The 288358-nt window shown below is 34.3% G+C and overlaps 23 protein-coding genes, 1 long non-coding RNA gene, 3 other non-coding genes and 10 pseudogenes across 34 annotated transcripts in view; 22 read left to right on the forward strand and 15 right to left on the reverse strand.

The window, feature by feature from the left end:
* The first annotated feature begins 4181 nt into the window (after positions 1-4181).
* On the forward strand, positions 4182-18971 carry LOC120137603 (annotated as a pseudogene).
* Positions 18972-19282: 311 nt separating this feature from the next.
* On the reverse strand, positions 19283-19932 carry LOC120137604 (inorganic pyrophosphatase 2-like). Its single transcript, XM_039153314.1, has 3 exons — positions 19795-19932; positions 19582-19703; positions 19283-19502 (listed from the first exon to the last, which is right to left on the reverse strand). Exons 1-3 carry the CDS (start codon positions 19930-19932, stop codon positions 19283-19285), a joined length of 480 nt encoding a protein of 159 aa, XP_039009245.1.
* A 4840-nt stretch (positions 19933-24772) lies between these two features.
* LOC120137578 lies at positions 24773-32540 on the forward strand (annotated as a pseudogene).
* Positions 32541-35296: 2756 nt separating this feature from the next.
* On the forward strand, positions 35297-36166 carry LOC120137577 (dof zinc finger protein DOF3.1-like). Its single transcript, XM_039153301.1, has one exon. It carries the CDS (start codon positions 35424-35426, stop codon positions 36156-36158), a length of 735 nt encoding a protein of 244 aa, XP_039009232.1. The 5' UTR covers positions 35297-35423; the 3' UTR covers positions 36159-36166.
* A 7928-nt stretch (positions 36167-44094) lies between these two features.
* LOC120137500 (uncharacterized protein At1g51745-like) lies at positions 44095-47385 on the forward strand. Of its 3 annotated transcripts, none has more exons than XM_039153235.1 (3): positions 44095-44648; positions 44763-44899; positions 46069-47385. In XM_039153235.1, exons 1-3 carry the CDS (start codon positions 44108-44110, stop codon positions 46099-46101), a joined length of 711 nt encoding a protein of 236 aa, XP_039009166.1. In that variant the 5' UTR covers positions 44095-44107; the 3' UTR covers positions 46102-47385. The 3 variants fall into 3 exon arrangements, with proteins under 3 accessions (XP_039009166.1, XP_039009163.1, XP_039009164.1); XM_039153232.1 differs by having other exon boundaries at positions 46069-47384; XM_039153233.1 differs by lacking the exon at positions 44095-44648 and having other exon boundaries at positions 44743-44899; positions 46069-47384.
* Positions 47386-48646: 1261 nt separating this feature from the next.
* Positions 48647-51265, forward strand: LOC120137533 (60S ribosomal protein L28-1-like). The gene is made up of 4 exons (XM_039153265.1): positions 48647-48774; positions 48894-49059; positions 49434-49597; positions 50936-51265. Exons 2-4 carry the CDS (start codon positions 48912-48914, stop codon positions 51074-51076), a joined length of 453 nt encoding a protein of 150 aa, XP_039009196.1. The 5' UTR covers positions 48647-48774; positions 48894-48911; the 3' UTR covers positions 51077-51265.
* Positions 49837-49926, forward strand: LOC120137624. Its single transcript, XR_005517442.1, has one exon. It is a non-coding gene; the product is annotated as a small nucleolar RNA R24 (small nucleolar RNA).
* Positions 50125-50214, forward strand: LOC120137625. Its single transcript, XR_005517443.1, has one exon. It is a non-coding gene; the product is annotated as a small nucleolar RNA R24 (small nucleolar RNA).
* LOC120137623 lies at positions 50424-50513 on the forward strand. The gene has a single exon (XR_005517441.1). It is a non-coding gene; the product is annotated as a small nucleolar RNA R24 (small nucleolar RNA).
* A 526-nt stretch (positions 51266-51791) lies between the features above and the next one.
* LOC120137559 (IAA-amino acid hydrolase ILR1-like 4) lies at positions 51792-68345 on the forward strand. The gene is made up of 6 exons (XM_039153287.1): positions 51792-51796; positions 66205-66589; positions 66697-66822; positions 67246-67560; positions 67667-67795; positions 67898-68345. Exons 2-6 carry the CDS (start codon positions 66218-66220, stop codon positions 68303-68305), a joined length of 1350 nt encoding a protein of 449 aa, XP_039009218.1. The 5' UTR covers positions 51792-51796; positions 66205-66217; the 3' UTR covers positions 68306-68345.
* LOC120137558 (anoctamin-like protein At1g73020) lies at positions 52416-57187 on the reverse strand. The gene is made up of 16 exons (XM_039153286.1): positions 56892-57187; positions 56255-56324; positions 55999-56114; positions 55371-55497; positions 55185-55285; positions 55004-55095; positions 54812-54916; positions 54413-54682; positions 54165-54297; positions 53966-54079; positions 53805-53875; positions 53599-53726; positions 53376-53458; positions 53163-53270; positions 52918-53076; positions 52416-52840 (listed from the first exon to the last, which is right to left on the reverse strand). The coding sequence occupies exons 1-16, from the start codon at positions 57066-57068 to the stop codon at positions 52706-52708; spliced, it is 1989 nt and encodes a 662-aa protein (XP_039009217.1). The 5' UTR covers positions 57069-57187; the 3' UTR covers positions 52416-52705.
* On the forward strand, positions 60756-61368 carry LOC120137562 (annotated as a pseudogene).
* Positions 62160-63117, reverse strand: LOC120137561 (jacalin-related lectin 19-like). Of its 2 annotated transcripts, none has more exons than XM_039153288.1 (3): positions 62985-63091; positions 62659-62886; positions 62160-62561 (listed from the first exon to the last, which is right to left on the reverse strand). In XM_039153288.1, exons 1-3 carry the CDS (start codon positions 62985-62987, stop codon positions 62241-62243), a joined length of 552 nt encoding a protein of 183 aa, XP_039009219.1. In that variant the 5' UTR covers positions 62988-63091; the 3' UTR covers positions 62160-62240. The 2 variants fall into 2 exon arrangements, with proteins under 2 accessions (XP_039009219.1, XP_039009220.1); XM_039153289.1 differs by having other exon boundaries at positions 62162-62561; positions 62659-62874; positions 62985-63117.
* Positions 68346-68584: 239 nt separating the features above from the next.
* LOC120137560 lies at positions 68585-69298 on the forward strand (annotated as a pseudogene).
* A 1708-nt stretch (positions 69299-71006) lies between these two features.
* On the forward strand, positions 71007-71614 carry LOC120137606 (annotated as a pseudogene).
* A 6308-nt stretch (positions 71615-77922) lies between these two features.
* LOC120137607 (putative disease resistance protein RGA3) lies at positions 77923-105916 on the forward strand. The gene is made up of 7 exons (XM_039153315.1): positions 77923-80439; positions 80555-80830; positions 102762-102940; positions 103319-103565; positions 103756-103810; positions 105345-105613; positions 105769-105916. The coding sequence occupies exons 1-7, from the start codon at positions 77923-77925 to the stop codon at positions 105913-105915; spliced, it is 3690 nt and encodes a 1229-aa protein (XP_039009246.1). The 3' UTR covers position 105916.
* Positions 105917-106373: 457 nt separating this feature from the next.
* On the reverse strand, positions 106374-108381 carry LOC120137608 (annotated as a pseudogene).
* A 2053-nt stretch (positions 108382-110434) lies between these two features.
* Positions 110435-111789, reverse strand: LOC120137477 (40S ribosomal protein S30). Its single transcript, XM_039153210.1, has 3 exons — positions 111697-111789; positions 111468-111605; positions 110435-110670 (listed from the first exon to the last, which is right to left on the reverse strand). The coding sequence occupies exons 1-3, from the start codon at positions 111698-111700 to the stop codon at positions 110624-110626; spliced, it is 189 nt and encodes a 62-aa protein (XP_039009141.1). The 5' UTR covers positions 111701-111789; the 3' UTR covers positions 110435-110623.
* A 1406-nt stretch (positions 111790-113195) lies between these two features.
* LOC120137534 (uncharacterized RNA methyltransferase CT0009) lies at positions 113196-118237 on the forward strand. Of its 2 annotated transcripts, none has more exons than XM_039153266.1 (10): positions 113196-113540; positions 113871-114113; positions 114702-114863; positions 115077-115186; positions 115815-115923; positions 116726-116881; positions 117023-117138; positions 117233-117399; positions 117794-117924; positions 118013-118237. In XM_039153266.1, the coding sequence occupies exons 1-10, from the start codon at positions 113196-113198 to the stop codon at positions 118118-118120; spliced, it is 1647 nt and encodes a 548-aa protein (XP_039009197.1). In that variant the 3' UTR covers positions 118121-118237. The 2 variants fall into 2 exon arrangements, with proteins under 2 accessions (XP_039009197.1, XP_039009198.1); XM_039153267.1 differs by having other exon boundaries at positions 113871-114002.
* Positions 118238-119325: 1088 nt separating this feature from the next.
* LOC120137609 lies at positions 119326-120757 on the reverse strand (annotated as a pseudogene).
* Positions 120758-133630: 12873 nt separating this feature from the next.
* LOC120137610 lies at positions 133631-134880 on the reverse strand. Its single transcript, XM_039153317.1, has 3 exons — positions 134785-134880; positions 133803-134192; positions 133631-133690 (listed from the first exon to the last, which is right to left on the reverse strand). Exons 1-3 carry the CDS (start codon positions 134878-134880, stop codon positions 133631-133633), a joined length of 546 nt encoding a protein of 181 aa, XP_039009248.1.
* An 809-nt stretch (positions 134881-135689) lies between these two features.
* LOC120137611 lies at positions 135690-146186 on the forward strand (annotated as a pseudogene).
* A 2996-nt stretch (positions 146187-149182) lies between these two features.
* On the forward strand, positions 149183-152264 carry LOC120137552 (hexokinase-1-like). Its single transcript, XM_039153280.1, has 9 exons — positions 149183-149523; positions 149957-150107; positions 150199-150381; positions 150566-150640; positions 150715-150870; positions 151012-151110; positions 151205-151335; positions 151632-151713; positions 151822-152264. The coding sequence occupies exons 1-9, from the start codon at positions 149252-149254 to the stop codon at positions 152164-152166; spliced, it is 1494 nt and encodes a 497-aa protein (XP_039009211.1). The 5' UTR covers positions 149183-149251; the 3' UTR covers positions 152167-152264.
* Positions 152265-157449: 5185 nt separating this feature from the next.
* On the reverse strand, positions 157450-160100 carry LOC120137530 (auxin-responsive protein IAA26-like). 2 transcript variants are annotated; one of them, XM_039153263.1, is made up of 7 exons: positions 159820-160097; positions 159380-159741; positions 159178-159265; positions 158623-158903; positions 158142-158289; positions 157767-157831; positions 157450-157683 (listed from the first exon to the last, which is right to left on the reverse strand). In XM_039153263.1, the coding sequence occupies exons 2-7, from the start codon at positions 159678-159680 to the stop codon at positions 157649-157651; spliced, it is 918 nt and encodes a 305-aa protein (XP_039009194.1). In that variant the 5' UTR covers positions 159681-159741; positions 159820-160097; the 3' UTR covers positions 157450-157648. The 2 variants fall into 2 exon arrangements, with proteins under 2 accessions (XP_039009194.1, XP_039009193.1); XM_039153262.1 differs by having other exon boundaries at positions 159178-159741; positions 159820-160100.
* Positions 160101-173129: 13029 nt separating this feature from the next.
* On the forward strand, positions 173130-175479 carry LOC120137511. 2 transcript variants are annotated; one of them, XR_005517437.1, is made up of 5 exons: positions 173130-173409; positions 173669-173776; positions 173875-174814; positions 174907-175235; positions 175355-175479. XR_005517437.1 is itself a non-coding variant. In XM_039153246.1 (4 exons), the coding sequence occupies exons 1-4, from the start codon at positions 173212-173214 to the stop codon at positions 175146-175148; spliced, it is 1488 nt and encodes a 495-aa protein (XP_039009177.1). In that variant the 5' UTR covers positions 173130-173211; the 3' UTR covers positions 175149-175272. The 2 variants fall into 2 exon arrangements, 1 of the variants encoding a protein (XP_039009177.1); XM_039153246.1 differs by lacking the exon at positions 175355-175479 and having other exon boundaries at positions 174907-175272.
* LOC120137513 lies at positions 174642-199857 on the reverse strand. Its single transcript, XR_005517438.1, has 3 exons — positions 199725-199857; positions 189996-190005; positions 174642-174655 (listed from the first exon to the last, which is right to left on the reverse strand). It is a non-coding gene; the product is annotated as an uncharacterized LOC120137513 (long non-coding RNA).
* LOC120137512 (histidine-containing phosphotransfer protein 4-like) lies at positions 176396-177440 on the reverse strand. Its single transcript, XM_039153247.1, has 6 exons — positions 177331-177440; positions 177126-177256; positions 176971-177039; positions 176778-176849; positions 176522-176668; positions 176396-176476 (listed from the first exon to the last, which is right to left on the reverse strand). The coding sequence occupies exons 1-5, from the start codon at positions 177388-177390 to the stop codon at positions 176548-176550; spliced, it is 453 nt and encodes a 150-aa protein (XP_039009178.1). The 5' UTR covers positions 177391-177440; the 3' UTR covers positions 176396-176476; positions 176522-176547.
* Positions 192606-197407, reverse strand: LOC120137510 (NADP-dependent malic enzyme-like). Its single transcript, XM_039153245.1, is given in 21 exon segments — positions 192606-192720; positions 192811-192911; positions 192913-192937; positions 193055-193145; positions 193229-193303; positions 193442-193519; positions 193606-193695; positions 193803-193901; positions 193991-194044; positions 194148-194195; positions 194308-194406; positions 194489-194572; positions 194651-194722; positions 194814-194909; positions 195101-195166; positions 195261-195366; positions 195465-195616; positions 195751-195825; positions 195944-196064; positions 196454-196740; positions 197235-197407. Coding segments are annotated over 21 exon segments (1938 nt in total). The 5' UTR covers positions 197265-197407; the 3' UTR covers positions 192606-192631.
* Positions 199858-206638: 6781 nt separating the features above from the next.
* LOC120137509 (ABC transporter G family member 35-like) lies at positions 206639-220219 on the reverse strand. The gene is made up of 20 exons (XM_039153243.1): positions 219830-220219; positions 217310-217519; positions 217150-217234; positions 216917-217076; positions 211584-211660; positions 211450-211503; positions 211145-211235; positions 210759-211060; positions 210077-210675; positions 209838-209998; positions 209622-209731; positions 209342-209495; positions 209060-209253; positions 208645-208977; positions 208193-208567; positions 207979-208112; positions 207669-207896; positions 207401-207572; positions 207054-207308; positions 206639-206962 (listed from the first exon to the last, which is right to left on the reverse strand). Exons 1-20 carry the CDS (start codon positions 220213-220215, stop codon positions 206690-206692), a joined length of 4353 nt encoding a protein of 1450 aa, XP_039009174.1. The 5' UTR covers positions 220216-220219; the 3' UTR covers positions 206639-206689.
* Positions 220220-227988: 7769 nt separating this feature from the next.
* On the reverse strand, positions 227989-234505 carry LOC120137620 (ABC transporter G family member 35-like). 2 transcript variants are annotated; one of them, XM_039153324.1, is made up of 19 exons: positions 233989-234504; positions 233662-233871; positions 233503-233587; positions 233261-233420; positions 233092-233168; positions 232937-232990; positions 232407-232799; positions 231684-232282; positions 231409-231569; positions 231206-231315; positions 230957-231110; positions 230720-230857; positions 230445-230617; positions 229996-230328; positions 229519-229893; positions 229287-229420; positions 228796-229195; positions 228455-228709; positions 227989-228359 (listed from the first exon to the last, which is right to left on the reverse strand). In XM_039153324.1, the coding sequence occupies exons 1-19, from the start codon at positions 234363-234365 to the stop codon at positions 228087-228089; spliced, it is 4461 nt and encodes a 1486-aa protein (XP_039009255.1). In that variant the 5' UTR covers positions 234366-234504; the 3' UTR covers positions 227989-228086. The 2 variants fall into 2 exon arrangements, with proteins under 2 accessions (XP_039009255.1, XP_039009254.1); XM_039153323.1 differs by having other exon boundaries at positions 229519-230328; positions 233989-234505.
* An 8175-nt stretch (positions 234506-242680) lies between these two features.
* Positions 242681-244146, forward strand: LOC120137526 (annotated as a pseudogene).
* Positions 244147-250423: 6277 nt separating this feature from the next.
* On the reverse strand, positions 250424-251047 carry LOC120137612. Its single transcript, XM_039153318.1, has one exon. The coding sequence runs from the start codon at positions 251045-251047 to the stop codon at positions 250424-250426; it is 624 nt and encodes a 207-aa protein (XP_039009249.1).
* A 1667-nt stretch (positions 251048-252714) lies between these two features.
* Positions 252715-253341, reverse strand: LOC120137613. The gene has a single exon (XM_039153319.1). The coding sequence runs from the start codon at positions 253339-253341 to the stop codon at positions 252715-252717; it is 627 nt and encodes a 208-aa protein (XP_039009250.1).
* Positions 253342-263796: 10455 nt separating this feature from the next.
* LOC120137508 lies at positions 263797-264643 on the forward strand. The gene has a single exon (XM_039153242.1). The coding sequence runs from the start codon at positions 263883-263885 to the stop codon at positions 264495-264497; it is 615 nt and encodes a 204-aa protein (XP_039009173.1). The 5' UTR covers positions 263797-263882; the 3' UTR covers positions 264498-264643.
* Positions 264644-265331: 688 nt separating this feature from the next.
* Positions 265332-266896, forward strand: LOC120137614 (annotated as a pseudogene).
* A 12026-nt stretch (positions 266897-278922) lies between these two features.
* On the forward strand, positions 278923-281743 carry LOC120137502 (nuclear pore complex protein NUP35-like). The gene is made up of 4 exons (XM_039153238.1): positions 278923-279130; positions 279497-280070; positions 280611-280726; positions 281394-281743. Exons 2-4 carry the CDS (start codon positions 279499-279501, stop codon positions 281690-281692), a joined length of 987 nt encoding a protein of 328 aa, XP_039009169.1. The 5' UTR covers positions 278923-279130; positions 279497-279498; the 3' UTR covers positions 281693-281743.
* Positions 281744-283523: 1780 nt separating this feature from the next.
* LOC120137615 (protein TONSOKU-like) overlaps positions 283524-288358 on the forward strand; it is a 17341-nt gene continuing 12506 nt past the window's right edge. The window contains 10 exon segments of the mRNA XM_039153320.1: positions 283524-283799; positions 284389-285037; positions 285040-285185; positions 285869-286045; positions 286391-286482; positions 287385-287404; positions 287407-287482; positions 287667-288130; positions 288216-288259; positions 288345-288358. The exon segment at positions 288345-288358 is cut by the window's right edge and continues 244 nt beyond it. Coding sequence (XP_039009251.1) covers positions 283524-283799; positions 284389-285037; positions 285040-285185; positions 285869-286045; positions 286391-286482; positions 287385-287404; positions 287407-287482; positions 287667-288130; positions 288216-288259; positions 288345-288358 — 1958 coding nt within the window.

The following is a 288358-nucleotide window of genomic DNA, read 5'->3' on the forward strand; positions in this document are numbered from 1 at the left end:
ACATATATTGTGTTTTCATAAATATGCATTGGGCTATAAAAATGAATATGATATTTTTCATGTTTTATCCCGCTTTAGCTTATTACTACCTCACTAAGTTATATTTAGCACATGATGATTTTCATGCGTAGGTTATGCTAGAGAAAAAAACAAATAGTGAGGAGCCTCAAGAGCATCTTTTTTAAAATCATACATATCATCAATATTAGTAAGACATCTACGATGTTACATTTGACTTTTAGTGGCAAGTATAATTATGTCAGTAGTTTTATTTATCAGATTTACTTTTAAATGGTTTGTAATAGTAAACCATAACCATTTTATTTTGTCTAGTTTAGTTTTATCAGTATTTTATGCACGAGTATAATATATGTATGTGTGTGCGTGCGCGTGAGTACGTGCGTGCGTGTGTATCGAAAAATAATTTTAAATTAGAATAAGAGTTATGAGTATTACATAAATCCCTTTCTGTAATTTTCATTTTTACTCTGCCAATATTAGTAATAAATTATATACATAATATTGTGAAAATATACCAATTGGATGGCCCAGCCTAAAGGTCTTTGGTTCGATTCCCTTAGGTTGCAAATACAATGTTTTTGCATTAAGCGACGGTGACACGCCACGTGATTGGACAAGAAATAAAATAAGTTAAATAATTAAAATTAAATAATTATCTTCCAATCTAGTTGTGTCATCTAATTGAGCATTCATTTCATTAAATTAAATTAAAATTATGATTAAATTAATATAATACATAAATATTTAGGATTGAATGTGTAATTATACTATTTTTATTAACAGTCACGTCAGTAATTTCATTAAATGTTAACGGTAAATGATCTAATTAAAGGCATTTAAATAATTGGGTGGCTTGATTGATAAAAATTTAAAAAATAATGGTCAAAATGAAAAGAGACTATAGTTGAGTATCACTGGTATTGTTTACCCTTAGGGTGCGTTTGGTTCACGGAATGTAAGATTATCAGTGGGAATAAAAGATTACCAGGGAATAAGATTACTGGGACTGTTGTATTTTGTGTTTGGTTGGTTTAGCATGAATGTAAGATTACCGTGTTTGGTTAAAGGAATAAAAAATTATTCGAATGTATATTTGACAAAATTGTACTTATTATATATTTGTATAATATTACAAATCGTAAAATATTTATATATTTTCTTTAAAAAATTAAATTCATAATATTTATATAATTTTTTTTACAAAATTAAAAATATAAAAAAGGTTTAATGAAAGGGTAAATTTTTTTTACCCCTGAACTTCATATAAAATTTTAATTATAGATTTTTTTTTGTAAATCTAAAATAATTTAAGGATAAATTTGTAATTTAACCTTCGTAGAATTTTTATTATTCAATGACAGAAAAGGTATATTTTTGAAAAAAAAAAAATAAAAATTTAAGGGTATTTTAGTTCAAAACGCCGGTAATGTTACAATACCTAAATGAAAGAAGGTAATGACATTCCCGGTAATATACCCCAAAAAATCTACTATTAATAATAAAACATTACCGAGAATGAGATTCTCAGCTAACCAAACATGAGAATGTGAAATTCTCATCACATGGAAATCTCACAATCCTTGAACTAAACACCCCTTAAAATTTTGAGATGAGTGTAATTGACGTAAAACTATGGATTTGATGTTGAAAATTGTGGAACGGTGATTGATTTAATAATTGAATAGAGTTGTCGCACAATCACAGGTGCCGAGGACGGCTGCCATACGGTGGAGTGCGTACTGTCGACGACCTTGGCCTCACATCGCACTCAGAGTTGGATGGACTGGGACTGGACTACACTAAACTGGACCACTTTCATCCGATCAGCTGCCTCTTTCAACCTTTTACCATTTTCCCGAACTATGCTGCTACTGTTTTCTTTTTTTTAAGAAACCATAATTATATGCAAATTATTATTTACAGTTTGATTAATAAATTTTTATATTTAAATTACTTTTTATTAGAATAAAATTTTAAATGGTAAATTACACGTTTAATACTTAAATGATTAGTTTTTGTCTGTTTTAGTACTTAAACTTTCAATTTTTCAAAATCATACATAAAGATTAATTTTTATTTCATTTAGTACCCCACCTTTAAAAACTTTAGTTTTTGCTTTATTTCAGAGTCCTGTTCAAAATTTAACGTTTAGTTTTAGAAAAAAATAAAAGTTTAAGTACTAAAACGGATAAAAAATAATAGTTTAGGTAATAAATGTGTTAATTTTTTAACGGCGGAGTACTAAAATGAAATGACAACTAAACGTTAGGTATGTTTTCAAAAAAATTGAAAGTTTAGTACTAAAACAGATCAAACTGATAGTTTAGGTACTAAATGTGTTGTTTAACCAATTTTAAATTAATATAATTAATTTATATTTTATAATTATTTTTTCACTAATAAAATATTGACATATCACACAAAATTTGGTAAAAAATTTCTTATGTGGCATTAATTTTTTTTTGGCTTATATAGGGTCTCATCGAAATTATTTTTAGAGATGGGATGATTACTACAGTACTTGTCGAAAATCGCCAGAAGCACTATGCATCTACGGGAAGATGTGACGAATGAAATGCATGTTTTGCCTTTTTATTTTTGGAAGTCTTGACGTTCCAACTGAGTGAATAATGGAAAAGGTACATTGTGTTCCCGTCGTCTTCCCTGACATTATATTGTTCACCTCATATAAAAAAACAATTATAGAAGGACTTTATACGGTCAATATATATTTTTTTTCAAAATCCTATAAGAAAGAAATTACCCACAAAATTTAGTATTTGTTAAAGTAATTTACAAAGTAATATAATCTAAAGATTTCTTTTGATAAAGAATTAGGTACTCAAAACGATTATGTATAATAATTTAAGAGCTTATTTGGATAAAAAAATATTTTAAAAGCTTAAAACAAAAAGACATATAATTTTGATATATATATATATAATTTAGACTTTTTATTTTAAGCAATTTAGCTATTAGATTAAAATTATTACTTATAAACATATTTAATTTATAAATAATAAATGTTTACATAAAAAATATAAAAAATAAAAACACATATAATTTAATTATTTTGATTTAAGCATGAACTAATTTAATTCAGTGGTTAAAGAAATCGTTATTGTTTCTCAAAGTCACATGTTCAAGCACAAGTGGTTGCAACAGAGTGAATGAGCTAGGGATGGCAACGGGCCGGGTTCGGGCCGGGTATTGGTCCCCCCGTCCCCATCCCCGTTTAAAAAACCGGTACCCGTCCCCGTTTAAAAAACCGCGGGGATTTAAACGGGGATCCCCGTCGGGTAATCGGGGAAAACCGCGGGGAAACGGGTATCCCCGTTTAGCACAAACGATTATTTAAACGGGTATTGGGCCAGGTATTGGGTCGGGTATTGGGTCGGTATTGGGCTGGGAATCGGGCCGGGTATATATATATTTAAATTAAATATATATTTTTTATTTAAATTAAATTTATTAATATTATATATATATATATATAAATAATTATTTTTAATATTTATCGGGTCGGGTATCGGGGCGGGTAATCGGGTAATCGGGGCGGGGATTACCAAACCCGTCCCCGTCCCCGTCCCCGTTTAAAATAAATGGGTTTTCCCCGTCCCCGTCCCCGTCCCCGTTTATTATCCCCGAACCCGACCCGTTTAATTCGGTTTTCGGTTTTCCCCGTCGGGTTCGGGTTTTTTTGCCATCCCTAGAATGAGCGTTCATTGTTAAATGGTTGAGAATATTTAGAACATATACTACTTCGTAATCACCTTAGCTTAATCAAAAAAAATATTTTGATTTAAATTTCTAAAAATTGATTTAATTGATTTAATTTTATGATTAAATTGAATTTAACGGGTGTTTTAGTGTTTTTTGCGATAAGAGAAAAGATTATTCTTCCTAAATTTAAATTATTACATTTATAATATATGTATGATCAACTATTAAGAAAATATTAAATAAATACTATACTATGATTATCTTTAGATTATTTAAAAAGTATGAATAAATTAATTATTAATATATTAAAATATAATGAATCGGATGCACACATTAAAGAAACCAGAATTCGTAAATAATCTCTAAATACACGCCCATTCCTGTCTTCTCCCATCCCATTTCTTCTTTTGGATTGGACCAGTGACCCCTTTCATTAAATGCTGAAACGTGAACTTCAATTAACCCGCACCGCACCCACATGCGCCCCAACCCCGCAAGCCGGAGCGGGACCCACCTACACCAGATCAGAAGAGTTCACGGGGGCCCCATCTTCACCGCTGACGGTGGCACCCACTTGCCGTTACGCATCTCCTTCACCCGTCACCGTCAACACCACGGTACACTTTCCCCAATGGGCTAACGTTTCCTTCCGTCTCCCTCAGCGGCGCACGTCACCGTCATCCTCCACACATCACCACCTACACAATAATAAATGTCCAAAGCGGTGACCAAGGCTGTCGTTTTGAAAGCTGCTGACGTGGTCTTGCGCAATGTGCCACGTATCGCGTCTCCCGAGCCTCATTTTCTTTTCGTTTTGGAACCTACTAATTATTTTTTTCAATAAGCAACAGTGCATTGTTTTAATGATTAAAAAATTACTATTAATTAGTGAAAAGGACAAAATTGATTTGGTGAAATAAACGACAATGACAGCGCGATTAATTGACTAAATATTCTTTCTACCACAGTTTTTTAATTAGGATTGTCTTCTTGTAAGTACAATTTAATATATTTGTTTTAAATCGGTCTTAATTTACTCGTAATCTTTTTTTATGTATTAAAATAATACACTTGTCTTGTTTTGTTGTGGACAAACTTCGTTAATCTATTTTAACTTTTACGCTCGAGGAATGATACACAAGTTTACTTAAACTTTATTTTTTTTAATTGGATAATATTGGGAAATAAACGAATAAACAAGTAATTTTTCTATAATCAGATTAATGAGAATGTGAAATAAAAGCGAAAAAATAATACCCGAAATTGATAACGGAGTTCAGCCAATTATGCCTACGTCTCTGGACTGTTGTAGATATTTTACTAAGAGATAAAATTTTACAGGTGTTTACAAAACACTCACTACTTACAAGAAAACTCTATAGTATTGGGAGAAAGAAATGATTTGGGATGATTTTGAAGCTAAATGAGTTAGTGTATTTATAGTTAAAGCTTAAGGACTTAATATTGTAAATATCATAAAGTCCAGGGATTAATTATGATTATCACATTATCATTTTTCAACAAACATCTACCAAACTTTAAAAAACTATTTTCAAATAAACATTTACCGAACTTTAAAAACCATTTTCAAATAAACATTTACCAAACTTTAAAAATCATTTTTTCAAAGTTGTTTGCCAAACTTTGAACTTTTAACAATACTTTCAACAATCTCTCACTTGAATACTGATTTTAATCTGTCTTCACACCTCGATCAATGCAACAACCTTTCTAATCTTGTTATTCTAGCATGCCATCTGAAGCTGAACATAACTTCAGTTTGTCCGTGGTCACCATCTTTGTCAACATGTCTGCCGGATTTTGAGCTCCACTAATCTTTTACAGTTTCAAAATCCCATCTTCCAAAAGAGACCGGATAAAATGATATCGCAATTGTATGTGCTTCGTCCTGGAATGAAAATACGGATTCTTTGCTAGATGGATAACACTTTGATTGTTGCAATACAAGACATTGTTTTCTTATTTCTTGCATAACTCTTCCAATAAATTTTGGAGCCAAACCATCTCCATACTGGCTTCCGTAACAGCGACATATTCTGATTCAGTTGTGGAGAAAACAACAATCTTCTGTAGTTGAGAAACCCAACTCACTGCAGTACCTCATATAGTATAGATATACCCTGTAGTACTCCTTCTGATGTCAACGTTTCCGGCTAAGTCAGCATCTACACAGCCTGTCAGTATTGTATCTTCACCTTTGAAACAAAATGCTTTGTTTGTAGTACACCGCAGATATCTGAGGATCCATTTGACTGCTTCCCATTGTACCTTGCCCGGATTATTCATGTGCCTGCTAACAGCTCCCACTGCTTGAGTAATATCTGGTCTGGTACAAACCATGACATACATCATACTTCCAAATGCTGAGACATACGACACATTCACCATGTGTGCACGTTCTTCCTGCTTCTTTGGTGTATGTTCTTTGGAGAGTATAAAATGAACACCTAAAGGTGTACTTACTGGTTTAGCATCTTGCATGTTGAACCTGGAGAGTACTTTGTTGATGTACTCAGCCTGTGATAACATCAAAGTCCCAGACTTTGTGTCTCTCTTGATCCTCATCCCAAGAATATGCTTTGCAGCGCCCAGATCCTTCATAGCAAACTGCTTCGACAATTTTTGCTTCAAGTTTATAATCTCTTGCATGTCTGAGCATGCAACGAGCATGTCATCAACGTACAACAATAAAATAATGAAGCTATTGTCGAATCTTTTGATGTAGCAACAATGATCTGCTTGGCATCTGGTAAAACCACTGCTACCCATGAAACTATCGAACTTCTTGTACTACTGTCTAGGAGCTTGTTTTAAACCATACAAGCTCTTCTTCAACCTGCATACTAGGTTTTTCTTGCATGCCTCTATGAAGCCTTATGGCTGCCTCATATAGATTTCTTCCTCCAAATCACTATGAAGGAAAGCTGCCTTTACATCTAACTGTTCAAGATGTAAATTCTCTGCAGCTACAATTTTCAACACCAGTCAGATTGTAGATAATTTTACAACTGGAGAGAAAATTTCATTGTAGTCAATACTTTCTTTTTGCTGAAAGCCTTTGACAACCAATCTTGCTTTGTAGCGTTTGCTCCTATCGTTCTCTTCTTTGATCCTATAAATCCACTTGTTACGAAGCGCTTTCTTTCCTGGTGGTAATTCAACTAATTTCCACGTTTGATTTGACATAAGCGAGTCCATCTTATCTTTCATGGAAGACTCTCACTTGACTGAATCCTCCACCTGCATTGCTTCATCTTAGCACTCTGGTTGACCATTGTCAGTCATCAACAAGTAGTACAAAGAAGGTGAATAACGTTGGGTTAGTTTAGGAATTCTGGAGGAGCGTCTTAGTTTCGGCATGCCTGGTTCTTCTTGAACTGCTTCAGGACTGATCTGAACAACATTTCCATAAATCTCCTCAAACTCAGCAAATTCCTTTGTTTCAGCTTCGGTGTTTGAGCTACTTGATTCTATGGTTGATCTGTCTTTGTACATCACATTCTCATTGAAAACGAAATCTTTGCTTTTGATGATCTTCCGATTTTCATAGTCCCAAAACGTGTAACCGAACTCACCACCACCATAACCAACAAAGACACATTTGTTGGACTTGGCATCAAGTTTACTTCTTTCAACATAATTTATACGTACATAAGAAATATAACCAAACACTCTTAAGTGTGAAAGGTTTATTTATTTCTTGCTCTAAGCTTCATCTGGTATTCCACCATCCAAGGGAACTGAGGGCCTACGGTTGATCAGGTAAGTTGTAGTGTTGATAGCTTCAGACAATAGAAATTTGGGCAATCCGACATGTATCCTCATGCTTCTGGCACGTTCATTCAGAGTTCTGTTCATGCGCTCTGCTACGCCATTTTGCTGCGATGTCATGGGAACTGTTGTCTCCATCTTGATCCCATTATTTGCGTAGAAATCTCTGAATCTTCTATTTCTGTACTCTCCTCCATTATCAGACCTCAACCGCTTGACTTTCAAACCAGTCTCAATTTCTACCATGACCTTCTATTTTCTGAATGTATCAAAGACTTCTGATTTCTTCTTCAGAAAATAAACCCACACCTTCCTTGTTGAATCAATGATGAAGGTGACATAATATAGCGAGCCTGCAAGAGATGAAACTGGAAATGGTCTCCATACATCAGTATGAACCAACTATAACTTTTCTGCCTTGGGTGTCTTGCAAATCTTTGCAAAACTGACTTTCTTTTGTTTGCCAAAGATGCAATCCTCGCATAGTTCGACATCTACATTCTTTAGATCCGTCAGCTTCCCTTCCCTTTCTCGCTCATATGGCCAAGGCTTTGGTGCCATAAGTTTGATTTTCCATCAGCATCTGCTACTGTAATGATATTCTCTAAATTTGAGGTTATATAGAGAGTATCATTCTTCTTACCATGAGCAATGACGAGTGCTCATTTGGTAATCTTCCATTCACAGTCTGAAAAGGTTGTGCTATATCCTTCTCCATCAAGTTGTCCTACAGAAATCAAATTTCTTTTGAGGCCATGAATATGTCTCACTCATTTCAGCGTCCAGGTGGTCTGGTTTGGCAACTTTAATCGGATGTCTCATTTTTTGACGATCTTCAAGGTTTCATCATCAGCTAGATGAACCCTCCCAAAATCACCACTGACATAGTTCTCCATGATTTCTCGGTATGGGGTGGAGTGGAAAGATGCCCCTGAATCCAAGATCCATGATTCAATCAGACTGTAGACGCTTAAAATCATGACATAACCTGTCTCCTCTGTCATGTTGGCAGATTCCTGTGCGCCGATATCTTTCTTCAGTGCTCGACAATCTCTTTTAAAATGACCATTCTTGCCATAATTATAACAGGTAAAATATTTATTTCTTGTTCTTAATTTGCCCCTTCTGGATTTCGATCTGCCACGATTTGAATTTCTTTCTGAAGTTCTCCCTCTGGACTACGTGCGCAAGGCTGAGGAGGAGGATGCTTCACCCGATTCTCTCCGTCTAATTTCTTCACTCAATACCAGATCCCGAACATTGTCGAATTTTAATTTACTATTTCCTGACGAGCTGTTGACTGCTGTAACAGTAGCATTCCAACTGTCTGGTAAAGATGATAAGAGAATTAAAGCTCAAATTTCATCATCGAATTCAATTTCTACTGAACTCAACTGGGTTGTGATTGTGTTGAGTTCATTTAGGTGTTGAGCCACTGATGCCCCTTTCGTCATCCGCAAATTGAATATTCGCCTCATCAAATGAACTTTGTTTGAGGCCGATGGCTTCTCATACATACTGGAGAGAGTTTCCATAAGACCCCCATGGTCTTTTCCTTTGCTATGTTGAAAGTAACATTGCGGGATAACGTCAGTCGGATAACTCCGAGGGTTTATCTGTCGAGAAGAGCCCAATCTTCATTCTTCATGCCCTCTGGTTGCTTTCCTGAGTGGTTGATATAGATTTTTCTGGTACAAAAAATCTTCAATCTGCATCTTTCAAAAGCTAAAGTCCACACCATCGAACTTTTCAATTTTCACCTTCCCTTCGTCTGCAGCCATCGCTCCCACTCGAATCTGGCTTCTTTGGATCGTTTCTGACAATTTTCGCGAACCGCCGTGTATTAGAACACCTCCGTCAACAAATTCGTATCGCTGATAAAATTTTACTATTCACAAAATTCATTATTTACATGAATAGTAACATTGCAAAAAATTGACAAAATTCACAACCAAAAGCTCTGATTACCAGTTGTTGGGAAATAGACAAGTAAACAAGTAATTTTCCTATAACCAGATTAGTGAGAATGCGAAATAAAAGCGGAAAAATAATACCCGAAATTGATAACGGAGTTCAGCCAATTATGCCTACGTCTCCGGACTACTATAGATCTTTTACTAAGAGAGAAAACTTTACAGGTGTTTACAAAACACTCACTACTCACAAGAAAGCTCTCTAGTATTGGGATAAATAAATGATTTGAGATGATTTTGAAGCTAAATGAGCTAGGGTATTTATAGTTGAAGCTTAAGGACTTAATCTTGTAAATACCCTAAAGTACATGGATTAATTATGATTATCTCATTATCATTTTTCAACAAACATCTACCAAACTTTGAAAAACTATTTTTCAAAGAAATATTTACCAAACTTTGAAAACCATTTTCAAAGAAAAATTTACCAAACTTTGAAAATTATTTTTTTCAAAGTTGGTTGTCAAACTTTGAACTTTTAACAATAATTTCAACAAATAAACTATCCAATGGTCAACCAATTTTTAGACAGAGCTAAGATTTTAAGTTGAGAGGGATAAAGTATAATTTTTTAAAATAAAAGGAACAATTTCATAATTATCCCATAAATATTTAAATTTTATATATAAATTAAAGGTTAAAAATAAATTTTTGGCGCGGTTATTAATTTTAACTTATATAATTACAAAATCTTATTATCTAATCAAACGATGGCACGTCTTACTATTTAATTTAATCGAAAAAATAAAAATGAATTGTATTTGTGCCATTAGACTTAGGTTTATTTGGACAATAATTAACGCCTTTGTCATTGGACCAAATACCTCATTTAATTGATTAATTACAACGATTCCGGTTTATCATATAATATTATTAATGATAAAGAAATAAAAAATATAATATTCAAAGGAAGACTTGAACCTAGACTAATTATAAAATATAAGAGTATCTAAATTCTAAAGTAGTTAAACGAATATAATTTGTTATAATTAAATGCAATATATATTTATTTATCGTATTTAATGTAAGATTTAAAATAAAAATAAATTTAATAATTGTAGACCCATTAAGAGCACTATTTTTCTGTTCATAATTCAGTTAAAACTGAATTAATCGGTCAAATCAAAATTTTTTCAGTTAATCTGTCGATTAATTATGGATTCGATCGGTTAACGATTAATAGTTTTTTTAAAACTTATTTATCAGTTAATTTGGTTTGAAATTGGTTAATAAACCGAATTAACCAAAATTATTAATTATTTAATATTATATATATATAATATTATTTATCTAATGACTAATAGGGGTGTTTAAACTTTAATTTTAATTGAATAAATCGAAAATATATAATATATATTACTTATAAATTTCATTAATTCAGTTAATCTATCAACTAATCAAATTTAGTTTGGTTTAACTAAAAAATTCAAAAAAAATTGATTCGATTAGCTGTTAGAAAAATATCGATTAATGAATTTTGGATGGTTCAGTTTGGTTAACCGATGGAGCACTCCTACTCTTTTATTCTCTCATCTTTCTTTTCATGTAACACCCTAGACCAGTACGACACACAGTCGACCGATTTAATGTGTTACACGGAAACACCGAAGTGGTCGACCAACTTTTTCTTACTTTATTTAATTATAAAACAACTGTAAAATAAATTGAAAAAAGAAAAATATTTACACTGAGGAGCTCCAAATTAAAATATTTACACTTTCCAAAAATGATACAGACTGCTCTACTAATACTACGACTCAACTGGACAATAAAGTTTACAAATATACATGCCCTTTCAAAAATATTGAGACGTACTCTGAATCTGCAATGGTCTAAACTGGGTTTTGGTCTATCTACTGCTCCTCACCTATTGAATCTACTGACCTACCCATGGAAACAATGTCACACTAATTGCATATCACTGAAAGGCTAGTTATCGAGTCTAATGATATGATCTGCTTAGTGAATATCCTTGCGATAATCACTCTCTACACGATTGTAGACATAATGGTGCGGTTGAGAGATTACTACATCTCAGAGCTCACGTACCTTTCTAGTCTACTGAGATATGCCCCCCAGAGTTTTGCATCACACACCATACCCCTGACTAACCCACCCATTGTGAGTGTCATGCCCCAACCGACTATACTTTCGACTCACCCAGAATTTTGCAGCACACGCCCTACCTAAGGATATATTTGGACTGCATCTATACTTTCGACTCAACTAGTTTTTCTAAAGGAACTCGAGTGTCTAAATCGTTTCCCGAGCATCAAACAAGGCTAGTCTTATTTGTCCCTAATTATTTGATTTCTAAGTTTGAATTAACATTAATATTGTTTCACTTATAGTCTTATTTGATGATATATTAAAGTGTTGGGTTACCTCGAGTCTAATTCCCTTAAAAATTAACTTTTCCCGCCAAAGCAGACTGAAAGTATCGATACCAGCGAAGAGTATCGATACTCCTGTAAAAGTTTCGATACTTTATATAAGTACCTATACTTTTAAACATTCTGTTCTGCCTAGTTTTGATACTTTCTGGGAGTTTTGAAACTATGACCTAAAGTTTCGATACTCTTGTAAGAGTTTCGATACTCCTACCCAGAAAGCTCATTTTTAGCCCAAAACGAAGAATAAGTATCGAAAATATCCCTATGGTATCGATACTTTACCTGCATAAGCCATAAAACAAGCACGAAAACATATATTTTTCAAACCCAAAGACCCTAATGAGGCCCCCAAACGTTTTAAAGTCTTATTTGATATTAAGGGAGCATAAATAAGGCTTTAATTCATACTAAAAACATAAAACATAAAATCTACCATGAAAATCTACTAACCATGCTTAAACTAAACTTTCAATCTAAACCTCTTTAAAATGATTCTACAACTAGTATGGAAAAGCTAATAGCGTGTTACTTGGATTCTTTGAATGCTGTAACACTTCTTGAATCAACTAGAGATATAATCTTCCTTTTCCCTTGGCTTGAACTCTCTCTGCAACCTCTTTAACTAATCAATGTATAAAAATGGATTACTTACTTAACTAGGTGTTAGATAAAGCTTTGATACACACCCTACAACTTAAACACTCTCCTAAAATGACTTAAAACACTTGATTTCTAAAAACCCATTTTTGAAAAACTAAGCCAAACCTTGGAATTAAGGTCTCTAATGGAGGCTTAGAAGATGAAGAGTAGGATTATAATTAGATTTATGATTTATAAAATAATAATAATTCTTGTAGGGTTCTAAGTATTTCGATAAATGATTTTCTGTTGAGGAAGTAAGAAAATGCGAGGGAATGACATAAGAGATAGCTCATAAACAATCCCTACACATTTTCTCGCCTATCCAACAAAACAAAAAAAAAAACAAAAAATTGACTCTTCGGCAGTAATGGAAGATGGTTCCCGATATTGTCTGGTTTTAGTTTTACCAAAACCCTAGCTATAAAGATTTGGGTGACGTGATTGGATCTTTGTGTGATTCAAATATATTAAATGCAAGTTTTTTTAAATAATAATTAAATATTAGCACGAATCAAGTAATATCGGTGGTAAATAAATTATTATTTCTTAAGGTATCGAATTCGAATTTTATAAATGTCTTGACTATGAGCGTTCGGCGATAAATGATTGCGAGTCATCTTTAAACAAACATTACCTTGAACTTACCTCATAGTAATGAAATGTGCCATAAAGGCATATGAAAACATGCAACACTAACATGCTTATTGGAAAAAAAAAAAACAAATATATGATATAGAGAAAAAAAAATACAATAAAGAATGTCGGCGGTCAGCAACCAACATTAAAATTGGTGCTGTCTTCGATCAACAAAGACGAAAAAGAAAATAGATGAGTATACTTGACAAACTTGACCGAACCTGATTACCCGAACTGATTTACCGGACCCAATATCTGATATTAACCCGAATATGATAATCAAATTTGATTCGATACCTGAACCATACCTGATAAAAAATTTAGCAAAATCGAAATCAAGCAGAACCGAAATTAACCCGAACAAAAACTAAATTAACCTGAACCAAAAGCAACTCGAACCAAAAGAAACCTGAATTAAATTTTAACCCAATCCGAAAGCATCCCAAACCGAATTTAACCCGACCCGAAAGCAATCCGAACAGATTGCAATTGATAAAAGTTATTAAAATATGAAAGTTATTTTTAATATTAAATTAATTTAAATAAAATTAATAATTTATTAAAAATATTAGATTTATAATAAAATAATAGAAAGTTTAAGAGAAATATCAAAGTTAGAATTTAATTGTAAGATTGAAAACAATAATAAATAAAGTTTATTTATTTTACTTGTTATAAAAATAGTAGATTTATAATAAAAATAATAGAAAATAACTAAAACAAAGGAAATAATATTATATTTATAATAAAAATAATATAAAGTTTACTTATGTTACAATTAAAACTTAACAAATAAAGTTAAATATTATTTTTTAAAATTTTAATAAAAATATTAAATTTATAATTGGAAATAAAAATTTTAATAAAAAATTATTTATTTATCAAATAGTTCTCATTATAAACTTTTCATACAAGATCAATATAAAACTTTGATAACAAATTTTAACACGTATTATAGGATCGTATTTGTGTCAAATTATCGATTTATCATCTCTAAATGATGGTTTAATTTAAAATATTAAATGATTGAGAATTGAAATTAAACTTAAATGATAAAATTAACAAATAAGAATACATATTTTTACAAGTATATATTAATTGTTCTATATATATTTGATTTTGATTAGACTCATAATTAATTCAACCTAAATTTACCTAATCTAAAGGTCGACCTAAACATAAAATCAACCGATCCGATATTGACCCAACCCGAAATCTAACCGATATGTATTAATCAGACCCAAAAATCAACCGATCTGATATTAACCCAAACCGAAAAACAACCGATCCAATAATCACCAACCCATAATTTGACCGAACCTGATACCCTATCTGATCCTATTCACCGTACACCTAAACTAGATCCGATCCAGAACAAAATTAAACCGAATTTAATCAAGACCCGAAATGACCCGACTCAAACCTGATCCGAATGACTCGTTTGCCACATCTAGAGGCGAGCAACACACCAATGAGAGAAAACTATATTTTTTCTATATCTATTAAAAGTTGTTATTTAAATTTTTTTTGACGAATAACATTCAATCACCATGCTTGCAGTTGCTGGTGCTCGAACCAGTGACCTCTAAAAATAACAAAGATTCCTTTAACCATTAAAATAAGTTGTTAATTAAAATTTTAAAGTAAATGAATCTTATATGTAGTAATATTTTCACGAGTTAAAATGATGATAAATTATCATAATACAATAACATTATTTTAAAATCATATTAACTAAATTGAAGAATGATTAAGGGGTCAGCTATTAAAATCCTAATTAACTATACGAGGGAGTTGGTAGAGTTTAAATTGAAGGCATTAAAAAGAGAGGGAACATAGAGAGAATCCAGTGTAAGCTGCAGAAGAAGAAAATTAAATATGAACAGAAAAGTAGATTTAAAGTTGAATTTGAATTGAAATCAGAAGCCTAATAAATCAACCAATAAAAAGCGTGAGGCTAATTTAGTATATACTAGCAGGTTTGAATACAACGAATGTTAAATACTAATCTTGAATGCAATTTAGTACTCTATTTTCATTTACTTATACTTTGGTACCAAAATGTAAAAAAATTACAGATTCGGCATCATCCGTAAATCTCTATTTTTTTAGCGTCCATTCCTCCTACTTTTATCGAGAAGATTACAGACATATCAGCTAAAGACAGATTAAAAGAAGACAAGATATCCCAAGAAAAATGTGGCTGTCTTGTGTATTATTTATATCGAGGTACTGAATAATGCATTGAGACTCCTGGGTGGGCCAATTTGTAATAGGTTCTTGCGACATGTACATATAATTAATGCCAGGCAAAGGCTTATTATACAGATGAGAAATTATGATACGTAATTGTATGAGTTTGTTTCTCAAGATAAAATTCTATATTTGTTATGCAAAATTCATTACAAAATTCTAAATTTTGAAAAAGGATGGGCCGAGAGAGTGTACATTCGTACTTTTTGAAAATTTTGATATAAATTGTTTCTTTTATATTTTTTATTGATGATATTCGTATTTTTTTAAATTTTAATATAACTTTTTAGATCATATCTCTTGTAAAATTCTACGTCTGTTGGATAATAATATTTCATATCTACAATTACCCCTCAAGTAGGGGTCGGAATAGGCCAGGCCAGGCCAGGCTTTAATAGGTCTGGGCCTGGCCTATAATGATTTTTGTAGGCCTGAGCCTGGCCTGTGGCCTGTCAAAGGCTTTTATTTAGGCTTGGCCTGGCCTGTTTAAAAGCTTGGTATGTTTAAAAGCTTGACCTGTTTAAAAGCCTGTTTAACAATAAACATTTAATATTTTCAATTTAGTCATTAATTTTAGAGTAAAATCCCTATTAAGTCACTCTAACTTAGTACATTTTACAAAGTAGTCACACTAAATAGGCCGGCCTATCAAGCTTATAAGATTTTTTAATAGGCCTAAATTTGGCCTGTTTAATTAAATAAGCTTTTAAAAAGGCCTAACCTAGCCTTTTTATTAAATAGGCCAGGCCAGGCCATAGGCCCTATAGGCCGGCCTGGCCTATTCCAACCCCTACCCTCAAGTTACATGCACAAGTTACAGTTGCACTGCACTTAATTATTTTGACCAATCATTCAGCACATATTGAAATGAAAACTCCAGCTTAATTATTTGGATCTTAGCTCTTATTCAATATTTTTATTGGAGGGCCTTTAAGAAACCCGTTTTCATATGGTTTTCTTACTAAAGAATGGACAGTGGGCTTTGGGTCCAAATCATTATTCTATTGCTTTTATTAGGATATTTAATCATGAGCTGAATTGTACTAGAGTATAATATTTTTCATAAATATCAAAAACATCGAATATAAATAATAAGACTGGCATGTAATCTATATATATATATATTGTACTATTCCTACTTATTTAATTACTCACCATTAGTTTTTTAATCATTTAGGGTGGAGAACATTTGTGGTGACAGATTTAACATAGTAAATTTCTTCATTGACTCTGAGAAAGATAGCTGTCGTAATTGCCAAATGCTACTGAATTTATTCAACACCAAAACTAAGTTTGTGTTCATATAAATATGTGTTGAGTTTTGACATAAATATGAAAATAATACTTTCTTTTTATACATGTAAAAAGATTTTAGTCTTACATTCTGTGCATTGATATTCGTGTAGTACAGAAGTTGAAGAAAATCTATGAAGTGAAAGCAGCCAAAAAAAAAAAATCAGAAGACTGCAGGTATCTTCTATGTAATAGCTGAAGTGTATTTTGCCAATACACAGTGTTTTGAACTATCAGCTATGGCTTCTTTGTGGACCTTACTTGGTATGAAAAACATTGATATGCAAGTTTTCTTCAACTTGTTGGAAGATTTCATCAGGTGTTCTTTGATGGTATCTTCTATGTTTGTAATCTGTCTCTGTGTCTTCCTGTTGGAAGTTTTCTTCCAAATGTTCATGTATGAACTTTGTTCTTTTTTTCTTTTCTTTTTTTTAATCATTTTCTAGTATGAAAATATGCTGATTCTAAATCTTGTGATGGATATGCAAGGGGGTTATATTGATTTGTGAAGGGAAACTCGATTTCGGTTCTTTTGCATTCAAAGAACCATCATAGATGTCATAAACCTGGTGTTCCTCTTTGTTTTCTATCTACTTTTGTTCGTATGTTTCATCGAAAAACGACGGAATGTTGTTAACAAAAGGGACAATATGTCCATTGTTGTTTCCATTTGTTGTGCTCTTGTTAGTACACTGTATCTTAGTGTTGGTTTGTGGAATCTAATAGCAAGACATGAGGGAACTAATAGGTTGAGCTGGTTGGTTGAGCTTGTCAGGGGATTAATTTGGATTTCACTATCAGTTTCATTGCTTGTTCGAACATTGAAACCGCTTAAAAGTCACATCTCAGCATGGTGGGCGTCGTTCGCGTTATTGGTTTCGGTTCTTCATATCGAAGATCTATTTAGAACTCACCGGATCGAAATATTCAACGGCATTCCATGGACGGTGAACATCTTGCTGTTACTATGTGCATTTAGATACTTCATTGACTTAGGCAAGGATAATGAGAGTCTATCAGAACATCTATTATAGGAAAAGGAAGAAAAAAACCAGATAGAACTTTGTGAGACCAAATTCTTTAGCAAACTGTCATTTTCTTGGATTAATCCTTTACTTTCCAGAGGTTATTTGAGACCCTTAACCCTTGAAGACATCCCTTCTTAGTACAGAAGATGAATCCAATTTGGCATACCAAAAGTTTGCTAATGCATGGGACACACTTATACGAGACAAAAGCTCAAATGATAGCAGAAACTTGGTTCTTAGGGCCATAACAAAAGTATATTTTAAGGAAAACATTTTTATAGCAATTTGTGCAGTTCTTAGAACGATTTCAGTTGTTGTCCTTCCTTTATTGATCTATGCTTTCGTAAATTATTCGAACCAGGAAGAGGGAAGCCTGCAGGAGGGTCTTATTTTACTAGGTTGTCGAGTCATTGTCACAGAGGTATTGGTTTTTCACTTCGAGGAGGTCCGGAATGAGGATGAGATTAGCATTGATGGTGGCAGTCTATCAGAAGCAGCTGAAGCTTTCGTGTTTAGGACGGCGGAGACATTCTTCCGGGGAGATTGTGAACTACATAGCTGTAGATGCTTATAGATTGGGAGAGTTTCCACGGTGGTTTCATTTGACTTGGAGTCTCGTGTTGCAAATTTTCATGTCTATTGGAGTGCTTTTTTCGGTTGTCGGTGTCGGTGCTATAGCCGGTATAGTTCCTCTTGTCATATGCGGATTCCTTAATATGCCATTGGCGAAGATCATGCAGAAATACCAATCTCAATTTATGATCTCACAAGATGAGAGATTGAGAGCCACTTCTGAGATATTAAATAGCATGAAGATCATCAAGTTGCAGTCCTGGGAGGAGAAATTCAAGAGCTTGATCGAATCTCTACGTGACAATGAGTTGAAATGGCCTTCTAAACAACAGTTTTTAAGGGCTTACGGCACTGTTTTCTATTGGATCTCACCACTCATTGTTTCTTCAGTTGTGTTTTTGGGATGTGTTCTATTTGGAAGTGCCCCAATGAATGCTGGAACCATTTTCAAAGTTCCTACAACTCTAAGAAGCATGGCAGAACCTGTGAGAATGATACCCGACGCGATTTCGATTCTTATTCAAGTCAAAGTTTCTTTCGACAGAATCAGTATTTTTCTGCTTGATGATGAACTAAGGAATAAAGAAGGGGAAGAGAAGAGGAAGAATATATTCTCGGGGAGGGTTCTCGTGAAATCCATCTAAAGAAGGGGGTTTTATAATCTTTAAAACCAACTATGGATAAACTACTCTTTTGGTCCCTCTTCTTTTTACCTCTACTTAAAACCATCACTTACCTTTAATTATTGAGTCTTACTTAAGTCCAATACCTATATAACTTAGTCCAACTATTTTGAGAAATTTAATTGGCTTGACTTAAAGGTCTCAGGTTGAATTAAACTATTGACCCGAGTTTCGAGGCATTAAATAAATTTTTAAATTTTTACTTTTATAATTGAGACTCTTAATTTTTGTAATTTCACTTGTTACCTTTATAATTGAAACCCTCAAAATTTTCAATCCCACTTTTTACCTTTAATATTTGGAGGACAGAGGCTGCTGCATCCATGGGAGCTGTGGGTGAAATCATGGTGAGGGAAGATCCTTAGCTTCTCTTCATGGTCGACAAAGCTAGGGTTCGTGTTGATCTCCGAGAAATATTCCCTCATTCCCAGGTGTTCTAAAATCGTCTCGATGAAGAACACGTTTGCATCGCTAACAACCCGAAGTTCACACCTGAAAAAGAATTTTTCGATCATCATCCATCACCGTTCTAAGTTCCTACATGATGTTTTTATAGTCGAGGAAGAAGTACCCTAAAGCATAAGCTGATTTAACGGCGGGGACGATCCTGGGATGAATCGGAGTTCGTTTAAGAACCTCAACAATGTCGCCGATGGTCTTCCCTTCCGCATGAACCTCCTCCATCATCTTGTCCTGCAACGCAAATCCATCCCACGTAACATAAACACCAACATGTCCGAACATCCAAGTACTTGTCTTAAATCATGATTATCCATGGTTTTACCATGAGAAAATTCCAGGGCATGGTTGGGAGAAGCCAGTTGAACAACCGGGTGAAACCCAACTCGTCAACGACCCAGTTATCGCGGTCACAATCGATGATGGTTTTGTCGAAATCGAAAATCACGACAATCCCGGCCATTTCCTGTCTGAACCAAACCGAATGGAATGCCAGAAAAAAGATCGGGAAATAAGGAAAGAACCGAAGATGTGGGAGAATGCTCAACAAGTGTCTCAAATGTTCCTTGGTAACCCCCCCGGGGACCCCCCGGGGGGTTATATAGAGAAAAAATAAAAATTAAAAACAGGGTATTTGCATGTGAAAGGATAAAAGAATAAGCGGTTCAACAAACCCTTTAACTATATTGAGATTAGTTAATGATAGTTTAATAGTTTGCGTGATTATAATGGTAATATCTATTCATAATATTTTTTAATTATTGGTAACACATTCACACCTTACAAATGTAGCTGTTTGAATTCATGATTTCAAGAGAAAATAACATACCCTTTATTTATTAAAATCATTTGATGAGTTTAATATATAATTTAAATATTAACTAAGTAATACGTTTAAAAATCATCTCTTCATATTACTTTACTATTAATTATTACTTAAAAAATAGTTAAATAATTTATTCTTAATGTACTATATACAGTTATTATATATTAAATTTGATATATTTTAATAATTGTATGTTAAGTTTAATATATAAAATTACTTTTAATACACGATTTAATTCTGAATTAATTAAAATATTTAATTAGGATAATTACTAATATAATTTAATGAAAATTATTTTAAAATAAAGTAATTTAAGATTTCAGTTCATTGTACAAACTAATTTGAATAGGATTGCCATTAGGTTTTAGGATAATTATTCAAATATAAATAAAAGCATCATATGAATTGGATTTTTAGTATTTAAACCTTTTTAAATTACATGCTATTGAATTAAGAAATAAAAAAATTAATTAATTAAAACCTATATCCTCCTGTTGACGAAATATTTTCAAAAATGCTCATGATTAGTCCTTTATTTCTTTTTTCTTTTAACAATGGGAACTGAATTTCATTGATAAAAATAGAAGACGCGATCGAAATCACAACACACTCGACAATAAAGAATAAAATGGAGACAATAGTCATCAGAAAACTCATGCAAAAATAAAATTTAAGCACAGATATACAAAAAAAATGAAATCTTCCCTTGAGAATGATGACTACCATTAAAAGAAATCAATAACTTTCATAAAAATTCTATCTCTGTCGAACGATACACTTTACGAAACGATAAAACAATGGTGAGCAAACCAAATTATTTGGCAGACTGCTTCGCTACACAATTCTTATTATATCAGCAAACAAACTGTTACCAAAGAGAAGATCTGACTATACTTGATCACCAACAAACTAATCAGGAAAAAAAATATCGTCTGTACGAACAACAAAATGACCGTGAAGATACACGAAAAACGTACCAAAAACCATAAGGATTGTGCCACAAGAGCAAAGAAAAACGTGTCACAATGACATAAATTTTTATTCAAATTTAAAAAAATCTTAAGAAAAAAATGACATAATATAAGAAATAAGAGAATTTTTAAAGTTTTTGGCCCTTTCTTAAGGGTGATCTATGAAATCAATTAGAACCTAAATCTTATCAAATTTTATGAATTTGTATTCGTATTAAAATGTATCTATAATAATTGTCATACGTATTCTTTTGAAATAAGACTTTTAAAGCTTTTCATTTTGGTCCAATAAAATTCATTTCAATCGGTTAATGGATTTGTTATTATCCCTTGAGATTTTAGATTCGAGTATTGTATGTGTTAGGGATATAAACGTTTATTATTAAATTGTTGAGAGTTATATTTAAACAGATATTACTCGTATTCATATAGATTTATCAAAAAACATATTTATCTTTACAATTTTTAATTTTCTTTCATTTTAGCCCATGCCATGTGATGGAAAAAAGGGGAAAAAATCATTTTGCTAATTGATTTTGCGTGCGTTAGCGGATAAACATTTTAGAATTTGGATTATTGGACCATTAAAAAGCTGAATTTGAGCTTTTTTTGTTTCAAGGCTCTGCTCAGCCCAATACATGTGCTAATTGCCCAAAAACCTCAATCATTGAATACTATTTTTAAACTAAAATTATTTGAAAATAACATATTTTTCTTAATCATTGACATTCTCATATGTTAATAATTTTACTTATTTTCTTAATAGTTTAAGATAAATATAAGATAATATATCTTTGTATTTTTCTTTAATTATTAAATATAAAAAAATTATTGGGTAAATTATACCAATAGTCCTATTTATTTTCGGTCTAACTGATTTTGATCATCGATTTTTTAATTAAGTGTGTTTTTCGGTTTTTTAATTAAATGTTTTTTTGCCCCTTACGTTATCGATCTGATTAATTTTAATCACTTAATCGCTAACCCCTGATAACCCATATTAAGTTAACCCCTGTTAACCCATTAAAGGAACTTTGAGTTGTCGGTTAAAAAAATTCCAAAAAACCCAATTGTAAAAGTCAAGGTCTTCTTCCTCCTCCTGCCCCTCCCCCTACGACCACTTTAATTCTCATTCCAACAAAACCATGCAAAAACAAAACCAATGAAATCCTCCTCTCTCACGATATCACCAGAGCCTGCCACGTTGGTTATTAAGACCAAGTTGAAGAAAAAGGGAATTACTTTTCTTATGTTTGCTTCTCAAGAAGTCTTAGATTGCACCAGTCGCCATTGTTGTTGGGGGGAGCAATGCTCAAAGCTATTGTGTTTGACTTTGTACCCTGGCTTTAAAGGTTTCCATTGCCACAAGCTCCACCTAAAACTAATTAAAACAAGGTTTAAAGCATTTTCTTGGTTTAAATAATAAAAAAGAGAAATTCTTTTGAGTTACTCATTATTCCAAAGGCATCACTGCCACAATTGAAAGTGACATGAGCACTTTGTCGAGTGCCACCGGAATAGATGGTAGAAAGCTTTCGTTGGTTTGTGACCGTCATCGTTGAATCATTAAAATTTTCTTATCGATGCGATTAAAACTCAGTCCCTATACACCATGAAACTATGTTGATTGTTGTGAAGGTCATCAATTTCTTAAGTTTTCTTTCACTATTTTTAATGATTCTGATGACTACAATTGGTTGTACATTATACATTTGCCACTATTGAGTTCTTTACCCTACTCCGAACATACTTTGGCTGGTGGTGACACTTTGTCGTCGTTGGAGATTGGGGTGAGATAGAGGGGGACAACGCGAGGGGAGTTTATTTTTTGGAAAAAAAATAATATTTTAATTATTAAAAAATCAAAAAAATATGACGATATGCACCTAAAAATGTAACGAAGAAAACATTAGACACCTATTTTTAACGAAAATATATTAGGCACCAAATTAAAGTCAATTTAAGGTATAGTTTAGGCACCTAAAAGTGTATTTTTTTTTAATTTTTTTAAATTTTGATACGGGTGACACGTGTAAGATAACATCCAAATTTAATGGCCGTTATTGTTTAAGCACCTAAAAGTGTAACATTGAAAACGTTAGACACCTATTTTTAATAAAAAAAAGTATAGGTACCAAAAATCAATTTAAAGTATAATTTAAACCCCTAAAAATGTATTAAACCATTTTTTATTATAAATATACATTAAATAATTATTAAAAATGTCAAAAAGTCAAGTAACCTAAATCATATTTTCATTATCTATAATCAATCAATATCTAACCCTCTTTTTTTGTTTTGTAATTTTCTACTTTTGAGCATGCAATCTCCACCAAATCTCCCAACTCCAAACCCTAGCTGGATTTTTTTAATAAAAAAAAAAGTTATTGATGATCATTTTATATACAAAAAAGTAAACACTTTGATCCACTCACCAAATCAAGTCACCCAATCAAAGAGTTAAAATAGAAAAAGTCACAGCCTGTGGCTTTATCATATATACACAAAAAGCTCACACTATTGAGTTTAAGATAATATCTTTTTGGATTAGTATGTTAGAGATTTTTAAATCTTGTTAAAATAATTTTCAATTATTAAATCTTAAAATTTATAAAATTTCACCATATTTATTAAATTATTATAAAATAATTACTATAAACTTGTAATGGCTATAATATTTAATAAATCTAATAATTATTTATAGTAATTTGATAAAAATGAATGACTATTTTATAACAATGTAATAAATTTAATAGCTATTTTATAATATTTTAATAATATTTTATAATAATTTAATTAATTTAATAATTATTTTATTTTAAAAATTCAGCAATCAAAATTATTTGGACATATGTTTAGAATATCTTATGTACTTTATAAAAGTTTGAGTTATGTTTAAGTTGTACTTTGATTTAAAATAGACTTAAACAGAAAATAAGTATTAAAATTATGTTTTTTTTATTTTAGGCATTTAAATTATTTTTTTTGGTAAATTAGGTATTTAAATGTTATAATTAATTATGTTATGTCTTAATATTTTTAATTAAAATTATTTTTGATTAATAAAACATTGACACGTCATTCAAAATGAGGTATTTATCTTGATAAAAAAATATTTTAGGGACAAACAAAAAAATAATTTAGGGATTTGTTTTGATAAAAAAATAGTTGAGACACTTAAATTGGTTACATATAATAGTTTAACGAATTATTTTAACCAAAAAAAATTTAGATATTTAAAAAAAATATAGTTGAAGTAATTTTTTTAGGTTAACCCATTAAAATATTCTCTAAATGTAATTAGAGTAAGAATTTTAATTTTAATATGTTTGAATGTGTGTATGCAATCTGTAATTGTAATTTTACATCATAGTTATAACTTCAAAGAAATCAATTTTCTACCGAGTCGGTCATTTTAATCCTTAGGAAAACTGAAAATCCCAAAATTCTCCTTTCCAGAGAGAGAGAGAGAGGAAGCAAAAGTTTTTTATTTTATTTTATTTTATATATTTATTTATTTTACTTTATATAAATATAATTTTTAAGGAGGAGGAGAATATTGGGGTGTCTGTTGTTTGTTTTTCTTCGGGATATACTATCAATGGTTGAAACTTGAAATATTGAAATCGAAAACAAATTTGTATTTTTTTCCCTTTCGAATTTAAGAAGGTAAAAACATAAGAGGGGGGAAGGCTAACTCAAGATGCGATCTTTTATTTGATCCTGGGAGTGTGGTAAAATCTAGGTCGTTATTCATTATCTAACACTGAAAATCTCAAAAAAGAAGAAGAAGAAGAAGAAGAAGGAAATGGACGGAAGAGATGAGGTGATGACAGCTCAGGCGGGGCCGCCACAACCTTTGGAGTGGAAATTCTCCCAGGTATTTGGTGAACGAACGGCTGGAGAAGAAGTTCAAGAAGGTAACTTTCTTATTGTCTTTGGATCTAATTTGAAACTTGTTGGTTCTATTGGAATTAGGGTTTATTATAGTGATTTGGATATGTTTGGGATCACGGGCTATTGAAAAATTGTTTTTTAGTTAGTGGGTAAGGAAAAAATTGCGACTTTTTCTTCTGGGAGGCGGCGGCGGCTTAGATTTGGGGAATATAGTGGGTTACAGACTAAACAATGCTTTGAATCATTACTGAGTAGTAGTTTCGTGCGAGGAAAGAAAAAAAAGTAGTGTGGAAGTTAAGTTGATGAAGTTAGTGATGTTGCATGCGCTGACAAGTGCCCCTTTTACTTTTTGTAGTATTAGTGATCGGAAGCTTAGGAATTTTTTCGTTGTAATTTGTGGTCATGAGGTTTCAGAGTTCGCAACTGATTACTAGTAATGATAATCGAATTGAAACTGGAATCTGGGTGTTATCACTCTATTGGGATTGAGATAGATTATGTTTTAGGTGTTTAGATATGTCACTTTAAGTCTTAACCCATGTTTGGATTACTACATTGATTTGGATGGGTTTAATGTTTGTATGTTGGGGATGAAGGCAGCCGCATTTTAAGATTCCTGGATTCACTTGGTGTGTTTTGTTTATGTTACGAAAGGTTTATATTATGGTAAACTTCCTTGTCAATGGACAGATAGAAAGCACATTATACTATCAGTCAGTTGAATGATCTAAGAGTGTTGGTAGATATTGACCTTTTTGTTCGGTTCAGTAAGTCAGTAGTGAAACTTGCCTTAACAAGTTGAATTCAATCATGTGTAAGTACTACCTTGATGATTCTCAGTTTAACAACACCTCAAGAACTTGGTAGTTGACAAGAATGGAAACTTTGAGGTAGAAACTGCTGAGGTAAATGTTTTATCCTATTGATGGTAAATCATAGTCTTAGCTAAACATTTCAATATTCTATTCTTAGTTACGGAAAAGCGATGAATGATAGACTCTTTAACAAGAATCCTTTCTTGGGAGGAATTATCTTGGACAATGTGACCCTTAAGAGCTTGTGTCTCGCTAGTAGGTTCTTTTTTTTCCCTCGTCTCTCAAATTTCAGCTTGTCATTGCCACAGTGACATTATTTTCCTAAGCTTTCCAGAGTAGTTGGGTGAAAGGGCTATGAGAATATATATTACGGTGGCTGTGAATTATCTAGGTAGGGCATAGCAGAAAGAGTTTATAATCTATCAAATTGTAACTTCTTTGTGTTCTCAAGATAAGGAAAGATATAGGGGGAAAATTATCAAGACTAAGATTTGTGATTTATCAATAGAAAGGAAAAAGATTTGGCCTTCTTCCCTAGCAGAACGACACAGTTTCCTTTATAGAAAGATAGAGAGTCTTGACAAATTTTACCATTACTCTCTGCACTGTCTGCACAATTGTATTTTCTTAAGAATTTTGTTTCCTGCTGCAGTTGATATTATCTCAGCAATTGAATTTGATAAAACTGGGGATCACCTTGCCACTGGTGACCGTGGAGGCCGGGTTGTTCTCTTTGAGAGGACGGATACAAAGGATGTGGGTTCTGCTACCTCCTTTGATGCTAATATTTTTATGTAAGAATTTTTTCTTCCATTGCAACTTTATAATAACTTCTTCTATTGCAATTATAGCATGCACCAAGAAGGGATTTGGAGAGAATGGATTATCAAATTAATCGGCACCCTGAGTTTCGTTACAAGACGGAGTTCCAAAGCCATGAGCCTGAGGTGGGCTCTCATCACTTTTTGATTCAATGATACATGCACAGCATCATTTTCACCCCCTCTGTTCTCTATTATGCATTGATTATTGTTGTTATTTTCTAGTTTGACTATCTCAAGAGCTTGGAAATAGAGGAAAAAATTAACAAAATCAGATGGTGCCAACCAGCCAATGGTGCACTATTTCTGCTTTCTACCAATGATAAAACAATCAAGTTTGGAAGGTAGGGAGGAATTCTTTTGCTGAAACTGTTCTTAACTATATGGCTTTCATTTTTATCGTAGATTGTCTGTGTGACCACTTTGTTTGTAATAAGTACTGCTTGGTAATTTAGTACGTTCATGCATCTGAATGGAGTGTGTTATTTAAACCACTGCAATTGTAGTGGTGCATGGATAGAACAGTCTATATATTCTTTTATTTATTTATTTATTTTTTTTATAAGAAATATATATGCTTTTATAAATGGTTATTTAGGAAGGAGAACATGTTGGCTAATCTGTCTCATTTTTGTCAATCATTAAGCAGATTTAATGATCTATATTATGATTTCTTGCTCTCCCTTGCCATTATACCCACTTATTTCTCTGCTATCTGTCTGGGGTGCGACAGGTACAAGAAAAGAAGCTCAAGAAGATTTCTGAAATGAATTTGGACCCCCAAAAACTGTAGGAAATGGAAACGTGGCTTGTTCAAGTAATTCAAATTGCCCCATCCCTTGTCTTGCAAATGGAGGCTCCCCTGAAAATCCTACAACTATTTGGAAAATGATTTTCTTTCCCATCTGGAGGCCTGCCGTCATTGCATTTACCTGGGTAGTTGTACTCTATGCAATCATTTTATTCATTCTGTGGTTTAAGTTCTAGTATAAACTTAGTATACTGTTTGAGCTATATGAGTTTTACTATGCTCAAGGCTAGGGAAAAGGTGAAAACTTTTAAGAGTTTTGTAAAAGTGCCAGTGAGGTGATGAACACTTTTACCACCAGATGTTTCCAAGGAGCAGTACTTCAACTATGTGTAGGGGCTTTTTGGTGTTGAAGGCCTGTGAGACCGAGTATTCAGCCTTGTATATATGTGTGTGTGTGTGTGTGCGCGCGTGTGTAATTTCTTATACATAAACCCTTCTAGTTATTTCTGTAAAATATACTGTTAGAATTTAGATTCTATCCTGTTATATATTATCATCTCGAATCTGCAACTATCTACCGTGCTTCTTTTTGGATGACTGAGCCCCTGGCAATCTTAAATGGCACAAGTCCTTTTAAGACCACGTGGTTGTTCAATCTCTTTTCCTTTTCTCAGCCACAGAGGAGGTTATGATTTGTGATTGAATAATCATGAACCATTTTTATTGTCTTAATGCGTCTTATCCTTGTTCTGCACTCTAACCTTCAATCTTTACTATTTCAAGGTAACAAGTCAGGAGACCAACCTAGTAGCTAGATGTCGAAGAGTATATGCCCATGCGCATGATTATCACATCAATTCTATTTCAAATAACAGGTAGTTATTCTTTTTTAGTGTTGTTGAAAATTTATTTTGTTTTTTTTAATCTATTTGACAACTAGAAGAAGAGGAAGTAAGGAAGTATGTTTTTCCCCCTTAATGGTATATATTATAAACCATGCGCTCTACCTTTTTATTCTCTGATGGAATGAAACCCATTGTTACCTGAGAAACTTGACGAGTTTCAGTCTGATATATGTTTATCCGCTGAGTATTGTCTATATGTGGTTTCTTTTTTTTTGTCCTCTGCAGTGACATTCTTAGGGATCTCCTGAGAGAGTAACGGTGACTAGTTTTAGTTTCTAGATTGGAGTATAAAGTTAAAACTGGCATGAGTTGGTATTCTAGTTTTTTTCCTTTTTCATTCAAACTTTGAAATTCTTGCTTTGCTGAAGGCATAGGGTTTTCCAGCTATAATAATAATAAAGTATGATAGATCTTAAATAATTTTTATTTAATGAATCCTTATTCCTTAATAACATTATGTGCTGAACTATTTATGTTGTCATTCCAAGCCAGAAGCTATGATTGTGAAATGGTCTCTGATGACACCTTTCATGCTTTAGAAATGAAAGGGTGAGTAATAATCTTGAGAAAACTGGAGAACTTCTAAACCATAGGATAACATGCTAAGGATAGAGTTTTTTTTTTTCAGGAATTGCTTGTTTCTTTAGGACGTTCTTATTTGCATGAAAAAAATGCTATGTTCGCTCTATCAACCATTCTTGCTTTACCCGAAGTTGTGTAATATTTTGAAATCTTATGGCGATATTTAAGCTTCTTGACATTCAGGCTTGTCTGTAATTTATATTTGATAGATTATAAAAGTTATGCTGTTGTATGAGAAGGGTGAGTTCATGTTCATGCTTGAGACCGCATTCTTTTTCTGTTTCTTGTTTTCCAATATTTGCTTCATTTTCAAAATACATTGATACACTCTATATCTTTTCTAGTGATGGTGAAACCTTTATATCTGCTGATGATCTGCGTATAAATCTTTGGAACTTGGAGATCAGCGATCAAAGTTTCAATATTGTTGACGTAAAGCCTGCAAACATGGAGGATCTAACTGGTAAGCCTCTTAGCATGTTGGCATTTTTTTCTCTGCTGCTTTCATTTCTTAATATATTTCCAACTTCAATGCTATTTAGTAATTTCACAAAAACGTTCCCATAGTAATCTGTTTCAATGGCCCTTTGGGTTAATAGTTGGTTCAGAGTTTGTTTCAAGTTCCTAGGTTTGTTTAACCATAAGCTTTGTTGAGGTTTAAACTATTACTATTTCTGTCTTTGTAGAGGTTATAACATCGGCAGAGTTCCATCCTACCCACTGTAATATGTTAGCATATAGTAGTTCAAAAGGTTCAATTCGCCTCATCGATTTGCGTCAGTCAGCTTTGTGTGATTCTCATGCCAAATTGTAAGTGTTCTACTTTTTTTTCTTTTGCTGAGTACTTACATTTAGGGGGCGGCAAACTGGGGGTAGTTAGGCAGTTTGATTTGGTCCGTTTTGTACTCGAACCCTTTCAGGTTTCAGTTTTTTGCAGATTTTTGTCCTTTTGGATTTGGGCTGGGTTCGTTCATGCTAATTAGGTCATTTTTAAGACTTTTATGAAAGATATACCATTATAACAAGCTTTTCATGTTTAGATTTATTTGGGTTCAGTTCATCTTAGGTTCAGATTTTATTGGGCTTGGGTCTTTGACTTCTTTGGTCAAGTCAGGTTTGGGCGCGTTCAGATTCAAGTTTTTTCATGGGTTTTTTTGGTTTAATACCATGCTATGGATCCTGGTATGCAAGGGTCTATATTTATTTTTTCAGTATCCTTTATGAATAATGAGTACTTCTCTATGGAAACAGATTTGAAGAAACTGAGGCACCTGGTTCTAGATCATTTTTTACTGAGATAATCGCCTCAATCTCAGATATCAAATTTGCAAAAGACGGAAGATATACTTGGCCGTGATTACATGACTCTTAAGGTGTGGACTCGGTTCCTTTTCTTTATGTTTCCCTCTTCCTCTTCTTCTTCTCTTGTGTTTGCCTTTGATACATATAAATTATACTTTGCATTGCATAAGCATCACATTATGCATGCATTTTTTCTTAAGCATGCCATGATGGATTTATCCCTGATGTAATTATCCATGGCTTATCCTATAAGACATTGATAGAATTCAATCACAATTGGTACCATGTGATGTGTAGAATGTGTGAAGCTCTAATTACATTTGGCTGCAATTGTAAGTCTAAAGATTCTAGTTTGTAAACACTTAATGGCACTTGATTAAAATGGATACAACAATTTGTTTTGTTGGCATTTTGGCTAGGAATCAGACACTCAAAAAAATTGTTTCTCATAGGGAAATTATCACGAAGATGTGAAAAGGTGGGCTGAGGGTAAATGTTTTTTTAGTTTCTTCTACTCAGTATTTGAGCACGTATATACAAGTTGAATGTTTTAAAACTAAACTGATGTTTCTGATTTTGTTCCCATTCCCTATTTGAATCAATCACATGCCATTTTTGTTTCATTGTTTTGATCTTTTACCATATTGTATCAGAACCCTTAATATTATATACAAAACATTTATTTTTATGTTGAAATTTTTGCCATATTTCCTATTTCATTTCGGCTGTAATACTTTCTGATGGTGGTTTGGAACTTGATTATCGATTTTGTTCTGTATAACATATATTTGATGTTTCCTTTTCAATGGGGGTCATACGACTTGTCATGTAACTTGATTACGTATCACTTTGTTGTAGCTTTGGGACATCAATATGGATTCAGGTCCAGTTGCAATGTTCCAGGTTCATGAATATTTGAGACCTAAGGTATTATTTTTATCTTCTGAAAGAGATGAAATTAATCGTATTTGGGACTTGCTGTGACAGCTGATTATGGCGTTTTTAATTGTTTCAGTTGTGTGATTTGTATGAAAATGATTCAATGTTCGACAAATTTGAGTGTTGCCTAAGTGGAGATGGATTGCGAGTGGCAACAGGTTCCTACAGGTCTGTTCTGAGCAAAGCCATCATGTGTAGCCTTTTGTTGTTGACTTCTTCTTCTTCAATGTAACATAATATTTAAAATTCCTCTGTGATATCAGCAATCTATTCCGTGTGTTCGGTTGTGCCCCTGGAAGCACAGAGGCAACAACTTTGGAAGCCAGTAAAAATCCAATGAGGTAAAATATTCACTCGAGCTTCCGTGCAATGTGAATTATGATCTCTCTATTGATGTTATATAGTAGTTATAAACATCTATGTCTTTTCAGGAGACAGATTCAGACTCCCTCAAGGCCTTCCAGATCCCTAAGCAATATAGCACGAGTTGTCAGACGAGGTCATGATCTGTTGTTACATCATTTTGTTTTACAACTTTCCAACATTTGAGTTGTTTCTTTGGGTATGAAGGGTTGATGATTCGTACTGAAGCGCTTTTTATTTGGGTGAATTTGTCGTACCAGGAGCCGAAACCTCAGGAATTGATGCAAATGGAAATGCTTTCGATTTCACATCAAAGTTGCTGCACCTAGCATGGCACCCGACCGAAAACTCAATTGCCTGTGCTGCTGCAAACAGCTTGTACATGTACTATGCATAGCTATGGTCCAAGAAACGTTTTTGCTTGGTCTAACTTTTTTCGGGTTGCTGATGACAAGCTCCTTTTGCTTTCCCCCAAATTCCGGTAAGTTAAAGGTTACACATCGATTCTAACACTCTGATGCCCCTAAAACCTGTAGCACATGCCATGGTATCAAGGTCAAGAAATGGCTCTTACAGATAAGAAGAAACAACCCGTCGTTGTTCCCCAGTGGACGACGGCTTGGTTCTTGTTCTCTCCTCCCGAACCCCGAAAGATCCTTTTTGAATCCCTAATCTTTAAGAGAGAAAAAATAGAAAGAGGGAGTAATGTTTCTAATTTGTGTTGGGTTGAAGTTAGCAGAAAATGTGATTGTAGCTCTCCTACAACGAAACTATATGTTCAGTAATTGCAACTAGGTTTCTAAGGTAAAGTTTTCATCCCCCCCCTTTTTACTGAAAAGAAAAATTCTTGGTGGGATGGATCTGTCTAAACTAGCAATCCAATTGTTTTTAATTTCTTATTTTCTGAATTGTTTTTAAGTTCTCCAATATTTTTTATTAATCTAGGGTGATTACAGTTTTGAAAATTCATAGCCGTTTGACAGTGAAAGTTTAATCACTTTTGTAGTCTCTAGTGTTCGAACCTGAGATCTCTAGGGATAACGATCCGTTTAACCACAGATAATTTGGTTCACGTTCATTGTTATTATTTTAAATTAAAGTTTAAATTCTTTACATATTGTTCAGGGTTTGAATTCTAATATTTTAGATAGAATAAACCAGATCGGAAACGTCAGTCTCCGTAACAAATTCTAAAATATTTAATCTGAATTAATCAATTACCAATTCGAATACAAGTGTATAAACAAATATTAAAAGAAGAAAAAGAATAAAACCCTAATAGAGGGGAGATTTGAGGTATGGTATTAGAGCCGGGAACGACAGGAAAGCTTTACATGAAGGCCCAATAACTCACTTTAGGCTTATTGGGCCCCATCATCAAGCCTCCCTGGCCCTACTCCCCATCATTCCTTCATGCTATCTCCCCTAATCATAGCCGTTCATCAATTTTTCAGATGGGCCCTCCTGTATTGATCAATCTTCTCTTCCCCGAGTTTCGTCGCTTTCTTTGTTCAATCATTTTCCTAAATGTTCCTTTTGTTTTAAAAAGATTATTTTAAATGAGTTCCAATATTATGAGTATGATTAAAGAGTAATTAATACTTTTAAATTGATTTACTATTGATTCGATTGATACTGTTGTTATAATATTCATAAGATTATGTCTCGATCTAAGGATTAATAAATCATGAGTAATTTAGATATCATAAGTCTTCAACTGCCGGGATTAGACTTAATATATTTCGTACCTACTGTTTTGATTTGGAATTGGAACATCAAAATTTTAAAAGTTCAGGACTAAAAATGAACAAATTAAAGGAACGAACTGAATTGAAATAATTGAACGGTTTAGGGACTAATAGAAGAGTTTAACCAAAACAGTTCTTGTTGCCATCCCGCTAAAAAAAGGGGGGTTATCCAATGTTTATGTTGATGAAGGACACGTCGGCAACATAAACGACAGAACAGTAAATTACAGAGTAAATGGGCCCACCTCATAACTTTTCAATATTTTCCTCCGCTTATTTTATTTAGCTGTCACCGTAACACCTCACCCCCTGTCCTAATGTACTCCCACGAATCATCCTCTCGTTATAAATGTTATGGAATTATTATCGACTATTAAAATTTATAATATAATTTTTTTTTGATTATATAATGTTATTTTGTTAAGTTATTTAACTATTCATATATTTTAAAATAATCATTTTATGTTAAAAAATTGATGATAATCTTAGCTAAAACTTAACATGTTAGTTGAGATGTAATAAAATTAATTTTTATTATGTTTATTGGCACCATCATTACTCTCAAACACATAATACAATTTAAACAATATAATGTTTTAAACACTAACTTGACGATATAATATAAACATATAATCGATCCATAAAATACAATTTACACGGTTCTAGGATCAACTTTTTTGGTATCTCAGTTGATATGTTAACGTTCAGCTTAAACAGTGTCAATTTTTTAAACGAAAAAGGATGAGTTTAGAACATATGAATAGTGAGGTGATTATTTTATAACTTTTAATAGTCGGAGACTCAATAAAACAACATCCTATAGTTGAAGGATCATTTTATAACTTTTAATAGTCAATAACTCAATAAAACAACATCTTATAATTGATGGATCATTTTGTAACTTTTAATAGTTATGAGATTCAACAAGGTAATATCTTTACCCTAGAAATAAATAAAATTATGTTCGGAATTGAGTTAAATTGTTGTGAATATTGCCTTAGTGTTTAATTTATCTTTTGGATAAACCATATCATAGAGCTTTGAATTTCAGACGGTATATTATTCATAATATTGCATAATTAAGTATTTTAATCATGTGATTAAATCTTAATTTAACTTTAATTATATTATTGGGCAATTAAATTTTAACATTATGATTCGATTATTGATGCTTAAGACAACATCGCTTAAGAATCTGAATTTTCATAATATATTTGATTTTATCACTAAATTTTAAAAAAAAGTTTAATTTTAGGCCTCGATTGTTATTGGTTACATTGTTGATATCAAAATGTTCACATTTTACTCCTCTTTCTTCTCACCATATTGGTTTTTTTTAAATCAATGTCTAAAATAGGACAAAAATAAATATAAGTGATCATATGTGTAGTTAACCCTAAAATTAGATAATTGGGTCTTTATGATATTTATATTGTAATTGGCTAACCAACCAGATTACCAAAGTAAATCATATGTTGAAGGTTAATGAGACATTGTTAATCATTTCCGTTGACATATGAAGGTTAATGAGACACTGTTAATCATTTCCGTTGACACCCGCTGTCTCTCCAACCCATAAAATATTTGCACAAAAGTAAAGTGAAATCAAAGAAATTAACTTTGAGATTACCTTTTAAATTTTAATTAATTACTCAAAGCTTACTTTTTTTTTTAAATTCTATTTTGGTGGATCAAAACTCAAAAGACGAGAAGTGAATGGTCTGGACTCTTCTGCCTATTTGAAGTCTCAGTGGTCACTCTCAGTTCAGACACAGAGACAGAGATTTCTAGCTTATTCTTCTTTTTCTTACATATATTCCTTGCTTGTATAAATCCCAATATTTTGGTCTGAAAACAGGATATATATATAACAAAATATCGTTCCGGTCTTGTCTTTGTCCCGTTTCGCCACTTCACAAGCTTTAAAAGTTCTCACCTTTTCGGTTCTTTGAAACAGAAGAAGGCTGCGTTCAGACCCTCCTCATAAATTCGACGCCCACGAACCCTAATTACTGTCTAGCGATTTTGATTGAAATGCAAGGCCCGACGGGTTTTCAGCAATTGAAAGCACCGGCGTTTCCAGAGCAAGAGCAGCTGAAATGCCCGCGCTGCGACTCCTCCAACACCAAATTCTGTTACTACAACAACTACAACTTATCTCAGCCCCGCCATTTCTGCAAGAACTGCCGCCGTTACTGGACCAAGGGCGGCGCCCTTCGTAACATCCCTGTCGGCGGCGGCACCCGCAAGACCACCAAACGCTCCTCCTCCTCCAACACGAAACGCCACCCCAACCCATCTTCCGACCCGATCCAAAACCCAAAAATCCCTGACCTCTCTCCGCCGCCGACGTCGTCATCAGCGTCGATGTTTCCCCAGCAGGTTGCTTTGAACTCGGGGGTTCAGAATTCGGATTCCGAGATCGACCCGACCCGGATGTATCTCTTGCCGGTTGATAATCAGGACGGGAAGATGATGGAAATCGGAGGGAGCTTCAGCTCGCTGTTGACATCGAGTGGACAGTTCGGAAACCTTCTAGAAGGGTCCAGCTCAAATGGGTCGGGTTTAAGAGCGGGGCATAATTATGGTGGAGATTTGGATTCGGGTCGTGGTACGAATCAGAGTTCGGATCGGAATCCGGGATTGGGAGAGGGCAGTAATAACGGGGAGAGTTATTTGGGTGGCGGGGAAACAAGTTGTTGGAGTGGCGATAGCTATGGCTGGCCTCATCTTTCTATTTACACTCCAGGTTCAACTTTCCGGAGATAAGATATATATATTCTTTTAACTATTTACTAATTATAATTTTATAAATAAATCATATTTTGCTATATTGAGATAAGATATTATATTTAATTTGTGTTTGAATAAAATTTTTATTTGATAAACTATTAGTTCATATAATTATATGAACTACCAGTAATATGGGATCAATTGATTAATAATCAATACTGATGATAATAACTCATTTAACAAACATATAAAATTCAACTATCATCCATAAGTATTATTCAATATTTAGTTTACTTTTATCTTTTATATCTTTCATAATAAACCATTATATTTGCAACACATATTAAGTGTATAATTAATTATGACGTCACGAAATAATGAGAATCTTAATTGAATTATATAAAATTTAATAAATAAATTTTAATTGTTTTTATTGGTTACTGAGGCATTTATGCGGAGATTTGACAATTTTGTTGTTTGGGTGTTAATGAATTGAAAGGATAGAGAAAATCCGGCCTCCATAGTTATAGTCAAAATGTTGAAAGATTTTGTCTTTAAAGAGGTGGACAAATTTTAAGTCTCCCCTTCATTTGTATATTATTTCTTATTTCGATGTCACATCTTCACAACTTGACAAAATTCACCACATTTCCCCATTTTCAAGTGGAGCATGCATTGGATATTTTGTCTTGCAAGCTATATTCACTTCGATATTTCAAGTATCTTTTTTTTAATTGTAAAAATAATTAATATATCAATCAAACTATTATTTTATTTATGTGTACTTTTTAAATTTTGAAATTCTGATATTGACTTAAAATAATTATTAATGAAATTAAATTAAATTTTACATATATGCGTAAGTTTTAAATTTAATTCATGTTCTTCCTGTGATCATTTTAAGTATTTGTAATTTAATTATTTTGCCTTTATATTGCGGTGGTCGAGTTTTAGAATTGGAAAAGTAAAAGGATCAAAATCGAACAAATTAAATATATAAATCGAATCAATAAATTATGCATAGTACATGGTCTTTTCATAAAAATATATGAAATGAAACATATTCCACATGGGATTGCTTTTTTAACTAAAAGGAGTTGAACTTAGTTATTAAATTGGTCTTATCTTTCGATTGATGTAGAGTAATGAGACGTTAGATCTCTTAAATAAAGATCTGAATTCGAATATTAACGTTGTGACTGAAATAAATTAGACTGAAACTGTCATTTTCATAATGATGTTTTATAATAGTCGATTCAAATTAATTGACTAATGAATCGAATATCGATGATTATAAAAATATATATACAAATATAATACAAATACTTCCATGTTAACACTTTTACAATACAAATTATTAACATATAAAAATTATATAAATATAGAATGATTCATGATTATCATATATATATATATATATATATATAATAAGAATATGCTACTTGTAAGGTTTATATGGAATGCTTATTCAGTTATTCTCTTGGTGACCTTAATGGTCCACCCACTATACTGTGTTATTGGACCACCCTTTTGGGTTTGACAATGTCTTGTAATCTCGTAAGTAGGGATTCAAACCACGGTTGTAATCGCGTTTTTAGTCACGTCAAGTCATGTTTGTCATTATTATGAATATAATGTGTGTTATTATGAGGATTGCAAATAATGCGGTAAAAACCGCTACTGCTATATCACATACACTATCACGATTACAGACTACTATTTAAATCTGTGCTCGCAAGTGGAACAACAAATTGGAGAAATTATTAGGCTTGGAAGAAAAATGAAAAAAAATGGCTGGAAGCAAGTTTCTTGGAGAAAGGAGGGTCGTAATTTTTAAAGGACTAAAATGAAAATTTTGATAAAGTTGCATAATTTGTGTATGCTGGTCCTCCTATACTGCTGGCAATTGGCAACTTGGACTCCTACTTGTCGTCACTAGTTGGAAACGATAGAGAATTTAAATTTAATTGAATTTAATATAATTATACGACGATTATTTATGGATGCTGTTTAAAAGAGTCGATTCTTTTAATTTAATTTGTGTGAAAATTAAAGATATTCTTAGTATGTGTTAATAAATTATTGGGTAAAGTAGGTAAATAGTCTCCCGACTACAGGGTATTACTTTGTTAAGTCCCTTAATTATTAAAAATTATAAAATAGTCCTTTAACTCTAGGATACTACTTTGTAGAGTCTCCCGACTACTAAAAATTATAAAACGGTCATCTGATAACTCATATGTTTCAAACTCATCCTTTTCCGTTAAAAAATTAATGATTGTCTGAATTGGATATTAATGTACTGATTGAGATATGATAAAATATGATCTCAAAATCTCAAACGACTATATAATTCAAATAATTTTGGGATTAGATTTATTATATTTCAGTCAGCGGGTTACCGTCTATATAATTCAAATAATTTTTGGGATCAAATTTATTATATTTCAGTCGGCGGTTTAACATCCAGCTTGGACGACTGTCAAATTTTCAACAAAAAATGATGAATTTAAAACATATGAATAGTCAAATAACCATTTTGTAACTTTTAATAGTCGAAAGACTAAAAAAAGTAACACCCTATAGTCAGGAGATAGTTTTGTAACTTTTAATAATTAATGGAACTCAACACAATATCATTTATAGTTGGGGGACCATTTATGTATTTTACCCTAAGTTCTTTTGGTATTTCATTCGGCCACCAATTTGAAGAGTAAGAAGCCTCTGACTTTGCTTCATTCTCCCACTTAATTTAATGTCAACATCATTGAATGCGAAATGTGTTGCCATAATTTGTTTTATCTTTGACTTAATTATTTTTCGGTGAAGAAAGAATATAACTAAGCAGCTACAGTGCTCATTATATCATCCTGAAGGATTGCTTGGATCTCTGACGGGGGAGAGAGATAATGAACACAGTCATGGATTCTTCTATCTGCTAGCTTCGCCATCATATCCGCGACCTTATTGTTGTTCCGGGGTATATACTGTAATTGTACTATCCATTCAATCCATCTCTATACGCTGCTTTGATTGCGGCCGATGCTTCCAAACTATTCATCTCTAGTACAACTCGAGTTTCCTGCAATTCCCAAGCACGTAAGAGTCCTATATACGCTCCCCAAAGCTCAGCATCAAAAATCGAACTAATTCCGATGAACTTGGCAAATCCCATCTTCCACTCTCCCTCGGCGCTGCGAATAACTCCTCCACAGGCAGTGACTCCGGTTTCTCGATTTCTAGCTCCATCTGAGTTAACTCTCGTCCAGTTAAGATTTGATCTTGCTCTTCTTTCATTTGCAATTCTGCAGCTCGATGATGAAGGACCATGCAGCGTCCTCGCCATTAATGCACGGCAAGTATTTTCCGTTAAGTGTTTGCCCCGTTCAATCACTGATCTATTGTCATCCACCTCCACATTGAACGCTATAGAGTTCCGATATAGCCAGATATGCCAGATTAATGCCCCGAAAATAATATCCCAGTTAGCAGGTTGCCGGATAAAATCTTTAGCATCGCCAAGATTCATGGCCATCCATGCATGAAAATTCATTTCAATAAATTCATGAAGTCGTTCTGACTTTACCACTGCTATCCATACCGTCATTGCCGATGAGCACTGTCGAAACAAGTGATTAACCAACTGCTGCAAAGCAAATCGGATATATATGCTCGGTGGAAGTATTATGATGAAGCAAAGCCTTGGAATGAAAGGTGTGATGTCGCAATTCCCTGTGGTTCTCAAAATGAATTTGACCAGGCTGATGCCATTAACTTGGTAAATTCAGGTTGTCGTATACTTGTAGAAGGTAGTAGTCTGTAATATGAATTGCAAAACATTTTATATCTTTCCACTGGAAGAAATATAATTCAAATTATATTAGCTAATAGCCGTGTGCTATTGTGGTCTTCCTAGGCTCCAACATGCCTTGCACTCCTGAGACCTGAAGCAAGTTGATTTATTGAAGAAGGCTAATGTCATCATTGCTCCTGCCATGGCTGCCGCTGCTGGAGGGGTGCGACCTTTACTTTCAACATTATCTTGATGAAATCGATCTTTATTATCATAGTTTAATTATGATGCACGCACTCCTTTCATCTGCTTTTGCTCAAATTTAGAATAGACTTGACTTTCCTTCTAAAGAAGAAAAATGTTAATGAAATAATTTCTTAATTCTGTAATGATAAAAGAATATGCAATTCTAGAGTTGAGGGGTCAAACCCTCAATTCTTGTGAATTTAATATATGCATTTTTGAAGCATAACGGGAATTTTTCGGACTGTTCATACTCATATGTATTGGAATATGATGCTTTGAAAGGAGAAGAGAGCCTCGCTTTGATAGCAAAAGGGAAATTGAACATAAATTATGGGGTTTTAAGATCCAAAATCCAATAAAAAAAAACTATTTCATTCTCTTCAACAGGAGAAACATCATTTAAGCTTTAACAGCGAATGGCAGATATGCTGGTTTAGGATTTTTTGGCTAGGTTTGTGCTACCTCTGACTGAGTTTTGTATCTAGTTAAGTTATGACCAAATTTGGTGAAGATTGTTTTCATTGCGTATATATTAACTCGCAGGAAGCAATGAAACAGACATTCAATAGAGCACTGAAAGCAGCAAATGATTTCGGTTATCAAAAAGAAAGTCCGAAGTAAGTTTTTTTCGGCGTTAGCACTAGCGCTACCTTCATAGTTGAAGCCTTTTGCTCATTAATTTTTTTTTCTTTTTCCTTTGTGCATGGTACATGAATCGAACACAAATTTTAACATGCTGCAGATCTGGTATTACCAGATTCTTTCACCAAAATGCTGTGATCAGACTGTTTTTATTAAAGTCGAGTCAAGTTCTGCAATACATATTATACAGTTTTGCTCTGGACCAGAAAAATTCTATTGCCAATCTATGCAGTGTGGTTATTTGGTGATCATCTTTATACTTCCCTAAAGATCTTGCCAGGCTTTGGAATGTATAATAGCTGGAAATACATTGCTTGAGAACCTAAGATCTGGTAACGTATGTTATTTCAGGCTTGGGTGCAAGTGTTGGATACATGGTAACAATTCATCTTTTTACTATGCTCATGTCCTTAATATCATCCAACAAGGGTACTAGAAGAGTCGTACTGACATAGGTAGTTACTGATATCATGTTATTCTGAATTCTAAGCAATCTATTGTTTCACATTCTCTTTCATCGTTATCGTTTAACAGGGTTTTGCTACACGGAGCGGTCATCTCCGCCTTTCTGGCCATCGCTCAAGACATAACTGATCAAGGATGTGTACAGAAAAACAAAGTTATTTATTGTGATCAGTACCAATGACCACCATTTCGAGACTTACATTCCATGGCAAGAAAACTGGAGAGCTATTAACTTATTTGTATCTTCATTGGAATCATTACAGGATAAAAAAAATAGGCATGACTGATCTTATTGTAACATACATGTAATGTTGTAGTAGTGCCTAGTGCAAGACATGGAAATGGATGAGTTATTTTATAATTTCATTGGAATAGGAATTTGGATGAGCAGTGTGTGATGATAGTTGTAAGGTTGGGATAGGAAACCATTTTAATTTTTTGGCCTGCCTGTAATACTTTCCCTATGAAAATTTGTAAAGCTCCAGTGTTAAGTGTGTTTCTCACATACTTTGACAAACATTAATTGGAAATAAAACATTATTATTATTATGTTAAGGCCAATAATGTCTTCTATATTTTTTCATTTTCTAACCGTGCAATGTATTTTATGTATAAATAATTGAAAATTTCCTAATTTGCTTAGAATGTGAAAGTAATACACATCGTTGAATTCACCAACAATTGCAGATCGGCGGTTCGGAAAACATTCGTATGTTACCAACGTGCACAATTGAAGTACACTGCCAGAACAATTTTACAATCGAATTTTGGTTCATAAATTTTCTTTTTTTATTTTTCTGGCTTCATTTTCCCACCTTTCAACCAAAATAGCCAAAGGGAAACAAAAGGTGCGTTTTAATTCTTGATTTTCTGTTTGATGATTCGTAGTCCAAATAGGCCTCTTCCGTTGTTCTTTTCTTCGTAAAAAGGCTTCTTTTTCCTATCCTTCTATCCCCCAGTCTGTACTCTGCAGAGACGAAAATCCCACTGAGATCTTTTGACACAAGTCTTGACAAAGAAAGTGAAGTTAAAAGAACTTGCAAGTATGTTCAAGTATAAAGGGAAAAAACAGAAAAATGGATATTTAATTAAATAGTGGGAATGTAAACACACAATGTAATTTTCAGGAAGAAAGAAGAAAGTTTCCTCGGATCTTTTTTTCTGTTTGGTTTAATCTGGGTTTGTTTTTTCTTTGCCATCTAGATCTTTTTTCTGCATAAATTCGTGCTAGCTTAGGTTTTTATCTCTCTTTCACGCCTTTCTCTTTTCTGGGTTTTCTTTGACGTTTTAAGTTGCATGCAGGAATAAGCTTTCTTTTTAATGATTTTTTTCCTTAAAAATTCCAGGTTTTGAATGGTGTATTCATTTGTTCGAGCAGTCAACTACTTTTTTTATTATTATTTTAGAGTTCTGGGTTTTCCTCTAAACGGAGTTTTAAGGATTGACTTTTAAAGATCAGGTTGTTTTTAGAACACTTTTAGGAGGATTTATTTGTTGGAAAAGGGTTTTTTGGGGGGGTGGGGGGGGTTTCTGATGGGGAGCCCCGATGATCCCAACAGAAAGGATATTGATGCATTTGTGGGTGGCTTGGTTTGTGTTCGACGCAGAAACGGTTCGTGGTGGCCGGGTCGGATTATGGGCCTTGACGAGCTCCCTGGAGGCTGTTTAGTATCTCCGAGATCCGGTACTCCTGTTAAGCTTATTGGTCGTGAAGATGCAAGCGTGTGGGGCCTTTTATTTTTTAGCATTTTAATCAAGTCCTTTTGTTTAGCAGTTTTGGAACCCTTCTTTTAGTGTTGCCAATCAATTATCAGATGCTTAGAAGGAGAGGAAGGGGGGGGGGGGGAACTTGCAGACATATATATTGCCTTTCCTTTCTGCACTTTCATGGACCATATGGTGGAAAGCTCAGCATTGGCAATACAGTGACTGGTTGCGTGTCTGTATTGTTATAGCTTATAATCCTTTTACTGATTTTTGTTTCAACCCCCTGTTGTGGTCTCTTTAAACTGGTATTGGCTTATGTGCATTGGTTAGCTGGGCCCGAAAAATAAATGTCTAAATCAGTTCACTGGGTCAGTGTTTGATCTGTCCCAAGTTAGTAGAGGTTGTAGCCATCTCTTCTCATAATTGTCACAGCTTGTGACCTTGAGACAATGTATTGATGCTATAGAAAAATACCGACATTATCCAAGTTGTGTGAAACTGGTTGTTGTTTTCGTTTCTAGATTCTGGTGATTTAGATTCAAGGTTTTACCTTTATCATCTCATCATGTCTATCTTTAGACCTTGTTCATTGCTTATTGATTTATGGGTGAAGTCCTGTCAGAGCTGCGTTCTCTTTATTTTCTTATTTTAATTAATGTTTGAATCCTCTCTCCCCCCAATTAAGAAAATCTTGAATTGATGGTCTTTGAAAGGGTTGAAATATTGAATGAGAGGAAGCCTTTCAGTCAATGATCACTCATCACCATCGAATGGAATGACTTTAGTGTGCTTGGCTTGACTTCTTTTTGCTTTCTATCTGTTGATAAAATTTCATTGTTTTTTTCTTTAGGGACTGGTATAATCTTGAAAAGTCTAAGCTGGTAAAGGCTTTTCGGTGTGGAGAATATAATAAATGTATTGCGAAAGCGAAGGCTTCGGCAGCATGTTCTAGCAAGAAGGCAGTGAAATATGCTCGATGAGATGATGCTATTCTCCATGCTCTTGAGATTGAGAGTGCACGCTTAGGCAAGGATCATCCAGATTATTTCTACAGAAAAGATCATTCTGGTGGTGATAATAGAAATATCATTCTGGTGGTGATAATGATTGTTTGGCCAAAGAGTCACTTAACATGTCACGTTCTGGAAAAGAAAATGAGGATGGAATGAGTGGGTCTGAGGATGACTCGAACTCAGCTCCTGAATTATCACAGTCTTGCACATCCTTTGAAGAGACAAATCTTATTAATGGTACTAAGAGGCGCTCTATGCTGGGAAAGAGAAGAAAAACCCCCAATGATTCAGACGATGACGGAGCAGAAGGAATCAAACGTATGATAGGACTTGAGGATCTAGGCATGATTGTGGGATCGAAAAGAAAAGTCCAGGCTGCAGGGTTGCTTGAGTCTGATCAACAAGAGAATGCTTCATTTTGTAGACCAAGCACTAGCAACTGCCTGTCTAATGGAGGTCCAATAAATGATAGCAGAAATCATTCTTCATCACTGAAAAGGAAGAGATCTCAATTGGCGAATGTTCATGAAATCCTGAAAAGGAAAAACCGCCGCAGACCGTTGACCAAGGTTTTGGAGACTACAGCTATGGTTCCAGTTCCAGTTGCTTTTGATGAACTTCCAAGCTCAAGTACTTTGTTCAGTAGGGGACTTTATGAAAGTAAGGTTTCTGGAATGGATTCTAATGAATATCGGAAAACTATTTCTGCAGTAATCAACAACAACAATAACAATGGAATTTCATGTGAGGATGGTGCTTCCTTAAATGTTTTAGAACATGCTGCTGATGCTTCTCAAACAAATAATAAGACAAAAACAATGAAATTTCGAGCATACCAGAGTTGGCTGAGAATGAATCTTCTGACAGGCTATTTGATGTGCCATTTTTCGGAGAAGATAAACCATCTGCGGGTATTATGGGTTAAACATTTATAAACTATAGTATTTCTTATTATTACTGCATTTTCTGCGTAACATATCCTGCTACCTTTATAAATTCTTGTCGTATTGATTGTGCTTTTATTTGGGGTGTGTTGTTTTGGTGGGTGGTAGGAAATGTATATTTTAGATTATTTTTTATTTCATGAATTGTCATTGTTCACTATGTTTCTAATGTGTGTATAATGTTGGTTTTGTGTGGATCCTTAGGAATATTCCTGCCTGCATTTAGCTTTTGTAGTAGTGAGAGCTGCGTTTAGCAGTAGTGTACCCTTGAAAGTACATACACAGAGGAAGACACACATACATATGTGTGTTGGCAATTCAGAACATTTGGAGCAACTGTTTACCAACTGGTCTACTTATTCAAAATTTTTGTTCACCAATCAAATTAGCTGGACTCAATCCTGTTTGACTCTTTAGGGCTTCTAAATGTCCATAAGTAATGAACTGCCATAGCTGGGTTGTCTAAATCAGTGTTGCCAAGGGTATTGTGCTCTATATCATTAGAACCTGTATAAGCTTGAGATGAATTCTCTAACTGTAAAAATTGACCTAGCATGGTCGTGGATTGGAAGTTAAACATGTTGACGTTTATGCTATCACACTAAAATACTGAAATGGATACTGCATGTTAATAAGGGCATAATTTTGACCGATAACATGAATTGTCCTGCTAGAAGCCCCTGTTGAATGGCAATTTGCCTGGATTCTTAAGTTTGATTAAAGACATGAGATTCCCTTTGTTTAAGGATTTCTTTTCCTTGGCTTTTCGTGCACCTTTTCTACCAGAATTTGTTTCTGGTATAACTGATTCAGTTTGAAATAAGGTTAGTTTAGTGGCAGATCTGCTTCCTTCTTCCATTGTTTTCTTTGCCTGTTATTCCTTTTCTAACGTGAAGATGTTGATTTAAGTGCATGGTCTGATTATACATTTTGTTGGACGAAGTATTCCTTATTGATTGTTTCATTTATGGATTTTTCTTGCAAAATCTCCAGTTTGTGATGACTCAATGTGTATGCAGTCTCCCCCTGAACTTGATTCCCTTATCGTTTACTCATTCTTGTATTATGCTTCTATACAATTTACTTTTTCGTCTGTGGAGAGTTGGAGACTGATATATCGATTTTGATTCTGGCAGATTTTACTCCAATATTGTATCGTGTTCATCTGAGACACCTGAAGTTGGTGATATGGGAAGACAAGCTGAAGTTGAGAGGCATAATGAGTCTGTTTATTCCAGATCGGTGGATGTTCAAACAGCTAGTATTAGCAAGAGAACACAAGAAGGTGCTGCAGAGTGGCAGTTAAAAGGAAAGAGGAAGTCAAGACAAATAAGTGAAAAACAAAAACAAGACCCTAGAAAATATGCTGACATGATTGATGAACCAAATACTTATGTGGGAGGTATAAATCATTTGGATGGATTTTCTCGGGGCTTTGATCAGAAAGTTGACTGCAAAACTGTTGAAGATCAGCTTGATGGGTTCAGGGATTGGAAGTATCGGCAGCCTTGTGTGAGAGGGTCAATAGTGGAGGCAAAAGTACTCACTGATGGTTCCATTAACCCTCAAAGGTCGCATCTGTACCGCCAGTCCCGTTATACTGTAAACCCCAGATATCAGACGACAGATTTCCCTAGAAAAACTTATTCTGCCGATTCATCGTTATATGACATTAAGATTGATGTGAAAGCTGACTATCAACCACGGCATGTTCCATTAGTTTCCCTCGTGAGTAAACTGGACGGTAAAGCCGTAGTAGGTCATCCTCTGACAGTTGAGGCTTTGAACAATGTTTATTGTGACAATTCGAGTCAAGAAGTTGCCATGGAGTGCACTGAACCTGACCATTCATGGAAGCAAAATTCAGGTGGACGAGTTCCTAGAAAGCATATAAAATCGCAACTGCAATTCCCACATTGTAAACGAAAAAAAGCAAAGAAATCTAGACTATTGTCCAAGAAGATTAGAAGATTGTCTTCATTGACTGGTCAGAAGCTAGGTGTGGCCGTCAAGAAACCGGTTGTCATGAAGCCCAAAGGTCCTGTAATAGCTTGCATCACTCTGAAGCTAGTCTTCAGCAGGATAAAAAAATCATTGAATGGCCCACCACTGCCATCACACCGATCTTTAACATCAGGCAATTCATGAGTAAGAGATCCAAAACCGCATTGAAAATTCAACTTAGAACCGGCAGCTGGTAGGTAGCCCTTTTATCTTAAAACCAACAGAACAAACAACATTGGGTGGTTGTAGAAGGAAACTGTTAAAAGGACTATGAAGGATGATGAAGAACAAGTCTTCCCTGGCTTTGTATATATGAAAATGTAACACCAGTTGACGGGCAAAGGCCTAAAGAGGGCATTAGACAAGATCCACGACTTAGTGTTTTTTCCATGAATTCAGGTTGATTTAGGGTTGAATAACCTAAATTTTGGCAATTATACATTTTCAATTTTGTTGGCTTTGGGACTATGATTTGATAATTTATTCCAATCCCTAAAGCCTCTTTCTTTTTAGTTTAGATGATTTTTCTGTCCTGCTTATTCCATCTTTCCTTCTTTGTTCTATTTCGAGTTTATTCAATAGATTTGGGAAAAAACAAGTTGTATAATTTACCCTTTTCTTTCTCTTCATTTTAGGTACTTATATGTTGATAGTTTTTTTTTATATAGAATTACGAGGAAATACAAGGCAGTGTGTGTTTAAACTCTCAACCGTATTTAAAGAGTCTCAATCATTTGAAAATTAAAGCTCATCCCTTGTATATGCTCATAAGTTGGTAGACTTGTATGTTCGATTAATGTTGTCATATGGCTTGCTGACATGTGGTTTTATAAGGATTGTGATATGAAAATGAGGGTGAAAATTACCGTCATGAGTATTGTTCATCGAAGTTTCACGACTTTTCCTGGGATATTGGGAGAATAAATGGGGATGCTGGTAAGAGGAGTGTGCAGGTTGTGGATGTTTAGAGTGCAGGTTTTTGTGTAATTGCAAGAAATGAGTTGTGGATGGTAGGGGAAAGCAAGTTGAAGCAGATGATGCTTTGCTAGCTGGGAAATGAATGTAATTTTGGAATCAGACTCCCAACGATTGCTATTGAGCAATGTAAGAAGGATGAAGCTAGGAAATGGGAAGCAGGTAATATTTTAGTTGATATTAGTATTTCCTTGTGTGAAAACAAGTTTACATTCAGCAGGTGACCGGCTTGCTCGGTATTGCAGGGATGGTCTACCACCGGCGACGATTCTGAACAACCATGTGAATAGGAATGACCGGTTCACCCTGACCCGATAATAATGGTGATTCCAGAAATTTAAAAATTGGGTCCAGAATTTTACTATCTTTTTTCTAAAATTAATGGGTATGCAATTTTTTCCTCTTTTTTCCTTAACACATTAAATTAAATTTAACTATTTTTATAAAATACAATTAACATAATTGGGGTCCAAAATAATTACATGACATATTAACAATAAAACAAAAATATATGTTCATAGTTAATCAACTAATAATTTTCATAATTAATCAACAAAAATATATTTTTTACTATTTTGATAAAAAAAAATTGAAAAACTAGGACTAAAAACTCCAAAAAGAAAAATAAAGAGTAAAATAATCTTTGGTTAGGGATAATTTTCGTATTTTATATCATGTTTTAAATCTAGGTTTTCCAAAAGTAATTGGGCCGTAAAATATGATCCACACAACCAAAAGAGCCCAAAACTAAGCCTTCAACCTTGGAAGAAACCCTAAAAACCCTAAAAAGGATTCCATAAATTGATTGATTTGTTTGATTCTGGCCGCGGCTTCAGTCTTCCTATAATAAACCCTAGGAACCAGCAGGTTCTTTTTGTATTCTTATCGCTGTGTTATTAGTTCGTTCTTTATCTTGTTTGATTTGTTTTAGAGTGTTTCAGATCTTACAAAGGGGTGCATTTTTTTTATGGTGGATCTGGTGCAGTGAGGTGCAGAGAAAATGGCGACAGTTCCAGGACAGTTAATCTGGGAGGTAGTGAAGAAGAACAATTGCTTTTTGGTGAAGCAGTTCGGAAGAGGAACTGCTGGCGTTCGATTCAGCAAAGAGCCTAACAATCTCTACAATCTCAACTCATACAAACACTCTGGTATTCTTTTGATCCCAAAGTTTTCACTTTTTCTTTTTTCATGGACGATTTGTTGATGTTGAACTCAGGCTTGTTGCAAAAGGAATGAAACTGAGTAAAAGTGAAATGAAAATTTTGTTATATGCATATCCAAATGTTTTGTATTTAAGTTGTAATTGATGTGGAACTTAAAGCAATGTCAATGTAAAATAAGGTTGTGTTGTCTAGATAATGGTTTCAAGTTGAAACATGAATTTGTCACTCGTACAAGGTCTGATGCTGTACTTCTATTTTTATATATTGTTTAATCCCCTAATTTCTACGGATTCTGAACATCAAAATGTGTTCTTTGAGTTCTAATTTACTTGTTCTTTTCTGGATCCATGTAATTTTAGGGTTGGCAAACAAGAAAACAGTAACCATTCAGCCCGGGGGAAAAGATCAGTCTGTGCTGTTAGCAACCACCAAGACTAAGAAGCAGAACAAGCCGTCGGTCTTGCTTCACAATTCTGTCATGAAAAAGGAGTTCCCCAGGATGGTGAAGGCAGTAAAAAACCAGGTATATAGGAACAAGCCATCGGTCTTTGCTATTGATATTTGGCAGAAAAAAATCTTGTTTTTCTTGCTTAATGTTATTGTTGCTGAAAGAAGAATTTTTTTTGCTTATGCTTATTTAGTGTTAGTTCTTAAACAACTGGCAAAAGTTGTTGGATTGCTTTCTTGAATGATCATTTGTCTAGAGGTGTGGTTTTTCAGTTTGTGTGCATATTCAAATTTATTTTTTCTTGGAAGTTGTTTCTTGCAGTGATGAAGCAATAACATGCAAGAAGGATCCATTTGTTGGATTCTTCTGTGAAAAATACTTGTTACGCTTGGCTTCTGAGCTTCCAAAGTTTAAACAGTCATATTCAATGAGAAGGATTGTAGAATATAGTTGCAAATCTGCACTGTGTGTGGAATTTTCCCCTCTAACCTTTATGTAGCTGGCTTATGTCATGCTTGCTCTTGTATTATGTCCCTTTTTTATTTTGTCTAGATGTGTGATTTGATTGCTTATCCAAATTTGTGTTTTCTTGGAAGATTTGGCTTGCAGTGATGAAGCAATAACATGTAAGAAGGATCTATTTGTTGGATTCTTCTATGAGATGTGCTTGTTACGCTTGGCTTCTGAGCTTCCAAAGTTTAAACAATGCATGTTTGGTGAAAAGGATTTAGAATATCATTGCAAATCTGTACTATGTGTGTCTGTATGTGAAATTTCCCTCCTCTAAAGTTCATGTAGCTAGCTTATGTCATGCTTGCTCTTGTATTATGTCCCTTTTTAATTTGTCTAGAGGTGTGGTTTCCGTGCATATTGGAATATAATTTTTTTTTGGAAGATTTGTGTTGCTGTGATGAAGCAATAACATGTAAGAAGGATCTATTTGTTGGATTCTTCTATGAGATGTGCTTGTTACGCTTGGCTTCTGAGCTTCCAACATTTAAAAAGTGAATATTTGCTGAAAAGAATTTTAGAATATCATTGAAAATCTGTGTATGCGCATGCATATGTGCTCAATTCCCTCCTCTAAAGTTCATGTAGCTAGCTTTTGTCATGTTTGTTTTTGTATTATGTCCCTATCACGCAAAACAGCAAAAGAGGAAGGTACATAAGAGCAGGCATAACATAAGCTAGCTACATTAACTTCAAGGGGGAAATTGAGCATGTATATATTCAATGACATTCATTAATTCTTTTCATGAAATCATTTTGTAGTTTTCTATGATATTTTGAGATTCGATTTCTTTGTTTTCAGTAATGTTCTTCCAATTTTATCCTATGTAGTCTTTAGTTGTCTCACCATTCATTCCAATTACAAATTGCCCTCCTAATGCTCTATGCTTGAAATAATTTCAGGTGACAGAAAACTACTACAGGCCGGATTTAACCAAAGCAGCCCTTGCAAGGCTGAGTGCTGTGCATAATAGTCTGAAAGTTGCGAAGTCAGGTGTCAAGAAGAGGAACAGGCAAGCGTTTAAGATACGTGGCAGGAAGTAGGCTAGGCAAGTTTAAGTTGTATTGCGCCACGATTTTCATTCTAGACTACACTGGCTTTTGAAGTTGGCTTATTGTCAATCGTTGTTGTAGCTGGGGTGGTGGATTTTACGTCTAGATTGTGAAGCAGATATTCATGGTCATTGCTAGTTTGTTTTCCGAATTATGTATTATGGTAGAATTTTGAGCATTTTCTTGTCATTATCTTGTTGTCATACAATGGCTGCATTGTGAAACGTATTCATGGAAGTTATAATCTTTCAAGCACAAAATCTTTTGGGTAAATTATTTCTCACCCTTTACTGAAAATGATCTATTTGAACTTGTATAATTGAATTATGATTGGTAGAAAGGGAAAAATAAAACAGGAGATGAAAAGCCTTACATCATAATCGAGTTAGGAAGTTTTTACTTGTATATTTCGTATCAAAATCTTCAAATCAAATTTTATTATTATTTTTGGTAATAAGGAAACTTGTATTTTAATAGAATTTGTCCACTTAAAAAGATACACAAGATTAGGGTGTAGAACACGGTTTTATTATGGCATTAACCAAGTTTTCATAGGAACCTAGATCCTATCAGAATGTTGAAAGTTCAAGTCAAAGGATTCCTTTGGCTGCACGTTCCCTTGTACTTTGCTTATACAAGTTTAATACCCCAACCCTTATAAACGTTTCATCAATGGCTGCAAACCAATCATCTCGACTCCAAATATTCTTCGTTGGACCTCCTAGCACATATGTAAACCATGTCTGTCGACAAAACTCCGGCTCTTAACAATGGTGACGAAGTCGTCAAGAGCAGTGTTACTGATACGGACAAGAGCAATGCTACGGATACAAACAGAAAACGGAGACGGTTTAACCAGTGTTTCTCCTTCAAGGAGCTTCAGGTTGAACCGGTGTCATCATTAAAAGACCTCGATTCGACCAAGTTCAAGGCTGAGATCAAGAGGTGGGCTAAGGCTGTCGTGGCATATGCTCGTCAAGTTAGTGGGAAGTTTGGGAGCACCAAGAGAAGTGACGGACGTCATGGGAGCTCCCGAAGCTGTCATCACAGGCAGTAGCTATGGTTAATTTAAGGCTGAAGAACTGTGCATCTGAGATATTATGAGAATTCGCTGATGATATCCAACGCAAAACAAATATGGTTTCAAATCTTTGGGTGATGTATAGTTCAATCCAAAGATGAATCAGTCAGTGACCTGTTTCCCTTGAATATAATATTTTTTTAGTCGATGCCTGATTTGGATTCTCATGTATATAGTTTTCTTTGGATTGTTTAAATTCTCTGAAATATCATGTTTCTTTTGTCGAGATTCTCTGAAATATTATGTTTCTTTTGTTGAAATACATTGAGAGTTTGATTCTGCCAAAATAAACTACTTGCTTTGAGATTCAACTGATTCGAAGATAAACAGACAGTTGTGGAGAATCCGGAATAAACTACTAGAATTTACAAGAGGAAAAAAGTGAAGCAAAAAGCAAAACCTATACATCTTTGAAAGTGAGCTTAGATTCAATCATCGATGGAAGCGTCGCCTTTGTCGATCTTTGTTTGGCAATGTGTCTGATGGAACTCTAGGATACAAACCAGTGATTTCGGCATTAATCTGTTTTGTTTGTTCCATCAGATGTCTTTTTTCGGAGTATAATGCCCAAATGCCTTGTCTCCCCCAGAAATGCTCCTCAAAAGCTGTTTAGAACACATGTCTTGAGCTTGTGTTGCGTTCTTCATCCGCTTCGCTCTCACCCATGCAGGTTCCTGATATGAAAAAGAGGTCAGTGCTTCGTATACTTTCAATCATCTTCGAAATAATGTGTTTGACTAGGAGAAGATACCTCGGGAACAAAGCGGGAGAACCCAAATTTGATCAACAGCAGAACATGTTCCATTACGAGAATGGCTGCAAGGCCAGGCTCGATTTTCCATTTTCCTTCCTGATCGTATAACCATACTAAGAGTGCAGAATTGGTGCATATTGACATCAATATTAGGAACTGAAATTTGAAGTTAAAGATATCAGTAAATCCCATGCTAAGCAGGTGTCTTGGCACCTTAGTTTTTTAAGGTAAAAAGAAAATACCTGAAAAATGTTCAGCCAAGCTCCAATTGTAGCAGCGGCTCGTGGAACAGGCCGTCTCAAAATCACAAGCAGCTTCAGGGCATCCGTTCTCATTTCGGCGATGTTGCTCTATACATCATCAAACTATCAAGTTTAGTGTTGATTTTTAAAACTGAAATCAACATCAAACCATAAAACACAAATCGTGAAAGCGCTGTTAAAAGTGTTGTATACCAAGGCAGAGAATGCAAATGCAAGGGGAAACGCACAGGCAAACATCATGATCATTCCGAACTGAAGTGCCAACTCCAGAAAATCTGCACGTCGTTTAAACTTTCAGTAAGAAGAAAAATCTACGTTCCGTAAGCTTCTTCTCGGGTGGTGCTTTATAATCAAAGTAATACATCGAACAACTTTCCAACAGTGCAATTAGTTTAAAACATATTTGGCACATTACCATCAAACAGCCCATCTTCCAGTTCTTCACATATGCTTGCAGAATATGTGGGTTTCATGTACTCTTTCTCCACCCTGGTAGCGAATTGTATCTTTCCAGTCAAACCTTTCTCGCGTTTTTTCTTGTTTCTTGACAACAAAGATGCATTAGAGTGAAATGTAAACTTATGTGGTACACTAAGATGCATTACAATCGGAAAATCTTACCTAACAGCTCTAAACTTTTTATAGCTGTACTTTAGATATGGCAAAGAATTTTCCAATAGATTTTCCAACACCTAATGACATTTTGCAGTTCAAAACCATTTGAGTCCAAAAAGTTGTAAGGTAATTAGTACAAAGTAACAAAAAACAATAATTGTCTTTACCTCGTAAAGAATGAGACGCTGGATCAATACTTGGCGAAGGGTCATTAAGTTACGATGCAAAAGAGCATGATAGAAAACCCCAATATATGACTGCATAAAATAAAGACCGAACACCTGAAACATAACTATTACCTGTTAAATAAACTTCTTCACAAGAAAAGAAGGAAAACTGAATTGACATATTACTTCCTAATCGTACTTTGTAGACCAAACTGTCAGATTGATTTTCGGTACTGTCATTGTTTTCATGCTTAATGAGTCGGATTGATAGCTTCCCCCCGATCTTTGTGAAGTACTGAATAACCAGAAGATAAACCGCAGTTAAACCGAACCTGACACCAAAACCATGACACACATAAAAACCGTGTGATTTAAATACTATAGAAGGAAAAGAACTTCCATAACAGCAATTACAATTAAAAAAAGGAAAGAGATGTAGGATCTTACTTCACAATATCGGACTCGATGACCTCATAGAGGTGAGCATAAGCCAACTCAAATGGCAATTGGAGGCAAATGATACTCAAAATAACAAAAACATCGTTCCTAAATCGTCTGAGATAACCAAACCATTCGTATCTTTGCAAATCTTCTCTCTCTTTTGTTTTATCTATTCCCGAACCTTTTACAAGTTCCACGGGAGGCTGTAGACAGTTCCACTCCCTCCCTGATAATTTGTATCCATGGCTTGTTCCGACAGAATAATTAAGATGCCACCTGCACGACCCCGGCATATATATATATATATATATAGAGAGAGAGAGAGAGAGAAATAAATAAGAAAAGCTGAAGAAACAAACTTGTCATTTAGAAAGGTGGCCTTCTATCAATATGATATCGGTTTACCTGGCTGAAAGTGCAGAGTTTTTACGTTTCCAGAACTGGAAAAACAACACTGCCCACAATACTGTGCTTATGAAGAAAGCAGGGAATACTAGCAATTTTAATGATCTGGATAAATCAATACACCCAAGAAACTAAATTAAAACCAAGGATGAAGCAGTTCAGCTAACGAGAAGAAGGAAAGGCGAAGCTTACCCGAAATCAACAAAATGCAAGATGAGACCAAAAGCAGCTGGAAAAATCATCCAACGTGTATACATTCCAAGAAAGGCAAAATAAACTGCAATCTACCATGCAAAAATTCCACGATTAAGTGATAGACTAACTACTGCAAAAAACAACATGCAAAACGTTGCTAGCGTGAATCTATAATTACCTTAGTCCCGTAATACACATATATCTCATCAACTGGTTGAGATGTCAAGTCCCACCAATTTAATGCCCAACTCCGCAGTAGTTTCTTCCTCTTTGTTTCATCTACAGGCAACATTTATTGTACTTCAGCACTTAGAGGGGGAATCAGAGCCGTAGTTAATTTGCTAGTAAACGTAACAAAGAGTACCGTGTAAAGGGAAAACTTGTTTAACAATTCCTTCGAGTTCCAACCTCTGCAGTAATGATTCCCCAGGTTCCCAATGGATCTCTTTGCCATCAAATTTTAAAGTTATGTCTGAGTTCTTCTTATTAACCTGTAAATATTCCATCTGGTTACTGGTATTCGGAGAGTAATAGCAGATCTGAAGACTTCTTTACATACACTACAGCACAAAACATCCTTCCAAAAGAGCACATTTTTCACTATATAGAGAACATCAAAACAGTGGATATCCGAATTGATTCCATCATAAGCACTGGCCGCTTAAAACAACTAAAATAGAGAAAACAACCTACAACCATTGCTCATTTCAAACATGAGTTGATAGTTGAGTAAAACAACATAAAATTCAATAGAGATTGCATCTCATTGAGGAAACATATATTTGTTTTTGAATTTAAATGCCACAAAAAAGAGAAACACCATAAAATAAAGTTCACATAAAAAAGGAGGTGCCAGAAGATAAAGAAGCCATGCGAAGCTAAATTTTACTGCCTCCCAATGAAGACCTGTAAATGTAGACTACATGTCTCATAAAGTAGTAATGTTAAGCTAGAGACGAGAAAGTAAGATGGGAGTACATTAAATAACTCACAGTTTCATGTATCAAGTGACGGTAGCACTGGAAACGCTCACACCAACTGAATAAAGAGCCATCAGGCTGCCGCATGAAAGCTTCAATCTCTTCCCACTCAAATGGTAAATCAACTCCTGAAGTGCAGAGCATTATTACCATCAATATCTAAGCCAGAGAATTATTAGCTATTTTCAGCAAAGAAAGTGTATAATCGAATTGAAGGTAAGTAAAAGAAACCAGTGAACCATCAATATCTAAGCCAGAGAATTATTACCAATATGAGTGGTCTTCTTCATATGCAGCCTGGCTGCTACTACTCCCAAAGTCTCTAATGGTGCTGCCAGCTGAAAGAAAGCAACTTAACTAAATATTACCACAGTCACTAAAGATTCAAGAATGAATTTCGACAACAATCCAAATTGAGCAACAAAACATAATAGGCAATCAATTCAACTTTAGAAATAACATTATACATTGTAAAAAAACATGTTTAATTCAGTTCTACCAAGCAAATTTGATCCTCAATTAAATGCATCTCATTTCCTAACAAGGAACCTTAAGTTATTAAGACCGTGGAGTTTCCCATCATTTTAGGAATGCATTAACATTAACTACGATACAATAAACTTTCCCATAAAAATCAGGATTGCATAAAAGGAAATTTTTGTTGATAAAAATGTAAATTACGACATATTTGCATGTACAACTCATACACTAAAACACTTGGCAGGAGCCAAAGGGAAACTTAGTACATCTTCGATGATCATTGTAGATTAACTGCAACAACCAGCAGACGGAGACAAACTATTAAAATAACGATATTTTCAAGAAAACACAATACGAAAAAGGGCAAAAATTGATTCCATGGGACAACGTAGAAAATGTTCAAACTTGAAAGAAAGAAATCAAACCTTGATAAATTCATCGTGGAGGCCAAGAACTCTGTCAACGAAAAAGCCCACATTTCTGAACTCATTAACAAGAACCTCAACACAATCATAACCCTCGTTTTCTAATTTGAGGCTCCTTCCGGGAACCACAACAGCAATCTCGAAAACAATAGGGTTTTCTTCTTCAATCCCATTCATTTTCCAGAACCCAAATTCAAAAGGAAAGATAAGAAGCACCTTAATCTAGACCCTGTAGCTCAAAAGAACCAATAAGGTTTAAAAAAGGAACCTATTTGGGATCCCTTCCTCCCATCGACCTGCATTCGAAAGTAACGAAAGGTAATATCTTTACTTTCGTCGTAATGACTAAAAAAAGGGCTCTAAGTGTCAGCTCAAAAGGGCAAATCGGTCTCTCTAATCAGAGAGAGAAAAAGGTGTCTACTTCAAGGCAAAACAACCTAAAGTCTTTGGGATCAAAGAAAATACATTCAAAGGACAATAATTTTCTTCCAAAACTAAGATAAGCCTAAACTGGTTACTATTTTTCACCTTTTTAGCCTAATTAATAGAGCCCCGGAGGAGAGTGTGGGGGAAAAAGTGGATGGCTGTCTCTTTAGCAGTAATACACTATTTAAGAAGCAATTTTTTTTCTTTTTGTTAAAAAAACTAAGTACAAATACATAAAAAAAACTACATGTATACAGATTGGTACATACTACATAGCATAGGATATATCTATGTTATGAATCGCCGGCTATTGGGGGAAAAGATTCAAGGTGAAGAGAAAGACAGATAAGAGTGTTTAACAAGAGACCGCCACGTCATACGTGGCTTGTCCCTTAAGCGTTTGCATGTTTGTATTTTGGGTGAGTCAGGTTTGAAAGTACGTAATCCTCCGAAGGCACTACCATATAATGAATCCAATGATGAATACGCAATGGCAACCATGAAAGTCCCGGCCTTCTATGCGCTTGTTTATGTTTTTGGTTTTTGAAAAAACCAGAGAAAAATACCCAACTTGGCCGATTATCAAGTCTATTTTTCTGTGCTGTCCCGTTGCTGCAATTTTATGTATACGGTGTTGAAGTTGATGAAATCGATATTTGAGATTCATATATCATCGTTCTCTTGGCACCTTGGTTTCTGGACATTGATGGCGGCACTGCGTGTTGTTTTTATAGAGTTGCAGAGCATTCATATATGGTGAATACATATTGCTTTGTGATGTCAGATTGGGTGTTCAATAACTTGGATCACAAGAGAGCACTTTCGGGAAATAGACAATACCTTAAGAGTAGATATATACGATGAATTTGTGAAAATTTTTGGACCAAAAAAATAGATAATATACCTCAGACTAACCCAAATTAGAAGAGCCTTAAGACACTACAAGATAAAAGGGGTCTATTTGCAACTCCAAGTTGTACGAAACAGACAGCAGGAACTTTCCAGGAAGTAGGGGTTCGGTTTGCTTCATTTCATTTGAGAATAAGCTCAACTCGGTAATATACCAGAAAATTTTATTGAAGAATTACTTTAATAGATAATTAAAACTTGGCTTAAATATATAAAAGGTACCCAACGTATGCCTTTAGTTTCAGTTTAGTGTCTAAAGTTTATTTCATTCTAGTTTGGTGTCTAACATTTCATTCCATTACTCATTTAGGTGATCGGGCCGTCAACGACATTAACTTTGACCGTTAAGTGACACGTGTCACAACCTGGTAATTTGAAAAAATATATTTAAAATTAAAAATTAAAAATATAAATATTTTTAAAAAAGAAAACATAAATTTTGAAATAAACCCAAAACTTTAAAAACCTTCATTTCAACCCCTAAACCCACATCGACCGCCGTCTTTTGCCGTCAAAAAAGCTCCACCCGACCTCCCCTCCCCTCGGCGACCAAAGCCCCCCATAAAATTGTGATTGATCGACAGTTGATCAACGTTTTATACCCCACGAATCATAAGATGAAAATCGCGATCCCACACGATTCCGATGGTCGATCAACAATCGATTATTCATGATTTCAAGGGGGTTTTCGGTCATCGAGGGGAGGAGAGGTCGGGTGGAGCTTCGCTAGCGGCAAAAGACGATGGTCGGCATGGGTTTAGGGGTTAAAATGAAGGTTTTCAAAGTTTTGAATTTATTTCAAAAATTGTTTTCTTTTTAATATATACATATATATATATATATATATAAAATTTTAGTTTTTTTAATTTTAAATATATTTTTTAAAATTACCAGGTTATGACACATGTCACATAACAACCAAAATTAAACTGTCCGTCACGGCCTTACCCAATTTGAGTTACAGAATGAGACATTAGGCACCAAACTGGTACGAGATAAATGTTGAACACTAAACCGGAATCAAAAACATACGTTGGACACCTTTTGTATATATAAGCCTTAAAAATTGACGGTAATAAAAAAATAAAGAGAGAATCAATTTTTTAACTGTCAGGATCGATTCTCTCTCTCTTTTGAATTAATCACTTATATATTATCTATTAATGAGTCATTCTTTTTATATCTTTTATTGCAGTTGTTTTTATATGTTATATGACAACTAATTGATATATGAGATAAGGGAGGAAGTTACTGACAGTTAATTTAAAATTATCATGATATTTATCTCACTTGTGTAACTTTTTGATAATTTGTTTTGTTTACTTATATGACAATGAAATGATTAGCCAGTTTAGATTTGATAAGTCGACGACATAAAACCTCAAGTTGAAAACATATAGCGATGAAGGTTTACAACAGAGACGGATGTTCGTTTTAACTTTGATGGTCTAATTACATTTTGGGTCACTGATAGTTTTAAAATCATTATAATTAATCCCTTACATTTTCCAACGTTGTTAGTTTTAAAATTATTGGAATTAAGCCTCTACCTCAAATTTATGTGGTTTAATTTTTTAACACCTTTAAATTTTAAATTTAGTGAAGCTAAACTCTTCATCTTTTAATTTTTATGATTTAATTATTTTTAAGACCCTAATTTTTTTTTAAAAAAAAAGCAATTTCTCCCCTTCATGATTCAATCCTAGCTTTATCTGTGGTTTATAATATTAGAGATTAGTAATACTAAAGATATATAATTTTTGGAATTGACTGAATGGGTGTTAGGAGTAATAACACCTCTTAAAAATTTTAAATTCATATGTAATTTAGATATTTTTATTAATAATTTAACTTCATACCTTTAAATTTTTATTATTCTATACTCTTAAAATTTTAATATATATATTTTAAAAAATTTATCATATATTAAAATTTTGCAATGTGGGGATTATGCAGAAAATTGTGTAGGCAGAACATCTTTGTTGGGAAACTTACCCACCAAAATTAAGTGTGCGACGTGGGTCGGTCCGAGTTAGTCTAAGCATAGCCTTGTAACGGCAACAATAAAAAAATTGCAAAGAGGGGATTATGCAATGTCAAAGGCATGTGATGTAGAAAGAGTATTCTTGAATGCCTTTAATATCAAAGATGTATCGTATTGAAATAATATTTTTAAAGAGGGTGAATATAAGAAAAATAATCCAATTTCCCATGTGATTATCACGTGTTGAAATATCTAATAACGAGGTCAACGTATCACATGTTTGAATATCTAATTCATTGCAGATTATCCAATAAACTAATCCACTTTTGCATCATCATCACATGCCCATGTATCAATTTCCCAGAGTGAAAAAAAAATCATAATGTGAGCATAACTTAATTATTTTACATAACTATTCTTAAAAGTCTACCTCTATAATATTTTGTTATTTTTTCATATTTAATATATTGTAAACATTTATATGTTTTTTTAAAATTTGACTGAATTTAACGCTATCAGTTAATTAAGTATTAATTTGACTCGATACCCAGGCAAAGATGACCACTATCAACAAGTCCATGGGTAACATCGTCAAGTCTCTCGAATCTTCCTTGACCACCGGTAAATTATCATTAAAAGTATCAAATTTTAAGTATTTAGTGTTTATATGAAATAATACGATATGGATTTGTTAGCCGTGCTTTCATTTTTTTTAAAAGAATTTTTTATTTTGATTATCAATATGTTAAATTTGAGGGTTTTTGGTATGATACAGGCAATTTGCAGAAAATGTCGGAGACAATGGATAAATTCGAGAAGCAGTTTGTGAATATGGAGGTCCAGGCAGAGTTTATGGAGAGTACTGTCTGGTTCTACTTCATTGTGCACGCCAGAAGGTGAGGTCAACAGCTTGATGCAACAAGTGGCTGATGATTATGGGCTGGTGGTCTCTGTTGGGTTGCCACAGCCTGCTGCTCATGCAGTGCCGACCAAGAAGCAGGAGAAGGTTGATGAGGACTATTTGTCGAGGCGCCTTGCTGAGCTTAAGGCTAAAAATAAACTGCGGAATTCATTCGAATGCACTTGTGATAAACATTAAGATTGATATTTAGGATTATAATTCATGCTTTAAAACCTAGTTGTATGTGTATATAATTACTGAATTGGGTTTCCCCCTGAAATTCCTGTGTGAATTTTGGCATGTGGGATGATTTAGTGTTTATGAATGCATTGGTAGAGAGGTTTGCTTCCTGTGTGAATGTTGGCATGTGGGATGATTTAGTGTTTGTGAATGCATTGGTAGAGAGGTCTGCTAGGTTGTTGTCGATGCTTCCGGCCAAGATGTTTCAGCTTAATCGCACCATTAAACAAGGCATTTCTGGTTCTGAAGGTTGATAAGTGCTTCGATCATTCATCAAGTGAATGGATTAGGTAAATGCTGTTGAAATAACCATGGAATGCAATTCAATGAGCTTGTGATTATAATTCCTGCTTAAACATCTTGTTTTGTGTAAATCTTGCTTATTCAGTCTATGTTTTCCGATGTCATATGTCCTTGTTCCCTATGAACGAGCTGATGCCTTTAGTTTGAATTTTGACTGTAAATTTTGCCCTAAATCCCTGTAAGAATGTGGCATATGGGGTGATTTGATCTGTCTGAATGCATTGGTAGGGAGGTTGGTATTGGTGTTTCTGGCTTTAATCCTACGGTCAAAGAAGGTATTGATTCTTGGGATTGTGAGGGTCGAGAAGTGGTTTAATCATTTATTGTTCATCAAGTGTATGGATTAGGTTAATGCTTAATGTTGATAATCATGGAACTCACAGTTAGAGTTAGGATCCTTTATCTTAATTTGCTCATTTTTATGAAAAAAAAACTAGTTAAACACTAATCCATATCTTTACTGACATCAAATAGCAAACCAAGGACAACACAATCCAGCATATATGTGTGTATATTCACATATATAAGGTAGTCTGAACTTTTGACTGCGCGTTAAAGGGAAGGGGACATTTGACAATCCTCAAGGCTAGGCAGAGGCTTTTGAGACACTACTTGTAAGCCTTTGAAATCCTTTCTGCACCTTCTGAAAGAGTTTAGGAGACTGAACACGAGACAGACGGAATCCGACCGAATCAAGGTACCATCCACTTCTCCCATTGAACCCCGCGATTCGTCCTCCCTCTACAGAGAAAGAGAAGGGCGTTCCTTCTTCGACTCCATACGGACCGAATGTTCTTTGGTTACTCTTAAACGTGAGCGATCGAATCACAGGGCTACCACCATGAACCACAGGACAGTAGTGACCAGTTACACTGACTAAGAATTCTTCTGGGAATTTCAGCTTAATCTAGATAGCAATTAAAGCAATAAAAAAACAATGTCTTGAGCGTAATTATAATGAGCATGACACATCAAAAGAAAAAGGGAGAGGTTCTTAGGCTAACCTCAGCTGTCTTGCTTCCTCCTACACCGCCGTGTTTCTCTACCGCAACAGGCTTATCGTTCTTATCGTAAATCACTTTGATTGAGTCGATGCAGCGATCGTAAACGAGTGTGATTTCTCTTACGCCGTGATAAATTCCATCGTCCCAAGCAGTTCCACCATTTCCTCCCCATGGTCCTACCATCAAACTCATTTTTTTCTTACTGCTTGACTGATCCTTGCCACCTTCCTGTAAATGGAAGTTCCATATGCAAAGTTAACTATATAACCAATTATATAAGAATCCAATCAAGGAGAAAAGCACTAAGTTATTTAGGATTTTCTCACCATATGAACCAGCCGAAGTTGGAAGACAAGATGCTGAATTTGGATTAAACAAAGAAGATTAGTTTATAGAGTGGAAAACAAATGGTGCTCGTATAGAAAGAAAATGGAATCAGATGCCATTTCCAGCACTTCATGAGAATTGGGAATAATGCTTTTGCCTTTGTTTTGGTTCGTCAAAAAAACATTTCCAGAACTATCTATTGATTGATCTAACAAGACGAGACACTAATCTTTGATCAAAATTTCAGATTCTAAAATTATGAATAAAGAAAATTGAGTTGGGAGGGATAAATCTTTGCAACATCTAGTCTGAGTACTAGTGATTATACCAACAAAATAAACATTTTCACAAATAATCATCGAGTCAAGTAATTCGATTGTGAATAAAAAGTAATTCAGTCTACGAAATTTCTTTTAAAATAAATTTTGATCGATTGAATTGAATCGTAAATTTTTAAACTGAATTAAACATAATTCGAATAATAATCTTGCTGCCTTCAAACAAATTGTATCAATCAGTCACAATGAATTCCTAAGAGATTAAAAGAAGTTTGGGTGGTAGAGGTTAGAGTTTGTGTTGATAGTGGCAATATTCTTCATAAACAATGACTTGCAATATTGTAATCGAAATTGTCATGTTGTGCGAACATCTTCCTCATGGAATCTAGGGTTTACTTTCTGATTTTGGTGGTTCAAAATCAAGCTTACCTTCATCAAATCTCCACGAATTTCACGGAAGAAAAACAAGCTGTTTGCATTATGTGGGCTAAATGAAGGGAAAATAGTGAGCCCAAAAATTATTTAGACTTAATTTTTTTCCCCAATTTTGGGACTAAATTGAAAGAAAGTGAAATTACAATACCAAAATAAAACTTTTCAAAAACTAGAGTATTTAAGTGAAACGAAAAAAACTTTTTTTTTTTTAAAGATTTAGATCTAAACTCAATACAGATTACTCTCGAACTTGAATCACTAGAGAATAACAAAACTCCCTTAACCATTGGAACACTTCAGAGTCCATGAAAAAAATATTTAAACTATGTTAATGTTTAAAAAATAACTATATCATAACACTTTAGGGAAAAATAAAATAAAATTACACTGACTAAAATAAAAGTTTTTAAAAGTTTGAAATTATAATATCAATATCTTGTATTTATTATAGATTAATCATAACATTATTTAATCTAAATAATAGAGTAGAGCATGTGAGCTTATACATAATGAATTATTCATCTAATAATTATAGTTCAACAAAAGCATCACTATTTAATCTAACAAATTATAATCTTAAAAATAAGTTATGAATTATATATATATTAAAAAAATTGTTTAAAAATATTAAAAACTATTAAAATAATAAAGAAAATTATAAATATAATTAATGAATTAAATAAAATAATTTTATTAATTTAAGCTCATATTATTTCAATTTAATATTATCCACTAGTTAAATTCATTGAATGATTTTAGTAGTAAAATAAAATGTTATTTTCCAATTATATATATATAGAATATATATACATTATCAATGACTAAAATTTTTAAATAAATGCACGAACCAACTTACTTCGGTGATTAAAAGAATCGTTGTTGTTTCTTGAACTCACGTATTCGAGTACCATTGACTGTAGCAGGGTGATTGAACGTTCATTATCAAATGAATGAGAATATTTAAAACATATAATAATCACCTTAATTTAATAAAAATAAATATTATCTTATAATCGTCTAAACTATTATAAAATTACACATTAACCATACTTTAGGCATGAGCAATTAGCAAATGGTGGAATGAATTGCATGGAAATTGTCTCTAATTTCTTCAATTAAGGGTCGGCTTTTAAGATACGTGTAGTTCAAAAATTGAAATGACTTTAGGGCACGTTTCCCAAAATGCTTGTCCAGTTTGGTAATTGAAGATGTCCTTGCCTTTGGGGTCGCTATAATTTCGGACCAAACACATCATGTATGTACACCCCCAATGACAAAGACCGTGCCGTGGATTAAGATAAAACAAATTAATTATCATTATCATTTTGAATTGTCCGTCCAGCTCAATTGGTAAAGCGCAAGGCTCTTAATTTTATGGTTGTGGGATCGAGTCTAACGGTGGACAATTCATAATTTTGACTGCCGGATGTCTTCCATAGAAGCTGCTCTCAATCTGACGTTGGGGGCAACCTACTATCTTACCTCCCCTCACCCCATTACATATGAGAATATGGTCAGCTAATTTTTTTTTAAATTAATTATCATTTTAATGAAAAATTTGGGTATTATATTTAAAAATAAACTAATAAATTCATCCATAATTATTAATAATTTTAAGTTTAAATAGAAAATAAATGTCTAAAAATATATCTCTTACTTATTTTAAATCAATCAAATTAGGTGTGTAACGTTTTTGGAATTATCATTTTAAGGTTAATTTCATTACGATCGTTAAAAATCAGACAATCAATCAGTGTTCGACACATATTTTTAATTTTTTTAAAAATAAATTTTAAATTTTTAAAAACCTAACTTCTATTATTTTTCTCAAGTCACTCTAAAATTAATAAAATTTTAATTCTTAAAATTTCTAAAATTCTAATCTTCAAATTTCATTAGTTGCTACCAAAGTGGATGGACATTCAATGACCACGACGGCGGCGATAGAAGATGATAACAAATTTTAATTTTTTTAATCTTAAAATTTTAAATAAAATTTCAAAAATTAATAAATGAACCATGTAACGAAAGTCTTAAAATTGACTTTAAAGCGATAATTTTAAAAATATTAGACATTTAATTTAATAATTTTTAAAATATTTAAATTAAAATATAAATTAAACATTTATTTTCCAATTAAATTATAATTTATGAAAATTAATAATAATTATCGAGTTGACATATTTAATTAAATTTTAATTTATCATTAGATTTAGAAGAAAGAATAAAAGTATAATATAGCTTAACATTAATCTGTAATGCATAATTTAGATGAACAAACGGCGCAGTACATCTCTTACATTTCGAGGAAGCTGTCCGTTAAAAAAACGTGTAGCTGATAATTAAGCACGTGTAGCTGATGTGGCCGGCGATAACTACAGCTATCTAATCTCTATCTATAAAGTCGCCTACAGCTTTTTATAACGCAGACAACTGAAAAGCACAGTAGGAGTGACGAGCGTTTTGGACATTTCCACCGCTGTCTCCTCAATCAATTATTTTAAAGCTTGATTCTTTCCATGAAAACAAGCATGGGTTTCTCCAAGTTGGTCTCTTTGGTTCTGATATTTCATCTCCTTAATCCAACAGTTGTTTTTGGATCGTCTTCAAGCTCTTCCGATGGTTTATCTGAAATCCCCAAAAAGTTCCTCGATTTCGCTAAACGAAAGGAGCTTGTTGATTGGATGGTTGGAATCAGGAGGAAAATACACGAGAATCCTGAATTGGGGTATGAGGAATTTGAGACTAGTAAGTTGATCAGATCAGAATTGGATAAACTGGGGATTCCTTATAATTACCCTGTTTCAGTCACTGGTGTTGTTGGCTTTGTTGGGACCGGTAAACCCCCTTTTGTTGCTATAAGGGCGGACATGGATGCTCTCCCTATTCAGGTTTGAAAATTTTTCAGTTTCTTCACATCTTTCTGGGTTAGTGTTGGTCGTCATTGAGTTTTGATCAACTATAACTTCTTCTATTAATGAGTTGTTGAAATGTGCAGGAAGATGTGGATTGGAAGCACAAGAGTAAAATTCCTGGAAAGATGCATGCTTGTGGGCACGATGCTCATGTTTCTATGCTTCTTGGTGCTGCAAAAATACTAAAAGAGCATATTGAAGAGTTGAAGGTGTGTGTGTGTCATTTTAATTTTCTCTTGGCATATTTATTATTAGTCGTTTGTTTTATGATTGAATTATCGGTCTGCTGCTCATGATTTTGCGTTAGTAATGGTGCCAAATGCTATTTCCCTCTTAAGCAAATTTTGGTTGTTAATTTGTTTATCGAAATCGATGTCATTGAGCCTTTAAGTTGGGTTTTTAGATCTCTTGTTTATGCTTATAGTATGTTCCAATTCGAACAGAAGTAATCGTCGATAAACCGACCGCAGAATATAGCTTATTGTCAATTTAGCCTGTGATTCTGTTGTTGGTATCAGTTTGCCTGCAGATAGTCACCTTGTGGCTCGACGGTTTCGAGTGTGTTAGGCCCGTTAGCTTGCTTGTTTCCCATATGAGATACTTGATGCTGTTTGGTTTTGTTTGTTAATCAGGGTACAGTTGTTCTTGTTTTCCAACCAGCAGAGGAAGGCGGTGGAGGGGCGAAGAAGATGCTAGATGAAGGTGTGTTAGACAATGTTGATGCAATCTTTGGACTGCATGTTACGCATGAGAATCCAATTGGTACTGTGGCCTCCAAGCCGGGTCCTTTATTAGCTGGAAGCGGTATCTTCAATGCTGTGATAAGTGGAAGAGGAGGCCATGCGGCCATTCCTCAACATTCGATAGACCCGATTTTGGCAGCCTCGAATGTTATTGTCAGCCTACATCAACTTGTTTCGCGTGAAGCTGATCCATTGGATTCCCAGGTACATTGGTCCTTTGCTTTCTATGCAACATTAGGAAATGCTTTGGCTCATGTTGTTGCCTCCTTTCTTCAAATGCGTACTTTTTTGTGATACTATTTGCTTGTAGGTGGTGACAGTTGCAAAGTTTCAAGGAGGGAGCGCTTTCAATGTTATACCAGATTCTGTTACTATCGGAGGGACCTTCCGAGCATTTTTGAAATCGAGTTTAGTACAACTTAAGCAGAGGATCGAGGAGGTAAATAGACAAGAAAAGCTCCGTGAATGATTGAGTTTCGAAAAAGGTTCATATATGTTATGGTTTTACTATCCCAGAAGCCTGATTTACTCAAGTTGGCAGGTTATCAAAGGGCAAGCTGCCGTGCAAAGGTGCAATGCAACCATCGATTTTCATGATAAACCGGTACCCCTTTTCCCTCCGACCGTAAATGACGAGGACTTGCACGAGCTTTTCCTGAACGTTGCAGGGAATATGCTTGGCAATGACAAAGTTCAAGACATGAAACCATTGATGGGATCTGAGGATTTTGCATTTTACCAAGAAGCGATTCCGGGATATTTCTTTTTCCTTGGAATGCAAGATGAGAGCAGACCAAAACTCAGATCAGTCCACACACCACACTTCACGATCAATGAAGATGTTCTTCATTATGGTGCTGCTCTTCATGCATCATTGGCTACCACCCTTCTACTTAATGCCGAGGAAAAACTTGGTTCCTCAAAAGGCAATTTACATGATGAACTGTGAAGATTCTTTACTGTTTTAATGGAGTTAGCCTTTTTTTTAATATATATATATATATATATATATAGAGAGAGAGAGAGAGAGAGAGAGAGAGAGAACTTATTAAATCTTTTCTTTCAATCACAGTATTCATTGTTTAAAATACTATAAGGTCAAACAAATTGTTGATGTTGGTTGCCGAGAGAACCCCATTATCAAGATTCGACACACTTATCTGCTCGTGGAACGCACGCATCATATACCTCCACGAATATATCTTGTTTTTCTTGACCGACGAGTGGGTTAGACCAATGATGATATTTGCCTATAAAAAGTGAAACCCAAAATCCAAGTTTGTCATTATTTACGCTTCCATGGCCAATAACACCGATTCGTCATTGCTATTGCTACTTGTTTTAGTCATATCCATGGTTCTGTTTACAGTCCCAGACCAAGCAGGTGATCAACTCAAAGAAACCAACATGTCCGTCTATTTCCACGACTACTCCTCCGGCGGTCCCAACTCCACTGTCCGTGCAGCGGTCGGCTTTCCCGGGAAGCCCTGGAGTTTAACTCAATTCGGGACTCTTTTTGTGTCTGATGATCCTATAACCGAAGCCCCAACTCCGGATCGGCCCCGTCGGACGTAGTCGAGGCATATTCGTCACTGCGAGTTTGGATGGGGTCAGCACTTATGTCTCCCTTTCTATCTTGTTCACCAACGAGGCCTATAATAGTAGCACCATCCAGATACAAGGCACTAGTATTCAGTTCACGACTGTTCGAGAATATGGTGTGGTTTCCTGGACCGGCAAATTCCGTTATGCTCACGGTTTTGTTATCTTCGAGACTTCTTCCTTCGATCGCTTCACTTCGTACGCCATTATTCGTTGTGACATTTCAGTTTATCACTACAAACATGTACTATAATAGTTAGGGTAAACTATAAGCCAGGGTGGCGCCTTAGCCACTATACCACATCCCATATGTGCTAATGAGTTAATGCATGTATTATATATCCTGATTAAATTAAAGCCAGAAAAAAAAGCTAAAATTAATTCAAAACCAAGACCTTGTCTTGATCAGTAAACTAAAACTAATATTTTTTTTCTTTTTGAAAATTGTAATATTTGAAATTTAATTACAACATTTTATATATTTATATATTATAGTTAATGATAGAAAAAAAATAAAAATGGATAAATGAAGATTTAAACCTAGGCCAATTGAAAATATGATAACACTTGAATAACTAAAATGTATATAATAGATTATTTATAATTAATTTACGATTTTAATATTTTTAAATTGAATTTATTTTTTTCATATTTATTTTCTAATAATCATATATATATATATAATTGTATTAAAAAATTAAAATTACATTTGATTTGCCCTCCTAGCAAACCTTATCTAATTAGAATAGTTAATGCTCATTCTATTTCCTTAGCCCCATTTTAATAGGAGTATATTTAAATTATAAAATAAGATTCACCAACTCCATTAATTATTAAACCACAACATGCTTTGTGGTTTGATGAGAGCTCTAATTTCCTCATATATGCTACTCTTCTGGGGATAAAAGTAAGAAGTAATTTTCTTAATAGATTTTACTGCAAATAACAAGTTGAACCAGCAATAAGTACAAATTTTTATGCTCTAGTAATTCCCTAATACTAGTTTATACATCATCTCGGTAGATGGTAAATTTGCACACCGATAAAGTTGCTCGAATACTTGGAAAGGTGGAGAGCAATGACAGATTCTCGAGAATTGCATTATATCAAGGTGATCAAAGCAGCAAGAAAGTGAGGAAAATTCCTGCGGCGGCAGCAAATGTCAATGAAAGTAAAGACCCGTTCAAGGATCCAACCCTCTTGTGTTGCGCTTTCAAGAAGCATAGGATCTATTTATTCAGGTATACGAATCTTCAGCAAGACTTCTACTAGCTGGTAACAGCATGTTTGGATTTAGAATTCTTGAGTAATCCTTCATGCTACATGGCTGAATCACCATTGAGATATTCATGTAGTTATTATGTCATAGGATCACAGCAATAAAATGCAGTCAAAGAAGGAATAAAAAATTACAAAAAGCAATCAAAAGAATTTTAGTCACGAATGTCCAAGAAAAACCAACTTGAATGCAAGAGTATATAAGTCAAATTAAAGATTTGAGGGTTAAATTTAGTTTAATTTATTAAAATTAGGACCAAATTGATAGAATATATAAGTAACAATGATCAAATGTGTAATTATACCAAATTTTTTAACTGTCACATCAGCTTATCCGTTAAATATTAACGGCAAATGCCTTAATTGAATGCATTTAAATAGTTGAGTGACCTAATTGATTCTTTTTAAAAAATATTGGTCAAAATGAAAAAGAGCAATAGTTAGGTGGTCACTACTACAATTTACCCTTTATTTTAAATATTTATTTTTAAATTTTTAACTAGTTTATAATTATACATTAAGTCTTTTAGAATTTAAATTTTTATAATGATACCCGTCGTTAATGACACTCGTCGTGGCTCGTCGAGCTGTGTAAAATTTTTCTCTCAGCCGACGTCCTCTCAATATAATGTATTTATATTATAAACTAAATTCACCAACTCAATAATTTATCGGCCACCAAATACACATGATTATAAACTAATTAAAACCCAGCGTGCTTTGTGGTTTTGACTTTCATCTTTCAGATTCACATTCCCCTATAAAATGAAATGAATACACTACACACCAAAGGCATCCGCATTAGATTTTGGTCACCGGCGGCAGCCATGTCTAATTGTTCCAAGAGATTTCAAGTTGTTTCAGCCATATTCATGGTGTTGTTCTCAGTCGTTCCGGCTATGGCGGACGATGAAGTGATGAAGCAAACCAACATGACCGTCTTCTTTCAGGACTACTCAGCCGGTCCTAACGCCACTAGCCTTCCGATGGTCGGATTTCCAGGGAAACTCTGGTAATACACAGACTTCGGAACTTTCGTCATGACCGATGATCTCGTCACCGAAGGTCCGGAACTCACGTCGGCCGTCGTGGGACGTGGGCAAGGCATATCTATCACGACGGGTTTGGATGGGATCAACGCTTACGTGTCGTTCTCGTTAGTGTTCACCAACGATGCCTACAACGGCAGCACCCTCCAGGTACAAGGTAACGGCAACCGGTTCTTGGCCGTAAGAGAATACAGCGTGGTTTCCGGTACCGGAAAATTTCGATACGCTAGGGGTTATCTTACCTTCGAGACTCATTTCTCCGATCCCTCGACTTTTTACACACTTTTCCGCGTCAATGTTACGATCCGTCACTATTAGTCTAACGTTGTATGTAACTTGTCAAATTTCCTATTTTGTTATAATCTAAATAAAATATCAAACTTTCCTTTTTTTTAGGGAAATCAAAGTCGTGCTTCTTCATCATATCATTGCAACTTTGGGCAATGAAACGACAGCATACCCTTGTGTATAGGCTTAATGCCCAAATAAGTACCCAAACTATACCCTTTGTGTCAAATAAGTGTTACATTTTTTTGACTCATCTAGGTGTCTAACGTTACAAACGTTAGCACTTTAGAAGCTCGAGACGTCAACACTATTGGTTCTTCCCGTTAAGTGACATGTGTCTAGGAATGATAGAACGACCCGAACACGACGGGGAAACTCGAAACCCGGCTAATTTCGGATCGGGTTTGAATAATATCAGGTCGGGTTGGGTATCCGGGTACAATATTTCGGGTCGGGTTCGGGGACGGGGCAAAAAAATCTCCGATGGGGCACCCCGATAAAAAACCCGACAGGAAACGGGGCGGGGATGGGGATTTATTTCGGGGACGGGGACGGGGGGAGCAAAACCCGCCCCGTTGCCGTTCCTACATGTGTCACAACCTGATAATTTTAAATATATATATATATATATATAATAATAAAAAATAAAATTAGATATATTTTTAAAAAGAAAATACATAAATTTTGAAATAACCCCTAAACTTTGAAAACCTTCATTTTAACCCCTAAACCCACACCGACCACCGCCCTTTGCCGTCGAAGAAGCTCCACCCAACCTCCCCTCCCCCAACGACCAAAACCCATATGGAATCGTGACTGGTTAACGACTGATTGACGACAAATCGACGTTGTAAGTCTCGCGAATCCTATGATGAAAATGGTGATCTCACGCGATTCTGATGGTTAATTTGTAACACTCTTAGCCCGTTTTATCTCGTAATACGAACTAAATATGTCACATCAACTCAATTGACATTTGTTGAACTTAAATGCTTAAAAATTTTGTTTCATTTAATAATTTTCATTTTAACTTTAATTTTTTTCCCTCAATCATATAAATTTGTAAAATATTGTTTGATCATTGAAACTAATCTGATTTCAGTCAAAAATTAGGCAGTTCAATATTGTTTCATATCCAAATACAACTGCCTAATATCGCTTGATTTTAAACCATTTAAAATATAACATTTATACTATTCACTCATAAATACGATTAATATTAAAATTAGACAAAACTAAAGAAAATAATCCCTAATTACTATTACAAACCCTTTTAAAATAAATCTGATAAAGCAACCCGACAAATATAATGTACACGCCACTAATAAGTTAAAGTTAGGATGTCTTACTGATACAGTCAGTAGGTTTGATTTTCCATAAGATGCTGGCAAACTCCTTACTTCACGTCAACTACTTTATTCGAGCCTACGCATGAAAATCATCACGCGCTAAGTAAAACTTAGTGATGTAGAAATATTGCTAAAACATAAAATCCATAAAATATAAACAATAAACTGGAAATTTAAATAAAAAAATTAAAAACTTCAAACTGAGCTAGTTAGGTCATTTTTTCTTCTGAAATCCTGAAAATTATCATCTCATGATTTTATCAAAAATCATGCAAGTCATCATTAAATATAATAAATAACTTTTGTTCTTTTCATTCGAACATATTTTATAACTTTCTTTTCAATTCTATGTTCTTTTCTTTTATATACTATCATAACTTTCACACTTACTGTTATAGCTCAATGTATATGTAAGAGAATACAAAGTATGTGAATATAAGGTGCGCACTAGGTACAACACGGTTCCGAATCATAACTAAAATTGTAATATGATGAACTTCAGTGCAATCATAATCTGAGCACTTATGGTGCTGAACATTGGTACACGAATGTACCAAAGCTAAATTGATAACCGATGAGCACTCACTTAAGGACATGCTAAATGTACATATGACTCTCAATGCAACATACAATGTGCTTATATTTATCATCATAGAATCATTTATTAATCTACGTGTAATAACTGTAAAACATATGATAACTGTAAACATCTGATAACTGTAAATATTTGATAATTGAAAATCATCTGATAATTATAAACATTTATAATTCATCATCATAAATATCATATTTGGGCAGTTCATACCCAAAAACATTCATAAAACTTGATGAAAAAATATTATAGAAATATTCCATACTGAAAATTTATAAATCATACTGGAAATTAAAACGAGGTTGACTTATCGTAAGTCGTCCTCGATCAGAGTAATTAAATAAATAAACTAGACTCATTTGATCAATTTACTTATAAATCAAATATAAGCCTCATTAAGCTTTAAAAATTGTTTCCACTACACAATTTATTGAAATTTTATATTCTGACAGTTTGTATCACCTTCAAAGAAATATTATCATGTATTAATCTCAAATGATACTTCCACATTTAATAAACTTAAAATCAAGTCCCCATAATATTGAGACTTTTTGAATTCCGATTTTACCAAATTTACAATTTGGTTTCAAACAACTTTCCAACTTAAATTTCCAGATTTTCAACTATCAAAAATCAATATTAACCCTTCAAATATTGCATTTTTGCAATAATATCCCACAATTATCAAAACTTGTATATTAACCTTTTTACTAACTCAAGGATCCAAATTGATCTCCAAGTCACATAAAACACTTCTAATATTGATTCTAGACCACAGAAAATTTTTCAGTATTTTCCCCTAATTTTTTCCCAATGGTCGAATGTCCCTATGATCATAAGACTAGTTTTTCATTCAATTTCAAGGGTGAATTCAACTTTCTTACTTCAAATTTATGTTATTCTAATCAACGCAACATCAAATTGAACCAAAATCCAATCAATCACCAAAACCCTAATTAGGCCAAATGTTTTAAATCATTCTACACTTGATTTTAAACATCATACATGCTTGAAAATTAATCTCCAACATAAAAACATAATAATCTTTCAATAATTCTTCAAACTCCAAAACCCTACATAAACTCTAACCTTCAATCTAAACATATAAGAATCTTCACTATGAAATATTGGAACCAAATGATAGAGAATTTCTTGTAGATTAATTCTCTAATTCATAACCTAGTCCAAAAATCAATCATGTAAGCTTAAAAATCAAAAATAAAATGTTTACCTTGGAGAAATGGTGGTTTTGACCAAGCTTGAAGAAGGAGCTGATTTTGTGCTAATTTTATTGATTAATCTAGTATTTATTAACCTTGACACATGACACTTTAATAATATAATTGAATTTAAAATTTAATTAATGAGAAATCCCAAAAACACCATTAATGAAACTTGATAATTACCAAATTTCATTGCATTATCTTCTATTAAAATATTCCTTAGTCAAAGATGAATCAACTTGACTTTTATTTTTCGCTTTGGCCACATAATTTTTGAAAATTGTACTTTTGTCACTAAAATTCCACTGTTCGACCAAATCTGAAAAATTACATTGTTCTGAGCCAAATTTCTTTGATCTAAAATATCGAAATAATATTTCCAACAATTTTATAACATCCTTCAATTTTTTCATAAAATTCTGGTTCGATCCGATTATCAGATTTCAATACCAAACTTTATCGCTTTATAGCTTTTAACACAAATCTCGTACAAAAAATATGATTCCCACAAAAATCCTTGTTTTTTCCAAACCTTTCATTTACGGGCGAAGATCTATAACTTATCAAAATTATATTTTTAGTCCCTAAACTTTTACAAAGTCTATACTTTAGCCCTCAAACTTTCAAAACTTACATTTTAGTCAGTAGTAAAAAATTTGGGGTATTACATAATCGGCTACAACTACGGTGGCATATAACTAGGATGATGGCAAGGACTACGTAAGCGACGGTGGTCGTGGCCGGAGAAGGCGGCGACGGCGGATTAATGTTAGGATTTGAGATTTTGGGGTTGTTTTATAATATAAGAAAAGTTGGGTTATTTTATAAATATGATAATATTTTTAATATTTTTAGAAAAAACAAATTTCAAAATTACCGGGCTGTGACACATGTCACTTAATAGGAAGAACTACTAGTGTTAATGGCCCGAGCACCGAAAGTGCTAACGTTTGTAACGTTAGGCACCCGGATGGACAAAAAAATATAGACACTTATTTAACACAAAAGATATAATTTAGGCACTTATTTGTACATTAAACCTTACATATACATTAAAAGTTCTTCAAACGAAGATGACGTAGTGAGCCAAAAAAAAACAATTTAGTGCAAGTTATCATTCAAAGGTCTCATGTATTTTTTCATAACCATTAAAACCAATTTGAAAGTTAAAGGGTTAAATATAACGTCGGTTTCAGTTTGGTATCTAATATTTTTTATTTTAATTTGGTGTCTAACGTTTTTTATTTTAATTTGGTGTCTAATGTTTTATTTTATAACTCAATTTGGGTCAGACCGTGACAGACTATTAATTTCGGCTGTTAAATGTCACCTGATATTTTTTAATATTTAAAAATGATTTTTGAAAATAAAAAATTAATTAAAATAAAAATTTATTTATTTCTTTCTCTCTCTTCCTCTTTCTCTTCCCCTTCCTCTTTCCTTCTCTTCCTCTTTCTCTCTCTTCACCGAAGGCAACAAATTCCATTTCCCTCTCTTCCTGAAACCAATTCAAGTGGGTAAAGATTTCACAGACAAAATCTCATTTCATCACCAACCAAAACACATCAAAAAGCCAAATATATATATAGAAAAAAGAACCCCATCAAACGGTCTCTAGAATTGAGTATGTTTTAAATTGTTTTAGTTTGATGGTTTATGTCAAAATCTCAAAAGCCTAATTCTTTTGTACAAACATAATTGAAAGGAAATGAAAAACAAAATTCAAATTAAAATGTCAACAGTCCAGTTTTCTTTCACAAAACCACCAACCCATTCATTAAATATTCAAGCTCAAATCAACAAATCCAACTAGCTACATCATGCCTAAACCAAAAATATCTCTAAGCCCAATAAAACAAGCCTAATACATCAACCCGAAACCTTAATTACTTGGGAACCCTAACCCTAATCACCCTTTCACAACATCTGCAAACAAGAAGCCGCCAATCATAACCCTTGACCATTCAGATCCCAACTCGCGTGAGATACAAAGACACACGCTTAGGTGGTCCCTTTTTCTCATGCAACCACATCAAAAACCACCTCAACAGGAGGTTCAATCTGCGGTTGTAAATTCCAATTTCTTGATTTATACTTTAAATTTCATTTCAATCACTTTTGTTTAGGTTTGGGGAAGATGAGAAGATGAGAGGGAAGATGGAAGGTAAAAATCATTTTTTGTTTTGGTTTGGGGAAGATGAAACGATGAGAAGGAAGAGAAGAAACAGAGGGAAGATGAGAGGGAAAATTACTTTTTAATATTAAAAACATGTCACATGACATTTTAAATGGGTTAACGGCTGAAATTAATGGTTCGTCAAAGTCTGATTCAAACTGAGTTACGACATGAAACATTAGACACTAAATTAAAAAAAAACGTTAGACATCAAACTGAAACAAAAAACATACGTTAGACACCTTTTTCATATTTAAGCCAAAATGAAAAAGACGTATCAGAGCTCCATCTGAGATTAGAACTTTGTTGCTTTGAATTTTGGATTCCTTAACTCGTATAAAGAACTTGATCCAGAAATATGATCCATTAATGCATCTTCAACCAGATAAGGCATTAACCAGACTCATGAAATATTATGCACTACTTAGAATATAGAGAAAAAAATCATCTTAACCTAATGCAAATACAATTGGATTGTTTAATGGTAACAACAATCGAAAAAATATCGGACGGTGACGATACCATTAATTCAAGCACTATTCAATAAGGAAAAGGATAAATAGTGCTGAAATAGACTTTAACATATCAGGTCAGTTTTTCTTAACGAAAATTGACTATAGTGACCATGATAAAAACGATTTAAAACTTAAATGATGGTATTGCAAGTTTTAAAAGTTTTATGACTAAAATGTAAATATTCTAAAAGTATAATGACTACTATTATAGTTTACCCTAAAAAATTCTAAACGAGTGAGGGTGAACAGAGCAATCCCTGCACCGGGCCGTCAATCATTGCAGATATTCTTAGAAGTAGCGTATTCAATGTCCTCTCCTTTCCAAGCAATTTCCAACACTGGTCAACTCCATTTTCTTCAGAAAATAATTTTTATAATTCCATTTCCTTTTCCAGCTTGAATGAAGTATTCAAAGGAAGTTCAACCGGTTTTTTCCTTCCAAAAGTTGAAGTAATTTTTTTTATTTTTTATTTTTGGTTTTCCCAAGTCCTACCATGGCTGATGCGCTTGTTTCTGCAATCTCACAACGCTTAACATCCATCCTTTTTCAAGAAGCTGAAGCTGGGTTGAGACTTCTTACGGGCGTCAACCAAGAAGAACTCAGAAAGCTTGACAACACTTTTCAAACTATCCGAGCTGTCCTCGTAGATGCAGAAAAAAGACAGCTCAAGGAGCAAGCCATTAAGGTCTGGCTGGACAAGGTTCAAGATGTGTCTTATGATATCGAGGATGTGTTGGACGAGTGGAAGATTGTAGCTCTCAAACTGCAAATCGCGAGGGATTCACGCCCTTCGACTTCCATCGTTCCGAGAAAGGTACGCTCATGGATTCACTCCCCGAGCTATTTCGTTAGTCGAGTCATTCACCGTTATGATATTGCTGTTAAGATTAAGAAGCTAAACCAAAGGCTTCAAGTGATTGCCAAAGAGAAAGATGATTATTCCTTTACAGTTGATCTGAACGGGAAGACTGATCTTGAACCTGAGCGACCAATAACAACATCCTTCATCAATCCATCCGACATTCATGGTCGTGACGGAGATAAAAACATGTTGCTAAACATGTTACTCGACAAGAACAACGGCGAAGAGAAGGGCGTCCCTGTAATCTCTGTAGTGGGAATGGGAGGGATAGGGAAAACAACATTAGCCCAAATGGTGTACAACCATGATAAGGTGAAGGCTTACTTTGATAAGAGAATATGGATATGTGCTTCAAATCCTTTTGATGAAATGAGGACTGCAAAAGCCATTCTTGAAGGTCTAACAGGAGTTGTTTCGAATTTCACCGAGTTGAATACCTTACTGGAGCAGATCCACGAGTCTATTAAATTTAAGGCAGAGAGGTTCCTTCTTGTTCTAGATGATGTGTGGGGTGAAGATGATAGGAAGTGGCAATCATTGAAATGCTCTCTTGATTGTGGTTCCCAGGATAGCAAAATTTTGTTGACCACTCGGAAGGAGAATGTAGCCGTGATCATGGGTTCTAGCCACTTGTTTCGTTTGGGGAAGTTATCGAGAGAGGAGTGTTGGTCCCTGTTCAGCCGCCTGGCGTTTTTCGGAAGGAAAGACAAGGAGCGCGAGTGTTTAGAAGACATTGGTAAGAAAATTTCAGATAAGTGTCAAGGCTTGCCACTTGCTGCAAAAACACTAGGAGGTCTCTTGCGTTTTAAGCGATCTCGAGAACAATGGCGAAGAATCTTGGACAGTCAGATATGGGAACTTGAGGAGGCTGAAAATGGTCTTTTTTCTCCCTTACTCTTGAGTTACTATGGTTTGCCATTGCCATTGAGGCGCTGCTTCTCATACTGTTCCATTTTCCCGAAAGATTGTAAAATCGAGAAAGATTTCTTGATCAAGTCATGGATGGCTGAAGGCCTTCTCGGAGAGATGCAGCATAAAGATGCGGAGATCATTGGTGAAGAGTACTTTGATAACTTGGTGGTGCATTCTTTCTTTCAAGAGTTCGAAAAGGATGAAAATGACAACAGCATCATCAGCTGCAAAATGCATGAGATAGTGCATGATTTCGGTCGATACTTGCGAAGAACAATGAGTCTTATGGTGGCCAGTAGCAATGTTGAAGAGTTCAATATGGCCTCTAAGGAAAATGCTCGTCATCTAACACTGATTCACGATGAAGCTGCTGCAATTCCTGCTCCCGTTTTCAATGTAAAAAAGTTGCGTAGCTTGCATCTGAACTTGAATGATACTTCAACTATTGGTGCATCATTGGCTAAACTGTTGGATCGAATGACTTGTCTGAGGATACTAAGCTTCAAAGACATGAATTGTGGATACAAATGTTCAATCAAAGCAATTCCGAAGGAAATAGGAAACTTGCTGCACTTGAGATATCTTAACTTGGAAGGGAACACTGATTTAGAAAAATTGCCAGAGACAGTGTGTGACTTGTGTAACTTGCAAACTCTGAACATCAGATCTTGTAAAAATCTTATGAAATTGCCTCATGGTATCGGGAAGCTGATCAACTTGAGACATCTCCAAAATGCAGGTACAGATAGATGCAGATTCATGCCAAAAGGACTACAACGATTAACGTCTCTACGGACACTAGATGAGTTTGTCGTGAGTCGTGGTGATGTTGAGAGTAAATCATGTAGCCTTAGTGATTTGGGGAACTTAATCCATCTACGAGGAGATCTCGAGATCAGAGGATTGGGAAATGTGGCAGACCTGTGTGTGGCGAAGAAAGCACAGCTTTGGACAAAGCACGAACTCCGTGGGTTGCGTCTAAAATTCGATCCCCAAGAGATACAACAGGTCAAACTTGAGGACGAAAAGTATGTATTTGAAGCATTGCAACCACCTTCACACCTAGAAAGCTTGAGCATACTCCACTGCAGAGGTCCCCTTTCTTTCCCTGATACGACGACATCATTGTGTATGCTGAAGAGAGTTCGACTGCAGAATTGTCTCAACTGGGAAAGATTGCCTCCATTGGGGAAGTTGCAGTCCCTTGAATCTTTAGAGATGGAGTTTATGAATAAGGTTAAAAAAGTGGGAGATGAATTTTTGGGAACATCTTGTTTGTCACCCTCATCATCTACCAACAAAAAGATCGTCTTCCCTGCATTGAAGAAACTCAAATTCCATTACATGAAAGAATGGGAAAAGTGGGAATATGGTTGGAGAAGTGGAGAAGATGACTGTTACAATCATGCCTCAACTTCATTCATTAACAATAAATTATTGCATTGAGTTGAAGGCATTGCCGAGCCACCTTCTTCGTAATACGACGCTGCAAGAGCTGCATATCAAAGGTTGCCCCGTTCTAGGAGAACGTTTTGAGAAGGGGAGAGGGGTGGATTGGACTTCCATCTCCCACATTTCTGCAATCCAAATTGATGATGAATTGGGGGTTATTGATGATGAAGAATTGGTGCTCTGATAAGTTTTGCCTGCAATTTCTGCTCATATATTTCCAAAGCCTCAAACGTACAATACATTCAGCCATGTCTGTGTATATAATTTCTAATCTTTTCTTTAGATCATGGATGGAGAATTAATACAAAATCTGCTAGTCTCTTCTAGATTGATTATGTTCTTTTTCACGTGAACTTGCGATCATAGTCATAACATCAAAATTTTCCTCTAAACTTACAATATAGAAAATATCTTCGGCTATAGACTTATAACATATCTCAAACATCCCATGTAACACCCTAAACCCGATTGGGTCTAAAGTGCCACACTAGGCCACCGGGGCAACCCTTGATTTTCAAAACATGTTCATTTTATTTTCAAACGCACTAAATTGTGTCATAAATAAAACATAAATAACTATTATAAAACATTTTACAAAACTGGAGCTCAGTGACATTTAATTTAAACCAAAATAATACAAACACTGAGTTTAATACACCAAAGATATGAGTAAGGTCCTATGAATACATATGCCCACTAAAGCTACAATACATATTCTGTCGGAGATGCTAGAAGTCCTGCAGCGACAGTGCTCCATGAACATCCCAAGCTACTGACCTGCCAACAAAAAACATCCGAAGGCTGAACTTACAAAGCCCAACAAAATAATCGCTAATCTAGAGCATCATAAGAATTCATAAACATAAGCATACTGAAGACATGATAATAAGAAGTAGGTGCATACACGACCTAGATGAAGTGCTACCTACTTAAGACTTTACTGCTCTAACTCGGATGTAGGTCTCTCACGTTTCCCTTAGTCCTCCACTAAGAGCATCACCATGACTACACCTCTAAAGGATCTCTAATCCTAATGACTGAACAAGCTACACATTATTTGAATGCGAACCTGACATACAGTGCATTACCTGAAAGCAATCCTGACATGTTGTGCATTAACTAAATACACCCTGACTAGTATATGGTCTCACATAGCTCTCAGACACTAGTCATTGAGTGAACCGCGGTGTCACTTAGCATCGACGTAATTCCCACAAACATACTCAATGATCTCCTGGTCCTCACATAGCCATCAGGTAGATCACTAATGAGTGTTTGAGATTGACACCTTTTGCTTACTAATTATCTTGTCTTATGAATTTTTCATTGTTTACTTGGATGTTTTGCGTTTATTTTCTGTGCAGTGACTTGTTTGCTGGAATTGGTAGCAAAAGGGTGCAAATTTTTATTATTTTCTGATCGTGGCTGAGAGCATGAGCATGACGCTGGGCATGAGGCGAGGCTGACATGACATAATTACAGAAGATACTGGAAGGTTCTGGAAGCATATCCAGTCAGCACGATTCTGGATAGAGATTTTAGGATTTCAATTTCTTGGTTTAAAATTTGAAACATTTGAATTATCATTCAGATTATCTTGAATTCTATTTTGTTATCTTTAGATTTAAGAAGCCTATAAATACCCTTCATGGGTAAGGCTTGAACACATGTTGTTTTTACTTCATATATTTTTCGACTTATTTATTTTAATTAAAGTTCCATTTTCTTTTCACTTTCTTTCATTTCCAAGTTATTTTATTTTACAAATCTATGCTAAGTATGATGGTCAATATCATGCTTAGCTAATTTCCTCGTGCCAAGAGCTAGTAATGAATCGATTCTATTTGTGAGAATCAAACAAAAAAGCTTAAATCCCTTAAATCCCTTCGGGATGCATTCTCATTTTTCTGGATAAAAGAGCTTGGCAATCGGCCTTGCTCATATTTTTTAAACATTTTTAATCAAAAAGTCGACGTTGGTCTAAACGTTGTTTGAAAGTACCGTTGGGAGGAAGGATCGGCCTATGGCATTTCGACTTCCTGTGAACACACTTAGCGGTAGTCCGTTAAGGGAAAACTAGATCGGAATCGATTCTCAACGAGACAATATCCGAGTTGGGCCTTTCTAATTTTCAATCTGAATGTTTTAATGACGATAGATGTGGTTAATCCACTTAAGAATCATCTTTCAAAGATAGACTTGGGAAGATCGATTACACAAGAGAAGTGCAAGTTACAATAGGTTGTGCCTTGTAGATTGTAACCGACATGAATCACGAAGCAAAAATACGTTTCTATGATCGAAGGAATCGAAACAAAGCTAGCTCGAGGCAGTTTCTCTCATATTAATTTTCCCAAATTATTTATTGTTTTCTTCTAGTTCATTACTTTGTTCAATTATTTATTTTGATTTTTTACTTAGTCTTCATCTTAAATTTACCTATCAACCCCATTTCCCCTTATTTTGTTTTATTACAACTTCCTGGACGAAATCAACATAAATCGCATCAAAGATTCCAATATTTCCATGTGGATCGACCCTCTTCCACTATTCTACTTTCCATTTATTTTTTTCCGAAGAGATTTAATTTATTTTGACGAGTAAAACGATGCTTGTCAATCACTGAAGGAAACTCGGTGTCACATAGCATCGACACAATTCCCACACAAACTGAAGCATTGGCTTGGTCTCACATAGCCTTCAAGCAAAGCTTATCATATCAAACATACGGAACTGATGAGACTATACATGCATAACTAACACAATAGATATGGGTAGGTCTGGAAATGGGGTCAGAGGAATTTACATACATCTCGGATTAACACTACCAACCTACATTGCATACGGAAATATTCTAGGGGTAAGAACCGGAATTTACGTGCATTGGATGCTTACCCAACTGAACTGACATAACTAATCATGTAGATCTAAGGCCCATAGGCCACATAATACTGACACCGCTAGCTCACTCCTAGTGAATGTTCGGGTTTTGCACCTTAGTTAGCCCTTGAAGTGCCTCATGCACTGACAATGCCCTATTAGGGCAACTAAGCAACATGGGTGTTCCTTAACATAGTTGGACTCACTAAAGTGAAGTTAACGTCATACTGACTGTTACCTCCCTCGTTCTCTCATCTATAATGTTAGGCGAAGGCTTACTTATTATATGAGGAATTGGCTACCAATACCTAGCTTGGGTTCGTTTCTGAGTAGTGCCATTCTAATCAATCTTATCATACTTTTTTCATAACTTCTTGAACTGAAAAGGACGACTTACTTTTCCTGGGTTCACCGACATTCTCAAAGCTCATATTTTTTACGACCACTGAATCAACATAATCATCGTACTGCTTATCAGATGTCCCTTATAATGATCCTCTGTCTTGACTATTTGTATTCATCCTCGTTCAAAGATACCTTGACGTATTATGCTTAATGTTGTTACACCGGATGTAACATGCTCTTACAGGTGTTTCTAGGTATCATTGGTCGTTTATATGCCTCACGGACTAAATCTTGCTATTACAGATCATCCTTAGCTCTTACGAACCTTAAGCGAGTCAAATATGACTTTCCAAAGTGACTAGTATCGATACTCTACTTGTAGTATCGATACACTAGGGTCAAGTATTGATACCCTATGAGTATTGTAACATCCTCAATACCGGGTTAGTGACCAAATTATAAAGTTTCAGAAATTGGTGATTAAAGTAGGATAATTAAATAGTTCAATGACTTATTGGAAATATGATGAAGGTTATTCAGTAATTATTAAAGGAAATAAAGGGTAAATTGGTCATTTGACCAGAAAGATTTTTTATCTTTCTTTTAGGGTTATAAAACACGTGGGAAATGAGAGAATTATCCAGAGTCTTCTTCTCCAGCTTCTTCTTCTCCCCGTAAGCCTCATTTAAAGGTGAGTTTAATTTCAGCTGTTTAATTCTTGGATTTATAAGTTGATTTTGATTCTTGGAGTATTATATAAGCTTAAGGAAAGCTTATATAATCTTTAAACATCAAGAATAGAGAATTAGAAAGGAAATGATATGAAGGGTGTAGAAATGAAATTTTGTTATAGAAAGGTTTTTGTAGTTATAAAGATGGATTTGACTTGTCAAGGGTATAATTAAGAAGCTAGAAGCAATAGAATTGAATTTGGAACATGTTGAAAATTTAGTGTAATTCTTGAATTACATATGGAGAATAGGATTTTGATGTTAAAGAGGTGATTAATGAATATGAATGAGTTTGAATATGAGTATGTAAGTTAAAAATAAGAAAGGGGATGATATATGAAGTATTAAGCTGAAAAGAGTGGATTTTCGGGCATAAAAGAGGATTCTGGGCAGAGTGCATCGATGCACATTCATAGTGCATCGATGCATCAAGGTTAAAACCCAAAAATTACTTGAAGGTGTATCGATGCATTGGTAATGCATCGATGCACTCTTTTAAAATAGAAACATCGAATACAATTAGTGCATCGATGCATAAGGCATGCATCGATGCATCCCAGTAATAATACAACATCGAATGCATTTTATGCACCGATGCATCAGTAGTGCATCGATGCATACCTTCATTAAAAGATGAAATTGGCTTTTCTCTGAGCCTAAGGAGTTATAGTTTCGAATATATCAATCAGTATACTGATAAGTATTAATGTATTATTATGTAGATATAGAATGAAAGCTTGTTCCGGAACAAACTAAGGATTAGGATTGATTCAAAACAACGATGCCTAGGTGAGTGCATCTTATTGTATAAGATTATATGGAAATTGGACTTGTGATAAGTTTATTCTTATAGTAATAGCTCATTAAGTCTTGATTATAAGTATGTTAACGATATGAAGTGTATGTATGTTTGATTATATGAATTGATATGTTTTGTTTGGTATGTGCTATGTGATTTATGAAAAAAATACGGTTAAGTGTTAATGAGAGAATATAAAATAAGTTATGAAATTATATGAATATATAAGATAAGTCAAGAGATGTAGGGAAATGGAAATAGATGTTTAGAAAGAGTCATAGGAGAACAAATATAAGTAATATGATAATGAAATATAAGACTATGTGAATACATGGTTATGAGATAAAAGATGTAAGAATAGGAAAATATGATGAGAGTGAGTTCATGAGAAGTGATATGAACTAGGTAAACATGAGTTGGACAAGTACATAGTGATATGATCCATCATGGGAATTAGTATAATAGAGCTTTTGATTTAATGAGAGTTAAGGAAACTAAATAAGATTGAATTATAGAATGTAATGGGAATAATATATCAATTAGGAAACTTGAATATAAAAGGGACGATACGAATATGCAAGATAAGTTATATGCTAAATATCTATGGAGCTATATGAAAAGATTATAATGAAATTATGAAATTGAATTAAGTAAATAGATTAAATTATTACCTAAATAAAAATACTATTAAATGATATATATATTTAGAAATACGATATAAGCTATGTAAAAGTGTTCTAGGTGTTTCTATATGTTATATGAAGTATATGATCATATGTGAACAAGATATGATAAGTATGTTTACATGAATAAATGTGATTGGGTGAGAAATGATAGAAAGTATATGAAAACATGTATAGGTGAATTAGCTTTGTAATTAGGTAATATATGAAATCATAACTATGAATTATGTGATGTGAAAGTAATCTATGTGATTATATGTTATATGAATACAAGAACATGAGATATGTGACATGTGAATTATATGGAAATGATCTACGTGTAAGTGAACTATGTGACTATGTGATAATATGAAAAGAAGCTATGTGATACGTGATATGTGAAAGTGAATTACATGTTTATGTGAATATTTGAAATGAAATAAATGATAATGCCCATGTTATGTGTCATGAGAGCTAGGGGTATAGTTGGCATGCCAGGAGTCGAGGGTCTACGCGGTCCTTCGGGACATATGTATATTCTTTGGAACATTTATGAGGTCTTTGAGGCACATACTTGGTCCTTAGTATATGTATATGATTCTTAAGGAATGATATGTGGTCCTTATGGACATTATTATATGGCACTACGGTGCAATTCTACGCGGTCCTTCGGGATATATATATATTCTGTGGAACATGTGTGAAGTCTTGTAAGACACATACTTGATCCCTAGTATATGTATATGATTCTTAAGGAATGATATGTGGTCCTTATGGACATTATTATAAGGCACTACGGTGCAATTCTACGCGGCACTACGGTGAATTTCTACGTGCACTTCGGTGCAATGATACGAGCTGTGGTGACAGCATTAGTGCACAACCTCTATAGACTCACATATCGATAGTTCTCACAAGTGTATCATGGGCTAATCAAAGAGATAACATAAATACAATATATATAATGTATATGCTTTTGGTGAAATGATATATGAGTGATATGATATACATAAAGGATAAGTACAAGATTATGTGATAAATAATTCGATGATAATGATAGAGATAATAATAATATATATATATGCTAAGAAAGTAGATGATGATATATGTACATGAGTGTCTTTGTTATATAAAAAGGTATATGATTTTGTATGATAAATTAGTATTAAATGTTCCTGTGTTTTGTTATATGGGATGTTTTTATGATTTCTATTATATGTTTTATTTGCCTCACTAAGTCATCGACTTAGCGTGTGATTGTTTCACACGTAGGTTCGAGAAGAATATAGAGAGCAATGTGGAGCAAGACAGGTCAGTTCTCCTTACCAAATGTCAGATCAGAAAATATATATACTGGTTATAGAGTGTAGTTGGCATGTAGTCTAAGGATATAAATTGTATGAACTCTGATATATTTTGTAAACGTTTTGAATAAGTTAAATGTTATCAAAGTTTTTAAATTACTCACTATTTTATACAAGTAAATGTTTTGAAAAGTCAATGTGACACCTCGGACTCCAGGTCGGGTACGGGTTGGGGGTGTTACATTTAATGGTATCAGAGCTAAGGTTTAGCCGATTCTAGGCTTAAATCGAAGTCATAGGAGGTTTAAAAATGTGTTCATGCCAACTAAATGTGAAAATTTCTGATCTGATAGTGTAAGGAGTATACTGTCTTGCTAATAGAATAAGATTTGTATGAGATAGTAAGAATTGATTATAGAAATTGTCAAAGTAAAGTAAATCGATAACTGAAAAATCTGATGGTGATAGCAATTCACCTGCCCTGGCCAGGCAGGATGAATAGCAGAAACCTCAGAAAGTGTCTTATAAGATTAAAGGTTGATTTCAGAAAGTTGAAATCATATTAGAATAGTGATAGAAGATCTTTATTGTTTTGAATCGAAAAAGTTATATGAATTAGTTTTGTTAGTATGTGGATAAGATAGAATATGGTGAACAAGTGTCACCATAAGAGTGTTAAAAGATCAAATCAAATGATGCAGTGAGAATTGCAAAAGAGTTCCAGGATAAGTGCATCAGTGACAAGTGTATAAGGTATATGAAGCTAGAGTTTATGAGTTTGATACAGGGGGAAATCGTAATGTGTATGGACAAGAGTACAGTTTGATGAGTAGAGTGAAAGGTTGTGAAGCTAATTTAAATGAAAATGATGCATGTAAGTGATGTGTAGAGGGCTGGTGCCTGGATTAAAAGGAGTGTTGTAGGTGTTGAAATGGGTCCCTTTTTAAAAAGTGGTTATTGTGTTAAGGTTTTGGAGAAAACTCATAATGATTAAGGGAACTGGTATTTCATAAATTAGCACTACCAAAGAGAGATAGAGATTATGATTTTCAACTACAAACTTGATTGGAATTGGTGGTATTTCAAGATAAAAGATCAATTGGAGGAAAGTCAGACTCATTTAAGTAGTAGAGTTTGGTTCTGGATAATTGAATGAAAAGTTAAAGATATATATATGAAAGTGGAGGAATGAATTCAGAGTTTTGCTAGAAATTATATAAAGTGAAGAATAAGAAGTATTTTAAATGGATCAAGTGATGTAGATACTGTTTTGCATTCTAAGAGGAAAAAGTTAGCGTTGGCTAACAAGAATATGTGATGGGAATATACGGGAAGTATAAGAATGTAAGATATTGTCGGGATATGATAATCAAATATGGAATGGATCTGGATACAATTGTATATTTGAGTAAAGCTGAGAATTGATAAGAAGAGTTTGAGAATGTGTATATCGATAATTAGTTTATAAGACAAAGAAAGTCATAATGTTGAGTTTGAACAACGGAAATTTCGGGATGTATATGATTGGATGATTAGTACTTGTGCCCTAGATTGAACATATGTTATTGAATAGTTTTCATAGTAAAGGTGATAGAGTTATAAGATTGAAAGGAAAGATAAAGTTGAGTTAATGGATTATGATGTGAATTTGAATATAGTTGTATATTCTGAGCAGATAGATATGATGTAGAAACAGAGATAAGTATTTGCATGGAACCTTCAGGAAGGAAAATACAAGTATAAGAAATGATAAAGAATGAAGTTATGTATAAGAAATGGGTTATCAGAGTAATGAGGATGCAATGAAGATTGGTACATAAAGATGAGTATAAGTGATAAGATAAGAGTATGTGAATATGAAAAGAAAGATATGATTTGTGTATAAGGAATAAATAAAGGAGAAATGGAATAAAGAAAGGAAATGGATTGAGGTTATGAGTTACTGTGTTTATGATAAGTAACAAAAAATAAATGTATAAAGGAAAAAGACAATTGAAGAAATACAAGAAGGAAAAAGTAAGTAAATGAGGTAACATGAGAACAATAGAAGATATGTTCTTATTGATTTGTTCAGTGAAAATTCGAGGAAGAATTTTCTTTAAAGGAGGGGAGATTTGTAACATCCTCAATACCGGGTTAGTGACCAAATTATAAAGTTTCAGAAATTGGTGATTAAAGTAGGATAATTGAATAGTTCAATGACTTATTGGAAATATGATGAAGGTTATTCAGTAATTATTAAAGGAAATAAAGGGTAAATTGGTCATTTGACCAGAAAGATTTTTTATCTTTCTTTTAGGGTTATAAAACATATGGGAAATGAGAGAATTATCCAGAGTCTTCTTCTCCAGCTTCTTCTTCTCCCCGTAAGCCTCATTTAAAGGTGAGTTTAATTTCAGCTGTTTAATTCTTGGATTTATAAGTTGATTTTGATTCTTGGAGTATTATATAAGCTTAAGGAAAGCTTATATAATCTTTAAACATCAAGAATAGAGAATTAGAAAGGAAATGATATGAAGGGTGTAGAAATGAAATTTTGTTATAGAAAGGTTTTTGTAGTTCTAAAGATGGATTTGACTTGTCAAGGGTATAATTAAGAAGCTAGAAGCAATAGAATTGAATTTGGAACATGTTGAAAATTTAGTGTAATTCTTGAATTACATATGGAGAATAGGATTTTGATGTTAAAGAGGTGATTAATGAATATGAATGAGTTTGAATATGAGTATGTAAGTTAAAAATAAGAAAGGGGATGATATATGAAGTATTAAGCTGAAAAGAGTGGATTTTCGGGCATAAAAGAGGATTCTGGGCAGAGTGCATCGATGCACATTCATAGTGCATCGATGCATCAAGGTTAAAACCCAGAAATTACTTGAAGGTGTATCGATGCATTGGTAATGCATCGATGCACTCTTTTAAAATAGAAACATCGAATACAATTAGTGCATCGATGCATAAGGCATGCATCGATACATCCCAGTAATAATACAATATCGAATGCATTTTATGCACCGATGCATCAGTAGTGCATCGATGCATACCTTCATTAAAAGATGAAATTGGCTTTTCTCTGAGCCTAAGGAGTGATAGTTTCGAATATATCAATCAGTATACTGATAAGTATTAATGTATTATTATGTATATATAGAATGAAAGCTTGTTCCGGAACAAACTAAGGATTAGGATTGATTCAAAACAACGAGGCCCAGGTGAGTGCATCTTATTGTATAAGATTATATGGAAATTGGACTTGTGATAAGTCTATTCTTATAGTAATAGCTCATTAAGTCTTGATTATAAGTATGTTAACGATATGAAGTGTATGTATGTTTGATTATATGAATTGATATGTTTTGTTTGGTATGTGCTATGTGATTTATGAAAAAAATACGGTTAAGTGGTAATGAGAGAATATAAAATAAGTTATGAAATTATATGAATATAGAAGATAAGTCAAGAGATGTAGGGAAATGGAAATAGATGTTTATAAAGAGTCATAGGAGAACAAATATAAGTAATATGATAATGAAATATAAGACTATGTGAATACATGGTTATGAGATAAAAGATGTAAGAATAGGAAAATATGATGAGAGTGAGTTCATGAGAAGTGATATGAACTAGGTAAACATGAGTTGGACAAGTACATAGTGATATGATCCATCATGGGAATTAGTATAATAGAGCTTTTGATTTAATGAGAGTTAAGGGAACTAAATAAGATTGAATTATAGAATGAAATGGGAATAATATATCAATTAGGAAACTTGAATATAAAAAGGACGATACGAATATGCAAGATAAGTTATATGCTAAATATCTATGGAGCTATATGAAAAGATTATAATGAAATTATGAAATTGAATTAAGTAAATAGATTAAATTATTACCTAAATAAAAATACTATTAAATGATATATATTTAGAAATACGATATAAGCTATGTAAAAGTGTTCTAGGTGTTTCTATATGTTATATGAAGTATATGATCATATGTGAACAAGATATGATAAGTATGTTTACATGAATAAATGTGATTGGGTGAGAAACGATAGAAAGTATATGAAAACATGTATAGGTGAATTAGCTTTGTAATTAGGTAATATATGAAATCATAACTATGAATTATGTGATGTGAAAGTAATCTATGTGATTATATGTTATATGAATACAAGAACATGAGATATGTGACATGTGAATTATATGGAAATGATCTACGTGTAAGTGAACTATGTGACTATGTGATAATATGAAAAGAAACTATGTGATACGTGATATGTGAAAGTGAATTACATGTTTATGTGAATATTTGAAATGAAATAAATGATAATGCCCATGTTATGTGTCATGAGAGCTAGGGGTATAGTTGGCATGCCAGGAGTCGAGGGTCTACGCGGTCCTTCGGGACATATGTATATTCTTTGGAACATTTATGAGGTCTTTGAGGCACATACTTGGTCCTTAGTATATGTATATGATTCTTAAGGAATGATATGTGGTCCTTATGGACATTATTATATGGCACTACGGTGCAATTCTACGCGGTCCTTCGGGATATATATATATTCTGTGGTGTAACATACCAAAATACGGGTTAGTGACTAAATTGTAAAATTTCAGAGTTTGGTGATTTAAGTAGGATATTTGTACAGTCCAATGATTTGTTCAGAAATATTTCCTGAAAGTTATTAGTAATTATCAAAGGAATTAAAGGGCAAAATGGTCATTTAGCATGAAAGATATTTTTTTATCTCTTTATTAAGAGATAAATATGAGTTGGGGAAAGAGTTTCTGAAAACTCTTTCTTCTTCTTTTCTTCTTCTCCAACGTGCAGGGCAAAGGTAAGGTTTTCTAAATTGTTGGTTATTTGTTAAATTAAAGATTAGGTTTTGATCATTAGATGATAACTAAGCTTAAGGAAAGCTTAAGTTGTCTTATAATCAAAAGATGAAGAAGTTATAAGAGATTAAAGAAAATGAGTTTTTATATGAAATCATGGAAAAGAGTTGATAAGTTGAATTTAAAGTTAAATTTGACTTGTCATCATCCTAATTAAGGAATATGAAGTGTTAGAATTGTATTTAGAACATATTGAAATTTGAGTATGATTCTTGAATTTCATATGAAGGATAGGATTTTGAAGTTATAGATGATTTTCATGGATATAAGTTGGTTTAAGTGATGGTAGTTGAATTTAATGACATGATAGGGGTTTAAAATAGAACAATTAAGTGAAGAATTGATGATTTTCGGGGTTAAAATACCAATTCTGGTTAGAGGGAACCGATACCCTATGAAGGGAATCGATTCCCCCTCTTGGACGAAATTTTTCCAGAATGTCCAGGGGGTATCGATTCCCCTGGGGGGGGATCGATTCCCCCCTAAAGGAAAAATGAAATTAGGTTCAATAATCTGGCTTAAGTTGTTAACATCAAGTTTAAGGTTTAGGCTTCTGATAGTTGTTTTGAAATGTTATATTTATATAGATATTGAGCCTAAACAAGTTCTGGAATAATCAAAGGATTAGAATTGATTCAAATCAAACAAGGCTAAAGTGAGTGCAATTTTATTGTACTTATATTATTGAACGAACATTGGCTTGCGATGAGCCAGTGATGGAGTTACTACGGTAAGAAGTGACTCCTAAATTGTTATTTGATTTCATGATTTTTATATGTGCATGAATACATGAAATGTGTATAGATTATTATAAATGTTACATGATATACATGCATACATGATTATGCTATGAGACATGACCATGTGAAATGAGAAAAACTATGTGAATATATGAAATGACATATGAATATGCAAAATGTGATACATGTGATATGATATGAAATACATGGTTACACATACATGTGGTATGTGACAGAAGAGAAAGAACAAGTGATGAGAAATGTATTCATTATAAATGCCCATAGTATATGATACGAGAGCTATAGGTATAGTTGGCATGCCAAGAGTCGAGGGTTCTGTAGTCCTTCGGGACGTAGTCCTTCGGGACGTAGTGGTCCTACGGGACATATATAGCAGTCCTTCGGGACGAATACTGAACTAATGTTCGGTGCCCCATGAGGGAATTTATACGAGCTGTGGTGACAGCATTTGTGCACAACCTCAATGAACTCACATACCTCTATTCTCAATAATATACATGGGCAATACAATTGAAAGATAAATTAAAGTGAAAGTGGCACAAGAAGGTAAGTGTTACATGTGCTTGACATGCTTATATATGTTATCATGTGATAGATACATGCATGTTGAAATGTCATGATCAAATGATAAGAATGCACATTCATGAATTTGTTGTTAAATGTTTATTTATTGCCTCACTAAGTCTATGACTTAGCGTGTAAGTGATTTACACGTAGGTACCAAGAAACGTGAAGAGTAAGAATAGAAGTAGCAAGGACATTATTATTACTTGAAGATCAGATCAGAAGTAATCAACAAGTATGTATTTTGGCGTGTATAGAGTGTTGGCATGTAATAAGTCGTTAATTATGAATACTCTGATCAAACTTGTATTTTGTGGTCTCTCTGATGTAAATTAAAGTATTTTGTTTTAAACAAAGTTTTTAAATTACCCGGGGTATTTTCTTTAAGTGTCCAGATTTGAAAAGTCAATGTGACACCTCGGACTCATATTCGGGTCGGGTACGGGTTGGGGTGTTATAGTTAATGGCATCAGAGCTAAGGTTTAGTCGATTCTCGGCATAAACCGGAGTCTTGAGTGTTTTATAAAGTATACATGCCAACAATATAGTGAAAACTTCTGATCTGATGGAATAGTAAGTATGCTGTTGTGCTAATAGAACTATATGATTGTATTTTTATAGATGTCCGGACAAGGTAGTTCTAGAAATGAAGTGGGAGATGATATACCCGCTGAAAGCAGTAATTCACCTGCCCTGGCCAGGCAGAGTGAAGAACAGACACCCTCTGGAGTGCCTGTAAATGATCAAGATGTATTCTTTAGAACTTTAGACGCAGTATTGACGCGTTTTCAACCTCCTGTTACTTCAACTCCAAAAATGAATGTTGCGAAAGAGTTAAAGGGATTAGGAGCTCCAGAGTTTAGAGGGGAAGCCGATGAAGGTCCTGTTACTGCGGACCTTTGGCTTAATGACGTGAAGGTCATGCTTACGGGACTTCATTGTTCCGATGCTGAGAAGTTAGATGGGGTAATTTCCTTGTTGAGAGGACAAGCAAGGATTTGGTGGACCAATGTTACATTGAGGATGACTTACGCCCAAGTAACTTGGTCATTATTTTTAGAAGAATTCAAACATAAGTACATCGGAGATCAGTTTGTTCACCAAATGAAGCAAGAGTTCATGAATCTGAAGCAATGGAATCACACCGTATATGAGTACGAGTGTGAATTCAATAAGTTGAGTCGCTTTGCTGCTGAGCTTGTTCCTACTGAGAAGGATGCTTGTGAGTGGTTCGTAGAGGGGTTACGTCCTCGGTTGAAGGAAATGTTGATTGTATTGAATTTATCCTCGTTTCAAGAGGTAGTCAATCGTGCCAAAGCTTTGGAAAGAGCTCAGAATGAGAGATTTGAAAATTCAAAGACTCAAACAGTCAAGAGAGCGGGTGCTTCTTCGAGTTCCGCACCGTCAAAAAGAGGCAGAGATGCTGGTTCTCGACCTCAAGTTAGATCGGAGTCAGTAGTATCCTCAGCTAGAGGATCAAATCCGATGAGAGGCAGACAAACTCAATCAGTGGGATCTGGAGCTGGGAGATTTAACCAGAGTCAAGATAGACAATGCCAACATTGTGGAAAGAATCATCCTGGAATATGTAGAAGGATTTCTGGAGCTTGCTTTAGATGTGGGGAGACCGGACATTTTGTTCGGGATTGTCCTAGAGTAGTCGATGAATCTGCGCAGCCAGAGAGGTCTATTTCTACAGGCCAAAGGGGAAGAGGTAGAGGCAGAGGAAGAAATCAGTCAGAGTCCTCTGCTCAACAAGAGATACGTTCCACTGCTCGAGTGTATAATCTCAGGACCAATGAGGATCGGGATGAACCGGAGATTTTAACAGGTACCTTTTTGTTGTTTGATAAACGGGTTATGGTATTGATTGATACGGGTTCTACATACTCATAAATTACTAGTAAGTTAGTAAGAGAATTGAACATTCAATTAGAAGCTACTAACAATGAGGTGATAGTGACGAATCCGTTAGGACACAGTGCTCGGGTAAATATGGTGAGTCGAGGGTGTCCCATACGAATTCAGGGAATTGAATTCCCTGCTAATTTGATGGAATTACCATTTGAAGAATTTGAAGTGATACTGGGAATGGATTGGTTATATCGTTATTATGCTAATGTCGATTGTAGACTGAAAAGAGTAACGTTGAGAAGTCCAGAAGAGGTAGAAATTGTGGTGTTTAGTGAAGGGTGGAATCCATTGGCAAATGTGATCTCAGTGATGACGGCAAAGAAGTTACTGCTACAGGGATGTCAAGGTTTTATTGCTAATGTACTTGATGTTAGAACTAAGGAAAAAGGGATTGAAGAAATTCATATCGTTAGAGAGTTTTCTGATATATTTCCTGCAGAATTGCCAGGTTTACCTCCGGACAGAGAGGTAGAATTTCAGATTGAGATAATGCCGGGAACAACGCCCATTGCCATGTCACCATATAGGATGGCTCCAAAAGAGTTGCAAGAATTAAAGATTCAATTACAAGAATTACTGGACAAAGGTTTTATTAGACCAAGTGTATCACCTTGGGGAGCTCCAGTTCTATTTGTTAAGAAGAAAGATGGATCAATGCGTCTTTGTATCGATTACAGACAACTCAATAAAGTAACCATCAAGAACAAGTATCCACTTCCCCGAATCGACGATTTATTTGATCAATTAAAGGAAGCTTCAGTGTTCTCAAAAATCGATTTGCGTTCGGGTTATCATCAATTAAAGATTCAAGATAAAGATGTTCCAAAGACGGCGTTTAGAACAAGATATGGTCACTATAAGTTTATAGTGATGTCGTTTGGAGTTACGAATGCACCAGCTGCTTTCATGGATTTAATGAACAAAATTTTTCAACCCTATTTGGATCAGTTCGTGGTGGTTTTCATTGATGATATTTTAATATATTCAAAGTCAGAGGAAGAGCATAGTTCTCATTTGAGGATTGTCTTGCAAAATTTACGAGACAAGAAGCTTTATGCTAAATTCTCTAAATGTGAATTCTGGTTGAATGAAGTGACATTCCTTGGACATGTAATTTCTGCAGAAGGAGTTCGAGTGGATCCTCAAAAGATTAAAGCTATTCTGGAGTGGGAAGTTCCAAAGAATGTATCAGAAGTTCGAAGTTTTCTGGGGTTAGCTGGTTATTATCGAAGGTTCGTTAAAAACTTTTCGATTATAGCTTTACCTCTAACTAAGCTGTTGAAAAAGGAAATAAAATTTGTTTGGACTCAAGAATGTCAAGAGAGTTTTGAAAAGTTAAAGAAGATTTTGACAGAAGCTCCAGTGTTAGTCCAACCTGAGTCTAGCAAGGACTTTGTAGTGTATAGTGATGCGTCTCATAATGGCTTGGGATGCGTGTTAATGCAAGAAGGCAAGGTGGTGGCCTACGCTTCGAGGCAATTAAAACCTCATGAGAAGAATTATCCGACACACGATTTGGAGATGGCTGCAGTAGTGTTCGCTCTAAAGATCTGGCGTCACTACTTGTATGGTGAAAAATGCTACCTGTATACGGATCACAAAAGTTTAAAGTACTTGATGACTCAGAAAGAGTTGAATTTAAGACAGAGAAGATGGGTGGAATTTCTCAAAGATTATGATGTTGTGATTGATTTCCATCCTGGAAAGGCAAATGTGGTAGCGGATGCCTTAAGCCGAAAAACGTTTGCAGCTTTACAAGCTATGGATGTTAAATTATCATTAAGTGGAGATGGTGCAATTTGTGCAGAATTGACTATCAAACCATCATGGTTAGATCGAATTAAAGGATTGCAGGAAAAAGATGAAAAATGTTCAAAGAAGTTGCAGCAAATAAATAATGGAGAGAGTACAGATTATGAAATCAAGTCTGATGAGAACTTGTATTATCGAGAGAGATTGGTAATTCCGGATGATGATGAATTAAAGAATGATTTGTTAACGGAAGCTCATTGTAGTCCATTGACAATGCATCCGGGAGGGAACAAAATGTATATGGATCTCAAGAGTCGATATTGGTGGCCGGGAATGAAGAAAGACATTACAGAATTCGTATCTAAATGTTTGATTTGTCAGCAAGTTAAGGCTGAGCATCAGGTTCCGTCGGGACTGTTACAATCAATTTCAATTCCTCAATGGAAATGGGAGAATGTAACGATGGATTTTGTCACGGGGTTGCCTTTAACTCCGAACAAAAGAGATTCAATATGGGTGATTGTAGACAGGTTAACTAAGTCAGCCCATTTTATTCCGGTACGAACTGATTTTTCTATGGATAAATATGCTGAGTTGTATATTAGAGAGATTATACGGTTACATGGTGTACCTGTTTCCATAATTTCTGATCGGGATCCTAGATTCACGTCACGATTTTGGAAGTCTTTACATGGATCATTGGGCACACGACTGAATTTTAGCACAGCATTTCATCCTCAGACAGATGGTCAGTCTGAACGAACTATCCAAATTCTGGAGGATATGCTAAGAGCTTGTGTAATTGAATTCAAAGGATCATGGGAAAGGTATTTGCCACTTGCTGAATTTGCGTATAACAATAGTTATCAGTCAAGCATCAAAATGGCTCCATATGAAGCTTTATATGGAAGAAGATGTCGTACACCCTTGAACTGGTATGAACTTAAGGATCGAGAGGTTATTGGTCCTGAGTTGATTCAGGATACGGAAGAGAAAGTTCAAGTCATTCAGAATAATCTGAAAGTTGCAGCTGATAGACAGAAATCATATGCCGATTTAAAAAGGAAAGAAATTGAGTTTCAAATCGGAGATAAAGTGTTCTTGAAAGTGTCTCCGTGGAAGAAAGTATTGAGATTTGGACGTAAAGGAAAATTGAGTCCTCGGTTCATTGGACCATATGAAATCGTTAAGAGAGTAGGACCAGCGGCATATCAATTGGCTTTGCCACCTGAAATGGAGAAAATCCATAACGTCTTTCATGTCTCCATGCTGAGGAAATATCGATTCGATCCATCTCATATTGTGACTACTGAAGAGATCGAAGTTCAATCAGATTGGACTTATGAGGAAGAACCTATTCAAATATTGGCTCATGAAGTCAAGCAATTAAGGAACAAGAATATTCCATTAGTCAAAGTGTTATGGAGAAATCACAAGGTGGAAGAAGCTACGTGGGAACGCGAAGAGGACATGAAGATTCAATATCCCCATCTCTTTGAACAATGAAAATTCGAGGACGAATTTTCTTAAGGGGGAGAGATTTGTAACATCCCAAAATACGGGTTAGTGACTAAATTGTAAAATTTCAGAGTTTGGTGATTTAAGTAGGATATTTGTACAGTCCAATGATTTGTTCGGAAATATTTCCTGAAAGTTATTAGTAATTATCAAAGGAATTAAAGGGCAAAATGGTCATTTAGCATGAAAGATATTTTTTTATCTCTTTATTAAGAGATAAATATGAGTTGGGGAAAGAGTTTCTGAAAACTCTTTCTTCTTCTTTTCTTCTTCTCCAACGTGCAGGGCAAAGGTAAGGTTTTCTAAATTGTTGGTTATTTGTTAAATTAAAGATTAGGTTTTGATCATTAGATGATAACTAAGCTTAAGGAAAGCTTAAGTTGTCTTATAATCAAAAGATGAAGAAGTTATAAGAGATTAAAGAAAATGAGTTTTTATATGAAATCATGGAAAAGAGTTGATAAGTTGAATTTAAAGTTAAATTTGACTTGTCATCATCCTAATTAAGGAATATGAAGTGTTAGAATTGTATTTAGAACATATTGAAATTTGAGTATGATTCTTGAATTTCATATGAAGGATAGGATTTTGAAGTTATAGATGATTTTCATGGATATAAGTTGGTTTAAGTGATGGTAGTTGAATTTAATGACATGATAGGGGTTTAAAATAGAAGAATTAAGTGAAGAATTGATGATTTTCGGGGTTAAAATACCAATTCTGGTTAGAGGGAACCGATACCCTATGAAGGGAATCGATTCCCCCTCTTGGACGAAATTTTTCCAGAATGTCCAGGGGGTATCGATTCCCCTGGGGGGGGAATCGATTCCCCCCTAAAGGAAAAATGAAATTAGGTTCAATAATCTGGCTTAAGTTGTTAACATCAAGTTTAAGGTTTAGGCTTCTGATAGTTGTTTTGAAATGTTATATTTATGTAGATATTGAGCCTAAACAAGTTCTGGAATAATCAAAGGATTAGAATTGATTCAAATCAAACAAGGCTAAGGTGAGTGCAATTTTTATTGTACTTATATTATTGAACGAACATTGGCTTGCGATGAGCCAGTGATGGAGTTACTACGGTAAGAAGTGACTCCTAAATTGTTATTTGATTTCATGATTTTTATATGTGCATGAATACATGAAATGTGTATAGATTATTATAAATGTTACATGATATACATGCATACATGATTATGCTATGAGACATGACCATGTGAAATGAGAAAAACTATGTGAATATATGAAATGACATATGAATATGCAAAATGTGATACATGTGATATGATATGAAATACATGGTTACACATACATGTGGTATGTGACAGAAGAGAAAGAACAAGTGATGAGAAATGTATTCATTATAAATGCCCATAGTATATGATACGAGAGCTATAGGTATAGTTGGCATGCCAAGAGTCAAGGGTTCTGTAGTCCTTCGGGACGTAGTCCTTTGGGACGTAGTGGTCCTACGGGACATATATAGAAGTCCTTCGGGACGAATACTGAACTAATGTTCGGTGCCCCATGAGGGAATTTATACGAGCTGTGGTGACAGCATTTGTGCACAACCTCAATGAACTCACATACCTCTATTCTCAATAATATACATGGGCAATACAATTGAAAGATAAATTAAAGTGAAAGTGGCACAAGAAGGTAAGTGTTACATGTGCTTGACATGCTTATATATGTTATCATGTGATAGATACATGCATGTTGAAATGTCATGATCAAATGATAAGAATGCACATTCATGAATTTGTTGTTAAATGTTTATTTATTGCCTCACTAAGTCTATGACTTAGCGTGTAAGTGATTTACACGTAGGTACCAAGAAACGTGAAGAGCAAGAATAGAAGTAGCAAGGACAGTATTATTACTTGAAGATCAAATCAGAAGTAATCAACAAGTATGTATTTTGGCGTGTATAGAGTGTTGGCATGTAATAAGTCGTTAATTATGAATACTCTGATCAAACTTGTATTTTGTGGTCTCTCTGATGTAAATTAAAGTATTTTGTTTTAAACAAAGTTTTTAAATTACCCGGGGTATTTTCTTTAAGTGTCCAGATTTGAAAAGTCAATGTGACACCTCGGACTCATATTCGGGTCGGGTACGGGTTGGGGTGTTACATGTGGAACATGTGTGAAGTCTTGTAAGACACATACTTGATCCCTAGTATATGTTTATGATTCTTAAGGAATGATATGTGGTCCTTATGGACATTATTATAAGGCACTACGGTGCAATTCTACGTGGCACTACGGTGCAATTCTACGTGCACTTCGGTGCAATGATACGAGCTGTGGTGACAGCATTAGTGCACAACCTCTATAGACTCACATATCGATAGTTCTCACAAGTGTACCATGGGCTAATCAAAGAGATAACATAAATACAATATATATAATGCATATGCTTTTAGTGAAATGATATATGAGTGATATGATATACAGAAAGGATAAGTACAAGATTATGTGATAAATAATTCGATGATAATGATAGAGATAATGATAATAATATATATGATAATGCTAAAAAAGTAGATGATGATATATGTACATGAGTGTCTTTGTTATATAAAAAGGTATATGATTTTGTATGATAAATTAGTATTAAATGTTCCTGTGTTTTGTTATATGGGATGTTTTTATGATTTCTATTATATGTTTTATTTGTCTCACTAAGTCATCGACTTAGCGTGTGATTGTTTCACACGTAGGTTCGAGAAGAATATAGAGAGCAATGTGGAGCAAGACAGGCCAGTTCTCCTTACCAAATGCCAGATCAGAAAATATATGTACTGGTTATAGAGTGTAGTTGGCATGTAGTCTAAGGATATAAATTGTATGAACTCTGATATATTTTGTAAACGTTTTGAATAAGTTAAATGTTATCAAAGTTTTTAAATTACTCACTATTTTATACAAGTAAATGTTTTGAAAAGTCAATGTGACACCTCGGACTCGAATCCAGGTCGGGTACGGGTTGGGGGTGTTACAAGTATCGATACCAAAAATATATTCTATTACGAAATTAAGACCCCAATATCGATACTGTCACCTTGAGTATCGATACTCCAGCCCATAAACCCTACTTTTTGCCAAAATTTAACCAGTATCGATACTTGAACTCAGAAAATGATATTTTAGGCTCGGGAAACACTCAAAATTCATCATAAAGGTCATAGTTCAGTTCTAAATCATGCACCAATGTTATGGGTAGTTATTTAGGGTCTTAAGGTGTCATAAAACACATATTAAACATCAAATTCGTGATTTAAGGTATAAATCAAAAGTGAAACCCTAAATGCTAAACTCCATACATCTTAGCAATTTCTTGTGATTTATGAAAACTTAATACTCCAAAGGATTATAAATACACTATCTTGATTTTAAAAACCCGAAATGAAGCTTCTTTAGCTATCAAGCACCTTTTTTTTAACTTTGTTGATTTTTCTCCCTTTTTCCTTTAGCCACAACAATGCAAGGATTTCCTTTGCATAAGAATGTTATAGGGAGTGAAAGGGACAGATTTGAGACTAAATAAACTTGAGAAAATGAAATCTTACCACACTTGAGGTTATGGAGACTTGGAGAGGAAGAAGAAGTAACAAAGAGAAGAGGAATGAGGATGAAACCCACGTCCAAAACATAATAAAACACTAAAATTAGCTTCCAAATTCCTCAATGGTAAAATTGCATTTTTAGTCCTTTGCATTTTATCTCATATTCAAAAATCATCTTTTTGTGGTTAATTGGGGCCAAATCCAACCTAATTAAATCCAACAACTTAAATCAAGAAATCTATGGGGTCCACCTACCTCTCGGGTAAACCCGAAGCTACCAGCCTATAAATTGGGGTGTTACATCCCTATCTAGTCTAGTGCTGATCATCACTAACCTTCTCCTCTTTCTACTTCCATCCTGTCTTCTATTCTCAATTGTTTGCGTTTCTTAACAATGGTGGAAGCGTTTGTTTCTGGAGTTTATCAGCCTTCAAGAAGCTGAAAACAAGGTAAGAGTCGTTGTCGGTGTAAAGGAGCAGAAGCTGTTAAGCTTTAAAGCGTTGCTTATGACATTGAAGACGTTTTGGATGAATGGAGCACTGCGATTCTCGGATCTCAAAGCTCTTCCTCTTCAAAATCTCGGGTAAGTTTGCCTCAACCCTCAAGCATTCCAATTCCGCTGCTTGTTCAACGTCGTGATATTGCTGCTAAGATTAGAGAGCTAAACGAAAAGCTTCAACTCATTGCAAAAGAAAAGATTTTGATTTCATTGTAAATCAAATCCAGAATAAGGATGTAGAGCCTCAAAGACCGGAAACCGCATGTTTTGTTGATGTTTACGAAATATGGGGTCGAGAACAAGATAAAAACACCATTTTCAGCTTGTTGCTAGGTGAAAATAGTACTCAAGATAATTGGACTGAGAGATGTGAGAAGACCAACTGATGCAGAGGAAGCTAAACTTTTGAAGAAGACCGGCCTCCGTTATTCGACTCTTATCGTTTATTTCCATGAAAAATAGTAATAGAGTTATGAAAGAAGCATCCGTTCTTGAAGCTTCTGCTCTTGAATCAGCTGCCTCCATATCTGGAATATTTGAACATAAAACACATGAATGGTCCAACAACATTCCCCAGTTGGATGGTGTCATTGACGATGTTGAAGAGGGTTATACCATGGGCCTGTCTCAATTGGAAAACCTTGCCCCCATGTGGAAGTTGCCAGTCCTTGAACATCTAGAGATATTGAAAATGAAGAGTGTGAAAGAAGTGGGCCAAGAATTTATGGGAGCAGAAACAGAAAAGGGGCAAACATCATCATCATCATCATTACCAATTTAATAACAATATTGCCTTCCCCAGTGTGAAGCATCTTAAATTTTATGGAAGAAAGGCAAGAGTGGAATTACGGGAATCTACTTGCTACTATGCCACTTCTTTGTTCCTCGAAAATCAGTAGTTGCCTCAAGTTAAAGTCATTGTTCCGCCAACTTCTTCAGAAGACAACTCTGCAAGTATTATATATCTTCGATTGCCCGATTCTGAAGGACCGTCGTTTGGGTAACGGGACAGGGTTGGACTGGCCCTACAATCTCTCATATCCCTACCATCACAATTGACGGTGAATACATGAAAAGAGACAGAATTTATCAATCTCTTATTCGGTATTCGGTAAGCTTCTTCAAGATCAGTCCTGTCAGGCCGGAGCAACGACAAAAAGTAAGAAGGCCAAGGTAATTAAGAAGCATTATTTGATTTTAACCATCGAATATCATGAAGTTGTCTTCTAAAAGTAGTTCTTTTACTTTGTGCTCTTCAGTAATCAGCCATGAAATTTCATCTAAAGAAAGCCAGCATCATGATGGAGCATCTTTTCTCTGTAACGATGATGAACTTCCGGACTCAGTCTAACTTGTATATAGAAACTACCAGCCAGAGGAAATAATGTTGGAAAATAAAAATATACGAATTCTCTCTAAATAAGAAAGAAGAGAAAAAAACAATTGAACAACCTTTATAAAAAATATTCTCTTTTATTTTCCACTCTCTCAAAGTATAACACATGAGTATTTATATGATGAGATTACATAATTAAAGAGCATTAAGTAACATAAATATTTAAGACGTAAACCAAAACCTCATGTTTAATTAAATAAACTATAAACTCATGTTTACTTAATTAATCATTTATTAAAGTTAAGTTTAATTTTTAAACTCCCTTAACTTGATTTTTACTAACTACTAACAACCTTCAAAACTTACAGAATACATCATACTTCAGGTTTGGTGAAAATATCTAAAACTTGATCAAGAGTACTTACATAATATAATTGCACTTCTTTCTTTTCAACACATTCACGAATAAGTGATATCGTGAGTCTATGTGTTTGCTTCGATCATGAAACACTGGATTTTTTGCAAGAGCTCGAGGTGACTTGTTAACAATCAAAATCTTTGTAGCATTTTCTTGTGGGAGTTGAATTTCAGTCAACAATCTTTGTAGCCAAATAGCATGACAAGTACAAGATTTGCATTAGCAATTTTTTATGAACAATTTTAGTTCTGATTACATGTCCTCAATTTGGAAATAGCTATCAGTGTCTGTTGATTTTACATGATATGGACTTACCTTGATGATGTCGGTAAGAAAAACAACAGTAATCAAAAGAAATAACGCTGAACAAACGAGCAAGGTTTAAATATGTTTTGGTGTGTCAAAACAACAGTGCATGGATAGAGGTTAAAGCAGAGTTGTCTTGATCGCATTCATATTATACTAAGTTAAGCTAGTTTGAAAATAGTTTCATGTGGTAGGAAAATAGTTTGGATGATGAAAGGGTGCATTTTTCTCATAGATTATAGCATCTGCTTGAGCTACTATCATACAGGTTCATGCTTTTGAGACAATAACCTGTAGGTCCTGTGTGGACTGCTGAGTTCTGGTTTATGAAATATGTTTTATATTGAAGAATAAATGCAAATCACACTAATGCAGAACTGATTGTATAATAAATGCGGTTCAACTCTAAAATACTTGTTGCATTGCAGGTATTACCGCTGCTTCTGAAATATCAGCAGAGCCGGGTAATCCTTTGACGCATAGAGGCGTTGCAATAAGTGTTAGATTTCTCACAGGTCACTCGAGAAAAAGTGGAACAGATTCTCTCTTTGTTGCCGAGAATGCTGCTGACCCTTTAGTGGTTTATATGGGCTTGTCCACCCTCCCTTCTCTTGCACAAAAATTGATACATCGTGGCCTACCACCAGATACACCGGCCGCTGCAGTTGAGAGAGGAACCACACCTCAACAGCGCACGGTAAGTACAATCACACGTGATTTCTTCACAACATCAAGAGCATCTAATGATTCCATATTGCAATGCCATACACAACATGAATTAATGCATTAGGGGGCAATTCATTGCAACCATAGATCTTATGCTAAGAATGGGTTCTTTTAATAATGGTACAGGTCTTTGCAGAACTAAAGGATCTTGCCGATAAAATCAAAACGGAAGAATTAGTATCGCCAACACTAATCATAATCGGGAAGGTTGTTGCCCTTTCACCATTTTGGCCGCGGTATTCTAAAGAAGCATCCTGTCTGGTTGAAGCCTAACGGGCCTTCTATGAGACATCTAAAATGGTTACTGATTAAGAGGTTTGATCAGTTTTGATTTGATTCTAAGAGAAAATGAGAGGTATATTTCTAGGCTGCTTTTGACCAGTAGGAGCTTTTCTCTAGGGAATTATGACGTGTTGATCTCTAACATACACTTGAAGGAATTGGGAATAATTAAGAAATGTGTACATGTTGGATACAAAATATGATATTTCATTCAATCATATTGCATATACATATAAATTAATAATATTATACCAAAAATTAAGGTTTAGCTCGGTTCATGCGACCGACATTATGACATCTAACGAATCCATGATTCGAATCTTAACATCTACAACCCTCCAAGCTGATTTGGACAAAAGTGTTTTGATTGTGAACTCAAGGTAAAATTGGATTAATCCTCACTAACAAAGACAGGGTACTCCAAGAATCACCTTTGTAACCAGACCTATTCAATACCCAAAAACATTGGATGTCAACCCTAGTAAGGGATCCAAAGCACTTGGAGCAAACTCACTTGCAAAAAGATAGCAAGTAGTTGATGGCTGGCCATTATATAAGCAGGATTGTCTTTCAAAAATTCTCTTAAAGATACTTTCAGTAATATCAGCTTTCCCGAAAGTGGCTGGATGAGCACCACCCCTCGAGAGATGAGGTGATTGGATCGTCAGCATTGTGGGGAAATAGTGCTCGTCCACATAACAAGCAGGACGGCAGAACTCCTTGAACTTGGGATAATAAGTGGTGTCCTTAATTATATCGATAGCAAGCTTTCTGTTAACTTCGAACCATTGAGACCCTTTACGCCATTGGCTAAGTGTGACCTCCGGTTGCATGCGATGGTTGTAGCATCCTCGCCCGTAAGGTCCGGGTTCATCGAATGAGCCCATAAAGCTGTGTTTTGATCTCGATATGTAGTAATAGATTATGCTGAAATTGTACAGGGGAATGCAAGACTCGGATAAGAGAATGAACCATTCATTAGATATGTCTAGCAATGCATTGGCAAGGAGTCTTCTCTCTGCCTCGCACATACTCATCCTTCCCCACTCCACTATCTGCAATACATTGAACAGAAAAACAAGTCAAATAATTTAAACAAAAATCTTCAGGGAACAAACAAACTACATTTCGTTTGTTGAAAAACATCTCTCTTTTCATGTGCTAAAGTATGGGAATGCATTGAAATGGTGATCAAGGCTTTGCTGCTACAAAAGGATTTACAAAACACAATATGGAAAAAAATGTAAGAATGCAGGCAAGTGACAGATTGACAGCACAAAGCTTAAAACATAGTCATTTTAAATAACAAGCCAACCCAGTATTGTTAATCACTATGTTACTTAAAGTGTGGGGTACGGGTATGTATTGAACATAAATATACTCAAATTTTCCCAAGCTACTCTGTGTATTTGGTAGGCCTGAGGAGAGTCATATTCTATTATCCATATTCGAAATATGTCGAATACAAATATTTCGGAAGAGAAACTAATAGTTGAAACAACATTAACTAAGAATTGGATTTAGGGGTTGCATACTACCGCATATGATATGATTTCAACAAGGCATCTTTAATTTTTCTAAATCATTTTAATGTATTTCGAGAATCCTTGAAAGATGATATCTCCGAACCATGTCCAAAAATGTCTTGTACACCACTCTTTGATAAACTACATGACTACTCTACAAATCTGTAATGGAAATCAATTCACGATTAACATGACTCTTTGATAAACTAACAAGGACAAACATAGATAAAGGAGCACAACAGCTTTAATAGGAGAATGAATCAAGTAACCATCGCAAAATCTCAACAAAACACGAGCTCAAGAAATTTATGTTATGTGAAGAAAAGATAAGATTGATACCTGACTTAGAATCTGTCTCCTGTAGAAAACTGACGATGGAGGATACCCATCAGTGTAGGATGGCAGTGCATGAATATATATAGAGTAAAGGCCTTCATGTCCCTTGAAGAATCTGTCCCAAAGTGGAGCTAGTGGGCTAGTGGAACATGAAGGCAATTTTTGGCTCTCTTAAAAGGATACTCCTTGATCTGAGGAACGAATAAAGCTCTCCATAGTAATTCAGTGTCATTCATATCATGCATCAAGTTTGAAGGAGGCCTAATTAAATTTTCCCATGTATTAGTAGCATCTTCAAACCAAGGCTGAAGTACAGTTGATGGTGCTTTAGCTGCTATCTGTGGGATCATTGAAAAGCGTACCGAATACATGCTGATGATGGATAAGTCGACGCCCAGGATCATAATCAACAAACAGATTACAAGGATCCTTAAAGGAAAAGCCCTGGAGAGGCTCGTTTTGGTTGCAGAAACTGTGTCTTTACCTTCCTCCATAGCCACCACCCTTGGCTGCATCATAACTTAAATCCCTCAATTAACAAAAACGAATTTCTGGGTTTTGTATTTCCTCTAAAACCAAACCATTAGGATCAAAAATTGCCCAGCAGATAACAAAGGTTAACACTTTGAAACACTGTCGTATACAGAAAGGAGATAAATGAGCACAGTAAAGTAAAGCTCTTTTTTGTCAAATGTGTTTTTGTGAAACGAGAAGGGGAATAAGTATAGGAAGAGTGCAAAGAAATCCGTAGGAGAAAAAAACGACTTTCATTATTCCTGTGATATCGGAGTAATAGAAAGACAGATGTATGGGACTTTTCTTTAATGGCTTCAGCCTACAAGGAATGTCTTTTTTTAACAAGTGGGTAAAACAAATGGGTAGAACATCGGATTTGGTGACAAGCTTTGCCTTTTGTTTTGAGTTCAGAGATGTGATTGTGTATCTTGGCCTAGGGCAGCCATGGCCAGGTTTTGGACAATGGGGTATTAACTGTGAAGAATGGTGAAGAAACCCAAAACAAAGTGATCATAAAGTAATCACCATTCACTGGGCCAACAAAACAAAGTTGCAAACAAAAGATGAACACACGTCGAACTGTGAATGATGGAGAATGATTGATGGAAGAGTAAATTTCAAAGTTTTTAAAGATAGAATGATTCGGATGCGATAAATTTCGCCCGGGTAATAGTTTTATCGTCGAGGAAGATCAGTATGATGAAGTTCTACAGTCCTGAGCGGCTGTGCCCGTGCTATTGCATTTTGCTACAGACCCACGGCTTAAGTTTATATGTAAAGACCAGCATTTGTGACCATTTGAGTTTGTTGGATTAGACTTGTTAATTTGGTTAAAACCCAGATTTTAGTAATTTTATGTGTATTTGGTAATGCTGTCTAAAATAATTTCAGTTAAAAAAATTATTTTAAATCATAAAATTAATATCAAACGGATAAAAATATTATTAAAATAGTGATTTCAAACCTATTACAAAAGTTGAAATTTCTAGTTTTTTTCATTTCCAACTTTATGTTTAGAAGCAATTTTTTTTAATCATTTACTTATATATGAGCTCCACTCATTTGCCTTGAAAAAGAACTTTGAAGTTCAATTTTCTTTATTAATTATGTATTTACAGTTTATTTTAATAATTTAATATTAACATCCTTTAAAAAATAATTTATTATTTAATAATTTATTATAATTACTTAAAAATAAATAAAATTTATGATGTATATTAAAATATTGATAGTGCGTTATTATTAAATATATTTTTATTATAATTATATATTTTATTTGTATTTTTTTTATTTTTGTTATAGTTTAAATTTGATATATTTTAAATATAATAATATTTTTTAAAAATTTATTTATACTATATATCTTTTTATTTTTTTTATTTAAATGTTTAAAACGATAAATATATCATTTACATTATTTTATTTTATATTTTAAATGAGTGATTATGATTAAGTTGAAATAATTAAAATATTATTTTAAAATTCAAATGTGAAAACGTACTGATAATTTTATTTTTAATAAAATATTTCATATATATATTATTTATGAATTATTTTTAAATATTTTTTTATATTTTTTATTATAGTTCAAATTGAAATATTTTATACATCATTTAATAAATATAAATATAATTTAAATATTATATTTTTAATTTACAATATAATGTCGAAATGAACATTTTATCTTTTCAAAATTACTTGCTAACAATAATTTGAAACAATTAAATTTTAAATTATATTTTTAAAGTTCTTTTCTACGACACCTTTAAAATTCACTTTTCAAAACATATAAAAGTTCACTTTTCTAAACATGGATCAATTTCGCATTGCATGTCGAATACGTGCAAGATATTTTTTTCGTATTAAACAATCTTCAAGAAGATCATCATCTTCACCAACAATTTGTCCACCATTACCGTGTGTGCTAATGAGACATTGATTTATGAACCAGTCCAATCAACAATCGTACCATTGAATGAAATCAACAAAAATTCAAAGGAAAAAACCAGTTGAGCTTCAATTTAGTCATAAGCTTAATTCAGCCTCTCAATTTATCATCTTCTACGTTCCGTATCAGTCGTGGAAAAAAATCTGATGATACTTGCAGAAAATTTAGAGAAAGAAAACTGAAGGACGAGAAAACAAGGCACTTAGTAAATATTCGAAATCAATGGATACCAGTATTATAGTTTTCTTAAACCAGCAAATGGATACAAACTAAGAACAATATAATGCTAATGAAGCCAGAAAATGATCAATATATAAATGTTCCCATCAGACTTTCAAACATCCTACAATGGAGGACTCTAAGAAGTCCAATCTCACTTCTCCGAAGAGTTGGGTCCTCGCTTCTTCCCGAAACCAACAACTGCCGAAACAGCAAACAAACAAAACAGTCCATCAAATGCTCAACGTGCGCAGAATTGCAGGATGAGTCACATGCATAAAACTTTTTCAACCAAGCAATTCTCAAAAGAATTTGAGATAAAAGACTATATGTGTATGAACCTAATAACTAGGTTATCTTGTACGCAGATCATCCGGTTCGAGGATAAGTTCCAAACTTCGTTAATTTTGTATTTAATTAATGATTTTATAATAAACTAGTATATTTTAATGGGATAAGTAGTTTTATTGAATTGGAGAGCTAGTGTTCCCAAATTCAGAACATGCATACCGATAGGCAAATCACCGAGGATAAGGTGGTTTTTATAACTATGCCTGATAATTATTAGTAAAAAATAACAGTGACAAGGCACCATATTCACCTTTGTCTGAGACTAAATTCATTCATTAGAATAGGTTGAACAGATAACATATAATGAAAGTTAAAGGCAATATATCTCAAGGAAAAGGAAATAATTTGGATGAGCAGACAAGAGCTAATATCACTAATAGGAGGCACAAGAAACCAGAAAACTCATCATTACAATGATTCATTGCAATAGAGCAACAATAAAAAGGACTGAGCACTCATCAAACTGGACAGAGCAAAACCAATTGTTGAAACCCAATTGTAAACAAAGTACAAAATCAACTAACAAAAATTTCAACATCGTAAAGATCACAAACAATCGCAGTAAAATTTAATATCGGCCCAAATTTATTTTTAAGTGAATGGGATTACGGATGACTAATATAAACAAGGAAAAGAGAGAAGCTAACCGGCAGTGACGAAACGGCGGTTGTACTGCATCCTTTTATAGGCGCGACCCCTGGGTTTCTTCTTCTTGTCTTGCTTGGCTACCTTCGGAGTTTGCCCTCTCACTTTCCCGGCGCGTGCCAAAGATCCGTGGACCTTACCTGTAAGCCAGTTCCCGACATAGATCAAAAAACAAAAATAAAACAAGCAAAATAATCGAAAAGGAAATTATATCGAGAGTCTAGGGTTTACCCATTTTTTGTGTTTGACGATTCTGATTACAGGTGCTGAGGGAGGATTGCGACTTCTGCTTAGGGTTAGGGTTTTTCTTTTAACTGGTATTTATTAGAGAACGAAATAGAACCGTTCTCTTGAAAACTTATTTGGGCCTTTAAAGTGTAGTCACGGCTCATTTAATTCTTGGGCTAAAATATAACTTGGTACTCCAACTTAGCTTTAAGATTTAATTTGGTATTTAATTTTTGTCTAATTAGATATTTAAATTTGGATTAAATATTTAATTTAGAAATTAATTTTTATTTTAATATATATATATAATTTTATTTTTTAATTTTAATAGATATCTAAATTTTGTTTTTTTGGCTTGAATATATATCTGAATTTAGCTTTTGATTCAATTTAGTTAAAAATCATAAGTATCTATTTGAACTAAAAAAATCAAATTTAATTATAAATTTGAATTAATAAGTAAAGTCAGGTGCTTAATTAAATATAAACAGTTCAGGAATCAAATTGAATCAATAAACCAAGTTCATGTACCTAATTGAGAAATGAGAAGATAACTTAATTACCTAATTCAAATTTAAAACTAAGTTTAGGTGCCAAGATATATATCCACCCTTTCCCAAATTTTATTAATGAAATTTTATTAGGTTAAATTATAAATTTGATAACTAAATTTTACTATTTCTCTTATTTCACTCATCACACTTCAAATCTTTTCAATTTTCTAACTGAACTTAATACATTAGGTTTTTCTTTGGTTAAGTATTTAAAGGTGTTAATTATAGATGCATAACGACATCGTTTTGATGAAGATTTTGATTTTTTTAAAACGGCATCATTTTTAACACTGTTAACTATTTAATTGTGGAGTGACCAAATTAGGAGAGAGAAAGTTCAATGACAAAAAATTCAATGTATTAAGTTCAGTGAGAAAATTAAAATATTTTAAAGTCAAGTGAACAAAATAGGATAAAGAATAAAGTTCAGTGAAAGTGAGTAGCGAATTTGGTTCATATACTCGAATTTAATCAATTTTAATTTTTATATATTTTGAAATTTCAGGTAGATCCAAATAATGAAATTTAGCTAAATAAATTTAATAATTATAATTCGAACCATGCTCAAAATTTAAAACTTAAAAAACATAAATGATAAATAATTAAATTACTCATAATTTTTTTCCTCATTTGAGTGAAATAAAATTCTAGGTTATGAATATATAAATTTAAATCTTGATCCATATAAATCATATATTAATTTTCTAAATCTATTTTAAATTAATTTAATTACTTTATTAGTTATACAATTATGAAGTTGAGTCTTGTAACAATTCATTCTGATTGTTTGATTTAATAGTATTTGGAGACTATAACCGCAAAAGTAAAATTACAAGGACTAACTACAATATTTTGCAAAAGAAAATTCCATTTTACCTTATCTTTTCGTCTATATATATAATGTCTACAACCAGTTTCTCTCTCTTTTTATAAACCCAAAACCCTTAAATGGCCTCCACCATCCCAAGCCATGCCTTGAGACACCTCACATTAACTCGGCCATGGTTCAGCAAAATCCGCTGCACTACGTCTCTTGCGTCTTCCAGTGAAGACCCACACCAAATTTTCCCTCTGAACGCCGATACTGGCTCCAAAACTGGCAACAACAGCAAGTCACAAGCTTTCTTCCCAAAGAAAAACCAAGTCTTGGAGCTCGAATGTGAGAGCCTGGCTTTTAAAGGGATAGGTGTATGCAAAGTGGCGGATTCTGGGTTTGTTTTGTTGTGTAACAATGCACTTCCTGGTGAACGTTTCATTGGCCGTGTTAGTCGTAAGAAAGGAAGTTACGCTGAGGTAATTTGAATTGTAATTTGTGTTCATTACCAATTATGATGCGCTATTCATGAGACCCAACTCATCGTCTTTTTTATATTATAAATTCCAAATTTTGAGTTAATGTATTGAAGAGAGTAGTAGTTGATGAGTAATCTCCACAAAAAATTGTTTTTGTGATCTGAAGCATTTCACATTTGTTCATGAATATCTGTTTGCATATTTTCCTCTAAACTGGTTTGTCTTTATGATAATGTGAAAGTCCTTGAAGTAATGTGCATGGTTTGGATAATTTTTTATGGAGATTTGATCCTTAAGCAATTATATGATGTTTTATCTGTTGATATACAGGTTACAAAGTTGAAGACCTTATCTCCTCACTGGGACTTTGTAGATGCCCCTTGTGAGTATGCATCATACTGTGGAGGTTGTAAAACGCAAAACTTGTCTTATGAGGCCCAACTCAGAGCTAAGGAGCAACAAGTACGTGAATTGGTCATCCATGTTGGAAAGTTTTCGGATAAAACCCCAGATTTTGCACATATTATGAAGCCCATTGTTCCCTGTGATATACTATTTCATTATCGGAATAAGGTTAGTGTGGAATTTAGAGATTAGTTAGGCTCAATTTGATTCTGTGCTAAGACTGGGAATAGTTATATCTCTAGCTACCTACTTAAAAGCATATTGTAAAATAGTTTTTGAGGTCTGAATTTATTGTGAATTTACTCCTTTGCTTCATATGGGGACTTCTGTAACTTGCTATTCTTTTGGAAGTACAATATAGTTTTGGATGTGTGAGCACCCATGCACTTTTTTGATTAATTTGATTTTCCTTAAATTAAATAGTTTTTATGTTTCTGATTGCGTATAGACACAATGTACTTGTTTAATGAATCAGATAGACAATAGTTGGAGCCCTTGCATTATTATTTAATCATAAAGCCGATAAAAGCTCGAAGAAAGAAAAAAATGTCTTGTACCTTGTACGCATAATGTTATACAAGTTTTTGTTGGGATCCATAATTTTGTTCCAGCATCGGTTAAAGGAAAATAGAGATCACTGACATGCATCTGTATAAACCATATAATCACTGCTCATAATGTACATTTTTTTGTTCTTTTGGCCAATTAATTTGTACATGTGATATATTCTAAGCTGCTACTTTGCTTCTTCTGCAGATGGAGTTCTCATTTGGTTCTCAGAAATGGTTACCTAAGGAATTATTACACGAGAAACTAGATGGCAATGACAATTATGCATTAGGACTGCATGCTCCTGGATTTTTTGATAAGATACTCAATGTTGACAAATGTTTATTACAAAGTGAGCCTGCAAACAAGGTGTGCATTCTGTTTCCCTCTTATTACTTAACGCTGTTTATTCTTTAAGGCACATAATGCTTATAAGCTATCTTTATTAGTTTGTTATACAATATACTTGGCACTAGATATGCACTCTTTGTTTTTCCTTGAATTTTTCTTGACAGGTAGATGTTATCATGTAATAGAACTTTGCTATTTTGTTCTGGCTTGACTTCAATTTTAGATGTGTAGATCCTTGCAACTGTCCAAGACAGTTGGAAAGATCCAGAACTAGGTCTTTCTCCATACAATGTTCACTCCCACGCTGGATTTCTTAAACATCTAGTTCTGAGAACTGGAAGGTACTTTTGTTTTATCAGTTAATGCGCTACCGCTTACGATTACATATTTACGAATGACATGTTTCTTGTTTTATGACTGCACATATAAGAAACTAGTATTGTTAAAAAAGTGTTTGATGGCTAATTGAAACTGAAAAGTAAAAGATCAATAGAATCTTGTGAGATGGAAGTTGTGCGATCCTTTTGGGAGTTATATTTTTATTAAATTCCAAATTATATGTTGACCGATAACGTCATCAAACTAGTACATTTCCATTATTAATGCATTAGTTTCAAGAATTTATTAGTTGGCAACTCTGTCTTCTCTTTTGGATAAGAGGTGTGCTCATGTGTGTTTTTAAATTGAGTTCTTCAACATTTTACCTTAAAAGGAAAGATTTGTGAGTTTGTGGACTAAGAAAGGATTTGGTGAGCCTTGGAGCTATCAGTTTTTATATGTTTCTCATATGTCCAAAGTTGGTACGTGGTAGCCAATTTTCGCGTCATTTTTGCTTAGTCATGCAATCATAGTTTTCAAATGGTATAACTTATTATGAGAAAATAATTAATTCTTTCAAGACATGTTTTATCTGATTTCATGGATATTTAATTACCATTTCATGTTCCAAATTTATGATTGTTGTTCTAGGGACATGAGTACTGGTCTACCTGAACTTATGGTCAACTTTGTCACCTCGTCTTACAAGCCAGAGATGCTGAAACCCCTGGTTGAGAAAATTTCAACTATTCCTGAAGTGGTATGTTTTAATTGTGCTAACTCTGTAAATGTCGATCTGCCAAATTTCTGTGGTTTGATTCTTGGGTTGGATGATAATTGAGTGACACCAAATATGATTAAAGTCCACTGGACCAGTTATCCAGTTGAACGATCTTTATATCTTCCCTGCTCCTCTTGTGTGATTCTTAGATTCCAGATTGGCTTGATTTGACAGACTGCAAATCTGAACACAATTTATGTAAAATGAGGCTTCATAAAAACCTTTTTCTTTTGTTTTTTGCTTTTCATGTGCATGAAACAATTAGTCAGAGAATTTTATGATACCAGAACCAGATCTTCTGGGGCACAATTTTTCTCTCCTTTAGTTGCACAAAAAGTCATTGACGGTGATTGAAACACTCAAAGTGTCGATTTTTTTGATGAATGAATGAAATAAAAGGTTTTGATTGGTTTCCATTTTATGTTATGTCCATTTATGGATTAGGTACTTCAATTGAAAGGTTACTGATATATTGACTGCTTAAATGCTAACATTAAGCTTATAGTCCTAATTGTTTTTCTCGTATAATGAGAAATATACAAAACAAGTTAAAATGTTGGCCTCTTGATAGTGCTTGGCTTCTGAGTAAACATGCCATTTTTGTGGTGACTCTTGTACATCTTTAAGCTCCATCTTTCCTATTGACTTTCTTGTTGAAACTCATCTTTAAAGTGGTCATAGTGTACTTTGAAAACAATTCTTCATTAGACAAGTATGATGCTGAGCAAAATCTTGACAAGTTACCGATGAGATAAATTGTGTGGTTTTTGATGCTATTCAGGTTAGTATTATGAATAATGTAACTACTTCTATTGGTAACACATCTGTTGGCGAGGAGGAGTATACATTGTATGGGAAAACTACAATCACAGAAAGTTTGAGAGGTCTAACATTTCAAATTTCAGCAAACTCCTTTTTCCAGACAAATACTCATCAGGTATGTATTTTGGCCGATATTAAATGCATTTGTATGTTCTGCTTCTTTAACGTATTTTTATTACTTGGATGTTCCATTGTTTTTTCTTTCATGACTACTGTTCATGATTAACCTTTTATTGAAATGATTTTACACTGTTAGGCTGAGGTTCTCTATAAACTAATTGAAGATTGTGCTGGCTTGAGAGGAGATGCCTCCGAAATTGTCCTCGACTTGTTTTGTGGGACAGGAACCATTGGTCTAACACTTGCAAAAAAGTACTTCCCTTCTCAGGTTTTTATTAATTGATCTCATATGTATTGAGATGTCATATAAATATTATATTTCAACATTATAATTCTTTTTTTTCAGGGCTAAACATGTTTATGGTTATGAAGTTGTTGCTCAAGCTGTTGCAGATGCTAATAAAAATGCCAAGCTGAATGGAATAAATAATACTACATTCGTTCAAGGAGACCTCAATAAAATTGATGAAAATTTTGGCAAGCATTTTCCAAAGCCGGATATTGTCATTTCAGGTTACCTTCCTAATTCCTATTGGACACCTCGTTTATGTAGTTTTAATCACCGTTTTAAATAATATTTGAAGTATTATGAGTGTAAATGTGATGCCTGATAGCTTTGCAAGGTGAGTGAAAGAACATCTGCAAAATTGTGCACTTTGTTTTGATGTACAAAGATCTTGCTTTATGAGCCTCTGAAGCTGAAAATTGGATTTTGATTTGGTGAAATTAATGGTCCTATTATTTAGAAACAAGTGATGCAAATTCTTGAACAGAAATTTATCCATCATATTTTAGCATTATATTCAAATATGCTAGAATACTTGGAGAACATTTAATGTGACATGCAATGGAATCATTGTTGCGACTGGTGTCTATTCGACTTTTAATTTTTCACCTTGATTTGCAGATCCAAATAGACCCGGTATGCACATGAAATTAATCAAGTTTCTGCTGAAGCTTAAGGCTCCGAAAATTGTTTATGTATCATGCAATCCCGCGACTTGTGCTCGTGACATCGATTATCTTTGCCATGGTGCGGTAAGTATATGGTATATCCGACATCTGCATTGTTGAAAACCTTATGATCTATCATACGAACCATTTCAAAAACCTTAATTTCATGCAGGTGGAGCAAAAAATCAAAGGATGTTACAAGTTAAGAAGCATACAACCAGTAGATATGTTCCCTCACACTCCTCATATTGAATGTGTTTGCCTATTGGAGCTTTGTTGAATACTAGCATTCACCTATTGGATACCTGTAATTCTCTATTTTATTTTATGATGATAATTCTGATCAATTACATCACTTCAATTGATTCAATTTTGTCTCACATTTCCTTTTGGTCCTTAGTTTTTGTGGCTTGCTTTTATACTTTGGATAGCCAATCACAATAGGGCTGGGTAGATATCTGTTCCTACGGTTAAGAAATTGGCCTTTGGTTGAGCTAATAATCACTGGTCATCTCTCAGCGGCACACAAAGGCAAAACTAGTTGTCCGTATGACACCAACTTGAAGTCCAAGTAAGCTTATATGCACATGCATATTTGTTATTTTGCAACTTATGAACTATGGTTCGTTTGAATGACATACAAAAAACCAAAAAATCCAGCCTGAGATATGTCCACTTTCTCAACAGGTTGTCTAAATTTAGCATGTACTTCCAAACCACAAAGCTTCCACTTCATCCATTCAAAAGCCACCTTTTTTCTCACCTCTACAACAAATGGATGAAGTATTTAACAATTTATAAAAAGCTCATATCATCATTATCATATTGTTGTACCTCCCCCAGATCTCATCTCGATTATCATTCCTTCATCTATTGAAGTTTTTGTAGGAACTCTTTTGCTGATTAAACTCTCTAAAGTTTCATATCCTCTGATCAATCACAATATCTTTACATGATTAGTTGGACGGTTCAAATAAATAAGTCATTATACATGGCTGTAGGGAGGTCAAACCTTTCTCTCTCTCTCTCTCTCTCTCTCTCTCTCTCTCTTTATATGGTATATCATCTTCTCAACTTACTTGAATTATCATTTACAATTCTTTATTTAAACTAAAAAGAATGAATCACCTTAACCATTCCATCACTATTTTCCCATCAACGATCATCATAATGGATACATTATTAGTTGGACGGTTCTGGGGATTATATTAAGTATAAAACAGAACTAGGAGTTAAATAACCATATATATTACAAATAGACCTGCCAAAAAAGAAGCATAAACATGTGCTAAGCAATTAGATTCCGGGGTGGTTTTCAAGAGCACGCTGTGTTGAATCAAGGAGACCTGACCACTGGCTGCGGACAGATTTTTAGAGAATGTTTTTTTGTTTTGCTTTGATTAGCTAAACAAAGTACACATCAAAGGAAAACCAACATAAAATAATCTCCAAGCAAAAGAAAATGCTTTTTATGCATTAAACAAGTTATATTAAAAAGATAGAAAAGTGATGATCAGAATCACTTTTCTGGCCCTTGATCTTAATCATAAGTGCTATAATTGCTAAGCCTTTTTCATCTGATAAAAGGTTGTCAAGAACTAAGCCCCTTTCTGCTCTTTGGTGATGGATACAAGGATGATGATGATAATCAGAAAATCTATCATTACAAAGATATTTTTGATAATACGTAATGAGGAAAATGATGATAACCAAGGGATTTTGATTAGTTAGTTCATTACAGTAGTACTTGTTATGAGACATGTTAATCATTAATGGATGATCATCAAATGATGATCTCTGTGGATGGTGGATAGGATTAGGGTTTTTGGAGTGGAAAGTTATGTGTTTGGACTGGGAGAGAAAGGTTGAATGGAAAAGGAGAGAAAGCTATGTTTGAAGGAGAACATTGCATTGGTTGAAGCTTGTTGCCTAAGTTTTCTAGTGCCTTGACTTGGGACCTAAGGAACTTTAGATAATTTGCAGCCTCATCAAGCATTGATGCAGTATCCATCTTGCTCCCACAAGGAACCAGCTTCTGCAAAACCCTAATTCTCTCACTTATCCTCTCCCTCCTTTCCCTTGCCGCGACGGTTTGTGGATCGGTCGATATCCTAACATTCTTCCTTTTAGGTTTCTCCACCACGTCCAAGCCTAAGTTCACCGGTCTGAACACCGCGGATCGATAAATCATCTCTTTCATTTGTGCAATAGCCTCTGGATCAGGTTCTTCAATGGATGAAGATAGTGATGAACTTGCAGGCTGTTGAAAGTTGATATTCGATGACCTCGGATGCTTCTCCGATCTGACTCTCTTTGCTTTCGGTGGGTTCTCGGGGATGACCCTAGAACCACCTTCTGTTGCAGAAGATTCAGTATGAAGAAGATTGAAGTAACCAAAATTTAGTCCAAAATTTAACTCATTCTGGTCATTTTTTCTCTTTGAAGTAACCACTATTTCATCGAGCCCGTTTACCGGACAGTTAAAATCTTTGCTTCCGGTATTCGAGCCATTGTTCTCAGACTCTCCTGACGGAACTGCACTGCTAGAAGTGAAACTCCATAGGTTTTTACAACCAGAGAAAATCATGGAAAGCCCATCATATTCAACCGATGTATCAGTGTTGCTATTAGTAGGAGAGATCAAACACTCAAGTGACTCAATAGAGCCTGATGTTCTACCAATATCAGATACTGAACCAGTTAACGTGCTAAAATTACCATAAGCTTTATTCAACATAGGAGAAGAGAAAAGCCCTTGTGTTGAAGCATCTTCCCAGTTGACAGATTTTTCAAGCTCTTGAATTGGATAAAAGATATCTTCTGGCAGATCTTCCATCTTCCCACCGTAAATGGAAGACTTGGAAATCAAGAAACAATCATCTCCGATTTCTGAGGCGTCCCATTCCAAGGCATCCATTGAAGAAACTTTCCAAGCCAAAGGGAAAAAAATTACAACAAAAATTCAAATCAATCGCCTTAAGAAATCATCCAACAAAAGATAAACACGAAAGCATTACCAAAAAACAATTTGAAAAAGGAAGATATTTCATATACCTTGAGCTGTTGCAGAGAAAGCAGTCACAAAGTATGTATGTTGAACGCATGCATGCCTATATAGATAGGACTTGAAAAAAAAAGGTGGCTAAATAAAATATAATTTAATGTTTGAAAAAACGAGACTTTTTGGTCGGTTTTAGTGGGGGGGTGTAAGAGCATATTTCTGCAGATGAGTGCATCAGATGGCTTAGGTCTGTATTAAATTACTAATTAAGTTCAAACAGTTTCTCATTTGTATTTTGCGAGTGAAGGAATCAATGGTGAAATTAGCAGAATATTTAACTCAAATTTCTACGCTAAATAAGTTCCTTCCCGATACAAGGCTTGATTAATTAAGACCCGAAATACAAAGGCTATCCTGGAAGGGAACGAGAGCTAGGCATGGTCGTGGCTTAGACAAGTGTTTTATTAATTAGTAATTTTTTAAATAATTTAATAATAAAATTGCATGAAAATAAAATGATTATTTTATTTTATTCTTTTGATAAGAATTCGGGTTGGTGAATCGATCCGTGCTGAGTTTAGATAAAAGTTCATAGAATAAAGAGAAGTAAAACCTAAAAGCAAAAGTAGAAAGCTAGTGTAAAAGCCATTCAAAAGTTCCTGTTTTTCACGGTAAAAAATTAGGTGAAGGCAGAGAGCACAATGTCATGTAATAGAATTATAGAGGGTAAATTATAGAAATGATAATTGAAGTATGAATAAGTTTATTTTTTTTTCACTACTAAAGTCGCAACTCATAATTAAAAAACACGAAAATCACTACCTAGCGATGGGAGTACTCAATTCAGAATCCAGATTAACACTAATCATCTCATTCTCCACAGCTAAATTCTCATTGTCTTTTGCCTTTCGAGCTACCCCAGTCGCTAAACAATCTTCCAGTTCCATTACCACATGATTCATGGGTGGCCTTCGAGAGGGAGTTGGATACAGGCAAGACATTAATTGCTATTTCCAGAGCTTTCCAAGCAGAATTCACATCAAAATTTCCCTGCAATCTCTTGTCAACAATGGTTTGAATGTCCCCATTGACTTATGTGTTAAACCTTTTCATCTTCAGCTCTTATAATTGGAGGTTGGCCTGTGATTATCTCCAACAGAACAACAACCCCAAAGCTACATACATCACCTTTCTCTGTTAACCTCTTTGTGTTAGGAAATAAACCGAGTACAAATAATTTCCCCATAATCAGATTAGTGAGAATACGAAATAAAAGCGGAAAAATAATACCCGAAAATTGATAACGGAGTTCAGCCAATTGTGCTTACGTCTCCGGCTGCTGCAAATCTTTTACTAAGAGAGAAAATTTACAGGTGTTTACAAAACACTCACTACTCACAAGAAAACTCTCTAGTATAGGAAGAAAGAAATGTTTTTGGATGATTTTGAAGCTAAATGAGCTAGGGTATTTATAGTTGAAACTTAGGACTAAACTTGTAATTAACCCTAAAGTGCAAAGGGACTAAAAACCACATTCCCCATTTTGTTTTAGCAGCCGGCTGCTACTTAGCAGCCTAACTTGTTCTTTTTTTTAATTTTCAACAATCTCCCACTTGAAGACTGATTTTAATCCGTCTTCATACCTCGATCGATGCAACATCATTTCTGGTATTGTTATTCTAGCATGCCAACTGAAGCTGAACACAACTTCAGTTTGTCCGTGGTCACCGTCTTTGTCAACATATCTACCGGATTTTGAGCTCCACTGATCTTTTCAGGTTTCAAAATCCCATCTTCCAGAAGAGACCGGATAAAATGATATCTCAATTGTATATGCTTCGTCCTGGAATGAAAAGACGGATTCTTTGCTAGATGGATAGCACTTTGACTGTCGCAATACAAGACATTGTTTTCTTGTTTCTTGCCTAACTCTTCCAAGAAACTTTGGAGCCAGACAATCTCCTTGCTGGCTTCCGTAACAGCGACATATTCTGCTTCGGTTGTGGAGAGAGCAACTATCTTCTGTAGTTGAGAAACCCGACTCACTGCAGTTCCTCCTAGAGTATAGACATATCCTGTAGTGCTCCTTCTGATGTCAACATTTCCGGCTAAGTCAGCATCTACATAGCCTGTCAGTATCGTATCTCCACCTTTGAAACAAAGTGCTTTGTTTGTGGTACCTCGCAGATATCTGAGGATCCATTTGACTGCTTCCCAGTGTACTTTGCCTGGATTATTCATGTACCTGCTAACATCTCCCACTGCTTGAGCAATATCTGGTCTGGTACAAACCATGGCATACATCAGACTTCTAATTGCTGAGGCATACGACACCTTCACCATGTGTGCACGTTTTTCCTCCGTCTTTGGTGACTGTTCTTTGGAGAGTCTGAAATGAACACCTAAAGGTGTACTTACTGGTTTAGCATCTTGCATGTTAAACCTGGAGAGTACTTTGTTGATGTACTCAGCCTGTGATAACATCAAAGTCCCCGACTTTGTGTCTCTCTTGATCCTCATCCCAAGAATCTGCTTTGCAGCGCCCAGATCCTTCATAGCAAACTGCTTCGACAATTTTTGCTTCAAGTGTATAATCTCTTGCATGTCTGAGCCTGCAACGAGCATGTCATCAACGTACAATAATAAAATAATGAAGCTATTGTCGAACCTCTTGATGTAGCAACAATGATCTGCTTGACATATGATAAAACCACTGCTACTCATGAAGCTATCGAACTTCTTGTACCACTGTCTAGGAGCTTGTTTTAAACCATACAAGCTCTTCTTCAACCTGCATACCAGGTTTTTCTTGTCTGTCTCTATGAAGCCTTCTGGCTGCCTCATATAGATTTCTTCCTCCAAATCACCATGAAGGAAAGCTGTCTTTACATCTAACTGCTCAAGATGTAAATTCTCTGTAGCTACAATTTTCAACACCAGTCTGATTGTAGACAATTTTACGACTGGAGAGAAAATTTCATTGTAGTCAATACCTTCTTTTTGCTGAAAGCCTTTGATAACCAATCTTGCTTTGTATCGTTTGCTCCCATCGTGCTCTTCTTTGATTCTGTAAATCCACTTGTTGTGGAGTGCTTTCTTGCCTGGTGGTAATTCAGCTAATTCCCACGTCTGATTTGACATAAGCGAATCCATCTCATCTTTCATGGAAGACTCCCACTTGACCGAATCCTCCACTTGCATTGCTTCATCATAGCACTCTGGTTCACCATTGTCAGTCAACAACAAGTAGTGCAAAGAAGGAGAATACCGTTGGGTTGGTTTAGGAATTCTGGAGGAGCGTCTTAGTTCCGGTGTGCATGGTTCTTCTTGAACTGCTTCAGGATTGATCCGAACATCATTTCCAGAAATCTCCTCGAACTCAACAAATTCCTTTGTTTCAGCTTCGATGTTGGAGCTACTTGATTCTACGGTTGACATGTCTTTGTACATCACATTCTCATTGAAAATGACGTCTCTACTTCTGATGATCTTCCGATTTTCGTAGTCCCAAAACCGGTAACCGAACTCATCACCGCCATAACCAACAAAGGCACATTTGTTGGACTTAGCATCAAGTTTGCTTCTTTCAGCAGAGTTTATGTGTACATAAGAAATACAACCAAACACTCTTAAGTGTGAAAGGTTTATATCTTTCTTGCTCCAAGCTTCCTCTGGTATTCCACCATCCAAAGGAACTGAGGGCCCACGGTTGATCAGGTAAGCTGCAGTGTTGATAGCTTCAGCCCATAGAAATTTGGGCAATCCGGCATGTATCCTCATACTTCTGGCACGTTCATTCAGAGTTCTGTTCATGCGCTCTACTACGCCATTTTGATGCGGTGTCTTGGGAACTGTTGTCTCCATCTTGATCCCATTGTTTGCGCAGAAATCTCTGAATCTATTGTCTCTGTACTCTCCTCCATTGTCAGACCTCAAACGCTTGGCTTTCAAACCAGTCTCATTTTCCACCATGGCCTTCCAATTTCTGAAGGTATCAAACACTTCTGATTTATTCTTCAGAAAATAAACCCACACCTTCCTTGTTGAATCATCGATGAAGGTGACATAATATAATGAGCCTGCAAGAGATGGAACTAGAGATAGTCCCCATACATCAGTATGAACCAATTCTAACCTTTTTGCCTTGGGTGTCTTGCCAATCTTTGCAAAACTGACTTTCTTTTGTTTGCCAAAGATGCAATCATCGCATAGTCCGACATCTACATTCTTTAGATCCGGCAACTTCCCTTTTGACAAAAGTGTCTTCATCCCTTTCTCGCTCATATGGCCAAGCCTTTGGTGCCATAGGTTTGATTTTCCATCAGTATCTGATACTGCAATGATATTCTCTAAATTTGAGGTTATATAGAGAGTACCAGTCTTCTTACCATGAGCAATGACGAGTGCTCCTTTGGTAATCTTCCATTCACAGCCTGAAAAGGTTGTACTGTATCCTTCTCCATCAAGCTGTCCAACAGAAATCAGATTTCTTTTGAGGCCAGGAATATGTCTCACTCCTGTCAGCTTCCAGGTGGTCTGGTTTGGCAACTTTAGTCGGATGTCTCCTTTTCCGACGATCTTCAAGGTTTCATCATCAGCTAGATGAACCTTCCCAAAATCACCACTGACATAGTTCTCCATGATTTATTGGCACGGGGTGGATTGGAAAGATGCTCCTGAATCCAAGATCCATGATTCAATCGGACTGTTGACACTTAGAATCATGGCATCACCTGTCTCCTCTGTCATGTTGGCAGATTCTTGTGCGCCGGTATTTTTCTTCACTGCTCGGCAATCTCTTTTGAAGTGACCATTCTTACCGCAATTATAACAGGTAAAATCTTTATTTCCTGTTCTTGATTTTCCTCTTCTGGATTTCGATCTGCCACGATTTGAATTTCTTTCTGAAGTTCTCCCTCTAGACTCCGTCTGAAAGGCTGAAGAGGTTGATGCTTCACCCGATTCTCTCCGTCGAATTTCTTCACTCAATACCAGGTCCCGAACATCGTCGAATTTTAATTTGCTGTTTCCCGAAGAACTGCTGACTGTTGTAACAGTAGCATTCCAACTGTCTGGTAGAGATGATAAGAGAATTAAAGCTCGAACTTCATCATCGAATTCAATTTCCACTGAACTCAACTGGGTTGTGATTGTGTTGAGTTCATTTATGTGTTGTGCCACCGATGCCCCTTCCGTCATCCGCAAATTGAATAATCGCCTCATCAAATGAACTTTGTTTGAGGCCGATGGCTTCTCATACATACTGGAGAGAGCCGCCATAAGACCCACCATGGTCTTTTCCTTTGCTATGTTGAAAGCAACATTTCGGGACAACGTCAGTCGGATGACTCCGATGGCTTGTCGGTCGAGAAGAGCTCAGTCTTCATTCTTCATGCCCTCTGGTTACTTTCCTGAGAGAGGTTGATAAAGATTTTTCTGGTACAGAAAATCTTCAATCTGCATCTTCCAAAAGCCAAAGTCCGCTCCATCGAACTTTTCAATTTTCACATTCCCTTCGTCTGCTGCCATCGCTTCCACTCGAATCTGGCTTCTTTTGGATCGTTTCTGACAATTCTTGTGAACCACCGTATATTAGAACACCACCGTCGATAAACTCGTATCGCCGACCGAATTTCACTATTCATGAAATTCACTATTCACGTGAATAGTAATGAATAGTAACCTTGCAGAAAAATTGACAAAATTCACAACCAAAAGCTCTGATTACCAGTTGTTAGGAAATAAACCGAGTACAAGTAATTTCCCTATAACCAGATTAGTGAGAATGCGAAATAAAAGCGGAAAAATAATACCCGAAAATTGATAACGGAGTTCAGCCAATTGTGCTTACGTCTCCGGCTGCTGCAGATCTTTTACTAAGAGAGAAAATTTACAGGTGTTTACAAAACACTCACTACTCACAAGAAAACTCTCTAGTATAGGAAGAAAGAAATGTTTTGGGATGATTTTGAAGCTAAATGAGCTAGGGTATTTATAGTTGAAACTTAGGACTAAACTTGTAATTAACCCTAAAGTGCAAAGGGACTAAAAACCACATTCCCTATTTTGTTTTAGCAGCCGGCTGCTACTTAGCAGCCCAACTTGTTCTTTTTTTTTAAAAAAATTTCAACACTTTGATCTGCAGTACCTGCATGCAACCCAAACCAGCAAAAACAATTCAGATTGTTGGTTATTTGTATGAGGCTTTTTATCAAGACCCTTTACTATTTAATTTTAGGCATACCGTAAAAATTCACCCTGAATGTTTGTCAAAATGATCCATTTTGACTATTTTTTGGTGTTTTGATTCCAAAGTACCATTTTGCGATAAAATATCCCTCATTGGATAGAAACCATTAGTTGAACAATGATCAACGTTTATTACTAGTGTGACAATTCTTATTTGTTTAAAGTGATAACGTGACATGTGTCACATTATCATTTATATACATATTATATGTGTCACGTCATCATTTATGCACATAAGTGATAACATAACACACATAATAATTAATAATATCTTCTTGCAGAGCAAAAAAAAATATTGCTTTCTTCAAACTAAAAGAAACAAAAAAAATGTATATTTTTTATTATTGCAATTGCGATAATATCTCCAATTGAAAACGAGCTATGTAGAGTACATTATATGTTGAGAGTTTGACAAATACTAATAAACAAGTCAATTTCATACATATAAAAGATAACTATGTTGAATGAACTAGTAAGTTTTTTAAAAGGTAAAAACACTGACAAAGAAAAAAATACAAATTTTACCAATTTTGCATCATTCATAGTCTCCACAGCCACCTTGGCATCATCTGTGCACTGAAATTTGACAAACCCAAAACCTCTTGAGATTCCCTCATAATCGTTCACGACTACTACACTTGAGATCTTTTCATATCTAGAAAACGTTTCTTTTAGACTAACCTCTGTCATGCCACCAAACAGATTTTTGACATAGAAATTAATGAAGTTATCTTCTTAAGCAGTTGTCCTCCTGCTCTTCCTGACATATTTGGACACATATATATCTGCCATGGAAGTGCAGCAAGAAGATCACACAACTACAGCATTCCTCTAACGTGCATAAATTAGGCAGAAAAATATACATACAACTTGTTTCCTTTAACCATAGTGTGGAGAACGATCATGGCAGCCGTAGTTGATTCCTCTGACTCAAAATGAACAAACCCAAATCTTTTTTGCTCTTGCGAGCGATCTTACAGTTAAGGATAATCCCAAAAGGGCAGAAGATTCCCTCCAAAAAAGTGTCCAGGTTCTTGAGTGGGAAGTCCCTTTTTTATGCTTACGTTAACTGTTACTTACACCAATCTTTTTTGATAAAGAGATTGGAAATACCAATCTTTCTTGGAAAAGGACCTCTCTCAGATCACATTATCCTCACTGCTTTTCCCTTCAGGTCTGTGTGATTTAGACAACCCTACAGCTTTACATGTTGATAAAAAAACAGAGGATAAATTTGTTGTGAAAAGAAAAACAGAGAGACATAATAATGAACAATGAAGATACCATGCTTGAAAAGATTCACAGAAAATAAACAAGAAATAACCCATTTCTTAACACGAAACAAAAGAAACAGCTCCATGAAACTAGAGAAACATAGCTTTGGAAAACGAAGGCAAGAAAAAGTAAATGAGGGAAGATACAATTATAATTGGAGTAAAGAACTAAATGGAATAATGAACAAGGAAGATATCATGTTTAAACAGTTAAACTTAAACCCCGAGAGAAAGAGGAAGGACTTTTGTATACAAAGCAGAACACAAAAGAAATAAGGAAAAACAAGACATGGATGATAGATAAGAAATCTTGGAAGTATAAAACTAGCCCATAAAAATAAACTGTAGATGAAAAAAAAGAAGTGGAAGCCAAGAACTAACCAGAATCATGAACGATGAAGACATCATGCTTAAGCCCCGGTCCTCGAGAGAGAGAGACGAAGGATTTTTGGTAAGGGTGAGGCGGTGTGTCTTTATACCAAGTTAAAATTTTAAGTCACAAGACGTTGGAAAACATGTTAGCCAAGTTCCCTTTGCTAGAGGAATTTTCTCTTGAAAATTGTGAAGTGAAGCGTGTCAAACTACGGGATCATCCGAAGCTTAACAAAGTTAAAATTGCAGGCGTTCGTGTGATTCGGATCGAAGCCAAAAATATTAAAATTTTCTACTGTGAATATATAACGCGTGGCAAGCCATTAAAGCTTCGTTTAGTTTCTTGTGATAGTCTGGAGGAGTTGGATTTATGTTCCAGGTTTACAGTAGAATATGTTCAAGACTTCGTTGTAAGTTATCATTTCTTCGGAAACTGTTATTAAAACCCATTGATCGTCTCGAAAGGCTTAAAATCTCTAGCCTCCAACTTCAGAATTTGTTCTTAAATTTTCATCGTAAAGGTTGCCAACAGAGATTGAGATTGACGCTCCAAACCTTAAATCCTGTAGTTATCATTGCTTTATGATCAGAAATTGACAAGCAGCGCTGCCGCCGGTTTCCATTCACACCGGAAGTCCCCGAGATCATATACTTGTTGTATGGGGGAGCCGTCTTCATCTAAACAGTCGGTGGTTTATGAACTTGAAGAACTACCTTGTATCGTCAGAATTCAATATTCTGATTAATTCTTCCTTGTTTCGTCGTGTTTACAACAATGTCATGAATTGTGATTTTGATTAATTCAGTTTCCTGTTGTTCTTGCTTTTACAGACAAACAAGCAATCGATTCTGAAGGCCTAGGAGAGATGTCAGTTGTATATCTCGAGTGTCTTTTTGTGATATCCCATCTGAAGTCATTAGATTATGCAGCTTTTTTCGATTGCTGCTTCCGGATTTGTCGACTCAAACGATATTCACTACATCAAACTGGGGCTCTTACTCTGATTTCATCCAGGTAAGTTGATCGGTTATCATTGTTTTTTTTCAGAAATGGTAAACGCTGACATTATTTTGCAATGAATTGTACAGCTTCTACGAGACGAGCTGATTCCATGGGAAGTGGATTCACAGTATGCTGCAGAGCCATTATCTAAAGGCTTAAATATACAAAAGGTGTCCAATTTATGCCCATTTTTTCAGTTTGGTGACTAATGTTTATTTTGTCCTAGTTTGGTGTCTAACGTTTCATAATTTATTACTCATTTAGGTGCTGGGTCGTCAACGACATTAATTTCTCAGTTAAGTGACATATGTCACAACTTGATAATTTTAAAAAATTTATTTAAAATTAAATACATATATATTAAAAAGAAAACACAAATTTTGAAATAAATCCAAAACTTTGAAAACATTCATTTCAAATCCTAAATGCACGCCAACCGCCACCTTTTGCAGTCGACGAAGCTTTATCCGACCTCCCCTCCCCTCAACGACCAAAACCCCAATAAAGTCGTGATCGATCGATGGCGAATCAACGTTTTATACCATGTGAACGCTAGGATGAAAATCGCGATCCCACGAGATTCCAAAGGCCGATCGAAGTCGATCGGTCATGATTTCATGGGGGTTTGGTCGCCGATGGGGAGGAGAGGTCGAGTGGAGCTTCATTAATGGCGAAAGGCGACGACCGGTGTGGGTTTAGGGGTTGACATATGTCACTTAACAACCAAACTTAACGGTCTGTCACGGTTTGACCCATTTTGAGTAACAAAATGAAACTTTAGGAACGAAACTGAAACGAAATAAACGTTAGATACTAAACTAAAAAAAGGGACATAGGTTGGGTACCTTTTGTATATTTAAGCCGTATCTAAAACACGTTAAACTTTAGTTTTAATTGAATTAATCGACCGAATTAGCTGAAAATATATAATATATAATATTTATAAATTTTGATTAATTCGGTTAACCGATCGATTAACCAAACTCTGTTCAATTCGGTTAATTGTTTTCAAAAAATTTCGATTCGGTTAATAGTTAAAAGAAAAGAATTCGATCAATGAAATTTTAGAAGTTCAATTCGATCGGTTAACCGAATCGACCGATTGAACACCCCTATCTAAAAGCATATTTCTCCAAACATGATCCAAATACCAAAATATACTTGAATGAAAGGGACGTGCTCTGTAGTGTGATCTTTACTTTGTCATGATCTTTAAGTTATTTGCAGATAATTTTTTAATCATTAATAACACATATCATGTATACGTAATTATTTGAATTTAAGACTTTTAAAAAGAATACCATTTCCTTCTACCACCGAAATAATTCGATAGGTTATTATTACTAAAGTAAAGATTATATCATATGAATCAATTGAATTAAATATTTTAAAACCGATGATAAAATCAGACTAATACGTAAACTGGGTCAACTGAATTCTTTAGTCTCCTTTGAATGTATAGTGACAAAATAAAATGGGAAATTTTGACTTGTGGAAATGCAGGGGAAAGAGTGTGCTAGAAAACAGGGAGAATGAGACATGCTTGAAGGTTGGAAAGAGTCAAAGTATAAAAATGTAATTAGTTTAAAATCGTTTCTTTTCTAATGACATGCCCATAATATAATTATTCATTAATATATAAATTTACGTTATCACAATACATCAAATACAAATCTTTCGTTTTCAAGAGATGAAGTTTCAAATTTTTTTCTTTCGGATAAGTGTGTTTGTATTTATCCAAGCAAAATCAGTAAAAACTGCTACAAAATAATAGGAGCAACAAAAAATCAGCACCTACAAACAAGTCCTCACCTAGAACAAAATCTTCCATTTACATCATCATTCATGTCTATACAACTATGTGCAACTTTAATCCTAACAATCATCTCAATAACATTCAAAATCTCATCACCTCTCCTACTTACTCTCCTAAACTGCCCTCTATTTCTTTCATCCCAAATACAATAAACACAAGCATTCCAAGCTACCTTGATGATAAAAGTAAATAAGGATTTACCCTTGGGGGGCGTTTGGATGGGGAAATGTGGGATTCTCATGGGAATGAAATCCACATTCCCCCGTTTGGTTTACCCGGAAATCTCATTCCCGGTAATGTAAGATTACCAATAGTAGATTTTTTAGGGTATATTGCCAAGAATGTCATTACCTTCATTTCCTTAGGTATTGTTGGATTATCGGCGTTTTGGACTAAAATACCCTTACTTTTTTTTTCTAAAATATCATTCTTCTGTCATTGAATAATAAAAATTCTATGAAGGTTAAATTAAAAATTTATCCTTAAACTATTTTAGATTTACAAAAAAAATCTATAATTAAAATTTTATATGAAGTTCAGAGGTTAAAATAAAATTTTACCCTTTCATCAAATCTTTTTATATTTTCAATTTTGTAAAAAAAATATATAAATTTTATGAATTTAAACTTTTTAAAGAAAATATATAAATTTTATTCCTTTAACCAAACACGATAATCTTACATTCATGCTAAACCAACCAAACACAAAATACAACATTCCAGTAATCCTATTCCCAGGTAATCTTACATTCCCACTGGTAATCTTACTTCCGTGAATCAAACACACCAGGTAAGTCAATGCCCACCGAAGCTCAACATCCCAATCCAATGCAATCATAACAAGGTTACATTTAGCCAAAATAGTCTCCCATATATTCTTTGAGTAGGAGCACTCAAAGAAAAGGCGATTCATAGTCTCAAAGCCATTGCAGAAAACACAGCTTCCATCCACTCCAATACCCGTACTCAATAACTTGTTTTTGGTGGGAAGTCTACCAAGGATGGCCATCCACCCGACAATCGCATGCTTTGGGACTAGGAATGGCAACGGGCCGGGTTCGGGCCGGGTATTGGTCCCCCCGTCCCCGTTTAAAAAATCGGTACCCGTCCCCGTTTAAAAAACCGCGGGGATTTAAACGGGGATCCCCGTCGGGTAATCGGAGAAAACCGTGGGGAAACGGGTATCCCCGTTTAGCATAAACGGTTATTTAAACGGGTATTGGGCCGGGTATTGGGTCGGGTATTGGGCCGAGAATCGGGCCGGGTATATATATATATATATATATTTAAATTAAATATATAAATATATATTTTTTATTTAAATTAAATTTATTAATATTATATATATATATAAATAATTATTTTTAATATTTATCGGGTCGGGTATCGAGGCGGGTAATCGGGGCGGGTAATCGGGTAATCGGGGTGGGGATTACCAAACCCGTCCCCGTCCCCGTTTAAAATAAATGGGTTTTCCCCGTCCCCGTCCCCATCCCCGTTTATCATCCCCGAACCCGACCCGTTTAATTCGGTTTTCGGTTTTCCCCGTCGGGTTCGAGTTTTTTTGCCATCCCTATTTGGGACGTGAAGAACGAACCACAAAGTCTTATGCCAAGGAACTTTAGGGGACTCATCTCTGATCCTACACCAGATCCAACTGACAGTTATAAAGGCCATACTAGGAGCATAGGCAATGAGCGGTCGAGTAACACCCCTCAAATCCAGGAGTTTCCTAATTCACCAGCTAGCATTAGGTTTATCCTCCACATTCCATAACTTGACCCCTTTAAAAACATAGCCATTTAACCAAGCCACCCAGAACGATCATTCCTCAGCCAGAATTTTTTGAATAAGAAAGAGGGAGCACGCCTTACTCCAGCTCTTAGTATCTCTAAGCCCAAGACCACCCTAAGACCTTAAAGTGCAAATCTGACACCAGTTGACCTAAGCACTAGAGGCAGCAATATCCTTACCTTTCCAGAAATATTTGGAGCATAGCTGATCAACTTTTTTAATAACTGATTGAGGGAGAATAAGTTGTCTACACCAGTAACCGAACTAAAGAGAACATAACGATTAAGTAGAGCTCTGCCAGCATAACTGAGATGCTTGCACCCCCACACCTTTAACTTGTCCCTAATTTTGTCAATCAAAGGAGAACAATCACTATCAGAGAGCTTCCTCGTTACCAAAGGAACTCCAAGGTAATGAACAACCTTATTTAAAACCCCGTAATCTGCTTAATTACCTCTAATTGATCCACAGAAGCTCCTGAAATGAAAACTTCACTTTTAGTAGCATTCAGCCTCAGACCAAAATAGGAGTAGAAGCAATCCAGGACACTGAGCACACCAACAATAGAACCTAAGGTCCCCTTATAGAAGGTCAGTAGATCATCAGCAAAGCACAAGTGAGTAAGCCCTACCCTCTTGCATTTAGGTTGGAATTTAAAAATCTCATTCACAACATCCACATCAAGCATTTTCGAAAAAAAACGTTCATGGAAAACACAAAGAGCAAGGGGAAAGAGGATCCCCTTGTCTAATACCCTGGCACCCTTAGAAAATCCAACCAAACTAGCATTAAAAGAAATGGAAAATCTTGAAGCTGTGAGACATGCTTGAACCCACTTCCTAAACTGCAAAGACAGACCAAGAGTTTCAAAAATGTGAAGAATAAAACCCCAATGCACGAAGTCAAATGCCTTCCTCAAATCAATCTTCAAGGTGAATCTAGGAGAGACAGATTTTCTCCCATAACCTTTAACAAGTTCCTAGGCCTAAAGGGTATTATCAATAATGCTACGCCCCTGAATAAAGGTTGTTTGATTCATAATAATCATACTAGGGAAGACATTGGCAAGCCTATTTACCAGAATCTTAGTTATTGTTTTATACACAACAGAGCAACATGATATAGGCCGAAAGTCTTTCATTATGCTGGCATTTGGAACCTTAGGCACTAACACCAGAGAAGTTGCATTGAATATTGGCAAAAAAGTAGAATAAGAGAATAAATAACTCACAACATTGATGAAGTCCTCTCCCATAATAGGCCATGAGACTTTAAAAAAACAAAGAGGAATATCCATCAGGGCCAGGGGCTTTTCATCCCTGTTCATCCCCTTGGCAGAAGATAGCCTCCTTTATCTCCTTATCTGTCACTCCCCTAACCAAAAGGTCTCTCATTCCTTAGACAAAGAGTTCATTCAAAAGGTTAATAACACCAACCACCGCACTAGGATCAAAAGTACCCACAAGCTGGGAGAAATACCTAATAGCTTCAGGAAACATAGTATCAAACGACTCAAGCCTATTTTCACTCATCATAAACCTTCAATTTTTTAGTAGACTTCTCCTCGAAAATAAAGTCTCTATTTTGAGAGAAAAAGATGATTAATTATATGACATGTTAATTTTTTTTTGCTTAAGACAATGTGAAAGTATGAATAGAAGCCAATGAAAGCACACTAGATATACCCAAAAGTTAAATTGCCTTTTCTAGGAAATTGAGGTTGGTAGCTTATCAAAAAATGGAATTGGGAAAAAAATGGGATTAATATTATTTATAGGAACAAGATGATTTTGTTGGTAGTAATTGATTCATCGTTTTTTTGGCTTGGCAAAAGAAGTTTTATTAAAATTGAACCGAATACCATATTAAATTGTATGTCTCGTTATAAATTTCCCTAAGCTTAAATGGAGGAAAAGAGTGCATACAATTTGATCAAACAACGCAATAATCAAACATACAATCGAAACGAAAATAAAATAATCAAACCAAACAACACCAATAGCAAACGCCACACTAAAGCGAAACTCAGCACTGAACCAGATCCAAGCACCAAATATAACTGAAACAAAACCCACTTTAGTTATGCAACAGATCTTAGGCTTATTGTTTTAACTGAACTCCCATGCTGTGGTTTTTATTTCTTAGTGTGGAAAATTTCTTCTTCGAGTGGAACTCTAATCATTGGGATTAATAATATAGATATGAAAAGGAACTTATTAACCCTATCCAGAATCTTCTCCATAGAGAGCTCGCTCGTGCTCTGCTCATCCAGGTAATGCACGTTATTTTTATCATGCAATTGCCACCTTTTATTTCTTATGATGCTCATTGAACTAGGGCAATGCTTGAATTGGATAAGATTCTCAGAGCAAATGAAATCAACTTTGCAATCCTTGCTGCCTTGCCAGCGTTTGCTCTGTCTCTTGGTCTGATGGTCATACGAATTTATATTGCCACACTATTGTTTCAACCCTGGATTTCCTGCATATATATATATATATGCCTTCTGAAGTACTGTTTAGATGGTTATTCAAATTTATAGTGCCGCTCTATCTTTTCAACCTTGGATCATGCAACATTTTTAAATTAACAAGCCTTGTGAATATCATAGTATCGTATTATGTGTCTTTGGATCTTGTTTTTTGTTACCCTTATTGTTGTGTATTTTCTATGTATTGTGCATTGTTCTAACAAAAGCATCCAACTAAATTGCAGAAAGCATTGTGTACAGAGCTACAATATATTTGAATTTCTGTGGGACAATGTTAGTCGGGTTCTTGATTATGGTCATGGCCATTCTGAGGCTGCTGCTACTGATGATATTTTCCCATATCATTCTGCCAGAAAAGCTACTGGAGATGATGCCAATGACAGTGATGAAGAATCTAAGCGAAGCAGAATGGTAAGATGATTTCTTTCTTCAGGCTGCTTAAAGCTTTGGGGGCTCGAAGGAGTGCAAAGATATTCTTTAAAGCTATGAAAGTTTAGTTTGATAGAAGTTTCCTTTACTTGGTAGAACTATAAGTAGAATGTCTGCTCAATAAATTCCATTATTTATGTTTCTAGTATATGCAACACATATGTATACATTTGTATGTATTTTTGTTATATTAATGTTTTCCACCCTTTTAATTTCAAGTTACTTGTTTTTATTTAATATCTACAATATATTCTTTGATTTATAAAATTGATTATTACTGTTGGTGTAAAGAATGTCTTTATGGTATTTTATGCAACTCATGCAGCTACTCCTAATAGTGCCATTTGCGACATTTTTAGATGAAAATGACACTAATAATGGGCTTATTTGTAGCGTTTTTAATAACAAATGCCACTAAATACACAATTAATTGCTAAATACACAGTCAATAGGGGAGTTGTCAAAGACAAATGCCGGCAAACACACAATCAATAGTAGTGTTTTCAAAGATAAACGCCGCTATATATCGTTACCTATTGTGATATTTTTTGTTACCAAATGCTGCGAACTTTAGCGGCACTTTTTGCGGCGTTTGTCATATCGCCGCATGTGTTTTTTGCGGCGCTTAAAAATGCCGTTATAGCTAAAAAAAACCCGCAAAAAGTCAGTTTTGCTGTAGTGGTAGAAGTCTTATATATGCGCTGTAATTGACCAAAAACCTACATTTGTAAGACGCAGGCTAATTGAAGACTTCGACAAATGGAGAAGTTTTCAGAAACTATCTTTGAAGATTTAACAAATATAAATATGTTTTCTGAAAGAGAAACAAATATAAATATGAAAAGCAGTATATTAAAAATTTATAATTGATTTAAGTAATTTAATAAAAAAAGGTAGTAGCAGGCCCAGAATAAGTCGTAATCTATGAACATTGAATGTAAAATCAAGAAAATAAAATACAAAAATATCTGACCAATTCACAACATTTGACTGAAAAATTGGTACTAAATTAACGAATACAAAAAAGAAAAACAAAAGGAAAAGATGCAGACGACTTGCTTAAGAAGTGCATATAAATAAGGTGGATTAGTACCTCTTAATTTGCACCAGCAAACCAGTCTTCTTTATAAGCTCATAGGCAAATATGGCAGAATACCACACAAGATCTGTACTGATATGCCTTGTTATGTTCTCCCTGGTTTTGTCTCCCATGTTACCCTGTGATGCCGCTCGTCCTCCTCACGGTACGAACCCTTAAACCACTACACACCAGGGATTTAGATAACAGTTGGTTATCGGAATAGCTGTCGTTATATAACCTTTTTATTATCGTCCAAAACTGTTATTGCACGATTGCTATACCCACAATAACTGCAATAACATTTGTTTTGTCAGCAATTGTGACAAACGCAACGCAACCAAAAACACAATCGCAACTGCAATTTAAATCCTTGCTACACGTGTTAACTGCAGACCTGTATTTGTCTTTGGAATTTGATTTGTTAATCTTGGTTTTCTCTGTTGCAGTTTTCTGTCCCGCTTGCGTCTGCTGCGGGCCGCCACCGCCAGGCGGAAGCTGCTGTAGCTGTCGTTGTGTTCCGGTTGAATCTACACCCTCACACACGGGAACTCCGTGAGACTACTGGCTTCAGGGATCCCAATCAGGAGCTCCCATAAATAAATAATGCCCTCTTTTTCATTTCGTTTTCGATGTGTTTGCTTCTTGTTTTTCTCAAATCTGGAATAAAATAATGTCAGTCTTAAGTTGAATATGCTACTATAATCTTTCACATATAGATATCCTTTACTACATCTGTTCCTTGCCCTATCGTTAACTCACCAAAAATATGAGACAATAGATATCTCATTCTAGCTACGCTGTTTGATTCGGTTTATTCAAGTAACAATTAAATACATTTAATTTAGTTTAATCTTAAGTTATAAATTAAAAAAACCAATGAATGAAATATATGTAAACAAATTTAATATGGCAAATAGAAACATACTATCCCCTTCATACTAAAGTCTTTATATACGTTTTACTGTTCGAAAAATGAACCAAAACATTCAAGCAAAGTATATTTAAGCTTGAAGCATCAGGGTAGATCATTCTTATTGGAGCCAATTTTGCTTCAGCTGGATCTGGTTATGATGACAGAGCTTTGTAGTATAGCCTCTAATTTTCCTTCAAAAAATAAAAACCATAGCAAGTAGAGTATTTCAAGGAGTACCAGGGAAAGCTAGCAAAGGTAGCTGGCAGTAACAAGTCAGCATCTATCATCAAGGATGCTTTGTATGTACCGACTGCTAGAAGCGGTGACTTTCTCCAGAACTACTATGTCAATCCTTCACTCAACCATGCCTATACTCCAGACTGCTACGGCTCCGTCCCTATCGATGCCTTCGAAACATCCGTCCTTATCATATGTGAATTCGAGCAGGAGAAGATCCAATCTACTTAAAAAACTCAATCTCAGGCAAACACAAATTAGATGACATTACCAACACCTATAAGCAGCCACTAATAAACAACATCCTGATTAACTTACACAGATTCAACCAACGCCAGAGCTGTCCTAGTTCGCTCCATCAGCATTAAAAGATAATGGGATAGGCCACAAGAGATTCCCCCCACCCCCCAATCACAGTACCAATCGAAACCAACGCAGGATCAAGAATAAAGTTAGTAACAGAGGTTATCTTATCAGGCCAGTTACATCTACTCCAGCAGGCCTTCCTAGCGATGAAAATGACAAACATTTGGTTCTCGTCAACTTTAACTTCATTGAAAACCACCTTATTGCGAAACAACCATATTATTCAGGCTAACTCGTGAAGGGCCACTAACCACACTGAAAGAGAGGCAGCTCGGATCGGACACCTTACTCGCACAAGAACAAAAGATTTGAGATCACCAGGCACAACAAAAGATGATATATATGTTGTCAAAAGAAAAACAAAGAAATGAAGAATAAAGATATCGCACTTACTTGAACTGATTCACATAAAATAAACAAGAAATAACCCAATTCTTGACACCAAGAAAAGGAAACGGCTCCAAGAAACTCGAGAAAATGAAGCCAAGAAAAAGTAAGCATGATAATTGGAGTAAAAGTTGAGGTAACATAACAAAGAGATTTTACAGCGCAGTGGCAACGACAAAGGTAAAGAGAAACGATGGGACCAACGGCAGAGATTTGGAGCCGAATGTTACCGAGTTGGATCACTATAGCAAATTCTCTTCTGTTGCTCCCATCTTTTCTCTTCGCCTTTGCCGTTACCATCGCAGTCGAAAATCTCTTTGTTACAGTTACGTCAACTTTTACTCCAAGTATCTCTTACGCCGTTTGTGACGGTGGCAGTGGAAGAGACCGAAATGACAAAGATGGTGGTCGGGATGAAGCCATTTCGCTTAAACTCCGTGGGAGAGAGATGAGATTAATGATTTTTGGTTCGTATAAGGATATGTTGGACCGCTGTTCGAGATTGTTCGTCGAAGGCGATCGAAAAGTTGTTGTAATCTTTTGTCATCGATGAATACTTTGAGGTTCTTCACGTAGAGATTCAAAGCCTTCAATTTCTCAAAACGGCAGTCCAACACATCCTTGTACTTTCAATAGCATTGTCCTTTCAGCCTTTTTTTATCCCTTTTCACAAACAAATTCCTTGAACCTGATTAACAAGTCAATTTCGTACATGTAAACAATAACTATGTTGGATAAGCTTATAAGTTTTTAAAAAGGAAAAAACACTTAAAAAATCAATTTTACCAATTTCTGCACCATCCATAGCCTCCATAGCCGGCTTAGCATCATTTGTGCACTAAAAGTTGACAAACCCAGAACCTCTTGAGATCCCCTCATCATCGTTCATGACTATTAGAGATCTTTGGGCATATAGAAAACGTTTCTTTAAGACAATCCTTTGTCATATCGTTGGACAGGTTTCTGATATACAAATTATTGGGGGGAAAACGGGTTATTTCCCACACGAATGTAGTTTTAAAATTGACCTAAAATGTCAAAATTAAAACTACGTTCGTGTGGGAAATAACTCGTTTTCCCCAACAATTAGCATCAGAGCTTCGGTTGAGGTTATCCTGGTGGTTCCGTTGCTGAAAAGATATAGTTCGTGCTATTGAATATTGTTCGTTGGAATTAAAATGCCTAAATATGGATCAGTTGAGACATCAAGCTCTTCATCCGGACCGGTGAGGAGGATGATGTCAAATGCAAATTTCTCGGTGGAGTTGTTCGATTGATCCGGTCATTTTGGCATGTGGCAAGGTGAGGTGTTAGACGCTTTATTCCAACAAGGTCTAGACATCTCCATTGAGGAAGAAAAACCTGAATATATGGAGGAGAAAGAATGGGTAACAATCAATCGTTTGACGTGTAGCACGATTCGATATTGTCTTTCCAGAGAGCAGAAGTATGGCTACAAAAATGAGACTTCTGCAAGTAAGATGTGGAAAGCTTTGGAGGAAAAATTCCTGAAGAAAAGCTCTCAGAATCGTCTCCACATGAAGAAAAGATTGTTCAGATTTGATTATCAACCAGGTACCAGTATGAATGAACACATCACTGTATTCAATGAGCTAGTGGAAGACTTATTGGGCATGGATGAAACCTTCAAAGATGAAGATTTGACTTTGATGTTGTTGTCATCTCTTCCAGATGAATTTGAGCACCTTGAGACAACGTTACTTCATGGTAAGGATAATGTTACCCTTAAAGATATAACTGCTACTTTGTATAGTTATGAACTCAGGAAGAAAACCAAGAAGGAGAGCAAGTACGAAGCAGCGGAGGCCATGGCGGCAAGAGGTCGCTCGAAAAGTCAAAAGCCAAAGTAGAGAGGGAGATCAAAGTCGAAGTCCATATTGGGAAAAGATGAATGTGCCTTTTGTCATGAGAAAGACCATTGGAAGAAAGATTGTCCGAAGCTGAAGAAGAAAGGAAAAGCTGCTCCAGATGCATGTGTTACAGAGCATGATGCACATGACTCTGACATATCATTGGTTGCTTCATCAACAATATTCCATTTCGATGAGTGGATATTAGATTCGGGTTGTACCTATCATATGTCCCCTAATCGGGAGTGGTTCTCCGATTTAGTGGAACTAAATGTAGGAGTTGTTTATATGGGCAATGACAATGCCTGTAAAACTGTTGGGATAGGTTCAATTCGATTGAAGAATCAAGATGGATCAAACAGAGTTCTGACGGATGTCCGATACGTGCCCAGTTTGAAGAAAAATCTCATCTCGTTGGGAGCCTTGGAATCCAAAGGCTCAGTAGTCACTATGAGAGATGGAGTTTTAAAAGTCACATATGACACACTTGTGATGATGAAGGGCATCAGGAAAAATAATTTGTATTACTACCAAGGTAGTACAATTATTGGAGCAGTTGCAGCAGCTTCCGGAGGTGATGATTTGGACGCAACACAGTTGTGGCATATGCGGTTGGGACATGCTGGAGAGAAATCCTTGCAAATTCTGGCAAAGAAAGGATTGTTGAAAGGTGCAAAGGCTTGCAAATTGAACTTTTGCGAGCATTGTGTTCTGGGAAAGCAAAAGAGAGTGAAGTTTGGCACCATTATACATAATACAAAAGGTATTGTAGATTATAATCACTCAGATGTATGGGTCCTTCAAAGACATCGTCTTTGGGAGGAAACCATTATTTTGTAACTTTTGTAGATGACTTTTCCAGAAGAGTTTGGGTGTATCCGATGAAGTCTAAAGATGAAGTGCTTCAAATTTTCCTGAAATGGAAAAATATGATCGAGAACCAGACTGGTAGAAAGATCAAACGTCTTAGGACGGATAATGGAGGAGAATATAAAAGTGACTCATTCTTTGACGTTTGCCATGAGTATGGTATTGTTCGACACTTCACTGTTAGACATACACCACAACAGAATGAGGTGGCAGAGCGTATGAATCGAACACTATTGGAGAAAGTTCGATGTATGTTGTCTAATGTTGGGTTAGGCAAGGCATTTTGGGCTGAGGCTGTGACATATGTTGGACATCTCATCAATCGTCTGCCGTCATCAGCGATAGGAGGAAAAACACCATTAGAGGTATGGTCTGGAAAACCTGCTACTGATTATGATTCCTTACATGTATTTGGATTCACTGCTTATTATCATGTGAAGGAATCCAAGCTTGATCCGAGAGCAAAGAAGGCTCTCTTTATGGGAATCACCAATGAAGTTAAGGGATTTCGCCTTTGGTGTTTAGACACCAAGAAGATAATTTGTAGCAGAGATGTTACCTTTGATGAATCTGCCCTAGTAAAGAAGGTAACAAGTGAAGTTGTCGAGACAAGTAGTACTCCGCATCAGGTGGAGCATACTCCAAAACAGGTGGAGTTTCAGCAGACGATGATCCCAGAAGCTGATGCAGCTGATTTTTCAACTCCAATAGAAGAATCAAAAGATGAAGAGGTTCAAACCCAAGAACCATTGGAGACACCAGAACTACTTGCAGTTACAAGGCCAAGGAGAGAAATTCGTAGACCTGCTCGATTTGTTGATATGGTGGCATATGCTCTTCCAGTTGTTGATGATGATATCCCTATCACTTACCAAGAAGCAATACAAATCTTGGAAAGTGATAAGTGGAAAAGTGTCATGGATGAAGAAATGCAATCTCTCCAAAAGAACAACACTTGGAAACTGACACAATTATCGAAAGGTAAAAGAGCCATTGGATGCAAGTGAGTATTTGCAAAGAAAGATGGATCTCATAGCAAGAAAGATGTTCGCTACAAGGCACGGTTGGTAGCTAAAGGCTACGCTCAAAAGGAGGGAATCGACTACAATGAAGTATTTTCCCCTGTTGTGAAGCATTCCTCCATTAGAATATTGTTGGCCTTGGTAGCACAGTTGAATTTGGAGCTAGCTCAACTTGATGTAAAGACGGCTTTCTTGCACGGTGATTTAGAATATGATATCTATATGACTCAGCCAGAAGGATACAAAGATGGTGGTTGTGAGAAATGGATTTGTAAGCTGAACAAATTTCTATATGGATTGAAGCAATCTCCGAGGCAGTGGTACAAGCGATTTGATAGCTTTATGAGGAGGCAAAAGTATACTAGAAGCAAATATGATCATTGTGTGTATTTGCAAAAGCTTAAAGATGGATCTTTCATTTATATTCTCTTGTGCGTTGACGATATGTTGATCGCTTCGAAGAGTCAAAAGGAGATAGACAAATTAAATGCTCAGTTGAATCAAGAGTTTGAGATGAAAGATCTAGGTGAGGCCAAGAAGATTCTTGGTATGGAGATAAGCAGAGATAGACAGAGAGGGAAGCTTTGTTTAACACAGAAGCAGTATCTAAGAAAGGTATTACAATGTTTTGGCATGAATGAAAATACCAAACATGTAAGTATCCCATTGGCTTCTTATTTGAAACTTTGTTCTCAATTATCTCCTAAAACTAACGAAGAACGAGTGTATATGGCAAAAGTTCCATATGCTAATGCAGTTGGGAGCTTGATGTATGCAATGGTGTGTACGCGTCCTGACATTTCACAAGCAGTTGGAGTTGTGAGCAGGTACATGAATGATCCTGGAGAAGGACATTGGCAAGCTGTGAAATGGATTCTACGGTATCTCCAACAAACCATGTATGTTGGTTTAGTTTTTGAACAGGATGAAGCACTTGGTCAGTGTGTGGTTGGATATGCTGATTCCGATTATGCTGGTGATTTGGATAAGTGTCGATCAACTACTGGGTATTTGTTTACTCTTGCTAAAGCCCTAGTAAGTTGGACGTCTACATTACAATCTATGGTGGCCTTGTCTACTACAGAGGCATAATACATGGCAGTTTCAGAGGCTGTAAAGGAAGCAATTTGGCTTAACAGGTTGATGGAAGACTTGAGAGTTGTTCAAAATCACATTAGTCTCTATTGTGACAGTCAGAGCGCTATTCACTTAGCGAAAAATCAAGTCTACCATTAAGGACTAAGCATATCGACGTGAGGTATCACTTTGTGCGGGAGATCTTTGAAGAATGAAATATTCTACTTCAGAAAATTACGACATCAGAAAATCCTGCAGATATGATGACCAAGGTGATAACAGTAATCAAGTTCAATCATTGTTTGAACTTGATTAACATCCTGAAAGTATGAACACCTTCGGGTGTGTGGCGCTTGTGAGCGCAATTAGAGGCACTACAAATTTGGGGAGTTGAAGAAGTTGAGATTGTTCTTAAAGTTTGGCCACCTAACAAAGAATTTTCCAATGTGTACAAGTTAGCCACCAAATATGAAATTCACATGTTCAAAGTTTGGCCACCAACCAAGATGAAATTTCCAACTTGTCAACTTAATTTCTAGACCAATCTAACACAAATTAATGAACTTGTCTTCTTAAGCAGTTATCCTCTTGCTTTTCATGTCAAATTTGGACACATGTCTGCCATGGAAGTGCAACGAGATGATCACACAACTATAATCATTCCTCTAAAGTGCATAAATTAAACAAAGGAAAAAGAAAGAACATACATACAACTTGTTTCCTTTAAGCATAGTGTCATGGAGAACTATCATGGCAGCCGTAGCTGATCCCTTTAATTCAAACTTTACAGGCTCAAATCCTTTGCTCTTGCCATTTTCTTCAGCACGAAAGAATATTCTGAAAAGGGCCTAAGGTTGCCTCCTAGAAAGGGTCCAGGTTCTTGACAAAGAGATTGAAAATAACTATTTTTCTTGGACAAACTAAATCTTTTCATGCTGATCAAAAACAGAGGATAAAAAGAAAAACAAAGAAATGAACAATGCAGATATAATGCTTAATTGAACAAATTCACAGAAACTAATATGAACAAAACAAGAAATAACCCGATTCTTTACACGAAACAAAAGAAACAACTCCAAGAAAATAGAGAAACATAACTTTGGAAAACGAAGACAAGAAAAAGTAGACTAGGAATGATGATAATTGGAGTAAAGAATTAACCGGGATAATGAACAAGGAATATATCATGGTTAAAGCCTGAGAGAGAGAGAGAGGGAGAGAGAGATAAAGATAGACGAAGGATTTTTGGTTCGTTTAAGGGTGAGGCGGTGTAGTAAGCTATGCTAATATATAGTATTTGCTCCTACGTAGGTTTTCTTGGAGAGCGAGTGCCGGATACAAGTATGTGTCTGACATAGGGTATGCTCAGTTTCTTCTTCTTCTTTCCTATATGTAGAGGATTGTAATAAATTTGGGGTGATTTGGCTGATACATAGAACATGTATTGCTTGGGAGCTAGGAAACTGGGTGTTACTTCTCTTCCTCCGATATGTTGCATTCCCTTCGCGAAAACATTTTTCAGTAAACATGAGAAGGGATGTGTGACCAGGTTCAATATAGACGCTAAGCAATTCAGCAAAAAGCTCAACGCAGCAGCAGCCAGTCTGCAGAAGCAATACCCTGATTTCAAGATTGTGGTTTTTGACATTTTCAAGGCACGTTTTGATGTTGTTAAATCCCTGATTTCAAGATTGTGGTTTTTGACCTTTTCAATACCCTGATTTCAAGATTGTGGTTTTTGACCTTCCTCTGTCTTAGTAATGGAGAAAATAATGTATATATGTAATCACTGCGTGTGATTCTTTTTTTGATCTGGTAGGTTTCATGGACGCAACAAGAGGCTGCTGTGGGACAGGGACAATAGAGACGATATCTTTATTGTGCAATCCGCATACACCGCGAACTTGTTCCAATGCCTCCCAGTTTGTGTTTTGGGACAGTGTTCATCCATCTCAGGCTGCTAATCAAGTGGTTGCCGATGCATTTATTCTTCAGGGCTTTCCCCTCCTTTGATGCACTAGGACACCATGTCCTTGCCCTTTGTGAACTGTACTAGGCCTGCCATTACTCTTTACTATCATCTTAATAAAAAGTAACTCATTTCATATACATTTTACCTGTATAAGTAATATCTTCTGAATCCAGCGATGCTCGGGTGCATGCGTCTCATTTGATCCTATCAAGTCACGAAAAGTACAAGAGTAATAGTCCAAACTGAGCTGTAGAACAAAAATATATATAGTTTCCAAGAAAAACTAGACATGCTTACATATGAGAAGTTTCAGTGATCATGTGTTTTTTTAACGGATACTGAATACCGACATCATTTACGATGAAACATTGCTGGGATACTGAATACTGACATTATTTACGACAAAACGTTGCTGATATAAAGATAGCAGTCACTAGAGCACAGCAAGGGGGAAACTGAAGCACAATGGGTGGAACTGAGGGGTACCATCATTGCAACTAGATTGATATGAGCACTGTACTGGTAGAGTGTGTATACTTTTCGGATCAGATCAAGTTAACCGAAACCAAACTCAACCTAACTCATGTCCATCTTAGATGTAAGTTTAGTATTTGCCCATCTTGAAATCAGTTTTTTTTAGTGAAAAACCCCTTAATTTCATATCCTCTTAATTTCTCGATGATGAAATTTTTTTCTTTCAAATTTTAATAATGATGGATAGAGAAGGAAGAAACAAATTGTGTTTCGTGATTTTATATTGACTAAAGAGTGAATAATAAATATCATAATGATTTAGGATTTCACGAGTTTTAAAATTCGAACTAAATTTTGTGAATTTAAAAAAAAATCTAAACCGATGGATTGGTAAAAGATAATAGTGAGTTTGTTGATATGTTGAGTAGTTAGAAAAAATACCAGAGAATGGTGTTAGAAAATGTTTACTTTTGGAGGAAGAATATAAAGTAAAAAAATAAGGGGGAAAATGATATGGATGCACTGTCAACAAAAACAGTCCATATAAGCACGTGACTATCATTCACCCTTCTATTTCTGATTTAGTTTTGGGTTAATTATTTCATTCATACATGAACTATCAAACCCATCTTCTTTTTCACTGTCAAAGGCTCTTATGCTCACTATCGCCACCGGCCACCGATCATGGATGGCATCTCTTGCTTCGATCGTCGACTACTCCTACCGGTGACGACCCTAAACTGCCATGAAATCACGCCGCCCACTCTGCATTTTCTTCTAATATAACAACAGAAAATTCATCAGCATCATCAAGAGATATTGAGTCCTCAGTAGGGATTTCTACCTTCATTGATGTTTTTGTTGTAATGTCAACTTCAAATGTATCCATGGTTGGTGAATCCTCATCCAACACTAGAGAATCCTTCATATTACTTCTACAAACATCCATAACAAAATCATTTACCTTATTTTCACATGGTTCCTCCTCCAAACCATCAGTGGAATCATCTTTAAAAATCAGTTGCATCATCTCAATCTCAAGTAGCTTTTGCATTGCTTCGTTTGCAGCATTTCTAGCCCATCCATCGCCATCAAAATCTCCGAAGAAAAATTGTTGAAGGGATTATGAGTTCATTCGAAAAATACGATTGGTGAAATAGCATCTAAATACCGTATAAACATAGAAAAGCTCACCATCGTCACACACAACAGAAGCAATAGAAAAGATAAAAGGAATAAAAATAACAGTAAAATAAAATCTGAAATCTAAATCTCTCAAACAAATCAACTCTATTCATGTATGAAATCGACCCTAAACCGACAAAGACCCAAGAATTTAAAAAACTGGGAATGCTGACTTTTTCTGCCAATGAAAGAGCAGAGATTCAGATCCAAAGAGGAGAAGAAAGCAGTAAGGAGCATTGACTTAGTTGTTGAAGTAATGAAGGGGATTCAGCTTTTGCTTCCAAATCAAAGAGAGAAAAATCTCTAAAAAATTATGTTTTAGTTGATTAGTTTAATGAGACGAAAGATAAAACGAGAGAGTTTGAAGAAGAAGCAGAGTGAGCGGCGTGATTTCATGGCGGTTTAGGGTTGTCACCGATAAAAGTAGTCGACGATCGAAGCAAGAGAGGCCATCCATGATCGGTGGTCGGTGGCGTTAGTGAGCATATGAGCCTTTGACCGTGAGAAAGAAGATGGGTTTGAGAAAAAAGAGTTATAGTTTAATAATTAAATTAAAAAAATTAAACTTTAGTGATTAAAATAAAATTGAGAAGATAATTGAGTGATAAATGGTATAATTTACCTAAAAATTAAAAACATGTTTTTTTAAAGTGTCACGTGTCATTTTATTAGTGGTCCTAAGTTTCCACATTACTTTCCGTAACGAAAGTGCGTGAATCCGTTAACGGCAAAAACATCATGTATTAAATCAATAATTTTTAAAATTATGTATGAAACTAAGAATCAGATATAATTCATATATAAATGGGGTAATTAACCCTTTAGTTTTTGAGGGATTAAATTAAGAATAAATCATGAGTTCAGTAAATAAATTACTCTTTTTCAAGATTTATTGACTAGAATAAAATTGAGAAGAAAAATGAGTGATGAAATTTGGAATTTAGCCTAATAATAATCGATTGAAAGTACCAAAGATATCTAATATGATGACATGAGGGCTAATTTTTAACGGTAAAGATGTAGTTGAACTTGACCATGTGTTATTACGGACACGTGTGTGTTAATGACCTCTTTGCTACACACGCCCGAAACAACTTACATCGTCATGGTCATAGGTAATTTGCTTTTTTTAGTTGGTTTTGGATTTTCCAAATCATTTCATCTCATTCCTTGTTCAGATCCTTCTAAAAAGGATTTGTTTCTCTCTTAAAATACATGATATTGCTTTTTTTTTAATATATTTCTATTATTGAACTCCTCCAAAACAGACATTTTGGTTCTGTTATTGAAGTTGAAAGCAAGAATATGTCTTCACCTGAATGAACCCACCATTGCTTGCATTCAAAACCAACATCTTTGCTTTTGATTTGATTTATATTTTCATAGCCACCAAACTCTAATCTACATTCACTGATTTGGTTATTACTTGTTAAACCACACAAAAAAAGGTTCCTTTGATTTTGCAAGATCTTTCCTTTTTGTTTCCTTTTTTTGGGTGGGGGTTATAAACTATTTTTTAGGTGGGAGAATGGGGAAGATTGCAGTTGGAATTGCGGTGGTATGTGGGGTGGCGGTGGCAGCGGCTGCAGCCGTGGTGGTTCATCGGAGAATGAAGAAGTCTGGGAAATGGGTGAAAGTAATGGAGATAGTGAAAGATTTTGAAGAAAAATGCGCCACCCCGGTTTCCAGGCTGAAACAAGTGTCTGATGCCATGATCGTAGAGATGCATGCCGGCCTCGCCTCTGAAGGTGGCAGCAAACTCAAAATGCTCATCAGCTATGTCGACAATTTGCCCACTGGGTATTTTCCATCCCTTTCCTTCCTTTATAAAGCATGAATACGTATGTATTTATTGTTGGTCGGATTCTGTGCATTGAAGATCAATGTCCATTCATATATTGCTTGTGTTTATTTAAGGATTTTGCATCAACCAGTCTTAGATGGACTTTCATCGATTTCGGATCACTAATGTCTCGTTAGGAACTAACCGGAGATCGATTATAATACGATTGTCCCCATTGTCCAATAGGAAAAATTATTAGATGGTCCCGTCTCATGTCGGTGATCCCAATTAATAATGTAAATAAAGAGTGGGCAGTTATTTAGAAGTTATTTTAAAATTTATAGCCCTCATTCTCTAGGACCATGGCTGAGGTGATTAGCCGAGACCATGAAATAATTTCTCGTCCAATAGGGACTTTGGTTGAGACTGTAATACATTGTTCTTAATCAGGCGAGAGAAGGGATTGTTTTATGCTTTGGATCTTGGTGGAACTAATTTCCGTGTGTTACGACTGCAATTGGGAGGGAGGGGTCGTGGTATCCTCAATCAACAGTTTGTGGAGGTTTCGATTCCTCCGAATCTGATGACAGGGACTTCGAATGTAAGTGCTTCTGCTTTTTGATAAATGATGGGAAATTGGTTGATGCATAATAAGGTCTCTAATGTCTGATAAGTGATCTTGTTGATTTCAGGCCTTATTTGATTTTATTGTAGCAGAACTTGCTAAATTCGTATCTCAGGAAAGCTCGGATTATGAACCAAATCCCGGTAGGCCGAGGGAGCTTGGTTTTACATTCTCGTTCCCTGTGATGCAAACATCCATTGCTTCTGGCATACTTCTTAAGTGGACAAAAGGCTTCTCTATAAATGATGCTGTCAGTCTTAATTGCTCAATCTCTCTTTTCATGCTTGTTATGAATTCATGTTTTGGGGCGCTTAAAAGTGTTCGGTTTTTAAAAGAATTCATACGTATCACTTTAATGCACTTCACTGCTCTTTGGGTTTGATTTTTATCCTTGACTTATATTTCTTTACTGTTATTGAGTGGTGAATTGGCAGGTTGGCCGAGATGTGGTAGCAGAATTGACCGAAGCCATGGAAAGACGCGGCCTTGACATGCGCGTTTCAGCTTTGGTAGGCTTATATTATATGCCTTTGTATACTCGAAATCGAAATGTGAATGCTTTTCATTATGGTTACTCTACCAGGTCAATGATACCGTTGGGACACTTGCTGGAGCTCGGTTTGTTAACAATGATGCTGTTGCTGCTGTGATCCTTGGTACTGGATCAAATGCAGCATATGTTGAACGTGCAAACGCGATACCAAAATGGCACGGTCCACTACCCAGATCTGGAGAGATGGTTAGCTGTTCTTTAATTGCTATTACTGAACATTCTATAGCTTCGAGATCGGTTCTTTCTTTCTTGATGTCCATAGAAGTTCATGACTGTTTATTTAGGTGTAGGATGAAAACTAAAGTCGCTATTGGTATTTCTCTGAAGGTCATTAATATGGAGTGGGGTAACTTTAAGTCTGCACATCTTCCGTTATCAGAATATGATCTCGAAATGGATGCTGAGAGTTTAAATCCCGGTGAGCAGGTAAGTTCATAACTTCGTGCTGTTATGGTTCGTTTAGAGTTTGCCTTCTCTTTAACATTATTCGTTCACCTTATATTCCTTTGATTTTCCACAGATTTATGAGAAGGTATTGTCTGGTATGTACTTGGGAGAAATCGTCCGCAGGGTCCTATGTCGGATGGCTCAGGAAGCTGCATTTTTTGGTGACACGGTTCCACCGAAACTTAAAGTGCCATTCGCACTGGGGTAATTTCTTCAGGCTGCTTTAAGGATTTGTTTCATCAGATGCAAATTTTGGATTGAAAAAATTTCAGTTATAACTTTTGAATCAGATGCAAACGGAAAGCACTTTATCACTCGAACTTAGGATTGCCAGTCAGCACATCCTCTTATCCGTAGTGGCGCGTCTGATTTCATTTTACACTATGTTACGAAAAATAAAGAGTTCAAGTAACATAGTTAATAACCGCCACCGGTTGTTTACTTTCGTATTGTGTTCGATATCTGCTATCTCGTAATATTCAAGCCTTGTTAACTTGCAGAACACCTGCCATTTCTGCCATGCATCAAGACACTTCCCCTGACCTCAAAGTGGTAGCTAATCGCTTTAAAGAACTTTTCGAGGTATACTTTAATTGTGCGAAAATTGTCCGAATCATATTCTTGATCATTGAGACTTGGTTACTGAAGTGTATCATTAGCAAACTCTTGTTTATACGTTTTGTATCGCAGATATCAAATACCTCCTTGCAGATGAGAAAAGTAATTGTCCAGATTTGCAACATTGTTGCGACACGCGGGGCACGTCTTGCAGCCGCCGGGATACTAAGTATTCTGAGGAAAATGGGAAGGGATACGATCAAGGACGCGGAGAAACAAAGGATGGTAGTAGGCATGGACGGCGGACTATACGAACACTATACGAAATACCGTAAGTGCTTGGAGAAGTGCCTAAACGAATTGCTCGGAGAAGAGGTGTCCGAAACCATTGAGCTTCAGCTTTCGACTGATGGTTCCGGCATTGGAGCTGCTATTCTTGCCGCTTCCCATTCACGGTATCACGCAAGGGATGACTAAGAACTGCTTCTGCAATTCCTTTCTTTTCTTTCTCAAAAGTCATATTTGAGAAATTATTGGCAAATTGTTCTTCACCATTTGTGTTTCCTTCTGGTGGTTCAGAAGTGGCTAACGCTGTGCCACAACAATAATTGCGTACGCCGCGCACATAGTTTGATTTATTTTCTTTGATTTAGTATGATTAGATCTCGAATTTGAATATATTTTGGTTCCAACATATATTATATTATAGTATTAAACTAAATATAATTAGTGGAAACAATAAAGAAAGTGAAATTAGAAGGTTCTAAACTGAATTATGAATGAAAGATGCATTTATTGAGCAAGTGTGACCTGCTCAATTTTGTCGGACACGGTTGAAAATTGAGGTCAAAATATTGATGTTATAAAATTATATGTACCTCAAGTGGTTTAGTGAGAGAAAACAACATTGTTGACCTTGGCAGAAGAGGACAGTGGTCCGTCCGACAAATATAGAAAAAAAAAAAAAAAGCAAACTTTGAATCATGCCACCTTGAAATATAGAAAGAAAATACTGTACAACCATCTTCTTACGAACTAATTTATCTTAATAGTTAAAGGAATTGTTATTGTTACTGAAGTTATGGGTCCGAGCACCAACGGTTGTAATAGGATGATTGATCATTCATTGTCAAATAGTTGAGAGTATTTAGAACGTATACTACTTTATAATTGAATGATATTAATGTACAATACGACTAATACAATTCTATAAAAATAAAGTCCATTGTACTACGTAATACTAGTTAAAACTTAATGTAAGTTCATATATGGAAAAGAAACCGATCACTATATAAATAACATTAAACATTTGTAACTTTAGAGATGAAATACAATTAGATTTAATTTTTAAGAAGAAAAATATTTTTTTTTCGAAATTACTAATTTAAACCTTCGGCCTAAAGTCGATACCAAGAAAAATTCTTAATTTAAAGAGATTATTAATTTATTCTTAAGTTTTGTTACCCAAAGCGAAGAATTGCCTCTCGAGGAAAAGATTGAGGAAATATCCGCCATGAAACTTGAGCTAAATTTAAGATATTTATCAACTAAATGAAATACATGGAAAATATGATTAAAATTAGACTAACTAATCCATTTAGTCGATTTCATGCATATAAAACTAATCTATTTATGAAACTGAAAATCAGGAATAATTTGTAGAATATAAATGAAGGTAGAAAAGAACAACACAAGAGGATGGAGGCTTGACATATTGATTACATTTTGACCAAAGTGTAGAATTTTAAAAAAATGAGTGGAGGCTGCCCATGAACCTCTCCTTTTGCTGGAGTCCAGTGCCTAATGAATATCCATGTTGAATTCCCACTCACCACTACATCTTCTATGTATTATTGGAGCTTCCAAACTTTCTTCTTTAATTTCTACTCCCTAACTTATTAGTGTTTATTTTGTTTAAACATTTTATGATTAAATACTCTTTATTTGTTCATTATTATTGTTGATTTGAGCGTTTTTACATGATTTCTGTGTAGGGTAATGACTTCTGGAAAATATACTTAAAATGACCAAAAATTGTACTTCTTGTTCCGGAATCAAGGCTGGAACAGTGGGCATGAAATGCTGATGTGGCAGTGAGTCAGCAGCTTCTAGAAGGTGGGCAATTCAAGTTTAGGAATTAACTTTTCAAGATTTAAGTTTAAACAATTATCTTTTATCTTTCAACACATTTTTAGGGTTTTTAAAAGGCTATAAATACCCTTTGGAGTAAGCCTAATGGATGATTCAATCACATCTCGAATTAACTTGTTCTTTCCTTTCTTTAGTTTTATAAAAACTTTTTTCTTTTTTCTTTCAAGCCAAGGGCTAAAGTAATGACTCAATTCCAACGTGAAAATTGAAAAACACTCAAATAACTTCGGAAATCTCTCTCAATTTCTTTTGCGCTTATTTTCAAAATCAAAACAATTTCAAAATCAAAGATTGACTTTGGTCAGGGTGTTGTTCCGATTAAATGTGTGGGAGGAAGGATCGGCTTATTGAAAGCACGTTTGACTTCCTGGGAACACACTTAGCAAGATTGCCTTGCTAAGAGGGAATTGAGATCGGTATTAGTAGTTATTGAATCAACAATCCGAATTGGTCTTCCATGAACTCAAACGATTATTTATCTACAACAATTGATGTTGATTAGATCAATTTCCGAAGCCGAAATCAAAGATTGCCTTGGGTATTCAGTAAAAATCTTTTTTCAATGATCCAAGAAAATTGAATCAAAGAGAAAGCCTAAAGTTGATTTCTACATATTGAATCTACTTCTTTTAATTTTTCTTTCTTTTTAATCTTCTTTTAAAATCTTTTTATCTTCTTGATTCTGTTTTATTTATTTCTCTTCATCTACAATCCCCTCGTTTATTTAAATATTGTTCAATCTACTCCTAGGTACAAAAATAAAACAAAGCACGGATAAATCAGGAAGTTTCTTTAATTTCTGTGGGTTCGACCCTTACTTTTCTTTTACTACATTTAATTTTCTTTATTTATTATTTAAGGAAAAGAAATTATTTTGATGCAAAAAATGACCACGTCACTAACTCCATAAACGGTTTTATACTAAGAATACAAATTTATAAATTGATCGACAACTCGGAATGGTCGACCAATTCTTCATGTATGGGATAAGATGATAAATTAAAAACAAATAACAATTAATATCTTTTATACCATCATTTTGCTTCGATTTCCAACATGTTTTTTCATTAAATCATTTATAAATATTAAGATTTCAACCTTAATTTTATCAAATACTACTACTAGTTACATGAACTGTGTAGGTTAAGGTTTTTTCACTTTCTTCATTTAATCATAAGAAAAAACCTAACTTCCCAAAACCCCACCATTACGTAACTTGTTTTTCTCCCCGTGAAACAAACAGCTGGGAAAAACTATACCTACATATATATATATATATATATATATATATAACAGTAACATGTTATATATAAAGAAGGAGAAAATATAAAAAGGAAATGGGATAAACTCGCAAATACAAGAGAAAACACAAAGCCTGGGAAGCTTTCACCCTTTCAATGGGAACTCATCAAGCTTTTCTTTCTGCAAATCCCCACCGCCGACGCCGGGTTCAGCGGAGCATACGGTGAAAAACACAGCCCCGTATATGTCTTATAGTTTTTCACACTATACGGCTTACATATGTAAATGGCACACAGGGTGAAGCCAGGCAGGGAAAAGAAGAAATGTAAAGGTAATAACTGTTATAAGCTTGCATGTTCTAACATGTTTGTATTTTTATCCCTATTTTAATATCTTGATTTATTATTAAATTATCAAGAGAAGAAAAAAAAGAATTTATGGGATGGCTTCTTTTTATCATGTATTTATGATATTTGATGGGGGGGGGTTTCTCTCTCTTTCTTTTGTGATCTTTTGGTAGTATCACGTTGTATCGTGCTTAAGATCTTAAAATGGCTAACCCAAGCTTAAGATGGTTTAAAACAAACTAGCAATTGGATAAGCTCATTCCATGGTTGATTGCTGGCTATGATGAAGATGAAATTTACATTGCATGTGTTTTCACTGGGTACATCCATCCACAAATATGGCATGTGATACGTTATATGATCTTAAAATTTAGAGATCTTATATTTTGAAGAAAAAAAAATATCATGATTTTACTTCTAAGAGTGCTTCAAGGATGTCATTTTTTAAATAAAATGCCGCGATTATAAAATATGTGAAATTATCTTAATTTCATTTGTTTTAATTTTTTATTTCGTGAGAAACAATTATAATATGATAAATTTTAATATTTTATAATTTTAGTTTATTATAAAATATCTTAAGAGTCTCATTATAAAAAGTAACACGAAAACTAGTCACCTTTCAAGACAACTTACATGTGACTATGAAGTCTCCAATGACTTGTACCAAAAAAAATGAAGTCTCCAATGACACAATTCTTCAAGATTCATGCATAATGTGCAAAAAAAAAAATACTCATAAATTGATTTAAAACTATTATTGAAAAAGTGTTTTTTAAGCTCAAATTTCTAATTTTACCCGTAAAAAATAACTTTTGGGATGAAATTATATTTTATCCTTAATTACTTAATTTTAATTTATAACATAATGTTTAAAAATCAATTGATAAACTCTCGACATCTCCAAAGGAATTAAAGGCGAGTAGAGCTCGAGTATTGATGAGCTCGACTCGAAAACTCGCGAGTCTAAAATTTTTAAGTTTATCTCGAACTTGAAATCATGAACTGAAGCTCGTAAAACCTCGAAAAGTCTCGAAATAAAAAAAAATCTTAAACTTAACTCTATTGAATACACACACTCAAACATAAACCTTAAATAAATGAAAACCTTGTATTGTAATTTTTTTTTTAAAAATAAACACATAAATATTAATATTAATATTAAAAATAAAATCTTAATATATTATATTTTCGAGCTGCTCACGAGCTTTTCGAGTCGAGTATAAAATAGTTAGTTTCGACTTGTTAAGAACCCGATTCGAGCTCGAATTCAAGTCGAGTCCATTCGAATTAAATATTTATCGAGTTTTAATCGAGTCGACCTCGAATAACTCGTGATTTATCTCGTCTTATTTACAGTTTTAGAGGCAAGGAATGTTGTATTAGGGCCCAAAGTTAGGCAGCTCTCAACGATAACGACCCTTCAACCCTCTTTGTTTGGGGGGTGTTTCAAAAGCAGAATTTCCTCAAAGATTCGTTGAGCTTGGACTCCAAATGATTCTAACCATATCTGCTTGACAAGTGTTTTGCTAGATCAACGGTCAATAATGAAATGCCTCCATGGGGCCTCAAAGGGAATACAGTTACCCTCTTGTGGGGTGTTTCTCTCACTCGCTTTGAACCAAAAAGGGCAAAAAATTTCTCCACTTTTTCTTTTTGTCGTCTCCGGTCACTTTGAACAAAAAGGAGTAATTAACATATTATATGCCACCAAATATTGATGGACGATTCCTCTACTCCTTCGTTAATCCAAACCCAACAGGACAATTTCGATTTGGACACTATTTCTCGGTTCCTGTGAAGCATCAATGGGATCCTACAAGAAAGAGGTAATGGTTTCAACTTTACAGCCCATCATTCTCTCAATCTTCACCTTTAATCGAGTCAATTAATTTAATTTTTCTTAATAATAGTTGCATATTCAATTTAATTAAGGCCCAAAACAAGAACAATTGTGGGTTTTTTACCAGCCCGAGATATAAAGTACCAAACACAAAATACACATGATAACATATATCAAGCACCAAATCCCATTGACGTTTAAGCCAAGGGGGAAACACATCAAAACTTACATATAAAACGACTTATATATATACTGCTGGGCACAATAAGTTGCATCGCAAAATAGGGGCAGAAAATTTGTCAAAACAGTATAAATATACATAATTCGAAGGTCTCTTTGGAGAGAAGAAAACTCGTTATCATGGTGGCCAAATGATTCAACCCTTCGTCTTCCCTTGCTTGCTGCTCCCAACTGTAAAACAACAACAAACACCAATGTTTGGCTTCATGAACAACGACAGAGAGACGAATAATTAACCATTAACCATCACTCACGGCTAAGCGCAGATAGCTCGGAGCTCTTCAATGCGCGCAGCCTCTTCACCGTCGACACGAACATGCTGCAAATCCAATACAGAAACCAGATAGTACAACATACTAGTAAATAACCAAAAACTCAAACAGAACCGGTTTCTTGTCGTACCTAGATAATGCATGCATTAAGAAAGAATATGCCAAGATTAAAGAAAGCGTGCATGATTTTCGTTAGGATATAAGGAATCTAATGCTGTTTTTCCGGGAAAAACTAGAAGACACAAGATTAAAAAAAAAGGTATTCTACTACTGTATTCTCAGTCACTGATATTGGGAATATAATATGGTATAGTATAACCTCAAATTGCATGATCAACAGTGATGAAAGATTCTTACTGCCATGGGACATCCCCAACAAGCATACTGTCTCCTTCATCATCCTCATAAACAAGCGTATATTCCCCACTCCCGTCCAATACGCCCGTAATCACTTTCTCTCCCTCTTGCTCGTTCACTATTCCACCAGCAGAGGAATCTCTTTGAGCTACACGGTTCGAAGAAAAAGACAAACGGATGAGATAAAAACCATATCTGTCTATTAAGATCACATTAGCATAGCCTAAGTGCTTAATTGCAATAAGAACAAGCAGACGAGTCCAAAGCCATGGCCCTTGAAATATGCAAATCCCTCCCCCACTTCCATTACCTAAACAGTTGAAAACTAACACTGATGTGAACTGATATGTCACTATTGACATTACAAAAGCTTCCAATACTACGAAACCTGATAAGTTGATGATGTAGATGCCATATTAAACAATGAATAAAACAATTTTTTCATGGCCAATTCAACTAATCCATGTGAAAATAAATTTACCAGCAAGGAGGCCTCTGAAGAGTTCATCCACAGCAGTAGACAGCTTTTCATAGCTATCATAGGCTTTGAGATCCACTTTCCTTCCTATAGGAACACCATCCATGTTGATTTTCACAAACAGGGTTTTGCCATTAGGTTCAGCTGCTGGTTTTTCATTAGCCACCTTGTGAGTAGGGTCCACACTTGGTGATTCAGAAGCTAGTTTTGAACAACTGTTACTGGCAAGATTTTTCCTTATGGAACGAATTGGAGGCCAACCCACAACTGGGCCAGGAGCAGTTCTGGTTTCCATGATCATAATTAGACCAAAAATAATTAACATATGAAAGCTCAAAATTAGATTTTCAGGTTTAAACCTGAGAAACATAAAATAACTGAAACAAAAAACAAGTGAAAAGAATAGCATGCATGGGGTGATGGACCACACAAACATCAAGCAATGTAAAAACACACTTGTGACTTGTAGTGAATATCCTCTGTGGAAAAAAATCAAAAGGCAAATCTTTTTTTTAAAGATATGCAGAGAGACAGAGATAGAGAAATGTACTGAAGCACCTTTTCTGAGAAGTATTGAGAGGCACAGCTGTATTTGCAGGAGTTTTAAATGCTTTTCTCTCGGCATCCTGCAAGTCTACCGCTGTGTTATGGCAGCAGGGATGTGAAGATTCCTTTGCCATAACAGGCGAGCTATGTTGTGGGGCAGTTGCAGATGAGAACTGGTGAAATGAAGAAGTCTTTGTCTGCTGATGTTGGTGGTGGTTTTTGGTCCATGGAGTGGACAAAACTGACCCAACAGGGTGATCCTCCGGACATGGAAACTTGTGTGTTTGTTTTCCATTGCTCTTCATTGAAGAAGGGAAGTAGCCGAGTGAGAGTAAAGAGTCATCGGACCAGTTCTCTTCACCTGGGGGACCAAGACCAAGCCTCAGTTCCAGCTTCTTCTCCGGTGAAGATCCATCTTCTGTCTTCTTCACATGATGCCACTCTCTCTCTTGAGGAATCAGATCAAGAAGTTGAGGACACGACGATTCAACATTCTTTGGGAAGCCACTCTCCATTGACTTATCCAAATAGATCACCTTTCCTCGATAAATTTGAAGAACAAGAAGCAGCAACAAACTGAAATATATATATATAAAGCTACAAGTTAAAGCCATGCAAATGGATGAAACGAAGATGGGAAGTTAATGTACATACCTTAAAGGAGTTACTCAACCAGAGCTAAAGACAACGAAGACCCACATCACGAAACCAAACGAAACTTTAGATTAAAAAAACCCTGAGAGGAAGAGGTGAAGAAGCTAGCTAACAAAGTAAGAACTGTGGACTTTAGAGAGCCTGTTCTCAACCAATAAATTCTTGTAATATATATATGTATATTTGGAAAAATCACAGCTTTGAAATAGGAAAGACTCCACCAAGGCGGAAGGTAAGCTCCAAAAGAACAAAGAGGCTTTTTTTAATGAAGGTTATAGAGAGTGTTGTGCCTTTAAGTGGGTTGCTCTTGCCCTTGTCTTGTAGAGCTGGATATATAGGCAAGTGATTCTTTAGATGCGGGAGAATAATGTTTCACTATTTTATATGCAATAATAATTAAAGAATACAAATAAATATTAATTAAAAAAAATATTTTTTTGGTTATCCGTTATGAGGTTTTGTACCGATTAATTTAGATCGATTTGAGTCGTACCCCTAATTTTGATCTATAAATCTCTTAACGAGGATTTGTATACAAATATTTAAATCTAAAACTTTACTTAACTAATATCAATTTACTTACCACTTAAACCAACCTTCATTAATATAAAAAAATATATATTCAAATACCTTTAAAATTCACTAAACTCTCTATGGCAATATATTTTCTAAGAGTCAATGATAGATTAAAATGGTTGTTTTGTTATGTTCAAATTATGTCAGATCAGTTGACATAATATATTACATCAAAAACATCAACAACAAATAAATTATTTATTATAAATTGATAATGTAAATAAATAAAAGTTTAATACAAAAATAAGTGTCTGAATTTTAACTCGAAAAAAGTTTTAGTGTCTAAAGAATTTTTTGATAAAAATATCCGATCAAACGGTCTATTACTACGATCGATCTAAGGGATTTTTATGGCTTTAAAACCCTAAAACAAAAATTTTCAATTACACTATTTTTGAGAGTTCGATCAGTTGCAAATGTATGAGGCTTTTGGTCGTTGATGGTTGGTCAATCACACGCCGTTGGGTGTTCTATCGATTGACGGCGTTGGTGGTGACCGACGATGACAAATTGATTAAAATAAAAGTTTTAAAAGTTTGGGGTTCTTTTTAAGATTTGGAAATTTTATTTTTTAAAATAAAATAATATTTTTTTATTTTAAATAAATTTCCAAAATTAATAGAATGTGACATGTGTCACTTAACGATCTAATTTAACGGTGGATGACATCTGGACACCTAAAATTATAATAGAGAAAACGTTAAATACTTATTTTTAGCAAAAATTCTTTATAAACTAAAATATTTTTTATACAAAATTTAAACACTTATTTTTATATTAAGTTATAAATAAATTATTATTTTTTAAAATATTAATAAAAAAATTTATTCAAACACTAATAATTATTTATGTAGTTTGTTTTTATTTTTTCTAAGAATTTATGTTGCATATAATAATTATAATATTAAATAACGCATTTGAAGGCGCGTGGATGGTGGAGCCTGGAGTCTTACCCTTTTAATTTTATGTTTATTTTAGTTCAATCGAGTACAGCAGGTGTTACAGCAATCCAAACGTATTCCCAGTTCCCGACATCCACAGAAACACATCAGGACCGTAGGCAAATCATACTTGGTGATTGGAGCACGGCATCAAAGGTCATGTGGGCCAAGGATAAAACATCAGCCTCATCCGTTGATACCAACACCGACTGTGATGATGGAAAAGGGAAACATCTCGTGAAGTAAACGTCGTGTCAAAAACGAGTTAAGCTTTTTTGGGCAGTGGTGCTCATCGTATATTTTTATTTTTTACTTGGAAAATAGAGAGGATTACCAAAATAAGTGTTTATATTATATTAATTTTTCTGAACATGTGTTTAAATTGTTTTTTATTCATTTAGGTATTTAATTTTATAAATATTATTCATTTAAGTATTTGGGTCATCAACGACATTAATTTTCTTGTTAAGTGGCACGCGTCATGCTTTTAAATACTTTATTAAAAAATTAAAAAATAAAATTATATATTTTTAAAAGAAAAACATAAACATTTGGAATAAACTCAAAACTTTGAAAACCTTCATTTCAACCCCTAAACCCACATAAGTTGTCTCCCTTTGCCATTGACGAAGCTCCATCCGACTTTATCTCCCACCCGGTGAATAAAACCTCCATGAAATCGTGATCGATCGACGATAATTTGACGTTTTATACCTCGAAAACCCTAGGATGAAAATCGTGTTCCCACACAATCTCAACAACCAATCGACGACAACTATGATGACGTATGACTAAGAGGATAGCAGAGACTACGGCAGCGGCGGCAGCCGTGGTCGAAAAGGGCGGTGATAGGAGGTTAAGGATAGAATTTGGGGATTTTAGGTATTTTGGAGATTTTTATGATTTAAGAGAAATTAAGATTTTTTATTAATATAATAATATTTTTAAATATATATATATATATATATATTTCAAAACCATCATAACATGACACGTTTCACTTAACGATTAAAATAAATGTCGTTGACGATCCAGACACCTAAATTGGCAATGTTTGTAACGTAAGGCACTTGGATAGGTCAAAAATTAGTTTAGGCACCTATTAGAGAATCGAGGTATAGATTCGACACCAATGACAAAAAATGGTAAACTATGAGTTTAGTACTTAAACTATCAATTTTGACCATTTTAGTATTTAAACTTCTACTTTTTTTCTCAAAATTATACTTAACCTTATCCGGCTGTTAAAAACTTAATAGACGAACTCGTCAATCATCGTGTTTATAGTCGTCGATTGTCGTACCGTTCGATTGATAAAATCTAAACTTGTTAGCATCCACATTTTCGAACCCCTGAATGCAATTTTAGCCTCTGTTTCATTGAAAACACCTCAATCTCCCCAAATCGACGATAGACTCTTGATTTATTTATCCTCCTATCTCCATAGTTTATCGTCCGATGGGCCTGAAACTGAACTATGTTGGTTGACTCGTCATTCTCTCGTGGTTCACCTTTCGGATTGGTCGTATGTTCACTAGAACTATACCATATCAGTCCGTTCGTTAAAACAGTGGGTACTAAAATGAAACAAAAACTATTATGTTTTGAAAAAATGAAAATGTATATATTAAAATGGACCAAAATTAATATTTTATGTATTAAACGTGTACTTTACCAAAAAAAAAACTCAGATAAGGCGCACTAAACGTAGAGGTCTAATCTAATCACGGTAATCTGTTTGTAGGAATAATCTCTACAGCGGATAAACGTTGGCCATGATTTGTTTATGTGATTGAAATTGGGACCATCAAGGGAATACGCAGCTTAACCATTAATTTTTCAGGGACAAATCAAATTTTAGTTCTTAAATTTAGTAGTTTTTATTTAATTTAATTCATGAACATTTTTAGTTTACATTACTACTCCTTAATATATTTATATATATATATATATTTTGGTTATTTTAATGATGTCATATTTTGAGATTGTATTTAATTATAAAAGGGTATTGTTAAATTTTTTTTTCGTAAATTATATTTTTATTATCATTGTTTTCCGTGCATTTATAATCACTCCTATGCACACGAGCACTCTTCAGATCTCTATTTGACATGAGTGTTGTCAATTATATCACCAACTAAATTTAATTTATTATTTCACGATCAACTCTACCCACATGCTAATGCATAAACAAACATCAATCTTAGAACTCACATCGGCCACCTTTTTGTTTGGTGTTAGTGATATATATAATCACATAAACAAGGCTGAAGGGGAGAATCATAAACTTCACACTTAATATTTATCGTGTTCTCAAATATATTTTCTTTTTTTTTCAGATCACCGATTATAATTTATCGTTCGACTCATAGAAAATAAAAGACTAATATAAATAATAAAAACTTAATATATATCTGAAGTGATAAATACTCCATGTTAAGGAAACTTGGCATATCTCAAAAGCAAGAGCGGATGCACTAAGTCCCTAAAAATCAAGTGCATCCTCATTATTATTTAGGGGGAAATGTGAAATTTAGTTTAATATGTTACGAAAAAAAAATACATACCTTTATTTTTAAGAAATGAATATTCAAAATTTGGACCCTATTTTTAAATTTTTGAATCTGCAACTACTCTAAAGTGATTAGGGTTCCTCATGATCGTGGGGATAAATTGTGGGTAACCTTTCCCATTATGAAAGCCAAGTGCTACCATGAAAGATTCCCCTAAAGATGTTAAATATCGGCTAAGCAAGAATCATCATCCTCACCATGATCATGGAATCAAGATTTAAGCTAATGCAAATATTTTCAACGTGTGCGATTCTATTTCTTTACTTTTATATATATATAAAAAAAGAGATAACGTTTCTCAATTTGTCACCGACCTCCCATAAAAACAAGAAACCTCCACCATATAAAATTTGGTGCACATATATACAATAATCACAAGAATTTGCTTTAAATATGGGCACCAAATGCTTGTTTATCTAACATGTGCTTCTCTTGTTCCCCTTGAGTGCCTTTTCCTTTTCTTGGCTTCAATTGATTGCTTTATGACTGTGCTTTTTAATGGGTTTCCATTTGTGTCTTATCTTGTTCCTCTTTGCATATAATTTTTCATGCGCCGCTATGAATGTGCTATATGTGTACAATAGCACACCCACCCTATGAGCTATTAAGTCCCACCAATCAATACCCTAATCACACACACAAATATTTTTTTGGTTACAAAAAGTTTAGGTTAAGGGTCGCTCTCTCAATCCAAGGTCAGTGTATACCTAAGACTCAATTGGATTTTACATATAAGTTTACAGATTACCCACCAAGAGTGACAGTTGACAATCACACACGTATGTTTGAATTTGTGGTTTTCTAGTAAATCACAATGTTTATCCCATGCATTAATGTATGGGGACTTGGTTTAATTAAACTAATTTCAAAAATCAAAATTATTTGTTAATAATAAAACGCGATGATCATTTATATGGCTAAATTAATAAACCAAAGAGAGTAAAGAAAACATTTAAAAATCTAAATTACTGAAAGATAAAATACAAGCAGATCATGTTTGTGATTATTAGAAGCATGAAGTTGCTGGCTAAAAAGGCAAGGAGTTGATAACAACCATCATAACTTGAGGGCATTATTTTTTGCCATTTGGGCATGCTAATGGCCATCATTAAGATATCTTTTAAAACTAGTGCAATGTTATAAAATAATTCACATAAATTGCAATAATTTATAATTGTTTTTTTATTAGTATGATATGATTATAAGATAATATTTATTCATATTTTTTTCAATTATTTATAACGTACACATACGCTGCAGACAAAGACGGAGGCATAATTGAATATTGGCAGGGACTGAAATATTGAACTTTTTAAGAAAAATATAATGATTTATTAGACATTTAAACGGAAAATCCAGAAGACAATGTCTAATTTGTCCAATGTTTAAAGTTACAATGACCTAAATTATTATTAGACAAAAAATTGAGAATATGAGGCCATCTTTCTTTAGTTTGATATATGATTAAATATTTAATATTTTTTGTATTTTTTAATTTGAATACTTATTTTTATATAAATTAAAATACCATTAGATCAAAATTCATCAAATATATAATTTTTTTAACAGGGGTCGAGGCCCCTTTGCACCTCAACATAACTTCGTCTCTGCTTGCAGACGCAAATGTTTGAATCCAGAAATTCTAAAAAAATAATATACACTTTAAATTATAAAGTCGCTAGATGAATTCAATGATTTATAATTGTTGTGATAGATTATAAAATATCCTTTTTTAAATAATAATCATAAAATTTACATCGAAGGCAATCATTAACACAATTATATTTTAATTATTGTTGTTTTTATTAAAGGTATAATAGATTATAAATTGATTCATGTCTATGATGCAATGCATATAAAGGGATAGTCTTTAAAAAAATCTACAAAAGGAGCCCTATTTTATTCTCCTACTAATTGTATTATATAATATGTTGTTTGATAAAAAGATAATTACTGAAAATTAAGTGTTGAATTTACCTTATAAATTTGTTTGTTATTTTATTAAAAAATATCGTATATAATTAAATTGTTTGCTAAATATAAATTTTAAAAAGATAATATTATTAAAATAAAAAGTGTTTAAAATACTTCTTTACTAAGTGATAAGTAAATCCTTGTCATCTTATCATTTCTCGTATTAAAAAGTTGGGTTAACTATATGATTAATCATTATGTTTGTGTTTTGTTTACTTTTATTCACTGATTTCAGAAAATATAATATATGATCACTTTTTTTATTTAGTTAAGATGTAGTCACCACGAGTTAACTGTCATTAACTGTTAACAGATTAGGTGATGTGGTAATTAAATATTTTGGTATATTCACACATTTGATCCCTATTATTTTATATTCTCTCAATTTAGTCATACTTTTAATAAATTAAAATAATTTTAATTTTTCAGTCGAATGATGCCATGTGCACCCTTTAATTGGTGTAAAATAAAGCAAAGCAAATTGAGGCCAAAATGACTTGAAATTGGGTCACTTAGGAAACCAAGCATGTACCAAACAATTAAGTCAAGACAAATGCTCAATCTAAAGTGGATAACATGATGTATATATTTTGTATCTTAGTTTATAAATACTTAACTTAAATTCATAATATTATATATATATATTAACTCTAAAAAATATTTTTTATATTAACTTATTAAATATATTCTATTATTAATGTCACGGGCCATGATACTTGGGTCCAGGACATTGATGCAAGTGTATGTTAGAGAGGTTCTATGCAGAGTATAGGCTTGCCAAGGCCACCAGAGTTGGCCCATCACTTGGAGAATGTTGTGGAGCCCGTTCACATTGGTCGTGCAGAAAAGGAAAGTGGCATCAAATCCGAAGATGATCACAGGAGCTCGATAAATATGGCAAGAGACAACAAATCAAGAAGATATTGTGGGGGAATCTTACCATATCCAATGTGAACACCTATACAAGGAAAACAAATCTTACTAATTGATGTAATTAGATAGGATTGGGTTGAGTTTCCTTGATTTTGGGGATATTTTATTAATTGGGCAGATCTTAGTCGTTGATGTAAATCGATCTAGGCCATTGATTGAGAGGGAGCTCAACTATAAATAGAGAGCCTCTCCCCCTCATTTGTAATTATCTCATTTCATTCATTATCTTGAGATAGTAATAAAGCTCTGAGGCATTTATTCTATTTCTTTTGTTCTTTATTCTTTATTCTCTTGGTGCTTGTTGCCTCTCTTAGAGGCCAGGAGTAGTCACACTTGTGTTTGCACTTCCACACCATAGTCCAACCTTGATGGCTTAGAGTAGCCATGTTGGTATTAAAGCTTCCGCATCCTAAAAGCATTGATGGCTTGGTTCCAACCTTGGTGAGTTTGCATGCTCACTAGGCTTGGGTAAGGCTTACTTAGTCGCTGAGAAGACCTAGAAGTGTCAAGAAAACGGCGTCTAAGGTTGCACGTCCCGTCAAACCTTAACTCTGATATTGCGACAATTTGGGCTTGAAGGTTCTGAGGGCGTGACATTATCTTAATTTAAAATATTTCATTTTTAATGTAATTTAAAAAATATATTTTATGTTAAAATGTTTTCAAGTTAATTAAGATAAAAATAAAATATATTTAATAAATTAAAGTGATAATATAATATATTTAATAAATTAAGATAAAATATATACTTTGAAAGGTTACAATAAAAACAAAATATATTTTTAAAAGTTAATATAAGAATAATATATATATATATATATATATATATTGTCTAGTTTAGTCTAAGCATTGATCTTGGCTCAATGACTAGGTAAATACTTATTTTCCAAAGGGATCTACGTTTGAATCACTTTAGCCCTAATTTGCTTTGCTTTATTTTTATTTCAACACGTGTCACCTCTGATTGGTGGAAAATAAATTTATTAAATTGAAATAAAAGTAGTCATCTAATCGAATGGTGACACGTGGCTGATAACTCTTTAAAAGAGTTATATTTTAGATTATTTTTACTTAAGTTAAACTTGCACTCTAGTATTTTTAGGATCATATTTAGGTTTATTTTAGCATTTTTTTCATCATTTTCATATTGGGAATGAATTATTGGCACTTGGAATGATTTTGATGTTTTTGCTGCAAATTGATATATTGATGTTGTAACCTTTGTTGTACACTGATGTTGGATTGGATTGCCGCGACGATTTTGCAGCATTGCTTTGTCACAAGGTGGTTAGAGAAATTTTAGGAAATGATAAAGTTACGGGATTAAAGGCTGGAGTTTGAAATTAAAAATGAATTATCTATAAAGTAGGGATTTTTCTATTGGTGGAAAGTTTGATTTTGATGGACTATAAATACAATATGTTTACACACTTTTTCCATCTTCAAAAAACCCTAGTTGCCTCCTATTTTCTCTCCCACCATTACCATGGCAGCCTAAACAATTAATCTGGAAATGCAGCAGCAGTCGGAGAGCATTGTTGTGTAGCAACGACGATCAAATGGAGTTCTACTTTATTTTCGTCCCTTTTCTGACATAGGGAAGTGATGATTATTTAGTTGAATAATTTTTTTTTTGGATGTTATTTGGTTTTCAACATAAGGTGTTTGATTAAATGTCTCTTGTTATATTTGTGTTTAAACCTTGTTTTTATGTGTTGTCGTGCTTATGGGAAGATTTTATAAATAAATATATCTCTATGTATGTGATTTTTATAGTTTTTAGAAATAAAAATTATAGATTTTTCTCATACTATCTTTGTGCAGTGTTGGTGTTTGTGAAAAGGAAAGTTAGTATATACAAATATATATTGCCAATTGTCCAACATTGTAAACTATTTGATTAAATTGAATTAATGAGGGTTGATTCTTGTTAATTGAAAGGTGTTAATCATCGCTAGACACATGAACACACTATTTTAAGCATATCCATAATGAGAACGGCCAAATAACACCTGCATCCTTTAAATCTTTGATTCGTTGCTCTCCTGAATGCTGTAGCACTGCCTGACACATATCATTCTGGTTTTAATACTTTGTTGTCTATTTCTTATTCCATCATTCAACCATACATCCTTTGAAATCTTTCACACAACTCTATTGTAATTTGTTTTGCTCTTTGTGAGTGCAACATCCGAAGCTTATTTAGCTTCCACTTTATTACTTGAACGATACGTATACTTGCGTAATTGCTATAGCATCTTACGTAGCATCAGTGGCATCATTCACCATTCGATTGGAAGATTAAATTTATTTTAATTTATTAAAAAATATAACTAAATTGAGAGAATATGTAAATAACATGGACCTAATGTATGATTATACCAAAATACCACGTCACCTATTCTGTTAACTGTTAACGCAATTAACCTGTGGCAATTAACCTGTGGTGATCACATATTAATTAAATAAAAACAAAAGTAATCATTTCTTAATTAAATAAAAACGAAAGTAACATATACTGTTTTTTTGTTGTTGAATTCGATAAGGAAAAATGGACAAAACACAAGCATAAGTGATCAATCATGTAGTTAACCCTAAAAAGTTGTATCACATAATTTTTCTTTTTTATTATCAAATACATTTAAAATATTAAATCACTGAAATTGTTGTTTTTTAATGAATTGATTTTTAATAGATTATAAAAAACCCTTGGTTAAGAATCCTTTACATTTAGGGGGTGTTTGGTTCAAGGATTGTGGGATTCCCATGGGATGGGAATCCCACATTCCCATGTTTGGTTAGCCGGAAATCTCATTTCCGATAATGTTTTATTACCAATAGTAGATTTTTTTGGGTATATTACCGGGAATGTCATTACCTCCCTTCCCTTAGGTATTGCAACATTACCGGTGTTTTGGACTAAAATGCCCTTAAATTTTTATTTTTTTTTCAAAAATATCCTTATTCTGTCATTGAATAATAAAAATTCTACGAATGTTAAATTACAAATTTATCCTTAAATTATTTTAGTTTTACAAAAAAAAATATATAATTAAAATTTTATATGAAGTTCAGGGGTTAAAATTTTTTTTACCCTTTCATTAAACCTTTTTTATATTTTTAATTTTGTATAAAAAATATATAAATATTATGAATTTAATTTTTTAAAGAAAATATATAAATATTTTACAATTTGTAATATTATACAAATATATAATAAGGACAATTTGGTCAAATATACATTTCAATAATATTTTATTCCTTTAACCAAACACGGTAATCTTACATTCCTGCTAAACCAACCAAACACAAAATACAACATTCCCAGTAATCATATTCCCTGGTAATCTTTTATTCCCACTGGTAATCTTACATTCCGTGAACCAAACGCACCCTTAGGGTTTAGAGAGTCTACTTACTTTGAACTTGATGACGACATATGTTTAATTAAGATATCTTCCTACGTTAAGTCAAGATTATAGTAAGAAACTAAGTGCTTTCATTTTCATGCACTCACATAAGTCAATATTATAATAAAATATCCAACAAAAATCATTAAACCAACTATATATGAAATTATTTTATTATGCTAACCAAGATTTGGTTATGGTCACTTAAGCCAACTCGAAAGTTAAATACATTGGTTACAAGAACAATACGATATTAAAATAATAAATTTTTTGGGTAAACTACACATTTAGTATCCAAACTATTACTTTTAATCCGTTTTAGTACTTAAACTTTTATTTTTTTTTCAAAATCATACACATTTAGTTGTCATCCCTATTGTTAAAAATTTAACGTGTTTTAGTATCTAAACTATCAGTTTTGGTCCATTTTATTTTTTTGGATAAATCAATTCCATTACCCAAGAAGCATGAAATCCTGCTACAGTAAACAAAGCCGATAGCCAGCACAAAAGAACAAGGGAAAAAACACATAGAACAACCAGCTAGCTATAGCAGAACAATAAGATTCAAGTAATGCCCCAGTTAGTACACAGAGCGATATTAGACAGATCACACCGGTTAAAAGCTTTGCCCACCAACCGGATACGGATGGCCTCCTTGATGTCACCTAGCACTTCCTCCTTCGATCTTGCTCTATTCCCAAACAATCTTTCATTCCTCTCTTTCCATATACTATAGATGTGCCCAGACCAGGCGAGCTTAAGAATCCCCACGATGAGGGACTTACCCTTGAATAGAAGGGTGGCCCACGCCAGCTCACTAACCCAGCTGCAAGCTCCACGAGAAATGCAGCATAACTCAAGAATAGATTCCCAAAGCTCTTTAGCAAATTGGCAATCAAAGAAAATATGGTCCCTTGTCTCTGCCTCCTCACCACACAGCAGACATTTATCAGTTTCTATGGCCAAACCCATACGCTGGAGTCTAACCCGAGTAGGAAGTCTGTTTAAAATGGCCATCCAAACAATAATACTATGCTTGGGAATACATCCTGAGAACCAAACTAGGTGGTGCCAAGGGACCTTGGAAGCAGGAGAGCGCAATTTGTCCCAGATGTATCGCGTACTAAACTCGTGGACTTGACTCACAAGGATGGAAGCAGCCTCAGGCCTAATTTTCAGCAGGTACTTAAAGCTCCAGCTAGCGTTTTTAGGGACTTCCATCTGCCAGAAGTCAGCGTTTCTAATAACGTAAGAGTGCATCCACGCCACCCAAAGAGAGCCATCATTAGCGAGAAGCTTTCTGATTAGCTGAACAGAACAGGATTTGTTCCAACCTCCTACGTCATGAATCCCCAGTCCACCTTCTGATTTCGGCAAGCAGATGGTTTTCCAGCTTACTCGTGCACCGTTGGCAGGAACATCAGACCCTTTCCAAAAAAACCAAGAGCACAACTGCTCAACCTTCCTAATAGTTGCTTGAGGAAGAATAAGTTGCCTGCTCCAGTAGCTTGAGATACTGAGCAAAACAGATCGGACAAGTTGCAACCTTCCTAAGTTTTGGTCCATTTTAGTATCTAAACTTTCATTTTTTTTTTCAAAACTTAACGTTAAAATTTGAACGAGGGTACTAAAATGAAACAAAAACTAAACTTTATATATGATTTAAAAAATTGAAAGTTTATATACCAAAACTTATAGTTTAGGTACTAAAAATACGGGTAGTTTGAGACTTATCTAAACATAATTAGTTATCTATAATGTCAAGAAGCATTCTTTTATTCTACCCTTTAGCCTTTACATATCGAACCACAAAGGCCCATATGTTCGGGATTTATTGGTGCAATATAAATCCATAACGTGACAAAACATGTGTCGTTTTACAACTCAAATTATTATCTTTAGGGTTTGTTCCTTACCCTCAAAATTCTTCTCCATTTTTATCATTTCGAATATTTTTACAATTTTATAAATTAAATGCATGCTTTCACGTTTGGATTTGCTTGATGATAAAAAGAAAGAAAAATAAATGAATATTTTTAAAAATAAACTTTCAAATTTTATATAACCTAAACTACTTAAATCTCATCCTACCTATAAATCGAAAAATAACATACGTTTAATTATTTAAACATATTCAAAACTATATATATATATATATATATATACAAACTAAATTAATTTTATAATAAATCAATGTAAAAAGTTTTTTTTTATGGAAATAGTTAGTTTTATTAAAAAGAAAAAATATTTTGCAATCGTAAATGTAAAGAAAGTGTATAATCAAAATATTTTTTTATAATTATTGACAAAAACTAAACAAGGAAAATATTAAAACCTCATCTAAAACTCAAACAAAAGCTAGATATGAAAAAAATATGAGTGTGTCGATAAAACAAACTATAATAAGAGATTAAACTATTGAATATCAACAACAACATTAAATTAGAGTCGAGCGTAGTCAAAAAACTGTTCATGAATAAATAGTTGTATCGAAAATATGTGTAAACTCTCTTTTAACTGGTGAAGTTCAATTGAAAAGTTAAATCATATGCATCACTCGGCGCTTATCGGCTCTAATTCGAAATGAGTTTTCCGAAGGACATAGCCCATAAATTAAGGCTTGATTCAGGTCCCTTGTAAGGTCTGGACTTTGGGGTTTATTAGTTGTAAGCCCATACTGAAGATATGAATAATACCATGCGTAATAGTAAATGGGTTTCTTTTTCATATCTCTATTTTAATTACAATTTAGTTATATATTATTTTTATTAATAACTGTTGTAATTAAAGTGAATTAAAAATATAGTGACTGAAATACAAGTTTTAAAAATTTAGGGACTACTAGTGTAGTTTATCCTTAAAAATAAAATAATAAATAAATAGTTTGTCGATAGTAGACATTCAAAAAAATCAAACGGCACAAAATCTAGATTGAAGAGACAAAGAAAGAAGAAAATTCCAGAAGAAAAAAAAAGGCTCAAGGATGCTGAGAACGGAATCGAAGCCGAAATCAGTAAGGAAACCTCTGAGAGATTTGACGAACAATAAAATCACAAAGACTTTCTCCAAATCTGAGATGCCGAAGAAGAAGATTATCCAAAAAGACAGTAATAATCAAAACCACAACTCCCTCGATCTCCTCCTCTTCCTTCGCTCCGATCTTTCCTCTCTCCTTCGCCAGGTAGCGTAATTGATTTTCTTTTCACCTTTTCTCTGTACCTCATTACGTTTGATGCGTTTCTTTAGGGTTTGTCTTTTGTTAGTCTGGATTTTCAGTTTTCTCTTAGTACAATATCTGTACATAATCCTCGAAATGTAGTAAAAGCGATCTACGCTCGAGGACATTTCTGATTTCTGCATTATTTGGATATGCTTGAAAAGTGTGGATGGTAATTATGCCTAAATTGTTTTTTCCGCGAATTTGTTTGTGAACTTAGCAGATTGATGAACTAGTTGTGGAAGCTTTCAAGCTTAAGTCAAGGGAACAGGGGAGAAAAGAAATTGAATCTTTCACGAGCGACATTTCTGATATGCTTTTCTCCTTAAAGGTTAATCCTCTTGGGTTAATTTTCTAAAATGCGTGTTAGTTGAATTTGATTGTATTTGTTGCGGATTTAACATTGATTGTTGTTTCCTACATTTGCAGCCGTGGGTCCCCAGATTTCAGAAGGCACTTTCCAGTCCTACTGGGGAGCACGAAGATCATCAGCCTCAAACAAACTTGGAAGCTGAAATTGCGACTTTTGTTGATGCAAATGAAAATGAATGCTTTGATGTTGGAAGTCCAGAAGAAACAACGTTGGACTCGTTAATCTCCCCCTCTCCCCTTGTATCTTGGCGTGCTGCTGACTGTAATGTTGAGAGAGGTAGACAGCTGTTTCTGCTCACACCTCTTCCTCTGTTGAAAGCAGTGTCTTCCAAGAGGCGTGAATTGTCTAAGTCAGTAATCGAAGGGATAGCTTCCAAATCTAATGTTGAGCTTGCATCTTTTCTCAACATTCCTGTGGATGAAAATGCTTACTTGCTTGATGGTGTTGAAATGAAGGCAACTCCAGTTAAGCCTTCTGATTTAGTTGTGGTTCAAACAGTTAACACATCGGAGTGTAGGATCGTTTCTTCACCAGTGTTTCCAAAAAGAGATCATTCCGTGCTTGTCACGACCCCATGCTTAAAAATGTCACCTCCTAAATCTTGTTTGCTGCTCGAACCTATCCATGAGTCCTCGAACAGAAGCTGTTTTTTAATTCGCAAGTCTACCCCATATCCTGCTGGAATTAACAAGAGTGGTTTTTCTGAATCCTCTGGAAGTAAGGAATCCCCTGAGGATCTGTCTTTGAAGTATCCAGAACTACGAGGAATACAACAAACATATGTACCCGAAATCAGGAAAAAAGAGCCGGAGTCTTCACCAACGTGGTTATTCTCTCCTCCTAAAAGTTGCATTTTGTTGGAGCCACCAGATGAGGAACCCCTGGACAATGTTGGCACTGGTCACCACTTGCCTACCACTGGTGCTTTAAATCAACAAGCAGATGTGGTTTTCTGGAAAGGAAATGCTCGTCGAGAAACCAATATAATTAACCAAGGTATCTATCGTTATGCATATGCTGCTGCAGTTTAATTCACTGACGTTTAATGTTTGAGAAATACATTGAGTATAATTTTTTTTGTTCTGCAGAAAATACTGGCATTAGCTTGGCTCCCGTAGAGAGTACTCCAATGTGGAAGGAACCTCAGAGCACAATGCGGAGGGGGAAACATCAGGGTGAGAGTACTCTAAAGAAGGAGTTGTGGACGAAATTTGAAGCGGTGTCGAGCTATGGGCTTCGTTACAACACCTCAGCAGTTCAAAGAACAGCTAGAAAGGGTTTTCTTGACATGCTGGATGAGGCTTCGTGTGACGAAGAAAGTTCAATATGAGATGGTTCGAGATGACACTGCTCTCCATGTCTACAAAACTGCAAAAAGCTCGATTTATAGTCGTTGGTATTTGCAGAGATTTTTCTGGTAAATTTCTCCGAATGATTTGATTTTAACCCCACATGTATTTTGCATCCTCAATGCCAAATGAATTTCCATTTTCCAATAACTATAGAAGCATCTCTGAAATTTTACTCTTTCTGCAGAGCTCTATGAATTGGGATGTGAATGCCTCTTTTGTAAGTTATGGTTCCACCAATATCAGTTTAAACATCAATGTGGGAAAGTAATTTTATTAGAATTTGTGGGGGCTTCTTGTTCAGTCGCATGAACCCACCGAAGCTGTATTGCTTTTGATTTGCATATATGAACCCATAGCTACTACAATTGTCTCAACTCCAAGCTTTTGCCAGTGCTGCTTTGCTTGTTCGATCAACTCTATTGCATACGCTAGTTGAATAGTGTCGGAATTTACACATTTAAGTTGTTTAATACGAGTCAGAACTCAATATTTTTCTAATTATATAAAATTTTAAGTCTTAAAAAAATAGTCCCAAGCACTTCAAATGAGAGAACCCATCTATCCCAAAGCGAAATCAGAATTCTAATTGCTAAAAATTAATCTTAAAACACTCAATTAAGAAAACTCGTTTATTGCTTTTAAGAATATTATCACGTAAGTAAATACGTGTCCTATAAACAATGCTTTTATTGAATGAACTCCATTTTACAACCGCAACAATAAAATTCTATTCCCATATGCAATGGGGTAAGAGGAGGTAGGGTAGTAGGTTGCCTCTAACGTCAGGTTGAGAGCAATTTCCGTGGAAGACCTCATGCAGTCAATGAGCTCCATTTTGATATATATATATATTTGGATAGAAAGAAACTTTTAAGTTTCGTGTACGTGAAAAATGTCATGACTACCTAATGCTTCATCAGTAATTCAAGTTGTGTCTAAAATTTAAAAGATGCTCGTGGAACAAAGGAATAATTTATATTTTGAATCACACGTGGTTAAATTATTCATTTAATTCCGTTGGTATTTAAAAATATTCATGTATAAATATTAGGCAATATGGAATTTTAAAATGGTTCACCACTTTTAGAAAGATCGTTTCTAAAAGGATTTAGAAAGTATTGGCCTTTATATAAAACATGTAGATAAAAATGAAAAGACAAGTTATGTATTAAAATGGGTACCAAGGGAGAGACAAAAGGCATTCCATTGACAAAACTCAAAACATAGCTTACAGGCAAGCTCTAAGCCTACAATGATAAAGGGGGTGAATTTTTGGCATACAAACAGATAACAAATTCACCAACCCGAATTATACATACATACATACATGATAATAATAGTGCTGTACTTATTTCTGCATGGATCATATTATCTTTGTTATTTGGGGCGACATGCAGTCTCCATTGGCCCAGCTTGTCTTGCCAGCTGAAAATAAGCTTCAAGCTTCTTTCTCAATGTTGCATATTCTTTCTTCAGTTGTTGGAAACACCTCGTGCATCTGCAGATAGCAAATCAACCCATTTTTCTAAATATCTCGAACAGTCTGGGTTTTGCTTGTAACATTAAACAATACAGGTTTTCATATAGATAGATAATTGAGGGTTTACCCTTCTCTATTTCTAGATTTGCAATATTCCCTAAACTGTGTGCTCTCAGCTTTCACCTTTTTGGCTCCAATGCTGCAAACCAATCAAAAGGGTGAAAAATGAAACTAAACATATATAATTAGTTGCAATAAAGCCAACATACTAGATGATGTTATATACAACAAAGATCCCTGTCTGTTCTGATATATGTTACCTTGAACTGCTTCCTTTGAACTGGTGCATATGGGCATCCAGCTTGTTAAAATCAAAAGGCTTCCTCTCCCTGATGAAGAGCGGATCATCAACAAGAAAGCATAACATTATCATCTTGTCGTTATTAGATTATAAGTAGTGGAAACTTGAACTTACAGTGCCTGCTCTATGCTGAGGATTAATCTGGCTGAGTCTCGGTAGTATAAGGTGACAACTTCTTCTACGAAATTTGGGTTCGCTTCGTCTTGGAGTTCTTCCAACTGCACGAATTGTTCATCAAGATATCCCTACAATCATCACATTCTTCTGTTTAGTTTGACATGAAACAATCATGAACTTGTTGAGGAAATGCTTTACAAACCTGGTCAAAAAATGATTTCCTCATGATCTGAAGCTGCCTACGCAAGGGGTTCCTGTCCATTCTTGGAAAGAATGCTCCAGAGAAGCAAATGACAATAGCAACTAAATAGGCAAAGCAAAGGGAGGGAAAAAATGAAGTTTGAAGGCTTGAGTGATAGTGCAATGGAAAGGGGTTTATATAGCGGAGAAATAATAGCAAAAAGAGCTTGAAAATGCAGCGACGGATTTTCATTATGATTGGGGCTGTTTCTACATGGGCAAAAATTATTACATGACCCGACTCACCATGTCTTACCTAAATGTAAATAAAAAATAGATAGTTATTTAAAAATTATTTTAAAATTTATATTTTATGATAATTTGGTTACTTGTAATGATTATTTTATATTAATTTAATAAGTTTTATAATAATTCAAATTTAATCATTATTTTATAATCTGACAATTTTAATGATAGAAATATTATTTTAATATAATTTATCGATTATCTTTACAATTTTACCTTTATTTTTTATTGGTGTAAAATCAACTCTTTTGTGATGAATTAAATATTAATTATTGCTTTCAGCAGATTCTATAAGTCCCAATCTGTGACACGAGGTTTCACTTTCGGATTTATGCTCTTAATTAATCTTTACTGATTCTGTGAAAGCTTTAACTATTGACAGTGAAGAGACAACATATATTTTTAATATTGAAACTTGAGTATTCCTTTTTCCTTTAGGTGCGTTTGATTTACAGAATGTATGTAAGATTACTAGTAATAATAAAAGATTATTAGGGAATAAGATTACTGAGAATGTTGTATTTTGTGTTTTGTTGGTTTAGCAGGAATGTAAGATTTCCGTGTTTGGTTAATGGAATAAAAGATTATTAGAATGTATATTTGACCAAATTGTTCTTATTATATATTTGTTTTTTAACAAGTTGGAAAATATTTATATATTTTCTTTAAAAAAAAATTAAATTCATAAAATTTATATAATTTTTTTACAAAATTGAAAATATAAAAAGGTTTAATAAAAGGGTAAAATTTTATTTTTAACCCCTGAACTTCATATAAAATTCTAATTATAGATTTTTTTAAAATCTAAAATAGTTTAAGGATAAATTTAAGGGCATTTTAATCCAAAACTCCGGTAATCCAACAATACATAAGGACATGGAGGTAATGACATTCCCGGTAATATACCAAAAAAATCCACGATTGGTAATAAAACATTACCGGGAATGAGATTCCCGACCAACCAAACATAGGAATGTGGAATTCATTCCCATGAGAATCCCACATAACTTGAACCAAACACCCCGTTAGTGATGTGTTGGTAGTTTCTTTATTAAATATAGTACTAATTTATTTTTAAATCATGTATTATAGTTAATTATTTTTAATTCCATATTATGACTGCATTTAGAATTAGCATGTTAGTTGTTAATAATTTATTCTATCAAAACAAATGATAATTATTTATAAGACTCTATAAACTATATTTTCCTTAGATCTGAGTGAATTTACTTTAAAAAGGGTATATATATATATATATATATATATATATATATATATATGATGTTTAGATGATTAAAGATAACATATATAATTAATGTCACTTCATTTTGATTAACCATAAAAGAACATAATCCTACTAATGGATGTAATTAGATAGGATTGAGTTGTAAATTAATTGAACTCATCTTAACCGTTGATATAAATAGATATAGGTCATTGATTTAGAGAAAACTCAATTATAAATAGAGAGCCTCCCCTCCTCATTTGTAACATCTCATTCCATTCATTCTCTTGGGAGAGTAATAGAGTTGGGAGTCATATACTCTATCTCTTGTGTGATTTGTTCTTAAGTCTCTTTGTGTCGTTGTCTCTCTTGGTGGTTGCACTTCGACACTATAGTCCAACCTTGGTGGTTTGATGTAGTCACGTTGGTGTTAAAACTTTCGATTAATTTTAATTCATGGTTGATTTTAATGTAAAATATCATTTTATTTCATTTATAATTTTATATAATTGATAATAATTTTGAAAAAAAAAATACATAATTATTGTGTCTGAACGTGTGTATATACTGTTGAATCAAAATAGAGTAAAAACTCTAATTGATAAAAAAAAAAAAACTCTCTTTAGAATAATCTCACAAAATTGCAAAAGGGAAGAACTCTTAAGAAAGCTTTCAAATGCTTATAATTAAGCTTTGATTGTTGGATGATAAAACTCAAATACAAGTAGGGTATTTATAGGTTACAAGAAACAATCTAAACCACTCATTAAAATAAACACTAAATAATCTAAACCATTGAAATTAAAACATGAGAAAAATACTTAATTTTCACCTAACTAAATTGATGTAAGCAATGACATCAAAACTAAATTGATGTAAGCAATGACATCAAATTAATTTAGGTGTGAACATATAGGCTAATATTGAATTTTCAACACTCCCCCTCAATGTTAGCCTCCATTCTTTCAATCACGCCATGCTGACGACGGAAATGTTCAAACTTTCCAACACTCAAGCTTTTTGTAAACAAGTCAGCAATTTGCTCATCTGTCTTGATTTGCCTCATCTCAATCTCTTCTTGCAAAACTTTTTCCCTAACAAAGTGGTAATGTACTTCCACATGTTTAGTTCTTGCATGAAAGACAGGATTCTCCGCCAGCCGAATTGCCGATTGGTTGTCACAATACAACGGAATTGCATAATCTACTGGTTGATGTAGATTATTCATCAACTGTATCAACCATGTACTCTCTTGAGCTGCCATTGCTGCTGCTCGATACTCAGCTTCAGTGGTTGACAATGATACCGTTGGTTGTCTTTTGCTACACCAAGAAATTGTTCCGGAGCCAAGCTTAAACACATACCCAGTTGTTGATCTCCTGGTGTCATGATCTCCTGCTAATCAGCATCACAATAACCAACTAACTTGCAGTCTTCACCTTTCTTGTACAAAAGACCATAGTCAATTGTATTCTTCACATATCTCAGTATTCGTCGAACTGCTTCCAAATGAGGCTTCTTTGGATTTTGCATATACCGACTCATCACACCAACTGCATAAGAAATGTCAGGTCGGGTCAAGGTTAAGTAGATCAGACTACCTACCAATTGTCGATACATTGTTGCATCTTCCAAATCTTTTCCTTCATGTGCACACATTTTGATATTTGGTTCCATTGGCGTTGAAGTTGACTTACATTCGAGCATTCCAAACCTCTTCAGCAAATCTTTAGCATATTTCTGTTGACATAGAAATATTCCTTCGTGTGTACGATCAACCTCTAGACCAAGGAAGTGCTTAAGTTGTCCAAGTTCCTTCATCTGGAAACGAACTGATAAATTCTCCTTCGTCTGAAGAATTTCTGCCTCATCATCACCGGTTATGATTAAGTCATCCACGTACACTAGCACGATAGCTAGCTTACCTTCATTGGCTTTGACAAACAAGCTAGAATCTGCAGGTGTTACTGAATAACCACTTTTCGTTAGAAATTCAGCAATCTTACCATACCACGCCCTAGGTGCTTGTTTTAATCCGTAGAGTGCTTTTCGCAGCTTACACACATATTCAGGATGATCTTGACTCTGAAAACCCATTGGTTGGGTCATGTAGATCTCTCGATCTAGCTCTCCATGAAGAAAAGCATTCTTTACATCCATCTGCCACAAGTTCCAGTCTTTGTTGGCTGCAAGTGCAAGTAAGACTCGTACGGTTGTAAGTTTCGCCACTGGACTAAATGTTTCATCATAGTCTAATCCATACTGTTGAGAGAAACCACGAGCTACCAATCGCGCTTTGTACCTCTCGATTGACCCATCTGGACGGCGCTTTATCTTGTAAACCCATTTGCAAGATATGGGTTTCACATCTTTTATCTTTGGTACAATATCCCAAGTTTGATTTTGCTGAAGTGCATCGATCTCTTCTTTCATAGCTGTCATCCACTCAGAACTCTTCGATGCTTCTTCGAACGTCTCAGGCTCCGTTGCTTCTTCAATTATGGCTGCATTGGCATATTTGGGATTTGGCCTTCGTATTCTTGTTGACCTTCGAAGTTGAGATTGTGGAATTGATTCTTCTGTTTCACTAGGCCCACCTTCTTCGTTTGGTTGTTGATACACGCCAGTTTGCCACGGATTCTGAGTCACTCTTTGTTCGACATCATCGCCATTTGGATCTTCTGATTCATCTGAACTTGTTTGAAGTTGAACATCATGCTCCCCCATCTTTTGTTGTAGTTTGTCTCCAAATTCTCTCGAATCTGGCAACACCTCCTTCTCTAAGGACCACCAAGAAGATGCTTCATCAAATACCACATTTCGTGACGTGTAGCATCTTCCACTAATTGGATCACAACATTTCCACCCCTTTCTATGGCTGTCATATCCCACAAAGATACATCTAACAGCTTTCTTGTCAAATTTGCTCCGTAAATGATCAGGAACAAACACATAACATACACAGCCAAATACTCGAAAGTAGCTAACTGTAGGTTTTATGTTCCATAGTTTCTCAAAGGGTGAAACAAATCCTAACCTTGGTTGAGGAAGTCTATTGATCACAAAGGCTGCAGTCCTCATTGCTTCAGCCCAAAACCTTCCAGATACGTTCTTTGCATGTAGCATACTTCGACAAATTTCTGCAAGATGCCGGTTTTTTTTTCCGCTACACCATTCTGTTGTGGTGTGTTGGCACAAGTGTACTGATGACGTATTCGGCATTCCCTTAGGTATTGAGAGAACTCGTTTGATCTATATTCTCCTCCGTTGTCTGTGCGCAAGCAGCATATCTTCTTTCCCACTTCTCCTTCAGCTGAGTCTCTGAACTCTTTAAACTTTGAGAAAGTATCAGATTTTTCTTTCATAAAGAAAACCCACACATACCTGGAGAAGTCATCAATGAATGTTACCATGTACCGCATACCGCTAATTGACTGTTGCTTAACCGGTCCGAACACATCAGAGTGAACCAACTCCAAAGGTTCTTTTGCTTTAAACTTCGACTCGCCATATGGTAATTGGTGTGCTTTACCATACTGGCATCCCGCACAGACCGTGTCTGTTCTCACGTCTAGTTGAGGAAGCCCCTTAAGCATCGACTTTTTCACCATCACACTTAGCTTGGAATAGCTAACGTGACCTAACCGCATGTGCCATAGATCTGATGTCTCATTTTTCCTTGTCCTGTCTACATATGCAGACTCTGCTGACATCACGTAAATTGATTCCAAACGTCGTCCCTCCATTGTTGGTGTTTCTGTGATTTTGACGTCACGATAAACCTTCACGTCTTGGGGACCAAATAGACATAATGGCCTGATGATGTTAGTTGAGCCACAGATAGCAATTTTTCTTCATTCCTGGGACATGGTAAACATCTTGGAGTTGCACCTGGTTAGTATTATCGAGGAGTAACTATTGTCTTACCGATGTGAGTTATCGGTAACCTTGAGTTGTCAGCTGTCACCACCACACGACCTCCATTGTACTCAGACAGGTTTTGCAACTTCTGTTTGTCACCCGTCATATGATTTGAGCAGCCAGAATCTACGATCCAATCATTCTTGTAGTCAATCCGTTCTGGTGTTGTTACTGTGAGAGCTAATTCTTCTTCCTCCGTAGCAAATAACGCTTCAGCATCCCAACCATCTTCACTATTCTCCTTCGAACAAGAAGTAGCAGTATTACTTTCAACAGGCTTTTCTTGGTCCAACAGTCTTTTGCCATGTGGCCCATCTTCCCACAATTGTAACACTTGCCATCGAACTTTCTACTATTACCGCGATTCTTGGAAGCTCCCCTGAATGAGGGCCTCCCTTTCCTTGGTAATTTTTCACCTTGTCACCATCCTTTTTAGATCCATTGCCAGTATACCGCTGAAAAGTGCCTCTGCTTTTGCTGGTGTAGAGCGCTTCCTCTTCACCCTTCAACGAGACTCCTCCCATTTGCTTGGCCATGGCTTCTTGACCTGCAAGCAAATTTTCGAACTCAACAAGCGATGGTTGTGTCGGCCATCCCTGTACAGCGGCAACAAACCCTCGATATTCGGGTCTCAAACCATGGACAATTATTCTTTTTATCCTGGCTTCCCCAATAGCAGCTGTCGGATCTAATTCTGAAATTTCACGGCATATCGACTTCACCTTGTGAAAGTATTGGGCAACCGCCATGTCGCGTTGCGCCATTGATAGAAGTTCATTCTCGAGAAGTTGCAATTTTGTATCGTTCCTCTTCGAAAAGAGTGTAACAAAAGTGTCCCATGCTTCCTTTGGTGTTTAGCATCCCGGATGTGCTCCAACATTTCTTCTTCAATTGTGGTCTTTAAAGCAAACATTGCTTTGCCTGCTTTAATTTTCCACTTTCGCAAGATTCCATTGGCATCTTCTGTCGCCGGTTGTGTAACTTCACCACCACCGACAACCTCCCAAAGGTCTTGACCTTGTAAGTATGACTCCATACATGTTGCCCACGTGTTGTAGTTTTTGTTGTTGAGCTTCTTGATTCCTCCAACTACTTGAAGATCACCCATCTTAACGGCAAGGCTTTGACTACACCGAACAAGCTTGAGTAACAAACGTGCAGAGTACTAAATTACTCTAAACACAAAGAAGCTCCACAAGGTTTGTAATAACCTCGACAATAACTCAAGAAATATTTTCTGATGTGGAAGATCAGTTAAAAACTGCAGCCACAGAGCATACTCAGAATTTCAAGAGATCTTAAAAAACGTGGCTCGGATACCAATTGTTGAATCAAAATAGAGTAAAAACTCTAATTGATAAAAAAAAAAAACTCTCTTTAGAATAATCTCACAAAATTGCAAAAGGGAAGAACTCTTAAGAAAGCTTTCAAATGCTTATAATTAAGCTTTGATTGTTGGATGATAAAACTCAAATACAAGTAGGGTATTTATAGGTTACAAGAAACAATCTAAACCACTCATTAAAATAAACACTAAATAATCTAAACCATTGAAATTAAAACATGAGAAAAATACTTAATTTTCACCTAACTAAATTGATGTAAGCAATGACATCAAAACTAAATTGATGTAAGCAATGACATCAAATTAATTTAGGTGTGAACATATAGGCTAATATTGAATTTTCAACATATACATAGTTTCCGAAAATGATGGAAATGAGAAGTTTAGGAAAGCAGTAATGGCGTTGTCAGGTGTTTCAGTGTGCCTGCAAAATTGAGCAACAAAGAAGCATACCATGTCATGAAAAGAAGAAATAAAAGCAGTGTGTGGGGAAAGAGATTCTGCCTGTTATTTAACTTACCCCATCTTTGTTTCATGTGTAGTCACATCTACTCCTCCGTTTTAAAAAAAGCTCTGATAAATATGCTGGTGGAGTACTTTTGGGCATCCATTTTAATTTTATTCTTATTTACTTTCCCTTGTCACTGTCACTTATGTTCATGAGAATCTCAACCTGCAGCAGTAAAATCTCATTGTGAGGTTGTTTTTCCCCGTTTTACCCTCAAACAAAAAGATGTTTCATCAGCATACCAACAATAACAGTCTAGTTCTGGTGGTTTTACTTTTTTCCGTCCCAAGGGTTCGACATTGTACATTAAGATTTGGCTTAATTGTAAAATAATTATTTAAATCATATATATATATATTACTTTAATGAATCATTTGATACACAAAATATAATTTATTTATTTTTTTATTAAATTAAGTTGATTACAAAATAATAACTGTTCTAAATATTTTCAACCATTTGACAATGAATATTCAATCACCCTACTATAGTCGCTGGTGCTCGAATCCGTGACCTTTAGTATATGTAACAGTATTCAACATATTACAATAGTCTCAACCAAACTAACTGCAAATATTTACATGAAAGTTTATAGAAAATGTATACTTTTCTATTATTTCTAACTTAGCATGTTACTCAATTTGATGTTGGTTATTTATTAACGAATCGTTACTCGCATTCATTCTTACTCTTCGGACAACCTACCGAAGGGCTAGGGCTTGGCTTGCACATCATCGCTTATTCAATGTTCACATGATATGTGATTCCTCTAACACATTATTCACTTATCACATCATTTCACAATGATATGTCGTTCGCATTCCTTTCCCGATGTTTGCCCACTTTGATGCCTTGGCTTGTGGAGTGATAAACACTTAATAGATAGTTGATGCATCATTGATTAATCATTTCATTCCGATACATGTATATCTGAGGGTCCTTTTGAAGTTTTTTAACCTGCTGGTATTTTGGTTATTTACCACTCTCAAGTGTATTTAAGTTACATTCGACCATTTAAGCTTCTCACATGCTAAATCCTACTATTATGGATAGTCCCTCTCTCTTACGTACAAGCCTTAATCGAAGTCAAACTTCACTTCCCAAGCATGGAGTATCAATATCATATTAAGGGTATCAATACTCACCTTAGAGTATAAATACCCTTGATTAGTATATATCAGAAATTGCCTCGATGTCCCTTGGTATCAATACTCTATCTTTGATATAGACACCACATTAACAATATTGATACTACATACTGAAATTGTCAACATTTCTTCCTCAATTCATATGGTACCGATACTATTCCTTTAGTATTGATACTTAAATCTAGAAATACATATTTCTAAGCTCGAGAATTACTCTAAAATCCTCTCAAATATTCTAGTTTAAGCTTGAATTGATTCCTAAAATTTAAGGGAGTCATTTAGTATTTTCTAGCATCCTAAAAGCACATGTTACACCATCATAACATCATGGCTGTCCCTTTTTCCCATATGTATGGGGTAAGGGGGAGGTAAGATAGTAGGCTGCCCCCAACACCAGGTTGAGAGCAGCTTCCGTAAGGGACCTCCGAATTATGAAATGCCCTCCGTGGGGTTTGAGTCTAATTTACATCCAGTTAGGCCTATATTCGGTCCAACGACTTCAAATACTAACTCCACTCAATTTATATATCTCTCGGATTAATCCTCATACGTTAACTAGAAAATTCAAAGTGTTACATAACAGAGCACGATTTTTTTAATCTAGAATCTTAAGTCTAACTGCAATGCAAGAATGGAGGGTTTTTCTGTCATCGTCGACAATTATTACATTGACAATGTTCATTATCAAGAGCATATTTTGAATTATGGGTGGGTTTCAATGTAAAACTTATTAATTTTACGTAATATAAGTGAAACTTATTTATATAATTTTATTTCTAAAAAATAATCATTTATTTTTTAGAAAATAAAATAGTTATTGTGTTATTTAATATTTGATGCACTGATAATATAATTTTATATATCATCAATAAATTAGATAATGAAATGTCATTATAAATAAAGAATCAAGTAAATTTAGTTTTGTTTTTTTATAATATATCATCATTATATTTATTGATTATGTCTAAAATTTATAATCAAAGACAGACACAAGATATGCTAGAGGTGAACTTCTATAATTTTAGGGGAATGCGAACTTATAAAATTCTAAGGGATGAAAAAAAATTATCAGTAGAACATACAAATAAATTATTTAAAATATATTATAATTTGATTTTTTTAGGAGTACGACTACCCTCACTTGTCCCCTTGCTCCATCTCTATTTATATCATTGCATTAAATATAAATCCTTAATGTATTTATTAGGGTAAACTATACCCATAAATACTTAACTATTGTTTCTTTTTATTTTTATCGTCGATCTTTCAAATTTGTCAATCATACCACTTAACTATGTAAGTGTTATCAATTAAACCACATGTTAAATAATTAATTGATTTGATTGATAAAATTAAAAAAAATTGATGATAAAATAAAAAGAAAAAAAATTAAGTAGTCATGAGTGTAATTTACCCAGTTTATTAACAAGAGGGAAAGAAAAGAGAAAACTAATATGATGTTTTGTACATATAATTGCAAGTACAATGAATATAATACAAATACCTTAGCTTAATAAAAAAAACTATATCCCAATGAGTGTTGACATAAGTGGTTGAGATTTAGGAATTTGAGTTTGTGAGGCCAAGTTCGAATTCTACAACCGTCACTCTTGATGGGCAATATGTAAATTCCTAAGTAAATCTCAATTAAGTTTTAGATATGCCCTCGCCTTGGACTGAAGGAGTCACATCTGAATTAAACTTTTATGCACAAAAATATACAAATAACTATATTCATGAGTCAATAAATAATAAATATAAATAGCACCAACGGATTGATAGATAAAATATTTGAATAGTCTAGGGTGATTATAAATAGTATTTATTTAAGGTATTTCTTAATACAATGCACACGTATCTGCATAAATAATTATTTGAACCTAAAACCTCTAAAAAATCACTCTGTTCAACCAATAAACCACTTGATGAATTCAAAAATATATATTTAAATCATAATAAATTTAGATAAAATTTACATATTATGAGATTAAAATATTTAAAATTATTCACACATAATTTACATATAATAAAACTCAACCAAAAAAATAAAATTCTAATTAGGCATCCCGAAAAGATGCGAATATTTATTGGTAAATTATATTTATATTATATATGTTACATCAAAATATCTGTTGGCACAGCATCAAGGAAGGGACGGAAAAAAAGTAGCTTTCTAGATGTGCCTTGTCTCTAACAACAGCAAATCGAGATCGAGGGAGTTCTGTAGTAATACAAGAAAAAAGAAAGTCTGCTTGGCCGCCTTGCATGGATCATGCATCTAACCTTATTAAAAAATATGAGCGATATCGTCCTTGAAGGTCCTGGATTCGAGCTGTTAAATTTGTAAGATGTGTGTGCATTGTTAATGGTTCAATTGCAAAAACTGGCTCTTGCTGAGAAAATAGAGCTGGAAGATTCAAAGACAAGAAAGGAACATGGCAATGCAATGCATGGAAAATGAAGGCGAAGGAATTAACTTTGTTGATTGCCTCTGGACAAGTACCCGATCCATGGATCCCTTTGCTTTTTTAAAAGGGAATAATCATTAACTTGTGGGCATTGATGCAATCATACACAAGTTAACTTTAAGGGCTTGCTTTTTGCATACATGTTCTTCATGCAGCAGCATAAATTCTGCTCTTCTCTTCTTTAGAATCTGTCTTTTCCAATTTGGCATGCCCCACTATAAGCCTTTCCTTCTTTTTTGCCGAAATTTCCAAATGCATGATCCTCGTAGCATACCTGAAATGCAATGAAAACAAATGGAAGAATCGAATTAACGATGACTAAAGACATCGATCCACTTACTGATGTGATGGCACCACATCAGCCACAGTGGATGTTTGAGATTTTACTTTCGGCTTCTCCCTTCTTGAACTGATGCTTTTTTTTATATAAATAATCTGGTTCAAGTAATTATGTGTACGATGTCAATAACTAATTTTTTTAAATATATATTATTTTATAATCACTTTAAACTATTAAAAACCCTATAGAGAGCATCAGCACGCCATTGCCAATAAATCTACCCTTCAAAAGATGCAAGTCTAGATCTAACAAGGAAAGCTATATTGCCATTGACAGTCATTTATGAATTATAATAACACAGGCCTGGTATATATAAGCTCTGTTTAACCATCACTTTGATGTCTATATATTCATCTTCAACATTCAGTGTATTTCCTTTTCATTACCATTTAAAGCTTGTGGTGGAGTGTTAGGTTGGGATTGTTGAGGTCAACAACATTGATGGAGATGTTATCATCATGATAATGTGTGCTTGCATTAGAACCTTGTGAGAAACATGGTAAGCAGGTGGCAGTGCAGTCGTATTATTTAACCCCGCGCCGCCTCAGGTGACAACAGCGAATAATGTAGATTTTGCCATTTATATATATTCGATTGGCTTTTGAAGAAATTTAAAAAATAATCACGACCACTATAGAGTTTTGGTTCATCTATTTGAAACCCTGACGATTAGAAAAGATGGGACCAACAGCAGAGAGTTTATTATAGAGGTCAAACTCGATAACATTCGGTTCCTAATCTTCACCTTTGCCATTGCCACCACATTGGGAAGTATCTTGGTTACGGTTACGACAACTTTTACTCCAATTACCAACGTCAAAAGTTTATTCAAAATTTTGTGAGTTGGTCTATCAATTTATAGTTAAGTATTTAATAAACTAAACTTTTGTGTTCAAATAATCTCAAATGGAAAAGAATTCATTTTACTCATCTAAGCTTCACATATGAGTTGCTAATATTCTCGGAAGGAAATCTGGAGTCTATAGTGGAAATAATGGGTTACAAGAATTCTACAAGTTCTGTAGTCTTCACTTGAATCCCTTTTAAAACGAAAGTTTATGATTCTAACATATACTACAATCAGTTGTACAATTAAGGATATCATAGGGTTTAAGATTGGGCAACTATCAATGTATTGTATTATCTCTAAGTTTTTCTCGTCACTAGAAGACTTATAAAAAAGGATTTCACTCTTGTAATTATAGATGACAGTTTAATCTAAAACCAACAGATTCTGACTTGACATAACTTTAATAGTGTTGGATTTCACTCTTGTAATTAGCATAGCGTACTACACGAAACACATCGCCTCACCCTTACCAAAAAATCCTTGGTCCCTCTCTTGGGGTTTAAGCATGATATCTTCCTTGCTCATTATTCCAGTTAGTTCTTTACTCCAATTATCATGGTATCTTCCCTCATTTACTTTTTCTTGCCTTCGTTTTCCAAAGCTATGTTTCTCGAGTTTCTTGGAACTGATTCTTTTGTTTCGTGTTAAGAAATAAGTAATTTCTTTGTTTTTCTTTTAGGAACAGATTTATCCGTTGTTTTTTTTATCAAAGCTTTAGGTTGTCTAAATCACACAGACTTGAAGGGAAAAGCAGTGAGGACAATGTGATCTGAGAGAGGTCCTTTTCCAAGAAAGATTGGTATTTCCAATCTCTTTATCAAGAACGATTGGAGTAATAGTTGGCGTAAGCATAACAAAGAGACTTTCCAGTCAACACTTTCTTGGAGGGAATCTTCTGCCCTTTTGTTCATTTTGAGTCAGAAGAATCAGCTACGGCTGCTATGTCATGACACTATGCTTAAAGGAAACAAGTTGTAGGTTTTTGAGGTGTTATGAAAATTTATAAAGACCGATCTGTAAAGTAAGATATTTTGAAGACTAAACTACAAAATCTTCAAATGTTCAAGACAATGATTTTTTTTTCAACTTTGACTGATTACTGTTGAATTATATTGTAATGATGATGATCAAAGTGACTGTTTTGTAAGACGAACCATGTCATCTGGAACCATGTCAGAGAGGCTTGAATGTGTCTTTCTTCGTGTAATATTATTTTGACGGACGAAATACTTCTGGGCCTGACTTGTTACCTGAGTGGGCGTCCTTGACGTTACAAACTTCCGGGCTATCCCTCGCCAGTCCCCTTACCCTAATGTCTCGAGGCCAACTAGAAACAGCCGATGTTCCTCTTCGGACCATGGTATACCTGTGTAAAAACATGAATTAATCTGTCTTCAGCTTTATCAAGATTAAAACACATGCTGGATTAATAATCGTTCATTACCAAATCATGGGATCAAAAGATTCAAATAAATTATACTAAAAAATATTGCACGGTAATTTTTTATCACCATTAACAACTAGCTAAGTATGATTACATAATTATAATCTTAAAAAACAGTAAAACTTGGAACTCAAAATTTCTTGGACAACTTTTTGCTGAAAGTGAGGGAATTCATGTATTAGACATAAATTGCCTAAATGAGATGGCACTTAGGAAAGTAACGAATTAATAGAGAGAATTTTTTTTGCAATGGAAGTTAATACGTTTGATTAACACGAGGGATTAAATAAACATTTGTTTTCTTTTACTTTGAACAATGTTACCTAATTTGTGATTCGTTTTAGTTCGTGGAACATGTATGGGATCACAATTTGTTAATTTTACCGTTTGCGGTTCATTGTATGTAGACTTCTTTAAAACGATCACAATTCGTGATGATATTTTTTTTGATTCACTGATAATTTTTTAAGGGTTAACTATTTTAAATACCATTCATCTTTAAGCTAGGGTTCGAAAATGCCAATGAAGTTTTAATTTTGCCAATTTTATCACTGATGTGTATATTTCACTTGAATTAAGTCACCTCGCCGTTAATGACTTAACGACATGATGACATAACATCTCCGTACTGTGACGTTGCTAACATGACTCCCTCCCCAAAACAACGTCGTTTTGATGAAACTGTTTGATGCTTAAAAAAACCCAAAACGATGTTTTATTAAAATCATTTGAAGATAAATTGCTTTCCATGGGATTCGAACTTATATCATTAAAAAGTAAATGTTATACACCCAAACACTAAGCTAAATTAATAACTTGACACGTTCTTAACAAATATAATATATATGTTAAATTGTAGTTGTATACTTCTCTAGCGTTTTCACTGCACTACTGTAAGCTACCATAAGCACGGTTTCGATCCTAGGGTCACAACTAAAACCATCTTTCAAAGCTCGAATAACAATTGCAAAGATATATGGATTGGGTTTTATGCCTTCCATTTGCATTGCAAGAACAATTCCAAAACTTGCTCGTTCATTCCATTCTGAGCATAACCACTACGCAATGAAATCCAAAAAACCATATTTCTTTCATCTAAATGATCAAAAACTCTCCTACCATCTTTAACATTCTCTGTCCTCATATACATATCGAAAAGATAAGTCCCTACACGTACATCCTCAGGTAACCCAAGTTTCAAACATTGACAATGAACTTGTCTTCCAGCTATCACATTAAACAAGCATCCACACACCTCTAAAACACAGGATAAAGTGGATCCATCACCTAGCAACCAAAACGATGAATACCCAAAATGAGATTTAGAGCTTCATTCTTCTTGTTATTGCGAGAGTAGTCGAACATCAAACCATTGTAATGGGAAAGGTCTGGGTGAGGACTTTTGTCAAATTAACAGGTGAGGATTCTGCAGTAAAGTAGCATATTCGACGTAAATTTTCAAGCTTTGAAGGTTCAAATTCAATGAATTGGTTTGGAAAAGCATATTTCAACACTATGAACCCAGATGGGTTTTTTCTTCTTCTTACTTTTATGCTGTCGAATTGCTTCGATTGTTCATGGTTGCATTATGCTATGTATGCTTAGCAAGATCTCTGTGAGGATTAAAATCCGAAACAAAAACAAACAAATACATTGGAGAATTCAGTACCCACTTTCACCAATAAGGTCGAAACGGTTTTCGGAGCTCCTGCAGATGTTTTTTGTTTTTTAACAAGGCTGTAAATGCGGAGGCACGTTCTCGATACCTTTACCTGTAGCTTTGGTAGGCAGGGTCGTACATGCAGTTCTCAGCATACTTCACGAGATTGTGGGGGCGAGGCTGGCGAGTACCCAGACCTATCAAACAATGGGGTAACGAAGTTAAGATCCGATAAAAGATGGGAGTTGCATGTCGTATCGTACTATCGGTAGAGGAAAGGATTTTACCGAGTTCGTATGCTTTAGCTGCAACATCGGCTGCAATATGAGCTGAAATCTTTCTTATATTTCTGAATGGTGGGTAAATCTGTCCCTTGTCGAAGTTCTCGTGTCACCTGTGCAGCCAAAGCCTCCGCTGCTCAAAGAAACAAAGAAAACACAAGGATAAACTCCATAGCTCATTTATCCATAAGCATATCGTCTAATGCTGCGAGTTATCAACCGAAACTCCTGAACTTAAATGTGTACTTACAGGCTGCGAGAAGCATATCGTCGTGAACACGGATTGCACCGGACATTATTAAACCCAGACCGAGGCCAGGGAAGATGTTTGCATTATTTGCCTGTAGGAGAGATATAACAACTCAAATTAGCCCTGGATGCATGACATAACCAAATACGGAGGTAAATCCGCTTTAGGTACAACCTGCCCAGTCACGAAAACTCTTCCATTGTATTCCACAGGATCAAATGGGCTTCCACTGGCAAATATGGCTCGACCCTAAAAGCAATCAAAAAAGGGAAGAACCATTTCGTGTTACATTGTTTAAAGTCACGTATAAGTTTGAACAGAAAAGCAGAAATAAATAAATAGATCAAATGTTGAGCAATGTAACAAAAAGCTGCACGACTGAATTACCTGACTCCATGTATAAGCTTCTTCTGCGGTACATTCCGACTGTGAAGTTGGATTAGAAAGAGAGAATATAATAGGTTTCTGCAAGCAGTCACATAAAAAACAGATCAGTTACGGCTTGATTGCTTCACTTATTTATAAAGAAAACTTATCGACCGATGGGGTACTTCATTCAAGGCAGCCATAGCCTCGATCACTTCTTTAGTAAATGTCCTTCCTACTCCTGATGTTCCGATCAACACTGTTGGTTTGATTCCCTGTCAAAATAAGACGAAAGAACGAAAAGCGCGAGAACCTTTACTTTTTTTTATTCGGTGGGAGTTGAAGGGTGAGAAAAGGATGATGAAAGGGAGAGATTTCAGACGTTAACGCCATCGATGAGATTCTTGACTGGTTCATGATCGTGAGCCCAGGGCTTTTTGAAATGCTGAAGTGTGTCCATACGAGATTTAACAATCAGACCCTGAAAAAAGAATAAAATGATTTCAAAATTAATCACTAGAATGAAGAATCGTCTGCTTTTACGAGAGAGCTAGATCATATGTTTACTACCTTGGAATCCACAAGCGAAATCTTCTTGCGAGCCTCTTTGAGCGGCATGTTCGTCTGCATGTATGATCAAGTATCATTTCCAGCAGCTTCATGCCATGATTTTCATCAACCATAAAAATATTATAAAAACTATGATGACTAGCGCTAAAAGTAAAACCTGTTTTGAAATTTCAAGAGCTATAAGTTCTGCTATGCCGGTACCAGCCTGCAGATCACCAAATAAAAAGTTAGGTACGGCGGTAAAATGGCAGTCCGTATAGTAACAAAAAATAGATAACGGAATTTAAAACTTTCAACAATTTGCAACAGCAACTCACCTCTCCAGCACCAAGGAATAAAAATCTATGATCTGCCAAGGTTCCACCAACAACTTTTAGTGCAGCAACAGCCCCTGCAAGGACCACGGATGCCGTTCCCTGCAAAAAGGGTAATTTACCAAAATCATAAATGAATTTTTTACGCTTAATTGATTTAATAAAACTAAGTTTAAATGCTAACTTGAATATCATCATTGAAAACCAGATGTGTTGTGCTATATTTAGCAAGCAAATCAAACGCATTGTGGTTTGCGAAATCTTCAAACTGCAAAAATTGTTCAAGATTCAGAAAACATTAAACTTGACGTATAACCAAAAGATGTCTTTGTTTGGGTCAACTTACCTGAATGAGAACTTTCTCCCCATAGGTCTGCTTAACCGCAGTCATGAATTCGTGCATAAGTTCCGCATATTCCTAGAATCAAAAAGCATAAAACCACGTTAGTATAATTTTTTTATTGCCTCCAAAACTTAAAACAAACCAAGTGCATTAGGAGATAATGTACCTGCCCGGTAGCTCTCCTTTGCCTAAGCCCTATATAAAACTCGTCATTCAACAATTTCTCATTGTTCGTACCCACATCAATGGTTACAGGCAAGCACTGCAAACAGTAGCCAATGTATAAGCCAAAACATTAGGATATATCACCAACATGGTCAACAGTAAGATATAGGCTCTTATGAGGCTTGTCCGGATTTATAACCACTTAGTGAAAGCAATATGCAATGGACCTGCCATCACTACGTACAAATAAAGCAAGGATGGCAATTACTCATCATTATGGATACTTACAGTGGAAGGACGAACTCCTCCTAATGCAGTGTATAAAGAAAGCTTCCCTATAGGTATTCCCATCCCCTGAGGATACAAATTAACCTTAACTAGTCAACGACACATGAGGCATAGAGAGGAGAGAGGCGATTATTGGTAGATTGTCACCAAGTATTTATACCTGACAGCCAAGGTCCCCGAGACCCAGAATCCTTTCCCCGTCAGTTACAACAATGATTTGAATATTCCTCTGAGGCCAATTTCTTAAAACTTCACGAATCTTCCCTCTACAAAGGATACGTGTCAGAGTAATATGAGAAATAATCACAAGATTCAAGAATACCATCTGTAATCCAAGGAACCAGTTCTCGTATGACAAACGTACTTTTCTTTCAAACTGATAAAAAGACCTTGAGGGCGCCTGAAGATGCTCCCATACTTCTGGCAAGCTTTACCGACAGTTGGGGTGTAGACAACTGGCAGCAACTCCTCGACATTGTTGATGAGAAGTTTGTAGAACAGACGTTCATTTAATTCCTGAAAACGAGAGTAAAACAGAAATCAAGTCAAAGCGTCAACGTCTTTCACGGAAATTGATTAAAGCACCAAGCATTATTGCTCTATGATTACAATAACGCATAAGAAGTTTTACAATAGAGTGGAATGGTAACCTGCAAATCCATCATGGCCATGTACTTCTGCAGAGGAACTTGATACTGGCGGATACTATGCATCATCTTCTTGACCTGGTGAACTGCAGTAAAGTAGTTCATGAAATATTGCACGGTTAAGGAAAATGAACAAAATCGAATAGAATGATTCAAATAAAGGGTAAAAAAACGATGTACAAGCAAGGTAGATAACCTGAAGGTCTTGGGAAATAACAGTCGGAGGAAGAAGACCGCGCAAGTAATAAGCGTCCCTTTCTTTCTCGTTGAAGGCAAGCCCTTTGTTGTGGTGAGGATCTCGCAACAACGAATACCCACTGCAGCCGACCAAGAAGAGCTTAGACTTTGAAAGAATTCGAAATCGAATTCATATTGGATTTAGATTATGGTTCATTAAACATAAGACTCGTTCTAGCATCATAGTAATTCCAATCGTGTCTAACAATCGACCCAACGGAAAAACAACAAATCGAAGTCTTGAATTGGTCATTGTGGCCACAGCATCAACATCTATCAGTCATACAAAACACTAAAATCCACAACAAAGACATCAAAATAAATATAAAAAAGACCCATCGCTTGGACAAAGACAATGATACTAGATCTGAGAAATATTAAGCTCATAACAGAAAACAACAAAAAGACAAAAAAAAAAAGGAAAATGTAAAATGAAGACTATTGCGAAAGGGAAAGAAATAGAATTTACCTGGCGACAGAGAAAGACCAAGGGGTGACAAGTTGATCGTCGGCGGCGGCGGCGTCATCGTAGGAGAGCTCAGCATCTTCTCCAGCAACGGTTGAAGTGGGGTCCACGTCAGCAACAGAAGAATTGTCATCTTCTTTTATTTCTTTCAATGGGTTGCTGTTCTCAACCAACACACTGCTGTTTCTGTCCTTGTTGGGGCCTAAAGCCGTCACTTTGACTGAAGCAGGTGGCAGTTTGTTCAACTTGTAAGACAAAGGGCTTGAAGACCCAGAAATGCCAGTGTTGTTCTGTTCCCAAAAAAATAGACCAAACAGAATTGAAAGAAAAAAAAAATCTCCCTTTAAATACAACAACTATAAAATCCTATTCACATATGGAGGTAGTGCCCTCAACTCCGGATTAAAAACAGTTTTCGTGAAAGATACAATAAAAAAATTAAAATTAAAAATAAAATACAATGAATAAATAAATAAATAAATAAATAAATAAATAAATAAATACATAATTAAACTTATATAATCTCTAAAATCCTTTAAATAATTTATGGTAAATCTGATAACTTTATAGGAAAAAAATGAATTTTGGAAAGTAAAAAATAAAAAAAGACCGTGGACCACATAGAATAGGACAAAAAAGAGAGGGTATAATCATATGATTTCCAAACAAGAAAAAGACTGGAGAAAGGGGAAAAACATGAAAGAGATTTAATAACTTCTAAAGCTTTAGGATCAAAATTCTATAAAATAGCCAGACATGAACAATGGACTGATAAACAAATTACCAGAAAACAGCTTCTGTGCAAGGAAATCATGCTGCGGGATAAATGTGGATTTTTCTCTCAAAAGAAAGGAGCAGGGAAAGGAAAGGAAGAGACTTTGGAGGAGAACTGAGAAGCGTTATATAAAGCTATCCCCTTCCCTTGCTTTGTTCTCTCTCGCTACCAACCGCTGGTTTTATGTGTGAGAGTGATAGATATATGAAAGAGGGGAGGGGGTGTCCTATAAAAACGTGTCCGGTTATCTTTTTTTCTCTTTTTTGGCGGGTTGAATAACGAAACTGAAAAAATTGAAAACTCGACATGAATCGAATAAAATAGTTCGGTTCGGTTCGGTTTGATTTGATATTATACGGTTTGATTTTCAGTTCGATTTAAAGTCTCAATTCTTTTGATTAGGTTCGGTTCAGATTTTTCATATGGAACCCATTTATTCTATATTGAACCGAATAGATAATTTTTTTTCAAAAAATTATAATTTTAAGTATTTTTTATTGAAAAACCGAAAAACTCGAACCGTTAAAAAACCCGAACAGAACCGAAAAAATCGATTTCGATTTTTTAACCATTTGACTTCGATTTCGATTTAAATTTTAAAAAATCGTTTATTTCGGTTCGATTCAATTTTTAATAAAAAATCGAACCGAACCGAATACACCCCAATTTTCGGGACATTCTTGCTGCTTCCAAATGACAAGTGGGTTGCTGGTTTTGGGTCTTTATTACGAAAGTGCCACCACACATCATCAAGACATCACCTTGAAAAAATATGTGGGTCCCATGTCCCAAGCTGTTTGAAGCTCGAGTTGAATTGGAAGTAACGACTGTTTTTTTTAGGTGTCTGTAAGAAGTTTGAGTTTGGTTCTCTGAACAAACCTTAGTTATGACGTTTACAGAGATGACAGGAACGGTAAGGACGACAGACACTGACTGGTCGTCAACTTGTAATCACAAAATCAAAATGACGATGAAAATGAAAATCGGGAAAATTAAAAATCAATCCATATCTCATTTATTTAATTTTGTTTCTTAAAAAATTTGAAGTATTTTATGCGTTGAAGTCAATAATTTGATGTTATGGTAGAAAACAATAAATACTCGTTCTTGAAACTTGAATGAAAGTGAAATAATAATAATAATAATAATAATAATAATGTATTAAATATAAAAGAAATACATATTATAAAGTGAAATAATAATAATAATAATAATAATAATAATAATGTATTATATATAAAAGAAATGCATATTATAATGTTGATAAAAAATAGAGTTACATTGAGATTACCATATATAATAAAAAGTAAAAAATAATATCATGAATTACACATAAATTATATATGAATGATACGAACCAATTTATCTTAGTAGTTAAAGAAATTGTTGTTGTTTCTATAACTCAAGGGTTCGAGCATCAACGATTGCAGTAAGGTGATCGAACGTTTATTATCAAATAGTTGAGAGTATTTAGAACAGATACTACATCACCTTAGCTTAATCAAAAAAATAATTATACATGAATGAATTTCATAATATAACGTCCGTTAATTACGCATCAGATTTCTTCGTATTAAATATTTTTTAATAAGAGTGTCATTGTTATTATCTATATCATCTTACCATCATTATCTCTAATACTGTTTAGCATCAACGTGTATTGATCAAACGAATTCATTCATTGACGAGTCCCAACTTGATATTTGGCTTCTGGTTCTGCCTCTTTGTCTGTCGGTTTCCTTCTATTTCATGTGGTTCATAGTTTCTTGGCTGTCGTGGCTCTATATCTCATCTATTAACAGCTAGTAAAATAGTTTTGAAATTACAGTTACTAGATTTTATCTCAAAGAAAAATGAAGCCAAGAAAATTATAAATTATTTAAACAAAGTGTTGAAAAGATAGAATTCAATGAATAACCTCTGATAACATTCATTAAGCTCATTGTTAACTACGTTACAATCAACTTATATACAAGCTGTAACTTCAAGTGTACTCAACCTCTATAACAAACTCATAACAGAATCCAATATAACAACTCACTCACACACACAACGCTCACATCAGCAGCACATACACACGTTACTGCATATTCTAGATATTCTAGAATATATTCCAATATTCTCCTTACTCTTTTCCTTCTCCTTGATCAAATGACAAAACCTGCACTTTGGGTCGAAATTGCTCAAACGAAGATTTGTACAATGATTTAGTAAACCATCCGTTCTAGTTGAATCGGAAGTGCGGATGCTTCCTTCCGTTCGATTTGAATCGGAAGTGCAGATGCTTCTCCGATTCATCCTTCCGTTCGACTTGAATCGGAAGTGTCAATGCTTCCCTCAGTTCGACTTGAATCGAAAGTGTCGATGCTTCCCTCCGTTCGACTTGAATGGATGCGAACTTTTGATGTAAATGAACATTCAACAAAAAATTCTTAAAAAAAAACCTATTCTATAACAACAATGCCAAACAAACACAAAAATTTATTATTTTTCTCATACTGCCTTTCGAGTTTCGTAATCAATGGCTTTACCTAACCAACAGACTGTTGATTATCCGAGCTTCAAGCTTGTCATCGTTGGCGATGGAGGCACTGGAAATACCACATTCTTGAAGAGGCATCTGACTGGAGAGTTTGGTAACACCAGCAAGCTGATAGAAGTCAGCGTAGAAAAGGATGGGAAATGCTCTTTAATCGGCTCGAGAAGTCTGACGGCGATATCAAGGCTGTTGTTAGCACCGTGTGCAAGCTCAACAGGCTGCTTCATGGTTCCGAATGGACCTCCGATCTTGATCTTAACATCGAAAGTCCCAGCTGAGTGCCACGCCAGACGGAGCATGAGCGGAGCACAGTTCTTCTTAGCGATTAGACCTCTGAGCTTCCTCTTAGCCTTTTCAACTTCCTTCTGGCATTCCTCAGTCACAGTTGAGTAACACTTCGTCATTTTCTTTTCGTGAAGTAACCGAGAGAAAGAAAGTTTAGAAGCGTGAAACCAAAATTCTCAGGACTTTGGCGAAAGATACCATGTTGAGAAGATAGAATTCAATGAATAACCTCTGATAACATTCATTAAGCTCATTGTTAACTACGTTACAACCAGCTTATATACAAGCTGTAACTTCAAGTGTACTCAACCTCTATAGCAAACTCATAACAGAATCCAATATTTCTTAACAGCTATAACAACTCACTCACACACACAACGCTCACATCAACAGCACATACACACGTTAATGCATATTCTAGATATTCCAGAATATATTCCAATACAAAGAAAGGGTTGAATTCATCATAATAATCTTCTTTTCAATACAAACACAAGAATCAATAGATTAAAGAATAAACATCATAAACACCATAATCATCAACTATAGATTTCTTAGGTTTTGCAGATTTCAGTGTGAAGGTTAAAGGGTAGAGGAGATTGTGGAAAGAGAAAGAAAAAGAAAATGAGTTATAAGAGGGATTAAATTAGTATAATATTTATATTTTAAGCTCTAAATTTTTAAAAATTAAGATTGGATTATATTGTGTAAAGATTGAGAGCTTAATTTGTATGTAACATCATTTATATGGTCTAGTCATAACGAGTCAGGCATGTTACATTGACTATTTCGAATTATGCATACTCAACAAATAATGTGATTCAATTATGCAACAAGGCATGCACACAATCATGCGAACTTGAGGACTAATATGAATATCTTAGCAATCTTTGTGCTATATTATAAAACAAACAGAAGATGAAGGTTTTTAAGTGAATTTAACCAACTTAGACAGTTAGTATTGATACTTCTTTAATATTTAAAACATCGAGTTTTAGCACGAACCGAACGACCTCAATAATAAAGGAATTATTGTTATTCCTTGAGATATTGGGTTCGAGCACTAGGAATAACAAGGTGTGAGCGTTCAATAACAAATGATGGAGAGTTATCTTTGAATAAATATTGTTTTATATTTACACTAAATTAATGAAAAAAACATCAAATTTTAATTTAGAAATGATAGTGAAATATCGATATCGATACTACCTAGGAAATGTACCAGTACTCAAAGTCAGTATGATACTGCCTAGGTAGCGAATGTGAGATGTTATATTATTATTAGAGAATTAAATTTATTAAATTATTTTTAATTAAAATTTGAATTAAATTAATAAAATATGTAAGTAATTAGGATCACATATGTTATTATACAAAATTAAATAACTTGTCCCCCTCATCGTTCAATCCTTGTCCGTGACCAAGATATAATTTTGTAATAAATTAGAGCTCATCAAATGATTTCAGTGATAAAATAGAGTATTGTTCTTCTCAGTGGTCCCAAATTTGAGTAGATGCATCTGCAGGACGTGTGTTCATTATCAATGATTTAGAAATATTTTCAACAAATATTACTTTATAATCATCTTGAACTATAAAAAAATTGGCACGCATTAACTTTTAAATTTAGAATTTTTAAGGAGCTTATACACATTTTTGCCATTTATGAGGACCACCCCTGCTCGAAAGTAGTTTAGTTGTTGAACGGACGCTTGGTGGTGGTTGGAACGCTTTGGCAAATGCAAAGTGAAGGTAGGTGGCCTTACTTGGGAGAGATTGGTGAACCATGAATCCTTTGAGACAGCGGCCGGTGGCCACACTCTTTGCCTATCACTACTCACTGCTGGCGTGGAGTTTACCATTATTATTTATAATTCCTCACCAAGTTTCCAATGCTGATGGGTAGGGATGGCAAACGGGCGGGTCGGGTGCGGATACCTCATTCCCCATCCCCATACCCAGCTACTATTTTTCAATCCACCACCCGCCCATCACCCATGATGGGTACAAATTTTTAAATCCACACCCGCCCACGCGGGTACATTTTCAAATCCATCTCCACACCCACTACCCACTAGCGACATACCCATCTAGACCCGCCTGACAACAAACTAATGAGATGTTGGAGTTGGTTCCCAGACAGTTCGTGATGGGGTAGCAGCGCATGCTTCAATTTGTCAGAGGAGTGGCTCTACGAATGTTATGGAGACAGATTATAGGGAGCATGTAGTCGCAGAGCTGGATTGTTGTGTTGCTTTCGATGTTAATGCTCATAGTGCGCCTAATATGGGTTTTGAGGGACTAAAGAACATGGAAACTGCTGCTTTTGATGTTAATGCTTATAGTACGACTAATTTGTGTTTGGATGGGCAGGATGGGCAGCATGGGCTAAAGAACATGGAAAGTGACGTGATTAGTGGGATTATGGGTTTAATCAAAGAGCCGAATATTTCCCTAATTAAATACCAGATTAAAGACTAAATATCCTTAATATTTAGTTAAATTATATGTTATATATTATATAATATTAAAATTTATAAATTAGTCTCTAAAATTACACCTAAATTCATAATGGTCCAAAATTTAATAGATATTTAGCTGGGCGGGCGGATGTGGGGCGGGCGGATGTGGGGCGGGCGGATGCGGGGCGGGTAATGTCTCAAACCCATTACCCGCCCACCACCCACGACGGGTACTACTTTATAAATCCACACCCGCCCACTACTCGCTAAAATTATACCCATCCCCGCTCCAATTGGAGCGGATGCGGTGCGGAATCCACGAAACCGTACCCGTTTGCCATCCCTACTGATGGGCCTCAGTGGGAGTCATCCTCCCATTCCTAATAAGTGGCGATCCACCCTTTGTTTGAAATTAATTTTTTTTGATTAATTATTTATTTTATTAATTGTATCCATCCTGAGTTATCTTAGGTTTAACACGAGATTTCAGTACAACTTCTAGATATATCATATTTTTTCAATCCTCTAGTTAGAAAAGTTACTCAAAGATATTAATAACTACAACCCATCTTTTAGTAGCATTAATGTCTATCATATTCTTATTCATATTATAAAGAGCTCATCACATATTTTATTTACTATGACTAAATTTGATATTCTACTCAATCAAATTAATCTATAATCTTTTAACTTCTACACTAAGTTTAAAGAGAGCTTATACTTGTCATAGTGTTTTATAAATTGAAATAGGCAACATAATAATGAACAGTGAACCGGATAGGTTATTAAGAAAGAGACGTAGTGCATTAGGCACGCTTAAATACCAAGTCTTTCATAGAACTAATCCTAGACATGCACTTTCATTCTATCAAACTACCTTCCAATCAATAAATTATGCTTGATACTTCATACACATTTTGGGCCCATTGCCGCTTTATCCTAGTTATCATTGACTATCTTAGTCTTTACTAGTGGTTTATCTCATTTCATAATATTTTCACTAAAATTTAAAGACTAACTTAAAGACTCATTTATTTTAATTCATGTATTTATGTAAAATATTAACAGGAAACAAGTCTAAATAATTTGACTTCATAATTAAGTAGAATTATAACTCTCGAACAAACTTGTTTATTCTCACCACGTCTGCAACTTCAACCTTTGCATCATTATCTTTAATCAGAATAACTATGAAATCTATCGGCATTCGAATTAGAATAAATTCAATAATATTAGTCTTTGAAATTTACTAACAATAATAAATTTTCATAAAGACAATGATAGTAATAAAATGTTTATATTTAGTATTCCAAATCATTATATTCAATACATGGTTGAATGTAGATTAAGATTTGAGAACTATTTGATTTGGAGAATATCCTAATTTTGATTCTAAATTGTTGGAAATATAAACTGTTGTAAAACAAGACATTAACATTGACTGTAAAATATAAAATAAAATAACCAATCAGAAAGATAATCTTGTCATCGTATTAACAATTTCCATAGAAGCGAATTCACCCTGATGTGTGTAATCGCTACTATAGACGAGTGACCCCCGAGGTTAGGATGACTCTCCAAATTTCATATACCTAAAATATGAAGTGAACTTTGGTGGTACTACTCTTCTCTCAACTCAAAACAAAACTCAAGGAAAATTTTCAAATAGTGATTCAAAGTAAACACCAATTGCTTTTTGAATGATATAAAATTAATAAAATTGCCTACTATTTATAGCTTAAATAATGAAGGCGAAATTATCATTTTTCAAAGCATAATTTAATTTTATTTAAAATAAAATTAAAAGGTATTTAAATTAGAGTTAAAAATGAACATTAACAAGAATAAGTCACCTCAAAATATTCAATAATCCTTTGGGAATTTCGATCGAGACGTGCGAACTTGAGAAGTTATAAAATTTTAGTAGATAAATTAGATAACCTATAGATAAAAAATCCAAAATATAAAAAATTTTGAAAATTCCAAAGGTGGGACAGCATCCCAACATCTGTAGGTCTATCCCATAATAATAGTACATCAAAGGTGTCAATATATCGATGCTAGGCTGATATATTGTGCAGTCGACAGTTCTACCTATATCCACTGTGTTTCTCAGTCTTCGCAACGATGGCAGCGGCCCTTGCATCAAGCCCAGATGCTGGTTGGTCCATGAAAATAAATGAGGGATTAGCAACAAGCTCCACACTGCAATTGTCCATCTTCTTCTCTGCTGAGTTGACAGCCCTGTAATTCCTGACAGCCCTACTTTAGGTTGTTTAACTCTACCAGTTCAAATGACATTACAAGAGGAGTGAATGGAAGAACCATTCCTTTCTTGGCTTTTCTTTGGTTCGAATTTGATTCAATGTTGGTTCCTTGGATTTCCATTTCTTGGTTACTTTCTGTCTTATCACCTGAATCAAAGATTAGCTATCATGGAAGGCAACACGAGGAGCAAGAAAACAATTAATGCTAACACTTACCGTTTGGATAAGTGATTTGAAGGGTGAAGAGGACATTGAAAAGGATATAGAATCCCACTAGAGCTCCTACACAAACCCATTACCAATTTTCATTTCGATGGACTTCTAATTTTTCAAGCACTGCCACCCCCAATCTGGTTATATTGTCAGCAGCCTGGATTGCAATCGGAATATTCATTAAGTAAAACATCTATGCATTCTTCTTTGATCATCTGTTGTCTATAGGAAAGATCGTCGGGAATAACATACTAGTCTGTTCATCCATCTCGGTGCATACATTTCATTACTAACACGGGAATTGTAAGCATACGACAAAGGTGAAACCCAGTAACCCCATTTCCACCATTTAGGAATTTGAGTTGTTGCCAAAACAAGTAAGCCTTAATCAATTCATTAGATCCATGTAGCTTTGATGCTGTGTAAACCAGGGTGTAAAGTTCTGAAATACTAAAATTCTCTTTGAATCAAGGTAGGGTTGCTTTTGGTGCATACTTCTAGGAAGGGTCAAACCAGCGAGCATTACCAAGTATCACAACAAACACTCCACAGGTGTTGGAAACAACGATGGTCCTGCAGACTCCTGAAATGAGCCTAAATAGTAAAGCCACCATTTGTTAGATCAGAAATACCACCAACATTTGCTTGAAAAACCAGCATACACATGGAAAACTTTCTCGCTTAGTACAATATGAAAATTGAGATATGAAATTAGAGATGTAGTTTGTCTTTGCCATCCAAGCAATAGTCTCAAAAATGGCCATAGGTAGTTTTGTCTTTGCTTGGAAAAACCGGAACCCTGGCGATCGTAAGTGAAGTCTAAGGAGCACCACTGAACAGGTTGGTGTTAAATGTAAACAAGAGAACGCCATTGTAGAGAAATGCATCTTCTTCATTCCTGTGATGCGTTCTAGTCCTGAAATACAATGTTGATGCACAGAAAGCTACAATAATATTGTGAGTTATCTTGACGTAAAATCGTCGATTTTGAGTGGATTTTGGGGAAAACTAATCCTTAAAAAAGAAAGGAGAGAACTAGACATTTTGGTAATGATCTTGTTGCGAAAGAAGACTGGTGATTAGTTGTCAGCGATAACAAAAAAAAAAGTACAGTGCTAAAAAGTGAATTTTTTAAAATCGTCGATTTTGAGTGGATTTTAGGGAAAACTAATCCTAAAAAAGAAAGGAGAGAACTATAAACATTTTGGTACTGATCTTGTTGCGAAAGAAGACTGGTGATTAGTTGTCAGCGATAACAAACAAAAAGTACAGTGCCAAAAAGTGAATTGTTTAAAAGTTTAGATTAATGTTGTAATTAAAGAATCTGAAAGTACAATATATAAATGATACGCCAACTAAAATTCAGTGATATCTGATGTAGTGATAGAAAGATACACATCATCGTGTCGTTATAATTCAACGTCCAAGATACATAATTGAAGTTAAACTTTAACATATATTTTCCTTGATACCCATCTAGTGGAAATCAGAATTGGAACAGACAAGAATCCGACTCACCCTACGTTATCATCCCTAAGCCCGAGTACATAAAATCAATATCATTTAAAAATAGCATCTGGTAGTGGAAACTATAATAAACATGTCATACATTTTCCATCATATTTATATTTTGATGGCATTTGTAGAAATAATATACATACATCACTCTTGAGCTAGACTATGCGTACAGATTTTCCTCTATCTAACTTGGAAGTTCAGCATCTTGATGCATAAGAGAAACATGAACGCAAAGAACACTGGGAAAGCAACCAAAACTGCAGCAACTACCCACATGAAGTCATAGTGATACCCGAAATGGTGTTCTAAGTACCTTTTAATTGTAGGGTCAGGCTTGATCCCTGGTGCTTTAATGGTGCATTCATCATCTCCGTACTGCGACGTAATCAATCCGTACATTGTCCATGCTATTGGGCAGATCCAATAATACCAGATCCACCATGGAGGGATTCTCTGGAATTTCAGAGAAAATGAATGATTTTCGATCATCAGGCATTGTTGGGGCTATTCATACACAGTTTGCTTGCAAAAGAAATTAACGTACCGGCCTTGGGATGTAGAAGCCAGAGAAAAGATTAAAAAGTGCATAGAAAGATGATGCTATGATAGCTGCCACTTGGACGTTCGGTGAGATGGCAACAGTCATCATGCCGTAGTACGTGAAGTACAAGAAGGTGGAAAAGTTAACAAAAAAGGCCCAGAAGAACTTCTTCGCCGTCCATTCGAACTTGATCATAGCATACACAATAACTGTATAGTATAAAGATTGTGCTAACACAAATGGGATTTCTATTATAACCTGTATAAGATTGAGTAGATTAGTCAAATGACATAAAACGCATTGATTCTTGAAATAATGTGCTTAAGTTCTAAACCTTCACTACCTCTCACCTGTGCAAATGCATATGGTAATGCAGAGTACATTCCAGCAGCTCTTTCACGATAAAATATGGTTCTTTCGATGGCTACAACCGGCTGGGCTGTTTGGCAGTTATTAACTCCAAGAAACATGGCAGCTATATACACGGCCCCTAGTATCACTGTAAATTCAGTTGCATCTTTTCTGAACCATAAAAGGAAAATAGAATATATCATTTAGGGAACATTTTCAATATTTTGAGTCATGTAATCAATGAGAAAATGAAAGATCGAGTCAGACATTCTTGGGCCGACTCTCCAGAAAATTGATCCAATGGTTAGAGCTGCAACCAAAGTGAAACCTAATCGGACAAGGTTGTATTCAGGGGTTCTCCAGTAAGTTTTGATTTGCTTCCAGAGGCAACATTTGAACTGTCCCCATCTAGATTGAGAATATTGAGTAATGAAATGCAGGTCATTAGCTCCAGGTGGTGGTTTACTTATCTCGTGTACTAAAGCCTGGTTTTGGCTGCTCAAACACATATATGTTAGTTTGTGTTCAATAAAAGCATTAAAAAGAACTATCTTGTGAACAATAAGTAATAGCTTACTGATATAAAGATGATGACTTATAATGCTCAGCAAATTCAATTCCAAGTTGTGCTTCAACTGCTACTGAGCTCACTTCCAGCAACCAAGTTGCTGGATTTTGTTTCTCCTTAATTTTGGGAATTCCGGGAATCGCCTGCAGTACATTTCCTGTAATTAAGATTTCTCGAAGTATAATTGTGCTATTCATTGATAAAGTTTAGAATGATAAATCACCTCAAAATATTCAATAATCCTTTGAGAATTTCGACCGAGACGTCCAAAGTAGATGACTTGTCCCCCTCTTTTCATCAATAGAAGTTCATCAAAGGCTTCAAATATATCGATGCTAGGCTGATGTATTGTGCAGACGACAGTTCTTCCTGTATCCACAGTGTTTCTCACAGCCCTCATGACAATGGCAGCCGCCCTTGCATCAAGCCCGGATGTTGGTTCGTCCATGAAAATAATTGAGGGATTAGCAACAAGCTCCACCGCAATTGTCAATCTTTTTCTCTGCTCTGTTGAAAGCCCTGTAATTCCTGGCAGCCCTACTAGACCATCTTTTAGATTGTCTAACTCTACCAGTTCCATCACTTGATCAACAAAGGTCTAAAAAACAGAAAAAGATTGGTTTTTCATTTAATATCATAAGCTCAGTTCCAATTATATACGATTCATATTCTTACCATTTTTTCTTGTTCACTGATTTCTTTTGGAAGTCTAAGGAAAGCCGAAAATATCAAGGATTCCTTGACCGTGATTTGAGGTGAGTGTATATCAGTTTGTTCACAGTATCCACAGACTCTGGCGAAAGTTTCTTGCTTTTTGGGGAACCCAGAGATTCGAACATCACCTTCGATGTATCCACCGGTTTTTCTTCCAGCCAAAACATCCATCAATGTTGTCTTTCCAGCTCCACTGACTCCCATTAGAGCAGTCAAAACTCCAGGCCTAAATGCACCTGTTATTTCTCGAAGTAATTGTAGCCTGTTCTCAGTAACTCCCTGCGCCTTCATCTCCTATTCAAAATATGGTTTGATGAATAAGGTGTATGATGACGTTGAAACAAAAGACAGTGAAAAATGTAAAGTGATTTCTTACAGAAGGCATGTCAACATAATAGTTCACTTTGTCAAATGACATTGCTAGGGGAGTGAATGGAAGAACCATTCCTTTCTTGGCTTTTCTTTGGTTCGAATTTGATTGACTGTTGGTTCCTTGGATTTCCATTTCTAGGTTATGTTCTGTATCAACGCTTGAATCTTGCTGAATAACAGCTTGTGGCGCTGCGGGAGCTGTTATAATCGATATAGAGAATATCATAGATTAGTTATCATGGAAGGCAATACGAGGAGCAAGGAAACAATTAATACTAATACTTACGATTTAGATAAGTGAGTGCAAGGATGAAGAGGACATTGAAAAGGATACAGAATCCCACCATAGCTCCTACACAAACCCAATACCAGTTTTTATTTCGATAGACTTCTAAAGCTTCAAGCACTGCCACCCCCAATCTGGTTACATTGTCAGAAGCCTGGATTGCAATCAAAATATTCATTAAGTTTCAACTTGCTTTATTGTATGGTATTAAAGTAAAATATGTATGCATTTTTCTTTGATCATCTGTTGTCTTTAGGAATGATTGTCGAGAATAACGTACCAGTCTGTTCATCCATCTCGGTGCATACATTTCATTAATAAGAAGGGAATTGTAAGAATATGACAAGGGTGAAACCCAATAACCCCATTTCCACCATTTAGGAATTTGAGCTGTAGCCAAAAGAAGTAAGCCTCAGTCAATTTATTGACATGCTAAAATTTTCTTCTAATCAAATAATTTCTTAAGAAAGAAGTAAAGGTTGTTTTTGGTGCTTACTTCTGGGAAGGGTGAAACCTGCTAGCATTACCACAAACATCAGAGCGAACATTCCACCGGTGTTGGAAACAACGATGGTCCTGCAGACCCCTGAAATGAGCCTAAATAGTGAAGCAGCCATTTGTTGGATAATAAATATCACCAACATTTGCTTGAAAAATCTGCATAGACATCGAAAACTTTCTAGCCTAGTACTATAAGAAAATTGAGATAGGGAATTAGAGATATAGTTTCTATACCTCTCAGCCTCTGGTGCAAATCCTATGGTGTAGTATGTCATTGCCATCCAAGCAATAGTCTCAAAAATGGCCATAGGTAGTTTTGTCACGAGTAATGGAATGGCGAACGCCCAAGCTGGATAGAGTAATTGGTCTCTTTGCTTGAAAAAAACTGGAAGCCTGGCGATCATGAGTGAAATCTCAGGAAAACCATTGAACATGTTGGTGATAAGTGCAAACAAGAGAGCACCATTATAGACAAATGCATCTTCTTCATTCCTGTGATGCATTCTAGGCCTGACATACGATGTTAATGCAAAGAAAGCTACAATAATAATCTGACTTGTCTTGAAGATATAAAAGAATGAGTTCCGCTTGATCAGTAACACTTCTTTATCCCAGCAGGCCTTCAAAAGTTCAAGTTTTGTTACAGAATATCTTGAGAATACTAAGGCTGCTTTGTGGCATTTGGACTTATCAAAAGGCAACGAGAGCTCGTTTGCTAGCTGCACTCCAACATGGAACTTCTTGAACCTTTTAGCAAACTCAGTAACCGGAACATATCGGTATGGTTTACCTCTATCAGCCCAATACTGCGCTTGATCCTTCTTTGAGGTAACCTGCACGCAACAATAACATTTGCTCCTAAGTTTTGAGTTCTAAATGATGCTTCTTACGTTACACCTACGATTCTTTCTTTTACCTCTTGCAAGAAATCTGCAGTTCCCTTCCTCTCGGGACATTTGAATCCACAGCTCTCGAAGAATTCAACGACGTGTTCTCGTGGACCTTGATAAACAATTCGACCTTCAGAGATGAGCACTATATCATCAAAGAGGTCAAAAGTCTCGGAAGCTGGCTGTAGTAAGGACATGAAGATAGTGGCATCCGTTAGGTGAGCAATCTGTTGCAAGCACTTGACAATTTGATAGGTTGTGGAACTGTCAAGGCCTGTTGATATCTCATCCATGAACAATGTTTTGGTCGGTCCAATGATCATCTCTCCTGCGTTAATCTTGATTTAATTGGAAATGGAAGCTCATAAATCACATACTTGATTTATTAATCAAATATAGCTAATTTGTTAACCTGTTGTTACTCGTTTTTTCTGTCCACCGGATACCCCTCGAATCATCTCATCTCCAACAATTGTATCCTTGCATACATCGAGTCCCAGCATCTAACCATTTCATTCAGTCATAAATAATTTTCTCTTGGAACTTGAGAGAGAAACACACAGGTTTGTATTTAATGTACTGATGATAGTGTATAACTTCATTGATGATGTATAAAATTATACAGCACTAACATATTTAATATAAATCCAAATACTTTGGCATACTTATCAACTTCATAATATTGATATTTTTCCGCAAAGAAGTAGTTGATCTTACTTTGAGAAAGTAGTCAGTAGCGAGACTGCTTTCAGCTCCTTCAATTGCAGTTGCCTGGAATTCGCAAGTGAATCAAAATTAGTAAGTCTTTAGGACTAAGCTTCAGTAAGTTAATCTTAGATTTTATTTCTTACCTTCATGAAAAGGTCTACTTCTGGTTCAGGATAAATACCAGCGTACTTTTCCCTCCTTGCAAGTTCACTTAGAAGGTCTATTGCAGTCATTAAGAGCTTAATTAATTGTTTGTCTGTGTTGGATCATAAACTTGATCCATTATGGGAGCCTAAACTCAAACCCAAACTAAATTGATGTCATTACTTACATCATTTAATTAAAGATGTCATTGCTTACATCATTTAATTAATGATGTCATTGCTTACATCAATTTAGTTAGGTGAGAGTTAGATATTTGTTGAATTTGTAATGGTTTAAATTAGTTTATTTGTGTGGTGTAGGATTGTTCTTGAGTAGAATAAATACCCCTTCCCATTTTAGTTTTAAGCATCAAGAAAAATTAAGAGCTTCTAAGTGAGTGAAGAAGCAAAGTCTTATAAGAGTGAGTTGTAGTTCTTGTTTTTGAGTGAGAGTACTCTTGTAATATTTGTTTGAGTTTCAATAAAAGTTGTTTGTGTGAGTGTTTTATTTCCAACAAAGTGGCATCAGAGAGAGTTGGAAAGATCGAAGGTCTCGACGAGAGGAATACGACGCCGCCAGAATTTTCTCAATCTGAGTTCTGACGCACCGCCACGCACCGCCGGAAGACTGCTGCCAGAAAATCGAGTTGACTCACCGAGTTGAGCCGAGTCAGCCGAGTTGGAGCCCTTGACCGAGTTGTCCAAGTCCCTCCAAAGTTTTTTTTTTCATCGTTCCGGATTCATCCGTGCAATCGGATTTTACAAAATCTCATTATATTGAGAGATATGGCAAATGGTATGGCACCATTCCAAGTTCCGACACTCAACAACAACAACTACGATAATTGGAGTATCAAAATGAAGGCACTTCTTGGATCACAAGATGTGTGGGATATCATAGAGAAAGGCTATAACGAGCCTGCGGATGATGATGCTTTTGCTACTCTTACACCAGATCAAAAGACAACTTTGAAGGATTCAAGAAAGAGAGACAAGAAGGCTCTCTACCTCATCTATCAAGCATTAGATGATGATGGTTTTGAAAAGATTTCAAGTGCAAGCTCTAGCAAGGAAGCGTGGGAGAAGCTGCAAACCTCTTACAAAGGATCCGAGCAAGTGAAGAAGGTTTGTCTCCAAACATTAAGAGGTGAATTCGAATCCTTAAACATGAAAGCATCTGAGTCTATTTCAGATTATTTCTCAAGAATAGTAGCTGTTTCAAATCAATTAAAAAGAAATGGTGAAAAGTTAGACGATGTGAGGATAATAGAGAAGATACTCCGTTCGTTGGATCCCAAATTTGAGCACATCATCGTGACGATTGAAGAAACTAAAGACTTGGAAGAAATGAAGATCGAACAGCTCCAAGGATCATTGCAAGCATACGAAGAGAAGCATAAAAAGAAGCATGAGTTTACTGAGCAACTCCTCAAGCTGCAACTCAAGGATATGCATGAGAGCCAACGCAATGATAGAAACCAACGTGGCCAAGGAAGAGGTAGAGGCCATGGACGAGGTGGAAGTCGAGGTCGTGGACGAGGCTGGAATTACAACAATAACAATTCCAACAATAACTATGAGAAAGGAGAAAGCTCAACACGAGGCCGTAGAAGAATTAATCCAAACTCAAAGTATGACAAATCTCAAATTCGATGTTATAATTGTCAAAAATTTGGGCATTATGCTTCAGAATGTAGAGCTCCCAACAACAAAATTGAGGAGAAGGCCAATTACGTGGAGGAAAAGACAGATGGCAAAGAAACTCTTCTTCTAGCACGAAAGGAAACTGATGGTGGCCAAGCAAATTCCTGGTATCTTGACAGTGGTGCAAGCAATCACATGTGTGGAAGGAAAGACATGTTTGTGGAGCTAGACGAGTCAGTAAGTGGAAATGTTTCATTTGGAGATGATTCCACAATAGCAGTGAAAGGGAGAGGTAACATTCTTATCCGTTTGAAAGATGGGAGACATCAATTTATTTCAAATGTCTACTATGTGCCCAATATGAAAAGTAACATTTTAAGTTTAGGGCAACTGGTAGAGAAAGGTTATGATATTCATATGAATAATTATAATCTTTCTATAAAAGATGATAAAAATAACTTCATTGCTAAAGTGCCGATGTCAAAGAATAGAATGTTCTTGATCAACATACAAAATGATGTTGCAAAGTGCCTGAAAGCTTGCTACAAAGATGCATCATGGCTTTGGCATCTTCGATTTGGGCATCTCAATTTTGGAGGTCTAGAGCTATTATCTAAGAAGGAGATGGTGAAAGGACTACCTCACATCAACCATCCTGACCAGCTCTGTGAAAGGTGTCTAGTCGGGAAACAATTCAGGAAAAGCTTTCCAAAGGAGTCAAAGACAAGAGCTAAGAAGCCACTTGAGCTCATCCATACCGATGTGTGTGGACCGATCAAGCCAAGCTCTCTCGGTAACAATAACTATTTTATTCTCTTCATTGATGATTTTTCAAGAAAAACCTGGGTATATTTCTTGAAACAGAAGTCAGAAGTTTTTGAAGTCTTCAATAAGTTCAAAGCAGCAGTGGAGAGAGAAAGCGGTAGAAAGATCAAAGCCATGAGATCCGATCGAGGTGGAGAATTTACTTCCAGGGAGTTTCAAGAGTTCTGTGAAGCCAATGGAATTCGTCGACCAATGACAGTTCCTAGATCCCCCAGCAAAATGGTGTGGCAGAAAGAAAGAATAGAACAATCCTCGACATGGCACGAAGCATGCTCAAAAGCAAGAAACTACCCAAAGAATTTTGGGCGGAAGCAGTATCGTGTGCAGTCTACTTGTCAAATCGATCTCCAACAAGAAGTGTATGGGGAAAGACACCGCAAGAGGCATGGAGTGGAAGAAAGCCTGGCATTTCCCACTTGAGAACCTTTGGAAGTATAGCCCATGTTCACGTACCAGACGAGAGAAGAACGAAGCTTGATGATAAAAGTGAGAGTTTTATCTTCATCGGCTATGATGCTAATTCGAAGGGCTACAAGTTGTACAATCCAGACAATAAGAAGTTTGTGATTAGTCGAGATGTGGTCTTCAACGAAGAAGGAGAATGGGATTTTAACTCTCATACAGATGACTTCAATTTCTTTCCTCAGTTTGAAGAAGATGAGCAGACAATGAGGGAGCAACTAGATGAATCTCAACAAGAGCTTGCAACTCCACCCACTTCACCAACATCAACCGCTCAAGGAGACTCATCACCTTCATCATCGTCAAGTAGGAGTCAAAGTGAAAGAGTTGTGCAACGCACAAGAAGCCTTAGAGATCTCTATGGGGTAACTGAACGACAAGATAATCTTACATTATTTTGTCTGTTTGCCGATTGTGAACCAGTGAGCTTTCAAGAAGCAGTACAAGAAAAGAAATGGAGAGATGCGATGGACGAAGAAATCAAGGCCATCGAGAAGAATGACACATGGGAACTTACCTCACTTCCCAAGGGACATAAGGCGATAGGTGTCAAATGGGTGTACAAAACAAAGCAAAACGCCAAAGGAGAGATTGAAAGGCACAAGGCGAGGCTAGTTGCTAAAGGCTATAGTCAAAAGGCTGGAATTGACTATGATGAGGTATTTGCTCCTGTTGCTCGATTGGAGACTATCAGACTAATCATTTCTTTGGCAGCTCAAAACAAGTGGAAGATACAACAGATGGATGTAAAGTCCGCCTTCCTAAATGGAGTTCTTGAAGAGGAACTTTACATTCAGCAACCATCAGGCTATGAAGTCAAAGGGCATGAAGACAAGGTGTTGAAGTTGAAGAAGGCTCTTTACGGGCTAAAACAAGCACCAAGGGCATGGAATAGCCGAATCGACAAGTACTTCCAAGAGAATGGTTTCAACAAATGTCCCTACGAGCATGCTCTATATATCAAGATCAAATATGAAGATATTTTGATCGTGTGCCTCTACGTGGACGATTTGATCTTCACTGGAAGCAACCCAAGCATGTTTAATGAATTCAAGGATGTGATGATGAAAGAATTCGAGATGATAGACATGGGGCTCATGGCGTACTACCTTGGCATTGAAGTTAAGCAACAAAATTATGGAATTTTCATTTCACAGGAAAGCTATGCAAAGGAGATACTGAAGAAGTTCAAGATGGAGAACTGTAAGCCAATAAGCACACCGGCAGAATACGGGATCAAGATGACCAAACATGAAGAAGGCGAAAGTGTAGATCCAACATTCTTCAAAAGTTTGGTAGGAAGTCTACGCTATCTAACTTGCACGAGACCCGATATTCTTCACGCAGTTGGATTGGTTAGTCGCTACATGGAATCCCCAACAACCACCCATTTTAAAGCTGCAAAGAGAATTCTTCGCTATCTGAAAGGTACAATTGACTTTGGCTTGTTCTATTCAGTTTCTAATGATTACAAGCTTGTTGGATATAGCGACAGTGATTGGGGTGGAGACATAGATAATCGAAGGAGCACTACTGGATTCGTATTTTTCATGGGAGATATTGCATTCACATGGATGTCAAAGAAACAACCGATTGTCACATTGTCCACTTGTGAAGCGGAATATGTTGCTGCTACCTCATGTGTTTGTCATGCAATTTGGCTTAGAAATCTATTGAAGGAGATTGGTTTGATACAAGAAGAGCCTACCAAGGTTTGTGTCGACAACAAGTCAGCCATTGCCTTAGCGAAGAATCCAGTATTCCATGATCGAAGCAAGCACATTGATATTCGCTACCACTATATAAGGGAGTGTGTTGCAAGAAAAGATGTGGAAGTTGAATATGTGAAGTCACAAGATCAAGTTGCTGATATTTTTACCAAGCCACTGACCAGCGAAGACTTCTTAAGATTAAGGAACCTACTAGGGGTCACGAGATCAAGTTTAAGGGAGGGTGTTGGATCATAAACTTGATCCATTATGGGAGCCTAAACCCAAACCCAAACTAAATTGATGTCATTACTTACATCATTTAATTAAAGATGTCATTGCTTACATCATTTAATTAATGATGTCATTGCTTACATCAATTTAGTTAGGTGAGAGTTAGATATTTGTTGAATTTGTAATGGTTTAAATTAGTTTATTTGTGTGGTGTAGGATTGTTCTTGAGTAGAATAAATACCCCTTCCCATTTTAGTTTTAAGCATCAAGAAAAATTAAGAGCTTCTAAGTGAGTGAAGAAGCAAAGTCTTATAAGAGTGAGTTGTAGTTCTTGTTTTTGAGTGAGAGTACTCTTGTAATATTTGTTTGAGTTTCAATAAAAGTTGTTTGTGTGAGTGTTTTATTTCCAACAGTCTGTATGCATAAATGCTTTGTTAATATAATTAGTTATGTGAATACCGTATCGAGTTCCGACCCCTTGACACCTAGCAGAGAAATCCAAGGTTTCTTTAACAGTCATTTCAGGAACATGAACATCATTCTGGCTAATATACGCAGAGGTCTTTTGGGGCACAAATTCATTCAGTTTATACCCATTGTAGCTTACTTCCCCACTCACCTGTTTCATGCAAAAAAGTTAATCAATCAGTATAGGCTATATAGCTTGATGAATAAGTTTGGCATTTGTTGACCTTCAAGCTTGGGTCCAGTTTCCCAGCCAATGCAAGCAAGAGGGTTGTTTTCCCAGAAGACGGGGGCCCTAATAAAAGGGTCATCCTGTAGGATGTCTCCAAAAGTTAATTCAAGCAATTTGCATGCATAAATTGAGGTTTTGCTTTAGATATAATTTACCTGGATGGTTTGATGATACCAGAGATATCGTTAAGGATGTTGAGTTTGGTGGTCTTGGACAATCTAATCCCAAGCATTGAAAGAGCTAACTCTGCTATATTTTGAGCCGCATTTAGGAGAGTAGGCAGGGCTCTACCACCTATATACGCTTCTCCTTCAACCTTTAAATGCTCATACCTAACTTCCACTACTGGAAGCTGAATCCCAACCCTGCAAACAATAATATCCTAAATATCATTAAATATAATTAAAGCTAAATTTCAATTTAATCAACACTAACCATGGATAGAACAATCGAGCTCTTGTACATAGATTTTATTAAACAAGAGTTTGATCCTTGGATGAAATTATTTTAATGTTTTGCTAGATGAAAATGAAATCTAGTTAGCTCGTGATACATATTTAATCATATAATTACTAATAGAAATATATAATTTCTTTATGGCTATAATTTTTTATATCCATTTGACCAGATAAAAGTGGAAGACAATGAAATATGTATTTGGAATAATTCAGTAGAATCTACTCAAGAATACAATATTTGGAAAATGATTGTTTGGTGGGACAATATGTTTTTATATATTTTAGTTTTTTATATAAACATATTCCTAAAGTATATATAGTAAAGGGAACAATTTGTTCATCAGTGCGGTTGATTATCTTAGTATTTATAATCTTGTTTAAAATATTTTAGATTTTATATAAATTTGATATATTACTAATTCGTATTATATTAATTTGAGGTTTATTTTTTAAAAACCATGGTAGTAAAATCGTAAAATTGATTGCATGATATCATTGCAAGTAAACTTTAATACGAATCAAAATAATTCAGTATTTCAATAGCTTAATCCTTTTTTTGATTCGTTTGTCGATGCGATCATATTTGTTTGTATATATCTTTGTTTGAGTTTCTTGGTTAGATTTAATCTTTCCTTCTATGGTTCTTATGTGATCTTAAGTTACTAGTTTTGCTTTAATGATTATAGGAAGTTTTCCTAATTATGTATAGGGATGGCCATGGGTCGGGTTTGAGTCGGATTTCGGCCAACCCGACCCGAAAAATATATACCCTCCACCTGACACATACCCGACCTAAGTTTTTGAGATAAAATCTGAACTCAATCTGTCCTAACTTGAAATAATAAAAATATTATTTTTATTCAATAAAAACAGTGATTTAATTGAAAAAAATAATATATAGGGGTATTATTGTAATTATTCTTAAATATATATGGTAAAATTATATTTTTTTTCAGGTCATGTCGGGCATTTTTCACCATAAACCCAAATTCGACCAGACTCGAATATCACCTTTAAAAAAATCCGATCCAACTCAACCCTAATTTTTTTTAAAAAAACCTACCCAATCGGGTTGGGTTTGGGTCCCATGCCCATCCTTAATTATGTGCTTAATTTACAATTGTAGTTGTAAATCTTTATTATAATTTGTGATATTTCTTATTTTAAATGAAATTAGTTGCTTCTATCGAAAAAAATATAAACTATTTTGTATTATAAAGAAATAAAAAGACGTATTTGAAGAAAAACCAAAACTTAATCACTAGTTAATACTTTTAAAATTATTAATTAAGTAATTATTAAATATAAAATACGATACTTTTATTTTAATTTTTTTTAATTTTTTAAACTATTTTTATAATATATACAAATATATAATTGACAAGGTAAATTATGTGTTTAATACATTTACTATTAGTTTTGGTCCTTTTTAATACATAAACTTTTAATTTTTTTAAAATCATACCTAAAGTTTAGTTTTTATTTCATTTTAGTGTATTCATTCAAAATTTAATGTTAAGTTTTGAGAAAATCGAAAGCTTAGATACTAAAACGGATCAAAACTGATAGTTTAGGTACTAAACGTGTTAAGTTTTAACAACATATACTATAATGAAACAAAAATTAAACGTTAGTTATGGTCTTAAAAAAATTGAAAGTTTAAGTACTAAAACGAACTAAAACTAATAGTTTAAGTACTAAATGCATAGTTTATCCTGATTAATTGCAACTACAGTTTAACTTAATATTATTTTTGTCAATCATGTTGCAATTATATAGCTCGATAAATGGTTAAATGTTGTCTTATTTAGGCCCCAAGCTTAATCTCCTCCATAGTTCATATTTCTTTAAAAATTTTGTATTAGCCATAATTTAACTTAAATACTATTTTTGTCAATTATGTAACAAATAATAACGTTATTGCAATGGTTTAGTGTTGTTTGACCTCTTGGTCTCTCGTTCAATCCTCTCAAATTTATCTATATTCTTTTTAATTTTTATCAATAAGATGATGACATGTACTTTCATTTTATTAAATTATTAACTCATTTTCAAACTGAAATTAAATTGATTGAATCGTAAATATGAATCATATATATTTGAAAATTGGCACGTAGTCTTGTCGTTGTTGGTTTAACAAGTTGATACCTTGGTTGAAACCGAAAGAGTAATTTAACCTAATCGTTATGCATATAGTTGGTAAGAAGAGAAACTTACTTATCAAGTCTGTTTCGGAATCTCTTCAAGAACTTCTCGTTGTCTTCTTCAGCATCCTTAAACAGTGCACTAATGAAACTCTGTCGGTCATCCATGTCAAGCCTTCTCACATCGACTTCTCTCGGACCAACATTGTTATCATCATTCCCCACAAACGAATTCATGATACTCGTTCTTAAACGATCATACGTTGGCAGCTTCTCGATAGCCGCCCACCTGAGAGCTTCTTCATCTTCCTCCTGAGCTCGACTGCTTCGCGACGCTCCGGCCGCAAAAACATCCTCCATCTTCCTCTGTGTATTGCTCAAGCTGCGCCTTATTCCGCTTCTCAGCGTATCAGGGCTTGAGCTACTCCTTGGACTTCTTCCTTTCTCTATCACATCCATTGAACGTGTTTCTCCTGTATTCAAAAGTATCTTCATGTGATTTAAATATGAATTAGATATAAATTTCTTTTTAAAAAAATGCTGAAACAACATATACAGTTTACCCATAATCAAATTTTGAATAAATTTGATGTATTTGAACAGGTACTTACTCGATTTTGATGTATATGAAGTATTGATATTAGTTAGCTGCTGATAGATTATGAAGAAGAACAAAAGGAGAGAAATTTCATACTGGGGAGGTAGCTAAGAGGGTGTCCATTAATCTGAACGACATAGAGAATGGTTCATGGGGTTAATCATATATATATATATATATATATATAACTCTCTTATATTGATAGACTTGCAATCACTAGCAATAGATCATGTTTGAATTGTTATAAATTTTGATTATCGACCTATCACTATTGTAATATGCATTGTTGTGTTATTGTTAATGATATATATACTTCATGGTTAACATTTTAGTGGTTAATTTCAATACTACGTTGTTTTAGAAAAAAATTAATGTGTAAACTCTTCTTATAATGTCCTGTATTTCCTCTCTATTTAATATAACTAATTACTATGATTAGGTAAAAGAAATAATGCGCAACTTTTTAATTAAAAATGCGTATGCCAAATTAATTAAATGAATAAATTGAATGCATGCATGGTCATAGATGAACCTCAAGATTCCTTAAACCTAACCCTAAGGTAATGAGCCATGATGTCATTTTATCCTTTTGAAAAGTTAACCTAATATCTAAGTCGTGAACCCTTAAATGCTTTTTGTCCTCCTCAAATATAACGTGTAAATCATTTTTGTTATTTTAATTATAAACGAGTAATTAAAAAACCGTAGCCGCTCTTCTCTTCCTTTCCTCTTGTTTTTTTTCTTGGGTTTGTGTCGTTTTTTATTGATAAAATAAATTTTTTTCTCTTTAATTTTATTTAATAGACGATGACATCGATTTTGCTGTTGATTGTTTATCTTTGGTTATATTTTCTCTCTTTTTTCTTATTTTTTTAATAAGAATGATTTTATCTTTGTGGCACGTATATTTCTACATTTGTGATATTTTTATCTCTACCTTCGTGGTACTTTTTTTCCTTGGTCGTTTGGTCGTTTTTTATTTATGTTTTCTCAAGGTTGGATTTAAAGACGCCACGACTAATCAATATGACGCTTATTTGAAATCTTGTTGATCTTTCCAACTATTGATCTTTGGATTAAATTTAGATGCACGATTTTACGTTCGAGGATTCACGACGCTCGATTTTGATTTGAGGTTTTAAGTATATTTCAATAGTTTAATTCTCTTTTGTGATTCGTTTATCGATGAAATCAGATATGCTTGTATTTATTTTTGTCCGATTCTTTTGATTGGGTTTTCAACATTTCCATGTATGGTCCTTATATTATCTTAAGCGGCTAGTTTCAATGGTATAGTAAAATGTACAAACTATATATTTAATTTATGATTATAATTATAAATTCTTATTTAATTTTAGATATTTTCACCTCTGTTGGTTTCTATTAAAAATAATAATTATAAACGTGTAAATATTTGGATCACGAATTCCAACTTTATTTTGTGGTTGACTTATGACTTTGGAGTTATCCATAGATTGGCTTTTTGAAGGGAAAAAACAGACTCTTTTCGGTAGCCTTTTTGAAAAATTGGATTTAAGGACAACCTAACAAATTAATGAGTAAATAACCCACACCAAGAGTAAAAGGACCATTATGAGGTATTAGATTTCGGCACGTTTATAATATGATAAAAGATAAAGACTAATTGTTCAACATAAACGAGAAAAAAATATGATATTAAATATTTTTAGTCGATGCTCGAATCAAATGTTATAATCAACAGTTACACCATCGTTAAATATGTCAGATTACTGTTGAAGGCTTCAAAATATCACCGAGTACATCGAATTTAATTGTATAAAATGTTGATACCGTCAATATCTTGTAAGTGGTTCCCTATCGTTGTATGAAATAACATAAGATCATATGGGAATTGAGGATGTAAGCATGTACCGAAACCACATTTTGAAAGTCGTACCAAAGGCCACGTTCTAATAGTTTTAGCCATTTGGAAGTGGCCCATAATACCAACCCATAGAGGTCGTTTGGTTCACGAAATGTAAGATTATTTTTAGGATGATCGAAATGTTATAGTGCTTATCATATTATTGAGAATGTTGTATTACCTTGTTTGATTTATTTGACGTGAATGTAAGATTTTTGGTATCTGGTTGAAGGAATATAAGATAGAAAAAAAATACTTTACTAAATTATCTCTGGGATGTATTTTCTTTTTCTAACCGATTTAGTTCTTTCAAAATATTTACATGAAAGTTAATAAATGGCTATCCCTTTTTTCCATATACATGGAGTAAGGGGGAGGTAAGATAGTAGGCTACCCCCAACACAAGGTTGAGAGCAGCTTTCGTAAGAGACCTCCGAATTATGAAATGTCCTCCATGGGACTCGATCTCACGACCTCAAGGTTAAGAACCTTGTGTTTTACCAACTGAGCTGGATGGTCATTTCCATGAAAGTTAATAGAATATATATTTTTATTATTATTTTTAATTTATATATTTTAAAAAATTATGTACAAATAACTTAGTATATATTTTTATTTTTATTATTTTAAAATTTTTTATTTCTTCGAAAATACAAAAATATACTTACACAAATATAATTATGTGTTTATTTTTAGGTATCAAGATATTGAGAGATGTCATAATTACACGTGTAAGTGTGTATTTATTTTTACGTATCAAGATATTTTGAGATGTACATAATTACACATGTGTAAATATGTGTTTATTTTTAGGTATTAAGATATTTGGAGATGTACATACTTATATCGATGTAATTATGTATTAATTACTACCCTATTTTATTTCATTCATGCTACATGTATGAGTTGTACAACAAGATGTCATATCAAATTATTTGACAAAATTAATAGAAAATATAAAAAATATAATATATAAACCTTTTTATGAAAATTAATCTTATAAATAAACGTAATAAAACACATAGCAAAAATAAAACTTGAATCAAACTCGTACATAATAAATAATCAAAATTTAATAAAAATTTAATATTTTGTTTTACTTTTTATTTTATATGCACTATATTATTTTATAATAAATGTTAAAAATATCTGAAATCATTAAAAAAAATAAAATAATCATATAATCATATACAAAAGTAATAATATTTTAAAATAACTATATTATTTTAGTGGTATTATTTTTCTAGTAGTGTGAATTGTCATTGGTTTCTCGTCTTCATCGCTCATCATTAATTTTTCCTAAACCAATTTTAGTAACAATTATTATAAAATTTACTCATTTGAAAAGTTAGGGGATTTTTTAATTTGTAAACCCTTAAATGCTTTTGGTTTTCCGCAAATATGGACGTGTACATCTTTTTTACTGTTTTGGTAAATATAAAGGCTTAATATATAAATAATCGCTTAAATTATACCATTTTTCAAAATAAGTGTTCAATTTTTTTTGTCAATCCAGGTGTCTAACGTTACAAACGTTTATTTTAGGTGTTCCAATCGTAACAACCATTAAAAGACTTCGCTAAGTGACACTTATCAAGTTCAGGTAATTTTGAAAAATTTTATTGTTTAAAAATAAAAATATTATTATATAAGAAAACCTAATTTCTATTAAATTACAAACAAGACTCGAATCCCTAAAAATCATAAATCCCTAACCCTAACCCTAACCCGCCGACATCGTCCTTTCCAACCACGGTCACCAACGTCATCCTTGTCATCTCCCTAGTCAGACGTTGTCATCTTTGTTATCAATTGGTCGTCAGGATCACATGAGGTCGCAATTTACAGTGTTGGAGATCGTTGGGGGTCGCGTCAGTTGGTCGTCGATTGGCTCCTATTCCTGTAGCTTTTCATGGGGTTATCGGTCGTCGGTAGAGGTTCGACGGCAATAAAGGGCAATGGGCGACGAGGTTCATGGGTTGAAATTAGAGTTTTCAAATTTTGGGGTTTTTTAAAGATTTTCAAAAATTTTGGGTTTTATTTTTATAAATATAATTTTTAATTTTTTTAAATAAAATTTTTATAATTACCAAATTGTAACACGTGTCACTTAACGAAATATTTTAACGGTTGTTACGGTTAAGACACTAATAGTGATAACGTTTGTAATGTTAAACACCTAGATTGATCCAAAAAAATTCTGGCATTTATTTGAAAAAATAGTGTTATTTAGACACTCATTTTTATATTAAATCAAACATAAACATGTAAATCTTTTTATAGCAAATAATGTTGATTTTGACTGTGGAGTTGTTCATACATAAGGCTATTGTGCTTCAAACTGTAAAAGAGTCTAAATAATCAGTGATGAATCTATAAATATTTTTCGAAAGTTGACATACAATATATTTTAATGACAAAATTTTGAATAAGTTCATTTGTTCGGTTGGCTAAGTTACTCATTTTTGTTCTCTCACATTTTCTTAGGTCATGGGTTTTAAACCTACTAGAAGCACTCTCCTTCCTTCTCATAGAATTTCTTTTCTTCTCCCCTCTAGATAGAATTAAAATTAGATTTAAAATTTATAAAATTAAAACGACATAAATTTTATACGAAACAAACACATATAAAAATTTAAGATAAGTACTACCAATATAATAGATAATTACTAGTAAAAATTTAAATTTTAGAATAAATACTTTTCTACACGCACCTCAACAAATCGGTCGCCGCTTGTCATAAACCTTTTTGACAATTAGGAGCTTACGGACAAACCTAACAAATTATATGGTAATAATGGACATTAATAACAAAAGGATTATTACTATGAGTTATTAAATTTTATCATATCATAATATAATAAAAAATAGGGTAAGTTGTATATTTAGCACTTAAACTATCAGTTGTGATTCGTTTTAGTACCTAAACTTTTAATTTTTTTAAAATCATACCTAACTTTTACTTTTCATTTCATTTTAGTAATCCGCTGTTAAAAACTTAAGTGTTTAGTTCCTACCTAAATTATCAGTTTGGTCCATTTTAGTTCATAGTCTTTCGTTTTTTTTTTCAAAACTTAACATTAAATTTTGAAAGAGATACTAAAATGAAATAAAAACTAAAGTTTTTAATGGTGTGTACTAAAATGAAACAAAAACTAAACTTTTGGTATGATTTTAAAAAAATTAAAAGTTTAGGTAATAAAAAGGATCAAAATTAATAATTTAATTACTAAACACATAATTTAACCTAAAAATAATATTAATGTAAATATATATTTTATAAAATCGTCCAATAATAATTATGATTAAAATATTGAAAAATTATATATAATATTTTTAAATAAAAGCAGCTATTCTATTAAGAAATAAAAATATCTACAATGAACGTTTATGATTAGAATCGTAAACTAAACATATAATTAAAATATTCTATTATAATCATTAACACAATGAACGAGTCACTTAAGATTATATAAAGAGCATATAAGGAAAAGATAAAAATCTCATCCATAACAACCACAATTACGTTTTGATATTTGTCATTAAAATTTAATGGCATAGTTGATGTGTTAATTTTAAATTATTTTTTTAATTTCTAAAACACTATTTATATTATTATTTAATTAATTTTATTCGATTAATGAAACAAAACCAAAAAAGCTTAACTAGTTAAGTTATTAAGGTCTCCTTCTCTACCAATTAGGTTATGGGTAAACTACACGAGTGACCATCGAACTATGGTCATTAACCATTTTGACCATCAACGTTTAAAAAGGATAAAACATACCACTCAACTATTTAAATGGTTTAATCCAACCACTGGCCATTAATTTTTAACATAGGTGATGACATGGTCATTAATAAAATTGACATAATTATATATTTAGTCATTATATTTACGTATTCTATCAATTCAGTCACTATTTTAATTCATTCAAAAAAACTATTCCTCCAATCTGAAGTACCATGTGTCACTATATGATTGGAAGATGAATTTAATCAATTTTAATATTTTAATTAAATAAAATTTTTAATCAATTAGGTTGTGACATGTGTCACCACCTATGTAAAGGGAAAAGATTTTAGAATTGAAAGTGAGCTTAAGGGGTTTCAAACCAAAGACCCATTAGCTCAATGGACATGGATCTGCCACTAGGCTTAGCCATTCAATTGGTTTTTAGTTAAACAATGTTATACATGTTGTGTTTAATATTATTTCATATATATAATTTAAAATAATTTAAAAAATAAAATATTAAATTCATTTTCTGTAAATAATTTAATTTAATTTAAAATGATTTTAATATTTTTAATATTTAAGTTAAATTATTTTTATTTTGAGATTTAGATTCTCTAAATAATTTTAATATAATTTTATTTTTCAATATAATTTATATATTATTATTTTAAAATAATCGTAAAAAATATTAAACTCTGTTTTATTTTTAAATCTTATACTAACTATAATTTATATATGAAATATAATTTATTTATTAGATTTGTTTTAATAAATTGATATATATATATATGAAATAATATTAAACACAACATATACAACATTGGGTAACTAAACACCAATTGAGCTAACGGGTCTCTGGTTTGCAACCCCTTAAGCTCACTTTCAATTCTAAAATCTTTTCCCTTTACATATGTGGTGACACATGTCAACACATGATTGGTTAAAAATTTTATTTAATTAAAATATTAAAATTAATTAAATTCATTCTTCAATCATATAGTGACATGCGGCACATCCGGATTGGAGGATTAAATTTTTTGAATGAATTAAAATGCTGACTAAATTGATAGAATGCGTAAATATTAAGGACTAAATATATAATTGTGCCAATTTTATAAAAAGCTACGTCATCACCTCTATTAAAAATTAACGGTTAGTGGTTGGATTGAACTATTTAAATAATCGGGTGGTATATTTGATCGCTTTTAAACGTTGGTGGTCAAAATGGTTAATGACCATAGTTCAGTAGTCACCTGTATAGTTTACCGTTAAGTTATTAAGGATCAACTGTCCTTAAAATGTTAGACGTTCATTTATCTATATACTAGTGTCTAAGTTTTAGTAATCAACTCTTCTTAAAGGATTAGACATTTATTCATTTAGGTACACGTTTGTCTAAAATTGAATATCCTGAAACACAAACCGAACGACTTCATTACTAAAAGAATTGTTGTTATTCCTTGAGATCTCGAGTATCAGGAATGTCAAGGATATGAGCGTTCAATTTCGAATAATTGAGAGTTATCTTTCAACAGATAATGCCTTATGCTTACCCCATATTAATAAAAAAAATTGACTATCCTAAAAAATGTTATCATATCTATTTATAGTTATTGTTCTTTTAATTTACTTTTTTAGTACTTAAGCATTTTTATTATCATAAAAATATTTTTTAATTTACTTTGGGTCTAATTCTTAATAGAATCAAACTCAATCTCGATTCATTAATTTGAATCAAGCCTAATCCTCGATAAATTATAATTTGAATCAACATATGAACATTAACTATGAATTAACAACAACAATTAATAATGTTATATATTTAGACCTACAAATAACGTAATATAAAAAATATAAAAAATGAATTTGAAAAAAGTTTATTCCTTTAAGATAATAAATAAAAAATATATATCAATCAACAAAACTAACATTTCCATGCAAACTAAACTGCTCGTCATCATCTATACTATATGATGCTCATGCAAAAGCAATATAAAGTTCAAAACAGTATCTTAAATTCGTAGAAATTAATAATAAACCGTATTTGGATGTACAAGGGTCACTCAAAACACAGTGGCTTGAACAAGAATTTCCTGCATAAATCCTGTTTATCTGTTCTGGAAATTGAGTGTCCTTATGCAGTAGGCAAACATGAAGGCGAAGAACACGGCGAAGGCAACCAGGACTCCGGCAATCGGCCCCATGAAGTCTGACTCGAAGCCATATTGATGATCGATGTATGATTTAATTGTAAAGTTACGTTGGTCGCCGGGTACGAAAATGGGGTCATCCAAATCGCCGTATTGTGACACAATGAGTCCGTAAATGGTCCATGCGACGGGGCAAATCCAGTAATACCAGATCCACCAACCGGGAATACTCTGAAATTTCATGAAGTAATGAGTTTGTATCAGCTTCTGTCGCGGATGATTAAGAGATGGTTAAAAAAGGTTGCTTGTGAAAGAAGTAAACTTACCGGTCTTGCAATGAAAAAACCGGAGAACAGATTGAAGACCGAATAGAAAGCCGAGGCAAATATAGCTGCTACTTGGTGGTTCGGTGTGATCGAAACAACCATCATTCCGTAGTACGTGAAGTAAAGGTAGGTGAAGAAGTTGATAAAGAAAAACCAGAAGAACTTTGCCGCAGTCCATTCAAAGCTCACCATAGCATACACTATAAGTGTGTAGTATGTTGTTTGGAAAAATATGTAAGGTATTTCACAAAACACCTGCATGTCATGTAATCAAATTTTAGTAATCGGTCTTCTTTTCGGATAATAAGGTGGAATCGAATTAAATGCAGGTGAATCCTCACCTGTGAGAGGGCATAAGGTAATGCAGAGTACATCCCAGCAGCTCTTTCACGATAGAACACCGTTCTTTCGATGGCTATTACTGGCTGTACTGTTGAGCAGTTATTAATTCCAACAAATACGACTGCAGCATACATCGCCCCAATCACCATCGAAAGATCACTTGAGCTGGACTTTTGAGAGCCGACTTGCCAGAAAATAGAACCGACCAAGAGAGCAGCGACCAACGTGAAGCAGTATCTGACTAGGTTATAATCTGGACTTCTCCAATAAGTCAGCCATTGTTTCCAAAAGCATGATTTGAACTGACCCCATGAATTTTGTGAGAACTGAGTGGCAAAATAGAGGTCTGTAGCTCCTGGTGGTGGTGTGCTTAACTCATTTACTAAGGCCTTGTTTCTCCTGCACATAGATATATGTATTAGCTCAAAACCAAAAGGAAATTAAAATAAACAACTAAGTTCATATAGGCATCGTTAATATCTCGACTTACTGATACAAGGAAGATGATTTATAGTGATCAGCAAAATCAATTCCAAGCCTAGATTCAGCTGCTATAGAGCTCACTTCTAGCATCCATGTTGCTGGATTGTACTTATCCTTAATTCTGGGAACTCCAGAAATTGACTGCAATCGAATACGAGGTGAATTATATGATGTTTTCTTCTTTCTTCGGCTTTAAAATTAGTGTACCAAATATGGGAAATTTTGTTATAGTTTCATACCTCAAAATATTCGATGATCTTCTGAGAATTCCGGCCTAATGGTCCTGCGTAAATCACCTGGCCTCCTCTCTTCATCAGTAACAACTCATCAAAGGCTTCAAAGATATCAATACTAGGCTGATGAATGGTGCAGACAACCGTTCTTCCGGTGTCCACGGTGTTTCTGACAGTCCTCATGACAATGGCTGCTGCCCTTGCGTCAAGTCCGGATGTGGGTTCATCCATGAAAATGATCGAGGGATTGGCAACGAGCTCTACCGCTATCGTCAATCTCTTTCTTTGCTCTGTTGACAACCCTGTGACTCCAGGCAACCCTACTATGGCATCCTTCACATTGTTTAGTTCTACTAGTTCCATCACTTGATCCACAAAAATCTGAAAGATAACAACAAATGACGTTTTGAGCATTACGTAAATTGTTAATGACTTAATGCCATGCTTGATTTCACTGAAACACGTGCAAATCAAAGCACTTACCATCTTTTCCTCACTATTGATTTCTTTCGGAAGTCGGAGGAAAGCCGAGTAAATTAAGGATTCTCGGACCGTAACTTGTGGGGAGTGAATATCAGTTTGTTCACAGTATCCAGAAATTCTTGCAAAGGTTTCTTGGTTCTTAGGGAATCCAGATATTTTGATATCACCCTCGATGTATCCACCGGTTTTTCTTCCTGCTAAAACATCCATCAACGTTGTCTTTCCTGCTCCACTGACGCCCATCAATGCCGTCAACACTCCGGGCCGGAATGCACCTGTTACGCCTCGAAGTAGTTGTAACCTGTCCTCACCGACTCCTTGTGCCTTCATTTCCTGTTTAAATGCTTGATTTTTAGACCATGTCTTTGGTGACAACTATAATGCTTATTTTGGACAATAAATTTATTGATGAAGAAACAAAGTTATAGATAGTGGAAAAGGGATCTTACAGGCGGCATATCAACAAAGTAATCGACATTGTCGAAGGACATTGCTAGAGGAGTGAAGGGAAGAACCATTCCTCTCTTCGGGGCAACACCAGTGGCAGCATCAATCGAAGAATCATTCCTGTTGATTTCATGGGAATTGGCTCGATTGCTCGTTCTCCGGATTGCCATTTCTTCTAAAAGTTTTCATTCGACATGAACAAACATTTTAATCAGTATTGATAACTAAGGTGCAGAGAAAACAGAATAGAAACAGTCCATTGTGATACGTTTCTTACGTTCATTGCTAGAGCCTGCAGAGATCGAATTTCTGCTCGATTCTGGTCTCATTAACCTTGGTTCTTCATTCGAAGCCTGTTCATCCTCCAGCTCTTGTGCTGTTTCCTCCGAAATTATAGCCTGTGGCTTTCCAAGGGCTATATTGCCAAGAAACAATACATGGAAGATTAGCTACCTAAAAGATGGTAAACACTTGCAAGAAGATCACATTATCCCAACGAAATGTTTAAACTTACGATTTAGATACATGAGAGCGAAGGTGAAGAGAACGTTGAAAAGCACCGTGAACCCCAGAAGAGCGCCTGCACCAATCCAATACCAGTTTTCATTGTTCGGAACATCAAAGCTTCGGAGCACTTGTTGCCCCAAGTTCGGCGAACCGTCTGAAGCCTGCATCGTGGACAAAGTTTCAGCTTGTTTACTTGCTTTCTGTTTTAAATGAAAATGTTCATCTTTTACTTGTGTTACACGGCTGAATAACATACCGGTTTGTTCATCCACCTCGAATCAAATATTTCGTTCACGGTAAAACCGTTGAAACCATAAGTCAAAGGTGAAACCCAGTAAGCCCACTCCCACCAGCTTGGAATTTGATCTGTCAAAATAAGGTACCCCATCTTTTAGTATCATGAGAAATTGAAGAAAATTTATAATGTCAAGGTTTCCTATTTTATGGTTATATTCTCACTTTTCGGAACGATGAAACCTCCGACCATGAACAAGAGTAGAAGAGTAAGAGTCCCGCCGGTGTTAGCAATCATCATTGATCTGCATACGCTAGCAATAAACCGAAAGAGAGCAGCTGCCATTTGTTGTACTAAAAACACCAGCAGGAAGTTCTTGAAAAACCTGGCAAGTTAATATTAATTTCATCAGCTTCTGTTTTGACTTGTTGCTCAAGAAATTAAGAAAAACTCTGATCAGTGCAGTGTCATGTAAATAAATTGCATCAATTAGATTTACCTGCTGGCCGCAGGTGCATATCCGATAGTGTAATATGTTACGACCATCCAAGCGACAGTTTCCATAATAGATATCGGAACCCGGAGCAGGAAAGTGGGTAGGGTGAAAGTCCAGACAGGATGGAATAAAAGGTCTCTTTGCTTGTAGAATACTGGAAGTCTACTGATCATGAGGGAGAGCTCAGCAAAACCATTGAACATGTTGATGATCATTCCAAATATAAGTGCACCAACAAAGAGTCGTGCATCTTCAATATTCCTAGTGTCCATTTCAGTCCTCAAAAATAATGTGGACACGATGATCGCCACGATGACAATTTGGATCGTCTTGAAAATATAAATAAAAGAATTCCTCTTGATCAGTAGCCATTCTTTGTCCCAACAGGTCTTAAGAAGCTCCATTTTGGAGACCGAGTATTTATGGAAGGCCAATGCAGCTCTGTGAGCTCTTGACTTGTCGAAAGGGACGGTGAGCTCACTCTCTAGCTGCATTCCTACGTGGAAGCGCTTGAACCTGCTTACGAATTCAGGTACTGATATGTATCTGTATGGCTTCCTCTTATCTGCCCAGTATTGCTCTTGGTCCTTCTTTGAGGTAACCTGTCACAGTTTCACCAGCTTGTCACCTTATGTTTCACAAATTGACACAATTTGCTACATCCCTAAAGAGTAAAAAAAAAAAATAGTCGAGACTATCCGCAAATGTTAGGGTTCAGGGTTTTACCTCCTGCAAAAAGTCAGCAGTTCCTTTTCTCTCAGGACATTTGAAACCACAGCTCTCGAAGAACTCAACGACGTGCTCTCGTGGACCCTCATACACGATCTGGCCCTCAGATAAGAGGATGATATCATCAAAGAGATCGAAAGTCTCTGGAGCAGGCTGCAGCAAGGACATCAAGATTGTGCCCTCTGTTAGGTGCACAATCTGCTGCAAGCACTTCACTATCTGGTATGTCGTCGAACTATCGAGACCAGTCGATATTTCATCCATGAAAAGTGTCTTGGTTGGACCAACAATCATCTCCCCTGTAGTTACTCTTTTCTTTTGACCTCCCGAAATTCCACGGTGCATATCATCACCAACAATGATATCCTTGCATATGTCAAGCCCCAATATCTGACCAATTCAACAACAGGGACCAAAGTGACATTAGAAAATGTAAATTAATCCCCTTTTTTTTTAGAATTTTACATCGAGTTAGTATTCGATGCGACGGTGTATAATTTTATATACGGTATAATGAATTTACTTACTTTTAGTGTGTAATCAGTAATAAGGCTGCTTTCAACTCCATGCACTGAAGTTGCCTGGAAAATTCAACGTTCAAAACCAGATGTGAAAAATTCTGGAGTTTTAACAAATTTGAATGTAAGATTGTTGGATTTTTGGTATTGAAAAGTTTTAATACCTTCATGAAAAGGTCTACTTCAGCTTCTGGTAAAATCCCTGCATCCTTCTCCCTTCTAGCTAGCTCACTTAACAGATCTACAAAAGAACAACAATTTTCAGTAAATCATCTGAACAGAAAATAAATCCTGCCACTTATGAACAACATGTGTTAAACATATTGTTCTTACCATATCGAGTCCCGACACCCTGACATCTTGCCGAGAAATCGAATGTTTCTTTCACTGTCATTTCTCCAACATGAACATCAATTTGACTGATATATGCAGATGTCTTTCTAGCTACAAACTCATTTAGTTTATATCCGTTGTATGACACTTCTCCTCTAACCTGTTTCGGAACAAATACGATGTTTTATGAACATGAACACGACACGAATATAAATAATATTCAATCATTGATTGTAACTAACCCTTAAGCTTTTGTCCAACTTGTCGGCCAAGGCAAGCAAAAGGGTTGTTTTCCCAGAAGAAGGTGGGCCTAGCAAGAGTGTCATCCTACAAAAGAAGATGCACAGATTAATACAAAACTGTATAGTTTAATGGTGTATGCCTTAGATCATTATACGTACCTTGATGGTTTAATAATCCCAGAAGCATCTTTGAGGATGGTGAGATTTGTTCGCTTGGCGAATCGGATACCGAACAAGCCAAGAGCCGATTCTACAATGTTCAAGGCAGCATTCGGAAGTGTCGGAAGAGCTCGACTGCCGATGAAACAGTCGGCTTCTATCGTCAGGTTCTTGAACCTAGCTTCTACCGTCGGAAGTTGAATCCCAACTCTGTGATCCCAAGAAAATAGTTATTTAAGAGAAAACATTTAGAACATCATTAAAACCATACATGTCATTACGTAACATGCTATGATTACGAAGAAAAAGATGACAGAATTAACATACTTATCGATCCTGTTTCTGAACTTCTTCAAGAACTTTTCATTATCTTCCTCGGCAACTTTGAAGAGCAAGTCGATGAACTTTTGTCTGTCGTTGATGTCAAGGCTTCTGACATCAACTGCTCTATGTTCCACCTTTTTACCGATGATTTCCTGGTCCACGAAGGACTGCATGATGCTGGTTCGGAGGCGATCGTACGTGGGTAGTTTCTCGATAGCAGCCCATTTTAGAGCTTCCTCGTCGTCTTGGGCACGACTACTCCGTGTCGAACCGGCTGAAAACACGTCTTCCATGTTCCAGCTACTCCTGCTGAGGCTCCTTCCGATGCTACTATGCCCTGTTCTCTTGCTCGGATTCCGAGCTCTCTCTATACCCTCCATGTTTCTCGATCCTCAGAAGAAAAAAAGAATAAAAATGTTTAAATACAGAAAGAAAGAAAAAACAAGGTTTATCTTTTGGTTATTGGTTCTTCTCCCTTTGCTTTCGTCCTCCGATATTTTTGCTAAAGAAATGGAGGAAGCGCAAAAGTTCAAGGTTGAAGAATGAGTGAAAGAATATGTATGTATGTATATATATATATATACACATATACATACAAATCAGATACAGAAAAATTAATAAAGGAATAATCGACGGTTCAAATATGATAGCATCTTAATATGTCTGATTCTTTGAAAGTCAATTGCGGTTGGTGCCTTGAAATTCATATTGGACCCCTTGTGTTGCTATTTATTTAAGACTTTACAAATTAACTAATTTCATTTTCATGCTAATTAATTGATTTTAGTGTCCGGTCCATTCCGTTTAATAATTCTCTTTGTAAAATAAATTAAATATTACCAATCTCTTTTGTAAAATTAATAATTTTTTTCCAAATTCTTCTCGAAGTTGGAAGCTAGAAGAGACCACGAGAGTGGGAAAAGGGTAAATATCTTAGTTCTGTCAACAGCCGTGCACAGAATCTGAACTTTCGTATTATTTTTGGATAACTTACTTTACATACCATTAAACTTTAGGTTGAATGTTGCTTTTACAACTAAAGTTAAATTGATACGGTTGTACCATTAAACTTTGATCTTGGTCCAATTATATATTTTTTTATTAATCTGGGGTAAGTACAAGACAATATCTATTTTAAGATAGCTCTCAACCTTTTAACATTAAACGCTCACACCCCTAATGTTCTCGGTGCCTAAACCCGGGTCTCAAGGAATGATAATCGTTCCTTTACCACGGAAACACCTCAAATGACATGATAGTCTGATGATAATAAAGAACAAACATAGAGATTAAAAAATTATATTTTCTCGAAATCTCTTTAAAATTAAACAAAATATCCATAAATTTTTTGGGCTCCAGGGATTTCTCATATTTTACGAGTTTATGGTGTTTGATCGAAAACCAAAATGATGAGAAGTATTATTTCGAGAAGACGAACAACACAACTCAAAATTGATCTCTTCGAACGGCCACTAAAAGAGATCAAAGCATCGGCACATCGAATATTTATATGAATTTTCATTTATCTTAAGTAAATTCCTAAAAAAAAAACCAATATGAAGAAGGGGAAATAGTGAAATCTGAATATTTAGTAATATATGAAGTAATTTATTTTTTTACTTTTATTTATAAAGGAAAATAAAGTAAGAGCGCCTTTGAATAGCACCAAGCAGATTTTGTAAATTACAGTAACTAGTTCAAAGGACTTTTAAACAGAGGAATAGTTGTAGATGAGGAATTCAAATTCCAAGGGTCAGGAGTGGCAGACATGACCAACATCGCTTATCACTATCCCATTTTGACGCATTGGAATAAACAATTACAAACTCTTTGTTATTTTCTTCCATACCCTTCTAGATTTTGGAATTTTCTTTTGACTTTTTATCGTTACAATTTCCCTCGTTTGAACTAACCTTTGAACCTACGACACAATCACACCAGCAACTCTTAATCTATTAGTCATATTATATTAACATAAATAATTTAAATTGAAATAAATATTTAAATTTAAAGATACGAGTTTAAATCTTGAAATTCACGTAAACCCCAACCTTACACTAAATTATATTGCAAATAAGGATAATATATAAATAAATAAATAAAAGGCTGCTAAAATGACTAGGAAACTGTGTGCGTTAACGCCAGTTGTTAGCGCCGTGGAAGAAGACGGAAACAAAAATCGCCGTCGACAAACTGCCTTGTTATTCAACGAAAGGGATCAAAATTATATAATAATGTGGGAATAATATATTTTGACCACGTCTGGTAATTATAATTTACCGTGAATGTAATTATACGGGTATGATAAAATTTAAACATATTATTAAGATGTTTTTATTTATTAAAAAGGATAGCAGGGTCTTTTTCCTTTGATTCTTCGAGAACATGTAGCGGAGTTCCATGCCGGTCGTTGAACCAAGTTACCGCATTAATCGAAGCTTTAAGGTAGATTGCGTATTTTGTAAGTTCAAAGCAACGAATTCAACAATACTTCCTAAATATATTATTTTCATATAAAGTTCTATAAAAGTTAATAATCCTTCTGGATATCATTGTTCCCCGTGATTTTGGAGAAAAATAAAACAAGGTAAAAGGGTAATTCTTGCCTCCGTAATAGATCTAATTTGTAATTTTTAACATTTCTATCCCTATTATATTTTCGTATCAATTTAGTCATCAAAGTTTCTCAATTGCATCATTTTATATCCTAACATTAACTTAAAACCTTTAATTATAAAACTTAAACCCTAAATCATAACCATATTACCTCTTAAACACAAACTCTAAATGTTAACTTAGAGTTTATAATTCGGCGTTTTAAGCTATGGGATGAGTATGAAATGGAACAATTAAATAACTTTGAAGATAAAATTAATACGAAAATATGATAGGAACGTCCAATCGTAACATAAACATAATATATAATTAGAAGCAAAACTGTGAATGATTTTGATTAAGCCAAGTCAATCCTGTGTATTTAAAACATCATATTGAAAGTTCAGGGAAGCAACGTCCGTGCATGGGATAAAGAGTACAAGTCAATGTTGATGCAACGATCATTTATGCCCATCTTCCATTTATATTATTTTCCCATTTAATATCTTTTTTAAAATACCTTAATTCAGTAAGAATCCATTGTAATCACAAGTCACATGTGATTCTACTCGCCAAACTTGACCATTCTTTTTTCAAGGGTATATGATAATGTTTTGTTGAGTCCGTGACTAGGGTTGTAAACGAGACGAGATAGATCGCGAGCTACACGAGATCGATTCGGTCAAAGCTTGATAAATATCCGACTCGAACTAACTCGACTCGAGTTCTTAACGAGCCGAAACGTGCTACTTGGTACTTGACTCGAAAAACTCGTTAGCAGTTTGAAAATATAATATATTAAGATTTAAAAAAAAATAAATTATTAATAATATTAACATTTATGTGTTTTTAAATGCAATATAAGGTTTTCATGTATTTACGGTTCAGGTTTGAGTTTGAAGTTTCAATCGAGTTAAGTTTAAGATTTTTATGAGCTTTAGTTCGTGATTTCGAGTTCGAGTCGAGCTTAAAAATTATAGGCTCGCGAGTTTCGAGTTGAGTAGAACTCAATTTCAAAGTTTTCGAGTAGAGTCGAGCTCGACTCGACTCGTTTACAGACCTATCTGTGACTATTAAAAATTATAAAATAATCCTTTGATTATAGGGTGTTGCTTTGTTGAGTTTATCGACTATTAAAAGTTATAAAATAATCGATCGAGTGTTCATATGTTCCAAATTCATCATTTTATGTTAAAAATCGATTTTTGTCTGAGCTGGACGTTAACATGATGACTGAGATATGATAGTCATTTAAGATTCTAAGATCATATTTTATCATATATCAGACAACAAGTCAACGTCCAGTTCAAATTTTCATCATTCTTTAACGAAAAATGACAAGTTTGAAATATATGAATAGTTTGGTGATTATTTTATAACTTTTAATAGACGGAAGACTCAACAAAGCAACGTCCATTAACCGGAGAACTTAACAAAATAATGTCTTATAGACGAGGTACCCTTCGTGCATTTTACCCTTTTATTTATTTGTTTATATTTTACCTTGAATAAATAGATGGGGTCGTCTTTACTTTGATTTAAATTTTTTATCAACGTTACTTTCAGATTTTTCTTCAGAAGTTTTCACTGTTCAATTCAGCATTATAGAACCATCAAAGATTTAGCATTTTCCAAACTCTGATTGTATTCGACTGTATGCTCAAAAAAACAAATAAAAAGATAATTACGAACGAGATATCCAATGAAAAAAGAAAAAAAAAGAATTAAGTCGAAGAAACTTTAAATATACAACCATCTAGGTATATCAATATAAATGACAATTTATTATTTTGATGAATTATTTCTTTACATAAAAGAAAACCATGTAAAAACGTGCTTTTTCAAATAGAGTAACCTTAGACAATAAGTTAACGGGATAAGTTCAAGTGACAAGCAGTTTGATATCGTTTAAACATGTTTCGAGTCTGAGTTTTTGTGTATGAATATAATTCTCGTTAGGAGACTCACACACCAAAATTAAATATAAGACCATTATCAACAAAATAGACTTACTAGACATCAGCTACAGTAAAAAAAAGTAAAGATTTTTTAATTTGAGGATGGTTAAATTTCAACACAGATAGATAAGCAATGACTTCATACTTTACACACCACGTTGAAAAATATGAAATGAACATAGAGAAAGAAAGTTTTAAAAGTTGTTTTCTTCTGGAGAAAGGTCATTCACTCTCCTATTATCAAGGGGGAAGAAAACCCATGCTTTTATGATTAATTTATTAATCGATTATATATGGTAAAAATTTATTATAATTAAAATTTTAATTTTATATAAAAATTAATACTTCGTTTGATTAAATCAGCTAATAATTGATAAGCATGACATTTTTTTAATCCAGATGAAGACTCTTTTTATTAGATTAATTGCTAAAAACATCAAATGTATGTATCGAAACAATGAATTCAAGCATCTAGAAATAGGCGGCGTTGAAAATTAGGAAAGAATCGATATTTTATGCTAAAATTTGACAGCAGTGCTATAATTCTGAATGTAAAGTTCTGTTATTCGCTAATATACGGAATGGCCTTCTAGAAACAGAGCATTACCTGATATTTTTACAAATTTCATTTGTTTGACGAGACAACGTGTCGGTTTTTAGACCCCGCAAACGGGTAGATTATTTTAGAAAATTGGGTAATTATAAGTTTATTTTGGGATTATGATATTTTTATAGTGTTCATGATTCGTCACGTTGAGGTGATATATTTTATTAAAATATAATTTTTTTTATTTTGGGATCGAAGATATTTTTTATAATGCATAAAACCCATCATATCAAGATAAAAAGTTTGAATAAAAAATATTTTTATTGAAACTTGTCACTTTGATGTGATGGATTTTATGCATTATAGAAAATGTCTTCGATCCCGAAATAAAAATATTTGTATTTTATTTTGAAATTTTTTTGGGGCTGCCCTATTGGGCCAAAAAAACCAACCTGGTTCCATTTTCATATTAACCACAGCAATTGGGCTAGAAATCCACCTATTTAAATGTCGGATGCCCAATTAAAAGGACAATGGTGGGGCCATACTCATTTGAATCATAATGATTAGGGTCTCAACCCAAAGCAAAACTTTTTTTTCCTCTAAAATTAAGGACAACCTGGCCTAAAATGTTGGATTCTTTTCCTTTTACAGGCCCACAATGCCATCAAACATGGTTTTTTGGCCCAATAGGCCATTTGTGTTTATTATTAAGGGTTGTAAGGCAACTTTTTTTTTTTTTTGAGAATACGACAAATGCTACCGTGTCATTTGATATTGAGATATATTTTTTAATGGACCCAGATGAGTGGGCCATAATTTGATGTAATTAATGGTGACGAGCTACAAATACATAAAAAAATAATCGTTGGTAGGACAACAACAAAGGTTAGGCAACGTTCAAGGTGACAAATTTTTTCGGGTAATTTTTTTTAAAAAATTGCATACAAAGAAAAATAATAATTGTATTAAAAAATAAATACAAAGTAAATTAATAATTGTACTAAAAAATTACAAAGAAAATTTATTTATATTTTCTAAATTTTTGACGATGTCGATGAGTGGTCGAATGATAATGGCGCGAGGCTCGTTGAGTACGTCAGGGTCGCGTCCTTGAATCGTCGTCATTGTTGTCTTCATCTTGGTTTCGTTGTTTAAAAGGAGGTGTACTTAACACACTCTAAGATCCACCTTCGAAATCTAGGTTGTTACTGAATCGACTTGGTTACTACGTTGTTGACTATATACGATACCAAGCCCAAGATTGTAGCAATATTAGACAGTCTGCTACATCGGTTTTTCGACCCCGCTGGACAATTACAATCTTGTAAAGATTCCGGTATAAAAAGGCTAAAATTGCCAAGGCCCAACTGTTATTGCGACATTTAGCAAAGTCACTTTATATTAGTAGATACTGAGTGTGCGCCAAATTATCGAATTTATCTTGTAACAATACCATCCGATCAGTTTGAAAAGATATGCTCGGGATGCAAAAATAGCCTCTTCCTCGTTAGAATCGACCGTTACTTGGAATTTAAACTCCAACCACTTAGATGTCCTCGTATGGTGGCACCTTTCCCAAAACTTCGTAGACCAACATCGTGGGGTCGTAATTGTTCTACCTCACGACGGGATCACCATTCACAGAGTTGGTAAGTAACGTCTTCCAGGGTAATCGTTGTTTAACCACTTAGAAAATGGAAAGTGTGTCTCGGGTGCCAACGTCTGATCAGAGCCTTAATCAACGTCGGGTACACCTTAAAGCTATGTACAAATATGACTGGAAATAGTATGGAGTGCTGAAAATATATCAACGTCCGTTGATGCGGATTTCTCGATGTCATCTCGTTCTGACGAATGCTTCGTTATTCTTTTGGCTCGAGTTCGATCGACAAAATATGGATGTTATCGAGGCGCATCATTTCTTCTCGGTAAGCCATTTTTTAGGATTTTCACAAAAAGTGTGATTTTTTTTCACAATATTTTTCAAAATAATTGATGTTGAAAAACTAAAACCCCAAACTCATATTTATAGCTCCAATCCCAACGACTATAAACAGTTAGAGATTCAAAAATCTGACGGTGACGAGTTCCAAGTGACCGTTGCAGCTGCTCGTTGACCGACGACTATAAACAACTATATTTTTTGAATTCGAGATAACTCATCACCTCGAGATGACGAGTTACTTTAATTTTTTTAAAAATTAAAACTTAATTTATTTTTATATTATTTTTAAAAAATTAATGGACTCGTTATCTCGAAGTGATAAGTTCCTTTTATCAGAATAATTTAATACCTATGTAGGACCCACTCATCGAATTTCATTTAAAAAATAATATCCAACAAAACTCATCACCTCACACTGTAACATTTGTTGAATTCCCCAAAAATAAAAAGTGGGTCACCTAACTCTAAATAAAAAAACCCAAATGACCTATTAGGCAAAAAAAAAAAAACATCAAACATGAGTAATAGTACTACTCGTTAACAATCATAATTCGTGTTCAATCAAATTGAGTTTTTTTAAATAGGGTCAATTTGGATTTAATTTAAGGTAAATAATTCGATTTGATGTTATATAATATTATAATTATTTTTTATATAATTGGAATAGTTGTAATAATACTCATTTCTATTTTTTTAGGTCCTTATTTACATAATAAAAATAAATTATATTCATATATATTTAGATCAAGACGGGTACAAATTTTAACATAAAAATCAAGACAAATTTTTAAATCAGTTGAGATTTTTCTAAACCTAGTTCAAATCAAATATGAATAAAGTAATTTAATTTTTGAGTTGGATTCGGATCAAATACAATACCTAGGTTTAAGTCAACCACCCCTTCAGGAGGGGTGTCATGTAACACCTTAAATTAATTTTGAAAACCTTTTTATATATAAAACTTTACATAAAAAATTAAAAAAAATACAAAATTTTAAATGAACATTGATACTATTGTAAAAATAATTGACACCGAAGTAATTTTTTTTAATTATGACATCGTAATTAAATTTTCTTGCTCAGTCATTGATTTAAGTCCTATGCTTCTTGTCCTCCAATCTTTCTCCTTTGATAAGATAATGATATATGCCATTATTTTTATTAGACCAAATAAAATTATTTAAAATTAATATATGAGCTATCCTAATTAGGAGAGCAAAAAAATGGCATGAAAATAATATATATATATGATACTAATATTGTCATTAAGTTTTGAACAACAGAGATATTAAAATAGAAATAAATATAATATTGTTTATAATTTAAAAGAAATTAGTAAAAAAATTAGGAAAATAAATGAGGTATTAATTGGTAATTTACCTAACATTTTAATTATCAATTAGATTGACCACTGCTTGCTGGCTATGAGAAAGCTGATTAGTTAGTGAAAGGCGTAAAGGGAAGAAACAGTACAAAATGTGCATGTTTGTGTAGGATGCCCCCATGGGCCATGACAAGCTATTATTGTGTTTCCACTTCACTTTTTCTTTAATCACGTACTATTCGACAAAGTATATTTCTTATTACAACTCAGATGTTCATCAAAAGAATCCAACACAAATTTCTGTTTCTGTTTTTTTCCACCCTTTTCTGTCATCACCTACTTAAAGATCTTTACTCTTTGTTATGGCATTGTCACCTGAACCCATGCCTGAGAAGCCCTTTGATTTCAGCGCTCCCCCCTCCGTCTCCCGTCGCCAGCGGCCGCAGGTCCTCCGTCACCAACGAGGATGTTCTCTCCGACTTCCTTCAACATTCTCTGGGTGTCCCTGATTTGGTCTTGCCCGACAAGGTGTTTCCTAGGCAGAACTTCATCGACAACAACCCTCCGAAGCTTGATTTCCAGCTCTTGAGTTCCTTGGAAACCGATTCTCTTCCCAAAGTTCTCGATTCCATTGCGAGAACTGGATGCTTTCAGTTGGTGAATTACGGGATTCAGGCAGATTGTATCCGATCAGCCCTGGGATCAGCCGCTGCCATCTTCCAACTACCACCCGAGAAACGAACAGCGATGACACGGTCACCGGAGAAGCTATACGGGTTCGAGGAACCTCATGGGGAAAAAGATGGTGAAGTTGAAGAGTTTGTATGGTGTAAAGGTGAAGGCTTGAAGTTGGCAATGGACAAAATTTGGCCTGTTGGGTACTCAAATTTCAGGTAACAAATAATAATGCTCCTCTTTTGGTGCTGTTTAATTGTCTAATTCTTTGACTCTCTTTTTTTTGTCAAAATTTTCAGTGACAAGATGGAGGCTTTACTGTCCGACATTGAGAAAGTGGCTGAGAAAATTCTGGGAATCATCAGCCAAAGTTTCCCACCAAAAACTGGCTATGAAAATGGTATGATGGAAGGGCAAGGCGCCATATGTCGTCTGTACAAGCATAAGCAAGATGTTTCGGGTGAGAAATGCAGTGGAACACTAAGATATGATGTGATCAAAATGCTGATAAAGGGGTTTGATTATTCACATGCCTTGTGTTTGCATGTGTGCGATGGATCTTCTGAGTTCCATGTGTATTCCAAGAAAGGTTGGGTATCTTTCTGCCCTGATAAAGATGCTTTGGTCATAACAGTTGGGGACCAAACTCAGGTACTTTACTTTTCACCATAACAGATTACGCATGTGTGTGTTTTAATGGGACATCATGATGATAGGTATATAATAACACATTAGCAATGACAGCTATGTTGGTCTGATCTCATGATATAGTGGGGATTCAAGTGAAACTCGTTATTTCTTACATGTTTTGCTGCTAATGGTGCAGGCATTAAGTGGGGGCCAGTTCAAGCATGTAATTGGGAGGCCCATTTATAAAGGAGAGAAAGAAGATTGCATTTCAATGGCTTTCCTTTACTCTCCTCCGAGCACCGCGGCCACCGCCGTTGCCGCCACAACCACCATTGCCAGGGTTGATCCACAAAAATGGAACACTATTTCCCTTAGCCGACAGGCCATGGCTGCAATAGTTTTGACTCTAGTATACTATATTTTAGTCTATCTTTATAACAAATTCTGATGTTGTTAAGAATCACCCACCATGCAATGCAATGAAAACATTTTCATATTATATATTCAAACCTCGTAATTAAATCTTCCTAGGCTTCATTCTGTCTCAGATTTTAAATTTCATTTACTATTTGAAGAATCTTTTAATATCGACATATGATTAACGAAATAAACATCCTAATAAAATAAAAATTAACTGATCCTATTCCCGTAGGTAATTAAATCCAAGTCTTATTATCGAGTGAGTGATACATAAAAGCTGATATCCAAAGAGATCAGAAGCCCCAATTACATTCTTTAATATATGAAAACAGCACGAACCAAGGGACCCATGGTACGGAATGTCAGTGTATAAAGCAGCCCTCAAACAGAACTAGATAAACACAAATAACTGAAGGCATAAATACTTTTGCTTCATAGGCCTATGAGCATTGTAAACACTAATCCACTGCAATGCAGTCCTGCCCAGACGAACCACCTTCTTGATTGTTCATCTTCATCCTCATACAAGCAGCCTCCCTTTTGACCAACTTGATGAATAAGCTTTACAATAATTTATTACACTCTTATAACCAAAATTACTTTGACAGCCAAAACAAAACACAGGCTCTCCAAAACAAATTTACATCAAGAAAGAATAATTTGTAGCTTCAGCGCACCTTCAGTGTCAACTGGGTGGATATCTGGATTTGGACCACCAATCCCACCAAACATACAAATGTATTTTGAATAATTAGGCTCTTCATCGAACTTTAACTTGACTACATATTCAATAAGCTGCTTGAAAGGCAACGGAAAGAAGCAACACAAGACTTCTGGAGATGTTGACTACATATTCAATGAAATATTTATAACTTTGAATAGTCGAATGACTCAACAAAACAATATCATATAATAAGTGGAATTTAAATAATTTTATCATCGTTATTCCAACTTAGTTAAGGAATGGAATAAAACATTTGATGTTTCCAATGATTGCATGTCTAGCTCAATTGGTAGAGTACTAGGGTTTTAGTCTTGTGGTCGTGGGTTCTAGCCGCGTTTTATTTTTTAACCGCATGGAGTTATTACTGTGTCTCTTTAAAATCAAGCCCAAAATCCATTAAAAATTAAGTTGGGTTTGTTCTCTTGTTTGTAAAGAAGTTGAGTACTAAAAGAACATATTAGGATGGGAAGGTTCGTAGTGTTTTTTTAACGGATGAGAAATCAGTTATTATCAGTGGTGGATCCATAAATATATTTCAAAGTGGGTACATATTTATTAATAATAAAAAATTTCGTATGGGCAAACACAAAAAAAAATTCAGAGTAGACACCTTCAACAAAATGAACAACTAATATAAATAAATTTTGAATTTCAAGGTGGGCAAAATAAAATTTTGGGTAGAAATCTTCCGTAAAACGAACAACTAGTATAAAGAAATTCAGATTCTATGGTGGGCACGTGCTCACCTTGGGATGTACATGCATCCGCCAGTAGCTCTTATATTTGGATTTGAATTGATAACTGATCCTACAAGTGTCATGTTTTTTTTGGTGAATATGAAATAATATTTGTTTAAAGACAAGACTATTTGACAATAAACGTTTATATTTCTGCATATGTTATGCTCGAATCCTAGATCTTAAGAAATAATAATAAATCTTTTAACCACTAAGGTTACTTGATTTACGCTACAAGCAAACAAGCGTCATGCTTGAATATAAATCATGTAACTGATGTTATATGATCGGAAATAATGCTAAGAGAAAGTACTTGAAGTTATAATGATAATTTAGTACATTTACTGCGACACAATACTGACAATACTGAATATACTGTTAACGAAGCTAAATGTAGTAAATTATTAATTCATGTTTTGCATGTGTCCTTTGCTTTTGGATAAAAAAAGTTCATTGATTTTCCATGGCATACTTATTTACCACCTTACGTATCTTATTAACCAAGTATTTCACAGTTCACACCTATGATTAACGTGCTGTAAATATACCAAGTTATTAATTCATGTTTTGCATGTGTCTAAATACTGCTTATAGCCCAAACACCAAGTAGCCTTCGCTTTTGGGTGTAAAAATATCAATAATTTCCCACTAGTGCATGCCCATCAATCGGCCTACAAGTTATCTTTTATGTTTAAATATATTGTAATCATTAATTTTATTACTCATTATAATTAAAAGAATGTTATAGAAGGAAAAAAAGATGTTGCTGGAAGAAGTTATATATACTTTGATAAATGATAGTTTTTTTTAATAATCTAAGATTATTATAAGTTAATATATGTTGAGATTCTTTTTAATTATTGATAACGTATATACACTTCACATATACAGTTGTTTGAATCCGAATTATCTTAGAAAAACAATATTGAGTTGAATTAATTATTTAATCCCGATAAGAAACGACGAATGGATGGCAATCTAAGGATCTCTTGTGAATTTTATCAAATATTTTTCTATTTAATTTCTAACACTAAAGCTGTTCAATATTATTTTACATCTTTAATGGTGTAGCTTTGGTAGGCACTAATCTTCCATAGTGCTATTTTTTGTCACTTTGAGTTTCTTATTGGAATTCCCATATCAGTTTCTCTAACATTCGTCCATTTAATAATGTCTCCATTAAATTTTTTATTTTTTCAATATTTTATATTATTTATAATTTCTTAGATTTTCAAATCTGTATATATTTTATAATTCCTTGGTTAAAGCTTCGCTTTTGCTATCTATTTTATTTAATTAGCCTACATGAAAAACATGGATCCTAATTGCCGCCTCTGATTCCAACATCTCTTGGGTTTGTCCATAAATTATAGCCGAAAAAGAAATCCTTGTAATTTAATTTCAAAGTGGACGAAATACTAGATTTTGGTCCACTCTCAATTTTCTCAAGTGATTTAGCTTTATAATTAAAATGTTAATAAAGCCCTTAGAAAAGTATCGAACTTTAAAGAGTTCCAATACTTTAACTAACATAAAAAAAACAATATAAATTTTAAGACAAGCACACGAAAAAAGAAAGGCATTAAGGCAGCACACCGGTTTCTAGTTAATATGTCTGTTGTGTCTCACAAACAAGAATTCATATAATTTCATCTTTTGCCAATTATAATTAAAATCAACATTATTGGATGAGCCGAGGGGGCAGTTGGGGGTAATCGTCCCCTGAAATTTTAAAACTACTATATATTTTAGATTTTTTATATGTATTTTCTATTAAAAATCTGTTTTCGTCATCCCCAAATTTTATAAATTCAAGTTCACCCCCATAAAATTTTAAAAGCTCAACTTTTCCTCTCTAATATGAGATCTTACGTCGTCCCTGATTCAAGCTTTACAATTAAGTTTGTGGTTGAAATTCATCTACAATGTTGTTTATGAGTAGATCGGATTTGGGTTGAGTGTAAGTATTATTAACGTTTTTTTATATTGATTCAATTTTTGTATAATTAGAATTTATTTAGTGGTTTTCAGTGATAAAAAAGAAAATTATTTTATAAGGTATGTATATACTATTAATAGATTAACAAATCTAAACAAATATTATTTAGTAATCACCTCAAATTATTAAAAAATAATATTGTACAACCTAAAATATAAATCTCAAATTTGAATTGATGTTGAGAAATGATGATTCATTTCTAAAAATATGATAAGAATCTAAAATCTAGGGTAAAGTAAACAAATGGTCTCCCAATTGCATGGTGTTGCTTTGTTTAGTCACTGATTATTAAAAGTTATAAAATGATCATTCGATTATATAATGTTGTTTTTTTGAGTCCCTCAACTATTAAAAGTTATAAAATGGTCCTCCGATTATATGGTGATGCTTTGTTGAGCCCCTCGACTATTAAAAGTTACAAAATGATCACCCAATTATTAATATATTCCAAACTAATCTTTTCCGTTAAAAAATTAACGGTCGCCTAAGCTGAATGTTAACATGCTGACTGAGATATGTAGTCTTTTGAGATTATGTGATCATATTTTGTCATATCACAAATAGCATACTAAAGTCCAACTCACACTGTCATGAAATGAAAAAAGACAAGTTTGAAACAAATGAATAGTCATGTGATCATTTTGTAAGTTTTAATAGTCAGGGGATCAGTAAAGAAGCATGGTATAGTTAAGAGACCATTTTGTAACTTTTAATAGTCGAGGGACTCAACAATGCATCGCCCTATAATCAGGGTACCATTTGTGTATTTTACCCTAAAATCTAACGGAATTACATTATTGGTTTGGTTTTAAAAGACTAACATATATCTTTAGAATATTCAAAAAGCTCCTTTGCCTTAAGGAGGGATGGTGAAGAAGTGCGGAGTTCAATAATTGAGCACCCACCCTCTCTTTCCTTTCTTTTGGGTCGTTTTCCAAACTGCTCTATAATTTGCCTTAAGGAGAGATTATTAGCGAAGAAACAATGTAACAATGAGAACTTTACTAATACGTCTAGAACTTATGATCTAAATAATATATAAGAAAATAAAAACGAACAACTTAATTAATCGGTATATCATACTTGCTCGAAATCATAAAAATGTTAAAATTTACGAATGATGAATTATCGATATTCCTTGAAGAGGGTCCGGGGTGCTTTTGAATTTAAATCTTGCCTGTTTTCCCGTTGATTATCTTTTTGGCCATTAGTTTTGGGGTGTGATATCTTTATAAACAAACTTTATTGTCAACAACCACCCATAAATCTCAATCCCCAAAAGTAAACAGTGCTAAACCACAATTGTGTATACTTCTCTCACTTTTTTTTAATTGAAAATAAAAAGCTGTTAGAAGTATTTCAATTTTTCAAAACAAATCAATCAATTATTTCAATATATTTTACTTCTCAATTAAGTTTTTGTATTATAAAGTTCACCGACTCATTAAAATCATGTGATAATAATAAATTTAAAAATCATTAAAACGATTAATTAAAGGATTTAATTAATTTAATTTCTCTTTCCAATGGCTTATATAATTCAATTTTTGAAGTGGAAATTCAATTGAATGAAAAAAAAATTAGAAACTTTATTGAGCTTGTTTAAAAGTTCGAGAACTTCAAACACTCTTAAACCCAAAAATAAAATTACAAAAAAGAAGGAAAAACAATTAAAAAGAAAGCAAAAGTGACTTTGGGGAAAATGTGGAATGTTTAAAAGAAGGGCGTCCAGCTCTCTAAGTTTACTTTAACTTAGTGGAATCACGTATAATTAGGGTTGTTCATGGACGGTTAATCATACCGTTTAAATTAAATGGTCGGTTAACTATTATACAATTATATGATTTTTTTAATCATAACCTAAATGTTAAGAAACAGTTAACCGTTAACAGATAGCCCTTATCAATGGATTGGTTACAGGTTAACCTACGATTAATCTATTACAATTATTTGTCAAATATTTTTCATAATTCATTATACAAAAAAGTGTAACACTTAACACATACTTACACCGGTGTAAATGAATAAAATAAAAAAGTGTAGCTCTTAACACATACTTACATCGGTGTAAGTATGTGCATCTCCCAATATCTTAGTATCCAATAATAAACACATAATTGTATTCGTATAATTATGTTTCTATACTTTTAAAGAAATAAAAAATAATAAAAATATATATTAAGTTATTTGTATACAAATTTTATTAAATATATATATATATATATATATATATTACAAATAATAGAAAACTATATTAAGTTATTCACAACAAAATTTAATAAATTAGAAATATAATTATAAATTTAATTTATTAAAGGTTAATCGTTGAATAACTGTTTATCAAAAATTGTAATCGTTAACCATTATTTTTAACGGTTTAGTTAACCGAAACTATTTAATATTAACGGTTCGATTAATTAACTTGTTAAATATGACGGTTATATCGATTAACAATTATAGTTAACGGTTACGGATTATTTAACTCCCTACATCTGATCAAGGATTCATGGATCTCCCCACCATTCATTTTTCTTTTTCATTTTACCACAGAACAACAAATAAAAATCTAAATTAACCGTTGAAATTTATATTCGAATATTTGATATTATTTGTGTAATTTTATGTAGTATTAGTAAATTATGCTAACTAGATAGTGAGAACATAAATAAAAAGGTTATTTAAGCTTGAAATTCTCATATATATGGGACAATACTTCTCAATTCCCATTGATATTACAACAAAATTTCCATGATTAACATAAACAGTTCTTTACATAGTATCAAACTAACAAGAAAAAACTGAAAATTTCATCATTTCGTTGATTTTCTCTTATGTTTTTTTTTGTGTGAGCAACAAAATTAAAACCTCAAGGTTAATCAACTTAGGATTCGGACAGTGTGTTATTTTGCTGCTTCAAATCCCTGTAAAACCTGTTTATGAAATCCTCGGCAGCTTTGTCTACGTAGCCGTTGTCTTCATCGCCATCCCTTAACGGAAACGGAGAGTCCGTCACCCTAAGTTGTCTCGCCAATGGAGTTTGTCCGAACCCCGGCAACATAGGCGAAGCAGTGCTGTTGTTGTTGTAGCTGTCGTTGTTGAGCATATCCAAGACGGCCTTGACGGCGTTCATGGTGGCCGAGTTGTCGTCGTCGTGAGTGGGAGGCGCGTGGACGCAAGCGAAGAACTGGTGGTAGTAATTGTTGATGCTGCTGTTGTTCTTCTTCTTGAGGTTGAAAGGGAAGATGTGGTTGGGGGTGTTGCTGCAGCTGAATTCGTACTCCTGGACACCCGCCTTAGATACCGCCGTGAAGGAGGAGGGGACTTGGTGGCGGCTGAACATGAGGCTGGCGATGGCCTTGGAGCTGGCGGTTTTGCCACGTTTGAGCACGGTGTTGAGATCAACAATCAACTTTCTCTTTGACAGAATTCCTCTCCTCAACATGAAAAGAACTGCCCTCACAATGCTCCACATTGTTTTGCCAACCACTGGTAGACTTTGTTCCATTTTTAATCTCTGCCTGAGTTTCGAGAGAGAGAGAGAGAAGAGAGAGGGAATTAGTGTCTGGTTGGGTTAAAGGGAGAGAGGAAGGGGAACGATATATATAGGACAGAAATAAGGAAATCATTTCCTTTGGTACTTTAAAAATGGGGCTACGTCAACCTGAGGATGCATGGATCTTTTGTGTGATTTTAATAGTTTGAGTTTTTTAATGTTTGATATTTATATACTATATAATATAAAATTTATATAAATGAAAATAAAAATATTTTTAATAAGATAATATCTATAATTTTATGCATAGGATTCTTTACGTATCAAATTTTAATCTCATGATCCTCACCACATCATAAATTAAGTATATCGAACTCTTAAATTAGATTAAATATCTCTTAATTAATATTTTATTATATTCATTAGTAGTATCTTACATGCAAATACTTATTAAACTTATACCATCGAAGTTAATAGAAAAAGTATTAAAAAATAAAATAATTAAAAAAATCAATAATTTTTACTTTCGGGGATGGCCGAGGGGAATGAATTTAGAATTAGCGTACAGGGTTTGCACATTTTACCACATTAACAAACTGTTGCCTCTATAATGGTCGTGTTAAAAAAAAGTACAACAATGAGTGAAAGCTGCAAAGAGGGTTTCAGAAGAACAAGAAAAAAAAATAAAGGTGGACGGTTGCAAAAAATAAAATTTATGTTTTTGTTCCATTAATACCCCAACTTTTGGTGTATGTACAATGCCAGCTTTATCAAAATAATGAAAAAGGATGGGTATTTTTGGTGATAACAGTCCAAACTCCTGATTATAAAGTAGCTTTCTTAGCCAATAATCAAAGGCAAAGTCTCTTTTGGCAAAAACAAAACTGTGGCTGAATTTGCTGCACCTTTTATGTGTAATCAAGGCGTGTTAAGTCCTTCTTGTTTCCAAAGTTTGGCACTTTATTTTCTTGGGTTTTGGTTTTAATTAGGATTATATAAATCTACTAACCCCAAATGTGATTATAATTTATACATACATCACCATGTGCCTTACATTGAAAAAGGATTATAATATTGATGAGAAGATGGTTAATAAGTTTTTGAGATTAAATCATTCATGAATCATTATAATTTTAAATCGGAATCAATTTTATTTAAGTGTATTTTGTTAAATTAATTAGAGAGGAATTATATTTAAGCAAATGATGGGATTTGAATTTGCTGACAACATAAATATCCTTGATCGTTTGGTCCATTAATGGATTTCTTTTAAATATTACAACAGTTATCATATTCACAATATTATTATGCGACATCAGTAGCAAAAGAAAATATTGTTTCGAGTTTGAACATTTACATTTGTCGTGCGTGCGTTCATTGTCAGGTAACATAAAATAATAATATAATAGGTGAAGTTTTTTATGTTAGATTGATTTTAAAGAAGGATAATTGATAGGTTAATTTGGTTCGAACTGTTGGTTCAATGGTATAGAAGGGTTAATTAAGCTTTAAGTTTCCGTATAGGCACAGTAGTTATCTTTGATATTACAACGTAATTTTCATGATGATCAACATAAACTGTTGTTTACACTGTATCGAATTTCATCTGTTTTTGTTTATATGAACAACAAAATTAACCCCCCCCCCCCCAAAAAAAAAGTAATTAACAATAATTCAACTTAGGATTCGGACAGTGTGTTATTTTGCTGCTTCAAATCCCTGTAAAACCTGTTTATGAAATCCTCGGCAGCTTTATCCACGTCGCTGTTGTCTTCATCGCCATCCCTTAACGGAAACGGAGAGTCCGTTATCCTAAGCTGTCTCGCCAATGGAGTCTGTCCGAACCCCGGCAACATAGGTGAAGCAGTGCTGTTGCTGCTGTAGCTGTCGTTGTTGTTGAGCATATCCAAGACGGCCTTGGCGGCGTTCACGGTGGCCGAGTTGTCGTCGTCGTGAGTAGGTGGCGCGTGGACGCAGGCGAAGAGCTGGTGGTAGTAATTGTGAATGCCGTGGTTCTTGTTTTTCAGGTTGAAAGGGAAGATGTGGTCGGGGGTGTTGCTGCAGCTGAACTCGTACTCCTGGATCGCCTCCCCCTTAGATTCCGCCGTGAGGGAGGAGGAGGAGACTTGGTGGCGGCGGCGGTCGTGGAGCATGAGGTTGGCAATGGCGATTTTGCCACGTTTGAGCAGCATGTTGAGATCAACTATGAATTTTTTCTTCGTCAGAGATCCTTTTCTCACTATGAAAAGAACTGCCCTTACAGTGCTCCACACTCTTTTGTTGATCACTGGAAGATTTTGTTCCATTTTTCAAGCTTCGATTTTTCTAAGTTTCTTTTGGGTGACCTTTGAGATAAGGAGAGGGGAAATGGTTATTGTTTGATTGGGTAGAAGGGAGAGTGGGAGCAGAGGGATATAAATAGGGTATGAGGAGAGAAGTTGAAAGTAAATCAATCAAAGATGATTCTTTTAGGTACTTTAAAAATGGGACTACTATAATCTAAAGGTGTCTATAAGTTTTATGTAAATTTTTTTAGTAAATTATGTATTTAGTTACTCAATTATTATTATAATTCTATTTTATTTACGTAATTTTTTTAAATTATACTTAACATTATGTTTTAATTTCATTTTTATCATCCGTCATTAAAAGATTAATAGAACTATTAAAGTAGTATTTTTATTTTTTTCATTAATGATATGATATTATCTTATAAGGACACATTATTATTATCGTTAATTTTTTAATAACGAATGACCAAAATGAAACAAAAACCTAATATTACATGTACTTTTGGAAAAAATTGAGTAACCAAATTGAAACCTTGTGAATAGTTGGAAGACTAAATAATTGAGTTCAGTGGCGGAGCCACAACATGGTCAGGGTGGTCACATACTTACTCTGAAATCCGAATTTTCTTCGATTAGTTATTTATTTTACTGATGGTGCCCACTCTAAAATATGAGTTTCTTCGATTAGTAACTTATTTTACGGACAGTACCCACCCTGAAATTTTATTTGTATCCATCTCATTTAAAAAATTTATGTTGTTAACATATGAGTGTCCATCTTCAAAAATATTCCTAGATCCGTCACTGATTGAGTTCTACTTTTTTTTTACTAAAGAGTTCTACCTCTCATACCTACTAGAGCAACTCAAATTAATATCATATTAATTTTATATTAAATTAAATAATATCATCCGATTAAAAAATATTTGAATTAAAATAAAATTATTTTACCAACAATCAGTTGGTCTAGTGGGATAAGACACTATATTCCTTAAGTAAGGTCAGGGGTTCTAATCCTGTCGTTTGTGTAAGGAGAAAACTGGGTTGGAAGGGTCGCCCCCATAATGGGCCTCTGCAAAACCCAATATGGATTAATTGGTGAATAGATCATATACAAGTGATTAATTCAAAAAATAAAATTAGTTTAAATAAACGATACCTTTTTAATAAATCGTCTTAAAATTTTTTATTGAATATAAAACTGGAAATAAAATCATGCCACAGTTAAAATATGATTGATAATAATATTTAACCTCGGACAGAAGAAAATTGAGACTGCTCCCCCATAGCCAAACCAGTTATACATATGGATAATCTGAAAGCAGAAACAGAAACAGAGTGAGCTATAAAACTCAATGTGCCCTCTAGATACAAATAATAATTCAGATTTTTCAAGCATAAATATAAAGATAATAAAATAATCAAGTAACACAATAATCAGACATTTATTTCCAGAAAATCATGCAGAGTTTCTCGCAACCTTACCTCTCATCATAGACGAACATAATGGAAAACAATACTTGTTGAAAGGAACTTGAGATCCCCAAAATAAATCCAGAGCAGAAAATAAAAATCGGGATGGGGATGTTACCCTCCGAAGAGGAGCCCGAGTTAACCTCTAAGGAGGAACTTATCAGAAATCAAAAACAGGACGTGGATGTTGCCCTCCATATAGGATCCTAAGCAAAATCAGGATGGGAAATAAATCCCATGCAGAATCAGGACGGGGATATAATCTCATGCAGAATCAAGAAGATGATATAATCCCATGTAGAATCAGGACGAGGATATAATCCCATGCAGAATCAAGACGGAGAATAAATCCCATGCAAAATCAGGACGAGGATATAATCCTATGCAGAATCAGGACGGAGATATAATCCAATGCAAAATCATGATAGGGATATAATCCCATGCAGATGACAGAAAAATATCAACACGCAGATAAAGGTAACGCAATACCGATCAGAAATCAGAAATATCTCAGTTAAACATAATCTAAATACAAACAAGCGTACATATAACATCGTATAATATAAAAGTATAAAATTATTAAATGTATCACACAGGTCAAGAGGACACACCTATATAGCTATTCAACACCGGTTAAGACTTACGCTTCCCACGATTAGTCGTACTAGGTCATGCGGAGTGGAAACTAGGGAGCGGTGCAGAGACATATGACCACCTTGGTAGAGTCACAAGAATGAAATGTTCTATCCACTTTCTAAGTCCAAAAGTGGGTCGTTGTGTAATACCCCAAATCTAAAATATGAGTTTTGAAAGTTTAGTTGCTAAAGTATAAACTTTATAAAAGTTTAGAGACTAAAATGTAATTTAAAAAAGTTATATATTTTACCCCGTAAATGAATAGTTTGGCCTAAAACAATAATTTTCATGGTAATTAGATTTGGGTACGGGATTTGTGTTAAAAGTTATAAAGCGATAAAGTTTGGTATTGAAATCGGATAATCGAATTGAACCGAAATTTTACAAACAATTGAAGGATGAAAGAAAATGGTTGGAAATATTATTTCCATATTTTATATTAGATAAATTTGGCTCGGAACAATGTAATTTTTTTCAGATTTAACTGAATAGTGGAAATTTAGTGACTAAAATGTAATTTTTAAAAATTGCATGGCCAAATTAGAAATTCAAAGCCAAATTGATTCATCTTTGACCAAAGAATATTTTAGTGGAGGAAATGGCAATGGCAATTGGTAATTTTTAAGATTCATTAATGGTAATTTTGGAATTTCTCATAATTAAATAAAAAATTCAATTATAGTAATTTAAAGACAAGTGTGAAAGCTAATTTAATGTTAGAATAATCAAGAAATTAGCCATTTTCAGCTTGTTGTTCTTCTCTTGGCCGAACCACCTTGCTCACGGTAAGAAAAAAATTGTTTGATTTTTGGATTAAGCTATTAGATATAGAATTAATCTACATGAAATTCTCTGTCATTTGGCACCAATATTTCATGGTCAAGATGATTGTGTGATGAGATTTTATGATTAGGATTATGAAGAGCTTAGTGATTTTAAAGAGTTGATGAATGATTTTTTGTGTTTTTGATGTTAGTGATTATTTCTAAAGTATGTACAGTGATTAAAATTAATTGTACATGCATATATAAGGTTTGACATGTTAGGGTTTATGGAGAATCATTGGATTGTGATTCAAATTGATGTTGTGATGATGGGAAATGCATGAATTTAATCATAGGAGGTTGAATTCATGCTTGAAATTGGACAAAAAGCTCACCTATTACATGATGGATTCGACCATAGGGAAATTTTTAGGGGGAAAATGTTGAAAATTTTTCTTTGGTCTATAAATAATATTAGAAGTGTTCTATATGATTTGGAGATTGATTGGATTAATTTGGAACCTTGAAAGAGAAAAAGGGACAATTTATAAGTTTTAAGGATTGTGAGACATTATTGTGTAAATTTGAGATTTGGAGTATTAAATGATAATATTTAGTATTGAAATGCTGGAAAATTAAGTTGGAAAGTTATTTGGAACCAAATTGCAAATTTGGTAAAAGTTTGTGTTGGAATTCGAAAGGTCCTAAGAAAACGAGGACTTGTTTGCAAGTTAGTAAATGTAGAAGTATCATTTGGGTAAATTAGAACAATTCTGGAAGCTTGCTGAAATATTTGTTTAATTATTAAGTTTGAATCAAATTATAAGTTTATAGAGATTGGAGGTTGAATTGACAAAGTTTAAGAAAATTCAGGGTGAAATTGTAAGCTTTTAAATGTTTAAGTGTTGATTTGAATATTTTATGAAAGTTCTGGAAATTTCTTGTGAATAATATGATATGATTATAATAGTGAAGGGCTATTGTGAATTCAATGGAATAGTTGAGGTGAATTCTAAGAAGAACTCAAAGTTAATGGTTTGGTTTTGGAAATTGACAAAAGTCGAGGGATTTAAGTTGGAAATAAATATTTGGGAGCTTAAGAGTATTTTGAGAAGTTTGGAAGTTTAATTAAGGTTTGATTTAATTATCATATTGATTTTTATTTCATAGACTTTTATATTTTTAAAATTCGATTATGTTAGTTCGATACTAACAGATAGTTTGAATATGTTATGTTATGATGTTATGCTGTCAGACTACAATAAATTTAGTGATCCAAACGATCCAAAAGGAAAGGAAAAAAATACACGAATAAAGAAATAGCATATAAAGGTTCGGATGTGAGGCAAAGATGAGTGCAATTTGTTTATTTAATTATTTTGATCGATGACGACTTATGATAAGTCAACCTCGCATTATTTATTTCAATGTTTTGAATTATGTTTTGATTTTTGAAATTATATCCGAAATATTTTAATAAGTTTTATGAATGATTTTGAGTATGAATTGCCCCTGTTATATTTTGTGAATATGATCTGAAAATGATTATAATATGAAAATGATTATGATATGATTTTTATTAAATGATTATGAATTGAAATGAAAGCTCATTGTATGTTGTATTGAGAGTCATAGGTATAATTGGCATGCCATGAGGTGGAGTAATTATATTCTGATTATGATATATTGTGGTATATCGGTGGGCACACTAATATATATTCCGATGTGATTGCACTTTGTGTGCATATTGTGATTTTTGCTGTGAGAGCATTGTGTGTGCTTATCTATTCTGATTCTGATGCTAACACTGAGATATTTATTGTGTACTATCGTCTGACTTACATACATTATATTCTCTTAAATATACTTTGGGCTACAAAAATAGAATATAAAAATTCTAAAAAGTGTCTGATTGAAAAGAAATATTGACTGATTATTCCGTCTGATATAATTTATTTTGATTTTGTGAAAGTCATAAGGTAATTCCTTTTATGTTTCTGATAAAGACACAATATAAGATATCCGGTTTGAAAGTTCTGAAAATTTTGCCTAGATTATTTTTAAATGTTTTTATATATATTTCGATACTTTATATATTTATTCTCACATTTAATATTACTGCATCACTAATTTTTACTTAGCGTGTGATGATTTTCATGCGTAAGATCTGAAAGGAAACAGGACGTGCAGTGAAGAGCCTCCCGAGCATCTTTTTGCAGATCATTTATAATATCAGTATCAGTAAAACATATTTTTAATATTTCTTTTGACTAGTAGTGACATGTATAATTATGCTATCAGTTTGCTTTATCAATTTTAATTAATGGCATGTAATAGTAAATCAAGACCGTTAAAACAATCCCAAACAGGATAAAACAATGTATTTGTACCCCACATAATAGGTTAAACATAAGGCGTGTCCCTACACTTTTTAGGATTTACACTCTAGCCTCCAAGTTATTTCATGTTCAAAACAATCCTCATTATCTTAAATTCTCATTCGTTTAGGTCCTTAAACTTTATATTAAAACTAATTAGGCCATTTTGAGTTTAAATTTCACATGAAATTATAACTCAAAACTTTTAAACCCAAAATTGGGGTGTGACAATCTTCACTTATACTAGCTAGATACCTTCAATATTTTTTATCTTCTATATATGTAGTACATATATAGAATTAGGATGTAAACGAGCCGAGTCGAGCTCGACTCGATCGAAAACTCTGAAATTGAGCTTGACTCTACTCGAAAACTCGTAAGCTTAAAATTTTCAAGCTCGATTCGAACTCAACATCCTAAACTAAAGCTCGTGAGCATCTCAAAAAGGCTCAAAATGAAAGAAAAAAAAACAATTTTTAAACTTAACTCGATTGAAGTCTCAAACTCGAACATGAACATAAACCTTAAATACTTGAAAACCTTATTGTATTTTTTAAAATCAACACAGAAATGCTAATATTATTAATAATTTATTTTTTTAAAAACAAAATCTTAATATATAATATTTTCGAGATGCTCACAAGTTTTTCGAGTCGAGTATTAAGTAGCTCGTTTCGGCTCATTAAGAACTCGAGCTCGAGTCGAATCCATTCGATCTGAATATTTATCGATCTTTGACCAAGTCGATCTCGAGTAGCTCACAATCTCTCTCATCTCATTTACATCCAGGCACCATGTGCCACCAATATTCAATTGGGCAAAGTACACAAATGGTCCCTCGACTATAGGGCATTGCTTTGTTGAGTCCCTTGATAACTAAAAGTTACAAAATAATCCATTGGCTATAGGGTGTTGTTTTGTCGAGTCCTCTAACTATTAAAAATTACAAAATGGTCACCTGACTATGCATATGTTCCGAACTTGTCTTTTTCTATTAAAAAAATTAACGACAGACTAAGCTGAACATTAACCTGCTGAGTGGGATATGATAAAATCTAATCCTAGCATCTCAATCACCATGTTAACGTCCAGCTCATGCAAGCGTTAAATTTTTAACAAAAAAGTTGAGTTTAGAATATATGAATAGTTGAGGGACCATTTTATAATTTTTAATAGTTGAATGACTCAACAAAATAATACCCTATAGTTGAAAATTCATTTTGTAACTTTTAATAGTAGGTAGACTCAATAAAATAATACTCTATAGTAAAAAAAACTATTTATGCATTTTACCCAAATCAATTACTTATTTTCACTAATCACCAACTCGTTAAATTAAAATGGTCATTTATCATTTTAATTTTAAACATAAATATGATATTTGGTATTAAAAATGTTTATAAAATAAACTTATTGAGTTCTTTAATGGTAAAGGAAGTATTATTTTAGTAGAAGATTCAAGTTTAAATAGTTGAGTATGAAAAATGCATATATGTGTTATCAATAACTAAAAACGATATTAAACATATATTATTTTGTGATCATCTCAAGTTATCTGAAAAATATTTTTTAAGTCGAATTTGATCAAATTGAATTCAAATAAAAGGAAATTTAGTTTAGAAGGAAATTTAATTTTGAATAATTTTTGTTCTAGACGTCAAATTATATATGAAATTTTCCCTGTCAAACGTTTTTGAATTTGTTCTTTTAATTTAAAAAATTAAAACGATATTAACATGAATTGAATTACAAACAAAAGGTAAAATTTACCAACAATCGGTTAGTCTAGTAGGATGATACATTGAATTTTTTAAGCAAACTCAGGGGTTCAAATCTCAACGTTTGCGTATGGAACAAACTGGGTTGGGAGGATCGTCTCCATAATGGGTTTTTGTAAAATCCAATCTGGATTAGTTAGTATAGATCGAATAATAATGATTAATTAAAAAATGTAAAATTTAATATATTTTGACCTTACTTATTTTTACGAATAAAAGAAAAAAAAACTATAACATAGAATTACGAAGAGTTTAAATATATGAAAATACCATCAATGATGATGTAAATTTTTTTATTAAGCTAAGGTGATTACAAAGTAATATTTGTTCTAAATACTCTCGATCATTTGACAATGAACGCTCAATCACTTTGCTATATTCGCCGGTGCTCGAACCTGTAACCTCTAAAAATAACAATGATTCCTTTAATCACTGAGATAAATTGATTCGTTTATGTAAATTAGGGCTTTGCATATTGTTCCCATTTTACGAAATTAACATGTGGTTGCTTTTATATTTGGTCGTATTAACAGAAGTCCAATAATGAGTAAAAGCCGCAAAGGGAGTTTAAAAGATCTCGCAACTTATAAAGCCTTTGGACCTGCGTGCACGGCTGCATGCTATATATGTTTTTTTTTTGTTCCATTAATATCCCCAACTTTTGTAATATTTACAGTATCAGCTATATCAGATTCATAAAGTATGAGGGGTGTTTTTAACAAAACGGTGGTATAAGTCCAAATGCCTAGCTAAGGCAGTTTCCTTAGCCAATAATCAAAAGCAAAGTGCATCTTTTGGCCAACCACAAATGATAAAAGAGCCATTTTTATTTTTCCTTTTATAATATAATCATGAATATTTGTAAGGTTGTTCTTGTTTCCACTTTTTTTCTACCTTACTGCACTTCCCTTTTGATTGGTTTAGAAACAATTAGGCTGTAATTTGAAAATAAGGTATGTTGAAATTCATGCATCCCTATTATTGAACAATATTAACTGTACATAATCATGCAAACATACTTGAACAATATATCAAAAAAATATTAAATTTAAATCTTAACGTTGTAAATGGAATAATCAACTAATGAATCAAATACGGATCACTTACTCCATTTAGAGTTCCATTATTTGGTTCTCATCAGTGTGTAGTAGGGATTAGGGCTGAGCAACGAAATCGAGAAAACCGAAAAATCGACACGAACTGAGTAAAACAGTTTAGTTCGGTTCGGTTTGGCTTTAAACGGTTCGGTTTTCGGTTCGGTTTAAAGGCTTCATTTTTTTGATTCGGTTCAGTTCGGGTTTTCCATATGGAACCCATTTGTTCCATATTGAACCGAATAGGCAATTTTTGTAAAAAAAAATTATAGTTTCAAGTGATTTTTTTATTAAAAAACCGATAAACCGAACCGAACCGAAAAACCCGAACCGTTAAAAAAACTGAATCGAACCGAAAAAACCGATTTCGGTTTTTTCGGTTTTTTAACTATTCGGTTTCGGTTTCGGTTTAAATATTGAAAACCCGTTTATTTCGGTTCGGTTCAATTTTTGGTAAAAAACCGAACCGAACCGAACCGAACCGAATACACCCCTAGTAGGGATGGCCAAAAATATTTGAACCCGACTGACCCGACCTTATAGGGGCGGTTTCTTTTTTTCTTTTTTAATTTTGAGGCTCGAGGCAGGGCAGGGCGGGGCGGATTATATGGTATAAAATTTCGGGATGGGATGAGGTCGGGTTGAAGGTAAAAAATTATCGACCCGACCCGACCCGACCCAATCAATTTATATTTATATATTTATTTAATATTTTAAGAATTTTATTTTATATTATTAAAATATATTAGTTAATTATTAAAATATAAAAATTGTTATAAAATATATTAATTTAATTATTTAAAATATAATAAATAATTATAAATATATTATTATAAAATGTATTATTTTAATTATTTTTTAAAAAAATAATATATTCGGGCCGGGTAGGGGTTTTAGTCTAAAATTCAGAACGGGTCCGGAATGGGAAAAAACCTAAAATTTTTTAGATGAGATGGAATCGAGTTTTAGGTATATGTTTTTGAGTCGGGGTTGAGGCGGCCAAAAAATCACCCTGCCCCTCCTGTGCCCATGCCTAGTTTGTAGTCTGTACTATCTCTAATAACCATTAAAAGATTCACCAGAAAATTAGAAGGAAAAAAAAGGTGGCTATATTTGTTCCACCATTTGTTTCCCCTTTATATAACGTACTAATATTTGTAAGTTTGTTCTTGTTTCCGGTCTTTACTTTCTCCCTACCACGGAAGATACGATAAAGTCTAATATATTTAATTTTAAATATTCCAAGTATTTTACATTATTTATTTATTAAAATAATTATTTGCCGATGGAACAAAAATGATTGCGTCGGTTGATACTGGTTCACTCCTTTTAACTTAAATGAAGAGTCGTAGTCGATAATCGGCCAATATTAGGATTTATATATTGATTTTAAATTAATTATTTTTTATATGTTTGCGTCATGTATAAGATCATTACTGTTATGTATAGATCGAAAGGGTGTATATATATAGCCGTCACTAATAGATACTACTAGTATAGTAGTATCTGCATTAGAAGCTTAGTCTTCCCCCCACAAAGAAGAAACTCCCAGATATGTCCCTGGATTGGCAGAAATTGTATTTAAGGGAATTAAAATTGAATTAATAATCTTTGAATGGGCCAGAGTGTAATTTTACCATTATACTAAACTATAATTTTAGAACTTTTTTTTAGAGATTAATGTGAAATTGTACCTTCAACATAATTTGAAAAAAAAATGAGTGAAGTTGAATCAAATACATCTATAATTGAGTTAAATCTTTTAAACAGTATGTCGAGCTAAAATGGTTTTACATTTGAAAGTTCTTTAAAAAAAAATAGACAAAAACCCTTTTTTGTTGATGTTAATGGAGTGTTTCCAAAACCCTTTTTTGCAAGATAAATGTGAATTACTTTATCATTTTACCTTTAAATTTTGATCAGACACTCTCCCTGTGGCTAGCTGCTGCTGCTGCTCTTCGTGGACATGTTGGGTTCTTATTGAGCGTACGTCCTGTCTGTTATCGTCTCCATAAAAGAAGAGGTAGTTGGCTGGCTAAGCTACGTATGGCTATCTGAGACTCTCACGTGAATTCCCCATTTGTGTACGTGATAACTTGTGTTCCATATTACTCGAATCAGCTGAACATGAAACACAAACTTTTTCATGAAATGACAATGATGCTTCCTCTCTGGGTTAAATGAACAAGTTGATGACATACATATCCAGAAAAATCTACTATAAACTCTCCCGTGCAGTTGCTGATAGGCTGATGGCCGACCTGCAAGTCCAACACATCCACTAATTACTTCACTCGAACTATATCCCACTTAACCCCCTCTCTCCCTATATAAATCGACCACTGGTGGTGGTTCCTCTAACCTCAATTCTCACTTGTTTTCCTACGTATTATTATCTAAAACTTATTAGGGGTTTTCTTTGTCCACTTCAATATGGCGCCGCATGCAGAGGCTGTTACGAGCACATATGCCAGAACCACCAACTTCCCCAAGCCACCAAGAGTCTCAAACGACAGCCTGAATCGAACGGTATCGGACATCTCTTTTCTAACCAAGGATGTGATCCAGAGTTACAAAGAAGCTGCACCACCTCCAGGAGATGATGAGAACCAGCTGCCGGCGATATCAGAAGTCGAAGACGCAAAGTGCGAGTGTTGCGGGATGAGCGAAGAGTGTACGCCGGAGTACATCGACCGTGTCCGGAACAAGTACATGGGGAAATGGATATGCGGGCTATGTTCCGAGGCCGTGAAAGAAGAGATGGAGAAGATCGGAGGACACGAAAAGATAGAAGAAGCACTTGGTGCACATATGAACAGGTGCGCCAAGTTCAACAAGTTTGGCAGAGCTTATCCAGCGTTGCTGACGGCGGAGGCGATGAGGGAGATATTGAGGAAAGGGTCGAGGCCCGAAGGGAAAAGCCTTAGGGCTAAGACTTTTAGCCATAGGGATAATCGAGGAGCTCAGAACAAAGGTGGGATTGCTAGGAGTTCCAGTTGCATTCCGGCAATCGTAAGGGAGATGAAGGATCTCAGGGTTGCAAACTGATAAATCATATATAATAATTTGTCCATTGTTATTTTGCTCTTGGACCGTCTTCTTCTATGGATCAAGCCTTGTACTCATCACCATCACAGTGATGAGTTTTTTTTGGTTGGGTTCCAACTATGTTTTATACATCAAAATCAACTCATGGAGTACATTATTTTCCTAACCCTGGTTGATTTGCTTTCTAATCTTGCTTTAGAGTAAATCATGTATTCCGAGGTAGTATTGTATATGTATCAATAAATGATTAGTATTATTTTGAGCATCAATACTATGGGAGATAGGTATTTGGACTCGGATAAACTCATATACCTATACAAATTACGCTGCTCGAACCTGGATTGTCAAGGGAGAACAAAACTTCCTTAATCACTGAAACCATACTTACACAAATTTTAAACGTTTCTTAAATAGAAACATTGTACCATAAGATTCCAGTAACGAAGTATGGGTTCTTTCAAGTAGGGAATTAAAACATGCCAACAAAAGATAGGATACTTGAGGAGTTCTTACAAGTTACACCTCTTTTCTGATCTTAACTTTCAGACAAAAGACCAGTTGATGAACATAAAGCAGATGCAATGAGCATTTTCTTCTTCATTCAACACCTTCCAAGCCACCGCTCTCTCGTATGAAACCGGTCTTCCCATGCTCGACATACATATCCCACCTTGTAAACCAACAAAACGTAAAATAATGTTATGTCAATATTAAAAATAAAAAAAATATCACATCAACATCACTGTTAAAAATTTAATGATAGGATTAATGAGAAAATTAATAATTAAATAAACAAAACGTAAACTAAATAATAGGAGTTTACCCAATTAATCAATGTATAGAAACATAAATTTCCGTACAAAAAAGGGCGTATTGCTGACAGAGAAGGCAGACCTGTCGTGCTCTTATGGAAGTTGTGGTCACATAGAAAATACTCGCAAACTGTTCGATGAAATGCCTCAACCAACTTTGTTTTCATATAACATAATGTTCAAATTGTACACAAAACATGGTTTTTGTTTGGAAACCCTTAATTTTTTTGTTGAGATGATTTGCTTGGGAAAATGCATGGTGGGTAATTTTACTTACCCTTTTGTTTTTAAGACTACCGGGGAAGAAAAATCGGTTGGTTTTGGTAGGGTAGTTCATGGGAGAGCTTTGATGGGTGGTCTTGAAAAGGACAGCTTTGTGATGAATGAAGCTTTGGGGATTTATAATAAGATGGTGGATAATGAAGTGGTAAACTGGTAATGGACTGTGCTACCGTTGTTTCTGTTTTGCCTGTTTGTGGATTTTTGAAGGCTCTGGTGGTTGGGGGATGAAGGGTTTATGAGTTGGTAAAAGATAAGGGTTGGGATCGAAGAAGGAAATAGTATTAAGGAATGCATTGGTGGATATGTTTGCAAAATGTGGGAGTATGGCGGAAGCTAGGTCGGTTTTCGATGGGATGGATGAGAGATTTGTGGTGACTTGGACTTCTTTGATCAATGTGCATATTTCGAATGGCGATTTACGAGCTACACTGAGACTCTGCTTCTCGATGGTACTTGAAGTTGTGAGGCGTAATTCGGTTACCCTTGCATCTCTTCTTTCAGCTTGTGGGGAGTCGAACAATTTAACAGACGTTAGGTGCTTGCATGGTTGGGCAATAAGGCAAAAACTCGAGTCTGATGTTACGGTGGAGACTTCGTTGATTGATATGTATGCTAAATGCGATCGTATTGATCTTAGCTTCCGAGCTTTCGAGAGAACTTCGAAAAAGAAAACGGTTCCATGGAATGCAATTCTTGCTGGGTGCATTCATAATAGACTTGGGAATGAAGCAATACAACTTTTTAAAGAAATGCCGATGGAATGTGTGAAACCTGATGGTGCTAATTCGAAAAGTTTTCTACCTGCATATGCCATCCATGCGAAATTACAGCAAGCAATGAACATGCATTCTTATTTGGTAAGGTCTGGATTATTGTCAAACAGTGAAATCGCTACTGCGGTGGTTGATATATATTTCAAAATAAGGTTGTTTAGAATCTGCTCACATGGTCTTTGACGGGATACCCGACGTGAACAAGGACATTTATCCATAGAGTTTGATAAAAGCTGGTAATGGACCACATGGGAACGGTGAGGTTGCTGTTTCTCTTTTCACAGAGATGGTTCGACCCGGGGTAAAGCCTAATGAAGTGACATTCGATTCTGTGCTGCATGCCTGCAGCCATGCTGGTTTGGTGGACGAGGGTTTGGATTTGTTCAATTTCATGCTTCGAAACTACCAAATAAGCCCCAAAACTGATCATTATACTTGCATTGTCGACCTTCTTGGCCATTCTGGCAGACCGGATGAATCCCATATTTTGTCGATCTTCTATTTTAAAATTAAACCTGTTAACCAAATTTAATTATGAGAAATCTCTCTCAAAAGAAGTGTGAGAAATATGCATTGGCAGATCTATATGCTTGCCCAACTTGCCCAACTTGAAATTTAAAATTAATTAATTAATTAATTTTTATATATATATGTTTATTTTAAAATTAATTTGTACCTACTTTAAATTTTTTCACCTTAAATTTATTTAGGTTCAAAAGGTAATTAAAATGTCTATTATAAATATTATTTTTGTTTGAGTTTAGAAATTCATTCATCAAGCTCGAATTAATATAAAACCAAAAATAAAATTAGTTAAAACTCAAATCTAATATGCAACCCAAATTTAATATATATTTGAGATCCAATACCCTTAATCTCAAAAGCAATCAGCATCTGGTTAATTCTACTCCTAACCCCTCCAAATTTACTTTGTACCCAATACCGGAAAATTATAAAATTATTATTAAGATTTTAGCGGGATTAATCTAGAAAAACTCTAATTACATGATAAGAGTATAATCTATAAGAAAAATGTCACAAAATATAAAAATCTGTCAAAAAAATTACAAACCTAAAAAAATAGAGAAGAACTAAAATAAATAGAACAAATTTAAAGGAAATGTCAAACTTTTATTGAGATTTTTTCGTGAAAACGAACATTTTCTATCATAAATCCGTACGTTGAGCAACTTCACGACGACGAGTGGACAAAGATTCTCTAAAACCACATGGATTAACCGACATCGAACAACTTTTCAAAAATTAAAATATTATATTTAAATTAATTAATATATACCAAACATAAATTTATAAATATCAAACATAATATCAAAATAACACACACACACATATATATATATATTAAATCAAATAAAAAATTTTATGCATATTAAATCAAATAATTAAAATTTACAAATACTAAATCAACATATAATCAAATCGCTAAATTAAATATATATTTTATAACATTAATTGATAAATACATTTTAAAAATTAAAATGAAATATTTATTTATTTTAAAATAAAATATTTAGTTATTTTAAAATAAAATATTTATTTATTTTAAAATAAAATATTTTTTCTAATAAAATATTTTTCTTTTAATTATTAAAAATGTCAATGTTGGAAAGTTACTATAATGCATAATTATCATTTATGAGATATATCTTGAGAATATTCTAAAATAATATAAAAATAATGTATATCTAAAAATATTCGTAAAATATTCTAGATATTTGTAATATTTGATATTATATCTAGTATTATCTAAAAGATTTTCAACATTTATAAGATTAAAAGCTAAATTGTTGACATGTATCAACAATCCAATGAACACTATTTTTTTTAAAAAAATCTAATAAACACTAAAATCTATAAATATGAGATAGGATTTATCATTGTTACTAGATTAGTGAAAAGCATATCTATCCTGGAATTTTAGTCGTATCCATCCTTTATCAAATTTTTATGTGATTAATATATATATGTGCTCACCTTGAAATTTTTTTCTTAATCCGTCACTAGAAATATGTGTAATATAAAATATTTAGATATTGCTTAAAATAATGTCTGCAACGTATACCAGGGTTTTGAACTACAAGAGGAACGTTAGTGAAAACTGAAGGTATGTTCATGTGCATTTGGTTACACATTTGATTTTGGTTGATGTTGTGATGCCCTTCTGTTATCTTCACATAATCATAATATTCCGTTTGTTTCTTGGAATCTTAGATTACTTTGATCCTCATTTGTTTATATGTGTTTAATCACGCACTTGATTTAGTGGTCAGGGGCAATCTTGCTTTTCTTTGGTTTGGCTGATATTTATGATGCTTTGATTTTTATTGGTTTGCTTTCAAGTTTCAGCCCGATTTAGTGTGTGGATGGAGCTAATCCGTTAATATGTTGTTGATTTTAAATTATAGATGGATTATGATATGTGGGTTGTTATTGGACTTGATTACTTTGATCCTTAAATATCTCTTTTGCCGTATATTTCGATGATTTATGCATATACATTAATGATGAAAACTAATAGTTCTTTATGTTGTAAGATCCAAATATAGTAAAAATAGATTTCTTAATGAGTATATTGGACTTAATTTTATTGGTTGGTTTGAATCTCAGGTTAGTGTAGTTCATTTGTTAATAAAAATGCTTTGGGTATCAGATAAGTGATTCAGATAACTTATGCAGATAGTTCTGGAAGTTCAATAGCATTTATTGCCGCATGGTCTCAGTTAACATATATTTTAACAATTTCTAATGTCTATAATTCGGTTGGACTGGCCTCTGAAGTTAATGGTTATTTTAACAAAATTTTCAAGTATATTTATGTATTTAATGTTTGATTCCTTTGTATTTTTATGGTTTTTACTTTTTATAATATTATCTTTGGGTCCATGACTTCTCTTCATGTTCTGCTATTCTCAGATTGCTTAGGCTGCTGTTCCGCAGTGTCCGACTACCGTGCCGGAGGCTCAAGGACTGGTCAAAGATTCTTGTTCCAAGTCGTATAAAATGACATCTTCCTACATTCTTATCGATATTATTATAGAGTACACCGCTAAACTTAATAGTGTGGCCCTCCAATGGTATAAAATGACATCTTCCTACATTCTTATCGATATTATTATAGAGTACACCGCTAAACTTAATAGTGTGACCCTCCAATGGGTGCGATTGTCTAACGAATATAATCGAGTTCTAGATAAACAAGATGAAGAAGCAATGTAAAGAGAACAACATTTTAGTGGCATGTCCGGACGGCAGAAAAACACTTTAAACAGGAGGAGGCGCATTCTAAAAGTGAGGCCTGATGAGAAAAGAAATGAGAGCATCTCCCTCCGTAATATTAAACGATACATGGGTAAAAGGGAAAGAGCAAGAGTCAGATCCATGGGTGCTCTTCGAGTGATGCAGGAGTTGTACCAAACAAACAATTAGAGGGATTTGATAATCAAGGAGTTGTCCTCGGATGACATTGAGACAGATCCTTGGTATGTCTGGACGCCAAACACTACTAATTACTAAACTCTATATTATGTCAGCGCCATTTTCTAACGTTATGATGCATTGTGCACGTCATTGCTCTTTAAGGTCAGAGATCGACATAGGCGAAGACGGGTGAGAGCGGTCGTTCTCTCTAAAATTTTAAAAGCATCATATCATTAAGATTTTTTATATATTTTCTATTAAAAATTTATTTTCGCCCTCTAAAATTTTATAAATTTAAGTTTAGCCTCCTAAATTTTGATAAATTCTAATTCGTCCTCGCTAACATAAAATCATGTGTCCCTCTCTGTTTATGGTGACTTAAAAACTCCATCAAAAGCACTTCAATCATGCAAGTTTCGTCTCATTCATATTTAAGTCAATAGACTTTTTTCTATTTTGATAGTATGGGTTGTAAAGATTTTTAGAACCAGTTTGGTAGAGCCTTTGAAATTAACTTTTAAAAATGGCTACAAAATAACTTTTAAAAGTGTTGTTTAAACGCGGAGTTTAAAATTTAACTGTTTGAGATTGTTATTAAAAACGATTTTGAAAAGATAAAATGTCAATAGACATTATGTTATAAATTAAAAATATAGAATTTAAATTATATTTACACTTATTAATATTATGATATATAAAATATATTACTTAAACTATAATGAAAATATAAAAATATTTTAATAGAACTCATTAATAATATTTTTATAAATGAACTATTTTATTAAGAAAAACTATATTATCGATACTTTTTAACATGTGGATATAAAATATTTTATTAATGAATTATAAATTTTATTTAATTTTAAATAATTAAAATAAATTATTAAGAAATAAATTATTTTTTAAGAATTTTAATATTAAATTATTAAAATAAAATATAAATATATAATTGAGCGGAACCCTTGCATTAATAAGGATAAAATTATAATTTACTCTCAAACACGAAGTTAAAAAATAAAAAGCTACAAATTATAGCTTTTGCGGTTGGTTTGAAACCATCGTTTCTACCATAATTTTTTTTTCATTTGTTACCCTTTTGGCATTGATTTTGCTGTCAAAACATGTTTTTTTTTTATAACTAAAAGTGCATTTAAAAAGCCACTTCAAATGCAACCTTAATCATTTGATAATAGAGGTTTAAATACCTTATAACCATTGGTGTATAAACTTAAGATCTCTAGAGATAACAATCATGACTAAAATAATTTGGTCCATGTTTTAAGTCAATATTTTATTTTAGTAATATGAGGTGATTACAACATGATATATGCATACACACACTATTATTCAAACCTATAACATCTAATAAGATCGATAAACCTTTTGCCACTGTAATTACTTGATATATTCTATTTAGTCAATGAACTTTTAACCAAAAGAATTAAGCATATAGATATATATACATGGCAAAACTAAGACAAACAATACGATATGTTAAATTAATTTATTTTAAAATTAATAAAACTCATTAACAACTATAATCGACTTTACCAAAATATAAGAATTTATCTCATTAAGATAAAAATCACTTCAATTCTCTAAATAATTTTCCTCCAACACCATTTCTTAATTTTCTAAATCTTGGTATTCCCCTAAATTTGTTTTCAATATAACTATTTTGCTTTTGTTTATCATATTTAATTTAAGGCTTGATACAAAAATAAGTGATGAAACTATTACTCGAAAAACTTTTTAGTGTTTAAAGATTTTTTTGTTAAAAATAGGTGGCTAATGTTTTAAACGTAATATTTTTAAGTGTCCGGACTTTAACCGCTGTTAAATATCTCTGTTAAATGACACATGTCACATTTTGGTAATTTTGTGAATTTATTTTTTTTTTAAAAATCTACAAAAAGAAAAAACAGAACCCCTCCCCCTCTCCCCTTCTCCCTTCCCCCTTCCAACGGTCGTCGACTGGTTAGCAATGACCGTCACCACCGTCATCACTGGCGTTGACCCCCGATCAAACCTCCGTTGACCTTTCGTCATAATATGTCGCCATTTTTCATGGAGAAGCGTTTAAAGATTCGTCAAATTTTAAACCACCATCGTCGTTTTTCCTCGATTCTGACCGATTTCGACGTCCATAAACCACATCGTCGCCACCATTTAAACCACCGTGGTATTCCGATCAAAACTCAACCGTTCGACGATGATGGCCGAAGATGACCGATGGTTGGTAGTATTGGTTGGTAGTATGGGTTAAATGAAAGATTTAATTTTTTAGGGTCTTTTTTATAATTTCAATAAAAATTGGATTTTTTATAAATAAAATAAACTTTTCTATTAGTTTTTAATTAAAAATAATATTTTTATTATTAAAAAATTAAAAGATAAACTTTAGCCACCTAATAGTATAACCGAGAAAACATTAGACACATATTTTTAACGAAAAATTCTTTAGACATTAAAACATTTTTCCAGACGTAATTTCAACACTTATTTTTATATTAAGCCTTAATTTAATAAAACCCGCATCATTTAAAGTCGAAATTAAATTAGTTGATTGTTGTCGCATCATATGATGTGAGAGGAATCATATTCCATCTAATTAATTTAATATTTAATTATATTTATTTATATTAATTATAGGAGAAACTAGTTAGTGTAATAAGATTAGACACTTTAAAATGATATTGTAGAGCACATTACAAAGGGAGATTGGCCGGAATTGACTCGTGATTAGGATTTCTCACTTTTGGGATCAAGACGATTCTTGTATGATTAATTTCAGCAATATCTTGAACTTCGGATAAAACATCAATACAATAAGCATAGATTTCCTGACCCAACACGTGCCAAAAACGTTGATAGAAGACAGCGCCCAACCCATCCTCGCCAGAAGCCTTATAGGGGCTCATGGACTTCAAAGCAGTATATATTTCCTCACGAGTATAAGAACGCAAGAGGGAGACATTAATAGCATCTGAAATGCAATGAGTTACACCTTGAAGTATTTGGTCGAAAGAGTTACTGCCATTTGAGGAGAAAATGGAACCAAAATAATTAGCAGCAACTTCCAATAAATCCTCTATGTTTGAAAAACAAACTCCATTATCATCATGCAGGTGCTCTACACGATTAATATTTTTCCTGAAGGAAGCAAACCTGTGAAAAAAGGTTGTATTCTTATCCCCATTATTAATCCAGTTCGCACGAGCACGCCGTTCCCAGTAAATTTCATCTTTTTCAGCCTTCAGATTTAAAGCAAGCTTTACTTCTAAGATCTCCCCAAGAACATCATCCGTGGGATTAGCATTCGATAACTCGGCTAGACGGTGATGGAGGTCTTTGCAAGTGATTTTCTTGCTGGCTCGGACTTTTACGAACCACTCGTCTAAACTAGTGCAAATCGGTTTTAATTTCAGCGGAACTGAACCCGCAACCGAGTTCCACAAGCGAGACACTTCACTAGCACATGAATCCTCTAAAAGTCAGGCAACCTCGAATTTGAAGTGCCACTTAAGAGGACAATGATCTGAGAATGAATGAGTGAGGTGTTCCAGCTTGAAAGCTGGAAAAAGATCCCACCAGCCATCATTAGCAACACCTCTATCATGATGTTCTCTTATAAGGTTCGAGTTGAGACGGCCCCTTTCCCATGTAAACCATGGGCCTGTATACCCCAAATCGGATAACTGACAATCCGACAGAGTTGATCTAAAACCCCGGATTTGGCGTCCACTCCGTGGTAAACCACCACGCTTTTCAGTTGCATACATCAGTTCGTTAAAATCGCCAATTACCATCCAGGGAACATGCGGACAGTCATTAAGATGGAGAAGAAGATTCCACGAAGATTATCGAAGTCCCTCCTCCTGTGCACCATAGAAACCAGTGCATCTCCACGAATTTCCATCTGAATCATCATCAACGAAGAAGTCAATATGACGAGGCGAATAAGAGCGAAGAGAAATTTTATAGCTATCTTTCCAACCCAGACACAAACCACCACTACGACCATCAGAATCAACATTAATCTCATTCGGGAAACCACACAATTTGCGAACTTTTTCCATACAAGTACCTGTAGTTTCGTTTCAATCAGAAAAACCACAGAGGGGTTCACGCTCCGTACAAAGTGACGGAGACGCCTAACCGTCTGAGATTTCTCCAAACCTCAGACATTCCAGCTAAGGAGCTTCATTGGCCCTGACTGGCCTGATTGAACAGATCTGCCGATTCAATTTTTATTAGTGGAAGAGGTTGAACCTCCAAAAACATGAGTATAATCTGGATACAGAGAAACCACTGCTGTTGAAGAAATAATACGAGGACGTTTTGAGCCATCAGAGTGCTGGATTGGGCTATCCTCCTCATTGTCACGCATAATTGTATCAAAAGAAACCTTAGAAGGCCGTGGAAAGGTATTGGGTATTTTGAGGCCCATAGTAAAGTCCACTCATTGACTTACCACCCTTAGGGTGTATTTGGTTTACGGAATGTAAGATTATCAGTTAGAATAAAAGATTATCAGAGAATATGATTACTACGAATGTTGTATTTTATGTTTGGTTGGTTTAGCAAGAATGTAAGATTACCGTGTTTGGTTAAATGAATAAAAGATTATTGGAATGTATATTTGACCAAATTGTAATTATTATATATTTGTTTTTTAACAAGTTGAAAAATATTTACATATATTCTTTAAAAAAATTAAATTCATAAAATTTATATAATTTTTTTACAAAATTGAAAATATAAAAAGGTTTAATGAAAGGGTAAAATTTTATTTTAACCCCTATACTTCATATAAAATTTTAATTATAGATTTTTTTTTGTAAATCTAAAATAGTTTAAGGATAGATTTATAATTTAACCTTCGTAGAATTTTTATTATTCAATGACAGAAGAATGATATTTTTGAATTTTTTAAGGGCATTTTAGTCCAAAATGCCGGTAATTCAACAATACCTAAGGGAATTGGGTAATGACATTTTCGGTAATATACTCCAAAAAATTTACTATTGGTAATAAAACATTACCTAGAATAACATTCCCGGCCAACCAAACGGTGAATGTGGGATTCTCCTGAATTAATGCCATCAGAATAGGATTGCTGCTGAGAATTTTTTAGGACATCTCCTGAATGTCCTCCTGAAAAATTGCCCAAGATTTTATGGCCATCAATACTTTCCTCAATTAACCATTTGCAGCTCCGATGGGCGTTCCTCCTTGATTGTGCCCGCAACGACAAATCCCATTGAAATTGGAAATCTTGCCCGGGATGAAGAACTCGAATCGGACAAAAACCTTCCCCGTGGCCCAACCAACCACAAAGAAAACAAAATAACATGAGCTTTTCGTACTCAAAACGAGCATAAGCATGAGAACCATCAGACAGAGCAAACTTTTTCCTCCTTTTGAGAGATTGTCGAATATTAATCTTAACTCGAATACGCATTGTCCGTTTGTACTCGAGAAGAATGGCTGATGAATCATATTCGGTAAAAGAACCGATGAAGTTTCCCAATTGCTTGGCCACATGTTCTGACATGAACCCGTGAGGGAGGTCGTACACCAAAACCCAGTAGTTGACCCAATCTAACGGGACTAGAAGAGGGTCCTCACTCCTCACCATCTTGAAGCCTATGAAGAATGAGAAGGTGAATATTAAAATTCCAGAGGCCTTCTTTCTCGATTCTATCAGCATCGATCTCATAGTATAAACGGAATAGGAATATTTCATCCCTGAGATCCGAGATTGATATACCACCGATCGGATGCCATATCCCCGCGAGAGTTTTCCTCATGGATTGGAAGTTGATTACACTGGAAGTTAGGAATGTACCCACGAAGCAATTTGCAAATGAAACTCTAGAGGGTAAAGGATTCTCACCAATCTGCAGTACCTCCTCTTCTTCATCTGCGAGAGAGAGATTCTCTAAAGAGGGGTCCATAAAAGAATCAGGAATCTGAGAGAACAGTGGAAACACTGAGAAAAGAGAGTACTTTCGTAAGAAAAATGGACTTACTTTTGAATGTAAAATTTTAATAATTACATTATTTAAATATACAATAATTTATGTATGTATATTGTATATAGGAATAACCACGGATCGGACATTGTTCAGATACACAATAATTACATTATTTAAATATATAAAACAAGACACAAATCATCAATTTTCAAATCCTCTTCTTTTCCCACATGGATTTTTCACCATGCATCAACCATGATTTTGAGAGGAAAAAAGTTGTTTTCATGTATTCAAATCACCATAAATTTTTCCATATTTCAAATCACTGTAGCTTGAATTATAGCCCTTTCCCCAAAATGAATCTACCACGTTCTTATCAAACATCATTTTTCCAATTTATGAATCGTATTTTTTATGAGAGGGTGATGTCGGTGGAGATTTAGGAGAAAGAAGGAAACAATGAGGATTTGGGAGAAGAGAGTGTCCTAAATCCAATTTAAACAATGCAATGTCACGTTGGGTCCAAGAACGACCCAAATCCGTACTTTTTTTTTTGATAAGTAAATCCGTACTTTATTTTATTTGCGCAATAGTAAATCAACATACATTTACATTAAAGACACAGTATACAGTTCTTAAAGCAATATATTACAAAATACGGAGCTCTGATTTGAGATGACAAACGGACGGGTCGGGTGCGGATATCCCCTCCCCATCCTCATACTTACCTAATATTTTTCAATCCACCACCCGCTCACCACCCATGATAGGTAAAAAAATTTAAATCCACACCCGCTCATGTGTGTATATTATCAAATCCATCCCCACACCTACTACCCAACTAGAGACGTACCCGACTAGACCCGCCTGATAGCTAGGGGTGTGCAAAAAAATCCGATCCGACCGATTCGTTGACTCATTGATCCGATCCGTTTTTTAATTTTCGGATAGTTCGGATCAAGTATCCGAAAATTATAAGTTATATCTTATACAATATTGAGATTAATAAATTAGTCTCTAAAATTATACCTAAATTCATAATGGTCCAAAATTTAATGTATATTTAGTGGGCGGGCGGATGTGGGGTGGGCGATGCGGGGCAGGTAAGGTCTCAAACCCATCACCCGCCCACTACCCGCAACGGGTACCACTTTCTAAATCCACACCCGCCCACTAACCACTAAAGTTATACCCATCTCCGCTTCAATTAGTGCGGGTACGGTGCAAAATCCATGAAATTGTATATGTTTGCCCTCTCTAACTCTGATTCATATAGTTTGATAATAAAATAGAACATATTTAAAGCATACTCAGAGTTAAGACCGACACAATTGGGTTCACATGGATATATATATATATATATATATGCCCTTTTCAAGAAATTAACATTGTACCATGAATATGGAGTGTTGGAATCCCTTTATGAGGGTGCTCCCCCGAAATGCGACATACTATATACTAGAAAACGGTAACAATTGAATAATGAGCTTCGAGAGTTAAGTAATACACAACTATTCTAAGTAATTAACACCAAACATTATTAGAAACATTGTAAGTGAAAGTGCCCAAGATGTATCAAGATTAAATTTCATTCCATTCGTATTGCCAATTAATAATACCAAAGGTACTTGTTAGTGGCTCGGTGCTCCTGTACAAGTCACCTTATCCATAAAAGTTACGACACTCCCGTATAAGTTGTTTGATTTGATAATATTTTGATACTTCCGTAAGAATCACCAAATATAATAGTATTGAAGTGCTTCTCATATGAGTCACGTGAAATAACATCTCAGTGCTCCTGTGCTAGTCAACTTATATACACACTGGTGTTATACCAGTAGGGAGAGTTCATTGAGAATCTAGGAGATTTCCATCAACTGTGCCCATATCCGAACTCTCCCTAAAATCATCAACAAAACCATAACTCCCTGCACCAAGAGCATCATCGGGTAGAACAACAGAAGGATCCTCAGCCCCATCAAATTCTAAAACATACTGCCACAAAGAATGTACAGACAAAACATCAGAAGGATCAGACTAGTCAATCAAAAAACTATCAACACAAATACCAGGGGGAACTTCGACACTTGCATCACCTGTAGATACAAGAAACGAAGCCCAGAGGAACTACAATAGACACACCATCCCCTGTATCTTTGAAGGTTAAAAAATTGTTTGCACTAGGAAAAACAGTTTTATCGAATACCACAATATGGATATAAAAATTCGACCATTGTCATCAAAGTACTTATACCCCTTGTGGGAGATACTATAACCAAGAAAAATACACTGATTCCACCAAAACTCTAGTTTGTGACGATTTAAAAGACGAAGATAAGGATAGCACGCACAATCAAGAGTTTTGAGAAAAGAATAATCTGGTTGACTCTATATAAAATCTCATGAGGAGACTTCTTACCCAAAACCTCAGTACTAAGTCGATTAATAAGAAACATAGGTGTAGTGAAAAGCATGGCTACAAAACTTAATTGACAAAGAAGACTGTGCAAGAGAAGTAAGTCCCATTTCAACAATATGACGATGCTTACGCACTACTTTACCATTCTGCTCAAAGGTATGAGGACCAGTTACCCCATGTTGGACACCATGAACTGCCAGCCACTGTCGAAGAGCCTGAAATTCGTCACCTCCATCTCTCCACAAGGCTTTAATCAGAACACCAAATTGAACTTCAACCAGCTTATAAAAATTAACAAAGCATTGGAAAACTTCATACTTTCGTTTCAACAAATAAAGCCATGTATGACGATTACTAAACTTAATACATTGGATTTTTTTGTCACTTGACCGTTAAAATGGGTTGTTATATCGATGCAAAACGATGTCGTTTTGGTGATTTTTTTAAAAAAACAATGTCATTTTTATCGGCGTTAATAAAAAAAACTATTTGATGACGGAGTGACCAAAATAGGAGAGAGAGTTTAGTGACAAAAAATTCAATGTATTAAGTTTAGTGAGGAAATTGAAAATTTTTAAGTTCAATGAGTAAAATAGGAGAGAGAGTAAAGTTTAGTGATGAAATTTGAATTTACCCTTTAAGTTTACTAATGAAAATTGGAATATAATTTTTCTCATAATTTGATGACGCTGAAATCAAAACTAAATGGTTTGATTTGGGGGGGGGGAACAGTGGGAAAATGAAGGCTTCTTTTTATGTGATTAAGCAGAATCAAATAGTAATCAAAACCCGAATTCTGAAAGTTGGATTTCAGGTTTAGGGTTTCACAAAATTAAAATCGTTTAAATCTCTTCACGGTCGTCGATAACAGCTTCGTTCTTCAGATTTTCAATTTGGAGGGAAAATTCAAACGGAGCTCAATTCGAAGGTTCTTTCTCTCTTTTCCTCTGTTTAATAAATGTTTGTATGTTTATAATGTCAATGGAATGGTTTGTCCAGGTAATTGAACTGCAATAATTGTTTTTTTAAGCTATCGATTATTCTGGTAATTTGTTATATATATAATATATGTTAAATTCTTATTGCCTTCGGGAAACAATGCGGGTGGAACTGGAAGCTGTTAAAGTTATTATTTGTCGTTAATCACTCTGTTGGTTATCTTAAAATTGGTGGCTTTTTTGAGTTTATTGAAATTTAATGGTGTATAGGCTAGATAAGTTACCCGTCAGGTTTTGATAAAGCTAATGACGTGATATGTAATTATGTATATAGGAATCTTTATCAAGTTTCCAAGAAATGAGCACTGTGATTAATAGAACTCCGAAATCGGGGAGACAATCATTGTTTTTCCAAGACTTGGCATCACCGGCCTCTTCCAGGCAAGGGAAATTCTTTAGTCCAGGTCAAGCAGCAGCAGTTTCGGCTTTACGGCGAGAGAATTCCGGTGGCTTGAATCTCCCGCCTCCTCCTATGTACACCTTGGAGGACCGTGCTGATTTTTCGCCTGAATCCAGGGGATTGGATTATCCTATTTCTCCTGAAATCAAGTCAGACCCAAGAACTCCAGTTCAAAGCTCTGGATGTGACTTCGCTTCTCCTGCAAAGGGAAAGTCAGGGGCCAGCAGTTCATTTGCCGTACTTGATGGACAGCAGAGTCAGCAGGGTGCAGCGAGCTTGAGTTGGTGGTCACCCAAGGCAAGTGGCAGTGAGCAAGATGACAAGGGAAAGGGCTCTCCCGTTGAGGGCATGGTTCAGCCTGGTGCTTTGATCACACTTCCGCCTTCAAGACAAGTTGCCAGGCCAGAGGTACAGAATAATTCCGTACCTGCTGGAGATTTGGATGAGGAAGATTGGGTTACTGTCTATGGGTATGTTCCATGCTTTCATGCTCTACTTGATATATTTTCTAGTTGTCTGCTAGCAATCAGTTGTGATTTAGCTGTGATGTGGCCTCATTTTTCGGGAGTAACTTCTGTTTTTATTACTTCAGCGGTCATTATCTGCAGTCCCATTTTATCCTAATTTAATTCTCCAAAATTTTACCCATTTGTGTCAAGTTAATACATAGTTATTTTGGATGTTATCTGCTTAAATGTTTTAAATAATTGCTAATACGGTTTCGTTTAATATGTTCGAAAAACAGAAACTTCTTGGTTTCTTTAAGTGCAATGGTGCAGCCTGATTAACCTTATATCTTTTGTCTGATACAGTATCTACAATATATAACCTTCTTATATCTCAGCTATAATTTTAACTTTTTCATTCTTGGTGATTATGCCCATTTCCCCATGTTTGTCCGTTTTAGTTAATTTGAGTGTGGAACCTAAATGTTTGGGTTAATGTCATGGTGCTATTTTGCTGTTATATGTATGCAAGACCTATGACTTCACTATTTGCTTTCTTTCCAGATTCTATCCAGCTGATACGAATTTAGTTTTACGAAAATTTGAGAAGTGTGGTGTGATATTGAAACATGTTCCTGGTCCAAGGGATGCTAATTGGGTGCACATTCTTTATGCGGCGAATCTTCTCTCCCTATCCTATCCTAATTCTTATCGTCTATTTAGTTCTTCCGCGTTATCTGTAATGTTCTATAGTGATGAGTATTAGTGATACCTATAATGTTCTTTTGTGATGAGTATTTAGTCCTTTTTTGCAATGTTCATGCTGTTTTTTTGTATTTGTCTGAGAAAGAGATAAATCAGTTTCAGTGATAAATATAAAAGTTGCTTGCTGCAAAAATTAGATAAAAAATAGATTGCTGTTTTTATAACCATGACATAGTAACTTCTTTGAGTTATAAAACATTAGTTGAATAATAAACATACATCTTACACGTTCAATCCAAACTCTAGTTATAAGCTAAATATTTTTAATGGATTTTTTCTGAAACCCAAACTTGATAAAATTTGTTTGTTAATAGTGGGCTGTGATCTTTCAATTGCATTCATATGTTCTGTTTAGCTTCTAGTGTGTGGGTTATTGACATCTTGCCTTGTGTTATCCGTTTTGAGGCCAAGGACTGGTTTTCTTTCCCATGTACCTTCCGAGATATATGCCAAGTCTTGACTTATGTTGGATTAGCTGAACTGAAAGGAGATGTATAGTATAATATAGTTTCATGATGAAATCATATTTGTTGATGTTAAAATTAATGCATGACAATGACTGATTTCCATCTGGTGTAGAACGATCCGATGCTCTGAGGGCACTTGGCAAGAATGGGACGCAAATAAGTGGAGTACTGATTGTTGGTGTGAAGCCGGTGGATCCAATGCAACGTGAGGCTTTAAATGAAAGATCGATTGATCAGGGTTTCATGACTTTACCCTCAACATCAAGTAGAACATCAGAGCTGAACAACTTCCGGCTACCCCGCCCATTCCATCTTCAAAATGGCAATGCCAATGCACGACAGTCGGGAGGTCCTTTGGCAAGCCCTGCAAAATCATTAGGTAACAAAGTCATGGAGTACTTGTTTGGATATTAGAATCATCTCCACACCTGCCCCCATTTTTGTTAGGGCTCATTACGGTGTGCGTGACAGTTTTCCTTCCGGATTTTCGTTCCGATGACGGAACATATAATTTTCAATAAAAGTAAAGAGTGTCGATATATAATTCCACCTGAAGGAGCAACTTCTCTTACAAGTAAAAGTGTTGCAGATTTAGTTGTAAATGTTTATTTTTATATACACACAATTTAGACCCACTTCAATCTTCATCTCACGTTCTTCAACAAGCTCTTATTCCTGGTTTAGTTTTTCCCTTCAAATCCTGTTCCAAGTCCCCCATGCATGCCTCTTTTCATCACTGTCACCGGATCAGTGCTTTCTAATCGAAACTATAAGTTAATATCGACTCGAAAATGGTACCTTTCCGGGATTCGATCTTTTGCACTTGTATTTTTCATTCTGGCCGCCATTAATGCTCTTATTTACTGCATACTGCAAATTTATCTCCTTTGAAAAACACCGCTATTATTATTTTCTTTTACAATTAATAGTGGAACGATAGCTTGGGGGGCAAGGAAACTCTTTAGTGGTTCATACTATTATTTTAGTTTTTATTCATAAGCATAATCATTGTTGTTTCCGGAGGTCACGGATTTGAATACTAGCTTTAGCTTAATTAAAAAAAACAGTTTCTACTCGTAATGAAACACATTTGTTGACAAGAGTTCTATCTATATGTATTAATTTAACATTGAATCGTAACTCAAACAATTAAAATAAAATGAATCAAAAATTGAAAATTTAACTTTTGATCTGATTTTTATAATATTAACAATCAACTTTTATAGTCATCATTGGTTTAATCAATCCAAATTAACATGGATCAAATTTGTTCAATTATATTAATCAATCCACTTATTTTCAAATAAAAATATTTTAAAATAATTTCAATAAATTTGTTTGCATGACACGTTTTCTTAATATTTTTTGGCATGTTTTTCAGTTGTTTGACCCATTTTTTCATTTATCTTTTTTATAAGGGTTGATTTAACATCGTCACTACTAATTAAGATGACGCTTATATGATATCTAGTCGATATTTCCTGCTTCAGACCATCGAATTGAATTTGGATACCCGATTTGCGTTCGTGGATAGCTTTTCACGTCGCTCGATTCTGATTTGCGGTCTATCAATGGTCTTTCAATAGCTTGATCTCTTTTTTTGGTCCGTTTGCCGATGCGATCTGATCTGTTTGTATCTATCTTCGTTTGAGTTTATTGGTTATATTTTTAATCTTTCTTTGTATGGTCCTTACGTGATCTTAAATTGCTACTATTGTTTCAATGATTATAAGAATTTTTCCTAATTATATGCTTAATTTATGATTGTGATTGTAAATCTTTATTGTAATTTGGGAGATTTCATATTCTGAATAAAATTAGTTGTTTTTATAAAAAATACTTTAAATAATTAAAATTATATTATATAATATATTTAATATAAACAAACAATATATGTTGAATCATATATATTGAATCAATAAGTTTAATTATGAATTTTATTAACTAGTAACTTATCAATAAAATTAAATTAATGATAAAATTGATTTAATATAAAAATCAAATTAACCGAAATAAACTCCAACTTATTATCTAATTCTTAAAAAAAAAAATAGAAAAGGAGGTCCCGTCTCGGATTTGGGCCCGACCCATAAAAAAGTTTTGGCGGGAGATCGAATTTTTGGCTCCTAAATTTTTTCGAAAAACCAGAACAGTCCTCAAATTCATCTTTCCCTTTTTACTTGGCATGGACAAACACTACTAGCATAACCAGTTTCCGGACGAAGATCACCGATCAGCATCTTAGATGGCTCGCGGCGAGGATGTACAGATAAACAGGGCGAGGCGTGCATACATGAATGCCAGAGAGGAAGGGAACCATCAGGAAGAGGCGAGGTGGGCAAATGTAATGGGAGATATTCTGAAAAATAGAGGAGAATATGTGGAGGCACTCAGGTGGTTTCGAATTGACTACGATGTTTCGAACAAGTATTTGCCTGAAAAACAGTTGCTCCCCACTTGTCAGTCTCTCGGTGAGGTTTATCTTAGGTTGCAACACTACAAGGACGCCTTGATTTATCAGGTAGTTTCCTTCCCTTTTCTCTACATTTTTTGTTGGTTTGTTGATCGGTCGGTTGAGAAGAGTGGTTTTGGGGTTGGCTTGTTGACTTTACCGAGGTAATTGGTTTTCTAGGCATCGGGTATTTTTTATTTACTAAAATTTAAATGGGGGTTTGGACTTTGGAGAGATATGAAGCCGTGTAATATGAAATCAAATCGTGGTTAGGTAAAGTTTTTAAGTTTTGGAACATGAACTAGATTGTAATCTATCCTGGTGGAGTGAAAGTGCTGAAAAGATAAAGTAAATTGTGTGGTTTAGTTGGTGGGATACTAGCACCACAATGTAAATTTTTGATTGATCTAGTCACATTATCTTCTTTAGATGGAAAAATATTAGATAAAAAAATATAAGTTTGCATTCAGTTTGGTGTTATCAAGGGAAATAATTAGAACTGAAACACTAACTTGGATGTACTAGGTTTTAATCTCTAGAGTTTGAGGAGAATTTCCTCCCACTTTGTCGCAAAAAGCTTAGTCTGTCTCCTAGGAACCACAAACTAAAATTTAGTTTGTGTATTTATGATTGATGGCTAATTATTATTTTATTGCAGAAAAAACATTTGGTACTTGCCAAGGATGCCAATGATCTTGTTGAGCAGCAAAGAGCCGGCACACAACTTGGGCGTACCTACCATGAAATGTTTCTGAAATCTGATGATGACCATTACTCGATTCGGAATGCGAAAAAGTATTTCAAGTCTGCCATGAAGCTTGCTCAGACTCTAAAGGAAAACCCCCCTAATAATAAGTCTTCTTTTCTCAAAGAGTATATTGATGCCCATAATAATATAGGAATGCTTGAATTCGACCTTGATAACTTGGATGAAGCATTGAAATTTCTCACTAAAGGTTTGGAGATATGTGATGAAGAGGAAGTCATTGAGGATGATGATGCACGTAGTAGGCTTCATCACAATCTAGGAAATGTTTATATGGAGCTGAGGAGGTGGGACAAAGCACATGAACATATTGAAAACGACATAATGATTTGTAAGAGAATTGAGCACCTCCAAGGAGAGGCAAAAGGGTACATAAATCTTGGTGAGTTGCATTATAGGGTTCAAAGGTATGATGACGCAATGCTTTGCTACCAGAAGGCATTTGATTTGGCAAAATCCATGGAAGATGAGGATGCTTTAGCAGCTCAAATTAATCAAAATATTAAGACTGTAAAGGAAGCTGTAAATGTAATAAATGAAATGAAAAAGAAGAGCAAAATCTCAAGAAGTTGCAAAGAAACATGGTTGTTGCAAAAGAAACACCACATGAGCGTAAGTTTCTTCTCCAGCAGCATTCAAGTCTTAATCGTCTGATTGAGAAATCAGCCATGATCTTTGCATGGCTGAAGGTTAGTACCCGTGGCACATGAATTTTCCTTGCTTTTGTTTCTTTTCAGGCATAGTTTCATACTATTGCAAAAGACGGTTTGAAGTTGCATCTAATTATTATCATTATTATTTTATATCCCCTGAAATCTGTGAATTGAACAGGATTGCACAGAATTCTAGGTATGCATTCTGCTATCAATAAGGTTTAAAATTAAATGATCTGCCGTTGTTTTTCCTTTTTGTTTTCCGTACTTGCTCTACTTAAAATGATGAAAACGAAAATGGGTTTGGGGAGTTTGATTGATCCTATTTCGATGTTCCTTTTTATAGCTGAATATAGTAAATAGCATGGATGGGGTTGTTTTCGCCATCTCTATGCCACCTTTTGCCTTATTGTTATTTTATATGCTGTAAAGGACAAAACAGTTGTTAGTTTTCAGCGTCAGAGCCAAAGCTGATTATTGGATTGTATTAAGAGTTTTCGTCTTTAGATCCAATTTCCAGTCAGTGATATTTTCACTGCGCTTCTGGCAGTACGCTTTCATTTATTTATTTATTTTAATACTTTTAATATCTTAGCTGGATGTAAAATGTGCAGTAATTATCTGTATATTGCCTTTGAATTTCAAAGTAGGCTACAACTACCAATATCTTCTTGCATATTGAACAGCGTTGTGCTAAAGTTTTGAAAATTTATGTTTAGCATCGTGAATTTGCAAAAAGGAAGAAGCGTATAGCAAGTGAACTATGTGACAAAGAAAAGCTAAGTGATGCATTTTTAGTTGTTGGAGAATCATATCAGAAGCTCAGGGACTTCAGCAAAGCCATTAAATGGTACAAAAAAAGTTGGGAAGGATACAAGGCAATAAAAAATTTGGAGGTGAAGTTGATATTAGTTTTATGATCTGTTGATTTATAATTAATTTTTTTATTCGTTTACATAAGTAATAAACTGAAGTAAATATTATTTTAAATTTTTTATTTGTTGAACTTGATAATCTAAGCCAATCAAAATTCTGGAGATGAGCTTGATTTTAGTTTTATGATCTGTTTATATACTGAAAATTAACAAATAATTTACATTTTTAAGTTGTAAATCACCATGGTAATCCAATCACACGACGTAGGATTTGTCCTCATTTAGGGTAGGGTTTTGTAGATTATTCCTTGTTCATGATTATTTTTTAATGATGGAAGATAGACTGTTGGCTGTTATAATATTCAGGGTCAAGCACTGGCAAAAATTAATATGGGCGATGTTTGGGACTGCAATGGTGACTGGACTGGAGCACTGGAGGCATTTGAAGAGGGCTACAGGTCATTTTTCTGTTCTTTACTGTTTTAGGTACCTTTTTGGTAAGTTTCAATTGTCTGTTTACTAATTCCATTTCCATTACCTTTTCTATATGAAATTAAGATGGTGTTTAATAAACTGAAAATTAAGCGTTGAAAAATTAAATGTTTAACCATTAATGTTGAATTTAATAAGTACTGACCTTGAACTATAAAAACGGCAAATTACTAATAAAAGGAATTAGTTTAAATTATTGTGAAGTGGTTTGCAATTGAAAGGAAAAAGAATATTAAAAGGGAAAAATTAAAAATATAAATTGACTGAATGTATTCTCCATTAAGTGATAAGTCACCCTTTATCCACTAATCTTTATCAATGCTTTCTCTCATAAAAGAAATTATCAATGCTTTCATGTTGAAGAAATTCTGTTAAATATTTTTTTAATATTTGTTATCCAAAACATTTTAAAGAATTAAACTGCTAAAAAAATTATTTCTCAATGGATTGTTTTTCTTTAATGGATTATCAAACAAGCCCTAAGCATCTTCCTTTATATTATATCTAGTGTCCCATGACCCTGTTCTTGAATAAATGCGGCCTTTTGACAACAGGAATTGCATGTGCTTTTTGCTAGAGATTGCTCACCTGGAGTGAACTTGCATTTCTGAGCATCATCTTTCATGTTGGGAAGTTATCTGAAAAATGCTAAATATTATTAGTGCAAACAAAGTATGCAACTATTGTTCCTTTGCCGTTGATGCTTTGTTTTTTAACTTTAGGTTTTGATTGTCGAATATTTCAAATCAGTGTCTTGCATTCCATCCTTGCATGTCAGGTCATTTTTTTTTTCTAAATTCAACCTTGTTACCTCCTACTTATCTTTTACATTTGAAATTTTAATTTTGTTCTGTTGTCACTACTGCAGGATTGCTGCTGAAGCTAACTTACTTCCATTCAGCTTTCTGCACTCGAGAATATGCACTATAGCCACATGATAAGATTTGACAATGTTGAAGAGGCTAGGTAAATTTGTTTACATGAGCCCTGATAAGATAGTTGCTTGCGTTTAACTTTTATGACTGGTAAAACTGAAGTTAATATGTTCTAAAGGTAATTTGTTTGGACTTTTAAGATTTTGAGTGTTCAATATAGGTTCATGATGTTGTCAACATTGTTTTTTTGTTGCTGACGAAAGCTTCTTTCTTAGGAGGTTGCAACTTGAAATTGACAAATTAAAGCAGTCAAAAGTTGAGGAGCTTGATGCAAAACACATCGCTACAGATTGCTGCTCTGAAACAGACACAGAAGGGGATGAACATTTCTCAGATGACATGCCTAATACATACTTGAAGGCTTTGTGTAGTTCCAGTTCTGACAGATCAGCGCCTTTAGCAGCTAATGGAGTGTCAAATGATGATTTACCTCTAATTTCACTTATTGAACCCCGAAAAAGATCACGCAAAAGTAAAACAGCTCACACAGTAAATAAAAATATTTCTATGGAATTGGATGACAGTTTTCCGGAAGGTTTGTCTAAACCAACAAGTAATCAGCAAACAGTTGTTGGACATAAACGTGTCCGTCTAGTCCTTTCAGATGATGAAGGTGATTTACCTGATGATGCAAGAAGATTGCATAAATGCTCAGTTGAAGTTGCTGCTTCAGATGAATGTTAGTGTATTTTAGATATGAATTTTATTGGATTCCTTTTAAAAGTTTAAGTAATAGCTCAGATGTAGTTTTTACCTGACTGCAGTTACAAGGAAAAGTATTTCGGCAAGTTCTGAAAATAAATTACAGGTATACAAGCAACTGAAGTAGTCCCAAAGAATATTGTTAACCTTGTCAAGTTGTTGCACAATTGCTTGTTCCTTTCGGTTTGCAGGATACCTCTCCAGT

This window comes from Hibiscus syriacus, unplaced genomic scaffold, assembly GCF_006381635.1.
Source record: "Hibiscus syriacus cultivar Baekdansim isolate YM2019G1 unplaced genomic scaffold, ASM638163v2 tig00110674_pilon, whole genome shotgun sequence".
NCBI lineage: Eukaryota > Viridiplantae > Streptophyta > Magnoliopsida > Malvales > Malvaceae > Hibiscus > Hibiscus syriacus.

Excerpts from the sequence above, each read along its gene's own strand:
- LOC120137604 (XM_039153314.1), bottom strand. The coding sequence starts at position 19,932 with ATGGCCGGGATTGTCGTGATTTTCGATTTCGACAAAACCATCATCGAT. Across the intron at positions 19,704-19,794 it reads TGCCCTGGAATTTTCTCATG|GACAAGATGATGGAGGAGGT; the intron begins GTAAAACCATGG and ends TTTGCGTTGCAG. Across the intron at positions 19,503-19,581 it reads AAATCAGCTTATGCTTTAGG|GTGTGAACTTCGGGTTGTTA; the intron begins GTACTTCTTCCT and ends ATTCTTTTTCAG.
- LOC120137577 (XM_039153301.1), top strand. The coding sequence starts at position 35,424 with ATGCAAGGCCCGACGGGTTTTCAGCAATTGAAAGCACCGGCGTTTCCA.
- LOC120137500 (XM_039153232.1), top strand. The coding sequence starts at position 46,121 with ATGGGAAGACAAGCTGAAGTTGAGAGGCATAATGAGTCTGTTTATTCC.
- LOC120137533 (XM_039153265.1), top strand. The coding sequence starts at position 48,912 with ATGGCGACAGTTCCAGGACAGTTAATCTGGGAGGTAGTGAAGAAGAAC. Across the intron at positions 49,060-49,433 it reads CAACTCATACAAACACTCTG|GGTTGGCAAACAAGAAAACA; the intron begins GTATTCTTTTGA and ends ATGTAATTTTAG. Across the intron at positions 49,598-50,935 it reads TGAAGGCAGTAAAAAACCAG|GTGACAGAAAACTACTACAG; the intron begins GTATATAGGAAC and ends AAATAATTTCAG.
- LOC120137558 (XM_039153286.1), bottom strand. The coding sequence starts at position 57,068 with ATGAATGGGATTGAAGAAGAAAACCCTATTGTTTTCGAGATTGCTGTT. Across the intron at positions 56,325-56,891 it reads TCCACGATGAATTTATCAAG|CTGGCAGCACCATTAGAGAC; the intron begins GTTTGATTTCTT and ends GCTTTCTTTCAG. Across the intron at positions 53,876-53,965 it reads AGCGTCTCATTCTTTACGAG|GTGTTGGAAAATCTATTGGA; the intron begins GTAAAGACAATT and ends AAATGTCATTAG.
- LOC120137561 (XM_039153288.1), bottom strand. Across the intron at positions 62,562-62,658 it reads GAGGAAGCAAGACAGCTGAG|ATTAAGCTGAAATTCCCAGA; the intron begins GTTAGCCTAAGA and ends ATTGCTATCTAG.
- LOC120137559 (XM_039153287.1), top strand. The coding sequence starts at position 66,218 with ATGAAAACAAGCATGGGTTTCTCCAAGTTGGTCTCTTTGGTTCTGATA. Across the intron at positions 66,590-66,696 it reads TGGATGCTCTCCCTATTCAG|GAAGATGTGGATTGGAAGCA; the intron begins GTTTGAAAATTT and ends TGAAATGTGCAG. Across the intron at positions 67,796-67,897 it reads TTAAGCAGAGGATCGAGGAG|GTTATCAAAGGGCAAGCTGC; the intron begins GTAAATAGACAA and ends TCAAGTTGGCAG.
- LOC120137607 (XM_039153315.1), top strand. The coding sequence starts at position 77,923 with ATGGCTGATGCGCTTGTTTCTGCAATCTCACAACGCTTAACATCCATC. Across the intron at positions 80,440-80,554 it reads AGATGGAGTTTATGAATAAG|AATGGGAAAAGTGGGAATAT; the intron begins GTTAAAAAAGTG and ends ATTACATGAAAG. Across the intron at positions 105,614-105,768 it reads CCACACCTCAACAGCGCACG|GTCTTTGCAGAACTAAAGGA; the intron begins GTAAGTACAATC and ends ATAATGGTACAG.
- LOC120137477 (XM_039153210.1), bottom strand. Across the intron at positions 110,671-111,467 it reads CCGCCGTTTCGTCACTGCCG|TTGTTGGTTTCGGGAAGAAG; the intron begins GTTAGCTTCTCT and ends CTGTTTCGGCAG.
- LOC120137534 (XM_039153266.1), top strand. The coding sequence starts at position 113,196 with ATGGCCTCCACCATCCCAAGCCATGCCTTGAGACACCTCACATTAACT. Across the intron at positions 114,114-114,701 it reads TATTTCATTATCGGAATAAG|ATGGAGTTCTCATTTGGTTC; the intron begins GTTAGTGTGGAA and ends CTTCTTCTGCAG. Across the intron at positions 116,882-117,022 it reads TCCAGACAAATACTCATCAG|GCTGAGGTTCTCTATAAACT; the intron begins GTATGTATTTTG and ends TTACACTGTTAG.
- LOC120137610 (XM_039153317.1), bottom strand. The coding sequence starts at position 134,880 with ATGAGTGAAAATAGGCTTGAGTCGTTTGATACTATGTTTCCTGAAGCT. Across the intron at positions 134,193-134,784 it reads CTTTTGATCCTAGTGCGGTG|TTTAGGAAGTGGGTTCAAGC; the intron begins GTTGGTGTTATT and ends CTGTCTTTGCAG. Across the intron at positions 133,691-133,802 it reads CTTCTGTGGATCAATTAGAG|GGACAAGTTAAAGGTGTGGG; the intron begins GTAATTAAGCAG and ends TGACAAAATTAG.
- LOC120137552 (XM_039153280.1), top strand. The coding sequence starts at position 149,252 with ATGGGGAAGATTGCAGTTGGAATTGCGGTGGTATGTGGGGTGGCGGTG. Across the intron at positions 150,382-150,565 it reads GCTTCTCTATAAATGATGCT|GTTGGCCGAGATGTGGTAGC; the intron begins GTCAGTCTTAAT and ends GTGAATTGGCAG. Across the intron at positions 150,641-150,714 it reads ACATGCGCGTTTCAGCTTTG|GTCAATGATACCGTTGGGAC; the intron begins GTAGGCTTATAT and ends TTACTCTACCAG.
- LOC120137530 (XM_039153262.1), bottom strand. The coding sequence starts at position 159,680 with ATGGAGAGTGGCTTCCCAAAGAATGTTGAATCGTCGTGTCCTCAACTT. Across the intron at positions 158,904-159,177 it reads CTCAATACTTCTCAGAAAAG|AACTGCTCCTGGCCCAGTTG; the intron begins GTGCTTCAGTAC and ends CATGGAAACCAG. Across the intron at positions 157,832-158,141 it reads GTTGGGGATGTCCCATGGCA|CATGTTCGTGTCGACGGTGA; the intron begins GTAAGAATCTTT and ends TTGGATTTGCAG.
- LOC120137511 (XM_039153246.1), top strand. The coding sequence starts at position 173,212 with ATGCTGAGAACGGAATCGAAGCCGAAATCAGTAAGGAAACCTCTGAGA. Across the intron at positions 173,777-173,874 it reads ATATGCTTTTCTCCTTAAAG|CCGTGGGTCCCCAGATTTCA; the intron begins GTTAATCCTCTT and ends CTACATTTGCAG. Across the intron at positions 174,815-174,906 it reads AACCAATATAATTAACCAAG|AAAATACTGGCATTAGCTTG; the intron begins GTATCTATCGTT and ends TTTGTTCTGCAG.
- LOC120137512 (XM_039153247.1), bottom strand. The coding sequence starts at position 177,390 with ATGGACAGGAACCCCTTGCGTAGGCAGCTTCAGATCATGAGGAAATCA. Across the intron at positions 176,850-176,970 it reads TTCAAAGGAAGCAGTTCAAG|CATTGGAGCCAAAAAGGTGA; the intron begins GTAACATATATC and ends ATTGGTTTGCAG. Across the intron at positions 176,669-176,777 it reads AAATCTAGAAATAGAGAAGG|ATGCACGAGGTGTTTCCAAC; the intron begins GTAAACCCTCAA and ends TGCTATCTGCAG.
- LOC120137509 (XM_039153243.1), bottom strand. The coding sequence starts at position 220,215 with ATGGATGTGATAGAGAAAGGAAGAAGTCCAAGGAGTAGCTCAAGCCCT. Across the intron at positions 211,504-211,583 it reads AAGTAGACCTTTTCATGAAG|GCAACTGCAATTGAAGGAGC; the intron begins GTAAGAAATAAA and ends TGCGAATTCCAG. Across the intron at positions 207,309-207,400 it reads TACCATATGCATTTGCACAG|GTTATAATAGAAATCCCATT; the intron begins GTGAGAGGTAGT and ends AATCTTATACAG.
- LOC120137620 (XM_039153323.1), bottom strand. The coding sequence starts at position 234,365 with ATGGAGGGTATAGAGAGAGCTCGGAATCCGAGCAAGAGAACAGGGCAT. Across the intron at positions 233,588-233,661 it reads GGGATTATTAAACCATCAAG|GATGACACTCTTGCTAGGCC; the intron begins GTACGTATAATG and ends CTTCTTTTGTAG. Across the intron at positions 230,858-230,956 it reads CGCTCTCATGTATCTAAATC|CCCTTGGAAAGCCACAGGCT; the intron begins GTAAGTTTAAAC and ends TTGGCAATATAG.
- LOC120137612 (XM_039153318.1), bottom strand. The coding sequence starts at position 251,047 with ATGGAACAAAGTCTACCAGTGGTTGGCAAAACAATGTGGAGCATTGTG.
- LOC120137613 (XM_039153319.1), bottom strand. The coding sequence starts at position 253,341 with ATGGAACAAAATCTTCCAGTGATCAACAAAAGAGTGTGGAGCACTGTA.
- LOC120137508 (XM_039153242.1), top strand. The coding sequence starts at position 263,883 with ATGGCGCCGCATGCAGAGGCTGTTACGAGCACATATGCCAGAACCACC.
- LOC120137502 (XM_039153238.1), top strand. The coding sequence starts at position 279,499 with ATGAGCACTGTGATTAATAGAACTCCGAAATCGGGGAGACAATCATTG. Across the intron at positions 280,071-280,610 it reads GATTGGGTTACTGTCTATGG|ATTCTATCCAGCTGATACGA; the intron begins GTATGTTCCATG and ends CTTTCTTTCCAG. Across the intron at positions 280,727-281,393 it reads GCACATTCTTTATGCGGCGA|GATCCGATGCTCTGAGGGCA; the intron begins ATCTTCTCTCCC and ends CTGGTGTAGAAC.